General features: G+C 35.3%; 11 protein-coding genes across 12 annotated transcripts; 2 read left to right on the top strand and 9 right to left on the bottom strand.

Annotated features, from left to right (window-relative positions):
• Positions 1–4,360: 4,360 nt before the first annotated feature.
• On the bottom strand, positions 4,361–12,236 carry LOC128547226 (heat shock 70 kDa protein 12B-like). The gene is made up of 6 exons (XM_053519247.1): positions 12,058–12,236; positions 9,243–9,386; positions 8,153–8,410; positions 7,402–7,620; positions 6,907–7,051; positions 4,361–5,920 (listed from the first exon to the last, which is right to left on the bottom strand). Exons 1-6 carry the CDS (start codon positions 12,064–12,066, stop codon positions 4,851–4,853), a joined length of 1,845 nt encoding a protein of 614 aa, XP_053375222.1. The 5' UTR covers positions 12,067–12,236; the 3' UTR covers positions 4,361–4,850.
• Positions 12,237–16,035: 3,799 nt separating this feature from the next.
• Positions 16,036–21,184, bottom strand: LOC123534149 (heat shock 70 kDa protein 12B-like). The gene is made up of 6 exons (XM_045316244.2): positions 21,027–21,184; positions 20,078–20,221; positions 19,331–19,582; positions 18,130–18,348; positions 17,868–18,012; positions 16,036–17,345 (listed from the first exon to the last, which is right to left on the bottom strand). The coding sequence occupies exons 1-6, from the start codon at positions 21,033–21,035 to the stop codon at positions 16,276–16,278; spliced, it is 1,839 nt and encodes a 612-aa protein (XP_045172179.2). The 5' UTR covers positions 21,036–21,184; the 3' UTR covers positions 16,036–16,275.
• Positions 21,185–27,421: 6,237 nt separating this feature from the next.
• LOC123535075 (ATP-dependent RNA helicase A-like) lies at positions 27,422–29,115 on the bottom strand. The gene has a single exon (XM_045317606.2). The coding sequence runs from the start codon at positions 29,067–29,069 to the stop codon at positions 28,449–28,451; it is 621 nt and encodes a 206-aa protein (XP_045173541.2). The 5' UTR covers positions 29,070–29,115; the 3' UTR covers positions 27,422–28,448.
• Positions 29,116–36,834: 7,719 nt separating this feature from the next.
• On the bottom strand, positions 36,835–48,404 carry LOC123533106 (peroxisomal sarcosine oxidase-like). The gene is made up of 6 exons (XM_045314744.2): positions 48,244–48,404; positions 46,051–46,120; positions 43,726–43,872; positions 42,420–42,573; positions 37,295–37,366; positions 36,835–36,963 (listed from the first exon to the last, which is right to left on the bottom strand). The coding sequence occupies exons 1-6, from the start codon at positions 48,402–48,404 to the stop codon at positions 36,842–36,844; spliced, it is 726 nt and encodes a 241-aa protein (XP_045170679.2). The 3' UTR covers positions 36,835–36,841.
• A 5,649-nt stretch (positions 48,405–54,053) lies between these two features.
• LOC123534084 (peroxisomal sarcosine oxidase-like) lies at positions 54,054–65,501 on the bottom strand. The gene is made up of 8 exons (XM_045316140.2): positions 65,125–65,501; positions 64,064–64,215; positions 63,549–63,762; positions 62,604–62,786; positions 58,656–58,802; positions 57,649–57,798; positions 54,712–54,787; positions 54,054–54,281 (listed from the first exon to the last, which is right to left on the bottom strand). The coding sequence occupies exons 2-8, from the start codon at positions 64,126–64,128 to the stop codon at positions 54,160–54,162; spliced, it is 957 nt and encodes a 318-aa protein (XP_045172075.2). The 5' UTR covers positions 64,129–64,215; positions 65,125–65,501; the 3' UTR covers positions 54,054–54,159.
• Positions 65,502–66,314: 813 nt separating this feature from the next.
• LOC123534083 (peroxisomal sarcosine oxidase-like) lies at positions 66,315–80,843 on the bottom strand. The gene is made up of 8 exons (XM_045316139.2): positions 80,634–80,843; positions 79,283–79,434; positions 78,765–78,978; positions 77,839–78,021; positions 72,652–72,798; positions 71,636–71,785; positions 69,453–69,528; positions 66,315–66,773 (listed from the first exon to the last, which is right to left on the bottom strand). The coding sequence occupies exons 1-8, from the start codon at positions 80,745–80,747 to the stop codon at positions 66,652–66,654; spliced, it is 1,158 nt and encodes a 385-aa protein (XP_045172074.1). The 5' UTR covers positions 80,748–80,843; the 3' UTR covers positions 66,315–66,651.
• Positions 80,844–85,905: 5,062 nt separating this feature from the next.
• Positions 85,906–95,454, top strand: LOC123534319 (peroxisomal sarcosine oxidase-like). Of its 2 annotated transcripts, XM_053519245.1 has the most exons (9): positions 85,906–86,090; positions 86,543–86,694; positions 90,108–90,259; positions 90,774–90,987; positions 91,428–91,610; positions 91,958–92,104; positions 93,876–94,025; positions 94,516–94,591; positions 94,953–95,454. In XM_053519245.1, exons 2-9 carry the CDS (start codon positions 86,581–86,583, stop codon positions 95,072–95,074), a joined length of 1,158 nt encoding a protein of 385 aa, XP_053375220.1. In that variant the 5' UTR covers positions 85,906–86,090; positions 86,543–86,580; the 3' UTR covers positions 95,075–95,454. The 2 variants fall into 2 exon arrangements, with proteins under 2 accessions (XP_053375220.1, XP_045172453.2); XM_045316518.2 differs by lacking the exon at positions 85,906–86,090 and having other exon boundaries at positions 86,122–86,694.
• A 2,147-nt stretch (positions 95,455–97,601) lies between these two features.
• LOC123535058 (uncharacterized) lies at positions 97,602–112,378 on the bottom strand. Its single transcript, XM_045317587.2, has 7 exons — positions 112,146–112,378; positions 101,904–102,081; positions 99,744–99,806; positions 99,152–99,289; positions 98,616–98,704; positions 98,015–98,080; positions 97,602–97,747 (listed from the first exon to the last, which is right to left on the bottom strand). Exons 1-6 carry the CDS (start codon positions 112,209–112,211, stop codon positions 98,042–98,044), a joined length of 573 nt encoding a protein of 190 aa, XP_045173522.2. The 5' UTR covers positions 112,212–112,378; the 3' UTR covers positions 97,602–97,747; positions 98,015–98,041.
• A 4,571-nt stretch (positions 112,379–116,949) lies between these two features.
• Positions 116,950–230,911, top strand: LOC123535487 (unconventional myosin-XVIIIa-like). Its single transcript, XM_053519244.1, is given in 39 exon segments — positions 116,950–117,088; positions 118,463–119,518; positions 162,727–162,921; positions 167,639–167,815; positions 170,145–170,355; positions 171,085–171,227; positions 171,467–171,567; positions 172,176–172,236; positions 173,650–173,794; positions 174,273–174,528; positions 175,527–175,719; positions 177,008–177,094; positions 180,099–180,449; positions 183,284–183,428; positions 184,234–184,391; positions 184,457–184,458; positions 185,603–185,786; positions 186,255–186,459; positions 187,863–187,960; positions 192,057–192,122; positions 199,587–199,715; positions 200,431–200,574; positions 206,630–206,719; positions 208,240–208,359; positions 211,736–211,850; positions 212,342–212,469; positions 212,855–213,009; positions 213,596–213,719; positions 214,656–214,859; positions 215,401–215,511; positions 216,270–216,393; positions 217,108–217,235; positions 217,791–217,904; positions 218,593–218,793; positions 219,866–220,003; positions 220,597–220,782; positions 224,323–224,456; positions 226,115–226,299; positions 229,032–230,911. Coding segments are annotated over 38 exon segments (6,351 nt in total). The 5' UTR covers positions 116,950–117,088; positions 118,463–118,486; the 3' UTR covers positions 229,043–230,911.
• Positions 230,912–236,793: 5,882 nt separating this feature from the next.
• LOC123533968 (BTB/POZ domain-containing protein 6-B-like) lies at positions 236,794–250,785 on the bottom strand. Its single transcript, XM_053519243.1, has 4 exons — positions 250,730–250,785; positions 245,943–246,060; positions 241,403–241,663; positions 236,794–238,552 (listed from the first exon to the last, which is right to left on the bottom strand). Exons 1-4 carry the CDS (start codon positions 250,773–250,775, stop codon positions 237,547–237,549), a joined length of 1,431 nt encoding a protein of 476 aa, XP_053375218.1. The 5' UTR covers positions 250,776–250,785; the 3' UTR covers positions 236,794–237,546.
• Positions 250,786–253,064: 2,279 nt separating this feature from the next.
• Positions 253,065–254,522, bottom strand: LOC128547494 (uncharacterized). The gene has a single exon (XM_053520430.1). It carries the CDS (start codon positions 254,520–254,522, stop codon positions 253,065–253,067), a length of 1,458 nt encoding a protein of 485 aa, XP_053376405.1.
• Positions 254,523–270,550: the final 16,028 nt, after the last annotated feature.

The raw sequence follows: 270,550 nt of genomic DNA, 5'->3' as shown, positions 1-270,550 counted from the left end.
GCTGCACCGGCCACATTTAAAAAATAAACAGCGCCTCACATTGAAACCGTTTAGCAATGTATGGATATGTGCATCGTGAAAGATATAGTATACAGACAAACTAAAATGCATGTAAACATGCAAACGACACAGCTGGGCACCCACCACTTTGGAACGTTAAGTGGCTATTATACCAGTGTGGAGTTTAATCCAGTTAACGGTGCACCAAACCTAACTATTCATACCGATCGTGTTCCGAAAAGCAGGGCAGTATAAACAAGTGAAAAAGTGCCATGCAATACAAAGTCCCCTACTGGAAGGCAACTAATTGTCTCTACTGCAGTGTAACAAAATGATCTGATATATGCCAGTGATGTATAAACAGTATTGTACAGATGCTATTCTATATGTTATAACACAAAGTTTGGATTAAATTTTGCATATATATAAATCTAGTCGTTGATTCTTATGATATCTATAAATATAAAAAGAGTATTTATGAAATATTTCATTTGAATTAAAGAAAATATGAGAAACAAGAGATGTCACTAATGGTGACAAATGCCCCCGCAGCACCTTGACCTTTGACCTGGTGACCTCAAAGTCAGTAGGAGTGGTGTACTGAATAAGTACTATCAGCATGTGCAGTTTGAAGGTCCTGGGTGAAGTGGTTCGCATGTAAAGTGCCTTCATGCAAAAAGTTAACGTTGGCCCCTGTAACCTTGACCTTTGACCTGGTGACCCTAAAGTCAGTATGGGTGGTGTACTCATAAAGCACTATCTGCATGTAAAGTTTGAAGTTCCTGGGTGAAGTGGTTCGCGAGTAAAGTGCCTTCATGCCAAAAGTTAATGTTGGCCCCTGTGACCTTGACCTTTGACCTGATGACCCCAAGGTCAGTAGGAGTTGTGTACTTAATAAGTACTATCAGCATGTAAAGTTTGAAGGTCCTGGGTGCAGTGGTTCGCGAGTAAAGTGCCTTCATGCAAAAAGTTAACGTTGGCCCCTGTGACCTTGACCTTTGACCTGGTGACCCCAAAGTCAATAGAGGTGATGTACTTAATAAGTACTATCAGCAGGTGAAGTTTGAAGGTTCTTGGTGAAGTGGTTCGCATGTAAAGTGTCTTCATGCAAACAGATAACGTTGGCCCCTGTAACCTTGACCTTTGACCTGGTGACCCTTAAGTCAGTAGGGGTAGTGTACTCATAAAGCACTATCAGCATGTAAAGTTTGAAGTTTCTGGGTGAAGTGGTTCGCGAGTAAAGTGCCTTCATGCAAAAAGTTAATGTTGGCCCCTGTGACCTTGACCTTTGACCTGGTGACCCCAAGGTCAGTAAGAGTGGTGTACTTAATAAGTACTATCAGCATGTAAAGCTTGAAGGTCCTGGGTGCAGTGGTTCGCGAGTAAAGTGCCTTCATGCAAAAAGTTAACGTTGGCCCCTGTGACCTTGACCTTTGACCTGGTGACCCCAAAGTCAATAGAGATGGTGTACTTAATAAGTACTATCAGCACGTAAAGTTTGAAGGTCCTGGGTACAGTGGTTCGCGAGTAAAGTGCCTTCATGCAAAAAGATAACGTTGGCCCCTGTGACCTTGACCTTTGATCTGGTGACCCCAAAGTCAGTAGGGGTGGTATACTCAATAAGTACTATCAGCAAGTGAAGTTTGAAGGTTCTGGGTGCAGTGGTTCGCGAGTAAAGTGCCTTCATGCAAAAAGTTAACGTTGGCCGTTGTGACCTGGACCTTTTACCTGGTGACCCCAAGGTCAATAGAGGTGGTGTACTTAATAAGTACTATCAGCAGGTGAAGTTTGAAGGTCCTTGGTGAAGTGGTTCGCATGTAAAGTGCCTTCATGCAAAAAGTTAACGTTGGCCCCTGTAACTTTAACCTTTGACCTGGTGAACCCAAAGTCAGTAGGGGTGGTGTACTTAATAAGTACTATCAGCACGTAAAGTTTGAAGGTCCTGGGTGCAGTGGTTCGCGAGTAAAGTGCCTTCATGCAAAAAGTTAACATTGGCCCCTGTGACCTTGACCTTTGTCCTGGTGACCCCAAAGTCAGTAGGGGTGGTGTACTCAATAAGTACTATCAGCAAGTGAAGTTTGAAGGTCCTGGGTGCAGTGGTTCGCGAGTGCCTTCATGCAAAATGTTAACGTTGGCCCCAGTGACCTTGACCTTTGACCTGGTGACCCCAAAGTCAGTAGGGGTGGTGTATTCAATAAGTACTATCAGCATGTGAAGTTTGAAGGTCCTGGGTGCAGTGGTTCGTGAGTAAAGTGCCTTCATGCAAAAAGTTAACGTTGTGACTAACGAACGAACGGACGGACAGTTGAAAACTAATATGCCTCCCTTCATTCGGGGGCATAAAAATATTAAATGGAAGTAATTCTGAAGAAAATACACAACATTTTTTAATTGAGTCCATATGACACATGAGCTTAAATCAGAATATATTGCAGACGGGACAAAAAGATTGATGTTGACTTTTGACCTTCAAATTTGACTTTGACCTTCGAGATCGAGATAGGGATCTGTGTGTTGCGCCTGACCCCTCGTCTTGTTATTGGGTAAATTTTTAGATGAGTATGTAGACCGAGCACTATAACCTACTCTTTTCATTTTATCATAATTATGACACATTTTATCTTAGAAAATTGGTAAATTTCTTAGTTATTTTGTTTAAGTTCACTTTTCTTGAATATGATAGCTTTGAAACTGTATGCAATCTTTCCTCATCAATGAATGAGAAAGAAGACCACTGCAACAATGCTATATGTATTCTTGCATATTGCCTTTTGTCAAGCACTTACAGACAAGAGTTGTCTCCCGGAGGCACTGCTATTGTTGTACATAGAGTATTGTTGCACATAGAGTAAAATAGTTGTCTATACACACGTAGATCAAATTAAAACATTTTTAGTTGTATGTATGCTGTACTTTATTTAAAATATCCTATATTTCATTTTAGTTACCGATTAAACATGTATATAAAAACAGTAACCATTACAGCCATCACAGAACAGTTTATGTTATTAAATTGCCTGTGTAATTTAAGGTTCCACTTAACGCAATATCCCAAGACAATACAGCAAAATAAAATGATTTATGATATGTCCCTTTTGGTCAAACATCACAAAGCTTTGGGTCAAGTATTAACTTGGAGAGAATTAGAACTCATTACAACCATTGCTCAGCTCCAACGATCAACTTGTTTCAGCTTTGTTTCAGTACAATTATACAACAACTTTACATCTTGCCATCTGTCAGAAAGATTCTTATTTAATTTGTATTATTGTTTCATACTGAACTGAACTCCACCTACACATTGACAGTTAAGCGCATTGTTAAAATAATACTAAATTGGCAAATTGTCTTCTTTTTTTTACAAAATCACGTAATACTCTTAGAAACAGTTCAAGCTTAAATAAGGGTTCAAATGAAATATTGTTGAACCGTATATCAACCCAGTATTTTTATTTTCAGTGTTTAGTCGCTATTATTTTTGTAGATATAGTCTTTATGAATTATCCATATGTCAACAATAATCTCATTGAAGGGCATATCTTATTTTACAAAATAAATATGATTTTGCTCGATACTTGCCGTTATATGACTCATTTTGAAATGACGATTAACTGACATGATTTTCCGTCCTTAAGCATAAAAAATAAACAAAAGGGTTCATGATAAAACTAAGTGTACTGGTCAATGAATTAAATCATAAAAGGCAGGGAAAAATTGTTTTGCTCGCCTAGATGATTATCTGCGTTTTCTATAAATATTCCAACGTTAATCAGAATACGATTAATTAATCTCCGCAACGAACGGGAAACAGGTATGGACATGTTTAATCAAGTTAATTCATTCTGATAATTTGCTGTATTTTTGTAGTATATTGCAGAACAAAACATCGTATATGCCAAATTGTAGTTTTACTCTTTTGACTTTAATTCGCACGAAAGCTTGTCCTTTACAGAGAAGCTATACTAGTTTTGGTTTGAAGAAACACATTTTTTTCTTGACCATAAATGAATGTTCTATATTTTTAATATGATCTAATTCATAAATCTGTGTGATTTGTTTTAACCAGGGCTGCATGAGTCCAAAGCAAAATGAGTTATGTCATGCTTCCTGTTATTTGATATTTTACGTTTCAGATATTAGCAATAACTTTATAAAGGATAAAAATTGATAATCATGTCAAAACCTTGACATTGTAGAATGACTTACCGCTGTAATTTATGCAATGAAATCCCTTAAACATGTTTATTTTACCAAAAAAAAGTATCTTCTAAACTCATGGAAACTGTTCAATTCCATATCAAATGATTCGTTTGTATTGATAAATAAAATTAAAATATTTAGACTAAATTGATTGTAAATATACCTAGTCATAATCTTTAATATACATTTGTGTACTTTACAAGAAATACTCATACGTAGATCAGTACAAATGATTACTTTTACTTTCTGTGTATTCAATCTGTCCGTTTCAAACTGACAGTTTGGAACCGAGTATTTTCAAGATTTTTTAATGAATGTTCACCTGTTCCGACATACGGCATGAGGATTGTGTTGATTTAATATTTTGGTGCATTAAAAACCTATCAAATACTTTTTCTCCACAATATAGGCCATGCCATACCATAAAAGTAACTGTTATACATGGGGCAATGCATATATCAAAACACTAAATCCTGCACAGAAAGTCTTTTCTATTACTTCTCAACGCCGTCCATTCCTTTTCAACAATTTGGTTTCAACGGTTTACAAAGTCTGAAGGTAACTCGGAAATTAACCACTATTTTATATGATTCGTTATATGGTTGTTATAAAAACTTCCCATCAAACCTTTTTAGTTCGTGTAATTCGGGTTACATATTACCGAATTTAATGTCTGTATTATATTCTTTCCCAGATACCTTGTCTGTTGCAATAACAGACAATTCTGTTCCACCATAGATCATGGTCACTTCGACTTCTCTTTTAGTAATGCCTGTTGTATCTGGAATATCAACTGTAATTTTGGCTAACTGTTTACAGCCGTCTTCAGTTGTGTACTTTGGGTTCAACGAGTTGGACGTAAAGACAAGAAGCCCAATTTTCGTTTGCTTTCTATACAAGGGAAAGTAACTCTGTACTGGCTGTCTGTTGCCAAGCACAACAGATTTACCTTTACGTACATGTATATCGAAAATATCTTTGCAAAGGTCTTTTCCCGTTTCCTCATTTCTCCATTTCTTCGTCTCGTCATGTATTTTAGGATCAAATGACGAATTCATCCTAATTCCGAATGTTTCTCTACTTATACGACTTTTGAATATCATCGGATCTTGCCCAAATAGCACAGCCCCTTTCAAGACAGCTTTGAAGGGTGAAGATGGCACCACAACTTTGATTTCTGGGAAGTCGTTAGCTATCATTTTCCGAATATTTTCGATCACGATCGGCGATTCCGCAAAACCGCCAACAAGGACTACCGTTTTCAATCCATTTACTTCTTCTCTGTTAAGCACTTTTCCGATGGTTGTATACACTACTTGGCATGTTTCCTTGAACAGGTTGTCACGAATCAGAGCTGAATTAAACATTAGCTCTCTGTCCTGAAATGAAAGGTAGTTATTTTCCTTTAATCGTATTGTTTTATCTTCTAGTTTATCACGCACCTGTGCGGGAACTTCAAGTTCAATCATTTCTCCATCTGGATCCTCTGAACCAATAGTCACTTTCTTCCTTTCAAAATCTGCTTCCATCTTCAGCATTTCAACTGGGGTTGCTTTACTGAACGTCTCTTTCCATCCATCTCCCTCAAAGTTGTCATGACAAACTTGCAAAAATGCCTCATTTATTTTCTGACCTCCTACTGGATCACCTAGTGGTGGACATATTTCCTTAAGTAGCCCTGTTTCTTCTACTTCAACTGCGGACAAGTCCGCTGTTCCACCTACAATCATGTTAAAACGATACTAGAATGAAATATAAATAGGTACAAAATCATAATTTGTTCAACTTACAAAGGGAAGAACTATTTTAGTAATATCCATGTTCTATGGTCTAAAATATTTGCATACGAGCACAAGCAAATAAAACGAGAAACAAAACTAGGATACCGCATTACACAAGATATGCCGTTATAAATTTCATTATCTTCCTAAACTGAACCAAGAACTCCTTTTTCTAAATTCTGATGCTGTGTAAGTCATATTAATGAAAAGAGATCATCAATAAAAGTGTAATCATTTTCCCAAACAGTGTAATATCTAATTCTGACTTTACTCTACTCGGCAATGAATTTTTTGATAATCGGATTCATATCAAATTTGTTTAAGTTGTGTGTAGGAACTTTTGAAACAGCTAATGTTTTAAAAGAAATATTTAAGATGGATGCTACCGTTTTCACAATTCTGAGTATGTAAATGTATACTTTTTGTGTTCCAACTGTTACAGTCTACAGAATGGTTTCTGTACCAGTACTTAACTCTGTAACTTATATAGTTATATGACATTTAAACGGGACTCTTTAATAACCCATAATAAAAAAGAGATTTTACACTTAATACTGGCCTCCATTGCGACCTAAACATTTTTCATATTTTCTATTTATGTTTAGAACAGTGTGTTATTCTATAAAATTGATATGCAGTAGAATCATTTTGTTCGTATTTGAAGTGTAAAGAAAAACTAAGATAAATGGTAGCTACAAACATATTTCATTATGGTTATACAGTCAAATGTAGACAATATTCCTGTGTCTATTTTACGTGAATAGAAAATTCTGGTCCTCTGCAACTGCATTTTTCACGTGAAATGTTTGTTACACTTGCTATGATTGTCATTCAGAAAATGTTCTGGTAACGCTAACCTCAGCATGTGTAGGATGATTGTTTATTGTTTTCTGATAGAACAACATTAATATAAATTCTAACATACCGCCTAAGTCAGCAACAAGAAACTTCTGTCCTTTCATTCCGAGGTCATTCATGTCTTTTCTTTGTCCTTCAGGCAAATGCAAACAATAAATAGCTGCTGCTTCAGGTTCAAGGGCCAACAAAACATTTCGTTTATCAATTCCAGCCTAAAGTACAAAAAATGTTTGTTACCGTTTCTCAACATTATTCCACTGAATAACTAGGATAATAGTATTAAAAAACACAGCTTACGATAATGTATTCACATATGAAAAATGTATGTACTTTTTCATTTAAACTTTGGAATATCGACTATTTCATACAACAGATATTTCAGAATCGAAACGATATGACATTAACACTTCATTCACACATTCTGAATCGATTTTCAGGTCAACTGACTTTATTCAACAGGCGTATAACCTCTTCATCATGTTTAAATATATATAAACATAGTTCTGCTATGTATCATTTCTTAAATAAAACATTAGCCCATAAATCAAGAGCTCTTAGTTACCTCAACTGCCGCGTCCCGCATAAATTTCTTAGCTTCATCAGACCATATTGCCGGAACAGTGACTACAAAAAGGGTCTTGCTGAGTTCCACTTTTACCCCGTTAGTGGCCAGTTTTTTCAGGCAATGATCTTTCAAAGTTTTGATGAACAGTGACATTACATCAAATAAGGGCAACTGTTGTCCTATCTGGTCCTCTACTAACAGTTCACGATGGAATCCCTGAAAACATATCTGTGTACATCAGCACACTGTTGTACGCACCTTCTCCTGTTACATACACGCACGCACAACTGTACGCACTTATCGATTAATGCACGGTATTACTGTCTTCGGAACTTATTACGACAATTTGCATCTTTTGGACATTTATTTACAAATAAAAAAATATTTAAAAAAGGAAGTCTTCGATTGATCTCGTAAAAAAAAACTTATAATACACAGTTTAATAAAAGCTGAAACTGTTACAGTTTAAGTTTTACCAGAAGACTAACATCATTCCATTCTGTTTTCAACATTTTCTGCTCGATTACACAATAACTCCAGCCTAGATCATTACACTTATCTTTCTTTATTTACAGATACTTAAATTAAATGTATTATTTCAATAACATGAATTTGAAGCCTTTACAATTCTAATGCAACAGTCACTTTGGCAGTTTATCAGTGAATATCATTGATGTCTTGTTTTTTAGTCTTTTAGTGCTTCCGAGAAATCTACCCTTACCTATTATCTTTTGAATTTCTATATTACCTGATTGTAGAGCAGTAATTTAAACCTTTTGAAGAAATAGTACTGCCCGGCAAGTTCGTGCGCATCTTGTTTTTGTTTCGCCAATCCACTGTAAACTCTCTCAGCTTCATGTCCAATTTTTGTCTTTATTTCATCATTTATGTTTAGTTTAATACCGCCAAGTGACTGCGAGAGACTGAGATTTTCTTGTTTTTGGTCTACGGCTCCCTCCTCATTCTTTTGACATTCTAGAAGGATACATGTTGTTGTTTTGTGAAGCTGAATAAAACAATATAACTGGTCAACGTAGTGTTTATTAATCTCGTGTCAGTAAGAACTGCATATACGTGGATAAAGGTTTAATAGAATAAGGAATATTTACAGTTTTGAATTGTTGCCAAATACTTTAATCCTGAGTGTTTACATATACTTTTATCTAACTCTTTAAATCGATTCAAACTTATATATAATCTTACGCTCATCATCGATAAGAGTCGTTTATGTATTTTTTAACGAAGAAATTTAGATCAATTTATAACTTCTGAAAAGTTTATTTTAAGTGAGTCCATGCAACCCACTTTTTCTGTTTGTCAGTGTACATAAATCATGCAAAGTGTCTAGTTACTACAGATTTACAAACTACGTTAATGAATGTGGCTATGATTGAAACTATAATTTCAACACAACTGAAATAATGAAAATGCCCTTTAAGTTTATTGAATATTTGATTATACAAAACAATACACACTTGCGGAGAACAAGCTTGTATATGTACAAAATCCAGGAATTCTGGAGAGTATAACTGTCCGCAAATGCATAACTTAAAAACGGCTTAAAGCCCGAAACAAACAAAACAAAACAAATGTCACACAGAAGTGTCATAGTTGCTGAACCTCGGAATTTTCATGTAAATAATAGTGCCAGTACTTAAGAATTTGTACCCTCCACAAGTTCCCGAGTTAATCAGCGGTAGAGCCTACATTATTTTTGCAACAATTTGCGTAGGGGACTTAAGTTTTGCCGTAGCCTCCCTTGTTGTGATACCATTATGTTTACTCTCGGGAGTGTCTTAAATATTAGTATCAGTATTTATCAATCCATCTTCCCTTACCTGCAGGGCACCTGCTCCCCAACTCGTATTGAAGTGAATCTCACTTCTATTAGTTTCGAATTCAGCTCTCTCTTGCCATGCATACCCTGAATACGTACTGCCAATATCCAGAGCCACTACTAATTTGGGACCTTTAATGATGCTCTGAAAGAGTTGTTATAGTATATGAAGATATTGAAACAAAGTAATCCTCTTAGTCGATCATACAACAGTACAATTGTTTACGACTATCAAAGATTTATACTTTTTCATGAAATACTGAAGCAAAATTATGGTCAGAAATTCATGTCGTGCTAAAAGAAATGTCTAATAGACGCCTATGTTTTCTTACAAATAAAAATGAAACGTTAGGTTTCGCATATAAACAGGAATAATTTTAAAAGATTTTAAGTCCACAAGATAAGGACTATCATAAAAAAAGAATTTCTACTTTTAGAAATAATTACTTGCAATGTGAAGAAACTCAGTCTATCATGCAAACTATTTCTTGCATACTAATTTATTTTAAGTCGATTGTAAAACTAGTTAAAAACAATTCACAACAAGAGCTGTCGAAGGACAGTAACGCTCGATTTTTCACATGCCTTGTCAAGAGAATGAAAATAGAAGTTGAAAAGGGGGCACAATTTTGTAAAAAAGAAAAATAGATTCATGAAACCTGTACAATGCACGTAGACAAGTGTATAAAGTTTCAATCTATCCAGATCAGTAGGTACCGAGCTACCAGCTTACATACAATACATAACCAAAATTGCATAGTCCAAAAAGGGCATCATTTTGTAAAAATACAAAGTAGAGTTATGAAACTGTGCAATATATGTCAGATTATTACATTGAACAAGTGTATTAAGTTTCAGTCTATTCCCATTAGTTACTGAAATCTCAGCTTAATAAAACCTTTATGGAATCTGTGCAATGTTAGTCAGTTTATCACAGTGAATAAGTGTGTGAAGTGTCAATGCATTACCACAAGTGGTTACCGAGATACAAGCTTACATACAAAAAAAAAGACACCGACACATGAGCGTGTCCAATAGTTCTACCTATTGTTCGAAAGTGTATGTTTATTGAAACCTACAAATATACAAATATAGCTGAATGGATCTTTGAAGGGTTGCAAATTTAATTAAAAGTTTCCTTATCAAAAACACCGCTATTTTTTCTAATGTAAAGTTGTAATCATTTTTTAATGGCGCATAAAGTGTTTTGCTTGTATGCCTTTGTTTGTTTGTTTTTTTTTTCTTTCTTTATTTTGCTCAACTTCTAGCACATAAGTTTGTGAAACATCCACGGTTGAAACAGAAAAAGCCGTTTAATATGTTATCTATTCAGAAAATTCAGACATGTTCTGTGTTTCCGAAAAAGGTTTATTTAGTTTAAACTGAGTCAAAGCATTTTGTCTCCGGTTAGATAACCATGTACTGGTTGGCGACCCAGATTCGGACAATTTTTCAACCTTTTCAGCTGTCATATTTTCATTTTTAATGCAAGATCCATGAAATGTTACCTGAATCAAGTCCAGTTCTTCGGTGTCACAAAACGCGAATTTGTTTATATCTAAAAATAAACTGAACACGTCACTGAGGCCCGAAAGAGGGTACGTAAATCTAAGGTTTTTAGCGTGTTGCAGGACCCAGAAATCGGACAGTATGAAAACGCTAATTATCATCATTTCTGTCTCGCAGAATCACCTCAGTGTTGTTTTTTTGGCTTGAAACTGTGCGAGTTTTCTCCCTTTGATTAATTTTTTTGACGTGACCCTGCTTATTAAATTCATCTTTTCCATTTTTTTTAAATAGCTTAAGAAATAGCTTGAAATAGCCATTATCTTCTGGAAAATTTTATTTAGGCCTGGCACTATCTACCCATTTTGATCATTTTAAAACACGCAATTTTCTCGTCTGCACTTAGCAGATTGTAGACGAGTACCCCTTGAATAATGTTGGGGCCTCAAAACAAGTATGCGCATGCGCACTGAAAGCACATGCAACTTCCCCCAGCGAGAGCTGTCACAAAATTTTGTGAACAAATGTATAAATATTCCAATTTTGTAAGTTTTACTTACCGATTTGCAATTGTTGCAGTGGATGTTTCACATAAAGCAAGCGTCTGTGTACTTGTCAACAAATGATAAAAAAGAACGCTGAAATAAGCGTTTACGCGACTGTCCGATTTTCTGGGTCGTCCGAAATTCTGGGTCGCCAACCAGTATGTATCTGATTTTTTTCATTTTTGACAAATACACTAATATCTAGGCTTAAGAAATAAGAGAAGCAAATAAGACAATTTATTACATGTTTTGCAATAAACAATTGAAATAATATAGAATAGAGAAAAGGTTTTTAATTGTTTGTTTGTTTGTTTGTTTTTTCATTTATTTATATTTATTTGTATTATTTTTTCTGCAATAAAAGTTATAACATAAAAAATTAGTATAAAACATGCAAAACTAAAGTCATGAAATGAAACATTAATATCATACGCAAGAGAACACCTTATATTTAATGTTAATTCGTGACGTGTTACAACTTTACAAAAACATAAATGTTATCTACCCGTATTTATCAGAAAGCCTACGCTTGATCAATATGTCACGGTAATTTACAGTTTTTTTATAACTGAGCCATTAAGTATTACGCATATCACATTTCAGCTTTTTAACTTTACTGAACGAACTGTATGTATATTAATCTATACTGAAATTACTTAATATACGATCTCGCGTATTGTCACATATAAACTTAACAGGGTCACTTTTCATAACGTTCTTAATTAATGTAAATTAGTAAAAGATTTCAAAAAATGATATACTCACCAACTCCATTTTCAGAATCCCCAGCAGTCCAGTAGCCGTGTTCTTTATACATTAAAAAACGGACACTTCCTGATTTACAACGTAATAGCAAAAGAAAATCTAAATTTAGATCACGTAAAATCCAATTTAAACAAGTAAACTGTAAACAAGAACGGAAATTTAACAAAGACACATGCCACTGATACGATAGTGATTTTATCTTTTTTTTCCATTTAAACGATATTTTATTAAGCACAATTCATTTACAGCATGTACATATATCAAAAAGGCATACGTGATTGAGTAGGAAGCTGAAAGCTTTTGAAACTTTCTCTTTGAATATCTACGTTCATCATGTTAAATCATGGTAACTTATAAAGTGATTGATGATATAAATTGCTCGCAGTTTATTCGTCTACATTTGTTTTATTCTTATTATAGGGTTTTAAGAAATAACCATGTTAAGCACACGAACACGAACACAAAAACAAAATAAAAAATAATATAGCATTAAAGTAATAGGTTGTTAATTTATTAGTTGTACTAAAATGTGTATGTCTATGTAGCAAAGAAAGGAGGTAGGAAATTAGAGAAGAAATGGGTTGAGTGGTCGCTTTAGAGACTAGCTTCGATTTGAACTATGTCTACATACCGTGTGTAAATCTATATGTTTTTTCATTATTCATCTTTATGTATATAATGCTACCGAAATTCATAATTGGTCCATTAGATAATTAGAGTAGAATATATAATAAGCTTCTTCTTGACTTTTTATTATTCTAAATCATCAAATTAAAAGTAATACATCTTGTATTTAAAGATGTAATTCGCAATTGTATGCTCATCTTACTATACAATGGTTAAAAAATACAAAGTTAAAATTTATGTTTGTGGAGGTGTTGTAACGTAGTAAAATATGTTAATGTAACACTCTGTGCACTCTAAAATTGTTAGCATGTTCCACTTTTAATAAATCATATGCATACACTGTTAAGACATTAATGTACATACACATACAAAGAGCATGTTTATCGTAAAAGCGCTTTTGCAAAAAAAAAACATACACTTGCCAGGACAATATTCGTAAAGCTGCAAGAAGGGTAAAAGAATGTAACAGACTACTCGCTTAGAAATGTTTTGCAAGCGGTTCAAAAGTTCATTTTTTCAGTTTTCTCTAATACGGATAAGAACATCATTAGTTTGTATCAGGGATATTTTTGCTGTGTCACATTTGTTTTATAAATTGGTATGTTATGAAGTTTTGGATGGACTTCTTTCTATACCACAGCGTACTAACGTAACAGTTGCTGTCAGTATACAATGGTAAAACTTCAAAACTGCACTATACTAGTTCACAATAGTTTGTAACACATTCTTTTACGTATACCGTCCAATCATAAGCCATCATGTGTGTTCATGTCCTTTTGTTTGCAACCAGTGGGCTTTTGCAGTCAGTCATACCAAGTTATGCAGAGTAACCGATTGAAAAACCCAACCGCCCACTCTTTGTATTTAATACATGTAGACCTAATATATATTGTTAGTATGGTTGCTTTTGGGTTTTCATTCTGTCTCCAGAGTAAGGACTCACATAACTTCATAACGTTACTCTGCATAACTTGGCATGACTGACTGCAAAAGCCCACTGGTTGCAAACAAAAGGACATGAACATACAGGATGGCTTATGATTGGACGATATACGTAAAAGAATGTGTTACAAACTATTGTAAATTAGTATAGTGCAGTATTGTGAACATTGAATAGTACTACTGACAGCAACTGTTACATACGTGTTAAAGCTTTTGGACAAAGGCTGTTTCCAAAAACATTCTACAGTATATGTTTGGTTATATCATGTGATTTATAGCATGGACACGACTTATTACATTTATAATGGGCTAAACTGTTACTGATATATGTGCGGCATTCTAGTGCTTATTTTATCAAATAGTGTAACTTATATTAACGAAATCTGCTACCGTATATGAATATTTGCCATATTTTATGTCATTTTTTAACAGATGTGTATATCTATATTACATTTTTAACTAACAGTCAGTCAGGGCCAAATAAATGCCAAACTTAATCTAATAACAGTAAAATGGTGAAAGTTTTTCTCTGTGTTACTTGGTTTCTGAGTTCTCCGAATAACTAACATTGTACGTCATTTGCATATATCCTTGTATATTCAGTGTGACGTCATTCGCTAGCATAAAACAGTATTATGATATAGACTTAAAGACTATCTGTATATTACTATTAATGTAGTTGAGGAGACGTATTGATTTAGTGCTGTCTGTCAGTCCATCTGTGTGTCACAAACTTTATCCAAGCAACAGTTACTTCTCCGACACCACTGGACAGATTCACGCCATACTTCAAAGAGTGACCATTGCCAAGCCTAGTTGTGCGTATTGTCAGCATTAACAGTTTGATGATTTTCAGCGAAGTAATGGCCATTTATTGATCGAATCGTATGATGTTTTGGCCACCTTTCTTATATTATTGGGCGGATGTCCACAAAACCTTACACAAGTGGTCAGTGCAAAGCCCCATTGTGCATGTATATGTTCGAATATGAAAACTGCAATAGTGCCGACCAATTTCTTAATAGAGTGTAAATATTTATTTCTTTTTCAGCCCACAACATTTACAAATTAATGTGAATTATTTCCACTCATATCAGTAAAACCATAATTGCGATTGCCTGGAATAGAAACAAAATATACACACCGGTTAAACTAAACAATTTCTTATAGGTCATTCCGAAACTTGGAACGGGGGACTGCGTTCAAGTACGCATGAGGAAAGTATGACTGGTGTATAAACTGTGTGCTTCAATTTAGTTAGACGGTATGCCATTGGATATTGAAATAAACTGTGTATTCTTGGATCTGCTTGCTTTATATATCAGAGACAAACCTTTGGTGCTTATAGGTCATAGGAAATATATACATTTATGCATATTTATCTGCATATTTATCTGCCTTTTATACAGAATTAACTAGTTTACTATAATAATCAAATACGTCATTGTTTCTTACATTTCAAGTAAGAGGCATATTAATATTGTTGTGTATGGTTTTAAAGTAAAGTTACGCACAAGTTGTATACATTTAAGTTTTCGTATTTAATTTAGACAATGTCTGTCACAGTCTCGTGAAAATCTTTCGATAGAGAGGTGATCAGACGTGAAATTATGATATATTCTGCATTACAAATCTTTAACCTTAATTGCAGTCTCACTGCTTGTGCCGGAACTCCTGTCAGGGAAGGTCGACCTAAGATCAGGATGTTAATGGGAGGTATATCATGCAGTTTGTCCAAAGGGGTATTGGAACAAGAGTATTGCATTATTTGGTTTTGCTCTCAGTACCTTGCAATTCCTGTATCTTGTTGCGGTGTACAGCCTTGTCGTACAGTGACGAGTTGTAGCTTCTATTCCTGCCTTAAGGGTTCCCATTAATAAATGGAATCTTCAATTGTTTGTGGTAATTTGGACCGATGAACACGGCGTTTCCGTGTGTATGATACTTCTGTGGGTCTTTTTGACTTGGGTCATGATAAAGGGAGTTCGGCAAAACTCAACTGCTGCATAAAACACGCCTGTTCTTCTTTCGGTCGAGTACAGTTTTTACATACTATTAGGATCTCCTGTCAAGCTTCGAGTAGCCAAAGAAACCTAACATTTAATATTGTGCGTTTTATTCGATCTGATGGGGCGGAGTTAATCTCTGACTTATGCAAATAATGGAAATCTCAAAAAACGAGCAAAAATGGTAGAGCAATATAATTGTTTAATTCCGTAATCTTCGGTAATCAAAGACTAAAATTCAACGCTACATTGGTTATATGTACTACATACCCTGCATAATAATGAAGTGAACCGTCGCGAAACCCCGACCCGCCAGGTCAAATAAAATGAACAATAGTTCAACGAAAGTGTATATATTACATTATTGTGAATCTTCTGTATGTAATATAGAACAAGTATTGAGTACATTTAACTGGATTTATATGCCCTTTATTACGATTATCAAAAACAAAATAACAAATACATAAACATCGGTATATGAATATGCAATGAATCTCTAGTTTCTGAAATAACTTTACCCTCTGCTTAATGCCGTTGTATACTATACATTGGTTTGTTGTTATTGTTTGGGTTTTTTTTCAATAAGAATCTATTTGTGTGTAATAAATTCTCCTCCTGTTTTACTGTATGTTTCTAATTTGAGTTACAAATGGTTGAAATTCATTTCTGCATTATATTCCTTTCCTGATGTTTTATCTGTTGCAATGACTGACAATTCTGTTCCACCATAGATCATAGTCACTTTAACCTCTCTGTCAGTATCGCCTGTCGGATCTGGCAAATCAACCGTAATGTTGCCTATCTGATAACAGTCGTTGTCATCTGTGTATTTCGGATTCAGAGATGAAGACGAATAAATAGGAAGCCCAAGCTGTCGCTGATTTTTGTATACGGGAACATACATTTTTACAGGCTGTTTACTGTCAAGAACAACAGACTGACCTTTCCGTACGTGCACATCAAAAATCTTTTCACACCAGTCTTTTCCCGTTTCCTTGTGTTTAAACTTTTTTGAATCATTGTGAACTTTTGGATCGAAAATCTTACTGATTTTTATTCCAAACGTCGCTCTGCTGATTCTGCTTCTAAATATCATAGGGTCTTGTCCAAAGAGTACTGCACCTTTTAAGACAGCTTTAAAGGGTGATGATGGAACCACGACCTTGATTTCTGAGAAATCGTTTGCTATCATTTGCCGAATGTTTTCAATCACGATCGGCGACTCCGCAAAACCACCAACTAGTACTACTGTTTTCAGTCCCTGAGCTTCTTCTCTGTTAAGCACTTTTCCGATGGTAGTGTACACTACTTTGCATGTTTCCCTGAATAGGTTGTCACGAACAAGAGCCGAATTAAACATTAACTCATTGTCTTCGAATGAAAGATAGTTATTCTCCTTTAGTCGAATTGTTTTATCTTCCAGTTTATTACGAACAGGTGCTGGAACTTCTACTTCAATCATTTGTCCTTCTGGATCTTCTGAACCGATTGTCAACTTTTTCCTTTCAAAGTCTGCTTCCATTTTTAACATTTCAACCGGGGTTGCTTTACTGAACGTCTCTTTCCATCCATCTCCCTCAAAGTTGTCATGACAAACTTGCAGAAATGCCTCATTTATTTTCTGACCTCCTACTGGATCACCTAGTGGAGGACATATTTCCTTAAGTAGCCCTGTTTCTTCTACTTCAACTGCCGATAAGTCCGCTGTTCCACCTACAACGATATAAGACGATTCTAAGCTTGTATTGTAAACATTTGCACAACAACCATTCGTTTGATTTGCAACAAATAAAAATCATTCCATGTGTTCTCTAACCTTTTAAACATATACCAAACTGATGTCGGGTCAGAGTTGAGGTCCAAAATGGGACGGGACAAACTTTAGAAATGTTTCCAGGGACACAGCATCAGCCATAATAGGTCGTAAATGTTTTGAATTCATCATCTTCACATATACATTGTATCATCACTAACTCTTAACTCAACGTTTGTATTTCTATTTTGAATGTTAGAATATTCAGGGAAACTAACTCTTGTAATTTTGATCTTTTTACTTTTTACAATTTAAGATCACTGCTGATCTTCGGTGAAAGTACAGGCAAACTGTTTCAAGAAGGTTAATGCATAGCACAACTTGAACTAGTATTTCAAAAAAAATTTAATACAATTTTCTCTCCTTAAACATTTTAAATTGTTTTAGAAAATCCCGGTAAAGTGATATTATTTCTGACCTACCGCCCAAGTCTGCAACAAGAAACTTTTGTCCTTTCATCCCGAGGTCATTCATTTCTCTTCTTTGTCCTTCGGGCAAATGTAAACAATATACCGCTGCTGCTTCTGGTTCAAGGGCCAACAAAACATTCCGTTTACCAATACCAGCCTAAAGTATAGAAAAAACGTATTTTACTGGGTATCACCGTTGTTCTACTGAATTAAAACGATATCAGTTTTCCAAAATTAAATCTTCATTTTTCATAATTTAAGAAATCTTAGTTACCTCTACTGCGGCGTCCCTCATAAACTTCTTTGCTTCATCTGACCATATTGCTGGAACAGTGACAACAAAAAGGGTCTTGTTGAGTTCCACGTTTACGCCATTTGTCTTCAGTTTCTTCAAGCAATGATCTTTCAAAGCTTTGATGAACAAAGTCATAACATCAAATAAGGGCAGTTGTTGTCCTATCTGGTCCTCTACTAACTGTTCTCGGTGAAACCCCTGCACATAAATTTCTGTGCATATTAGTATTTTAGAAATCTTGGTCAGAAATAAACATATTTTCAGCCAGATCTAGGTGCAAAAACAGTAAGTATCAGCATTCGATAAGGACAAATTTTCAGTTGGCATTACACGAATCATATTTTAAAAGAAAACTGCATCTATGAGAAAATAAAAAGCTCATAGTTCAGCATAATTAAGCTTTTATTAGTAACATTAAAAAAGTAATTTCTTTTATTTTACATCAGATTATTTTCCTTAGTTTACACAAATAATAGCACCTTTTAAATTGAAAACACTAGATCTACTTCGGACTCACTGAATAGCTTTGTATTTGCATTTAAATAAATATTGAACGTAACTTATACTTTGTTAAGTTTGGAAAATGACATAAGCTTGGAGGCGTGCAACTTTAAGGTTCTTAACGATACCAGAAAATGATAAAGATCAAATAAAAGAAATAAAATCTGTAAAAAGATCCTTTGAAAACACAGAATGCAACCAAGCAAAATAATAGCAGACCCGGTTTGATTGAGTCTGTTCATGAGAGGTAATGGAAATTGCAACACCTCTCATGCCCCCTACCACCGGCTTAAGCGGAATTCTATTAAACAGGTATTGAATGGACTCCGTGATCCCAAAGGACAAGAAAAAATATAACAACACTGAATCTAAGTATGAGGAAACTTTTTACGGCCGTCAGATTTCTGTTGTAATAGTTAATAAAATCTGTGAAAAGAGCCTTTGGAAGCATAGAATGCAACCAAGCAAAATTTTAGCAGACCCGGTTAAACTGAGTCTGTTCATGAGGAGCCAGGTTCCAAGAACGCCGCCTCAAAACGCAACCCTGTAACTGATTATGTGCATAGATGTGTACGTAAAAAATACGTAGATATAAAGGTAAAATATATAGACAATGATGATCAAACGACAAACAACAACACAGATTGAATGTAACTACAATGGGAAAAATCTAGAGTACCTCATTGTACAGCAGCAACTTAAATCGTTTGAAGAAATAGTACTGTCCTGAAAGCTCGTGTGGATCTTGTTTCTTTCTTGCCAGTCCACCATAAACTCTCTCAGCTTCATGTCCAATTTTTGTCTTTACTTCATCGTTGATGTTAAGATTAATGCCACCAAGAGATACACCGAGATTTTCTTGAGTTTGATCTATAGCCCCCTCTTCATTTTTTTGACATTCTATGAGAATACATGTTGTTGTTTTGTGGAGCTAAATAAGATTAATGTTGTGATTATTGTTTGCGTGTTAGTAGGACTTTTAAAATATAGGCCGTATATATTTGATAAATTTCGATTATGGTTTGAAAGGAAGTTTAATTTTACTCCTTTGAACCGTTGCCAAAAGTCTTTATCGTCATTGATATCAAATGTTTGTTAAACTTTAATACAATTTTGAAATCGATTCAAATTTTAATCATCCTTACATATATAAATAGAATCTTAGATCGTTATAAAACCCATGCAAAGTTTATTTGTCATGTTTTTTATGTATTTATCTAATGCAGGTGTGGTTCCATTTCTCAACAGTAATTCAATTACTTAAGGGGTTAAGTGTCCTACATCTATGTCGCTCTCTGTAAATATCTGACAACCCTTTCAATTGAACTAGCGGCGAAGGACACATAAATATCGTAGATAGCATTTTACTAGCCGGTCGGCTCTATTTGCGTGGGCGTGTGTTCGTAATTAAACTGTAAATACCAACCTGCAGAGCACCTGCTCCCCAATTTGTATTAAAGTGAATCTCACTTCTGTTAACTTCAAACTCCGCCCTCTCTTGCCAAGCATACCCAGAGTAGGTACTGCCAATGTCCAGAGCCGCTACCAGCTTAGGTCCCTTAATGATACTCTGAAAGAGGTGAAGTGGTATATAAAGAATTTATTAATGTCATAGGGTAAGCAAATGTGCTCCCAGAGACTCGAACCCGGGGCCTCGGAATACCATTCCGATGCTCTGCTGACTGAGCTATACTCGGCCGCCTACACACTCTCTACCCGTTTTATACCATGACATGAACATACAATGTGACACGGAAGTAAACGAGGCTCAAGTAACTTATGAAATCAATAAAAATTACTTAAACATGCCTACATTTTAGATAAATAAAATATGAAGCCATGAAAAGTTAAGATTCACTAGTAAACGGAGTCCGTTTAAAATTAAATTCATTCCATATTCTACATATAGCAAATTTAAAAAAAAATGAGTTATTTAAAAGGCAATAAAATACATTTCAAAGAAAAATAATAGATAAAAATACATACATTGACAATGAGATTAATTTATTTGTAACTTAATCACTTTATACTGAACAGGTTAAAGGACTTAAATGTGGTCAAAACATTTGGGCTAACAAAAATACATGTTTCTTCATAAAAAAAGTTAAGATATCACATCTTGCGCATAAAAATGATAAGTTCCTTTTTTAATACTCAGAAGGGCTTGCAAAATGTATAGTACTGGATATTAATCAAACTGTTCCCGCTACGTCGTGGAATTTTATCTAACCCTTAATTAGATATCAAAAACCAACATTTGGTAGAGACAAGACATCACGTAAACATAATAATCAAGGTCGCTTGACATATATTTTACTTAAGAGCGAGTAAGACTACGTAAATTATTAAAAGTTTTAAAGTAATGATTTACTTACCAGTTCCATTTCTAGAAACACCAGTTGTCATGATATTTGCACATTCAGAAACGAAAGTTGAAATTTTAGGTGTTTATTTAAGACGCAATAGTTCGCAAATCCTAAATTTAGATCATGTAAAACCCCGTTTAAACGGTTAATATGGGGCGTGGTTTACCGATATAAATATAAAATTATAAATAACCGCATGACAAAATGTAAACAAATACGGAAATTTATAAATCCCGCACGATAACTCAAACGATAACATGTTTGATAATTATAATTTTTCTTCATTAAAACGTTTCAATACAGAAAATATTTTTGTATAACATTACAGTATGCACTTAACTTCTATCATTGACAGCCTTTTTGAGTTCACGATGCACGAGAACCATAACAATCAAACAATAACATAAACATGCTGTCGTTTAAAGTATCGTGCGGGAGAAGTAACGCCCGTGCGTATTTCACCTACACGTAGGCTGATTTTACTGTTCTGTATCAGAACTAATCATATTCAGAATTTAACTGTTTGAAAATTATGGTACATTTATAGGTATAAATGTATGTGCTTTTTCATGTTATATTAATAAGTAAAGGTCAGTATGTGCGTCACTGGCACTGTACATGTTATACCTTACCCCTAGGTATACAATAAGGACTGGTGCCAGTGATGTGCGTCAGAAGAAAGGTTTCTGTAAGTGAGAAACAATATTTGTAAGGTTTTTTGGTCTTTTGTATTTTATATAGGATAATTCATATTGTAATCAATCAAAATAGTACTTAAGCCCTTGCCAAGTTTTCCAACAAATAGCCGAATATAAATGTTTTAGTACAAATAAAACAATGTCGTACCATTTCAAAACTTAATATGAGCCGTGCCATGATATAACCAACATAGTGGATTTGCGACCAGCATGGATCCAGACCAGCCTGCGCATCCGCGCAGTCTGGTCAAGATCCATGCTGTTCGCTAACAGTTTTATTAATTGCAATAGACTTTGAAAGCGAACTGGATCCATGCATGCTGGTCGCAAAGCCACTATGTTGGTTTTCACATGGCGCGGCTCAAATATCAAGCGTAGATGCTTTGTAAAACAATCGAACATTGAAAATATCAAAAGCGTAATAAATGGAACGAAACTATACATCATTTTATTTTCACTCTTATGTACACAATTTAGCATGATATGACGACGAAAACCTGTATGTTCAGCATTATATTCAATATCCCTGAAAATCTAACACTTTAACTGAAAATAATTAAAGTCTGTAGGCCCAAGTTAATTTCACTTAAGTTAGTATGTTGATTTATATTCGCTTTAAAACTTATGAAATATTTCATAAGAACCGGAAGCGGCCAAAGCAACGGCTGCTTAAAGTTAGATAATGCACAAATTTGATATAAATGAACAATTACTATACGGTACAGAAAATACATGTAGCTCTACTCCTGATTCATTTTACAAATGACTGTTACCAGGTGACTTTAAATTGTGAATACAACTCTACATACAAATGTTATTTTTTTATATTTAGCCAAGTGAAATACTGTTGATGAGGATTTTCATCAGTTAATTAAAAGTAAATGTCAACATTATTTATAGAAAGACGAGCAGAGTAGATCTTTAACCCTTATTCTGCTGGCAGCAAGTGATTCTGCCTTTGCGACCAATGCAGACCAAGATCAGCCTGCACATCCGTGCAGTCTGATGATGATCTGCACTGTTCGCCATTTAGTCAGTATCTTTTTGGTAAGCACCCCTTTTAATAGTTAATGGTACTATCCAAATTGAAAGATGGACACGTTCATTATAGAAATTTAGCAGGGTAAGGGTTCATGTAGTGGACCCTTAATCGACTGAGTATCGGCAATTTCCGCGCGATCACGTATTCTCGAAATGCTATTTCGGCATCTTTCGGCCATAGCAAAAAAAAATTGCTTTCTCATAGCAAGTAGTGAATGCCGAAACCGCATAAGAAGAACGCGTAAACGAACGGAAAATTCCGACTGTCATTTCGTGTCTATTACATAAAAGAAGGATACTCACAAACTTATATAAAAAAAAACATAATCGTGTCTAATTTGATGGTTATTGTTAATAGATGTAATCTCACTTTCACACTTGCTTCAAAAAAGCAGTTATTAAGGCAAAACTGGCTGTAATCTTATGCTAGCATAATTTTGTTTTCTGGCTATTTTCGCTTGCCGTTGTAATTTAATTTTACAATATCACAGAAAAGTACATAATTCTGATTAAAAACATCGAATTGGCAATTAATTACCAATTCGCAACACCGAACAATTGCCTTTGGTCAAATCCGAGAGGTAATACCCATCTATGTGGCAAACGAATGCTCTCATTTCAGGGTTTTGGATACAAAAAATATAAAAAGTAAAGCGCGTGTGTTTGTTTTGCGAAATAATTGCTCGTTCGTTTACAAGAATATCATTTTTTGTAGAGAATATCACTTTTTGTAGTGAATATCACTTTGTATGGACCTACATGTAACCAGTCATCGATCGATGAGATAAGCGGTATTTACGAAAGATAAAAGGTAAGGGTAGATTTCCCGAAAGCACAGAGCACTCAAAACACAACCAAATGGGGGTTTAGTGGTAAGGGGTAAATAAAAAGGGTCGGATGTTGGTGGAAGGTGGAGCAAGGATGAATGTTAAACAGTTTGATCCAGGTTATGAATAAGTGATCGATAAAACAAATCAATTCTAGACCCTCCACGAAAATATGTGGGGTCAGTATCAGTATGATAAATATGCGGAATCGACTAACCTAACCCCCACCCACCCCCACTGATCATGCTGACCTCACATATTTTCGCGGAGGGTCAGTAACATACCCAGTAATGAATAACAATTTCCTAGTTATACTTCAAATACCACAAAGGACAATTTTTCAATAATACATATCAAAATAACGTAAAAATTAGATAATTCAACTAACCGAAAGTGTGGGCAGTGCGAAAATCGGCGTTGCAGAAATCGGTTTTGCAGTGGTCTGTCCTCACAGAAAGTAAATTCTTTGCCACCACAAACATTTTATTAGAAATTTGATTAATCGTTTCTTCGTCATTTGGCATTAAATTTTAATTATTGAAATGACTTTGAATATTTTCCAGAGATTTAAGGGTAATGTCGGTAATTTAAGGAAAAAGTGAAATCGAAAAGTTTAATCTATTTGCTGCGGTAATGTGATTTTCCTGGTCACACGGTACTGGTGATGGCAGTGATGAATGTACAGATCGCTACGGCATGTGCACGGATGCATACCTTTGCCGATTTCTGAAAACAAGGACTTTTTTTCGATAAACGGTCGGGATATAGACGAATTTACTATGCAGATGGTTGCCCCGTAGTTTAACGGATGTTTTGATTTTCATGCGCATGCGCATTTTACGTGTGGCAAAAAGACAGCTGAATAATATGTGATATTAAATTATCATTATATTACACTTGTATAGCCACTATATAAAGATTTTGATCACACAAATTATTGTAAGGAATGACTTGATTAAAATTACACATGTAATTGATTATATCTTACCAGAGGTTCCGCATTTTTTTTCCTTAATTTTAATCCGACTGCCTAGAATCCACTCGCAAAATAAACATAAAACTTGTTCCTTACATTTAAAATGTATTATTTTCTTAAAATTTATGTCAATTTTTTTTCCTCGGATTCGAATGATGTTAATTATATCTTTACGGAACGCTGCCCTTTGTCACTGTAGTAGATGGTTTTAGTAATATACCGGAAATTGTTACGTCATTATTATGCAACTGACATGATTAAACATGGGTCACCTTGGTGATCAAGACCGTAACATTGTTCGAGGATGTCACCTAATTAGACCGGGTCATAAAAGTTACTGAAGCAAATAAGATGTCTTTTGGCGTGCCTTACTGACTTTTGCACTTCAGCCACCAATGTCATACTTAGTAGGCACTCGAACAAATATATCACGTGGTTGAGCTGTTTCTTAATTAAAAATGAACATATCATACGATACCTAAATTGAAAATAAAATCTATAAGAAGGTCCTTTGGAACTCTGATAGAAATTTCTTTTTAAAATATTTATATTGAAACAAAAAAAAACATCATAAATTCGTAAAATCTGCATCATATCAGAACATAAATTACTATTGGTGTTTATTTACTTTAGGGAAATAACTACTAGTTATATCACCATCTCATCTCATGTTTATATTCTTGACCACTTTTATACTCTAAATATTACCGAAAATATAGGCTACTGTGTGCAGAAATCAACAACCTTTTAATTAATAGAATTATTTAACGGCTTAACTTGAATTCCACAAAATAGAGATAATGGTGTAACAACAGATAATGTGAGAGTAGATCACCCCCTCCCGTCCCCGGACCCACGTCCCCCGTTAAATTTGACCATTTGACCGCTGAGGTCACCACCCTCAATCTAATCCCTTTGATATTGTTAATTAATCTAGATGTTTTAAAAAATGATACATTACGTAAACACTTTACATGCTTTAGGTTAAGTTCTCATACACTTGAAATTGAATCTGGTAGATATAATAATACCAGTAGAGAAAATCGATTATGTAAATGTTGCAATCAAAATAATATCGAATTTCAGTATCATTTTCTCATGTGCTGTACATTGTATTCTGACTTGCGTCGTATGTATCTTGGGCCAGTGTCCTGGCCAAATATGCAAAAGTTTGTTAATTCAATGTCTACACATAAGAAAGGTCTTTTGTTGAGAGTTTCTAAATATCTGAAAGAAGCTTTTGTTAAGCGTTCTGATACCCTAAGAGATTTGACTGTTTCTTAATATGCATTTGTATATATTTTGAGTTGTCGCATTTATGATTTATGATTGTGTTATATATGTTATATATGTCTTGGCCGTATTCACTTTGATATTTGTTAGATGGCCAAAGGCAAATGTATTTGCCGATTTGCCAATAAACTGCATGAAACTGAAACTGTTAATTAATCTGTTACCCTGTCGAAAATCTTCAGTTTTTGAATTATTAAAATCCTTTAACGAAAATGAAATGTCTGTTTCAATAACTCTTTGTTAAACTTTACATTTATAAGCAAGACTTTTAGTGATATTACCATGTAAGCTAATTCATACAAAAACATAAAGACTAAGTAAAATGTAAAACAAGCAAAGGAGCACACTGGCCGCCTTGGAACGGTAAGTGGGGGAAAACACCACTGTGGAGTTTAAAAGTTTGCTTTGTTTTGTTTTGTTTTATTCATTTTTATTTGTTTACGCTGCGCTGCGTAGTTATGACTGTTTCCAGTCAAACTAGTCAGTCGTAGGCCCAGCGAGATTTGAATTTTGAGACCCGTTCCCAACTACAGGTCGATGCCTGGATTGATTCCAAAGAATTAAATTCATATGATATAGTAAAAGGGGGGGCCTTAATTCAAGGCCCGGGAGTTAGTTTTTTGGCTGGAGTATTTTATTGTTTTTATAATGTTTTAATTGTTGTATCCCCTGAATTGTGTTTAAATTGCCAAAATATTGAATAGATTATGAGATATATAATTAAATTTATTAAGCATTATCATCCAGAGTAACGACCGCGATTACCTTTCTTACACTCATGAAACGCCAGAGAAGAACTGCCACTAACCATGAACTATATCTATACTCTTAAGCTTTATTTTATTAATATTAAAACTTTAAAAACTTTAAAACTTTAAAAACACATTAAAAAAGACCATTTATATACGTCCGATTATTGGTTTAAAAGTTTTCACCAAAACCTTACCATTTATACCCATTTCACAAATTCTAGCATTTTCATTGGTTAAAAGGTGGTCACATGGTGACCCCTATATTTCTGTGGAGGGTCAGTAAATTTTCATATCAATCTAGGCTATGAATAAGTGCTAAAAGGTGCTATAGGCGAAAACTAAGTGGTCGATAAACAAATCAATTATAGGGTTTGTTAATCACCCTCCGCGGAAACATGTGGGGTCAGTATGATAAATATGGGGACGCGGCTAAAGCCGCGCCGCTGACCTTGCCCCGTTTATCACACTGACCCCACATATTTCCGTGGAAGGTCACTAACAAACCCAATAATAATTATGTGTTCCAAAGTTACAGGGCAGTATAATAGATATCGACACCAAGTTTCTGAATTTGAAATGTATTTGAGCTGCTCCATGAGAAAACCAACATAGTGCATTTGCGACCAGCATGGATCGCTGACGGTTTCTCTAATTGCAATAGGCTTTGAAAGCGAACAGCATGGATGCGCAGGCTGGTCTGGATCCATGCTGGTCGCAAATGCATTATGTTGGTTTTCTCATGGCGCGGCTCAAATATGAGCAAACAAATCTCAAATATTGGGAATATTTGTTTAAAATAAACGAACAAATCAATCTCTGATATTTTTTGAGAATTTTATTTTGGCGGAATCAATACAATAACACATCAAAAGTTTTTTAAATGCCCGAAAGAATTTGTGACGAAACACACGAAATATAAGTTTTTGTACATTGTATTATAAAATGATATAATCTTCATAGCAACTGATCTAGCAGTTAAAAAGTAAAAGTACACAATTGCTGAACTTAGGCATCATTTTATCAAAACAATCATAAATTGATAAATAAATAATTATCTTGAAGCTACTGTTTCAAAGTTCCAGGGAAAAATTGTAATATCTTTATTTACACAGGTTTTATTATAAAATGTATAACTGACATTGATAGATGACAAAAGAAATGAAATTTGGCATTATATATATACACATATGTTAAAACCTATCTACGATATTGTTTTACCCATTAAGTCTAGATATGCAATAATTCAAAGGCCGCTTTTTTTAACTAAATTTTAAACAAAGTTTAGTAAGACTTCAGTGTTCTTCCCTAAAAGCAGTGAACAAATCGCTCTAGCCTGCTGGCGGCAAGTGATTCTGCCCTTGTGACCAGTACAGACCAAGATCAGCCTGCACATCCATCCGTGCAGGCTGATCATGGTCTGCACTGTTCGCTATTCAGTCAGTAAATATTCAGTTAACATCCCGTTGAATAATAAGTGGTACTGCCCATATTGAATGATGGACAAGTCCATTTTAGAAATTAAGCAGGGTAAGGGTTAAAAAGTCATCAGGCTAAATTCAATTTCTCATTGTATTGCTTCAGCCACGACTGTCCGAAATCGTCTAAAAGATACTGTGAAATCATTTCATTACATTGGTATATGGGTATAAAACTTCGCGGTTTCAGCAAAAACTATCATTTCGTTAGGACGTGAATTCGTGGATTTTATATTACGAAGATGAAATTAATGAAACATTTGAATATTTGTCAGCATTTGATGGAGTGGACCGAGACAATGACGAAATTGACGATCATTAGTCCCCAACAGAAATTAAAGATTTCATAGTATCAGATACGGCTGAGTATTAATAATCGTATCCTCCGCCGTGTGAACCTCCAAATCCACCATATGAGCTTCCGTATCCGCCCCTGAATCCACCATATGAATACGGATGGCCGTATCCGCTGCTATAACCGCCTCCACCAGACATGCCTCCGAATCCACCACCTCCACCATATGAATACGGATGACCGTATCCGCTGCTATAACCGCCTCCACCAAACATGCCTCCGAATCCACCACCACCACCATATGAATACGGATGGTAACCGCTGCTATAACTGCCTCCAAATCCACCAGACATGCCTCCGAATCCACCAGACATGCCTCCGAATCCACCACCTCCACCATATGAATACGGATGGCCGTATCCGCTGCTATAACCGCCTGCGAATCCACCAAACCTGCCTCCGAATCCACCACCACCACCACCACCATATGAATACGGATGGTAACCGCTGCTATAACCGCCTCCGCCTCCACCAAACCTGCCTCCGAATCTACCACCACCATATGAATACGGAGATCCGCCTCCTCCTCCGCCGTAATACGAAGTCATCCCTCTGCCAAACATTGGATGTGCATTGCTGACAACACTCAGCAATATCATGGCAAGGAAAGCGAGAACAATGATCGGTGTCTTCATTTTGACCTGGAAATAAATCAAAATGTGTCAAAACATCCAAAGCAGGAAAAGCTTAGCCACCGAAAACAAACGTTACCTTTCTCCTGCCTCCATGAACTGTTGAATAACATGTAAATTAGGTACGTAAATACTTCGATTGAAATTAATTTATAAGAAAAAATTGTGTTAATTTATGTTTTTGCAATCATGAAGCACAGCTGCCTTCTTAAAGTGTGCGAAGGCCAAAGAGCTTTACACCTATTTTATAAGTGATAAATTATAAATTACTGCATAAAACTTCTATATAGATGTATTGCTGTACAAATACGTCATTTAAAGCACGAGTCATCTTACAGTGCACCCTGGAGTGTAAGACGGAGTTTTCAAGCACCGGGGAAATGACCGGACGACAGCAGCGCCATCTAAAGCCGGCTGTTATAAAAAGCTTTTCGTTGGAAACTTCCGGTTAAAAGTAAGCATTAAGGTAATTTTATGATGATTGTAGGTCATACAAAAGATATGAAACTGTTGCCAATCTGTTTGTTACAAGGATAGTTCTATTGAAACAGTTAAGCTAACGAAATGTTGAAAAAACATACCAACAGGCTTTCTTATAATGAGGCCTTATAATTATGAAAAAAAGGTATTGGTTTAGCCTGACTCATCATAATTCTACACAGAAGCGCGTACAACTAATCTGACCAATCAAAAACCTAGTGAAGTAATTATTTTTTTTACTTATAGACTAGGTTACGATGCACTAAAATCAGACTCAAATACCGGAGCCTAGATACTAAATTTGATATGTCAAAGTAATGATAAGTAATGAACTACTGTATTTAGATTCTGAATAAAAGTAATATGAACCGTGCCATGAGAAAACCAACATAGTGGGTTTGCGACCAGCATGGATCCAGACCAGCCTGCGCATCCGCGCAGTCTGGTCAGGCTCCATGCTGTTCGCTTTTAAAGCCTATTGGAATTGGAGAAACTGTTAGCGAACAGCATGGATCCTGACCAGACTGCGCGGATGCGCAGGCTGGTCTGGATCCATGCTGGTCGCAAAGCCACTATGTTGGTTTTCCAATGGCACGGCTCAATTATGATTACAAAGTCCTAAGATGAGACTTAAACGCCGATTCCTTCTTTCATGTTTTTTGAATAAGAAACTGTGCCTTTATTATTATTGGAATGTGATCTCATGTTTATGTTATATACATACTGAGAAGTTAATAATAAAAACTTGGAAACTTGGACAACTACACGATTTTTTGTGACAGCGTTGCGTGTGTACAAATAATGATTGCCAACCAAGCATTTTGACATCTTGGATCTTTTGAATCTAAATGTTTATTGGGTTTATTGGAACTGGTATGTATGAAATTCATCTTAGGAAACTCATTTGGACTTAAAATATTATGTATTGTTACTCTTAATCTATAAAAAAAAATGCTGCTTTCACAAAGAAAAAGTCTTGTACTGGTACTGATGATAAACCCGGACAGATGATAAAGTCGACCACCATAGAAATATTCGATTGCAATCGGTTATTTATAAAATTGAACACACCATCTAATAGTTTCTACTTACAACACCAACTGGTGTAAATAAAAACAAAATTGGTAAATATTCCGTATAAATAAATGACTTACATTTATCTGTATAAAAAATATTTATCCAAAATTACTGGGGAAGAGGGTGTTTTTTGTGCATGCTCACTGTCGCTACATGAAGGCCTGACATTGGGTCACTTTTCATTACTTGATCAGGAATGATTGTTGCAGCTTTGTGGGGAAAGTTTCAATATAATACTACAAAGAAAATTTTGTAAATGACAAAGTGGTCAAATTTATCATCAGTCAACCATCGTAAAGTCCCCATTTTACAAACTCCTTTCAAGGTCCCACTTCGTGTGAGTTTGCTAACTAAATAAAAATTTGTATTATGTAAAGTTTTCAGCAAATGTTAAGCTTTATTTTGATACCAACCATTGATTACAAATTGCTGAAATAAAAAAGTTACAGGTAAAAAACCTCATTTTCTGTTCGGGTTTATCATCAGTACCAGTACACATAAAAATGTGTAAATTAGTAGACCCGTAAAGATAATTGCAAATCTGCGCATTTTCCGTAAGTGATTTCGGCTTTATCCGGTTCTTACAGAAGACCAAGTTTGCGTTGCACTGTATTTACGCCAGAAGGATGCCGTATTGCCTAACATGAAATACGTTACCAATTGCAAATTGCAGGCTGCCGTTAAGGGTCCAATACCTTAAATGCGCAAACCATTAAATATTCAAAACCACACAGTATTATTGCATTAAAAGATACTGACAGACAGCCATTGTTTACATCTCGCTCATCAGCGTGTTCATAATGAAAGTAGAATTTACAATAGAAGAATAGTAGAATTTTGCAATATTTTAGGCATTTCAATGAATATCTTTCATAAAATAAATTATCATTTCTCTGCTTTCAAAATTACTTCGATGTGAAACGAGTTAGACCTTTACGCAAACTTTACAAACCGAATTTTATTGACAAACCCATTTCATTTACAATAACTGATTCAACGGTATGGATGTCGTTTAAATAATGTTTTATTTATATCTTTAAAAACGTAATTGTCGGACATTTTTACTCGAAAATAACAGAAATACGATGTCCCGAAAATTGTATCTCGCCAGACATTGCAATGAACTGAACATCTTTTTTATTCAATGGGCTTTTAAATAGACCGACATACGACCCAGTCACTAATTTGCATCTAATATTCAATTATTCGGCAATTACGCGACAAATTAAAGAACACAAACATTTTTCGCATAGATTTAGTACTTAAATGTTGCGTTCACTTTTAGTACTTAAATGCTGCGTTTAAAATTATATGCCTTTATGTTGAAAAAAAAATATAAGCTTACAAATAGAAGTTCGTATTATTATTAGTTATTAATCACATAAAACTGTTAAGTTGGCTGAAGGCATGATATGTGCCAACTTCCAAAATAAAACCTTCTGTAAGCTGTCTATTAACATCAATGGAAAGAGAGTATTTTCAAAATCTGTTTGGTCCTTACAGACGGTTCTAATATGGTTCGACCTTTTGTGGTTTATCGTCAGATTTACAACGGTAACTCAATATCTGCGCATCTGCAATCTGAGCCGTTGTAAATCAAAGACAAACAACGCGATGATGATAATGCAACGATGGTTTTGATTAATATTTGAAAATATGAATGGAATTTTGATAAAAAGATTTAAACTTAGATATACATGTAGGACAATATTTAATTCTTAATATCTGATGTCAAAATAAGGATGTATTCAGAAAACTGTCAGAAATAAAGGTATATTTATATATACAGTTTGTGAACTTCAGTTTGGTACTTAAGTGTACTGTCTTATACCAGATCTGATATCTTTTTGAACAGTAAATGGTGACTTTGCCACATCTGTTCGCAAATATATTAATGTCAAAAAGTTTCATTTAAATAAGATTTTGTCAGCCACATTTGCTTTAAAGTATCTTAAATTATTACAGAATGTAAGATGTAAAACATGCCAGAATTAGAGAAATATAAATAAACTATCCATGATAAAAAAATTTATATTAAGACAATAAGAAGCGTACGAAGTCATTTGATACAATCTCATTACTCCATTTTCATCTGCCCCGCCGAAAAAGAAAAAAAAATCTTGATAACAATAAAATCTAACCTTAACTGTTTGTCCAGTTTCTTTTTTGTAAAAATGCGATATTTTGTTTCTTTATATATGACTTTTATCGTGGCCTTAACACATAAAGGTCATTGTCTTATACGATCTGTCAATAAGATGTAATACAAAATCGATTTTGAATTACAATTAAGTGAGAAATAATATGTCAGTTTTTATGTATTTGTACCAAAATGATGAATTGCATGATGAAAAGCTTTGATTAAACAAAACGACATCTAATACTTCATTGAATTTATTTTGCTGAGTAAGACCACCAGAAATTTTCAGACCTTAAATGTAGTAGGGTAGGGAGAGAATAACAAAGGACGCGAATTCGATCCTATTCATTTATTTTCATCATATTATCGATGCGAATGTAAACAAAAAACATTAATTTTCATCATATTACCGATGCGAATGTAAAAAAAAAATCATTAAAATCTACACAGCAGAAAAAAAATCTATTCATGAAAATGTTATAAGGTAGTTATGCACGTTTGATTATTACTGTTTGCAGATCAAACTTTACCTTCCCATCCGCTAGCTGTTTCCACCAATGAATTATGTATTCACCTGCTCTAGAATGCGTCCACTTTTTCTTTGTCTTGACGTCAAATAGCGTTAAAAATTGATTGATCAGCCCAACACTATAGCGCGCGCTGTCCAAAAACAGGCACAATATCTACGTCCTTGTATACGTTTGGAAAAGTCATGATTCAAATACAATAATCAAGTACATTAAGGTGAATATAATGGATAAGTTGTTTAAAAAAATTAAAATACTCATATTTCAACTATGTCCAAATAGGAACAGCGTTTTTTTTTTTTTTTTTTTCTTTTTTTTTTTTTTTTTTTTTTTTTTTTGACAATTATAATCGATGAGAGAAAAATGAAAATACACAGTCATTTCTCGCGTCTATGGTAATTTCCGGCCACGCAAGTTATATTATTATCGAAAGGTACCATTGAAATTTTTAGGTAACACAACACTTGTAATTGCCATATTCATAAAATCTGATTAATTTGTTATTCAAACTTCTGCAGGATGCATGATAAAATCTTCCGTGATTCAGTTATCGCAAATCTAACTCCATTATAGTTTTTTTTAGTTTAGACATAGTTTATTGTTGTGTTTTTTTTTTTGTGTGTGTGGGTTTGTGCATAATCGGTTCCGGGAAACGAATATGACTTTCAATCAATGATAGGTTACAGCGTTTTAAAATGAGCGACTCCAACAACTCGACCACGAGTCAGTCGTGTTTTATATTGTGAAATACATTGTCTAAAAGAAAAATCTACAGCAAAAGGCACTTAAATTTAGGCAGAACAATGCTTATAAAGTATTAGAGGGTTCTGTTTTTTTTCCACATCCAAGCGATCTATCTTGTGCAAAGATTTCTGACGATTAGCAGATCTTTTAGTTTTCGGTTAAACATCTGTTTCAACAATATTTAAATCAAAATTTTCGGTCATGTGGCCGACGTAAAAAAAAGTTTATTCAGTGTTGCGTAAATCGGGAAAAAAAGTTTGTTACCTGTATAGATGAGGTAAAAAAACAGCTTCAGCACCGCCGCTTTTGCGGCGTAAAGGTAAAATTATGTCGAATTTTTTTAAGGCAAACGGTAGTAAGGTCGCTCGCTTCAAATCCCATTACGATCACAGACGTGTGTCCGAGCCTCGCCCGGGGCGTACAGTTGGTCATATGGAGAAGCCATCCAGCTGGCGTACGGGAAGTCGGTGGTTCTACCTAGGTGCCCGCTCCTGCATAAAACAATGCTAAAAGAGACACCTGCGGTCTTCCTCCGACACCAAAAGCTGAAACGTCGATATATGACCTAAGTTGAGTCGGTGTGAACTCTTAAACAAGTGACATGTTTTCTATGTAAATATTAATAAAGGCTACATCCGAAAGTGTTAGATGAGACCAAGTATTACGGGCTAAGAGAAATTCGACCTTGTCGATGCGTTATGATGACGTCGACGCCTTGATCACGATACCGTTAACGTAGTGCACCGGCATTTGTATTATTATGTCTATTTGTCGTACCGGCAAAATTGATCAAAATATATGTATACTAATAATCCTTTTGACTATCCGAATAGGCTTTGAAAGCGAACAGCATGGATCCTGACCAGACTGCGCGGATGGTCTGGATTCATGCTAGTCGCAAACGCACTATGCTGGTTTTCTCATGACGCGGCTCAAGTAATGGTTTTTCTTAGGATGCTTCAAATGTCTCCATGAATCAAATTAACACAAACCTGTGAACAATCACTCAGATGTTTATTTTATTATCAAAACATCAATTTAGCGCCAAAAACCAGTTATAAATTATTACGTTGAATGATCTTCTTTTAACAAACACAGTTGACATGAAAAGAAGATTTGCGGCACATTATTGATGATTACACATGTAGACGATTTGTCTAAATTACTGCTTCATACTGGTTACCTACATGCTTTTAACAAAAAATGTCACATTTGTTTCCATAAAAAAGAATAAGACACACTTAATTACTGTAATAGTATTTACTTACTTTAAGTCTGCAATTTACAAAATATCTCATTATTCATGTTATTTTCAAGGGACATCATTTTTACTTCTAAAACTATCCCCCATTTTAACCATGTTTAAGTCTAAAGATTTTCAACCCAATCTGAGCCCATATGACAAGGAAATTATTACATTTTTACTAACTAAGAAGAGCCTTTAAAATGAACTTCAAGCTCAAGTGATTAAGAAAAGTAACCCATTTTTTTTTACCTGTGGCAAACGGACTGACGTTCAATTTTACATTCATTATGTAAACACATTCACTGTTTTACGGAAGGGCATTATTGCCAGGTGTAACTACCAATTTCAACTTACGTAACTCGAAATTTTGAGATGCGTAATATGAAATTTCGAGTTATCAACTAGAATCTTTGAGTTAGTAACTTGAAATTTCGATATAGACAATTCAAGATTTCGAGTCTATAAGCCGAAATTTTGAGTCTCTTTAATAAGTCAAATATATTGAGAAAGAAAATTAGACAAGAGATCATGATAACCCTTGATACTTCTCGCCAGAAATTCGCAGCTCAAACCTGCTAAATTATTTTCAATGTTGAAATTGAAGTTTTCCGATTCAATGATTTGCAAGTTATACCCGTATAAGCGTACAAAAGCAGCATTAAAAACATATCGAAAGATGGTTAAATGTGACAGTCTTGAATTATAATATAACGTATGTTGACTACTGTCATATACAATATGCAATCGAATTTTATCTGTTTATTTTGAAATTCAACATATTGTTAGTTGATTCCTGCCATATTTAATATACAATCACAGTATATTTTTGTCGTGAATAGGTTAGCGGTTGCCACATACACTCCATCTTGAAATACGAAATATCAGGAGTTGATTGCTGACATATACAGTATGCAATTAAAATTTATTTTTGAACAGTCTGCTTATCTTAAAATGCGATAGACAGTGTTTATTTTTGAAAAATATTTCAATCTTGAAATACAACATAGTATAAGTTTATTACTGTCACTATACAATTACAGTGTAGATTTTAAGAATGTGTTCATATCTTAACCATTATCATGCTGAACACGACTGATTCTGCCTCTGCGACATCCGCGCAGTCTGATCAGTATCTGCACTGTTCGCCATTCAGTTAGAATCTTTTTGGTTAACACCCCTTTTGACAGTTAATGGTACTGTCAAAATTGAACGATGGACATGTTCATTTTCGGAATTTAGTAGTGTGATAAACGAATTTGAAGATTATTACTCATGAAATATAACATACTTTAAGTCACCATGTAGAATATAAACTTAGTTTTTGATAAATCTGTCAGTTCTCAAATACAACATACCGTAAATCCGTTCCTGTCATATACAATACAATATTCATTTTCAACAAACTATCAGTCTTGAAATTCGATATATCGTCAAATAAAATCAAAGTTCATTTTAGAAAGAAATATGTATCTTAAAGTAAGACAAACCGTCATATAAAAAGTCGGAAGCTCAGCAAGGTATTTTTTCTTTCAAAAGACTACATTTATATCGTCATATACAATCACAGTTTATTTTTGAAGAATCTGTCTATCTTGAAATGTGACATATCGTAAGATGGCTGTTGCTCGGTAGCTAACTGTGCAAGGACTTTTCCAACCACTGGTGCCAGTTTGAACCCGTGACCTAAAACATAAAACAAATATGACACCTGTCGATTTAAAAAAAGATTTTTTCAAACTTTTATAAAACAAATTTCTGACTAAAACATTCTTTATAGCACTTTTATATAAGATTTAAGGTTTATGACTAAACAAAACTGAAAACAGGCTCTGAACAAAATCCCTTTTACATCCAGGAAGAACTTTAGTGCAATGTTTATAACTAATATATGCTGCTAGATCCAAATAAAATACTAAATAAAGTCAGACCGTCATTTTCCTCGAATATCGAGAACCTCCCAACAAACTGTACATGACTGTATGGGTATGAGAAATGCATCTGTGCGCAAAATTACCTGAGAATCCTGCAGCAATTACCACATTTTTCCAAGACGGGTGAACATCTAGGACAAAGTCTGTGTATGGGGTGTTCCGGAAAACAAGATTTAACCAGTAAAACAAAATCATTTGTTACACCATGTATCTTATAATTCACCGATCTATTATTTGTGCTATATTGTCTTAATTAAGTTCAGCATCTATCTTGTTGAGTTAAAGTCAAACATTTAACGAATAACTATCTGATATCTATTTCTATATACGTAGTGTACTGTTTGCCGGTCAATAGTTGAAATTATTGACCTTCGGTTCTTCGGACCTTGGGCAATGATTTTTACTATTGTCCCGCAAGCCATTCAATACGTGTAAACTTTACTGAACAAAACAGCTGACCCACAATTTGCTATTTTGCCGATCTCTAAAAGAAAGTACCGGAAGTACTTTTTAATTACGTATACGTTTAGATCAAATGTTAATAATAATCGTTTGTCACCAGTTAAAAATATGGAATCACGCAAAGATAAAATTTCGTGCATTTTTCTACAACAGCCAGCTTTTAACCCTTACCCTGCTAAATTTCTAAAATGGACTTGTCCATCACTTATTATTCAAAGGGTTGTTCACTTAAAATTTACTGACTAAATAGCGAACAGTGCAAACCATGATCAACCTTGGTCTGCACTGGTCGCAAAGGCAAAATGACTTGCCGCCAGCAGGCTGAAGGTTAAAAAGTCACAAAAAGTACATATTAAAGTTGCACCTTTGGAAAACGGTCGAATACCATTCAAAAGAATATAGAGGTATATATATTTATGTTTTATTAGATGGTTAAATAATATACAAATATCAAGGGATCTTTTTTGATAGGGACGACTTCATATTCTGCTTTCGTAACTTTTTTCTCCAGTTTGTAAATTTGATTTTTTTGTGACTTTCAAAAGTGAGTTAAAGTCTAAAATGTGTAACTTTATATGATGTCATTGTTTAATTTTGTTGATGTTTTATGTGTAATAGAAATATATAGTTCCAAGTGTACGTTAAATTTCCAGAAAGTACGTTTAGTAATTTAAATATTGGCAAAAAATGGCAGGTTGAAAACATCTCCTGTACTCATATTAGAATTGCATGACTTTGTATATCGGAATGAAAACAATCAATTAACAAGAGGACCATGATGGTTCTGAATCGCTCACCTGTCCCCACATGACCCAGTTTTGAACTGAGTATGACGTCGTTTTTTTTTTCTATTATTTGACATAGTGACCTAGTTTTTGAGCTCATGTGACCCAGTTTTGAACTTGAACTAGATATCATCAGGATAAAAATTTTGACCATTTTTCATGAAGATCCATTGAAAAATATGGCCTCTAGAGAGGTCACAAGGTTTTTCCACTATTTGACCTAATGGCCTAGTTTTTGAAGGCACGTAATCCAGTTTTGAACTTAACCTAGATATTATCAAGATGAACAATATCACCAATTTTCATGAAGATCTCATGAAAAATATGGCCTCTAGAGAGGTCACAAGGTTTTTCTATTTTTAGACCTACTGACCTAGTTTTTGACCGCACGTAACCCAGTTTCGAACTTGATATCATCAAGGTGAGCATTCTGACCAATTGTCATGAAGATCCGTTGAAATATATGGCCTATAGAGAGGTCAAAAAGGTTTTTCTATTTTTAAACCTACTGACCTAGTTTTTAACCGTAGTTGACCCAGTTTCAAATTTAGCCTAGATATCATCAAGATAAACATTCAGACCAACTTTCATATAGATCCCATGAAAAATATGGCTTCTAGATAGGTCACAATGTTTTTCTATTATTTGACCTAATGACCTAGTTTTTGACGGCATGTAACCCAGTTTCGAACTTGAACTAGATATTATCCAGGTGAATATTCTGACCAATTTTCATGAAGATCTGTTGAAAAGTATGGCCTCTATAGAGGTCGAAAGGTTTTTTATTTTTAAACCTACTGACCTAGTTTTTGACTGCACGTGACCCAGTTTCAAATTTGATCTAGATATCATCAAGATGAATATTCTGACCAATTTTCATGAAGATCCATTGAAAAATATGGCCTCTAGAGAGGTCACAAGGTTTCTCTATTTTTAGACCTACTGACCTAGTTTTAGACCGCACGTGACCCAGTTTCAAACTTGATCTAGATATAATCAAGATGAACATTCTGACTAACTTTCATAAAAATCCCATGAAAAATGTGACTTCTAGAGTGGTCAGAAGCAAAAGTTTACGCACGCATGGACGGACAACGGACGCCGCGCGATCACAAAAGCTCACCTTGTCACTTTGTGACAGGTTAGCTTAAAACAAGGCAGCTGCATGTTTGTACATTAATTAAAACATTGTGTGAATCGACTGAATATAGACGTGAAATAATTTTAGAACACACATATATGTAATAATACAACATAAACTTCAGGCGATCGTGATTTATACTATAAAGCATAAAGTTTGTAAATGTATTCAACTGAAACGTTTTTGAGTATATTCAGATCATACTTTATCACATCTCTATCTGATACAACAGAATGAAAAACCGTTTGTAATGTAACACAGAACATTCGGCTACATGTACAACTCGAATTCCAAATTAGCACGTTCTACAAGTCTACAAGATGTACAAACACCTTTCTCACTAAATATGAACCCGGACTAGGTTAACCACACATGTACATCCCTTAGTCTCCACCAAGGCGTGTTTCAAGGGTGTGTGCGTGCGTGTTTAGAGGCAGTGGGAGTGGGATAAACTATTTCAGAAGACTGTTGTCTGGGGTAAGAGTATTATTGCAACCAGTGCCGTAGCCAGACACAAATTTTAACCGAGGCAATCTAGGGGGATCCGGGGCCATGTCCCCCGGATTTTTTCCCCAGGACGTCTCTGGTGCGTTCTAAAGCACTCTCAAACTGTTTTATATCACAGTAAAATCATCCTTTTAGCCATATATTTCACAGTTACGTCCATATTTTAAGAAAAAGGTATATTTATAACAAGGATAATTGGGGATTTATCCTATTCTAATATGGTCTCGGATACAATCATTTTTGTAATTGAAAGGCAATAAAATCAGAAAACCATCAGGAAAGACATACAACATGCTATTTTTCAGTATACTAGTAGTTTATTAGTTTATAACCCAAGAGGGGGTAGGTACGGGAGAGGGGACTGTGTCCGTTTTGTGGGTGGGGGTCATTCGGTCTCCCCTATAACAATTTTAAAATAAAGGTTTGAAATGGTGGCCTCTGGTGCATTTTTTGGTCTGAATTTTAAGGTATAGGAGGGGGTTCCCCTTCATTTTAGTGGTGGTTAGTGGGTTAACTTCCTTGAAAAAATTGAAATACAGATACGAAATGGTGGTCTATGGTGCACTGTTTGGTCTAAAATTTGAGGTAGTGTAGGGGGATCCTCTCAAGTTAGAGGGGTCAGGGGGCTCTCCCCCTGGAAAAAAATGAAATACAGGTATGAAATGGTGGCCACTGGTGCCTTTTCTTGGTCTAAATTTTAAGGTATGGGAGAGCGTTCACCCTCATTTTAGTGGGGTCAGGGGGTTTTTCCCCTGAAACGTTTGAAAATTCGGTATGAAATAGTGGCCTCTGGTGCGTTTTTGGATTTAAATTTGATAATAATAATAAATAATTGGGTTCGACTTTGATGAGTAGCTCACTTCTCAGCCAACTTGGGGGAGAGGGCATGGACAAGGCTATCAATATGGCTGTTAGGATTTCCGCCTCACCTTGCCTCAATGATGTCATGAGGCAGATTGTATTATGTTATATTCTCATGATATTAATATACTTTTTTTGAACTTTTATAACTGAAATTTTCATCAGTGTGAAAGGCCTACTTTTTACTCTTCTTTTTTGTTTGGCTCCTCAAATTTTAACTGAGGCAACTGCCTCGGTTTGCCTCAGTGTGCCTACGGCGCTGATTGCAACACTGCCTGAACTTGAATCCTTTTAAAAGGCAGTACAGCAACTCAGCCACTAATTAATGCAGTTGTTTCTATCCTATTTTGATTACTTATTTGTAACATTTTAAGGACACGTCACGGCTGAGATAGTTTAGCATTATTGCAATACACAATCGGTATTAAAATTGTGTTTCCAATACATGTGCTCATTAGATAAATCCTCAATATCTCTGTGAAAATAAGGGATGTGTTTTATATGATTGCAAAACTGTGAGTTGCTCTAATTAGTGACAAATTCGTGAGGAATTCGTACGTGACTTGGATAATCAAAACGACAGTGAGGTAACAATATATTCTTATATTGTTTTTATTCACGAGTTGTAAGCTACAATATAGAATACCCATCAAACTAGAAGTTAGAAATAACAGAAAAAAAGTAATTAGGTCATGAGTCATCATATACCTGTCAAAATTTGTCATTAGTTTTCACGAGCTGTCAAAATTATTTTTATCTCTCTATTCTGCAAATGCATTGTTCTTGTAAGTATCTTGGTCGGATATTGTAGTGTATAACTTACTTTACATTCCACATTAATATTTGTGTTTGAAATTGCTTTGTTGAGCTCACCGAAGTCACGTATGAATTTCTATTGTTTTAGTTTATTGTCTGTTATAAAGGTATCAAATCTCAATATTAAGATATAAGAATTGTTCCTTTCTGGTAGACAAAGGAAACTATTTGGTTGAATCATAACAGAACTGTTTTTGGAAAGAACTGAATATTCTTTGGGGTTTTTTTTGTTATTCACCGGAAATTCAAAACGTGACATCACCTTAATACCCCTGTAACTTTTCAGGAAAGAATTGTCTTTTGAATTTTATACTTTTATCCCTACTGATAGCCGACGTTCAGCCTGACCATAATACTCGTAAGAGATGTGAGGCAGTACAGGCAGTCAGACAGACGAAGGACGGACGAATGGGATGGGACGGGACCGGACATGACGGGACAAGACCAGATAAAAACATGTACACTTGTAAAGCCTGTTAACCAATTTGAAAGTGATGCGTTTCTCTGTTGAAACTCAAACAGTCACAGTGGCTTATTTGTAGCATTCAAGCGCACTCACAAAAATGATAACAAGACAGCACAAAAATGTAGAGCGACAGAATAAGAGTTGTTGTGTTGTTGTTTTTTTGCCCGCATATACCGTATATATGCACGTCTCTACCACACTAGGTTCGTTTTCCAGGGTTGGAAAATGTGTTCTTATAATCATCTTTATCGTGTCTAAAACCCATTCGTTATCTACGGCGTCCCTGTTATCCGAATCAATTTTTGGACCGTGGTGAAGACATATCTAAAATTAAAATACAAGTTGAGTTTTTTCCACAATCTGACTGAAAATAAGCAAAAGAGTTATCCATTTTGTTTGAAAGTATCCGCTAAAAAGCAAAGGGAGCGGCACAAGAAACTCGTTCAGAACAGCAACAGAAACGAAATTACTGCTGATGAAAACCACCATTTCGAACAGAAAAGTATAAATTTAATTATTTTACTTTCTGGATACCCCTGTTTCGTCTCCAAAAGATAACAAGAGCACCGCCTACGGACGCCATTGCTCGTCTGCAAGTGCTGGTCAGTATGTAAGGAAAGAGTTATAGTTCAGAATTTCTAAGTATAAAAAGTGCCGTAATTCTGAAAAACGCAGGTTAGAGTCATGGTACTTGGCCTACATAGTCAACTAATGATGATAAACAAGTGTGCAAAGTTTTAAAGCTGTAACTCTTATTGTTTTTGAGAAAAGGTGGACCTAAACAAAAAAATAACCAAGAAACTCAAATTTTCTAAGAATAAAAAGGGTCATTATTCTGACAAAATGCACATCAGAGTTATGGTTCTTGGCCTACATAGTCATCTAATGATGATAAATAAGTGTGCAAAGTTTCAAAGCTGCAGCTGTTACTGTTGAAAAAAGTGGGCCTAAAAATAAATCTTAACCAAGAAACATAGACTTTTTAAGATTAAAAAAAAGGCCATAATTTTGACAAAATGCATATCAGAGTTATGGTTCTAAGCCTACTAAGTTATCTAATGATGACAAACAAGTGTGCAAAGTTTCAAATCTGTAGCTTTTATGGTTTTTGAGAAAAGGTGGACCTAAACAAAAAATGTTAACCAACGCCGACGCTGACACCGACGCCGGCGCCGACGTTCAAATGACGGCAATACCTCGTAGATTTTTTTTCAAAATTCAGACGAGCTAAATATATTTATCTTATTCAATGCATAAACCCTGTCTTATTTAGCATAAAGCTGGCTCAGTTCAAAGTGTGACATGTGGACCGGTCACCCCGGTGTCAATATAATGTGACTGAGAAGGGTATCATGTCACGTGCTTACGTCGTGATATTCCAATGAGGCAGAACCTGTGCTCACTGCTACAAAAAGACTCTTAACCCGAACACACACATAACTCCATGTTGCAAACTGAAACTAAAGGAGCACATACCTTGACAAGTCCTGGGTACTCTTTAGAAGGAAGTTCGTAAATGTGGTTATTTCCGGCACCGGACTCGGACATGAATGCCGGGAAATCCTCAGTACTATAATGGTCCCCGTTCTTCTCCTCCCAGTAACAGACAGTAATCTTCAACGGCTTAAATGTATAATAAAGATAAAATAATACTATTTGAGAAAAGAATCAACTATATAGGGATGACGTCATCAATTTATATGCTATTACAATGCAAGCTTTACCAAAAGCTGGAATGCGGCTTGCATGGTTTCTGGTTATTGTTGCCATATGAGAGACAGGAATGAAAGCCGAATAATATACATTGTACATGTTCCTGCATTGTGTGCTTGGAATATATTCCTCGATATAATAAGCAGAACACATGTATTATGTCGCGCTCTCCAGATACTATGCCGTTCTATATAAATGTGGTATAATAATGATAACAAAACAATGATAATATAGAAATAATTAAATAATTATGTGTGCTTCTACAAATCAGCTATTTAAAACGCCAATTAGTTAGTTACGATAATGTGTAATTTTAAGTTTGCTATTACGTTTTGCCTTAAAGTTTCTTTGTTGTATACTGGACTTGTTTAAGACTCATTAACTTAAAATTCTAAACGTTTGTATTTAAGTTGCAAGAGTTATCATTATATGAATATTTATCTTTATTTGTCAACTTAACAATATAGATACATACAAGTACATCTTAACTTTGTACTCGCGTATATCGCCGCATTGACTTCAAAGCAATGCATTCCCTATCAGCTTAGATTTCACAGAGCACGAGTAGAGTCATTTCTGTGTTCGATTTTCGGTGAAATATAATTTTATGATAAGAAGAACTTAAACATACGTTTAGAACATGTTCTTTTTGCTTACCGCTGATAACACACAAAAACGTGTACATTGTACATGCTTTAAACGAATAGTCACATACGTTTTTTCAAGAAATATAATCAATAAGTAACTGAATTGATAGAATACGAAATTTTATAGCTGTTTTCAGGTGTTATCCTTACCTGGATTACGTAGGTCAGCTTAGCAAAATTATGAAAATTGCGTTCTCATGTCGCCAAAGAATTATAATTTCTCTTTTTAGAATTAAACATGTCATTAAAGTTTGAGAAATACACTTTTTCCAAAAAATTAAAGGATTTTAATTGTTCTTCTAATATTCTACTCGCAAATGTCTTTAAAGGGCATCTATTACATTACAGTAATCATCAACGACAAGTTAAAATCCACCACTTAAAATACATTAATGTAATAACAATATACGTGTTACAGTTTCATGGTATCAAGGTAATAAATATATGCTTATTATAGTTTCAGAGCACAAATATGATAACAAGATACATGTTACAGTTGCACGGTATCAATGTAATAGTAATATACTTGCTATAGTTTTACAGCATCAAAGTTATAACTTGTTATAGTTTCAAAGCATCAAAACAATACCGAGATATTTGTTAAATTTTCAGAGCATCAAAGTAATAACAAGATAGTTGTTGAAGTTTCAAAGCATCAAAATAATAACAAGATACATGTTGAATTTTCAGAGCATCAATGTAATAACAAGATACTTGTTATAGTTTCAGAGCATCAATGTAATAACAAGATACTTGTTACAGTTTCATGACATCAAAGTAATAATGATATACGTGTTATAGTTTTAGAGCACCAAAGTAATAACAAGATACTTGCTAAAGTTTCAGACTATCAAAGTAAAAACAAAATATTTGTTACAGATTCAGGGCATCAAAGTTATCAAAATGTTATCATACTTGTTATCATATAAAATTTATTTAAATTTGATATTGGGATGCGTGAAGTTTGATTGCCACGTGTCAGTTTTTGAGGGGAAAACAAGTCTTTTTTCACAAGTGGGAGACCAGGAGTATAATCATATTTATTTTCGCTTCCGTGTGCAGCACGGCGACATTCAGTCTCCATGCGCTTTGACATATATATATAGCCAGTCCTGTTATCAATATTCACCAGTCACTAGCGTGACACAATTAAGACTCGTCTACAGTGTGACATATACGAAAATCGTCACCGGCGTGACACAATTGAAACCATTCTGCGCCATGTCACAAATGAGACCCTTCACCGGCATGATACATCTGAGATCATATTGAATCGTCTAATGTTTACAACATTGAAATGAGATGATGTGGTTGAGCGCTTGGTACAGCGTAAGATTGGTTAGGACTAGGCGCTTTCACCATGACGTGCGGGTTCGAAACCTGGCTCCATTAAGTTTTTTGTGAAGTTTGTACTTGCATCATATGGAACCCTTAAGAATACCTCTAATGGGACATGGACTCCAATACGTGGTAAGAATTTGGCTGCCCAAGCACCTAGAGCCAAAACGACACTTTTCGCTCAGTGAACACCTTTGGTAGTCTTTATAGATACTATGTCGCCTGATTAAAAGTCTAACATTGTCCCGCAAAGTACCACCGTAACGTTGAAATTGCCTCTGAATAAATAGAACAGTTAAACCTGGGTCCGTTTTACTGCGTCAGCCACCCGTTTGCAACGGGTTCGAAGCTCACTGGCTCGCTTAATTAAAGTCATAGTCGAGTTGAAATATCTATAAACTTTTCAACGGCCACATGTCCCCTTCCATACTTCGCTCAAAGTGGAACATTTTTCTTGATTAAATATTTTTTAACATGTTGAAATTTAAACAAAACTGCGTTTGACTTAGGCCTGTGCTCAGTTCGTTTTAGAACACTAAAGATATCGCCTGCTGGAGCGGAGAAGAGTAGGGTCTTAACCCCCAAGTGATTGTGGCCACGAGTTGGATCCCTAAACGAAACGAACGTTCTCCTGCTGATTTGAAAAACTGGAAGCTACTGTCTAAAGTGAGTCTTCTACCTATAGCTTTCAGATGTGAGATACTTATGGTGGCTGATTTCTGCCATTTCGTGTGTTCGTGTCGGCGAGGCGCAATGTCGAAGTAAAGAAATCACGAAAGGTCGAAATAATGCTTATTTGTTCGTGTCGGCGGGTCGAAATGTCGAAGACACGAAAGGTCGAAAACTGCTTATTTGTCGTGTGTTCGCCTTTCGACTTTCGAGGCGAACACACGACGACACGAAACATTGTAGGCAAAATAACGAAAATTCAAAGGCGAACACACGAACTTTTGTATTAATCACTTTTCGTGTCGGCGGATATTAAAACTTCGTGTTGTCGCCCTTCTTTTGTCGTGTCTTCGTGTATTCGCCTCGAAAGGCGAAAGGCGAACACACGACAAATATTGAAGCAGTTTTCGACCTTTCGTGTTTTCGTGTCTTCGACCCGCCGACACGAACACACGACAAATGTGCAATTTCGTCCTTTCGTGTATTCGCCTTCCGATAGACATGCGCATAACAATTACACATATGCTGCTGAAATGAAATTTGCTATAAACAATGTCCGTAGAGGGAAGAGGGTAATACGTACGCTGGTATTATCCTTTTCTCCCAGCAGAATTAGATTTTAAGACGGACTTTCTCATAACTTCTTATACATTTATTTTATGTGCAACATACATGAAACATTTGTCGTGTGTTCGTGTCGAAGTAACGAAAGGTCGAGAACAGCTCAATTGTCGTGTGTTCGCCTTTCGCCTTTCGAGGTGAATACACGAAGACACGATAAAAGAAGGGCGAAAAGAAGAAGTTTTAATACCCGCCGACACGAAAAGTGATTAATACAAAAGTTCGTGTGTTCGCCTCTGAAATTTCGTTATTTCGCCTTCAATGTTTCGTTACTTCGTGCATTCGCCTCGAAAGTCGAAAGGCGAACACACGATTAATAAGCATTATTTTGACCTTTCGTGTTTTCGTTACTTCGACATTTCGCCCCGCCGAGACGTACTCAAGAAATGGCAGAAATCAGCCACCATAGATACTAGACGAATAGTTAAAACATGTAAATGACCACCGTATACAACGAAAATAATATATAATTATGTAGAAGTAAAATAATTCTGTTAATGTATTGTAAAACGGTAAGTAGTTGCCTGAAAAGCTTGCAACATTTTGTCAGCTCTAATCAGCCCACCGGTTTTGTCAAGAACAAGTTCGTAATCACTGGGAAGTGATAATTTCGGATACCTTTTGCGCTGTTCATCTACAAATGTACACAAAATGTATCGTGCGGGGCACCATGGCGTTTTAAATATTTCTGGGTGTTTGGTCCAAAAACGAAACATCCGCAGTTTCTGGAAGAAAATACATTTAAAGAACAATTTAGGTTAACTTGTCCGACAATGACGCACGGTAGTCAGGGTAAGTATGATTTATATTGAAGTTTATGCTGAAACGATAATTTTACTTGGACTGTGCTTATTTACTTCAAATTCGAACATTTGGGAAGGCACTGTCGTGGCTCCAGTAGAGTTCGAACCTATCATTTACGGACAGACTGATCAGTCATCCTAAAACAAAAAACGCCGAGAGGGTATGCGGAAGAACAGAAAAGGATAAGAAGGGTTGTCCTTACACAAATAACTGTTCTCCACACTCTGCTTGAAGTTCGTCTTGAATTCTGTACGATTCTTCCATCATGTTTGTGTAGAATTCTTTAGGCCCGTACGCCTTCCTGGTGATACGTGATTGTCCATGGGAGCTTCCTCTACTGTGTGGCAACGGGAACTGAAACATTTACTCATCTTTAATTTACTTCTGCAAATTGAAAACGAGCGGGAACGGAGAATAACCTTGGAACAAAAGTAAAACCTACCTACATTTCTTCCACAAAATGTAATCTAAAGAGTAAATGCGAAACAGAGAACTTTTACCGTACGTAACCCAGTATATTACAAGTCAAATGGTTTATCGCGGCCAGAAATTTGTACAAACCGGACAGAAGTTGCGAAATTGTCATTTGTGCAGGAAAGAAGCGTTTACCATAATGTCCAGTACTGGACAGGTATAGTGACCATGCACGGGCACGGCCAATTTTCTCAGAGGCGGTCCGATCCCCTGCCCGCCCCCCCCCCCCTCCCCTGGAAATTTTGAAATTTAGCACTTCATTTTTTGCATTCTGGGACAGTTTTATGGACTAACCTGTTAAATTTGGGAAAAAATGATAAAATCAAGCTTTCTTGAAGGTACAATTCTTAGTTTCTTTTAGATAAATAATACGAATTATGTCGGGGTCGTATGTAGCAGCAGCCGCATATACTTTACATGCAGTCCTAATGTTGCCTTTTTCGGAAAACATTTTCTTTCCTCCTTGTCTTCTTTCCTTTTTTAAAGATTTTCCAGCGGGGGTCCGGACCCCCGGTTCCCCTCCCCCCGCCCCCCTCTGGACCCGCGCATGGTGACATATCATGCTTTATGTTTATGCAGGTAAACTTGTGGTTGATTAAATTTCAACAGAGCACAATTGTCTGAACAGTGTACAAACTCATTACTGTTTTTTCAGGCAAGGGTGGAAAAAAGTGGTTGAAAATGAAAGCAGTAACATTTTTATAAAAAAAAAATAAACAATCAGACAAACATTTCCAAAATCTTTGGACGGATCAAAAATCCCATGTTTAACATACGATAAAGCCCGAAACGCGTGAAAATGTTCCGAATGTAAATCTGGTGAAGTTAGCGCTCTATGTATGCGTCTAGATTGATTAAACTGGGCGAGTCTACTTACTTATTACTTGAGGATGAAAAAAAATGTGTTTTTTAAATGTTGCTCTTAAACAAGGGTGGCGGTTGAACTACTAAAAGTACAACAACAGTTAATTCACAACAAATCGTACGGTATGTTTTATAATCAATAGAAGCTAGTCGTATTTACGCTTATGAGACCTGTTTCACCCACAAGTAAAGAATTCACAGGTCCATCATGAAATATTTTCCCCAGCGCGCATATACTTGTCCTATTCAAAATGTCTAACTCTGCCCCCTTCTGTTTCGTATGTAAATTCAATTTGAACAGCAAAAATCACTTACCAAATGGACATATCTTCCTTACCGGTTCGAACATGCAATGCCGGGATCAAAATCTTTTAGCGTTCTGTCTCTATTTAAAAAATGTATTGCATTATATTACTACCTGTTCACCAGTAAGGTGTTTTGCCACTCTTTGCAAGTTGGTACGCAGTCGATGAACCTTCAATTCCAGCGCCAACCACAATTACATCATAAATATCACTTTTATGTGACATGTTTTATCCCATGTATAGTGCACTGTATATGCTCACATTAATATTTACACGTAATATAGAAATTTCAAATCGCTTAAAACTAAAGTGAGAAACTAGTATTGTAATATTGATCAGTGCGTTAAAGATTACGTATTCTTGCATAAAACCTTTGTTTTTTGCCGATTTCGGGCATGCACAAACAGGGAAAAAACGTGTACAAACAAGGAGATTCTCGTGAGCACGCGCTGTTGGTGAACGTTTTGAATATGCTGTTGCGGGTCCAACGTAAGCAAATTATGGATCCCGAATCAATTTTGGCCGAAGTCGAAAGGTCCGAGATTTATGAAATCTTTTCATCTGCAGTTTTATTAAAAATATCATTTTTCAACCTAACTTTACTTTAACTTGTAATAAGTGCTACATCTCTTGATACGTGACTGCATTGACGTTCCTTATTATTGTATTAAATATTACGCGTATTTGACTCAAAGTAAGTTTACACGCCGCGATTTAATTCCTGAAAATGATAGGCAAACAACATTTACAAAAATACAATTTCGTTTTCCAAATTAATTTGAGTCGAGAAAGTTGACATGCTAACTTTAAATCTTACACTAAAACTTTTAAAAAATGTTTGTGTCTACTTTACACATCTATGCAGTGTACTGATGTAGTGATGATGTGTAATGTAAAGCATAAACATGACGAAGCGTTAAGTTTGAATGATTTTTCCATAGTTAATAAACATTTGATGAACAGAAGGCATTTATATATTTTCCAATTTATTTGTAGATCTCACCAAACATGTTTGAGTTTATAAATCCAATCTAAGTTGATTATATCGATGTTGGAAAAATTCAAATGTTTGTGTTTATCAAACTTTGATCGCGATGGGATGGTGTGCAAAGCAAAATTGTGTACGTTATAGGCCTAGAGATTTCATTTTTAACGATATGAAGAATATAGGTATCGATACCAATTTCTATTAAACGATAATGTTTACATTTAAAAAGCGTAAGGGACAGATATTAATTTAAACCAAGCAGAACTGTGTTCTGTCGGCACCTCACCTGCAAATTGTGTAAAGACAGGATGCCGTGTATGCTCTTTTGTCATAATTCCGAGCCTCTAAAGCTAAAGTTCCTACCTATATATTGGAAAAAGGGGGAGTCATACTTATTTTATATATATTTAATATTAAAGAAATTACCACATCAAGAATGTCCGTTCGACGTACATGTATAAAATATCCACTGTTTCTGTAGGCCCTGGAAATGCATAAATAAAGCAAGTGTCCATAACAACCTGAAACGGCCGACTTCGATCGGTTAATGTCACCTGAATAGTCTTGTTTTTTCGATATTTCCAGCACTTTAGTTGTGTTTTATGCAAGAATAGTGATAACACACGTTTGTTTCGTGAAACAACATCTGCAGAATCCCTCGGGCTATGTTGGTGCACTCGCCCTACGGGCTCGTGCACCAACCAATCCCTTGGGATTCTGCAGATGTTGTTACACAAAAAAACGTGCGTTAACCCTACAATAGATAATATTTCCTGTTTGAGTAAAGTGAATTTCATATCCAACGTTAGGAAACCATATACGCCATACCAAATTGATTACTTGGTCAACGGATTTCCCTCTCCATTTATTCAGAATCAGAAAAAAACAAACTTTTTTCGAAAATCAGCTTTGGCTCGCTTCAATTTTTGCAGACTGATTTCAAAATTTCATTATCCTTAAAATACACATATATATATATCAGCAATAATTGGGTAACAGTTAAATGATGTACAGGTGGTATAATCTATTTCGGACTACACATCCAGTGTTACATCATGAAAATTTAATTTTGCATGTGTGATACAACAGAAATTGTTTCAGGCAGCTATAGTAATAACGATTCCATAATCAGAAATTTGTTGCGATTACACACTATCCCGTTAGCAGGCAGTAGTTATTGTTTACAAACTGCGAATTTCGCTAAATATCTAAGTCGTAAAAAAGACTCATATCAAATACAGTTTCTGAATATCCTCACATGATTTGTCCATTCCAAATCAGATTGCCTATCAGAATTATATTGGATTCAAGTGAATTCCAATTTCGGCAATTTTAATACTTTTAGTACACATATGTACCTAGAGACCAAAAATGGGTAAAAGCATGTGATAAAAATTGAACAAGTCTGTTGTCTTGTCTGTTTGTGCATTTTTAGGGAGGGTGTTAACGTCGCACCAACATATTTCTTTGTGCATTTTTAGGACAAATATAGTAAGAGCAATGTAACTACATACATGTGTTTCGTGTAATACAATCTGACACTTGTAAAATACATGCTTTTGAGTTTATTTAGGGTTCAAGCATTTGACATCCGCACATTCACCTATTCCAAAAGTTATGTAGAGCCAGACGCATGAAATATTTTATGCTTGTCCTGCTGTTTACATTTCACTATCCTGACCATATCTTCCAACCTGGTTCGAGCCACTTCCATCAGAAAATGCAATACAAGTATATGTCAAATTGAGAAGCTAAGGTAGGTTATACATTTATATAAGGTATTATGTGTACAAGTAACTGTATGCTACCATACATGGGAAACGAGTCAATAACATGTGTTTCAAGCTGAGGTGTTTAGGAGATGTAGCCTAGTAATACCTTGGACCTTTGGTAGACAGACAGACGTTTAACCTTATATTTATTGTTTGAAACACCTTTGCTATGTTACGAAAGAGCATAAAAGCCAGGTGTAACAAGACATTTCGAGATATGTGACATAAAATATGGAGTAATCAATATCCAATTTTTGACTCGAAATATCTACATACATTTGTATGTAATTCAAAATTTCAAGTCGGTATATCAAAAGTTTGAGTTATATTCAGAGAGAGAAAATAAGACAAGAGGTTCATGGTGGACCTTGATTAATGCTCTCCAGAATTCAAATCTGCTAAATCACGTGATTCATGGATTTTGCAAGTTATACCAGTATAGGCGAATAAAAGCAGCATTTAATTCTTAAATAAAATTTATCGTTAGATGATTACACTCTATAAATAAAGAACTTACTTACTTACTTACTTAGATGATTACACTCTATAAATAAAGAACTTACTTACTTACTTACTTAGATGATTACACTCTATAAATAAAGAACTTACTTACTTACTTACTTAGATGATTACACTCTATAAATAAAGAACTTACTTACTTACTTACTTAGATGATTACCCTCTATACCTTACTTACTTACTTACTTACTTACTTCCACTCAATCACTCACTCACTCAATCACTCGCTCTCGCTCACTCACTCATTCATTGTCTCACTCACTTACATATTTTGATTTGACTTAATGCAGTATGCAATCTGTCTGTCTTGAAAATGTGACATATTGTCAGTCTTGCATAATGATATAACGTAAGCGGATATTTCTACTATAACATATACAATATACAATCACAGTTTTTTTTGAGCATCTGTTTATTTTGAAATTTAATACATGTATATCGTTAGTTGATTCCTGCCATATATAATATACAATCACAGTTTATTTCTTAACAATGTGTCTTGAAAATGTGCCATATCTTGAGTTAGTTATACAATCACAGTTTATTTTTGAAGAACCTGCCTGTCTTAAAATTCAAAATACGGCGAGTTGATTGCTGCAATATACAAGATGTAATAAAAGTGTATTTATGAACAGTCTGTCTATACTGAAATGTGACAGCTAGTCATATACAGTCAAGGTTATTTCTGAAATATCTGTCAATCTTGAAATATGTCAAAATGTCAAATGCAATCACTCTGTATTTTGAAAAATAATCTTTCAGGTCTTGAAATACAACATATCATAAATCTATTACTGTCATATACAATATACAATCACAGATTATATTTGAAGAGTATGTTCATATTTTGAAGTGTGACATATCGTCATAAACATAATGTATAATCTTGAAGATTATGTTACTCATGAATATAACATATTTCAAATCATATTGTAGAAGTTTAGTTTGAGAAATCTGCCACTCTTAAAATACAAAATTCCGTAAGTTGACTGCTGGTATATACAATATACAATCACAGTTAATTTTTAAACAACCTGTCAGCTGTGAAGTTTCACATATCGTCATTAATAATCAAGTTTCATTTTTTGTATAAATGTATGTCTTGATGTGTGACATACAATAAGAGAAGACTTAACATGCTGAAAACTCAGCAAAATGTGATTTATCTATTGTCCTATTTATATCGTCACATGCAATTACAGTTTATTTTTGAAGAATCTGTCTATCTTGGAATATGACATATCGTAAGATGGTTGTTGCCCGGTAGCTAACTGTGCAAGGACTTTTCCAACCACTGGTGCCAGTTTGAACCCGTGACCTAAAACATAAAACAAATTACAAATATGACGTCTGTCTATGTAAAAAATATCTTGTTCAGTTTTTTTTTAAACTTTATAAAACAAATTTCTGTATAAGAACATATGTTCTTTATAGCACTTTTGTATAATATTTAAGGTTTATGACTAAACAAAACTGAAAACAGGCTCTTAAAAAAAAATCCCTTTTACATCCAGGAACAACTTGCAATGTTCATAACTGATATATTATGCTAGATCCAAATAAAATACTAGGTAAAACAAACAAACAAACGAAGACATTCCGCATTATCCAAAACTGAAGTCAAAATTGATATTGTCTCAAGTCAGACCGTCATTTTGCTCGAATTGGTGTCGAACTCGCAATCACGAGAACCTCCCAACAAACTGTACGTGTATGGGTATGAGAAATGCATCTGTGTGCAAAATTACCTGAGAATCCTGCAGCAATTACCACATTTTTCCAAGACGGGTGAACATCTAGGACGAAGTCTGTGTCTGGGGTGTTCTGGAAAACAAGATTTAACCAGTAAAACCAGTAAAACAAAATCGTTTATTACAATTCACCGATCTGTAATTTGTTCTATATGGCCCGTCTAAAGTTCAGAATCTATCTTGTTGAGATAAAATCAAAAAATGAAAGAATAACTACCTTGGGCAATGATTTTTACTATTGACCCGCAAAAGCCATACAGTAAGTGTAAACTTTACTGAACAAAACAGCTGACCCATCATTTACTATTTTTCCAATCTGTCAAAACTTACTGAAAGTACTTTTTTAATTAAGAATACGTTTAGATCAATAAGTTGTTGGTAGTTAAGTACGTAAGTAAGTAAGTAAATTCTTTATTTATAGAGGGTAACTCATTTAGTTAAGCTAATCTTTCATGTTACGCTCTTAGACTAGAATTAACAGTATTATGATCAGAGTAACAAATATTTAACAGAAATCAAAGAAATTATATATGCATAAAACATGAAATGTTGTTAACATTAAAATCCATTCATCCATCGGCTCTACAGTTAAATTTAAAACATGCCAATGAAGTTTTCTATTGGCAAACAATTCCATACAATTGGCCCTGAATATAAACGACTACCTTTAAATGTTTCACAGCTTGTATTTGGTATATAAAAAATTAAGTTTGTATTAGAACACAATGTTAAGGATGTGTTATTTGTCTGTGGCTTTTGCAGAAACATTTCATTTATAAATATAAGAAGGATGTAAGTCAGTCGACACATTATACATAAACACATGCCTTCTGGAAAAGACGCTTATCAAATCTTTGAATATTAAGTAATTTCAAAACGATCAAAATCTTGAAATTCGTTACCTAAAATAGTGCGACAGGCACGTTTTTGTAAACTTACATTTTTTGTGTGTTAAGTATGGACGTTTTCCCCCAAAATAGCACAGATATCCAGATGCTGTTGAATATATGCTTATAAAACAAATTTTGATGTGATACTGTTAACAAATCTCTGATTCTATACAATAACCAAATATATGATGCTACTGTTTTGCAAACATGTTTAATATGAGTATCCCACTTAAGATCACCTTGAACGTATATGAAGAACTTTTTCGCCGGAACTTTGTCCAAGTAAAATACATGTATCTTTAAAGCTTAAGTTTACAGTCAGGTAAAGCACGTTTTCTTTGAGCAGTGGCAATGAAAATTACCTTTGTTTTATCTGTATTTAATTGCATACCATTATTTAAGCACCAACGTTCTAAAGAATACAATGATTTGTTTAAGTTTGTCTGTAGCAAGTCCTTGCTTTTTTGAATATCATAAAATGTTGTGTTATCCGTAGTGTTAATAACATATCAACAGTTAAAATATGGCATCGCAAAAAGTTTAAATCGTGCATTTTACTACCACGGCCAACTTGTAAAAAAGTCACAAAAAGTACACGTAAAAGTTGCATCTTTTGAGAACGGTCGAATATCATTCAAAATAATATAGAGGTATATATTTTAATGTTTTACTGGAAAATCGGTAAATAATATACAAATATCAAGAGATCGTTTTTGATAGGGATGACATCATATTCTGCCTTCATAACTTTTTTCTCTGGTTTGTAAATTTGATTTTTTTGTGACTTTTAAAAGCGAGTTGAAGTCTAAAATGAGTAGGTTTATATAATGTCATTGTTTAATTTTGTTGATGTTTTATGTGTAATTAAAATATATTGTTCCAAGTGTAAGTTAAATTTCAAGAAAGTACGTTTAGTAATTTTAATATTGGCAAAATAACAAATGACGGGTTGAAAACATCTACTGTACTCATATTAGAATTGCATGACTTTGTGTATCGGAATGAAAACAATTAATTAAAAACAAGGCAGCTGCATGTTTGTACATTAATTAAAACATTGTGCGAATCGACTGAATATAGACGTGCAATACTTTTAAAGTAGAACATACATATACATGTATGTAATAATACAACATAAACTTCAGGCGATCGTGCTTTATCCTATAAAGCGTAAAGTGTGTAAATGTATTCAATTGAAACGTGTTTGAGTATATTTAGATACGGGATACACAAAACTATGCCGACGACTAAGTAAATACCATTTTAGTTTTGACAATAACAACATAGGCGTAGGAGCCGGGGAGGCCAGGCCCCTCCCCCAAGCTAGGATGGGGGTGAGGGCGAACTATAGTTTGCCCCCTCCACCCCCCCCCCCCCCCCCCCCCCCCTCCCCAAATATTTTGGAAAAGAGATATAACTTGCAGTCTAATATAACATTTACTTAGTATCATATAATTCTTTTCAACCTGATTTCTGATTTGCAGTTGGCCTTTCCTGGCATTCTGACTTCTCACTTTTCATAAGATGTGTATTGAAAACCTGTACGCGCCGAGGATTGTTTGATTACATTTTATAAAAAGAATATAATATTAAGCAATCACTACAGTTCCGGTTTGAGCGTCTGCAAAAACGATGTAAGTATTTAACCTGTTTACGTATGTAAACGTTTTGTATTTACGTTTTTCATTGTCCATTCAAGGGAAATAATACTTCCACAACTTTATATCACAATTAGACAAATCAGCGCTGTTTTATTGCATGTCCAGGGCTTCAACAGAAGAATGCAAAAAAGTGGCATACTTGATAAGAACAATACATATTTTGCCCGATTAAGTTACAAGCTGCAGACAGCGCCTAGTCTTATGCGTATCATCATAATAACTCAATGATTGCTAAAACACAGAGGCTTGAGGGGGTCTATGGCCCATTTTTCCCCTGGACTAGGCTTTGTCATGAATACACCGGGATCTCTTCTTCCCCCCCCCCCCCCCCCCCCACAAAGTTGAACTCGCTCCTACGCCTATGAACAAGTGTAAGAATGTACCGTATATATGCACGTCTCTACCACACTAGGTTCTTTTTCCAGGGTTGGAAAATGTGTCCTTACAATCATCTTTATCGTGTCTAAAACCCATTCGTTATCTACGCCGTTCCTGTTATCCGGATCAATTTTTGGACCGTGGTGAAGACATATCTGAAAAAGAAATTCAAACTGAGCTTTTTCCACAATCTGACTGACGTACGCTATCTTACTCAGGAAATGTTCATTCCGTAGCATTTTCAAAAATCATTTCTATCAGATTGGCTTTTTCTCTAGAATTATGCTCACGTTAGTAGTTGCTTTTTTTTTAATTTTGCGTTGTTTTCATGCAAAATAAGTAAAAGAGTTATCCATTTTCTTTGAAAGTAGTCGCTAAAAAAGTAAAGGCAGCGGCACTAGAAACTCGTTCAGAACAAGAATAGAAACAAAATTACTGCTGGTTAAAACCACCGTTTCGAACAAAAATTAAATTATTTTACTTTTTAGATACCCCTGTTTCGTCTCCAAAAGATAACAAGAGCACCGCCTACGGGTGCCATTGTTCGTCTGCAAGTGCTTGTCAGTATGCAAGAAAAGAGTTATAGTTCAAAGTACAAAAAGGGCCGTTATTCTGACAAGCAGGTTAGAGTTATGGTACTTGGCCAACATAGTCATCTAATGATGATAAACAAGTGTGCAAAGTTTCAAAGCTGTAACTCTTATAGTTTTTGAGAAAAGGTGGACCTAATCAAAATATTTTACCAAGAAACTGAAATTTTCTAAATAGAAAGAGGGCCATAATTCTGAAAAAATGCATATCAGAGTTATGGTACATGGCCCATTAAGTCACCCACCTAATGATGACAAACAAATGTGCAAAGTTACAAAGCTGTAGCTCTTATGGTTTTTGAGAAAAGGTGGACCTAAACAAAAATGTTAACCAACGCAAAGAAGACACCGTCGATTATATAACTGAAAAAAAATGTTTAAAAAAGATCATTTTTGCCAGTAGTATTACAATGAGCACATACCTTGACAAGTCCTGGGTACTCTTCAGATGGAAGTCCGTAAATTGTGTTATTTCCTTCACCGGACTCGGACACGAATGCCGGGAAATTCTCAAAACTATAATGGTTCCCGTTTTTCTCCTCCCAGTAACAGACAGTAATCTTCAACGGCTTAAATGTATAATAAAGATAAAATAATACTCTTTGAGAAAAAACAATACCATAGGCATGACGTCATCAATTTATATGCCATTACAATGTAAGCTTTACCGAAAGCTGGAATGCGTCTTGCTTGGTTAATGGTTATTGTTGTCATATGAAAGACAGGAATGAAAGGCCAATAATATACATGTGCCTGCATGTGTGCTTGTAATATATTCCTCGAGATAGTAAGCAGAGCACATGTACTATGTCGCGCTCTCGAGATTTTATGTCGTTCTATATCAATGTGGTAATATGAAAGAAGGCACTGCCTCAATCGGGAATCGATCCGACTGCAACTCATCGCATAACATTTGAAAAGAACTGTCTTATGACGGCACGGACCGAATGACACATTTTTCAAGTCGATAGTAAATATCTCATTCGGTATATCGCATGTTACCGTAGAGGGATCAATCCCAATTTTCGTCGTTTCGCGCAGGATCGATTCCCTATCAATTTAAAGGTAGATTTTAGAATAAAAACAACACTGTCCATACTTGTACTGATTTGCAAGACATTGTGGTTCGAACAAGTTATGTGGACGCTTATTAGGCACAAGGAAAAAGCGTATTCTTCCAAAGAATCCGAAGTCAGACGCTCTGTGCACGTGCCGGAAGTACACATTTTTAATTCGATAGTATATATCTCATTCGGTATATCGTATGTTACCGTAGAGGGATCGATCCCGATAGAATCGATACCCTTCCATGAAATTAGGCGCTGCCTATCTGACGGGAAAACCTAGACATACGGATTCTTTCTGCATAAATTGTTCTTTCTGATATTTTCAGTAAGTCTGGCGGTTTTGCTTTTGAAAATCAGGAACAAAGGCAAATGTTTTAAAATGTGTCGGTTTAAACAGGGAGTTGTTATAGCTCCGTGGTTCAAATGAACGTAGATCTAATCATTTCTGCAAATGTGTCAAGACTAGACTGACGATGGAAAATAGTGTTCATGAGTTAAAGATAATAGTGATATTTGGGCGCTCAGAATCTAGTCCCAAAAATGCACCAGAGGCCACCATTTACACATTAATATTTAAAATTGTCCTGGATACCCCCTTCGGTACATAACTACACTCGGCGGTATGCACCTCGACGATCATACCTTTGCTGTCGATTTGTTTCTCTAATACAAATTTCTGAATCCGGGAATGCAAAGTTGTGTTACCAATAGTTTATTTTTAACGTCACGCTCAATCCCATGGCATCAGTCCATTTGGATGATGTTTGTGCAACATCAAGTCAGGCGTGACAGTATTCATGCTTCATAGCAAACTTCGAATTTTCTTTTACAGTGCCCCATAAAAATTTAAAGAAGTGGTGTTATCGTAATGGCAATATCTGGTATTACGGATTCTTTTTATGAAGTTTAATGTTCTATTAAGTTGTTAACACAATTATCTGCATTAATGATAATCCATAATTCCTGAATGCAATATCAGTGTGTTATGAATCTTAAACTGCATTAAAATTAAAACTCAACAAGTGAAAATTTGGCAAAATTTATATTCTAAAGAAAAAGAAGTACGTCTACTACAGCATAAAGATGAGAAGAATTAATTTTAACTAAAATATTTCCATTAATCATACTAATTATGATCATAGAAACCATTTAATGTAGATATTTCATGTTCTTCTGGTAAACTTTTGTAATCCAAGTGCAAATTCCAATGTATATAATAGATACCGGAACTTACACAATCCTGTTATTCTAAACGCAGACATTTGCAATTCTTTTAAATGTCATTATTGTTGGCTGTAGGTATACTTTGACATATACACGTATACATTATCTATAGACGGGAAAACCGATAATGATAACAAATCAATCAATCAATCAATCAACCAACCAATCAATCAATATAAATAAATAGATAAATAAATAAGTGTGCTTCTATTAAGTCCTATCAGCTTATTTAAAATGCCAGTTAATTAGTTACGATACTGTGTAATTTTACATTTTGCTACTACGTTTTGCCTTTCTTTGTTATGTAGTATACTGGGCTTGTTGCATTTAAGTTATCATTATGTAAATGTTTACCATTATTTGAGAACTTATAGATAAACACAAGTATATCTTCACTTAGTACTCTCGTATATAGCCGCCATGACATCAAAGGAATGCATTCCCTATCAGCTTAGATTTCATAGTCTGAGCACGAGAAGGGTCATTTCTGTGTTTGATCTACGATGAAATATAATTTTATGATAAAAAGAAGTTGTACATGTACCAACTAAGTTGAGAACGTGTTCTTTCAGGTAACCATGACAACCAAATAAAAAAAGAACATGTACATGCGTTAAAAGGATAGTCAGATATTTTTCATGAGTAACTAAACAGAGAAATTATTATTATTAGGTATTATCCTTACCTGGAATATACATGTATGTCAGCTTAGCAAATCATGAAAATTGCGTACTTTTGTCGTCAAAGAATGAAATAATTTCTCTTTTTAGAAATAAGCATGGCAATAAATTTTGAGAAATATCTTTTTTGCAATAATTAGAAGGATTTTGATAATGTCTTCCAAGGGATTCTATTACCTTGAACTTATCATCAACGACAAGTTAACTTGAATCCACAACTTTAAGAACATCAAAGTAATTACAAGATACTTGTTATAGTTTCACAACATCAAAGTTATAGAAGTAAGTTTGTTATAGTTTCAGGGCACCAACGTAATAACGAGATACTTTTTATAGATTCAGAGCATCAAAGTTATAACAATATGCTGGTTATAGTTTCAGAGCATCAAAGTAATAACAAGATACTGCTCATAATTTCAGAGCATCAAAATATCAAAGTAATAACAATATACTTGTTGAAGTTTCAGAGCATCAAAGTACTAGTAACAACAATAATAATTATACTTGTTACAGTTCCAGAGAGCCAATGTGATAAAAATATAGTCTTTTTATAATTTCAGCTCATCAAAGTAATAACAAGATACTTGTTGACGTTTCAGGGCATCATAGTAACAACAAGATATGAGTTATAGATTTCAGAGCATCAAAGAAATAACAAGATACCTGTTATCATATAGATTTTTTTTTTTTATTTAACGTCGCACCGACACATGATAGGTCATATGGCGACTTTCCAGCTTTTAATGGTGGAGGAAGACCCCGGGTGCCCCTCCGTGCATTATTTCATCACGAGCGGGCACCCGGGTAGAACCACCAACCTTCCGTAAGCCAGCTGGATGGCATATAGATTTAATTTACGTACTATTATATATGGATGAGTGAATTTTGATTGTTACGTGACAGTTTTTGCAGGGGGAAAAAAGCCAAGTTTCCAGATGTGGGAGACTAGGAACTATTATAACTATATTCCTCTTAGCTTCCGTGTGAAGCACGGCGACCTTTCAGTCTCCATGCGCTCAGTCCTGTTATCAATATTCAACCGTCACCGGCGTGTCACAATTGAGACTCGTCACAAGAGTGACAAAAATATAATCGTCACCAGCGTGACACAATTCAGACCAAGCACCGCCATTACAACAATTAAGACCCTTCACCGATATGATACAGCTGAAATCATATTTAATCACGTAATCTATGCAACATTGTACATGCATTGAGATGCTGTGGTTGAGTACTTTGTACAGTCGTAAGATTGGTTAGGACTAGGCGCTGCTGCCATGACGTGTGGGTTCGAAACTTGGCTCATGTTTAGATAAGCTAAATATGTTACTATGATTAACTTTTTATGTGAAGTTTATACTTGCATCATACAGAATCCTCAAGAATATATAGGTCATACCTCTAATGGGACATTGACTCCAATCCGTGGTAAGAATTTGGCTGCCCAAGCACCTAGAGCCAAAACGACACTTTTCGCTCGGTGAACACCTTTGATAGTCTTTATCGATACTATGTCGCCTGGATATAAGTCTAACATTGGTTCTCCGTCCCGTAAAGTACCACCGTAACGTTGAAACTGCCTCTGAACAAGCAGAACAGTGAAAACTGAGTCAGCTGATAATGCGTCAGTTACCTGAGAGTCGTGGGTTAGAAGCACACTAGATGCATATTCCAACCTCGCTTAATTAAAGTTACAGTCGAGTTAAAACATCTATAAACTTGTCAAGAGCCACATGTCCCCTTCCGTACCTCGCTAAAAATGGAACATTCAACTTGTTTAAATATGAGCCGCGCCATGAGAAAACCAACATAGTGGCTTTGCGACCAGCATGGATCCAGACCAGCCCGCGCATCCGTGCAGTCTGGACAGGATCCATGCTGTTCGCTTTCAAAGCCTATTGCAAATAGAGAAACCGTTAGCGAACAGCATGGATCCTGACCAGACTGCGCGGATGCCCATGCTGGTCCGGATCCATGCTGGTCGCAAAGCCACTCTGTTGGTTTTCTCATGGCACGGCTCATATATCTTTTAACAAAAGTGCGTTTGCCTCAGACCTGTGCTCAGTTCGTTTTAAAACGCTTAAATATATCATCTGCTGGAACGCTTAAAGATATCGTCTGCTGGGGCGGTGAAGAGTGGGTCCTAACCCCAAGTGACTGGATGTTCTCCTGCTGATTTGATTCAAGGAAAGTCTTCTCCTACCTATATATAGCTTTCAGATGCGAGATACTAGCTGAATAGTTAATACATGTAAAATGACAATCGTATACAACGAAAATAATATATAATTATGTAAAACACAAAATAATTCTGTTAATATAATGTTAATCGGTATGTATTTACCTGTAAAGCTTGCAACATTTTGTCAGCTCTAAGCATCCCACCGGTTTTGTCAAGAACAAGTTCGTAATCACTGGGAAGTGATAATTTCGGATACCTTTTGCGCTGTTCATCTACACCAAATTTTTCGTGTGGGGCACCATGGCGTTTTAAACATTTCTCGGTGTCTGCCACAAAAGGGTGACCTTTAGGTCCAAAAATGAGACATCCGCAGTTTCTGGAAGAAAATGCATTTAGAGAACAATTTAGTTTAATTTGTCTTACAATGACGCAACAGTAATTAGGTTAGTATGAGTAGTATTAAAGTTTATACTGTTTGTATAATTTTACTTGGACTGTACTTATCAACTTCAACTTCAAATGTGCGTCCTAGTGTCAATTGGAAAGGCACTGTTATAGCTCCAAGAGAGCTCGAACCTATTATGTACGGACAGACAGGTCGGCCATCTTAAAACAAACAAAAAAACGCCGAAAGGGTGTGCGGACGAACAGAATTGGATAAGAAGGGTTATTCTTACACAAATAGCTGTTTTCCACACTCTGCTTGAAGTTCGTCTTGTATTCTGTATGATTCTTCCATCATGTTTGTGTAGAATTCTTGAGGCCCGTACGCCTTTCTGGTGATACGTGATTGCCCATGGGAACTTCCTCTACTGTGGGGCAATGGGAACTGAAATATTAACGCATGCAAATTGAAAATAACTTAAACGGGGGGAAACAGAACCATGTTGGTCACTGATAATTTTATTGCGTATATAACTGATAATATTTCATTTGTATCAAAACGTACTCATCTGGTCAATAATGGTGTTCAAAACAGATACTTGAAATTTAAATTTCTGCCACATGGTTCGATTAAAACTCTACTTAGAAGAAAAGAGTTTTTTTTTCGGAATACATATATCAGTCATAGGAATCGATATCAAACGACTTAGGAGTCCGAAACATGCTTGTAAGGAGAAAAAATGAACAAATTGTAACTCAGATATCCATAGTTGATTAGGGGTAAGACGCTGGGCTACGTAACCAGGGGCCACAAATTCGCGCCCAGATTTTCATCCTCTATTTTAATGAAATATAAATTAGGTAAAAAAACAAAACACGTCAGATAATGTTGCTGTTGCAAAAGTGAAATTGCATGTTTCAATGGCTATAAACATTGTAATATGTTTATTGCATAATAAAATTCGTATAACATACATGTATATGGTTATTTAAGTAACTGGGGAAGAGGTGGAAAAATTCAGTATTCTGATTCTGCTTGCCACTAGTCTCTGTATTTCAAACACCTATTGATTAGATTTAATGTACACTTGTTTGAAGGGAGATCCACATGTCTCCGTCCTTGATATTTAGATAATAACAAGTTTGTGTAGCGAATAGATTAGCCGATAGCTAGGTAAATTGTAAATGCATGTTAACAACGAGAAAAGAAACTACTACAAGGCTGTATATCTATCTCGTGAAAATAAGTATTTGGGCATATCTGCCCAGCAAGCACAGGAACCATATTTTGTTAGCGTTCTACCTCCATTTACAACAATAATATGTTAAACACGAAATTACATTAAACTACTACCTGTTCCAACAGTAAGGTGTTTTTGCCACGTTTTGCAAGTTAGTACGCAGTTGATGAACCTTCAATCCCAGCGCCAACCACAATTACATCATAAATATCACTTTTATTTGACATATTTTATATCCTCTGTATAGCGCACTGTATATGCTCACATTAATTTTTACACGTAATATAGAAATTTCAAGTCGCTTAGAACAAAAGTGAGAAACTAATATTGTTATATTGATCAGTGCGTTAAAGATTACCTAATAGATAATATTTCCTGTTTGAATAAAAGTAGATTTTATATCCAACGTTAAGAAACCATATAAGGCCACACAAAATTGATTACTTGGTCAATGGATTTCCCTCTACATTTTTTTTCAGAATCAAAAAGCCAATATTTTTTTGAAAATCTTTTTTTTTTAAATCAGCTTTCGCTCGCTTAAAGTTTTGCAGACTGATTTCAAAATTTCAGGGCGGGCCTATTTCACTGTATAGCGAAAGGGATTCATAAAATTCAATATTTTTAATTATAACACCAGGAGAACATGTTTCAGCCTCTATATTTGTCTCAACAATAGCAAAAGTATATGCAACATTGACGGCAAATATGACAGTTATATTATGTAAATAAATATGGGAAAGGTTATTAGGAAGAGTTTTCGCAAGTCATTTTCTTCTCAAGTTGGACATCAACAAATAATAATTGGTGATAAGAACAAAAAGTTTTGCTGCGATCCTTAAAATACACATATATATCAGCAATAATTGGGTAACAGTTAAATGATGTACAGGTGGTATAATTCGGACTACACATCCAGTGTTACATCATAAAACTTTAATTCTGTATGTGTGATACAACAGTAATTGTTTCAGGCAGCTATAGTAATAACGATTCAATTTGTTGTGATTACACATTATCCCGTTAGCTCTTCAGCAAGAAGGCAGTAGGTATTGTTTACAAACTGCCAATTTCGCTGAATCTCTTAGTCGTAAAAAAAAGACTCGTATACATTTTCTGAATATCCTCACATAATTTGTTCATTCAATATTATCAAAATTATATTGGATTCGAGTGAATTCCGATTTCGGCAATTAATACTTTTTGTACACATGCTTACCTACCCAGTCCATGAACCCATGAAGTGCATACCTTACCTTGAGACCAAAAAAAGGTAAAAGCATGTGATAAAAATTGAACAAGTATGTCTCTGCATTCTTTTTATTATACCTTTTTGTGTGCGGTTGGGGAGGCGGGTAACGTCGCACCGACATATTTATTTGTGCATTTTACGACAAATATAGTAGGAGCAATGGAACTACATAAATGTGTCGACATTTGTAAAATACATGCTTAATGATATAATAATATTTCCGTTTAAAACTTGATTCTCAGTCAGTAAACAAAGTTTAAAGAAATTCTGTCTGTAGGAATTTTTTTTGGCCTATATACATATAGAAAACTGTCAGATGTGTCTTTAATACGCTGAAAGCTCAGCAAAGTATGATTTTTGTCTAATGTCCTATTTATATCTTCGTATACAATCACAGTTTATTTTTGAAGAATCTGTCTATCTTGAAATGTGACATATCGTAAGATGGCCGTTGTCCGGTAGCTAACTGTGCAAGGACTTTTCCAACCACTGGTGCCAGTTTGAACCCGTGACCTTAAATATAAAATAAACTAGAAATTGCTTTTGTAAAAAAGCATATGTCTCCCCCAATGCAAAGTCCTAGGGGTCAGGAGCGAAAGTCAAAGAGACACTGATGGTTGGCTGCAATAGGGATCATCTACTTGACATGTCCAGTCATCCCGCTAAATTTCAACACTCTTAGCCTAGTGGTTCTCTAGTCACTGTTCAGGCTCCTGTGACCTTGACCTTTGATCAAGTGACCTCAAAATAAATAGGGGTCATCTACTCTGCAAGTCCAATCATCCTATGAAGTTTCAACATTCTGGGTCAAGTGGTTCTCAAGTTATTGATCGGAAATTGTTTTCTATGTTCAGGCTCCGGAGACCTTGACCTTTAACAGAGTGACCCCAAACTCGATAGAGGTCATCTACTCTGCATGTTCAATCATCCTATGAAGTTTCAATATTCTGGATCAAGACGTTCTCAAGTTATTGATCGGAAATGGTTATCAATGTTCAGGCCCCTGTGACCTTGACCTTTAACGGAGTGACCCCAAAAACAATAGGGGTCATTTACTCTGCATGAACAATCATCCTATGAAGTTTCAACATTCCGGGTCGAGAGGTTTTCAAGTTATTGAATGGAAACGGTTTTCCATGTTCAGGCCCCTGTGACCTTGACCTTTAACAGAGTGACCACAAAATCGTTAGGGGTCATTTACTCTGCATGATCAATCATCCTATTAAGTTTCAACATTCTGGGTCAAGTGGTTCTCAAGTTACTCACCGGAAATGGTTTTCAAATTTCGGGCCCGTGACCTTGACATTTAACGGAGTGACCCCAAAATCGACAGGGGTCATCTACTTTGCATGTACAATCATCCTATGAAGTTGCAACATTCTGGGTCAAGTGGTACTCAAGTTATTGATCGGAAATGGTTTTCAATGTTCAGGCCCCTGTGACCTTGACCTTTAATAGACTGATCCCAAAATCAATAGGGGTCATCTTCTCTGCATGTTCAATCATCCTATGAAGTTTCAACATTCTGGGTCAAGTGGTTCTCAAGTTATTGATCAGAAATTGTTTTCCATGTTCAGGCTCCTGAGACCTTGACCTTTAACAGAGTGACCCCAAAATCGATAGAGGTCATCTACTCTGCATGTTCAATCATCCTATGAAGTTTCAACATTCTGGATCAAGACGTTCTCAAGTTATTGATCGGAAATGGTTTTCAATGTTCAGGCCCCTGTGACCTTGACCTTTAACGGAGTGACCCCAAAAACAATAGGGGTCATTTAGTCTGCATGAACAATCATCCTATGAAGTTTCAACATTCTGGGTCGAGAGGTTTTCAAGTTATTGATTGGAAACGGTTTTCCATGTTCAGGCCCCTGTGACCTTGACCTTTAACAGAGTGACCCCAAAATCCTTAGGAGTCATCTACTCTGCATGACCAATCATCCTATTAAGTTTCAACATACTGGGTCAAGTGGTTCTCAAGTTACTAACCGGAAATGGTTTTCAATGTTCAGGCCCCTGTGACCTTGACATTTAACGGAGTGACCCCAAAATCGATAGTGGTCATTTACTTTGCATGTACAATCATTCTATGAAGTTTCAACATTCTGGGTCAAGTGGTACTCAAGTTATTGATCGGAAATGGTTTTCAATGTTCAGGCCCCTGTGACCTTGACCTTTACGGAATTACCCCAAAATCGATAGGGGTCATCTATTTTGCATGTGCAATCATCCTATGAAGTTTCAACATTCTGGGTCAAGTGGTTCTCTAGTTATTGATCGGAAATGGTTTTCAATCTTCAGGCCCCTGTGACCTTGACCTTTGACGTAGTGACCCCAAAATCAATAGGGGTCATCTACTCTTCATGTCCAATCATCCTATGAAGATTCAACATTCTGGGTCAAGTGGTTAACTAGTTATTGATCGGAAATGGTTTTCAATGTTCAGGCCCCTGTGACCTTGACCTTTGACGGAGTGACCCCAAAATCAATAGGGGTCATTTACTCTGCATGATCAATCATTCTATGAAGTTTCCACATTCTGGGTCAAGTGGTTCACTAGTTATTGATCGGAAATGGTTTTTAATGTTCAGGCCCCTGTGACCTTGACCTTTGACGGAGTGACCCCAAAAACAATAGGGGTCGTCTACTCCGGCAGCCCTACAACCCTATGAAGTTTGAAGGTTCTAGGTCAAATGGTTCTCCAGTTATTGCTCGGAAACGAAGTGTGACGTACGGACGGAAGGACGGACGGACGGACAGGGCAAAAACAATATGTCTCCCCCAGAGGGGTGGAGACATAATTACAAATATGACACCTGTCGATGTAAAAAACGATCTTGTTTTTTCAAACTTTTAAAAAACAAATTTATGACTAAAAACATATGTTCTTTATAGCACTTTAAATTGTTTTATATAAGATTTAAGGACTGTGACTAAATGAAACTGAAAACAGGCTCTGCAAAAAATCCCTTTTACATCCAGGAACAACTTAAGAGGAATGTTCATAACTGATAGACGGTGCTAAATCCAAATAAATTAAAACGAACAAACAAAGACATTCCGCATTATCCAAAACTGAAGTCAAAATTAGTAATGTCTTAAGACAGACCGTAATTTTCCTTGAATGGTTGCCGACTTCACAATAACGAGAATCTCCCAACAAACTGTACGTGTTTGGGTATGAGAAATTACCTGAGAATCCTGCAGCAATTACCACATTTTTCCAAGACGGGTGAACATCTAGGACGAAGTCTGTGTCTGGGGTGTTCTGGAAAACAAGATTTAACCAGTAAATCCAGTAAAACAAAATCGTTTATTACAATTCACCGATCTGTAATTTGTTCTATATGGCCCGTCTAAAGTTCAGAATCTATTTTGTTGAGCTAAAGTCAAAAAATGAAAGAATAACTACCTTAGGCAATGATTTTTCTATTGACCCGCAAAAGCCATTCAGTAAGTGTAAACTTTACTGAACAAAACAGCTGACCCACCATTTACTATTTTCCCAATCTGTCAAAACTTACTGAAAGTACTTTTTTAATTAAGAATACGTTTAGATCAATAAGTTGTTGGTAATTAAGTACGTAAGTAAGTAAGTAAATTCTTTATTTATAGAGGGTAACTCATTTAGTTAAGCTAATCTTTCATGTTACCCTCTTAGACTAGAATTAACAGTATTATGATCAGAGTAACAAATATCTAACAGAAATCAAAGAAATTATATATGCATAAAACATGAAATGTTGTTAACATTAAAATCCATTCATCCACCGGCTCTACAGTTAAATTTAAAACATGCCAATGAAGTTTTCTATTGGCAAACAATTCCATACAATTGGCCCTGAATATAAACGACTACCTTTAAATGTTTCACAGCTTGTACTTGGTATATAAAAATTCAAGTTTGTATTAGAACGCAATCTTAAGGATGTGTTTTTGTTAGTGGGTTTTGCAGAAACATTTCATCTATAAATATAAGAAGGATGTAAGCCGGACACTTTATGCATAAAACATGCCTTCTGCAAAAGACGCTTATCAAATCTTTGAATATTAAGTAATTTCAAAACTTGATCAAAATCTTGAAATTCGTTACCTAAAATAGTGCGACGGGCACGTTTTTGTAAACTTATAAAAAATTTTGTGTTAAGTATGGACGTTTTCCCCCAAAAATAGCACAGATATCCAGATGCTGTTGAATATATGCTTATAAAACAAATTTCGATGTGATACTGTTAACAAATCTCTGATTCTATACAATAACCAAATATATGATGCTACTGTTTTGCAAATATGTTTAATATGAGTATCCCACTTAAGATTATCTTGAACGTATGTGCCAAGAACTTTTTCGCCGGAACTTTGTCCAAGAAAAATACATGTATCTTTAAAGCTTAAGTTTACAGTCAGGTAAAGAACGTTTTCTTTGAGCAGTGGCAATGAAAATTACCTTTGTTTTATCTGTATTTAATTGCATACCGTTATTTAAGCACCAACGTTCTAAAGAATGCAATGATTTGTTTAAGTTTGTCTGTAGCAAATCCTTGCTTTTTTGAATATCATAAAATGTTGTGTTATCCGTAGTGTTAATAACATATCAACAGTTAAAATATGGAATCACACAAAGTTTAAATCGTGCATTTTACTACCACAGCCAACTTTTAAAAATGTCAAAAAGGTACACGTAGAAGTTGCATCTTTTGAGAACGGTCGAATATCATTCAAATAATATAGAGGTATATATAATTTTAATGTTTTACTAGAAAATCGGTAAATAATATACAAATATCAAGACCTTTTTTGATAGGGATGACATCATATTCTGCCTTCGTAACTTTTTTCTCTGGTTTGTAAATCTGATTTTTTGTGACTTTTAAAAGCGAGTTTAAGTCTAAAATGAGTAGGTTTATATAATGTCATTGTTTAATTTTGTTGATGTTTTATGTGTAATTAAAATATATTGTTCCAAGTGTAAGTTAAATTTCGAGAATGTACGTTTAGTAATTTTAATATTGTCAAAATAACAAATAACAAATGACGGGTTGAAAACATCTACTGTACTCATATTAGATTGCATACTTTGTATATCGGAATGAAAACAATTAATTAAAAACAAGGCGGCTGCATGTTTGTACATTAATTAAAACATTGTGTGAATCGACTGAATATAGACGTGCAATACTTTTAAAGTAGAACAGACATATATGCAATAATACAACATATACTTCAGATCGTGCGTTATCCTATAAAGCGTAAAGTGTGTAAATGTATTCAACTGAAACGTGTTTGAGTATATTCAGATACGGGATACACAAAACTATGCCGACGACTGAGTAAATACCATTTTAGTTTTGACATAGGCTAGTGTAAGCATATACCGTATATATGCACGTCTCTACCACACTAGGTTCTTTTTCCAGGGTTGGAAAATGTGTCCTTATAATCATCTTTATCGTGTCTAAAACCCATTCGTTATCTACGGCGTCCCTGTTATCCGGATCAATTTTTGGACCGTGGTGAAGACATATCTAAAAAAGAAATTCAAACTGCGCTTTTTCCACAATCTGACTGAAGTACGCTATCTTACTCAAGAAATGTTCATTCCGTAGCATTTTCAAAAATCATTTCAGTCAGACTGGCTTTTCCTATATAATTATGTTCACATTAGTTGTTTTTTTTTCTTTTAATTTTGCGTTGTTTTCATGCAAAATAAATAAAAGAGTTATCCATTTTCTTTGAAAGCAGTCGCTAAAAAAGTAAAGGCAGCGGCACTAGAAACTCGTTCAGAACAAGAATAGAAACAAATTACTGCTGATGAAAACCACCGTTTCGCACAAAAATTAAATTAATTTACTTTCTAGATACCCCTGTTTTGTCTCCAAAAGATAACAAGAGCACCGCCTACGGGTCCCATTGCTCGTCTGCAAATGCTTGTCAGTATGCAAGAAAAGAGTTATAGTTCAAAGTACAAAAAGGGCCGTTATTCTGACAAAATACAGGTTAGAGTTATGGTACTTGGCCAACATAGTCAACTAATGATGATAAACAAGTGTGCAAAGTTTCAAAGCTGTAACTCTTATAGTTTTTGAGAAAAGGTGGATCTAAACAAAAACTTTAACCAAGGAACAGTACAAAGTACAAAGAGGGCCATAATTCTGACAAAATGCATATCAGAGTTCTGGTACTTGGCCTATTAAGTCACCCACCTAATGATGACAAACAAATGTGCAAAGTTACAAAGCTGTAGCTCTTATGGTTTTTGAGAAAAGGTGGACCTAAACAAAAATGTTAACCAACGCAAAGAAGACAAGAAGACACCGTCGATTATATAACTGAAAAAAAAAAATGCTAAAAAAAGATCATTTTTGCCAGTAGTATTAAAATGAGCACATACCTTGACAAGTCCTGGGTACTCTTCAGATGGAAGTCCGTAAATTGTGTTATTTCCTTCACCGGACTCGGACATGAATACCGGGAAATTCTCAATGCTATAATGGTTCCCGTTTTTCTCCTCCCAGTAACAGACAGTAATCTTCAACGGCTTAAATGTATAATAAAGATAAAATTATAGTCTTTGAGAAAAGGAACAATACCATAGGCATGACGTCATCAATTTATACGCCATTACAATGTAAGCTTTACCGAAAGCTGGAATGCGTCTTGCTTGGTTAATGGTTATTGTTGTCATATGAAAGACAGGAATGAAAGGCCAATAATATACATGTGCCTGCATGTGTGCTTGGAATATATTTCTCGAGATAGTAAGCAGAGCACATGTATTATGTCGCGCTCTCGAGATATTATGTCGTTCTATATAAATGTGGTAATATGAAAGAAGGCACTGCCTCAATCGGGAACCGATCTGACTGCAACTCATCCCATAACATTTGAAAAGAACTGTCTTATGACGGCACGGACAGAAGGACACATTTTTCAAGTCGATAGTAAATATCTCATTCGGTATATCGCATGTTACCGTAGAGGGATCAATCCCAATTTTCGTCGCTTCGCGCAGGATCGATTCCCTATCAATTTAAAGGTAGATTTTGGAATAAAAACAACACTGCCCATATTTGTATTGATTTGCAAGTCGTTGTGGTTCGAACAAGTTATGTGGACGCTTATTAGGCACAAGGAAAAAGCGTATTCTTCCAAAAAATCCGAAGTCAGACGCTCTGTTCACGTGCCGGAAGTACACATTTTTTAATTCGTTGGATATATCTCATTCGGTATTTCGTATGTTGCCGTAGAAGGATCGATCCCGATAGGATCGATTCCCTAACATAAAATTAGGCGCTGCCTATCTGACGGGAAAATCTAGTCATACGGATTCTTTCTGCATACATATTGTTCTTTCTGATATTTTCAGTAAGCCTGACGGTTTTGCTCTTGAAAATCAGGAACAAAGGCAAATGTTTTAAAATGTGTCGGTTTAAACAGTGAGTTGTTTTAGCTCCATGGCTTAAATGAACGTAGATCTAATCATTTCTTCAAATGTGTCAAGACTAGACTGACGATGGAAAATAGTGATCATGAGTTAAAGATAATAGTGATATTTGGGCGCTCAGAATCTAGTCCCAAAAATGCACCAGAGGCCACCATTTACACATTAATATTTAAAACTGTCCTGGATACCCGCTTCGGTACATAACTACACTCGGCGGTATGCACCTCGACGATCATACCTTTGCTGCCGATTTGTTTCTCTAATACAAATTTCTGAATCCGGGAATGCAAAGTTGTGTTACCAATAGTTTATTTTTAAAAACAACAACTTATACATTAAGCCTACGTAACGTCACGCTCAACCACATGGCATCAGTACGGTGTTCCGTTGGGGCCATCGCAGTTTCGCATTGTCGTCCTAAGGGCGAAATCGCGAAAACATGATATTTTGACGCGGAAACACGATGTTCTTACGCGAAAACACAATGCAAAAAATATCGCGATTTCGCGCTGTTATTTCGTGTTTTCGCGATTTCGTCCTCGATCTGCCATCGTCTTTTCGTGTTTTCGCCTTCGTGGTAAGAAGGGCGAAAACGCGATATTTTTTGCTTCGTGTTTTCGCGTTATAGCATCGTGTTTTCGCGTCAAAATATCGCGTTTTCGCGTCAAAATATCGTGTTTTCGCGATTTCGCCCTTTGGACGACAACGCGAAACTGCGATGGCCCCAACGGAACACCGTACATCAGTCCATTTGGATGATGTTGGAGCGAACTTCAAGTCAGACGTGACAGTATTCATGCTTAATAGCAAACTTAGAATTTTCTTTTAAAACTTGTATTTTTAAAGAGAAAATGGACATCACAATTAATAGGTAACCAGTATGAAACTAGGTGCTATCTAAAAGGCAGAGCTCTCTTGATAAATCAACAGTGCCCCATAAAAATTTAAAGAAGTGGTGATATCTGGTATTACGGATTCTTTTTATGAAGTTTAATGTTCTATTAAGTTATTAACACAATTATTTGCATTAATGATAATCCATAATTCCTGAATGCAATATTAGTTTGTTATGAATTTTTAAACTGCATTACAATTAAAAATCAGCAAGTGAAAATTTGGCAAAATTTATATTCTACAGAAAAGGAAGTAGGTCTACTACAGCACAAAGATGAGGAGAATTAATTATAACTAAAATATTTCCATTAATCATATTAATTATGATCACAGAAACCAGTTAAATAGAAATTTGTCTCTTTTCGGGTGAATAGTTGAGAACAGTGATTTAATGTAGATATTTCATATTCTTCTAGTAAACTTTTGTAATCCAAGTGAAAATTCCAATGTATATAGATAATGGAACTTACATAATCCTGTTATTCTAAACACAGACATTTGCAATTCTTTTAAATGTCATTATTGTGGTTAAATGACGCTCTTTAAAGAAGGAAGAATGGGGCCAAATTTTGGCCCACTAATAAAGCTATGGTAAACCTCTTGTACGGGAGAATGACAAACAACCATTTATTTCAAATTCATTCTAAAGAGTTCTTGACCAGAATTGTATCCAGAGACAAACACTATTGGTCGAAATTCAAGAAATCCAATACAATTTACCAAACTCCAAACAGTCTATGGCCCTTTTGAATATGATTAAGGTTAATTTCTTAGCTCTATAGGAACCTTTTGAATTTTAATTCTCAAGTTTATAGCCAACATTTTTTTCCAAGTGTAAAGGTCTAGTCAATGATCTTTTGAGAAAGTAGTTGCAATGTATGTGAAAGACTGTGGTAGGGAGGGGAGACAAGCAATTCAATGCCTTTCAATTTGAACCTCAAAACTTTTGTTCAAAAGTTAAATGTAGAACACTGATTAATTATACACATTAATGATTTAAGTTCCAATATTTGCAAAATTTATGATATATAATAATAAAAAAGATAAAACTGGTCCAAACAAAATGAGGCATCTGGCGGAGATCGAACTCCGGACCTGGTGCATGTGAAGCATGTAGGCTAACCATTTCAAGATTTGGCCACGGGGACTGTAGCGTACAGAAGACAAAATTATGTAGCGTGACGAGATTCGTTTTACATTGACATTTATCATTCTCGCATACCAGAGGTCTACCGTGGTTCCCCGGATGAACGTCTCGGGATTTTGACGAACCTCTGATGGATGAGAATGACATTTATATGATTACTGGTTTTTCTACTTAAAAAAAATAAACTGACGATGATTTTGTTATTCAAACACTATTGTACATTATTATTCAATATCATCCGTAAACTCGTTAAGCAGACTATGAAGAAACCCGAATAACACCGACTCCATTAATACCGCGAATATTTTCAACTCGTTAGAATACGGCAGAACAAGAATAATCGGTTTTCTTTTTCACATGTCTATAACGGTAATGCGGTGCCGATAGCTTCGGTTTTCCCGTATTATAATGATAACAAATCAAAGATAATCAATCAATCAATCAGTCAACCAACCAATAAATCAATATAAATCAATAAATAAATAAATAAGTGTGCTTCTATTAAGTCCTATCAGCTTATTTAAAATGCTAATTAATTAGTTACGATACTGTGTAATTTTACATTTTGCTACTACGTTTTGCCTTTCTTTGTTGTGAGGTATACTGGGCTTGTTGAAAACTTCAGTTTGTATTTAAGTTATCATTATGTAAATGTTTATCATTATTTGAGAACTTATAGATAAATACAAGTATATCTTCACTTAGTACTCTCGTATATCGCCGCCATGACATCAAAGGAATGCATGCCCTATCAGCTTAGATTTCATTGTCTGAGCACGAGAAGGGTCATTTCTGTGTTTGATCTACGATGAAATATAATTTTATGATAAAAAGAAGTTGTACATATACCAGCTAAGTTGAGAACGTGTTCTCTCAGGTAACCATGACAACCAAATAAAAAAAAGAACATGTACATGCTTTAAAAGTATAGTCAGATATTTTTTCATGAGTAACTAAATAGAGAAGTTATAGCTATTGTTAATAGGTATTATTCTTACCTGGAATACGTATGTCAGCTTAGCAAATCATGAAAATTGCGTACTTATGTCGTCAAAGAATGAAATAATTTCTCTTTTTAGAAATAAGCATGGCAATAAAATTTGAAAAATATCCTTTTTGCAATAATTAAAAGGATTTTAATAATGTCTTCCAAGGGATTATATTACCTTGAACTAATCATCAACGACAAGTTAACTTGAATCCACCACTTTAAGAACATCAAAGTAATTACAAGATACCTGTTATAGTTTCACAACATCAAAGTTATAAAAGTAAGCTTGTTATAGTTTCACAACATCATTGTAATAAGATACTGTTCATACTTTCAGAGCATCAAAGAATCAAAGTACTAGTAACAACAATAATTATACTTGTTACAGTTCCAGAAAGCCAATGTGATAAAAAATAAAGTTTTTTTTTATAATTTCAGCTCATCAAAGTAATAACAAGATACTTGTTGACGTTTCAGGGCATAATAGTAACAACAAGATATGAGTTATAGATTTCAGAGCGTCAAAGAGATAACAAGATACCTGTTATCATATAGATTTAATTTACGTACTACTATATATGGATGAGTGAATTTTGATTGTCACGTGACAGTTTTGCAGGGGAAAAAAGCCAAGTTTCCAGATATGAGAGACTAGGAACTATTATAACTATATTCCTCTTAGCTTCCGTGTGAAGCACGGCGACCTTTCAGTCTTTATGCGCTCAGTCCTGATATCAATATTCAACCGTCACCGGCGTGTCACAATTGAGACTCGTCACAAGTGTGACAAAAACAAAATCGTCACCAGCGTGACACAATTGAGACCAAGCACCGCCATTACAACAATTAAAGCCCTTCACCGATATGATACAGCTGAAATCATATTTAATCGCGTAATCTATGCAACATTGTACATGCATTGAGATGCTGTGGTTGAGTACTTTGTACAGTCGTAAGATTGGTTGGGACTAGGCGCTGCCGCCATGACGTGTGGGTTCGAAACTTGGCTCATGTTTAGATAAGCTAAATCTGTTACTGTGATTAACTTTTTTTCTGAAGTGTGTACTTGCATCATATAGACTCAAGAATATATAGGTCATACCTCTAATGGGACATTGACTCCAATCCGTGGTAAGAATTTGGCTGCCCAAGCACCTAGAGCCAAAACGACACTTTTCGCTCGGTGAACACCTTTGGTAGTCTTTATCGATACTATGTCGCCTGGATATAAGTCTAACATTGGTTCTCCGTCCCGCAAAGTACCACCGTAACGTTGAAACTGCCTCTGAACAAGTAGAACAGTACAAACTGAGTCAGCTGATAATGTGTCAGTTACCGGAGAGTCGTGGGTTAGAAGCACACTAGATGCATATTCCAACCTCGCTTAATTAAAGTTACAGTCGAGTTAAAACATTTATAAACTTATCAACGGCCACATGTCCCCTTCCGTACCTCGCTAAAAATGGAACATTCAACTTGTTTAAATATGAGCCGCGCCATGAGAAAACCAACATAGTAGCTTTGCGACAGGCATGGATCCAGACCAGCCTGCGCATCCGCGCAGTCTGGTCAGGATTCATGCTGTTCACTTTCAAAGCTGACTGGAATAAGAAAAACTATTAGCGAACAGCATGGATCCTGACTAGACTGCGCGGATGCTGGTCGCAAAGCCACTATGTTGGTTTTCTCATGGCGCGGCTCATATATCTTTTAACAAAAGTGCGCTTGCCTCATACCTGTGCTCAGTTCGTTTTAAAACGTAAAAAAATGTCGTCTGCTGCAACGCTTAAAGATATCGTCTGCTGGGGCGGAGAAGAGTGGGATCCTAACCCCAAGTGACTGGATGTTCTCCTGCTGATTTAATTCAATGAAAGTCTTCTCCTACCGATAGCTTTCAGATGTGAGATACTAGCAGAATAATTAATACATGTAAAATGACAATCGTATTCAACGAAAATAATATATAATTATGTATATGTAAAACATAAAATAATTCTGTTAATGTATTGTTAAGCGGTTTGTATTTACCTGAAAAGCTTGCAACATTTTGTCAGCTCTAAGCATCCCACCGGTTTTGTCAAGAACAAGTTCGTAATCACTGGGAAGTGATAATTTCGGATACCTTTTGCGCTGTTCATCTACACCAAATTTTTCGTGTGGGGCACCATGGCGTTTTAAACATTTCTCGGTGTCTGCCACAAAAGGGTGACCTTTAGGTCCAAAAACGAGACATCCGCAGTTTCTGGAAGAAAATGCATTTAGAGAACAATTTAGTTTAATTTGTCCGACAATGATGCAACGGTAATAAGGTTTAGTATGTGTAGTATTTAAATTTATACTGTAAGAATGATTTTACTTGGACTGTGCTTATTAACTTCAACTTCAAATGTGCGTCCTAGTGTCAGTTGGAAAGGCACTGTCATAGCTCCAAGAAAGCTCGAACCTATTATCTACGGACAGATAGGTCGGTCAACTTAAAACACACAAAAAAAAACGCCGAGAAGGTATGCGGAGGAACAGAATCGGATAAGAAGGGCTATCCTTACACAAATAATTGTTCTCCACACTCAGCTTGAAGTTCATCTTGAATTCTGTATGATTCTTCCATCATGTTTGTGTAGAATTCTTGAGGCCCGTACGCCTTCCTGGTGATACGTGATTGCCCATGGGAACTTCCTCTACTGTGTGGCAATGGGAACTGAAACATTTATTCAACATTTTAGTATGTTTATTGCATAATAAAATTCATATAACATACATGTATATGGTTATTTAAGTAACTGGGGAAGAGGTAGAAAAATTCAGTATTCTGATTTTGCTTGCCACTAGTCTCTGTATTTCAAACACCTGTTGACACTTGTTTGAAGTGAGATCCACATGCCGACGCATTAATGTATAACCAGTTTGTGTAGCGAATAGATTAGCCGATAGCTAGGTAAATTGTATATACATGTTTACTACCAGAAAAGAAACTACTATACAGCACAGGTGCCCGTCCAGTCTTGGTGCCCATATGGGTGCCGCCCCCTCAAAAAAAAAAAAATTAAAAACACTGTTTTAAGCCTAAAACGAAAAAATTTTTTTTGAATTTTTTTTTCCCTATATAAACTCTTATATGGAAAAGGTGCATGTGTTGCCGTAACGCTATGGAGGTTTACTAGGACACGCTGTGGAACAACCAAAATGTCCAGTTCAGTACCAATGCAAGCTACCCTGCTGCAATTTACACATCATGCATTTATAAAATAGTAAACAATCCTATTCTACCTAGTAAACAGCCTTAAATAACTTACATTTAAATTCAAACAAGCCAAATTGTCTAGACACTTGCAAAATAACAGTGACGATCGGCCATTTTGTTTCAAAACGAAAGTAGAAAACCTATTCCATTCTTTGCGTCGTAGAATTTAAATGTAAGTTAGTTAAGGCTGTTTTCTAGGTAGAATAGGATTGTTTACTATTTTATAAATGCATGATGTGTAAATTGCAGCAGGGTAGCTTGCACTGGTATTGAACTGGACATTTTGGTTGTTCCACAGCGTGTCCTAGTAAACCTCCATAGCGTTACGGCAACACATGCACCTTTTCCTTATGAGTATATATAGGGAAAAAATTTTTTTCAAAAAAAAATTTTTTTTTTCGTTTTAGGCTTAAAACAGTGTTTTTGATTTTTTTTTTTTTTTTTTTTTTGGAGGGGGCGGCACCCATATGGGCACCAAGACTGGACGGGCACCTGTGCTATACAGAGCTATATATTAAAATTATCTATCTCGTGAAAATAAGTATTCTGGTGTTTGGGCATATCTGCCCAGCAAGCAGAGGAATCATATTTTGTTAGCGTTATGCCTCCATTTACAACAATAATATGTTAAACAAGAAATTACATTAAATTACTACCTGTTCCAACAGTAAGGTGTTTTTCCCACTCTTTGCAAGTTGGTACGCAGTCGATGAACCCTCAATCCCAGCGCCAATCACAATTACATCATAAATATCACTTTTATTTGACATATTTTATCCTATGTATAGCGCACAGTATATGTTCACATCAATATTTACACGCCAGCAACATAGAAATTTTCGAGCCGCTTAAAGCTGTCCTTCACCTATTTAAAGATGTACGTCTTGTGTAAATATTGATCAGTGCATTAAAGATTAAGAAATAATCCTTCCTGTCTGAATAACACAGAATTCCATGTCCAACTGTTAGCAAACAGTATAATGTCAGACTTAACAGTTATTAAAAAATTAATACTTTTTTAATGAAAAAAATCTTTAAGTAATTATCAGGAAGGACCATCCCCGAACAACTTTTTGTCCCATACTTTACGTTTGTATATTTAACATCATGCAGATTAAATATATACGTGATCGTTTTTTGTTTTAAAAAACGTTGACCAGTCAGCAAAAGATGGAGCTGAATACATAACAAGTCGAATTATTATATGACTCCTAAACCGGTCGTTTGTTCAATACTAAGTTTTGTCTGGCTAATATCAAAACTTGGAGAAAAAAAGAAAAATTATTTCTGATATCATGTAATAAAAACGCTTATTCGATGGCTTGCACGTCAATAGTCAAAACTATAGCCCAAGAGGGGACGAATCAATAAGTGTATACTATTGTTTTATCAAACAAAACAACAATATATTTGTTTGTAAATCGACATAAAGGTAAGGTGAATTTTATAAATTTGCCGTCGCTTTGTGAAACAATGAGCATAAGCTCTGTAGAGCTTTTGAGCAACCCTATTTTAAGAACAGCTAAAACCAATTATACCTTACACCCAGCAATTTGCTGGTACCCAATTACAGCTGGGTCGACTGAGGCAATCGTGATAAAGTGCCTTGCCCAAGGACACACCGCAATGGGAGTAGCCGGGAATCGAACCCGTGGCCTTCACCTCCGTCAGAAAGCGTCTTAGCCCTCTCGGCCAATGCGTCTATACATGTGGCTACAAGATCTTTTCAAACAAAGGCACTGGAGACAATGTGAGTTAAGGCTAACGAATTCCTACTAACTGCTAGCTTTAATGTATTGAAGTATTTACAGTTAGTACCAGATGAAGGCAGATCAGTCAGGTTAAGTTCAGTTTTTAACTGAACCAGAATTAAGACTAATCTGTACATTAGAATTCCTCGCTATATAATGCCTGTTCCAGCCTCGGCAATTTTAAACTCTAACAAAATAATTTCAGCTATTCAGCTAGTTCTTACCGTCTTAAATAACGACCCAACAAAACGTAACCAAACTAACCACCCATTTTCAAAATGTAACCACAATAACAATCCAACAAAATGTATCCAAAATAACAACCCAGTAAAATGTTACCAGAATAACAACCCAACAAAATGTAACCAAAAAAGCAACCCAACAAAATGTAACCAAAACAACAACATAAAAACATAACCAAATAACAACCCAACAAAATGTTACCAAAATAACAACCCAACAAAATGTAACCAAAATAACAACCCAACAAAATGTAACCAAAACAACAACATAAAAAATATAACTAAATAACAACCAAATAAAATGTAACCAAAATAACGACCCAACAAAATGTAACCGAAATAACGACCCATTTTCAAATGTAACAAAAATAACAACCCAACCAAATGTAACCAAAATAACAACCCAAAAAATGTAATCAAAATAACGACCCATTTTCAAAATGTAACAAAAATAACAACCCAACAAAATTTAACCCAAAAAGAACTCCCACTTTCAAAATGTAACCAAAATAACAACCAAACAAAATGTAACCAAAATAACAACGCAACAAAAAGTAACCAAAATAACCACCCAACAAAATGTAACCAAAATACCGAACCAACAAACTATAACCATAATAACGACCCAACAAAATGAAACCAAAGTAACAACCCAACAAAATGTAACCAAAATAACGACCAAATAAAATGTAACCAAATTAACGACCCAACAAAATATAACAAAATTAACAACCAAACAAAATGTCCAAGACCAAAATAACGACACAACAAAGTATAACCAAAATAACAACACAACAAAACGTAACCAGAATAACGACCCAACAACATGTAACCAAAACGCTTGCATTAATCCTTTAATAAAATGTTTATTATACTTAATTTAAACAGATCTTATAAGAGAGAAATAACACTTTATTTATTGACAGATTGTTGTAACATTCACATTAACAACCGAACCAAATGTAAACCAAACTAACAACCCAGCAAAATGTAACCAAAATAACAACTCAACAAAATGTAACCAAAATTACGGCCCAACACAATTTAACCAAAATAACGATCCATTTTCAAAACGTAACAATAATAACAACCTAACAAAATGTAGCCAAAACAACAACCCAAGAAAATGTAACCAAAATAACGACCCATTTTCAAAATGTAACCAAAATAACAACCCAAGAAAATGTAAGCAAAATAACGACCCATTTTCAAAATGTAACCAAAATAACGACCTAACAAAATGTAACCAAAATAACAACCCAACAAAATGTAACCAAAATTACGACCGAATAAAATGTAAACAAATTAACGACCCAACAAAATATTACCAAATTAACAACCAAACAAAATGTACAAGACCAAAATAACCACCCAACAAAATATAACCAAAATAATGACCCAGCAAAATGTAACCAGAATAACGACCTAACAAAATGTAACAGAAGAAAGACTCAACAAAAAGTACCAGAATAACGACCCAACAAAATGTAACCAAAACGCTTGCATTAATCCTTTACTGAAATGTTTATTACACTTTCATATTAACATTCACATTAACAACCCAACAAAATGTAACCAAAATAACGACCGAACAAAATGTAACAAAAATAGCAACCCAACAAAATGTAACCAAAATTAACGACCCAGAAATGTAACCAAAATAAAAACCCAACAAAATATAACCAAAATAACAACCTAACAAAATGTAACTAAAATAACGACCCAAAAAAATGTAACCAAAATAACAAACCAAAAAAACATGTAACCAAAATAACAAACCCAAGAAAATATAACCAAAATAACAACCTAACAAAATGTAACCAAAATGACGACCCATTTTCAAAATGTTACCAAAATTACGACCAACCAAAATGACGACCCATTTTCAAAATGTTACCAAAATAACAACCAACAAAATGTAACCAACATACAACCCAACAACATGTAACCAAAATAACAACCCAACAAAATGAAACCAAAATAACAACCCGTTTTCAACATGTAACCAAAATAACAACCCGTTTTCAACATGTAACCAAAATAACAACCCGTTTTCAACATGTAACCAAAATAACAACCCATTTTCAAAATGTAACCAAAATAACAACCAAACAAAATGTTACCAAAATAACGACCCATTTTTAAAATATCACCAAAATAACAACCCACCAAAATATAACTAAAATAACAACCAAACAAAACGTAATCAAAATAATGAATCATTTTCAAAATGAAACCAAAATAACAACCCACCAAAATGTAACCAAAATAACAACCCAACGAAATGTAACCAAATTAACGACCCAATGAAATATAACCGAAACAACAACACAACAAAATGTAACCAGAATAACGTCCCATTTTCAAAATGTAACCAAAATAACAGCCCAACAAAATGTAACCAAAATAACGACCCATTTTCAAAATGTAATCAAAATAGCAGCCCAACAAAATGTATCCAAAATAACGACCCATTTTCAAAATGTAACCAAAATAACGCCCCTTTTTCAAAATGTAACCCAAATAACAATCCAACAAAATGTAACCAAAATATGGATCCAACAAAATGTAACCAAAATAACGACCCAATGAAATGTAACGAAAACAACAACCAAACAAAATGTAACCAAAATAACGACCAAATAAAATGTAACCAAATTAACGACCAAACAAAATATAACCAAATTAACAACCAAACAAAATGTACAAGACCAAAATAACGACCCAACAAAATATAACCAAAATAACGACCCAGCACAATGTAACCAGAATAACGACCCAATAAAATGTAACCAAAATAAAGACTCAACAAAAAGTAACCAGAATAACGACATAACAAAATGTAACAAAATAAAGACTCAACAAAAAGTAACCAAAATAACGACCTAACAAAATGTAACAAAATAAGAGTCAACAAAAAGTAACCAAAATAACGACCTAACAAAATGTAACCAAAACGCTTGCATTAAACCTTTAATGAAATGTTTATTATACTTAATTTAAACAGACCTTATAAGACAATAATAACACTTTATTTATTGACAGACTGTTGTAACATTCACATTAACAACCCAACAAAATATAACCAAAATAACGACCCCGAAAAATGTAACCAAAATAACGACCTAACAAAATGTAACAAAATAAAGACTCAACAAAAGGTAACCAGAATAACGACCTAACAAAATGTAACAAAAAAAAGAATCAACAAAAAGTAACCAGAATAACGACCTAACAAAATGTAACAAAATAAAGACTCAACAAAAAGTAACCAAAATAACGACCTAACAAAATGTAACAAAATAAGACTCAACAAAAAGTAACCAAAATAACGACCTAACAAAATGTAAACAAAACGCTTGCATTAAACCTTTAATAAAATGTTTATTATACTTAAAGTGGCATTATGCGCATCTTACTGCTCATACTGTGTTTTTGGAGAATGTTTTATAAAAGCAATTTTCGGTTGCTGTGAATTTAATGTGTTAAATTAACGATAGTGGCGCATAAGTATTTGAAGTTGATGCTTTAGAAATAAGGTTATCGGACAAATGAAATTATAGTTCTTTTCTTCAATCTTCTACGCAGTGATTTCCCTTACCTAAAGGTAGAGATTTCTATAGTTGAAGGGAAGCAACTCCTGCGTGCAGTTTGACCTTTAAAAAAAAAAGACTGCCCCAGTCAAAATAAGAAAAGTCATATTTGGAAAGTTATTATTTCGTACTGGTAACAGGACGAGTTTGGTTTATTTGGTTAAAAGCTATAATTGTCTCCACCCTTTTTACACACACATCTATTTCAGCTGATTTTTTACTTGAAAAATGCTCATATTTCCACTTTAATTTAAGCAGATCTTATAAGACAGTAATAACTATTTATTGACAGATTGTTGTCGAATAAACCTTGAACCTTGAACCTTATGTAACAATCAATATGTGTTTGCATTTTCATAATGGAACGGTTTGTTATTTATTCAGTGTAATTCGATACATTTTAATTCATGGAAAAATATCGTAACTTTAACAATACAAAAATGGAAGTTTAGACTTTTATTGTACCATGAAATATATTTGGAGTAAAGTTCAATACATTTGATGACGATTTTCTACATTTGAAGTAAGTATCTAAAGATAACTTGAACATTTTAATGAAAGATAGTCATTGGATATTTTTAAGATTTTTAAGACAGTATATTCAATTTGTATAAACACTATCAGTTAAAAATGTCAAAAACGCCATGTTTTAAAGTCAGCAATTACATTTAGTTTAATTTTAATTCAGATTTTGTAAATTTCAATGTTTAATGTGTTGTTATAGAAAACAATTATTTGTGTCAAGTAAGATATATATATATCTACAGTGATGAGGACGCTAAATATAGATCCAATTTGGTATGGCCTTACTCAAATCAAGCATGCTTTTGCTACTTTCATAAGTACCGTGACATTAATCTCATGTGCCCTTGAATACACGGTGATAAAGCAAACCCTAGATCTTTACAACTTGTATCTTTACAACCTTGGAAGTAATGTTTAGGTAAATTGTGTCATCTGTTTATATTAATCTATGTAACCTTTATCTATTTATGTAATATCGATATATTCAAAATTATGGAACATGCGGATGAAGTTTATGACGTCATTGTGGTAGGGGCAGGAATCGAAGGATCCTCTACAGCTTATAACCTTGCAAAGTTTGGCAAAAGAACGCTGCTTTTGGAACAGGTATCGTTTACACACTAATATACATGAGGCACAAAGTTGTTGATGTTTTGTTAAATATATTTTCTTGTAACAAGTGAATGTTTTCTTGCGTGTTTTGCATTCGTGTTTATACATTTTGTACAGCTAATATTAGTTTTCAAAATTTAATGAATCAATTACCACCTAAATTAGCCTTAACCATACTTGCATATATATCTATGTATGTACACAATAAATTTAACATACATATGGAAAAGGATACTGTCATATCTCATATTTCAGATGAATTATCATACGTATTATGTACAGTACATTTTATTTTCGAATAGCATAATGAATATATAAAAATATGTCAATTTAATGGACATATTTTTATATCACTAGATTCTATTATATATTGTACGAGCACAAGTAGCACTGATTTGAAATAAGTCCAGACGCAGAAGAAGCCTTTCCATTCGTGTCTACAACAAATTGCACTTTGTTTTTTGTCATGGCAAACCTCTGAAAACAATAGCTACATGCAGTTCAAGCAGAAATGAAGCCTGTAGTATTACCGAATCGTTTACAGCTTGCTAGAATTCCGCCCATTGCACTTACTTTATTCACTGTATGAGGTCGCATACTTTTGATGTCTGAATTTCATCAGAACAACTAACAGAACTAACTGAAGCTTGGACCCTGTTCCGATTCGTGTCTACAAAACAAAATCTTTTTGTCTAATTTGTCTTTTTGTCTTTTCAAACGCTCTGAAAACATAATGACGCATACATGCAAATTCAAAAGCAGAACATTATAGATGTAGTCATTTACGAATCGGTTTTACAGCTATGCTACCCGATATCGCCCAATTCCGCACTTACTTTTATTTTCCGTGTTTATGAGTCGCATACGTTCTTTTGATTTGTTCTGATTTATTGTTATTTTTTATCTAATTCGATTTACTCCAGCGCGATAGCCAAGTTCCCATGTTTGTCGTACTGACCCAAGGACTTTTTTTTTCTCTTTTATCGATCGTGCATTGTGGACTTGCTTCGTTCATGAGGCAAAGAAACTCGACCGAGAGTTCAAAACTGAGCTGAACATACCAACGACTCCCCTAGGTAGTGAAGACATTATAAACCCACTAGCGAATGATCTGTCCTCAGTGACTGTGAGACTTGCTGTTCCTCGTCTTGACCGCGGGAAGCAAGAGGATAAAGGCATTCGGAAGAACCTCACACTTACTATGACCAATGAAGACTATCCTCCGGAATCATGGAATCATGTCTATACAGACGGATCAGCCACATGCGCCGTCAAAGATGGAGGAGCAAGAGTTTTCGTTCAATACCCATCTGACAAGAGAGAAACAGTACATACAGCCACAGGAAAACACTGCAGCAATTACAAGGCAGAGACTGGATCACTCATGAAGGCCGTCTCAATGGTTGAAGATCCGGCAGAAGAAAGCTCCTCAGTCGTCTTTCTCACAGATGCACTGTCTGTCATGGAAACTCTGATCAACAATAAAGCTCCGCAGCTAGCCAGGAGAATGCAGAGCCTGAGTATAACCTGCAAAGTAGCACTGTAGTAGATTCCATCCCATTGTGGACTTGCAGGCAATGAAGAGGCAGACAAACTGGCTAAGCTAGGAGCTCAGTCAGAACAACTAACAGAACCTGTGAGATACAAGGAGAAAGTCACCATCATCAAGGCACTAACGAGACCAAGGATGGCGGAAGATGCTTTTCATCTCCTTGATTGGTGTGAACAAGTGATGATGGTCAGGCTCCGCTCAGGGCACAACAAGCTCAATGCTCACATGTACAAGAAATACAGACTGGCATCATCGCCAACTTGTCCATGTGGTGAAGTAGATCAGACTGCGGAGCATATACTTCAGAGATGTAAAAGGCATGACCAGGAGCGAGCTGCGATTTGGCCGATAGATACCTCAATCCACCAGAAACTGTATGGAGGCATTGAGGATCTACGGCAAACCACAAGTTTCATCGAGGCTACTGGTATGACAGTGTAGTCGCAAACGAGAAGAAGAAGAAGCTTGTGCACGTAAACTGGAGGGAAGGGGGGGGGGGGGGGGGGGGGGGGGGGGCAAGAGGGCATTATTTCACTCGTGGAATGTATGTATACATTAACATGATTCACATGTTCTCGTGCTGTTAAGTGGGAACGGGATGAACAATTTCAAAATCCCATGCTACAATATAATAAAATCAGAATTTTGAGAAATGTCAGGGAAAAGTAGAGCGAAACTGGTATAGAATTTACTTAGCACTAGGTCGCGTGGTATTTTCTACGGTGTTCCGTTAGGGCCAGCGCCTGCTCCCTGTGAACGTGAAGCGCAAAGGTACGAAGGTATGATGGCGAAGCGCGACAGTACGATGGTGACAACACGACAGTATGATGGCAAAGTGCGACAGTACGATGGTAACACAACGATGGTGAAGCGCGACAGTGCGATGGCGAAGTGCAACAGTACGGTGGTGAAGAGCAACAGTATGATGGCGAAGCATAACAGTACGATGGTGACCCTACCATGGTGAAGCGCGACAGTGCGATAGCGAAACGCAACAGTACGATGGTGACACTACGATGGTGAAAAACGACAGTGCGATGGCGAAGCGCGACACTACGATGGTAAAGCGCAAGACGATGCGAAGCGCGACGTACCGGCTTCCCATCGTACTCCGCGCTTCGTCATCGACTGTCGCACTTCGCCATGCACTGTCGTGCTTGTCACCATCGTACTGTCGCGCTCGCATCGTACTGTCGCGTTCGCCATCATACTGTCATACCTTTGCGCTTCGCATTCACGGGGAGCAAGCGCTGGCCCTAACGGAACACCACAATTTTCATCCTTCCAGTTTGGATGTTTTTATGAGAGAAACGAGTAGTATATTGGTTTCAGGACACTAAATTTTGAGGCAAACATGTCCCAAATTGCACACATGCAAATAATGACCTTATGCACATATATAATGTGCATACACGTATATTTTATGGCATATGACCAGGTGTAAATAATGTTGGTAAAAAAATGTCACATAAATACACAAAACGTACCATCATTCGCAAGTATCCTTACATATATTATTATCACAAATAACCAGTTGAATATAAATGCCTACAAATTCCATCTAGATCTACTCATGTTATTCGGAAAATCAAAACTGGCCCCCGCCTTAAGGAAGGGTGCTCGTTTAGAGGACGGTTTTCTTGATTGTGGCAGTATAAGTTTGTCTGTCTAAATTTGGCATACTACTCAAGACCCTTGAGCTTGTAGCAAATGAATAGATGTTTTTTTGAAAATAGGTCGAAATTCTAGAAATTATATCCAAATGGATCTGAAGTGACCGAATTTTATATGAAACAAAGAGTAATTTCTTTTAGTGGTATATAACCCATTCGATTGTTTTCATCTATCTCTCTAGTTTCCCCTACCCCACAGCAGAGGAAGTTCACATGGACAGTCGCGTATTACAAGGAAGGCGTACGGCTCCAGGGATTTCTACACGCAAATGATGGCTGAAGCCTTTGCCATGACTGATGAATTACAAAAAGAATGCGGGGAACAGCTATTTATGTAAAGTACTCCATTCTTAACTAGAAAATAAATAAATTAAGTAAACTTAAAAAATGAGGCCAAATTAAAACGCATTGCGATGCATTTGGAAAGCATAATGGTTTCTTACCTTATAAAGGTAGATATTGAGTAGGGAACATTTGTGTCACTTATAATATTTATTATGTCTTTAATGATCGCCATTAAAAGATTTTGTCCGATATTTTATGAATGAAATTTATTTATTAGTTGATTTCCGTAGTAATTTAGGAAGCTGTAATTATAAAATAGTGTAACTTTTGTTTATTTTGCTCATAAATTCTGTTGCAGAGCTTTTGCACAAATAGAAAATTCGAAGTCATGAAAACTGAAATCTAAAAATAAAGGGACGTAATCAAAGTTATTGAATTAAACGCTGAACCATTCAAAATAAAGATTTAAGTTTTTTTCGAGCTTGGTGGGTCAAACAAAGATATTATGACAACCTGGATAAAATGCAGTAACTCGTATAGGATATGTGTATTTATCGTTTTAGCAATTGTGGTTGCCTAGTAATTGGTCCGAGGACTGCTGACTTTTTGTCCAAGACAAAATCATGCTTGAAACGGTACGGCATTCCTCATGACCAGTTCGATATTTATGAACAACGCAAAAGGTTTCCGGCTCTGTCATTTCGGGACGACTTCGAGTTTGTACTCGACAAGTCTGGTGGATTGTTAAGATCTGACAAGATATTACAGGCTTTTCAGGTAAACAGACGTAACTTATTTCATAGTATAATGGTGAACAAAAGATGTTAGTCTAATTCATACGAAGAGAAATAGTGCAACTAAAACGAACCTTGAACGTGATAGGTTGCTGAGCTAGCGGGACGCTTAAACAAAGGATTTCTAAATTGCTAAACCGTGTCATACTTCCATTCTAAGATGTACGTTACCGAGCAAACTATATATAACGGAATAGTTTGCGTCATAAGAATGCCCATGTAATGTCTCCATGGTGACAAACTTCCAACTGGGGAGAAAAAAATGCAACCGGTTCAAACCTCTTGAACATTGCTGTTGAATTCTATAACGAAAGAATGTGTACGAAATTTCTCACTAAATAGTAAAAAAGAAGTTCTAACCATGGTAGTATCAATGATGTATTCAACATAAGGCTAAACAAACGAAACTTTACATTTTTGCAGCGTCAATTTGTTCGGTACGGTGGTGTTCTATGTGACGGGGAACCAATGATAGACCTCTATCCGGGAACCATAGTATCCGTAAAGACGACGAAAGGTTTGCATCGGGCTAGGAGTGTTGTGTTGACATTAGGCCCTTGGGCAGCTAAATTTCTCCCTCGACTTGGCCTAAATGTGCCTTTACAGGTATTTAGAAAAGTTTTAAGAGATAATTTGAATGAAAAGTGTAACACATGTATCTTCACTAAGTTTCAGCTATATATAGGAACTTCAACCAACGAAACTGTCTTCATGGTCTTATATAGTAGCATTGAATGGTTTGTTAGTGAACAAATTTTATACATAAGCGTCTAATCTGAAAAGGGTATAGCGCTCTACCCAGTACATATTTTATCGGAAAATCACAAGTGTCGTACGTAAACAGATATAGAGTTTGAAAACTGTCTGATTATAGTTGATATAAATTAATTTAATTTGCAAAATCATTTATACACTTTATGGCATCAATAATAACAACATCTTTATTTTTCAAGCCGCTAAAGATCACTGTTTGTTACTGGAAAGAAAAGCATGGCGGCAATTTCAACATTGAAAATTTTCCGACATTCACAATGAATGGCGCCGCTGGAAAGCACCACATATATGGTCTCCCAGCTTGCGAATATCCGGGCCTTGTTAAGGTTTGTTTTATTGAAAGTTTGTTTTATTGATATCTTGATACCTTTATATGCTAGTATCTGGATTTTGTTCCTTTCGACGTCAGATCAGCTGATAATTGTAGAGTTTTGGGCCCATGAAAGACAATGTACGAAGTTTGATTTTTTCCCGGTTCCTTTTCCTTGTAAATCATGTGAAATTTCGTGAATTTGAATGTTTTGCTTAACCCTAATTTCTAAATGGCTATTTAGTGATTATAAACTGTTTGTGTGAGCACTGTTCAATTAGTAGTACTCGCAGCATTGTGAACAATATACAGTGATAAGTACTCACTTTATTGTAAACACTAATCAGTGGGCAATGCCTAGTACTCACATCTTTTCAGTGAACATAAATGTACAATAGTTCTTATAGTAAGAAAACATGTCACTCAGTTCTGATCACCTCTCATTACTAACCAAACACAAACTGGGAGGATGAATAAAAACAGTGACCGTGAGACCACAAACACGCATCACACGGTTGTCCCGTTCTCTGACGTAACGAGACATAGTAGGCCTACCTGCAAATGGTTTTATATCACAACTTTCTTAAATTTCATAGTTGTATGGCGACAACTTATTTTTAGTTTCAAACTGAAAAACAAAAAAGAATGTATATATTGCTTTTTGAAAATGTGATGTTGGTTATTATTCTGTTCCACTTTGAAGAAGAAATGGTATATTGTTTTGCTCATTTTATGTCTGTCGGCCAGTCGGTGTCAGTCTGTCTGTTGGTAGACTATTTAGTTTCCGATCGAAAAAATCAGAGAATGCGTAGTCTAACAATGAACAAACTCACTGACTTCGAGCCACTTGCCTATCATCGATATGGGTTGTGAAGTCTGCCTATTGGTTACTTTATTAGTTTTGGTTTTGAGTAGACACAGAAACATCAACGTCAGTGATAATCCGAAGATTGAACAAATATTATCCGTCCAATTTACTGTACCGGTAAGGGGAAGTAACACTGTGTTGGAATGTTCTTTTACTTTTTTGTTATGGTCTCCCTTTGACCGTAAAAATTTGGGTAGCAGCCAATTAAGCTTGAAATTAATAAAGCATACAGTATTTGTAAGTTTTTATAGAATCCGTAGACTGTTGATAGGGTCAATTTTCCAAATTATTACCATATTTCACGATTTTGCAAAATGTTAGGGGGAAAGCAGGAGCCTAACAATGCATAGTACCTTACACACAAAACGTCTCCCGTACCTATTCAGCATATCAGAACTACCTGTCAGCTGATAACATTTTCAGACCTCTTTGCTGAATTAGGCCTTTGTTGTTTTGGCATTTGCCTGTAGGTCTGCAGTGATTTCAGGACATTATTTTTGTAAAAGTCGGCTGAATGCTTGTCAAAAGTTTTTTTTTAAAATGTCTATTTCAGAGCCCCAAAGCACAAATCCGAATTTAATATTATTTTGAAGAAAAACGGAGCATTTTAAAAAATTTGAGATAAATAAGTGGATATGTGGCTGGCAGAAAAATGCCACCATATTTTAGTTTTGATACTTTCCTTTATTCAGTTAAGATGTTTGCCATTCGCAGTTAGGGCTGGAAACTACCATCTCGCGTACTGGGGCAAGAATTGTCGTTATTTATGACCACAATGATTATTATTTACATGTATTGACTTTTTTTGGGGGTGGGGGATGGGGCGTGTAGGTGACGTAAACTTACACATATTATTGAAAATATTTCCTGTTTTCTAACTTTGAAAATCTAAGGAACTATGTCAATTTCATTGTTTCAGATATGTCTTCATCACGGTCCAAACATTGATCCGGACAACAGGGACGGTGTAGAGAATGACTGGGTATTAGACGCGATGAAATTAATCATTGCCACACACTTCCCTTCTTTAGAAAAAGAACCTAGCATCGTCGAAACTTGCATATATACGGTAATTTTATAGCATGTTTGTCATATTTCGGGTGACGACTTTACAAACGCGAACTATATTATACTGAATTATATAAATTATGTTTTATGTTTCTGTCTTTGTTTGATATGTTTTAACGCCATCTTTTAAATACTCGAATTAATTTAGATAACGGCGATCAGTTAACCTAACCTGAAGCTGTTCTGGAAAACGCTTCTGTACTGACCTGTTTCCCGTAAGTAACTCCTTACATTTTCCATGTAATCAGTGGCGGAGACAAAATGTTCTGACTAATGTCAACTCGCATGAATCGCTATAGAAGACATTGCCTCGTCTGGTGAGGTAACAACTTAAAACGATGCTATTCAAATTATGTACGAACACTTCGTAGACTGCAAAAACAGACATATTATAGCACATTCGTGTCATATTATTGTATGCCTTTAGCTCCGCCAAGATGGACAGAAAATGTCGAATAAGGTTTATGTTAAAAACTATTTCATTTTTGTAGAATACACCCGATGAAGATTTTGTGTTAGATGTTCATCCAACATGGAAAAATATAGTGATTGGTGCAGGATTTTCAGGTTTGTCCTTTTTAACCCTTACCCTGCTAAAATTCTAAAATGAACTTGTCTGTCCTTCACTGTAAAAGGGTGCTTGCCAAAATAATACTGACTGAATGGCAGGCAGTGCAGATCTTGATCAGCCTGATCACGGATGTGCAGGCTGAGCATGATCTGCACTGATCGCAAAGGCAGAATCAATCGTGTTCAGCGTGATAAGGGTTAAAAAGTTTAATTTCAGCTGATTTTAATTGTCACGTAACATACTTAAAAATATCATTTCTTTACGCTCTAGTGTAATAATCTAAACTTTACAGGTGTATTTCCCTTTTGTTTCCTCATTGGTATAAACCTGACATAACGCTATGTTTGTATGTTTCAGGTCATGGGTTCAAGCTGGCTCCAGTTGTAGGCAAGGTCCTTGGCGAACTTGCTACAGGACAGAAACCATCTTATGACTTGTCACACTTCAAGATAAACAGATTCTTCAAAACTAAACTCTGAGCTTTGCATTTTTTTTACGTTAATATGCGTTGCAAATAAAATCGTATACCGGATTTTTTATCATTCATTTTGGCCCGTCTCGACGGGTCGGTATTACGATGGGATTTTTCTTTAAAAAACAGCGAAAAAGACCGAAGCTTTCGAATCCCATGTTGGCGTTTTTACCTTTCTTTCTATACACGCAATTGCAAATGCATTGGGAAGCTGAGAACCAGCTGTTGCAATAAATAAACCCAAAGAGACTCTTTCTAAATGAAAGTTGTTTTTGTTTGCGTAATTGGTGGATGGTATACTAGCATATGTATTTCGCAGATATTTCAGTCTCCGTTATATTGAACATTAGCATAATAAACGTGCCGCTGATCAGCTTTTATACAAAGCTTACTTTGTTATCATGTACATACGGTCTTATTCTCGCCCAAAGGCTGTAAATTTACACATTGAACAGACTCGATCATTTTAGGTGAGTCTGCTACCATTTTGCTTTGTCGCGTTTTATGCCTCAAATGATCTTCATACAGATTTGATTATGTCAGTGAGTGATGTGTGGCAGTTTTGTCCACTCGTTCTGTTGCCCCTGTCAAAACGACATTTACGTAAACAACTGCCACAATGGTAGGAAGACAGGACGTTTTAAACACAGTGAGTGATGTTATGATGGGAGCGACCGAACGACATTTTCCGTTTTGTTGCTGTGTTATTCTGTTGTCAGCCCAACAGTGGCAAAATGATAAGATAGTGAATTTAGGGTTCAGCTGTCAGCGAGTACATAGCTGTCATTTTGTCGTCGGGGTGGCAGAATGATCACGAAAAAAACCTGAAAATGTCGTTTGGTCGTTTTGGCGGAGTGGCATAATGACACAGCGATAAAAGTCGAAAATGGCGTTCTTATTTTTTTGTCAGTGGCAACAGAACGACATAACAAAACGTGTAAATGCTACTGTGTTAAGATAGGACCATCGTACTGTCGTGCTCTCGACCCCTGCACAAATGAGCGAAACTATGATAGAACGATGTAGCAGCACGAAAGTACCCTGCGATAGCACAACACGGCACGATTGGACAGCATGACAACACGATACAACAACACGATACCACGACACGGCAGCACTATGACATGAAACCTTGCCGTACTGCGGATGAGTGGCTCTCCAAAAAAATTCCGCTCATGAAGCTAGATGCTCTGTTAAAATGTGCGTAGATCCAGCCGCCTTGCAGGACCATAGACCTATAAACTTGCGTATACCAAAGTCCATCAATTGAGGTCCTATCACTTTTATACACTGAATGACATCCTGGATAAAATTGGCTTTGTGAATTAAAAAGCTTTTTTTCCCAAATTCAGTACCTTAAGATTAGATTATTTTTGGTGTACATGCATGTGTAAACCCTGCCGAATAATGCACACACTGAATAAAATCCCAAAGTAAAAGTGACACGTGTGTAACTGACATGACAAACGTCCGATACAGGACCATGCTTACACACGCTTGAATACCAGAAAAAAATGTAATTTGAGCCGTGACATGAGAAAACCAACATAGTGGCTTTGCGACCAGCATGGATCCAGACCAGCCTGCGCATCCGCGCAGTCTGGTCAGGATCCATGCTGTTCGCTAACGGTTTCTCTTATTGCAATAGACTTTGAAAGCGAACATCATGGATCCTGACCAGACTGCGCGGATGCGCAGGCTGGTCTGGATCCATGCTGGTCGCAAAGCCACTACGTTGGTTTTCTCGTGGCGCGGCTCATTTAATCCTTATAACTCTCTGCACCAATTTTACATTACTTAATGATTTCGCTCTCTGTACAAAAATTGTCGGAAACGACTTTTTGTCATATTTTAAATCGAAGCCATGATCATTATATAGGAAATGATCTAGTTAAGAAAGCGAGTGCTCACACTTAAAGAAAGTTATCGCCGTTTTTTTTTCAGATGTTACTGCTCTTTGGCAACACTGGAATACATGCATAAATACAAACATGTTCAGTGTGACTGGAGACATGTTAAAATAGGATTTCTTGAACATTGATAAACCATCAGCGATGATTATGAAATGGAACTATTTTTTTGTAGAGCATGAACATCTTTTTTATGTACTAAGTAATCAGGAATAAAATAAAGATTCTATGATTGTCTGAAGTACATTTACAACTTTGGTAGGGGTAATTCCGGACCCCCCCCCCCCCCCCCCCCGCAAAAAAATATAAACAGGGGGTTAATCGATGTACGAACACCTCGGCTAATCCGATGGAATTGCTCAAATTAATTGATATTGGAATTAAATAGCAATATTAACATGTTAATATTTAAGAACTGGGTCACAACAACAGCGTTTTAGAAAAACCCAATGATCTAAAGATCACAGAAACGAAAGAATGAGCATTACAATAACTAGAGATGGGCAATACATGGACCAAGGATGAGCAGTTAGTGAAGACATGCAGTATAATAACTAAGGACTGGCTTTGTTCATCGATCGGCTTGTGGTAAACATATTTTCACTTGAAAACAAAAACAACTTTGAAGTTTCGATGAACTTTATTGTAAATAATAAAATTCAGAACCTCATGAAAACATTTTTCAAACATTGATTCGATGAAAAATGTATGCAAAATATTGACAACAAATCAGCTTCATCTAAATATAGTCTGTAGTGTCCTTTTTAGCACTGAAAAAAAAAAAGAAAAGTAGACATCAAATTCACTGTATATGAAATATGTAACATACGATATACGTAACGTATTAAGAATGTGAATAATCAGTTACAGTTTGGACAGCAAGTTAAAGTTGGAATTTGTCAGTAAGAATTAAAAAAAAAATCAGTAAATACAAAATGATTGCTCTGTGAAAAGTAATGTGCAGCTAGAATTAAGTTTCTCTCTCTCTCTCTCTCTCTCTCTCTCTCTCTCTCTCTTTTATATTATTGAAAACTTACATTATAATCTGACAGAAGGTTGACCGGTCACCAACTTCTCCGCCAACAGCTCAAGAGATTTCTGCACTGGAAACAAGATTTGGATATAGCGTTGAAAAATGTTTTTGAAAATGAAAACGTGATCATTTATATCAAAACATAACTAAGCCTATGGAGTCAGGTTGGGTTTGATCGAAATTATAACTCCTATGTCCGACTAACAAACTGTTGGTATCAAAATATCTTTCATGACATTTCTTCTTTTCCTGATAAGGAATCTTTCTAAATACATTTCTAGGCAAGAGGTAAGAAATACTACTAAACTTTTCAGAAAGTGCTATTAAAGATGGTTTTATGGCAAAAGATATTTATTAAAAAAAAGAGACTTCAGCAACTAATACCAGTCCTCTCCTATGTCCAGTCTAATGTTTTTCTAGACTATGTAAACTTTGCTCAGAGCACAATGCAAGCTTGTTTTTTTAATTGTTTGAGAAAACAGTCTTACTGTTATAACAGAACAAGATAGGTAGTAGAACTATATAATTATGTCTGTCAATTCTTGTACAATCTGAGACAAACGAAATAAAGTAATTCTAAAATGTTTTACAAGCCAGTTACTTACCCATGAATTCTTTGATAGTTTTGCGGACTGGTTCATGTTTGCTTCTAAAATGTTGGAAAGGCTTTCTGTCACTGCAGTGTCAGCGATTTCTATAACAGAAGACATACATGTTACCAAGGAGATGCTTCAAAAAAAAAAAGGTTTAAAATTAGTAAGCAATAATATGTCAGAATTAGTGTACTGTTTCATATAGCTTTTTTTATGTACATTTATTACTTGGACATAGATATTTAAATGGACGGAAAATGTTGTGTTAAATCCAAAATGTCTACACAGTTCTTATACGCCGTTGACAACGTAGATACTGTTGTCACTGTGCTTTTATGAAAGAGACACCTGTACCTTTAAAAATACTAGGAAATATTTGCATTTTAACTTCCTGTTACAAGCATTTGAAAGACGCTGGTCACAACAATACATTTTCCATGTGACCTTGCTATAACCGACAACCTTACTTATCCGACTTCTTCATTTAGTACTATTTGATGTACGATAAAACAAAAATCGTTAGCGGTGTTATGAAAAGTTACACTTACGGCTGATGATGCTTGGAGACAAAGAAATGTCGTCTGCAGAATTTTCTAGTATGACATTTTTGTTGCCCAGCAACGGCTGTCTCTCCATCAACAAAGTGTCTGCTGCCTTGGCTATGATACGAGACACGTAATCTCCGACTGCAAATCACAGCAAATGTATTTATTGTTTTGTATCTTTTGTTTGTTTGTTTGTTTGTTTTGGGTCTAACGGCGTTTTTCAATAGTATTTCAGTTATGTAACGACGGGCTTTAACCTAATTAGTGTCCAGTATGAACCCGTTCTCCGCAAGTAACGGGCAAAATTCCTGGTGGGGAACGAATGCTATTAGACATAGAGAATGTCTTTCATCAAATCGTCATAGAGAACATACGCTTCGCCCGGGGATCATAGAGAACATACGCCTCTCCCAGGGATCGAACTCACGACACCGTGATCCATAGATCTGCGCTCTCCCAATTGAGCTAGGCGTGTGTGTGTGTGTGTGGGGGGGGGGGGGCGAGTATTTTGGTTGTATAGCATTTTTTTTTTCAAAAAAAAAATCGTAAACAAAGTTTTCAGAATGTTTTTAAAATTCTTAAATGAAATAATTACCTAGTTTTTCGAAGTCCTCATTAAGTCCTGTTGCTGATGCACTTCCAACATCTACTGGACATTCTGTAGACAAATATGTATACATTTAGATTATCAAAGAAAACTTACTAAAAACAAAAGCGATGTCAACATTGTATATGACTCATGCTCCCTGAAAATGATTGACAAAATAATATCAATTCAAAAAAAGGAAGCTTAAAAACAAATGTTCGGATTTGAAGCTCGAGACAATACGTGCATGTGCATATGAAGTTATTGATGTATTGGCCCACACAGTTTTATTGTAATTGGTTGAAAACTGAAGGAGGAGTTGAGTACCAGTTTTAATTTGGCATTTATGATAATAACAATAGCAGGAAATTTCCAAAAATACGCACATGTCCATTTCATGTTGATAGTGTATATCAAGTTTCATTTGAATTGGGTGGACACTGTAAGAGGATTTGAATACACCATAATCAAATGTAATTGAAATATTCAAAGTCAAAAAAGGGTCAAAACTGAAGTAGAAAAAAATATGAAAGTCTTGACAATTTACACATGTCCACTACATGTTGATGATGTTTGAACTGGATGGAAATTGTAGAAGATACGGGTATACCAATTTGTATATTACTAAAGATATATTTGATGTAAAAAAAGGCCACAACTCCAAAAAATACACCATACTTCAGAATCCCGACAGTTACCGCATGTCCACTTCATGTTGATGATGTTTGAACTGGGTGGAAATTGTAGAAGATACGGGTATACCAATTTGTATATTACTACAGATATATTTGATATAAAAAAAGGCCACAACTCCAAAAAATACACCATACTTCAGAATCCCGACAGTTACCGCATGTCCATTTCATGTTGATGATGTTTGAACTGGATGGAAATTGTAGAAGATACGGGTATACCAATTTGTATATTACTACAGATATATTTGATATAAAAAAAGGCCACAACTCCAAAAAATACACCATACTTCAGAATCCCGACAGTTACCGCATGTCCACTTCATGTTGATGATGTTTGAACTGGATGGAAATTGTAGAAGATACGGATATACCAATTTGTATATTACTACAGATATATTTGATATAAAAAAGGCCACAACTCCAAAAAATACATCAATCTTCAGAATCCCGACAGTTACCGCATGTCCACTTCATGTTGATGATGTTTGAACTGGATGGAAATTGTAGAAGATACGGGTATACCAATTTGTATGTATTACTACAAATATATTTGATATAAAAAAAAGGCCACAACTCCAAAAAATACATCATTCTTCAGAATCCCGACAGTTACCGCATGTCCACTTCATGTTGATGGTGTTTACCAAGTTTCCAAGTTCAACTGAATTCTATGAAAATTGTAGGAGGAAAGGGGACTGACTCATGGACGGATTGTTTTCAACACTGTATGCCTCTCGGATCTTCATCACAGAACAGGTGTGGTAGGGGAGGAGGGCAAAAAATTATATTGAACTTATCTACGAAATTCAGGTCTAAAAATGTTTTAAGAAACATGAGAAAATACATGTAATTCTTCCAGATGGCACTATATCTACATCTACATCTACATCGGTACAACCAACAATCGGTTTCCGATTATGACTAGTCGGCGCTGTCAGAGAGACAGTTGTTAGAGAAATTTAGTATATTACAGTATTCAAAGTAAAAGATAAAAGGTTATTATGCTACAGTTAAAATAGGACAGAATGGAAGAATTACATAGTGACCACCACTAGCCTCTCTGTAAAGATACTGAGGCTGGGGCTAGCTTTGACTGATGTGGGGAGGGAGTTCCAGAGACGGATGGTTCTAGGGAAATAAGAGTTAGCAAAGTATTGGGTGCTGGAATAAGGGATCAGCATTGAAATACTTACGTATGTGAAATATCTCAATATCATTAGATGTACTGAAGTTGATACTTTTTGAGTATAGTGTAAAGCACAGTTATATTACTTAAATTTACTACGTGGTTGACGCAGAATATGCATAAAACAGTGGTTTCTATCAAGTTGCGATGTGAATTGAGTGCTTCCATTATACAATAAATAAATAACAAACAATGTATGCATATTTTTTTCTGAATTCCAAAAAAAAAAAAAACGACATACATATTGAGGCACGTCCCTTTGAAATTAATATAGATAAAGCAACAAACCATTTTCATTTGGTCTAGGAGCAGCTAAGTCTTCCGGTAGTACTTTGTTTTTCTTGTAAGGAGTTTTAGTAATAACCATGTCCCTGGTACCAGTCTCGTTTACAATTGTTGATAGGTCTATGTTTTGACCTCTACGAGCATAAAATCGTCTGCGGAGCCGATTTCTGAACCTTGCCCACTGGAAACAACAAAACTATGAGTTGCGTGGATGTGGATTTATTTTAACCAAAAAAAAATGAAGGGAATTTTTCAATTACATTAAAGCCTAATGTTATACTTTAACGTTTACCCAGGTCATTATGATATCTAGCATTCCATCTTTCATGTATATTCGTATATTCAGTTTATACATGAAATACCTTGACCCGATCAAATGGGCATTGGTCAAACATATATTTAGAAAGAAGCTAATAATAACTATGTCCTCATGTCTAGACAGTCAAAGGTCACATAGTTGTTATAAAACCCAAAGCCCACGGTACTGTGGCGCGCACTGTTAGATAGATACTTGTAGAGTATACACATTATTTTCCCAGCCACCAATTCTGCGTCAGGGTGTGCTGTATTGAAAGACATTTTGGGACTATTTTACTATTAACTGTTTTATCTATTTTGACTTGTATATTCGTTGATACAGAGAGAGGCTCGCGTGTGATTATTTCTGCATATTCTAGTTAACAATTAATACATTATATAAAACCGACAGTGTGTTTGTTTATTTTCCATCTCTTCTCGTTTCACATACATATGAGCTCTTGATTACCCACCAAAGACACAACGCGAAGGAACAATATTCTATACGATCACGTAACACCAGCCGTAGGGTAACAAGACTCGTTTTGGTGGCCGTGACCACGATTACGTAATCATTACAAGAACTGTGATGGACACAAAATTACGTAATTAACAAACAGTTTCATTAGTGTCAGTGATTCGGGAGGAATATTGGACTAATTACAGACCATCTTCACGTAAGTTAGATTTTTATTGCTTGAATTTCTAGAATGGCGCAAGCTAACCAACAAGCACCGTTACAACAGGGTCTAAACGGGATAGAAAATGAAATGCAAACTCTTAATATGATGGGGGCACGGGGAATAGATAGCATCATATCACCTTATGAGGGTGATCCTTCTAAATTCAGGCAGTGGATGAAGGAAATGGACAAGTATGCCATACTTGTCTCCGCAAATCAAGTAAGAAGAAAAATGATTGCTTACCAAAGCAGTAAGGGTGCTGTTTCAGATTTTATTCAAAGGTATCTAGAAACAAACCCTACACATACTTGGGATCAATTAAGAACTGAACTCAGAAATAGATTCAGTGAAATCACTGACCCTCAACACGCATTACGCCTGTTGCGTGATGTGCGGCAAGGCAAACATGAAAATGTTACGGTCTATGCCGAATCCCTATTAGCCCTGGCAAAGGAGGCTTTCACAGGTCAACCAGGTGGTTTAGCAGCGGTAGAAACGCAGCTAATAGGTTTCTTCATTGATGGCCTCGCCCATGACTATCTAAAATTCAAGGTCATGCGCGAAAACCCCCAAACGTTACAGGCAGCCGTTCAGTCGGCAAATCAAGAACAAAATTTAAGGAAAAGGTTCTCACTCAGATCTGGGAGAGATTATGGTCACTTTGATAGGCGACCCTCACAAACAGCTCAAAGGCATGAGGACCTATGGAAATAGATCATGTACGCCCCACCCGTAGATGTCAGCTATGCAACCGAAAAGGTCACACGGCGAGATATTGTCGTGTACAAAGAGCCCCACCTAATACTGTTAATGCAGTACAATACAAGCAAAGGTTAAACAGAAATGCAGACATTGAGTGCTGGCACTGTGGTCAGAAAGGACATATTCGTATAAGGTGCCCTCAGTTACAAAACACAAATAGACACGCACGACAAAACACACAGCAGCCAAAATACTCACAAAATACACAACAAGCAACCTCACATTTAAACTAACACGCTCCTCATGTTTTGAAGCCGGCTTGGGAGCTCTAGACAACATAAGCAACATAATTCAAAAATTACATATCAAGTTAATATAGCAGGCAATCCAAATTCATGTTTAGTTAAGATAGGCAAAAATAAATACAGAGCTCTAGTAGATAGCGGAAGTGAGGTAACACTTATTCATAAACGAGTTTACGACTCGCTACCTTTTGAAAACAAAATTATCTAAAAAGATCAATATTAATTTGCAGTCAGTCAATGGAGGTCAATTAAAAGTTTTAGGTCAAGTTAATATTCCATTTTACATTGGCGGAACAAAATTAAATCACAATTTCTATGTAGTATCTGATATGACCAAAAATGTTATTTTAGGAAAAGATTGGATGTTTAAATTTGGCGTCCGTATTTACTGCGACTTACACCGTCTCCGTATAGGTAAAACTTATGTGCCTTTAGAATCTGACATACATATTCATTCGATTGCTAGGTTGCACAAAAAGGTTATATTAAAGCCACAAACTGCATACCAATGTATAGGTAAACTTAAGAAAGATCCTAATTTTTCCCCCGGCAACATACGAAATTTCACCAGTAACAGAAGGTTTCATAAGCACTGAACCGGGACTTTTGGTAACTACCTGTGTGGTTAATGTCCGTAAAGATAGGAAATTCCCGCTTGTAATTGTAAACAGCACAAACAAGACGATTTGCCTGAAGAAAAATTGTATTGTCGCAAAAGCTGAGAAAGTTAATGAGGTGGATATAATTACATTTGAAAATCAGCAAAATCAATCTTGTGAACCTGACAAAACAAAGTTTATGTCTGAATTCGCTCCGGGCGATATCAACTGTCCAGGTAAATATGCAAAATTGATTGAACCGTTGATAAAACAAAACACTGATTTTATTCGCAAAGAGCGATATGGATTTAGGCCAGACTGATTCGGTTACGATGAAAATAGACACTGGTGATGCTAGCCCTATAAAAGCGAAGTCATACTTTACTCCTTTGAAAAATAGACCCATTATTGAAAAAGCAGTTAAGGATATGTTGAAGGCAGGTATTATTGAACGCTCTCGTTCACCTTGGTCTTCAGGAGTCGTTCTAGTCAATAAGAAAGATAATACTAAGCGATTCTGCGTGGACTACCGCCCCTTGAATTTTGTCTCCAAGAGAAACTCGTGGCCCCTCCCTAGAATAGATGAAATGCTAGCACGACTCGGGAACGGAAAATTCTTTACGACACTGGACTTGAAAAGTGGTTACTGGCAGGTCATGATGGATCCTAAGGATAAAGAAAAGACAGCATTTCAAACGCCCTTAGGCCTATTTGCCTTCCGTAAAATGCCCTTCGGCCTTTGTAATGCCCCCGGGGTGTTCCAAGAGCTTATGTCAATAGTTCTGCAAGACTGCGAAACATTCGCAATGGCCTATTTAGACGACATAATTATTGTGTCTCCTACACTTGAATCTCATTTAGAACACATAAGCACTGTATTTAATCGCTTAAGGCAGCACAACCTTAAACTTAAGCTAAGCAAGTGCAGCTTTATGCAACCAGAAACAAACTATTTAGGCTTTGTTGTCAGTGAAAAGGGTATAAAACCTGATCCTGAAAAAGTAAAAGTAATACGCAACTTGCCCACACCGGCTTGTGTGCGTGAAGTGAGATCATTCATCGGGATGATAGGTTACTACAGAAGAATGATCCCTGCATTTTCACGCATGGCTGAACCCCTAATTGCACTCACACGCAAATACGCCAGATTTAATTGGACTCCAGAATGTCAACAAAGTTTTCAAGCCCTAAAAAATGACCTTACCGCTATTCCACATCTTGCTTACCCTGATGTTACGAAAGGTTACGTAATATATACCGATGCGTCGGAAATCAGTATCGGGGCAGTCTTGGTGCAAACTTGTGACCCAGAAGACAGCATTCTGCCAAATGTGCCTTGCGAAAGGCCAATACACTTTTTGTCTCACAAATTAAGCCGCTCTCAGCAGCGATACTCCACGATAGAGAAGGAGGCCCTGGCATTGAAAATTGGGCTTGAATCTTTTGATGGGTACATTAGAAACGCTCCAGTGATTTGCCGGACAGACCATAAACCACTAGTCCATCTACTTAGCTCACCAATGACCAATAAGAAAGTTCAAATGTGGGCGTTAGCTATTTCAGGCTATGATGTGAAAATTGAATACATCAGTGGGCGTGAAAACACATGTGCTGACATGCTATCCCGCATGCCACACCCTCCTCTCAGTCCTGAGGAAGAGGCGGCAATTGACCGCTATGTTGACATTAACGATAATACATTCCAGGTCAATGTTATTAACACCAACTTGATCAATCCAAAGGAATTTGTAAGTTATGTCCCAAATCAGCCCGAGGATGTTGCAAAACCAATTTTAGACCAAACAGACATAGACATGTCGAAAGAGCAATTAAAGGACGAATCGTTCAATCAGATAAGAAAGCAGTTACGAGTTCATGACCCAGCCAAAGCTATGAACAAATACGTAGTTTTGGATGATATCTTGTATTATATCTCTGACCCAGACGGTGAACCCGTCCTCAGGCTATGTGTCCCATCCCACCTGCGAACCGCAGTACTTAAACAATATCACGAGCTAGGTCATCAGGGTGCGGACAAGTGTTACGACGCTATCAAGCGGAAATATTTCTGGTCCAATTTGTACAAACATGTACTTGAATATGTTTCAAAGTGTGTAGTCTGTCAAATGAGATCGCAAAGCACACAAAAACCTCCGCTACAGGACACAGAAATACCTAACTACCCCTTTTCTAAAGTCAGTGTAGACATAACCGGCCCACTACCTCAGACGTTGGCTGGAAACAAATATATAACTAGCCTTTTGTTGATTGGCTTACAGGCTACGCCGAAGTGTTCCCAATTAAGAATAAGACTGCGGAAACAGTCGCCCAAATAATTATTGAGGAGATTTTCCCGCGATACGGGACAATGAAAACACTTCTTAGTGATAACGGAGGAGAATTTGTAAATGAGGTAATGGATTACGTAACTAAGGAATTAAACATACCAAAAATTGAAACAAGTTTTTATTCTCCAAATGCTAATGGTAAGGTTGAAAGATTCAACAGAAGTCTAAAAGATATTCTGTCTAAAACAACAGAACCACAAAACTGGGATGTAGGTCTGCAAGCTGCTGTAGCAAGCTATCGCTTCAGCCCTTGCGAAACTACAGGTTTTTCCCCGTTCTTTCTTATGTATGGTCGTGACCCTCAGTTACCTCTTGACAACTTACTCCGCCCGCGCAGGCGATATATGGGTGAACAAGAACATAAAATTGCCCTTGAGCAACAACACAAAGCATTCAGAGTTACTTATCAAAACATGAAAAAGGCTAAACGGAAGCAGGCAGAATATGCAAACCGTAATGCCACAGAGGTTACCTTAGATGTAGGCCAGGCAGTATTTCTAAAGAATAATGCCAGGAAAAGCAAACTTGATCATAGGTACACACCATATTATCGCATTGTTGAGAAAAAGACCCCGCTCACTTTTGTACTAAGGCATGTACTTGATGGTACCACCGTCCATGCTCATGCTCGAAACATAAAAGCGGCCAATATAGATGAATGGGAAGCACCTAAGGTCAATATTGATAAAAGAACTAGGAAATCAACGTACGCAGTACCCCCCTCAGACTCTGAATCCAACGCAGATAGCGACAATTCTATGTCAGACTCACAAACAGTCCCCAAAAAGGTGACAAATAGGTTACGTCGCGAAAGAACTGATTCGTCTGCTAGCTCTGATAGCGACCCACCACTAGCAGAAATTCAAAGGAAACTACGTAGAAAAAGAGTACGGGAACAGTTATCGTCCTCTGATAGCACTGATAGTGAATCCGAGCTAACTAAGCTCAAGAAACAAGTGCAATCTAAACGCAGTAAATCAATAACTAATGTCCCGACCGATACACCATACTCTTCAGAAAATGAAAACTCTACAAGCGAATCTCCCATGGAGGTTAACATGTTAAATGATCCGGAAATTAAACCTTCACTGCCGCAGTGTAAAACTACTGCTGAAATAGGACAGGTAAAATCGCCTGGAGGTGACATTAAGACAGCTTGTTCAAATTGCACGAACCAGTCGTCCGACGTAAATGACAAAAATGCTCAGGTCAAGACCATACTTGACGCTCTAGCTAAAATGTTGTAGAAAGGCTTCAGTTTATTTTGTATATATTTATGATTTCATTTTGCATTTGACTCACAGGTCAAAGTAAGACAATGGCGTTTATATACATAAGAGTATATAGCCACAATTATTGTAATTTTAGTGGTCAATTTCGACTGCAATGTATAAACTTTATACAGTATTGTAATGACATTATTTACGAATATACTGCCTTAGGCGAATTAACTTGTGAAGACGGCCGCGGATTGTCATTGATATCTTGACTAAAAATCAACATAGACCAGTTTATGTTAAATTCACTGTATAATGATGTCCTTGTGAAACCAATAGTTGACAAAACAATTCGTTTGTCGTTTCAGGTCATCATTATGATTATTCAGATATATATTGCACTTTTGCTTGTCGTATTTCCCGAAGCCAATACTATCACGTTAAGAGATAACGTGGTGTTTATGAAAAGTAATCAGGTTACTTTCACCCGTAGTGCATGGAAATTAGCACTCACCCTAGACTTAGATCCCTATGACCAATTTATCACTAACATTTCTGAAGATGCTGATAAGATCGAAAGAACTATTAGGCAAACCATATTAAAATATGACGCTATTAAAACAAATCCGAACTTCGTGCTTACACTAAAAAGTTTAGAACAGGAACTGAGTCGACTTAAGTACACTTACTTAAAATTGCGCTCTAAATTCAATAACAACAAATTCATTAGGAATAAGCGATCATTGCTTCCATTTATTGGCTCATTATTTCACGGATTATTTTGGCGTGAGCACGGATGATCAAATAAATGCTGTTAGGCGAAATGTTGCAAAACTGCAGGGACTCAGGAAACAATTCTGCATGTACTCGATGAAAGTTTAACAGTACTCAATGTTACGAAACAAGGTGTGTCTGAAAATCGTGAAACAATTAATCAAATCCTTACAGCCATGGAACAGTTACACACAGATTTGTCTAATTTCGAAGAAAATATTCACAAAGAATTAGTTAAATTCACAGAATTTGTACAAACATACCTTCAACTATCAAACCTGATTCAAAACTTCAAGGAACTAATTTCACGTGGCCTTAGCTTGTATGAACACCTTGAAATACAGTTAGATGCCGTTGCACTGTCTCATCTCGCACCAGCAATTATTGAGCCAGTTTCACTCGCATCAATACTATCTGAAATTCGATCTAATTTACCGCCAATGTTACAACTACCGTATGATGAAAACACTCAACTGTGGTCTTATTACCAAAATATGCTCTGTACTGGAATGTTAGTGGCCAACAAAATTATTATTATTTTACATGTCCCTGTACTTGAACAATATGAACGGTTTAACATATATAAAGTGATAAACATGCCCATCGCAATACAAAGTAACAGCTCTCAAGCACCAAACACACAAACACTACTTGCAAAATACCAACTTGAGGGCACAGGAATTGCATTTAATACAGATATGACACGATATGCCGTTCTGACTGACAGTGAACTGGCCAGCTGCTCAAATAAGGCCCTAGGTTACTGCGAGGTAAAGTCCGCCCTGTACTCCATACAAATATCAAAACAATGTATGGTTCATTTATATTTACAAAATCGTAAGGAGATAAATACTTATTGCAACAGGATAGTCATGCCAAATGTTCGCCTACCACTTGCGACGCAAATAACCCCAGGTATTTGGTTATTTATCACTGACCATGCAGTAAGGTTATCTCTCACTTGTCAAGATGTTAGAGGAGTAACTTCGAGTCCATTGATTCTATCACCGCCTGCGGGCATCACTAAGTTACAACGAGGTTGTATAGCGAAAGGTGATTACCTTACTTTAACGGCTCACTCTAGCTTTGACCTTCACCGACAAATAACAGACGAAACAGTTCGTCTTATAACCTCAAGTTTTAATATCAGTACAGAGATCCTGTGGGGTGATTTTGTAACAAAATTACCAAACTTTACAAAACAGGAACTACCTGAACACCTTAAGAGTCTACCAGAGATTCCAATGCCCTCTTTAATAAATGAATTAGCAAATTTAAGACAGGTCGAAATGCCTGAAGAGGGAGGATTACCTTTCTGGGTTTATGTTGCAATAATCTTAGTAGTGCTTTTAATTTTGGGGATCATTATGTTCATATGTTGCAAATTTGTTAACCTTAAGGTACTTAAGGGTGGCTTCGCCGAAATTCTGGAAGTAAAGGCAATAATAAATCTGACTACATGGTTGCTTGGAAGAAAGCGGATGCTGCCGACCCCTCGGCTAAGGAAAATATCCTGATCTACAATCCAAAGTCGATTGAGGCTTCCGCTCCAACAGTTGGAAATTATTACGTCAAATTGTACCCAGACGTAGAAGAGAAATAATGTCGACATGAATTTATATGACTGATATTTTCTGTACATAGTGATATTTGAGTTACAATTGTGGATTACGTATATTCTATATGAACTTCTGTTACTATATGATTTGAACTTTTAACAAGCGGAATGCTTGTACATAATGCAATGGACATGACATGTAAATAATTTTAGTCAACGACGATGCCTCATTAGTGATGGACACTCTCTCGCAGTTTATCTGTATTTTCATCTAAGTGCGTTTTCTTCCTCCAGTTAACATTTACGACGTCTAAAAGTACGATACATTAGTTATCTGGAATGTGGACAGTACTTGTACATTATAGTTACAAATGCAGCAACAGGACTTTAGCTATGCAACGATAACATCTCCAAGCACAACCAAATTACTATTGAACTTTGGTTCAACTTTTATATGGTTTCTCCATGCAAACATATGTTATAACGGCACGTTATAACACCATATTGGTTTATCTACACGTTATTACTAAGGCCATGAGTATCGTAAACCCCTGTGACGGATGTATCAGGCAGATATATGGCAGGGTCGACAGAATGTAAGCCCTTAGTCTTGGTCAAGTTCGAGCTCCAACTACTCACCACTACCAAGAAGACCGATGGACACAGATGAAGAAAAATAACTCGCGTGGATTGTATTTTTATTTAAATACTCTCTCATTTTTGTTGTTAGGTTACCTTAATATTTTTATTAGCTAAGTTAATCAAGCATATTTCAGAACTGATAATTAACCCCCGGCAAAACTTTGTCGTATTGTCAATATTCGCATATCGCTTACCTGTAATTTACCTTATGTGCACTCAGCATAAAATTTATAGTGGACAAATACTTATTTAATTGTTTAAGGCATTTGTTTTCCGCTTAATTATTTTGTTGCTCTTATTCTAGCATTTAAATTTTTTATCCGATTTTTGATTGTTTTTGCATTTAAGTTAAAAGCATTAAATCAATTAAATATGATTTAATCCTTTTTTCTAGAAAGGGGCGAATGTTATACTTTAACGTTTACCCAGGTCATTATGATATCTAGCATTCCATCTTTCATGTATATTCGTATATTCAGTTTATACATGAAATACCTTGACCCGATCAAATGGGCATTGGTCAAACATATATTTAGAAAGAAGCTAATAATAACTATGTCCTCATGTCTAGACAGTCAAAGGTCACATAGTTGTTATAAAACCCAAAGCCCACGGTACTGTGGCGCGCACTGTTAGATAGATACTTGTAGAGTATACACATTATTTTCCCAGCCACCAATTCTGCGTCAGGGTGTGCTGTATTGAAAGACATTTTGGGACTATTTTACTATTAACTGTTTTATCTATTTTGACTTGTATATTCGTTGATACAGAGAGAGGCTCGCGTGTGATTATTTCTGCATATTCTAGTTAACAATTAATACATTATATAAAACCGACAGTGTGTTTGTTTATTTTCCATCTCTTCTCGTTTCACATACATATGAGCTCTTGATTACCCACCAAAGACACAACGCGAAGGAACAATATTCTATACGATCACGTAACACCAGCCGTAGGGTAACACTAAGATTATTGTCATTTGCTATCATTATAAAGAGACAATTCATAAATAATCCACCAAAACGTATTTCAAAAGCATCACAATATCAGTTATGTCTGCTAATGCCTATTAGGTTTTTAGCGTAAATATGTAATTATACACGCGCGTTTGACTTACCCGTTCATTGCATGATTGCTTTAAACTCACAATCCACGCAAAACATCCAGTATTTTCTTTCTCCATTCTTATTTTATGATGAAAAGTGTGGAAAAATTCAGCGGTGTCTGCTTCACCTCAACGATCTGTTGTTACTAATGAACGGCGTCAACTGTTTTCGTGACGTCATGACGGACGTCAACTTGAAAGTCAAACGATAAAGTCCAAATATGCACAAATATCGAATAGCAACGGGAGAAATTATTATCTGTCAGATTCTGCGTCTGCAGACTATAATGGAGCTAAAAATTATCACAAATTCAATAAAAAAAACGGAATGACTTATATTTCTGACACCAGGACCAAATAATCGTGACCAGTACTAAAGTGGTTTTCACCAAACTCCCAGCAGCGGTTACTTCTCCTATCGTTATATCCCTTTACTGTAAGGGTAGATCAGACCCGCCATACAAAGAACCGAAATAGGACTGTAGCGTGTGTATTTTGCAATAGCGCCCTAGTAGGACCTGGTGCAAATCAAACTAATGCCGACATAAATTTTGTGCTGGGCGTATATTTGTCATGGGAAACATAACTAGAAATAAACCTCGCACAAACTGGTGCTCAAACTGAGGAGTATTTTACAAAAGGAAGAAAAGTAAAAATTGAAAATTCAACAACCAGATGTTAGTATACAGAATTTAGTTACCTTCAGTAAAAAAAAAATATTGAAACAGAAACTGGAAGAAACATTATACTGATAACATTGATATCAATATAATTAAGAAATGAAATGATTTTTTTCGTTGTTCATTTCGCATGATTAGCCGATACTATTCTGTCGTTCATTTCGCATGAACACCGAAAAATACATTTCATTTCTTACATTTACGTTATATTTCCTTTCCATTTGTAAACAAGATTATATTATAAATTGCACACATTCTGTTGCATTTAACATTAAACTCAGCTTTCCGACAATTCTGTTCACCAGACGGAACAACTGCGACATCATCTATAGAACGTTCTCCCTGACTATACGAGGACGTCGTCAAAACATCGGCCCATTATCGCTAAGCAGCGTTGACGTTATTTTCGCGCCTTTCATTTTTCTGTTCATACGAAATGAACGTCATTTTTTCAATGGAAAAATAGGGCGAATGTAAATATTGGTTAATATTTACATTCGCCCTATTCTTTTCCATTTAAGAAATAATTTATAGCAAAAGAGTGTTTTATCACTATTTATGCACGATGGGCGGTTATACGCCGGGCGTAATAATTTCACGAGGGCGCAGTCCGAGTGAAATTATTTGTACGATGTATTACCGCCCGAGTGTATATAAATAGTGTTAGTTTAATCATATTTTATTGCTCTCTGTTTCAATATTACACACAATATTACATACATTTTTAACACACAACAAAAAACAAAAGGGTTGGGCTACGAGTTGTTTCAACATCAGCATACAGCCCTTCCCATAGAAAAAGATCTTATAATATTCTATTCAACAGACTAATTGTGAGCAAGTTACTTGAGAGAGAAATAAACAACAGAAAGATTACAATAATCAAGAGAGAGAGAGAGAGAGAGAGAGAGAGAGAGAGAGAGAAAACATCAAAGAATATATTTCTGTAATGGAGCTATTATTTTGATTCATGAAGCTGCCTTTGCATCCCGACCGTACACCCCCCCCCCCCCCCCATAAAAAAATCTAGTATAATGTAGGGATAACGCATGTTTTTTCGTGTTATAACATCTGCATAATCCCTCGGGATACGTTGGTGCACGAGCCCGTTAGGGCGAGGGCACCAACGTATCCCGAGGGATTCTGCAAATGTTATAACACGAAATGAACATGCGCTAACGCTATTCTAGCATAAAAAGCGTAAAGACTGATAAATGAATACAATGTCACTCAACGTCATTAATTTTCCACGGAATGCGCGGGAATGTCTGAGTTGTTTTTTTACGTTGACGTCATTTCGTTTTGAATTATCCGTTTTGGGGCCGAATGACGTTTACGCTTTGCCACGGAACGCGCATATAAAAAAAGGTGTTATAACAGCACGCGAGCGCGAGAATCTCGCTGTTAACACACGTTTTCTCTCCTGTTAAAACACCCCCGAAAAGTAACAAGAACAGCAGTTTTATGCTATAAATAGTGTTAAAACATGGTTTTGCTATATAGAGAATATTAGGTTACTGTCTGATAAATTTAAATTTATTAGGCGAGTTGAAGAACATATATTAGGCGAGGCTCTGCCGAGCCTTATATTTTTTCTTAGACGAGCCTAATAAATTTAAATTTATTCAGACAGTAATCTAATATTCTATTTATCCTACCTGTTCAGAAAATTAGGAAAAAGTCGTTGGAAAGAGCAACAGCGTGCAGACTTGACATCATATAGGCCTAATATGACGTTTGCTAGTGTAATTCAGTTTGTGGAAAATTGAAAAAAATGCAGTAACTTTTTTGTTTCTGGATGAAAACTTTTGATTTTACCACTTATTTTCTTAGTTAGAACATTTCCAATACAATGATAACAGTTTCAATGAAAAATTCGGAAAAAATTGTTTTCAAAATTGCCGGCTGAAGTGCTGTAAAAGTGAAAAATAGCAATAACTTTTTTGTTTCAGGATAGAAACCTTTGATTTGACCGCTCATTTTCCAAGTTCAGACATTTCCAATACAATGGTGATGATTTAAATGCAAAATTTTGATAAAATAAGTGATTTCAAAAGTTCCCGCAAAAGTGATATCTTGACACTGACTGGATAAAGCAAAGTTTATTTGGCAGGCCGATATTGCGCTATATCTTATATGAGGGTAGGATAAAAATTATTTCGATTCTAATATGCACTTAATCTAAAACAGTAGATAAAATATAGAAACGCTCTTTCTTCGTCGCAACAAAAACTTTGACGTCACTGCACGTTAACGTGACGTCATTCTAGCGTAAGAGTGTTTTAACAGAGGCAAGCATATTAGAATGAAAATTCTAGCATAAAACTGCTGTTCTTATCTCTTTTCGGGTGTGTTTTAATAGGAGAGAAAACATGTGTTAACAGAGAGATTCTCGCGCTCACGTGCTGTTATAACACCTTTTTATATATACTCGTTCCGTGGCAAAGCGTAAACGTCATTCGGCCCCAAAACGGATAATTCAAAACAAAATGACATCAACGTAAAAAACAACTCAGACATTCCCGCGCATTTCGTGGAAATTTAATGACGTTGAGTGACATTGTATTCATTTATCAGTTTTTTTACGCTTTTTATGCTAGAATAGCGTTAGCGCATGTTCATTTCGTGTTATAACATCTGCAAAATCCCTCGGGATACGTTGGTACCCTCGCCCTGACGAGCTCGGGCACCAACCAATCCCTCGGGATTCTGCAGATGTTTTTACATGAAAAAACATGCGTTATCCCTACATTATGACGTTCATTTCGTATGAACAGCGAAAGGAAAGGCGCGAAATTTACGTCATCGCTGCTTAGCGATAACCGACCGCTGTTTTGACGACGTCCGCGTATAGTCAGGGAGAACGTTCCTTAGATGACGTCGCAGTTGTTCCGTGTGGTGAACAGAATGGTCGGGGAAGCTGATTTTAATGTTAAATGCCACAAAATATGTGCAATTTATAATATTATCTTGTTTACAAATGGAAAGGAAATATAATGTAAATATAAGAAATGAAACTAGTTTTTTTTCGGTGTTTATGCGAAATGAACGGCAGAATGGGATCGGCAGATTAAACAATTGCCGATCCTATTCTGTCGTTCATTTCGCATGAACAAAAAAAAGATCATTTCATTTCTTAAATAGATCATGAATTCATTATATAGGCCCTATATGAATCAAAACCTTGAGATGTATTTATGTGGACGCAAGAAAATATATGAACACGATATATTAGCTTCTTGAATTTCAACTTTTACAGTTCAGTGTTGAGAATGACTGTTTATTTTTTTTGAACGTGGTTTTAGTAGTACTGTTTTAGTCAAATTTATAAAGAGACAGGCCTTTTGGAGCATGCCTCACCTGCAACACGTATGATGCGGCGAATGACTAATTTGGCTATCACCTATCTAATCAATTATAACTTCAGTTGAATACGAAGGATAACACGCAAACAGATACCCAGGGTCATTGTGATTATGGCGCGTGAGGCATTCTGTACCATTATTGGTCACTCAATGGCCATTTTAACGCTGCTTTTTTCATTTTAAAGCATTATCGACTAGTTTCGCTGTTTTGACAGGGCTGAAAGAAAGAGAAAATCAATCCCTACCTCGTATAGAATTTTTATACTGTGCGGCACAGAGTTATTTGCCTTGTTAGGAAACACGCACTAACAGAATATCATGAACTTTTAACTATATGTGACATAATGACATGAATGCAAATATCTTTTGTTTATAAAAAGTGTAGCCTAATCACTTACAGAAGCGTTCAATAATAGGCCTACTGTACACATAGTATGCACATTTCGTAGGCCTATCTTGAGCAGATAGTTTTGACTAGATCTACTGACCGTCAAGCCATTCAATAAGTGAATATCCAGGGTCTATTTTAAAGAAATTTATGGTAAGATATAAGACAATACAACATAAGATCTGAATGACCGTTTTAACACAGGCGTATTTGAAATCGCTCAAGAACGCTTAGTTAAATAAATCAGTTAGAAATGAAAATGCCATGCCTGCGAGAGAACAGTAGGCTAATGCTAGTCCAACCATTTCACTCCTAGGCACCTTTATTCAATCGAAAGTTAGCACTCGAGACATCCGTTTTCCGAATTACGTCCCAGATAGCGCAAAAGAAAAAAATCATGCGCAAAATACTCTGGTCATACAGCTTGCAAAAATCGCAATAAAGTGTATTTCACGACACACCGGAAAAATCAATTTCGGAGGAAGCGTTTCGGCTTTCCTACAGGTTTTCAATTGAATTAAGGTAAACTATTGATTGAATGTGTATAGAAATTATTGCATACAAGACATGTTGTGCAAAGCAATTATGTTTTCAGTGATCATGTTGTTGTTCCTTCGCAAGTTCATGTATAAACAATCTATTTCAAACCGGAAGCTATTTCCTGACGCAGAAAAGTGGGTGGGATGAGAGCAATAATTAATTTTAAAATTTGACCACATAACAACCTGCTCTGATAATTTTCATGTTATTCATTGTTTACATACACCAGATAACAGTTTCTGTAATTACAAATTGTAGATGTCAATGTTTTTATAACTGTAAACTTTGACTTGGTGTCTGATCTCAGCCGGGCTCAGGCCAGGGATTGTGATAGATGAAGTGAGATCATGATAATTGATAATTATTAGCGTATGATCTCTTGCAGGCGCCTGCTGTTTTTCATTCAGAATCTGCAGACATCTAATTATTATCACTTAAAGGTTAAATAGTACTAACAGGTAATCTGGCAGCACATCGAGGATAGACGGATAATGGCAAAAAGAAAAAAATCCCCAATTTTTTCCCTCTTAAAATGGCATTTTCATGTTTTATGTAAGCCAGTTCCTGTTTTTATTTCATTGTGGATTTTTTGCATTTATAGAAATGTAAACAAACCTTTTACTCATGTGTTCATACCCACATTTTAGCGATATCAAGATTTTTCACCTCTTACTCTTAGATGTTTCTTCCCTAGACATTTCACCTCCTGGCTGTTTCACTCCTAGCAGTTTCACCTTGTGTTTATTATATTGATTAAGTAGGTGTTGAATGTTCTATTGTTATACTTGATTGATCTCTGATGATGGTAGTTGAGCAGTCTCCAAGAGCATTGACCAGATGCAGCCCTTTTTTTGTAAATTTGGGGAAGGGAACCAGGTCCCTTTTGGAGGGGAAATTTATGTCGCGAAATCATTGTTTGGAGGAATATATTTGCTGAAAAGTTGTTAAAATCAGGACTGAAAATTAAAAACTAATTTCATTTTTTTTTGCATGGGGAATTTTTGGCCAATGTGGGGAAAAAAGTATACTTTTTACATTGGGGAATGGGGCCGAATTTCGGCCCTAAAATCAGCATTAAAAAAGGCCTGAGATGCAAACTCCAGGAAGACATGGTTATGCTACTGAAATACAGATGTAAATTTACAAATTTGTCAATTGGAAGTTGCAAAGTAGAGTGGACTCAGTGGAGTCTGGAGTCCTCCAGACTTATATAGAACTTTATTTCCTGCAGGAAAAGTAGCTATGGCTTCAGACCAGTAGTAGGGAGAACTCATCAGGCTCTGCCTCTTAATGAAACCCATGTGTGATGATGATAACAATGAAACTTTTGTTTGAAGCACCTGTTATTTTTTTCAGGAAATATCATATATATGCAACAAGATGTTTAGTTTCATGAAAAAAGACAAGGAACATAAGAAGGAGAAGGAAGAAAAGAAAAAAGAAAAGAAGGAGAGAAAAGAGAAGGAAAAGAAAGACAAACACAGAGAACATACTACACCAGAGGAACTTAACAGGTTAGAAGAAATTAAAAGAGGTGTTTTTAAAAGAAGGAGTGACAAAAAGAAAGATGGAGGGGTGTCTCCTGATGATGACGATGGGGGTTTTCTTCAGAGGGATAGTGATAGTAGTACAAGTTTAGGAAGTGCTGGCAGACTTAGTCCTGGTCGTGAAAACCGAGGAAGTGGAGATACAAATCAAAAACATGGCCCGCCAACTATGCCAAAACCTAGTATAAAAGGAATATTGAAATCCAAAGGAGATAGACAGAATGTGTCGGAAAATCTTGATGATACTGCCACATTGAAATCCAATACATTATATAATGTTGAAATGTCTGGACATCCTGTTGAGAATGAGAAACCAAAGGCTGCTCACAGGGGTTCCAAGGGGTCAATAAAAGACAGGCCCCCAGAGTTTACACCTCCCCCGCCCCCAGACGAACCACCCCCAGAAAAGACATTCAAAGCTACATTAAAGTTACCAGAAATAATTCCTAGTAAACCACCTAGAGTAAGAGAATTGGTAATTAACAGAAGTAAAAGCGGGGGATTTGGATTTACACTTAGAAAAGGTACAATTACACAGAAAGGGAGTGATGGGAAAGATGTTAAGCAAACAGTTATATTTGCCGAACCAGGAGCAGGTCAGAGTAGTTCACATACTGGACTTATCCCAGGTGACAGGTTAATTGAGGTGAATGGCGTTAACGTAGAACACACTCCACGAGAGGAGGTAATCGATATGATAAAGAAGACCGGCGATACAGTAGTGCTAAAGGTACAGCCAATTCCAGAGCTAGTGGAGCTTTCAGTTAGGCCATCAGTGGATGGGTCTTCAGTAGAGATACATGATGATCATGTAAAAGGTGGAACCCTTAAAAGAAGCGGGAGCCTGCGATACAAGAAAGCTCCGGTAAGTACTGTAGCTTATAGATACTGGATTGCACTCTACAATTTGGGGTTTAGCTATTTGAATACTATAATTTAAAAATGTTTGTTTTAATTCTCAATCTAGATGTCTGCTTCTAAAGTTGTGTTATTTCCTAGTAAACAAAAGGCAGATGTGTATTTGTGGCTATCACTGAGTTTATTGTGAAATAGATGTGGTGGCTTTTCTGTCAACTTTTGCTTTATTGTGTTGGTCTGGGGAATAAATGAGATATATAGTTATATATTTATTTATCATGAATTTTATGATTTTGAAAAAGATGCTTTCTTGAAATGTCAGAATTTTATCAGAATAAAGATTAAAACAGCAGTCTCCAGACAAATGCTGTTAAAGAAACATATAGAAGTCACTTTATATACCTGTAACGAAAAGCGGTCCGAGAGGAAAGATGGGAAAGTATAATATATTTCAAAGGAACATAAATAAACTTGTTTTTATATCATAGATACTAAGACTGGAAATTGCAACACTATATTTAAAGTGTTCAATGTTGATGGACTGGACAGGCCTTGGGTCTTATTTGTTTGACATTTTAAACTTGAAAGACAATTTATTTTTAATAGCTTGAGGACAAAAATTATACAAATTACAACTATTGAACTTGTCAATCAGGGACGTTACAAGGTCTGTTTCAACTTTGACATAGTATTGCCTCTATAATTATATCAGGTTGCCCTTATTGTTCATAATTATTTGCCTAATTAACTTGAAGTCTTTTCTTGTTCATCAGACTTTTAAGTGCAATAGTGACAACTGTGTCATATTGCATTTTATAATATTAAAGGCTATTTTGTTATTTTTAGAAAAAAGAAGCATTGTTTTTAGTTTTTGTTGTTGTTTTACGAAATAAACATTATTTTGAATAAAAATTAATTGATATTATGTTGTATATCCTGTGATGAAATGAATAATCGTACATGTATGGGTTTAATGTCGTTCAATGTATTTCATAACATGAGCAAGTGGGAATGACTTACATTTTTAGCTCACCTGTCACAAAGTGACAAGGTGAGCTTTTGTGATCGCGCGGTGTCCGTCGTCCGTGCGTGCGTGCGTCCGTCCGTAAACTTTTTGCTTGTGACCACTCTAGAGGTCACATTTTTCATGGGATCTTTATGAAAGTTGGTCAGAATGTTCATCTTGATGATATCTAGGTCAAGTTCGAAACTGGGTCATGTGCCTTCAAAAACTAGGTCAGTAGGTCTAAAAATAGAAAAACCTTGTGACCTCTCTAGAGGCCATATATTTCACAAGATCTTCATGAAAATTGGTCAGAATGTTCACCTTGATGATATCAAGGTCAAGTTCGAAACTGGGTCACGTGCCGTCAAAAACTAGGTCAGTAGGTCTAAAAAAAGAAAAACCTTGTGACCTCTCTAGAGGCCATATATTTCATAAGATCTTCATGAAAATTGGTCAGAATGTTCACCTTGATGATATCTAGCTCAAGTTCGAAACTGGGTCACGTGCCTTCAAAAACTAGGTCAGTAGGTCAAATAATAGAAAAACCTTGTGACCTCTCTAAAGGCCACATTTTTCATGGGATCTGTATGAAAGTTGATCTGAATGTTCATCTTGATGATATCTAGGTCTAGTTCGAAACTGGGTCACGTGCAGTCAAAAACTAGGTCAGTAGGTCTAAAAAATAGAAAAACCTTGTGACCTCTCTAGAGGCCATATATTTCATGAGATCTTCATGAAAATTGGTCAGAATGTTAACCTTGATGATATCTAGGTCAAGTTCGAAAGTGGGTCACGTGCCCTCAAAAACTAGGTCAGTAGGTCAAATAATAGAAAAACCTTGTGACCTCTCTAGAGGCCATATTTTTCATGGGATCTATATAAAAGTTGGTCTGAATGTTCATCTTTATGATATCTAGGTCATTTTCGAAAGTGGGTCACGTGCCGTCAAAAACTAGGTCAGTAGGTCAAATAATAGAAAAACCTTGTGACCTCTCTAAAGGCCATATTTTTCATGGGATCTGTATGAAAGTTGGTCTGAATGTTCATCTTGATGATATCTAGGTCAAGTTCGAAACAGGGTCATGTGCGGTCAAAAACTAGGTCAGTAGGTCTAAAAATAGAAAAACCTTGTGACCTCTCTAGAGGCCATACTTGTGAATGGATCTCCATAAAAATTGGTCAGAATGTTCACCTTGATGATATCTAGGTCAAGTTTGAAACTGGGTCACGTACCTTAAAAAACTAGGTCAGTAGGTCAAATAATAAAAAAAACTTTGTGACCTCTCTAGAGGCCATACTTTCATGGGATCTGTATGAAAGTTGGTCTGAATGTTCATCTTGATGATATCTAGGCCAAGTTTGAAACTGGGTCAACTGCGGTCAAAAACTAGGTCAGTAGGTCTAAAATTAGAAAAATCTTTTGACCTCTCTAGAGGCCATATTTTTCAATGGATCTTCATGAAAATTGATCTGAATGTTCACCTTGATGATATCTAGGTCAGTTTCGAAACTGGGTCACGTGCGGTCAAAAACTAGGCCAGTAGGTATAAAAATAGAAAAACCTTGTGACCTCTCTAGAGGCCATATTTTTCATGAGATCTTCATGAAAATTAGTGAGAATGTACACCTTGATGATATCTAGGTAAAATTCAAAACAGGGTCACGTACCTTCGAAAACTAGGTCAATAGGTCAAATAATAGAAAAACCTTGTGACCTCTCTAGAGACCATATTTTTCAATGGATCTTCTTGAAAATTGGTCAGAATTTTTATCTTGATAATATCTAGGTCATGTTCAAAACTGGGTCACATGAGCTCAAAAACTAGGTCACTATGTCAAATAATAGAAAAAATGACTTCATACTCAAAACTGGGTCATGTGGGAAGAGGTGAGCGATTCAGGACCATCATGGTCCTCTTGTTCACAGTATGGACTAATTTCACGAAATGTCTTTAAATAAGTATGGCATTGTATCCTAGCAGAACTATTTTTTAACAAACCTTTCAATGTGGTAAGGTGGACAACCTTTTTAGAAAGAGACTCCTTTTACATATATGTAAACTAAATTATCATATGATAAACAATAATAATGTTTATTTTTTTTATTAATCTTCTTACTTATATATATTTATGTTTGCACATAGACATAATTATTTATGATGATTTCACATAGTAGATTTGCGTTATGTGTGGAGTTTCGTTGAAATAGAAAAGCCTCAAATTATGGGATAGTTCGTAAACAGGTTACACCTTTAAGCAAAAGTTACATCGGTGACAGTGTCAGATTCACTATTTCGCAATTTTGAAAAGGAAATGTTTGTAAAATTTGGTTAACTTAGGTTTATATAAGCTTTAAGTGGGACACAAGATATATATAAGTTATATGATCTGTTTATCGAAATGAAAGTCATATTTCTCATTTTTATTAATGTTGAAGAATGTGTACCACTTAAAACCAGATTACTGTAAACCCATAATTTTTGTACTTGAAGAGAAGAAAATCGCATTGTAGATTCAATGGGGCTTCCCTTTAGTGAAATTTTGATGGTAATATGAAAAAATAGACGAAGTAACAAAAAAAGTTATGATATATTTTATATATAGAAATCTTTCAATTAGAGGGCGAGAACGGCAGCTTGCATCCCTACTACTGTCCATGAACAGGCTCAATCAAACCAAGCCTGCAACATTTTCGTTTATGTCATGTTGAACTACCTGTTTTCTTCCACTTTTTTATTTCTAACGATTTAAATGGACTTTGTACAATCAGAAGTTAAATGGCTTAAGTTATTTATATTGTGTTTTGAAGTACCAACTTAATCCTTGTTTAAATGCATTATATTATGTTTGTATTACAGCAAATCAGCTGGAGTCTGATCTAATGCCAAAATGTAGGTTGAATAGTTTCATTTGTTGTTTTTAAACTGACTTTTAGGCAAAAAATTAAATGTTTTCAGTTTAGTCAAGATCTTCGAAGGGACCTCAGGAATGACAAAGTCTGTACATATCAGTAGGAAAGGAAACTGTCCATGCCTTTGGCCCTAGGTTGGGAAACCAGTCTCTTTGAATGTAAATTCTGTGCCATTGGTCAATTTTGTAAGTGAGGTAATAATCAGCCATTCAGAAGCCTGAGTTTGTTTTTAGACTGGTACACATACAAACCATTGTCTCATTCTCCTATTTCCTCATGAATTTCAAGACCAGTCTAAGAATGCCTTCTTGCTGTTGGTCAGTACTAAGACTGAGGGTGTAGAAAAACACGTCAGTTGATTGAAACATATGAGCCGTGCCATGAGAAAACCAACATAGTGGGTTTGCGACCAGCATGAATCCAGACCAGCCTGGGCATCCGCACAGTCTGGTCAGGATCCATGCTGTTCGCTAACAGTTTCTCTAATTGCAATAGACTTTGAAAGCGAACAGCATGGATCCTGACCAGACTGCACGGATGCGCAGGCTGGTCTGGATCCTTGCTGGTCGCAAACCCACTATGTTGGTTTTCTCATGGCACGGCTCATATCTGTTTGTTTGTTTTATTGGGGGTTAAACTGCAGCAACACATTTCACGTCTTAATATGCATCTTTCCACCTTTCATGATTGAGGATGACACTAGTTGCCCCTTCCAGATATCATTTCATTTTTGGTTGGTATTTTGGTAGATCCAACAACCTTTTGCAATCCAGCTTGATGGCTTCCTCACAGCCAAAGCAAGGCTGGAAACTATTAGGGATGAGGGGCAGGGGACTTGAGATCAGCAGATTTTGATGGTTGGCTGTGAACAGTGAAGGCCCTTTTTCGTCAAAATTTAATCGGCATTTTAGAAAGCTCATAGATGCACATGGATGATAAATATAGATAACAACCTCAGTGGGTCTTCTTCTTTTACAGATGTATAGGTGAAATGGTGCTTTTGTTAGTATTTTCATTATTTTTGAGGTAACATTTATTACAGTTTTGTTCAATCAGATTGTACAATTTTATATCTGTCTGTAACACAGTGCTCATAATAAACAATAGGAAGTTATTGAAGTAGTGGGGTGAAGTGGTTAATATTTACACTATAAACATGAGGATTTTTCCTTTTATCTTCGCTTTATTAGCCCATCCAATGTCATCACAGTACATAAAGTATGTATACAAATATGAAACTATATCAAGGGCAATAAAAAAGTGATCTGCTTGGTTTACTATCAAGCATTTTTCTTATGTATTTATATTGTAAGCACAAACCAAAATAAATTGGTACATTTACTGGTTGGTAATTAAGTCAATTATCCAGGCCTACTATTGTTAGACAAAAAATCAACGAATTGCACATATTTTTCTCTTCTTGAAGTTAATTTTGATTGTATTGCAGAGTCAGCAAAATGTTAATTTTTCATTGAAAGCAAATTCTGCAGACTCATCAGAATTTGTATTATTTTCGTAGAAAAGACATTACATTTGCAAGGAATTTCAATCATTTTGCACTATATACATTTGTAACAATACCTGGTACTGAGTAATGTCGTGGAATCCAGATGCCCTGGGTACATTTTAAGATGCAATTCTTGGTTTCAGTACATGTGTGTCATTACCAGCACTGAGTCATTCTATGCAAAGTACCGTTCTGAACATGAATCAGAGGTAGAGATCAGTGGATTTTAGACTTTTTCTCCTCTGTCTGATTATCATGGAGAACATGACAAGTTTCAGTGGGGTAAAACTCATTACCCTCTGAGCCAACTTCGATAGCAATTCATATAATTTGTATTGATTTTGAATAATACAAAATATTGTACGCCTTGTAAGGATATAAGTAAAGCGGTAAATCCTTTGATTCCTGTTTAAGTCTTGATGCAGTTATATAGTTGTTTTAGTGGGCGTTATTTGTCAGATAACTATTTAAAATCATAGTTATAAGGCTGTCATTTTAGAATATTGTACTGATAAGATTCCACAGTTGTCACTGATTGACAATCCTAGATTGGAGATGATAATTTCATATAATATTGTTGAAATCAGCAATTTTGTTCAGCTTTGTTACTTGTTGTTAGCTCATCTGATTTTTTGAAAAAAAATGATGAGTTATTGTCATCACTTGAGCGGTTGTCGGCGTCGGCGTCTGCGTCGGCGTTGCCTGGTTAAGTTTTATGTTTAGGTCAGCTTTTCTCCTAAACTATCAAAGCTATTGCTTTGAAACTTGGAAGACTTGTTCACCATCATAAGCTGACCCTGTATAGCAAGAAACATAACTCCATCTTGCTTTTTGCAAGATTTATGGCCCCTTTTGTACTTAGAAAATATCAGATTTCTTGGTTAAGTTTTATGTTTAGGTCAACTTTTCTCCTAAACTATCAAAGCTATTGCTTTGAAACTGGGAATACTTGTTCACCATCATAAGCAGACCCTGTACATCAAGAAACATAACTCCATCTTGCTTTTTGCAAGAATTATTGCCCCTTTTGGACTTAGAAAATCAGTTTTCTTGGTTTAAGTTTTATGTTTAGGTCAGCTTTTATCCTAAACTATCAAAGCTATTGCTTTGAAACTTGCAACACTTGTTCACCATCATAAGCTGACCTGTACATCAAGAAACATAACTCTATCCTGCTTTTTGCAAGATTTATGGCCCTTTTGGACTTAGAAAATATCAGATTTCTTGGTTAAGTTTTATGTTTAGGTCAACTTTTTCTCTTAAACAATCAAAGCTATTGCTTTGAAACTTGCAACACTTGTTCACCATCATAAGCTGACCCTGTACAGCAAGCAACATAACTCCATCCTGCTTTTTGCAATAATTATTGCCCCTTTTGGACTTAGAAAATCATTTTCTTGGTTGAGTATTATGTTTAAGGCAACTTTTCTCATAAACTATCAAAGCTATTGCTTTAAAACTTGCAACAGTTTTTCACAATCATAAGTGGACACTGTACATCAAGAAACATAACTCTGTCCTGCTTTTTGCAAGAATGATGGCCCTTTTTAGACTTAGAAAATCATGGGTAGGACAATATTTCTATTATACAAAAAAAAATCAGATGAGCGTCAGCACCCGCAAGGCGGTGCTCTTGTTTTAATCACTAATTGTCGTCAGTGTACATTCATCATCATCCGTATCACACTCATCAGTATCATCATCATTTCCATTGGTATCAGTATCATCAGCATTATTTTATTGTCTTTATCACTGTCATCAGTACAATTGATGCTATAACCATCACAGTCATCACCATCATCATCAACAGCCTTACTATTATTCTGATTATGATCTGCGGCATCATCATCATCATCATCATCATTGTCATCATTTCATCACCAAGATAAAAAGAAAATCATGTATTGGTTATGAATTATACAGTTTACAGTGAAAGTCTTTGTATATATCCTGATTGTTCAAAACAGCAAGACATAATTGAAGTTTTACAAGATGAAAAACAGTGAAAGTTTGATTTTGAAATTATTGTCATAACTTTACAGATACTTCATGGTAGGTCAATGGCTTTCAAGACAGTTATAGGTCCTTGAACAATTGATAGGAAAGTCGTAAAAACTGCGTATTTTCAATAATTTTGTTCAAAGCATAGTATAGGAATGTGACTATTATAATAGAGTTAATCACCTTTAAGTTAATAGTCTATGTTAGTACATAACCGATTTGTTTTCCTTTTAAAGGAACTAGACCATGTAGAAAGTGTGAAGTTATTATGCGATTTAACCATTGTTTGTAAGTCATAGTAAACTGGCTCTTCCATGAATTGTCACCCGGCATTGTTTAGCCATCGATTTATGAATGAAAAGCACATAACAGACACAGTTTTTTGGTGGATGTCCTGTAAGAATTGAATAAATTGTAAATTTATCCCGAACAGTGATATTATCATTGAATTAAATACTTGTGAGGAGTTGAGATGTATAAGAATAATTAAAATATATCAGAAAGTGGTAGCCATTGGCTTAACATTTAAAAATTCTTTACTTAAGTTAGGAATAGCTTTGAAAGGTCTGAAAATAGACTTACTTAATATATAAGCTAATACATTATCACAAGAAAACCCACCCTTTTTTTTGGCATCGGGGAACCTGCTAATTGACCATTTTGTCAGGTTCAGAAATAAAACGCAGACATGCATTCTGTCTGAAATGCTGCTAATTGTGCTACAGATATATTGGCAGCAACAACAAAAGCCGATATCTGTCATTAATTGCAGATCTATGAGGTGATCCAAGAGCCTTTCATGCAAAAACTTAATGTTTTTATACATCAGTGACTTTTTTTAATGCAAATTTCAATTTTTTTTACTTCATTATTATTGCAAATAACAAAAGTTTATTAATAGAAATATTGGGAGACATTTCATCCACAAGGGTACGTGTGGTTATTCCTGGATGGGAATTCATGAGCATTTGTATTAAAGGGCTAAGAAAGCTGTAAGTAACTAGGCATTTCACAGATATTAACTTGTAATTTCTCATTATGAACATTTCCGAATTGACAAGTTTGACTGTACTTAAAGCAGCATGCCTGCAGATTTGGCTAAAAAATATTTTTTTTTTCAAGTTGAAGTTTTGGTCATATTATGAACATAAGAATATGATTTTTTGTTTCTAAAATATTTTTAAAATTCCAAATCAAGAAAAAAAGATGACTGCGTCGGGAATCGAACCCCGGACCGCTGTGGCAATAAGGACATTTTCCCGTCGTCGTAACCAATAGCGCTATAGCTGAAGTAGTGAATATTAATGGCTTCAAAATACAGATTTATATAATCGAGACAGTTTTAATACCTGGAGTAAAAGCGTGACAAACGCTTTTCGATTTCCATCTTAAAAGTAGTAAAAACAGCAAATTCTCATATGTTTCCGTAGCATAAAGTTTGTCAGTAATTAAGTTTTAAAGCCTTCTTAAGAAATATAGTATTTATTTCAAGATATCTAAAAAAAATATTTTTTTGTTGTCAAACAATCTGGAGGCTTTAAAGAACGTGGCAGTAAGAATTCTCAATTTTCTAAAAATAATTTTAATTTCTCTGTTAAGAAAAAGCTGTCATTTTTTGGCAGTGAATTACTTGAAAAGCAATGAAGTAATGTTCTACATCAAGTATGCAACCGATTAGATGGGCGTTTAAGTATGGTTGCAGAATAATACCTGTTGAATATAAAAAATGGATCCAAAGTAGTTTCCACAAATATTCTGAAATATAACAGGTGAATATTGTGTTGATTATTAATTGTTTTATGAAAGCTTTTAAAATTCTCTTGCTTTTTTCTGGGAGCTTAACATTATTGTTACTGCAAATTCAAGGCTTATATATTAATAGTCGTGTTCTTATTTTTAGAATGATATTTTCCAGTCTCATTGAAACTACAGAAAAAAATAAGTTGAGAATAACTCCTAAGTCAAATGTTGTAATATCTTGCAGCACACCTTTTCTGAAAATCGTCTAAGTCTCTTAGTGAAACAAGAGTTAGTGCAGTTCAATTAATCATGAATTTTTCATCATATCTGCAAACTTGGATCTCTTTAAAACCTCTGCATTTCTGTAACTTAATTGCTGGCAAAATTTCTTTTTTCTGTCTTCTAAATATTGATTTCGGATAACCTGAACTGCAGATCCCTGGTCCTGACAGAAAAAAAACAAACTGCTTCCAACCGGTAAGGTTGGATTTTTTATTTGAGTTAAAATTGGTCATTCATTTTTAACCGGGTTTTCAAAGAAAAATCCGGCTTGTAGATTAGGACTGTCTGGGCGGATTGGCGGGCGGATGGATGGACATAATGAGTCTCATGTTAACCTTTTTGTTCACTCAGTATCTGGACAAGTATTTCACCTAGGACCTTGAAACTTCATAGGTGTGTTGGTCATGATGTGTACATTGGACCTCTTGAAACTTACTAGAATTATCATTATTAATGACTGCATGTCTGGCAGTATATTAAATGTATGTCAAACTCTGTCCCTCATTAAATTCTTCCTCTGCTAAAGGGTCTATTAAAACTTCAGTCCTACAATACAGTTTTGCAGAATTCTGGATTCTTGAAAACAAATGTGGCAGGAAAACATTTGAACATTTGATCTTCTACACATTCTGTGATAACACCCACTTTTCCAGATGATAAGCTGTTCAAGAAATAATAGCTCGACCAGGTTACAGGTAAAAAAAGTAAAGCTCCATTTTCTCTTTGCTGCTGCTACAAAATGTGGTATGTTTGCAGATTCTCTTTTGTAGCTTTGACTATTCAAAGAATAAGGAAAGCTAACCTACTCACCACGGCATCAATCTCTGTGTTCAAGTGTCGACGTCGGGACTTGGATAAGTTTTTCGTACCAGTCCACATTTTGAGAAAACCTTTTGACATACAGCTTTGAAACTTTCAACCCTTGTGTACCATCACTATGTCCAGTTTTAGGCAAGAGTACATAATTCAATCATGGATTTTGTCTGAATTATGGCCCTGTTTAACTTACAAATCTTGCTTAAGTTTTTTGTACCAGTTCATATTTTGTGTAAACTGCTTGACATAATGGCTTTGAAACTTTTATCACTTGTTTATTATAACAGCCTCTATCTGTGGGCAAAATTACATAACCCTGTCAAATAATTTAGCTGAATTGTGGTCCTTTTTGGACTTGGAAATTGGTTCAGTTTCTTCTGCAAGATCACTAGAATATCATTACACATTGCCATATAGTGCAAGACTTATCCAGTTCCACAAATACAGGTACGTTGTTTGTCTTACCTATTTTCGTTCTTTTGTCTGAAATCTCTAATATTTTGACCTCATACTTACATCAGATTTCTTCAAATAGTCGAGTGTGCAGTCAACAGACAGGTCTTATTTTTGGTGTGGTTAAGATTCAGCTGTGAACAAGTAAAACATTCTTACTCACCAGAACTTAGCCGGGCTCCCTGGCTGCATGGTTATTTTTTATATAGATACTGGAAACATTTTATAAGAAAATTTTAAGCCTCTAAAATAGCACAATTTGAAGAAAACTCATATATGTAAATAAGAACAAACATAGGGATGGGAGCCAGTCTAACCAGAACTGGGGAAAGAAGACTTTGGAACAAGCTTTTGTTAAGCAGGAGTACAATCAGTGCTATAGATCTGGGTGAGAGAGCATCCTTGGCGGAGTGGTATAAGGCTGCTGACTGCAAATGACTTGCCTTTCAGCATTGATGATGTGAAACCTCACTTGGAAGGAAATTATTGTTTGGGACTCAACTTGTCTTACTGTGCACTATAAAGACACAAAGTTAACAAAGCTGTATTAAATTTTCAAAGCTAAAGGAAGTTATAATAAACTGTAATGACTTTTTTTCAGTTTTGTAAGCATTAAATGGAAAAAGCAATATATTCCAGTCAAAATATTGCAAAGTTGTCACCTATATCAGTTTTGAATGAGACGGTGTTTTTTTTTTAGGTAATAATGAAATAGGATATCCTGTTGTAAACCATGACAAAAGTTATTTATGTTTTTTGTAGTCTGTTTTTGATCCAGATTTGTAACTGATATAGTGTTTAAGTGGGAAAGATAAAGGATATCTGATTGTCATATCATGCCAAAAATCTTTTTGTTTTGCGAAAATGCAGCTTATCAACAAAGTCAGACTGTTATATCTACAGTTAAATATGGTCAGTTGCAGTTGCCAAAAATTTTATGAGATTTTTTTTCTTAGTTTTTGTACATTATGTAAGAGATTTATTTAATGATGGAAATCTCATCGCATAGAACCAAATCTTCTTGAAGAAATGTATTCTATAAGGGACTTATAAAAAGAATTAATAGGTATATCAAAATAGAACCAGGTTCCTGTTCCTGTTTGAAATATTGTGTCTGTTGTCTTTTTTTAGCTCACCTGAGCACTTTGTGCTCAAGGTGAGCTTTTGTGATCGCCCTGTGTCCGTCATCCGTTGTCGTCCGTCCGTCGTTAACAATTTGACTGTTAACACTCTAGAGGTCACAATTTTGGTCCAATCTTAATGAAACTTGGTCAGAATGTTACCCTCAATAAAATCTTGGACGAGTTCGGTCTTGGGTCATCTGGGTTCAAAATCTAGGTCACCAGGTCAAATCAAAGGAAAATCTTGTTAACACTCCAGAGGTCACAATTTTGGCCCAATCTTCATGAAACTTGGTCAGAATGTTACCCTTAATAAAATTTTGGACGAGTTCTATACTGGGTTATCCGGGGTCAAAAACTAGGTCACCAGGTCAAATCAAAGGAAAAGCTTTTTAACACTCTAGAGGCCACATTTATGACCATATCTTAATAAAATTTGGTCAGAATGTTAATCTTGATAATTTATAGGTCAGTTTCAAATCTGGGTCAGGTGGGGTCAAAAACTAGGTCACTAGGTCAAATCAAAGGAAAAGCTTGTAAACACTCTAGAGGCCACATTTATGACTGTATCTTCATGAAACTTGGTCAGAATGTTAATATTGATGATCTTTAGGTCAAGTTCGAATCTGGGTCTTATGGGGTCAAAAACTAGGTCACCAGGTCAAATCAAAGGAAAAGCTAATTAATAGGGGTGTAACGATACATCGAACTATCGATGCATTGCGATACTAAGTGTCCTGATAGCATGCATCGATAGAAAAGTCACGATCCAATAACAATCGCTGATAGTTCCTTCAACAATCGATAGGTTCGATAGTTTTGAAATTTTAGTTAATACAGAAATAATTTATAATTTATAAACCAAGAAACAGAGCCAGCTTTTATTTGCGCCTCCGGAAATGTTTACGTCTCGATTACAATAATTACCCTCACGGAATTAAACTACCATAAAGGACTGAGAAGTCTAATTAAAAAATTTAGTTTCTGAGAAACTTTGATTAAATATATTTAAATAACCTGTTAATTTTAGATGAGAAAATGTACTATGGACATGGAGAAAGAAGGCTACTTGTATTATACAGCAAACTGTTCGGTAGGGCCCTTCATTTAGTGCTGGTACACCTTAATCCGATCCGTTAATTTTCGTCTTTTTCGATGCTTTGGGTTATTAAACATGTTGACATTCGCAACAAAATGGCCGATTCGTTTGAGTATACCTTGCATAGGTTTATTGTTTTACTTATTGTTCCAAAGCCAAGGAAGGCAAGAAATATTTAATGTTAGAATTATTTCTGTCCGTTTCAGTTATACAAACATCTCAATGTGTGTTAATAGCAATTATAAACAGTGTCGTCTCTTACACTGTGTAACAATGCCAGTTGGTAGCTTTACTGTATATAATATAATGGCCGATAACTATTGCGATAGTATCGCAATAGTAACCTGCAATAGAATAGTATCGCAATAGTTTTTAAGCAGTATCAATAGTATTGCAATAGTCAAAATTGGCCTCAATAGTCACCCCTACTAATTAACACTCTAGAGGTCACAATTTTGGCTCAATCTTAACGAAACTTGGTCAGAATGTTAACCTCAATAAAATCTTGGATTATTTTGATATTGGGTCATCTGGGTTCAAAAACCAGGTCACAAGGTCAAATCAAAGGAAAAGCTTGTTAACACTGTAGAGGCCACATTTATGACTGTATCTTCATGAAACTTGGTCAGAATTTTAATCTTGATCTCAAGGTCTAGTTTGAATCTGGGTCATGTAGGGTCAAAAACTAGGTCACCAGGTCAAATCAAAGAAAAAGCTAGTTAACACTGTAGAGGACACATTTATGACCATATCTTAATGAAATTTGTTCAGAATGTTAATCTTGATGATTCCTAGGTCAGGTGAGCGATACAGGGCCTTCATGGCCCTCTTGTATAAAATTTTAAAATTACTTTACTTTAAGGGGAAAAGTATATAAACACCTGTGCATATTTTTAGCTCACGGTTTAGCATCCAGTGATTGTCTGTGGTCAATAATTTGCATAAACATCTTCTCTGAAACTACTGGTCAGAATTACACCAAACTTGGTCTGTACATGTTATCCTGGCAAGGTCCTCCTGCAGTTTTGTTCAAACAAAAGGCAGTTGGCCACTATTATAGACCACTAGAGCTAAAAATGGAAATACATTAGAAGACTTCCTCTGATGAAGTGCGTCATCAAGCTTGCTCTGGTAAGGTCCTAGCTCAGATTTATTCAGGTGAGGGCTCACAGCCCTTTTTAGGGGCTGTTAGAGCAAAAATTAATAGAAAAACCTTTAAAAAAACTTCACATGAACAGCTTGATAGATCTTCATCGAAGTTTGTCTCAAGCATCATTGCAAGCTTCTCTTTTTAATTATAGATAAAATGTTCTTAAATGACATTTTTTGGCCAGTCTTTCTGACTGGATAGGTATCCAGTATTTTTGCAGAACATTATGACATTTTAAATTACTGTAAAAATTTGTTTTTGAATAAGTATATGCAGAGTTTTCAATACTAGTTTAGGTAATGTGATATTTATTTCGAATCCTTTATTTCTGTACACTGTATGTTGCATGCCTGGTTCAACTTAATATATAGGGGAGGTAATATAGGACTAGATAGTTAAAAATGAAAATTTAGTAGTCTCTCTTGGAATGAAGGGAAATAATTCAAATGAACAAATATGAAAGATGGAAATGTGATTGTTCCCCTTTTAAAATGATTGAGTTTTTAGGCAGTTGTAGGAGTTGTAAAAGTCTCATAAATTTATACCATGCCATTTCCTTATCATGAAAACCAGATGATTGGGAAGATAATGAACTGTAAAGATTCATTAAAAGATTGTGGCAGATTCCTGATTCAGTCTTCCAACACCTTCATTAAATTGTCTATTTAGAGATAAGGTAAATTCATCTAAGGCCAGCATTTTGTTTCTTACAGATAGGGGAAAGGGCCTGTAGGAGAAAGAATTTTGCCATGTTATCTTTAAGTGTTGTAGGGTCTTCTCACAAGACTTCATGACATTGTTCCTGTTGGTTTTTCCAAATGTTTTTTTTTTAGATGGCTGATTTATTTTAAGCTTCAAAAAATCAAAAATTAAACCCAAAATAAAACAAAAATTAAAAGTTAATGAGAGTCTGAAAACATATGATAATCTAGATTACCCTTATTTTATGTCTTGTTTTTCTGCTATTCCATTCTGAAATAAAGGTTTTTGTGAAATCTAATTTGTTCTGAAGTTTGTTTGTTCACTCGAGTTTTAGAATTTAGAAGTTATAATGTTTACTGTTGGAAAGAATTCACTTATGTTTTAAAAATTCATTGAAATTATTATATTAAATAGTGTCATGGATTTAACCTTTGTTTCTGATGACAAGTACCTTTAATATACTTAGATAGGTTGTGTCTTATTTTTAGTGGCTCACATTCAGATATTTTACAGTTATTTGTATCTAAAATAATAAGAATAAGAATATTTCATTAGCCTGATTTTAAGAAATCTTGTGCATTTACTACAAAAAATAAATGAAAGGGGGATAATTTCGCCTGTGCGGGCAGATTTTGTCCTATATACTTGGGGATTTCATCAGTTATTGAAACCACAAAGTGCAAGTTGCAAAGAAGAGGGGTGGGGGATCAGCAGGAAAGATTGCTTGGGCTTCAACCACTAAAGCAGCGGGGGCAAAACCCCTGTACCAAGCCCCTGAATACTTGTAGAATGGTTCTGTAATATATGATAGAAAACAGGGGAGATAACATTTGTTATGTAAGTTTTGAATACATTGCAGTCAAGGACTCCATTGTGATCAGTGGCCAGACAGTAGCTGGCGTAATGGTCTGTCTTGCTTAATGTGTCTTCTATCAAGTTACAGTCAGACTGTCACATTCTTACAAATCAATTAGTCCTCGAGCCCCTTGGGGACAGGTACTTGTCACATTTCTGGGGTATCATATATATGTATTGTTATCCTAACAAGATATTGATCGATTATAATAGATATAAAATGAAATAATATTTTGCATAATAAAATGTGTTATAAGAAGAATTTGGATAAGATATGGCCTTTGAATTTTACCTGCATCTTTTTTTTTTTTTTTTTTTTGGTATGCCACTTTCCTTTCTACAAAGTGGGAGGCTGCACCCTGTTTATTGAAAAGTAGATTTTAAAATGTTTTCCCTTTCATTGGGCAGATACACTTAGTATCATTATGGTTCAAAAAGACTAATTTTGTTATTAGCAAATGAATATTTTCTTTGCATGAAGCTTGAAAAGGAAATTGTAGAAATATTAAAAGGTTGGATTCTTTTTCACATTATTCTATATTAAGGTATATCCTGTATCTACCAGATGTTGTTAGTCATGTTTGATGTTCAGTAAATGTCAAATGTTACAAACATACTACTTTTGTGAAAACAAATAGGGATACTGATGTTTTGTTCAGCTTAAATTTAGTAATGTATTTTTATATGCCGGAAGGGATGTATTATGTTATGACGCCAGTGTCTGCGTCTGTCTGCTAGCAATTTTGTGTCCTCTCTGTAACTCTTGAACTCCATGAAGGATTTCGAAGAAACTTGACACAAGTGTTCACCACATCGAGAGAACATGCAGAGTGCATGTTTAGGATGGCACATTCAAGGTCAAGGTCACACTTAGGGGTCAAAGGTCATATGACTTTGTTTTGTGTCCGCTCTGTAACTCTTGCACTTCTTGAAGGATTTTAAAGAAATTTGGCACAAATGTTCACCACAACGAGACGACGTGCAGAGCGCATGTTTCGGATGGCTCACTTCAAGGTCAATGTCACACTTAGGGGTCAAAGGTCATATGACTTTGTTTCGTGTCTGCTCTGTAACTCTTGAACTGTTGGAAGGATTTTAAAGAAACTTGGCACAAATGTTCATCACATCGAGACGACATACAGAGCGCAGGTTTTGGATGGCTCGCTTCAAGGGCAAGGTCACACTTAAGGGTCAAAGGTCATACCTTTGGGCGTATATAACTCCACATTGCGGTGCTCTTGGTTTTTTGAAATTATGAATTTTTTTTTAGAGGTTATATTTACCTGAAATGGCCATACTGTTTCATATTTGGTATAGATTTGAACTCAGCATGCCAAAATTGTACCCCAGACTGAACTAAGTGCAACAGGAATACATTGGTCGATTGACAGATAAGGAGATAACATGTCAAGTGGATCCAGTGACATTAAGTTATATTTCAGTAATCTCCTTTTAGCATTGGTCAGCAGTAATGTTTGGTTTAAAATTTACACAGTTCTAAAATTATGACTGTAATGAGCAATAGATTCTTTGAAATAAATCCCTAACAATACATGTAAAACATTTCCAAGTGCAGTAATCAGACTCTCCTTATGAATTAAAGATAAATGTAAATTATAGTAAAGTTAAATTGACAAAATGATGATAAAGGCTTTACTTAAAATGCTTCAAATATAGATAATGATTAATTCAGATCAGTACTGTAAAAATTGCTAGAAAAGTCATGTTAACAGACAACCAGAAGTGAAAGATTCTGCGTTAAATCTCAAATATTGTTATAGATAGTGTGCAGGTGCAATTCAGAGGTGACAGACACAAGATCATTATGAAGTGGTATCCATACCATAATTGGCTTACTCTTTTATAGTCTAGACTGGAAAATGATAATCCCTCGCTGAGAGTGTAAAGGTGCTTGGGGGCAGGGAGTTCAGGCACCTCTGTTTGGTAACTTGCAGCAAAATTTAGCTGTAGGAAATGAGTGTCTTGTCATAATGCACCTACTGCAGTGAGTTTCATTCTTTTGAAAAGCAGAGTTTGTGGCCTTCAAGACCCACAAATATATTTGTTAAAGCTGTCTGTTTCTGTTGAGGAAACTGTTTCTGTTTTTGTGTTTCAGTCTGTTTCGTATATTTACGACTGAGAAACAGTTGCACTCGTGCAAATTGAGTCATTATAAGGATAGATAAAATATTTACTAACTGATTCTGCTTCGGTTTTGAAATTAAAATGTTTTTTTTTTTTTGTTGAAATTTTTAAATACAGATTGATTTCTGTAAACCTTGAGTTGCCATGTATTAAAGTATCCGATATGCTGTCATTTATACAATATAGGGGTAATTGTCCTACATTAGAATGCTTTGAATGGCGTTTAATAATAGACAATATTTATTTATTTATTCACGGCAGATTTTGGGAGAAATTTGACCCAACATATTGTATAGAACTGTAAGAAATAGAATATATGATATGGGAGATATAACTTTAAGTGTTATATTCTGTTTGAAAACTTTTTTTGTTAATTTAAGTCTTCTGTTAAGCTAAAGGAAATTGACTCTTTATAAAGCTCCGGATGAAATTATTATTTTATATGTAGCGAAATTTTAATGGAGTTGTCTTTCTTGTGGATGTTAGGGAATCCAGTTATCTGCATATTAATAGACAAAAAAAATATTTTTACAAAAATTTCATTGTTTACAAAATTTCTTGTATTGTTTGATTATAAGTAAAAGATTAAACGGTTCTAACATGATTGTAAATATTAAAAAAAAAAATTGAATGATGTGTACTTAGTCCTTCAAAAATTGATTTTTTCTCACCAGTAAATTGATAGTTTTTGTATGAATTGGGAATGACTTGATAAATACCTTGATATTGTCCTCAACTTTAATCAAATAAGAGCCTTTGAGACCTTATAAAAATACCATAAAGTTAATAGCCTTGACATGAATGGCAGATGGGAAAATGATTTCATATCTGAGCATATCTTAACCTAATTTTTATCTATTTGAATATTATGATTAAAACTACTGAAATTCCTCTTAAAAATGATGTAGATTTATTGTTCGCTGAAGCTTATTACGTATTTGGTATTCAGAACTAAGTGAAACAAGTGTTTTACGCCCTTAGGCACATTTTTTTTAACGAGAACACAATAAATATTTTTTGTCGTAAATCATTTGGACCAACATGAAGGGAAAATCGCAGCTTAGCCTTAATGCTGTCAGTTGAATGGGACTTAACACTGTCCAGTCTGAATTGTGATAGTTAAACAATTAAATACACAAAATTTTCACAGTTGATGAATTGCCGGTAATGATGAGCGGTAGATTTCAGATGGTTTAAGAAGCAATTTTCTCGATGATAGTGAACGTATGGTTGGGGGTGTCGAAGGATTATGACAGTTTTACGGATCGCTAGTTTTGCAATTGTTAAATGTAATGGAAGCTATTTAATAAATAACGAAATTTATGAAACGGAGAGCGTGTGAAAAGATCATGCAAGGAGTACCTGGTGTAATGATGTAGATTAATATGTGTTGTATTGAGTGCAATTATGTAAAAGAAGTGATTAATTATTTAAAGAAATATCAGTATTTGTTACCACTGACGGGAAATAAGAAACTTGTTTTTGATATATATATAATTTGGTGATAGATGAAAGTTACAGGGCTTTATAGGTAGATAAAATCTGCAGTACGAAAATAGCATGTAAATACTTTATAAAAAGAAGTTGAAATAATATTTTGTTACTTCTGAATGGCAAATTGATTATTGCTCGATTACGGCTTGTTCATTTGGGCTGTATAGTGAAAGTTGATTGCCACTTAAGATTTCATTTCGGTTTAAAAACTGATATCTTTATGTGCGTTTTGTAGTTTTTAATGAATTATATTACGTGTTTAAAAGTTGTTTTTAGTAGATAATTTGTAAATTTGGATCTACCTGTATTTTGAAAAGTGAATAAATTTATTCGTACACGAGAGTCGGAAATTGCAAGCTGGATTTAAAGTTTTAGAAGTGTTGTGTTCTTATTATACTGGGAATGATAACCTGAACAACCATGAGTACCCTCATACATAGAAGATCGAGTCCTCGACTGAAATCATCAGTCTCCAACTTGAATCATGTGAAACGACTCCGTAGGGTAAGTAATCGAAAGAATGTTGTTTTTTCAGGTGCTCTAATTTAGATGGTGTTATTGAAATAGAATTGCAGCATGAAACTGCAAGTTCCTGGAAGATGGGCAGAAATGTCTGTACATGACTCATTACGTATTACATTTCCAGAAAGATGTAATCCCTTTATCAGGTTTTAAGTCCCTTCCAAATGTTAATGAATTGTTTGCAGAAATGCAGAAATGGTATCTCGTAGGTATGCAAAGGATTTCTGTAGGAAACCATTGAAGATATATATATTATTAAAGTGATGCTTTAGAAACAGTAAAGATGAAGTTTATAGAAGTTTGATGTGGATTTAATAGAAAACCATTAAATATATATATATATTAAAGTGATATTTTAGATACTTAATGGTAAAATACATTGAAGTTTGTACAAGTTTGATGCAGAGAAAACCCTTGAAGATATATAAGGTTATATTGAGTCTGTACAAGTTTGGTGTTGATTATGAAATGGAATTGTTGTTGTCAGTGGTAAGAGAGCCTTAATTTATTTTTTTTTTGGCATCCAAAGATAATTTTTTATGAATTTGTTACATTTGTTTACTGTAGAAAACTATAGGCACATGTCTTTGAAAGACATTGAGAGATTTAGAGAGTTTTGTGACAGAGCAGTTGAGTTGAGAGTAAAGCTAATGTGATGTTCATTACTGTATTGAGTAGAAAATGAATGTTTATAAAGTCTTTCCAATCAAATTGGCTGATATACTGCCAATCATCCTTTGATTATGGTTCTATGTTGTCAAAATGATTCGTTCATCTTGTTGCTCGTTCGTTCGTTCGTTCGTTCGTTCGTTCGTTCGTTCATTCATCCATTCATTCATATGTCCTTTCACTCAGTCATTTACTTAATTTACAGCTACTTTGCAGTAACTGTTGTTAAATAAAGTCAATATTGTGTTCAGACATTTACCATCTTCCCCATCAGTCTATAATCTATTCAGGTATTTTAACCATGGTTAGTTTTTATAGTCCTGATATAATTTTCCATCCCTTTAAAAGTCTGATAAAGTGAATCAAAAATGCGATTTGTAAGGAAATTGCTTTGAGAAAACATAATTGAAATTCGTCATGCTTCACATGTGACACAAGATCGCTGTAACATTTTTACCTTCATTTTACCTTACGTTGTCTCATTTTGCTGTTTTGTCATATTGTATAGGTATATGATACTATATATTGGTAGGATATATCTGTTTTATGTAGTGTGCTTCAGTTTCAAAGTTAAAAGCAAGTTTGAGGTTGGCTGTTCAGTAACCCGTATGATTAGAACAATCCTTAAATCATCCAATACTATAAACACGCATATTTTCATGAAGCAAAAAAAATCCCTGTTTTTGAAATTCCAGTTATTGTGCAGTTGATATTAACCTAGCTTTAGCCTGCTGGGGGCAAGTGATCTTCAAATAATAAATGGCACTGCCCAAATTGAATGATGGACCAGTCCATTTTAGAAATTTAGCAGGGTAAAGGTTAAGGCTGTCCATGATACATGATCAACTAGTTATAATAATAAAAACACATCAGTACAAAATATGAACAGAAAATATAGCAAAAATATTGAATGGAGCTTCTGCATTTCATGGGAAGGGAGAGCATCCAATAGTCTCAAAAGTTGTAATTATGGTTTTTGCCTCCCTTGGGATGTCGTGATAAATAGTCATTAAAACAGGTAGTTTGAGTGGTATATATAATAATGACATATTATTTTCACTGAAGGGTTCCAATTACAGATGTACAAGGTAACTGGTTGCAAGTTTGAAAGTTCAGAGGTCTGAGTTGTCTCAGCTGAATATTTCACTTGACTGAATATGACTAACTCTATGGTGGTTTTGATATGGTTGATTATTGCAGATTTTTTATCATCATGACTGTTTATTTTATGTGTTTTTGATATGAAAAAAATGCAGATGTCATATTTACTATGCTATGATTCATTGTGAATGATATTTTTATGCCCCCGAAGGGAGGCATATAGTTTTTGAACCGTCTGTCTGTCGGTCTGTCGGTCTGTCCGCATTTTTCGTGTCCGGTCCATATCTTTGTCATCGATGGATGGATTTTCAAATAACTTGGCATGAATGTGTACCACAGTAAGACGATGTGTCGCGCGCAAGACCCAGGTCCGTAGCTCAAAGGTCAAGGTCACACTTAGACATTAAGGGATAGTGCATTGATGGGCGTGTCCGGTCCATATCTTTGTCATCGATGGATGGATTTTCAAATAACTTGGCATGAATGTGTACCACAGTAAGACGACGTGTCGCGCGCAAGACCCAGGTCCGTATCTTAAAGGTCAAGGTCACACTTAGACATTAAGGGATAGTGCATTGATGGGCGTGTCCGGTCCATATCTTTGTCATCGATGGATGGATTTTCAAATAACTTGGCATGAATGTGTACCACAGTAAGACGACGTGTCATGCGCAAGACCCAGGTCCGTAGCTCAAAGGTCAAGGTCACACTTAGATGTTAAAGGTCTTTTTTCATGATAGTGCATTGATGGGCGTGTCCGGTCCATATCTTTGTCATTCATGCATGGATTTTAAAATAACTACGCATAAATGTGTGACACAGTAAGACGACGTGTCGTGCGCAAGACCCAGCTCCGTAGGTCAAAGGTCCTTAACTCGAACATCGGCCATAACTATTCATTTAAAGTGCCATCGGGGGCATGTGTCATCCTATGGAGACAGCTCTTGTTTTGGAGTACTTTTTTAGCATTTTTTATATACACTTTTTAAAAAGATAAGAGTAATGGCCCTAAATTGTAATTTGAAATTGCCATAAGGCTATTATGGGATCTACATCAGTCACACACATGTCTGGCCATCGTGTCTGCTTCATATCTTCTTAACTGCTCAGTAATTATTTTACAAACTTAAGTTATGTTTTTGGGACTCAAAACCTTTGAAACCTATGAGTCCAGGAAAAAAATTAGAAGAACTTTAATTTAAGCATGAAGTACTCACTACATTTTGGTAATTACATAATGCCCAAAACGTTTTAAGAACAGAAGCTATCTTAAAAGAGCACATTAATTAAGTTATTCGGTTCATAGAAATTACTAGTATTGGTGGTTTTATGAGCTGATAAAAATTTTCATAAAGAAGATAGCATCAGTTGTCTGAGCCTCACGGTAATGACTTGCAGAGCACTCAACCCCGATCATTTAGTCCAAGGTCAAGGTAACATTTGGAGGTTAAAGAGCTTAACATATTGTCTTAGTATCATCTTGGAAGATTTTCATAAAACCAACATCAATTGTTAAACTCACACAGACATACAGACCATGTGCAAAGAGCACAAACCAGGTCACATAAGGTCAAAAGTCAAGGTCACTCTCGGATTAAATGTCAAATAACTTATTTTTTTGTCCACCCCATATCTTTTTAAGCACTTGGAAGATTTTCATAAAGCCAGCATCAGTTGTTAACATTATCAAGACGACATGCAGAGTGTACCAACAAAATCACTAGAAACAATGTCATGGTCACACTTTGAGGTCAGAAGTCAAGTAGTTTGCTCCATATCTTCTGAACTGCTGGTAAGCTTTTAAGAAAACTAGCATCGGTTATTTACATGTACCTCATCAGAATGATGTGCAGAGTACACAGTCAAGGTCATATTATTTAGGGCCAAGGTTAAATTCACTTTTCAAGGTTAAGGTGGCAAATAGCTTAACCTTGTGTCTGCTCCATATTGGCAAAACCACTTGAAATATTTTCATAAAACTAGCATCTATTGATGACATGCAGTGCTCAATGTCATGACCTTGGTGAATAATGTTCAAGGTCATGATCACACATAGTGGTCTACCTAATGGCATTGGTTACACATTTTGTATGTTGACTAGATGAGGTTATAAACTGGTATCAATTCTATATGACATGCATTCTAGTAGTTTAGAAGACTGGACAAGAATTTAAACATTTGATCATTGCCAATTTCAAGGCCACACATAGAGGTCAAAGATCACATTACTTTTACTTGTGTCCGCTCCATATTTTCTTAACCCCTGGTAGAGGTTTTAGAAAACTCAAACCAGCTGTTAGCTTGCAAATTGTACAAAGCAAGGTCACTATGTCCAAGGTCAAGGTCACACTTGAAATTCAGTGTTATGATCACAACATTCATTTTTCGTTTCCTGCATGAAAGTTGCTTCTTTGGGTTATTAATTGCATTAAGTGATAGTTCTAGTCTAATTCCTATAAAAAGTAATGACATATTACTTTATTGTTAGTCAGCTAGAATCAAGCTAGTCGGATCTTTTCCTCAGAGACAAATCGCGAACAGGGCATTAACTCAAAAGAGGTGACTGGCAAGTGATTCTAGACACTCTGCATTTGAAGCCCCAAGTTACCTATATAATATGTAAAGTTACGTCCTTTCAAAAAAAAAAGTATTAATCAAATACGGTCCTTAAGTTTTGATATTTAACCCTTAGCCTGCTGCAGGCGAATTTAACAGCCTTTGCAAACAGCTTGGAACCAGATCAGACGCCGATTAAATCGGCGTCTGATCAGGTTCCAAGCTGTTTGCTACTCTGACAATATTTCTTCCAATTTTGGAGCAAATTGAATGAACTTTACAATTTTAGCAGACGACATTTCCAGCAGACGACAATTTATCTAGCGTGCTAAAGGTTAAATGCCAAGGTTGAAATAATAACATTGTGAAGTTTGAATAAGAATAACAAGATAACTGCAAGTCCATTCTTAAAATTAATGAAATTAATACATTGTATTATCAAAATGCTGAAAAGGCAAAAATATTAACAACTTATATCTGTTCATTCACGATAGCAAATTAAAAAAATGTGTCTATTACCACCCATAAATGCTTTCATTAATGGCATTTGTGATTGACATTTGATTGTCCGCGCCTTTATTTCGTGTGACAGCTAAAAGTCTTGTGTTATTGAACTCTGTAATTTAAGATATTACATGCAAGTTTTTTCGTAAGTTGCAACTTTCGTTACTTTTGGGTCAAACCTGACTTATCTTTGCTAAATCTGTGTTTTGTAATAAAAAAAATTCTCATAGTGTGTAAAACGTTTCACAGCAGGAGATGAATAAAAAGTACTGTCGTAAGAATTTTGTCTGACCTTCTGATAGCTATGTTTGGGCAGGTTTTGTTTCATTTTGATAAAAAAAAAATTGAATTTAAGTTTAACAGGCCGATAAAATTATTGTTCATAGTGTTTTCCTATAAAAGGTGGACAATTGGTTTTAGTTAATGTGATAGATTTGTTGGAAAGTGCATGATCATTTATTCAATAAAAAAATACAAAGTTTTGACCATGTTTAATGTACTTAGAATTAGAATTTTTGATCTTTTCTCAGAAAGAATATTTTTTCTGTTGTTTTTTTTTATGTGAATACTCTGTACGTCAAGGGGGAAAGTAGATTTTGAGTAGTTTACCATATAAAATTTTACTGAATATAAAGGTCTATCATTCATATAGTCGCATTCCTGTATTGAAAAAGATCCAAATAATGCATTATAATAATGCTTTACTATTGATTATTAAGGTGTCATTTTTTTCTAAAGAATAAATTATCTCTTATGATACTCTCCTGTAAATAATTGAAAATAAACCCGAAAATGGGGTACCCACATCAATAGCATTTGAGGAACAAAAGGCCAAGGACGTCTCTTTAAAACCGAGAAAAGCACGAGCGAGTACTCAAAATAATTTAGCCGATCTTATCTCGCAGAATAAACACACTTGTGTCACATCAGTGTTATATTTTCTAAATTTGTGTATTTTGTTATCTCGGCTGAAATTCTGTGTTGTTTGACTGTAATTGGAGCTTCATTCCATCTCCAGTAAGCTGGAAAAGTGAAATTAGTTTGAAATGTTATACTTTATGGGAGTATCTGCATGCATTTTGCAATGCATTTGGAATTTGCTAACTGAAATGGATCTTACATTGATGTTTTGATTATCAATATTCTTAAAAAAATTTAAGATAAATATATAAGGTTTAATTTTCTTGGCGCTAATTTCTGGTGTTTCGATCATGTTTGTACGGATAAATTTCAGAAAAGGAAAGCTTGTGCAAAAGAAAAGACAAATAATTTTTTATCGTTTTGATATTGCTAAGATCCTAATACTGGATTTAATTTATGACATTTGTATTGTTTAATACAATGTATACGTAAAAGGAAGTGAAATATTTCAAATGAATATATCTATTTAATGATATATTTAGAGGTTTCACCTTGCATTTAATTAATAATTTGAAAAGTGTGAATAGACTTTATTCTTTAAATTTGGATTCAAGATGATTAATTTTCCTGCATTTTATCCCTGTGAATTTTGTAAAGAAAAATTATGATGCATTGACATGTAACTGAACACTTTTAAAATATTCATTTAGATTGGAGATAATTGACTGCTATCCATTTTCTTCCGGCTAAATTGTCTGTAGACATGTATTGCGAGTCTTACGACTACAATAAAAATTTTAAAAAATCATTTAATTATTCTGCAGTCAGACAGAATATCTTCCCTATATATACACATGATGAATTCAATTCTTTTAAGCTTTCAGAAATAAGATATAACTTAGGGAGATAATAAATATTATTTGGATATATCTAAGGGAGGTAACAAAAATTCTTACTATAAAACAAAGGGAGATAATAAATAAGCTTACTGTTTATATTTACTGGTACTAACTATATCACATGCTTAGAAATCTCAGATAACTAAATCAAAGAATTCTAATTCCAATGTATAATATGCTACTGCATTAATTTATTAGTCAAGGGGAGTGTACTTCAAAAATGGGGAAAATATTTAATTTCAAGGCTTTGGGGTTTAGCATAGATTTAAAGAAGTGGATGTTGAATAATGCAGGACTGATAAGAAACAAATTAATTCAGTAAGGAATTTCATTATTTATGTACTACCATAGTGATTTTTGAGATGGTATTGGCAGATTGTATGTATGAAATATGCAAAATGCGGAGAAACTAAACACAAAAAATTGGGCAAAAATGGACACATGCAGATGTGATTGTGTGACTATATTTTTGATTGAAGTTTATTATTGGAAGACATAATTGTTTAAAACATTTCTGTTGTTTTACAGTGTTTTGTATGTTTTAAATGGTGCAGGCCAGATTTTTTAGATCTTTTTGGAGAATCAGCTGTTAACAGCAGGGCTTTCTGAAAATGTTAAAGAAAAATATCTTATCTTCGGCTTTCATTTGTGGAATATATGTAATTGATATGATAGAAAAAACTCATTACTTGGTATCAAGGTGTTGATGTACTATCAACACATCAGTTTGATATTCGGAAATCAGAAACTCACTGTTCTGAATATGCTACAGTTCCACTCTTCAGGTAGTCAGCTTTTCTGTTGACAAGGGAGGTAATCATTTGCTAAGGCAATATCAAGGATACTGTTAAGTTTATCAGATGTTTATGATAAGTTTCAAAAATATGTGTATTATGTTAGACTTGTTACCTTTCACAATATTGTCAGTCCAAATCCAACTGACAATAGACTTTATATAAAGCAGTAATTTTGTCAGTGTAGAATTAGTGTTTACCCAGTACTGTCATAATTTTATGTGCCATGACTCACTGTTCAATCAATTTACAAGGAGCAAGTGTAACTTTCAGCTGTATAACATATTCAGAACAGTGAAGTTGTATAGATTTTGACCATCAGAAGATTTTTTTGGCAATGATTGAGTAACCATATGCTCCATCTTCTCAGTCTTCAAAAAGCATTTTATCCCCCAATATATATTTTGGATGAGCATGTTATCGAACCTTTCAGAATGAGTCGCTACCATACTCAGCCCAGGCTGCATTATTCATCCATTTCTGGGAAAATTTTACATTATTGGCATTTACATGCACAAGCGTTTCATTCATCTAATAGGAAAATGAGAAGTGTGATATAGATCGTTTAAAATATTTATCACCAAGTTATATAAATTCGTTGTGTGTTAATGCGGAGAATTTTGTCGCAAACTTTAGTGCAGCATTTTGTTTTTTTGTTTGTATAATTATATATTATGTTTATGAATAAGAATGAAGTGATTCATTACAAATTGTTTTTGCCAATTAATTCATAGTCAGCCGAAAAAGTAATTAGAGTAAAATGAAAAGGATCGCAGGTTTTGAAAAGGACTACCTCAGATTACGTTACTAATGTAACATGGTAAAGAAGAAAATAGAGCACGGACAGACCTAATTATGTGAAGTGAATACAGTATCTGAAAGAGAAGGGTATACATGTAACTGGAGTACATTTTGTGACACAAAATTAAATACAAAATGTGAAACATTTGCAAAATATGACTATGGTTTGAGGAAGTTTTTTGAAATGTGATAACTTCACAACAGAAAAATTGAGAAAAGTGTAAATTATATATAATTTTGGAGGAAGTAATACTAATTAAACGACTGTGAGGATGTTTTAAATGATGCTGAATGACTTTGTGATTCTTTAAAAAAAAGAGCAACAACAGTTACTGTTGTTACAAGTGAAGAAGTTGTGAAATATACATCTCTTATAAGCTCAGTTCTTGGACGAGTTTGATAATCGATCCCTTATGAAAAACCTTCCCTATTGTCAGTGTGTGGTCAGTTTATGTCCAGTGTGTTTCCAGTCAATAATACTCTAAAATCCAGTTACTTGCCAGCCTATTTCCAGAGCTGACAATAAACTGATCCAGTGTGTTGCCATTGAATAACCATCATGTGTCCATGTGCTTGTCAGCTGATTTCCAGACCTGAAAACCAGCTGTAAAATTTAAATTCCAGTCTGCTGTCAGTTTATATACAGTTTGTTGTCAGTGATGTTTGTAATGACGTTTTAACAAAATTTCATTGAGTTTTCATATAAAACTATTTGAAGGAGCTAAATTATTATAGATGTATCTGGAAATAAACACTGACAACAATCTGGCAACAAACTGGTATGCAATGTCAATCTGGCAACACACTGGATACACAACTGACAACAAGCGGCTTTTTGGACTTTCCAGTCTGTTGTCCTTGTATTGTCAGTGCACAGCCAGTCAACTGGAAATATTTTTCTGACAACACACTGGCATATTGCCAGTGTGTTGTCATTGTATTGTCAGTGTATAGTCAGTACAACGTGCCAGGCTTCTTACATGGACAAGAGAAACACTTTAGCAAAACTATCATTATTTAAAGTTTTAACTAAATTCCTTCCAGTGTTCCTGAATTCTGTACCAGTATAAACTGTTCTCTGTAAGAAACTGCCAAACTTCCCCACATGAATCAGAGGTGGATGACTAATGATTTCAGACACAATGTCATTTATCAAATAGTCACGAGAACATAAGCCCGTCCTAAGATCGAACTCGCGACCCCATGATCCGTAGATCGACGCTCTGCCTACTGAGCTAAAGATGGACTAGTATCCCAATATATCGCTTACTACTCAGTGTTACTAATTTTTTTTATTTCCCCTAGGAAAATTGTCTTTATTACCATTGTATTGTCATAGCATTGTCAGTGTATGGGAAGTTTGTTTCCAGTTTAGTGTCAGTATATATTTTTTTTCTATTTATCCTTATTAATGTTTATATGAATTTTAATGTGACTTAATACCTTCATTTGCTTGTGACTCAATTTTAATACCAATTAAGATTTGCAATATTTCAGTTATCAATAAATAATACTGAAACAAAGGAAATTTGACAAAGATTATGGTAAATCTGCAAGTTTAATTTTACAGGGTTAGCGAAAATACATGACTTTTAAAATTTCTGCATCTGTTTAGCAAAAATACTTGTTGCGGACAGAATCTGTGTTACAATGAAAACAAGTAACTGTAAAATGATGAAAAAGTACCTTTACAATGTGCCCATCAGTGCTGGAAAACTATTGAACCTGAAAATAGTTTTGGAGGGAAAAATGCAACACTCGGCCAATTTGATAAGGTGTTTGTAATATCTGTTTTGCTGTGAAATTGCTAAGATGGGTATATTGCCAGTGTATTGCCATTGTGTAGCCAGTGCATTGTCAGAATCTGCTCTGAGTAAATTTATATCCAATGTACTGTCAGACAAACAGAAAATCCATACAATATTGTCACTTATGTAATTTTTATCTCGATTATTCAAAGAATAGAAGTTATTGGACATGCCCCTATGTTTTTTTTTGTTTTTTTGTTTGTTTTTTTTTTTACAAAATTATAGATTGAAACTAATTACACACTTGTTCAATGTCATGACCTGACATGTACTAAGCAGGTCCCATAACTATACTTTTTTCCAAAATTAAGCACTTTTTCCAATAGCATTTTTTGCTTAAGTTTTTGTATGCAAGCTGGTATCTCAGTACTCATTCAATTCGATTATAGAAATTATGTTTTTTATTTCCGTTTCTTGCCATTTTCTGCAGATTTCTTCCAGATGCTGGAAACAAGCTGACATATTGTCAGTGTGTTTACATGCTGATGTTATGAGGGCCCGTTTATTGTCATATAGTTTGCAGATTATTCCAGAAACTGGAAATAATATGGAATAGTGTCATATTATTTTCAGCTAAACTTTTTTTCTTGGAAGTTTGTTCCCATATAGGAGTCAGATTATTTCCAGTTACCTTTTTTTTTTGACAGACTGTTGCCAGATCATTGACAGTTACCTTGCAGCTTAATGCCAGCTTGTTTCCATATTTCATTTTCGTAAGGGTCAACACCATACTGAAGTAGTGAAATAACAGGAAGAAAAAAGAGAAATTGATTTTGGTGGCTGAAGTTTAGTGTGCAGCTGTTCGAAAGTGAATATAATTCTGGAAAGAGTTATAGACAGTTGTGAGACAATTTGGAAGCTTATGAAATAAAACCCAGTGGTGGAATATTAATCAAGAGATATATATCCTTTGTCAGAAGGTCAGAGGTCACGGAAAAGAAATATTGTGCCACATCTTATCCTGGTGGAGAAAAAACAGCTTTAATAAGTTGCAAGAAATGAGCACAGATATCGTTTACTTTGTTGTGTTAAAAATGGTAAAATTAATTGTGTTTCATTAAACTGTTCCATGTTTATATTTCTTGAGCCAAACAAAATGTCATATCTATGAAGAATTTACTTGCCATAAAAAAATTGTCAGAAAACATCTCTTTCAGAGTAATGAATTAGTTTACCAATTCTGAACAAATGAAGGGAGGTAATATAACAGATAAAGTGTATATAGGTTCAAAACAAAGGGAGGTAATAATAGATAATTTTTTTTTTCAGCTCAGTTTTAGAGTCACAGTAACTTAATTTAGGTCTTGAGCAAGTTTTGGAGCTTTTTATTGTGGACGCAGACTCTATAATTATTATGTGGCCCTCTGGGCTTGGGAGATCACCAGGTTAGAACCACCAATGTTCTGATATACTGTGAAATCATTAATATTCGTGGGGGACTAATTTTCGTGGATATCGTGGTTGAGTCAATCCACGAAATTTAATCCCAAGGAACAAGTAAAATTCCCATTCATTTTATGTTCAAAAGTTGAAATCCACAAATTCATATCCCCATGAAATTGCCGTTTTGACCAAAACCATGAAATTTCATGCCCACGAAATTAAATGATTTTCCATATACCAGCAGGACTGCTTCCTCACATGTAAAATTCTATACCGCAAGCAATGTTTTGAACCCGCATTGGTGAGGAGCAAGTGATTCAAAGACAGTGACCTTAACCGTTAATCCACAGAGGCCATTGATAAAATCTTAAAATTATTCTGACCTAGTACCATAAGGCTTTAAATTAAATTATATTGAAAACAGATGATAAAGCTGTCCAAATAGATGGTATGCATAATAACATGGTTAGAAAGGCACTGTAACCTGAAATACTGCACACGAACTTGTACGTTTACAGCTGTAAAGGGAGGTAATTAAAAACAATGTATTCAATAAAACTTTGTGATTTGTTAATCAATATTCAAACCTTTGACAAATATTAGAGAAAACAATTACTGAAAATAAGATTTTACAAGAAATTAATATATTTTAGGTTCATAATAAAAAAAGTGGCAGCCACATTATGAGCAAAGGTGTTATGAGCTTTTAAAAAGCCTTTTTTACATTTTCTGCATTTCATATTTGAACAAAGAGGCATTTATTTGCAAGATAAGTTAATCTTTGTGTTTTGAAATAGTAAAATTTATTTATTACAATTCAGCATAAATATGTCTGAATATATTGTAGTATTTTGTTTATACATCATTAGAGCAAAATTTGGAGAAATGAATCATAGATACGTTTTTATTTACTTTTCGGTTTCTTGAGAGTAAACATAAATGAAGATTGATGTAAAATTTACTATAGTATAGAGCCTTTTTCATGTTGAATTGATAAGGCACACTGTTCAATGTGTTTTTGAATCAAATTAATCAGAAAATAAATGGTAATTGGCAAAGTTTTATTTTTTGATTGAATCAAAGCCAGATGGACTAGCTCTCAGGTTACCTTAAAACATACAAATGTTTAATTATATTTGCATGAAATAAATTACATTCGGACAATTATAGGGCATAATAAATTCCTGATTGAAACTTTATCAAGTAATGATCTAAATTCTGCTTAAATTTGTTAGGAGTTAATTGTTTTTACTGCCAGATTTTGAGTTGATTTTCTCAAATTGCCCCTTGTAATGATCAAAAAAATTACTCGATACATTTTGTCTAGATAAATGTACCTAAATGCGTATTTCATCAAGTTTTTTCTAATCTTAGGTTCGAAAATGAGTTATGAATTTAAAATATCTGATTTATGGATTCTTTGTATATAGCATTGTGTCATGATTTTTATTGTAAAGAACTGACACGTGACTATGTATCATGCGAGGATTAAGAAAAAAAATTTCTTCAGTTTATAAAATCAAACGGTTAATCAAAGATCTTTATCGTTAATTTTTTTGTAACTGTGCGAAGGTCAATTGCAAATTGTAAAATTTTGGATAAGAAATTCATTTGAGTATTGAAAAGGAAACTTACAAAATATTTAAAGTGAAGTATATTTTTTTACATATTTTGTGAAAACCGAGGATAATTTTTATGACGATGAATGAATCATTCATTTTTTTGTTTGTTTGCGAAAACATGGAAAATGCGTATTAATTTGTTTACAATTGGAAAAAAATACACAAAACGCAACCAGGATATAAACAAGTTTTGTGGTAGTTTTAAATACACAAGTGGTTTCTTTGATTAAGTTTCTTATGTCAGATTTGTCATCTAGTATTTTAGATAGTATCTTACTAACTCATCGTATCTTTTAATGATATATTAATACAGTATCGCTGTCATTCTTGAATTTTAAAGCTATTAAATTTTATTCGCAGATAGGATAGAAAAGCGTCAATTTTCTCAAGTACCTGCAAAAAGTGTTTTAAATGTATCAATAAGAGCTGATGTTAGATGTAATAAATTTATACCGAAAGTCCTTCTCCAAAAATGTAGCCTTTCATAGCACAGAATGAACATGTTGCTGGGTAAGTCTCATGCAGCTCTTGAACTCCTGGTCTGAAGGTCTTGGGTTTTGAACCCCATTGAGAGGAAATTTTACTTGTATAATTCCTCTTTAAGGTGCGAGTACTGGTGGGGGATCCAGGAAGCAGCTATTTAAAGTTGTGAGAACAACTGGGAAATTTATAAATGATTTTTAAAACTAAAACATGGAGTAAGTTTCAAAGTCAGTGTTAAACAAGTTAGGCAATGTTTGCTTTAACATGGTCAATTTTCTAAGGTATTTTCTAAAGTCTATGATCAAGATGCTTTAGCTGTGGCTTTGTATTTATTTTCAATGTAACTTTGCATCCTATATCTTTGATAAACAAAGATGCAATGACATTAAAAGAAAAAAGACTGAAAATAAACAATTACTGTATACTAACATGCCTATTGTACTGTACAAACGAAGTAAATTAAATAAAAATATAAAATTTTATGAATACCTATAATTTGTTCAAGGAGACAATTCCTTATTTACAAATAAATCTTTCAAATAAATATGGATGTAATCTGGTAAATCTTAAATACATACAATATCACGGGCAGGTACAAATTTTATGGGTTTAAAGAAGCTTGTATCGTAAACAAAAACAAGGGCCAATTGTTGTTGTTCAGAATTGGTAAAACATTTCATGACGTGTTCATGTGCATTTTAACGTTCACTTTTAAACTTTAGTGAAATTTCACCGAATATGGTACACATTTAGAATAGCTTTGTATTTTGGGGCGTTTCGATTTTCCAAGATGTTTTCACTTTCTGTTGATTAAGATTTTATATAAATGCACACTTTTTTTAAAATTTTAACCATCATGGAATTATTTAAAAAAAATAAATTAAAATAGATTCATTTAATTTTTGGAAAGTGTTGGACTTAACCATCTTTTAAAAAAATATTTTTCTGACAAGTTTTTGCAACATTTGCAATGCCTTTCTATTTTGTAGAATTAAGAGAAGATTATTAATTTCTTTTTAAGAGAAGTTCATATCACAGAAATAAAAGTTTTTTTGATTTTTGTTCATAATAAGAATTACATGATTGTTTAAAATGTTTCATTTAGAATTAGAAACACGTCTATCTTGCAGTAACAAATAATTTTACATAAGACGTATATATATGAAAAAGTTTTGATTATTTCTTAGGAGACTCAAACATTGGTAGGTAATGGAAGGGGAGAAGCTGATGTCCTCTCTTCGGAGGGATGGAAGCTTGAGTAAGTCCGGGAGCTCAGGCTTTGTGAGGCAACAAAGACATCCGGTTGATGATACCGTAGAGGAAAACAGGGAAATAACAATAGATGAAAACAGTGATCTGAAAGTGTCTGGAGAAATTTCACCAAGGAATGATGTGATTACGGAAAGTCGAAGAAAAATCTTTGAAAGTGCGTTGAATCGTGACAGAAACTCTGAACAAAAGGTTCATACCAAATTCTATGTAAATCAGGAGTCACCAAGAAGTGATGAATCACCACGAAGCGACAGGTCAAATCGAAACGGAGTTCTTGAAAGAGCATTAAGTAGAGCGAGAAAAGGTGATAGAGAATCAGTAAGAATTGTAGATTCAGAGGATGATAAATTTAGGGGAAGGATAGGAGATGTAAGAAAGTTGGAAATTGATTTGAAGAAAGAAAACAATGATGTTGATAGTTCTAGCAAAAGGAGTGATGTTAATATATTATTACAAACAATAAAAAGTGATTCAGACATTCAGTTTTTCACAAAAAGTGGGCAAGCTGTAAGTTTGAAAGAACAAGACAGACTTAAAGATAATGAAAAAGATGAATTTAATGATGAAACTGAGGAAAGAATAGAAATTGTGAGGAAGGAAGATTCTGAAAACAGTAAATCCAAAGAAGAAAGCAAATCAAGGATAAATTCAGATTTAGAAAAGGTTAATGCACAGAAATCTGTAATAGAAAGACATGGTTCAAGCTTGACAAGGGGAGCAAGTGCAAGTGCACTTGTCAGTTCTGTGAGGTCTGGGAGAGATATGTCCACTGGTGGACCTGGTAAAGTCAGAGGAAATTCCACAGAGCGACCAGGTAGTGCCAGAAGAAGTTCTCCCAGAACACAGGTTGTCAGAGGAACATCACCCAGGGGTGTTGTGAGAAAAGAATATTCTTCTGTTAAATCTAATGGTTCACGTGCAAGAAATATAGAAAGTCCTAAAAAAGAATGTGATTCTGATCTTAAACTGTCTTTGAAAGGCTTAAATGATTCTGATGACGATGTTAATGATATTGATGAAAATGAAAGCCCAAGAAAACATGGTTATTCAAGCCCAAGAAAAGGGCTTATGTCAACAACGAAATCTTTTGAAGCAAAGGCAGCTGACCCAAGACGAAGAGATAGTGACGGAGCAGTTGTAAAAGTGAAAGCAAGGTTAAGTGAAAGAAGTGATTCAGCCGAAAGGTCAAAACCGGCAGTCAAACACAGTTTAAAACTTAACACTTTTTCTAATGAAAGTTTAGGGCCAAGTGGACAAAGGGACACACCAGTTGAAAGGCCACTTAGAAGAACATCTTCAGGTAGGAAACTACCTGGAGTTCCACCTCAACAGCCCAAAGTGCCAGTAGTGAAATCTGAATCAGGAAATAGCTTTTTATCTATCAGAAAAGATGGTAGCACTGAATATGTGGCACTTGATTTAAACAGTATTCTTGAGCAGGATAAGAAATCTCAAACTGAGTCTAAAGTGATAGAAAAGACTGTTGTACAAGGTAATAAAAAGAATATGCCTCTTTCCCCAACAGAAATGAATTCTGAATCTAAAGGGGCACGGTCCATTGATAAGAAGCCAATGGGCCGGAGTACCTCAATAGATTCTTCAACTAGTAGAAAGCAAGCTGAAAAAAGTGGCAAACCACCAGTTGAAAGACGGTCCAGTAGGGGAGTTATACAGGGTGGTGTTCCTCCATCTCCAAGGGGTAGTGTTTCTACCTCTCCAAGAAAGATTGTTGCAGCTTCACCAAGGGGAACAGCTTCACCAAGAGTTAACAATTCGCCAAGAGTTAACAGTTCCCCAAGAACAAGACAGGCTTCACCTAGAACAACTGCATCCAGGGCTTCCCAACCTTCTCCAAGAGAAGGTACTGCAAGATCTACAACACCAAGGGAAAGGAAGGCCAGCATTGAAAAGATAAAAACTCATTCTGCTGAAAATGGTGAAAAGCCTACAGTGAAACAAAAACTAAATGAGACACCATTAGCTAAAGCAATACAAAATGGTTCAGTTGGTGAGCCAGGTACAAGGAGAAGAACTTCTAGCGGAGGAAGTCTAGTATCTCCAAGACCAGGCTCTCCAATGAAAGCAAAACATCTTAGTTTTGCAGTTGAAGGAACATTACAAACAACTTTTATCGAGGAGGAACCAGCAAAGTCGAAGTATACAAGACAGGATAGCTGCCAGCAGTTGGATCTGCTGCAGATTATTGCACTATTCCAGGTAAAGGATGAAGAGGATTCAAGGGCAGATAACTCTTCAGAGAACACTGAGGTAATCAAATGTTTTAAGGGAAAATAATTTGTAAATTAGTTTTCTAAATTAGGTTTTGATGGTGTTACATCATTATCTCATTCAGATTCTTCAGAAATTTGTTTTTTGTGGAAAGTATACTTGCGTAATAATTATTCCTGATTTTGGAAGGTTTTAGAAATGTTTCATTAATAGAAACCCCTACCTAAATGTCAAGGTCACCGTTAGAGGTAAAAAAGTTACAGTCTGTAACTTTTGTAGGAATGGATGGCTTAATATTCTTTTAACTTGGCACATACATTCACCATAACTAGACAATGTGTCATGTGCAAGACCTAGACCCCTAACTCAAAGGTAAAGGTCACACTTTAAGATTTGTTTTACTCACACATGTCATGCATGTAATTTTATGTATTTTTGTGTGCATAAATAGATATTCATATAACTTGGCACAAAAAATCACCATAACAGAAAAATGTGTCAATTGCAAGACTTAGAGTCTTAGATGATAGGTCAAGGTCACACTTAGAGGTCAAAGAATTCATGTCATTTTCTTTGTCTGTCTTTAACTTCTTATATGCAGGGATTTAGGATACCTGTTGTATCAAGGATAACTTGGTACAAACTTTCGCTATATCAAGATGATACACTTACAAGAGCAGGACACCAAATTTAGAGGTCAAGGCCACATTTTAAAGGTTAAAATACTTAAAATTGTCTTAAGGTCATTTTTCTTTCTGATCTATAACTTTTGTATATGTGTGTATTGTCGAAATGTTGTTATTCGCAGGAATCGAACTATTGTGTCCTAGCATCTGTGATTCGTTTTGCTAAAGAATATAATCTGCCAAAATCAGATTTATAATTGGCAGAAGCAGTTTGTTGGTTTTATCACTGTCCACCACTTAACCTGTATCATTAGCTGATTAATTTCTAACAAGTTCTCCCCATTGTCTTTCAAGTGTATGATCTCAAAGTTAATGTTTGTTTGCAAGTTTGTTCTATGTTAGCAAACAAACAACCCCACTGGGTGTACAAATATTACCCATCCGAATAAATTGTATTTCTGTCATGACATTCCAGAATGAGGCTCGGTTGTGCCTCAGTCTGAGTGTAGTTGGTAGGTATTGCGCAATCAGCAAACATTGTTAACCTCGGGGATTATGATAACTGGGTACTCATTGCTATATGCTTAATTAAATTCTCTCATCTGTCTAATAATGGAGATTATTATAAGTGTTATGTACTATAGAATTACACATTGATGCATTAATAGTATTATTAATCAAAGTTCAAAAACCTGCAGCCTAAATTATCATGGAGCTTTCTGTCAAGACCATTGCCTTATTTGAATTTTAAGGGAGAGGAGGGGGAGGGGAAAGAAAGGTTATAGTGAAATGGCAATTAAGTTATAAAAAAAACCATTCAGCTTTACTTATTTAGGAATTACTTACTTTGATTGTCAGACCATTTTCTGTTGAGGACTTTGGCAATCTTTGTTGGCCAGTGAAATCTATTGATACAAACCACTGGTCCCTCGTTTTGCTTTCACAGTTTTTATGCTTATCAGATGCCTTTACCCTTACCCTGCTCAATTTCTATAATGAACTTGTCCATTTTCTAATTTGGACAGTACCATTAACTGTCAAAAGGGGTGCTTACCAAAAACATACTGACTGAATGGCAAACAGTGCAGATCATGATCAGACTGCACACTTGTCGCAAAGGCAGAATCAATAGAGTCCAGCATGATAAGGGTTAAAAATGTTCCATGTTGCATTATGTGGTGCACAGTCCTGGGCTTTTGTGAAGAACTTAACTAGTAATGAGCCATCAGACCGTCCTAATATTTCAAATGTTTTGAGGTATTGAAAAAGCCTTTGCAAAATTTAACTGTCAGAATTAATGTAACTATAGTCTTGAATAGTATGTGTATTAAAGTATATTGACATTCACAGGATTGAATGGGTATATTCAATCTCCAATCGTTGATTGATCTGGTCAAGCAATGCCCTTTGCCAAACATTGATATCTGATATGCTCAATTCATTTTGACAGAGACATTAAAGTTGTAGAATGATATAGTGAAATAACATTTGCGGTTAGGTAAATAAGAAATTCATTCACAATTTTTCTTCATTTTTCTCAAGCTGAGGAAGGTCTTCAGTCAATGGGTCTTTACACAAGATATTTCCTCTGTTTGAGTAATCACGATATTAAATGACTGCTTAAATTTACAAATAGCAAACCTAGAACTTAAAAACAAAACAAAAAAACAGTTACATCGTTATCATCATCTTCAACATCATAATCATCATCATCAACAATGTGATCATCATCATGTCTTATAAATCTGTAATATATTATTCTTCCTTTCATCATCATCATCATTGTGATAATAATCATCATTTAATTGCTCATCATTTGCTGTTATAAATACAGTGCATTAATTATTATCATTTGATAGCTGATCATTGACTGTCATTAACACCTTCATCTTCTTCTTAAATCATCATTATCATCATCATCATTGTTATCATCATCATCATCATCTTTATCCTGTCACTCCTACTTGATGATTTCAGGCATCAATCACTTACCTTGTTTTGTAAAAAGTGCAAAATAATTGACTTAAAATTAACTTCAGTGGTATCAGTACTTAATTTTCATCTGAATTAAGACGCACCTTGCATTTTGCATAGACTTGTTAGTTTATGACTTATAATACGTCCTATTCATCGCCGCTGTTTGACTTGTCTATTGACAGTCGGTAGTAGGTTAAAATGTCAATAGATCTTATAGTAAATGTAAAATGGTAGTAGGGTTATACCGGGTTATGATTGCCAACGGCTTTATATAGACAAAATATCTACATTGTCAGTAACTTTATTCATGTACGTATTCAACAAAATACGGCATGCTTGATGAATCAACAATGTACGATTTGTCTAAGTTTTCATGAGGAATTTATATCGTTTACAAAACACGTAATTTGTGCATGTTTTATGGCATTTAAGCATTATGATTAAACATGGAAATGTATCGCATCATCATCATCGTCACGGAAAAATCAAGGTTGGTCGCATTTCTTTCTAAGTTTCGGGCATTTAAATTTGAAGACGAAACGTAATATTGTAGCTATAATTAAGCTTTTTGGGGACTTGAAATTTAATTGCGGCTAATTATTATATAGTTGAAATAAACAAAGTTTAAAATTCTTGCATTTTTTTTTTGCGATTTGGCATGAACAATTTAGTGTTTAAACTTTGTTTGTTTATTGGATTTTGTTCAGTAATTTGACAGAAGAATGTACGCTTTAAAACATTGGCCACCAATAGAATGCACATATTTCGAATAAAAAAATATGCAATTTTAAATGTAGCTTATGTTAACGTCTTGCCTTTAAAGGAATTTTTACAGACTTTCTACTGTTTACGTTGATTAGTTTAAATGTTTTGTTTGTTTAAACAGTAAATACACGTTTATCATTAGTTACACTACTTTTATTAGTTCCGACAGTCCTTATCTGTTCTGTTCAAACATACTATACTTTTATTCTCCCATTCATTGAAAGTTATTAGAGGTGCATTTGAAATTGAATTCCGTTTGATGTAGATTTCAGAAGGTAGACCTGAAAATATTATACACTTCTTGAGGTCTTCTTAAGGTTCAAACCTGGCAAGGTGCTCATAAATTGATGCTATAGCCTCGGAGCTACAGTGTTAATTTAACCCTTACCCTGCTAAATTTCTATAATGAACTTGTCCGGCTTTCAATTTGGACAGTATCATTATCTGTTAAAAAAAGTGCTTACCAAAACGTTACTGACTGAATGGCGAACAGTGCAGGCCTTGATCAGACTGCACAGATCAGTCTGACTACAAAACCAGGGGTTGCAAGTTCATGCTGGAGCTAAAATTACTAACATTTGGTCTTGCAGATTGATGCTTTTACATCTGGCAAGCTAAAGTGGTAGGGTCGCTTAAAATAGCCTGCAAGTTTAAAGCCAATCTCTGACAGCGTCACCTCAACGCAACAAAGTCGTATCTCTATATAAATTAATAATAAGATACAACTTTGTTGCGTTGAGGTGACGAATTCTGAGTCTGCTGCGTCAGAGAGTTGACTCTTTGGCTCCGTGGTTAGAGCATTGGACTAGCACCCAAGCATCCCGGGATCAAATCCCGTCACAGGCAGTTTGGATCTTTAGTCATAAAATGCTAAATTTCTAAAATGGACTGGTCCATCATTCAGTTTATTATTCAAAGGGGTATACGTGTTCACTGAACTTTACTGACTGAATAGCGAACATTGCAGACCATGATCTGTGTAGGCTGATCTTGGTCTGCACTGGTCGCAAAGGCAGAATCACTTGCCGGCAGCAGGCTACATTATAATTGTTATACCTAAGGTTTGGTCTTAACTCTGTTTTGAAATACAGTAGAAATTGTATTTAGCAGAATGTATATAATTATATTTATTATATACCTATATAAATTCTGTAAAAAATCGGCTTGTATTTCACAATCAAATATGAACAGGCAGACAAAAATTCCGTATTGTACCTTTTAAATTCCGTATTGTACCTTCCGTATTGTATGCTGCCGAACTATTCTCATTAATATGCATGATCCGACACATTTCTATAAATAGCGCACATAAAAACTTCACTAAGTTCCATTTAATATCGATAAACAGTGAAGATTTTGTTCAAGAACAAAACAAGAATCAAAATGGTAAACGTATATAATAAAAGGGTCATTATAACAGTAGCTAGATCTGGGACTTTGTATTCGGCTCTCGTGGATTTTGCAAGGTCGGATCACACTCGGCGAAATCCACTCGAGCCGAATGCTACATCACAGATCAAGCTACCGTTATAATAACCCTATTGTATGCCAGTTTTAAATTGCAAAATAAAACTGTCACAGAGAGTTAAATGTCTAATAAATCAAACTGATTCGGAATGTCATAACATTAATTAGAAGACATTCCAGATGAGATTTAAATGCACACTTTTGATGAATATGCTTGTACACCTAGCTGACATGTAATTTTGAAAGAAAATAAATTTCAGCTGTCATTCGTTTGAAAATGTGAGCATATTAATTATGCAAATTTGTAGTTGTGATGCACGACACATTAAGTTGGTGTATTGTCTTAGCTGTCATTACATTCGTAGAATAGATCTTAAGAAAAAAATTACAAGGCCCTATTTTTATCGCCATGAAATATTTGGTTTGATTGTCTTGTTTAAAGGAATGATAAATAATAGTTATAATATTATGCGGAAAGATCATATTTTGGTATTGTCCAGTTTCCCTAAACAGTATCAAGTGACACAAACTTTAGAACAGATATTTGTTATAAAAGTAACAATGACTCTTGTGAACCTGACATTGAATATTTGTCTGTGACTTCAATCAGTCATACCTCACTCAGAGATGTTATCACTTCCAGAAATGTAGATTTTGTCAATTTATTGACTCTGATGCGAGTCTGGCTATAATAAGGGCACATCCGGAAAACAGTGGTTGTTTGTATTTCCAAATGATGTTCTTGCATGTTTTAGGTCTTGATGGTTTGATGTCATATTTATTATTTTGTTGGTTTCAGTAATACTGATTCACATTTTGGGAGGCTGAACATTTTGATTTGCATTTTGCAAAAATGAAGATGTATATAAATTGTTGGTATAACCTCGGGGCATTTTGTGATGTATGCAATTATGCAAGATGAAATCGACTTGGAAAATTTACTTACAATATGTAAATTTCAGACATGAAGTATTAATGATATGTATGGAAAGGAAGTCAAGCAGAAATAATGTATAAATATATACTAAAATTCCTGTTAAATTGAGAAAATAGGTTTGAAAGTGAAAGTTAAACTTGTCTGTTTAATGCTTTAATGAAGATAAAAGGGATGTGGAAAATTTCCTGAATTACTTTAAATTATTTGAATTTATTAGTATATCTGCCTAATGAAAATTTGTGGGTGGGGGTGCAATACAAGAAAGTGGGCATGTTTTATAACTAACTTTTTTAGGTGGATTTCTTTGTAACAAAACTTTCATGAAAAGAAAAAAAAACATTTAGTCTTTAATTTGTTAACTTTAGTCAAACCTGTCAATAAAGGTCACCATGGGTAATGAACAAATTATGGTCCTTGTGGAAAATATTATAAGGTCTCTCATAACAGGTGATTATGTTACCAATTGTAAGTAAGTGGTAATTTAACATAGACAGCTACAGGCTATGTAGAATGTGGTCTTAATTTGGAGGTGCCCTTTTCATAGAGGTTTGAGTGCACCTTGTTCTTGTCAACTATTTAACAGGTCTGTATTTTAGAAGTTTTAAATGTGGTATGAGCTTGTTCTCATCACTCATGATAAATTTCTTTCATTTTCAGGCAAGATCTGAGACTGAAGTGCAGTCAGAGAAAACATGGATGGATGCAGAGCGTGTGTGGCTCGTTCACAAGGGAGGGTTTGCATCGGCCAGTCAACTGAAAGGGGAGGGACACGGTCTGCCAGAGGGACGTGTAAAGATTCGACTGGACCATGGTGGAGAGATCCTGGAGGTGGATGAGGATGATGTGGAAAAGGTATGTCAGAGGTCAAGGTCACCCTGAAAATAAATATCTTTATCATTAATTAGTGAAAGTGGGGTTGTAGCTAAATCTGGGATTTTGTATTCGGCTCTCGTGGATTTTGCAAGGTCGGATCACTAACGGCGCTTGCGTGTCCCATGAAGTCCGATCTGGCAAAATCCACTCGAGCTGAATACAGCGTCCCAGATCGAGCTACTATTATAATAACCCTATTTCACTGACCTTGTTTATCAAGTCAACTTCAGAGTGCACGTGTTACACCAGGGACTGGAAATATATCTTTCCAAAAAGTCAAATGTTTGCATAAATTAACTTAACTAGGACAATATATAAAAGGTCTTGATTATTTTGAGTCATAAGGCTAGGATCATTAACATAACCAGAACTCATTTTTCCAAGAAGTCCTCCTTTTTGACTTCTTATGTTAAAACAACCTAATTGCTGTAACTAATGATGCACCCCTGTGCAGAAGAGTGATCGATATATTGTGTCTGTAGCACTATCTAGAGAACGCTTTGGCCCACAGTGATCAAACTTCATAGGATGATTGCCTGTGGTTAGTAGATGACCTTGACACTGAGAAACGTTTTTGCCTCAAATCTAAGGAACACTTTGTCCTGCAGTCATCAAACTTGTTTTGGGGTATTACCATAAGGTCAGAGGTAAATTTTACAGTGACTGTCATATTGGAAACCTTCTTTTCAATAAATAGCTTGAGAACACTCAGGCCGTAACAGTTGTTAAACTTCGTAGTATGATTGATTGCGGTCATTAGATGGCCCCTAACCTTTCAGGGGCCAAAAGGTCAAAGGTCAAAGGTCAAGGTCACAATATACAAAATTACATACCTAGTTGCCACTGACAGGTTACAGCCCTTGTTTTCTATTAGTTGATAATAGGCAAAGATTTAGTAGTATGAGTACAACAAAAATATATACGAGATGAGTAGTGTTATGTTTTTACTGATGTTTGCTACCGTTATCAACTGACAACTTGTAAAATTAGTATCTTCATGGTCATTTGCTTATTTTTTGCAAGGTTTTATAGTGGTGTGGTGGAAAATATGTCGTAAATAAGTCAAATAATTACATGTTATTGTCCTGGTCGCAAGAAATCAGCAAAATTAATAGTGGTCTTTAACATAATATCAGATTATTTTTATGATGGTAAATGATTTATGCTTGATTTTCTATTGATATGGAAATTACTTTTTCAGTTAGTGATTAATGATCCTCCTTTTGCCGATCAATAATAAACTTATTTTTATCCCTATACTGAGAAATCATTTAACCCTTACCCTGCTATATTTCTGTAATGAACTTGTCCAACTTTCAATTTGGACAGTACCATTAACTGTTAAAAGGGGTGCTTACCAAAAAGATACTGACTGAATGGAGAACAGTGCAGATCATGATCAGACTGCATGGATGTGCACGCTGATCATGATCTACACTGGTCGCAAAGGCAGAATCAATTGTGTCAGGCATTATTATTAAGGGTTAACTTTTTGGGCTCAAAATTTTGTGGTTTTGATGAAAATGGTTATCTTGTTGGTATAAAAATTAGTGGATTTCAATCCTAAAGATAAAATGAATATGAATTTTGTTTGTTCTTTGTGATTTCATTCCATGGATTGACACAATCAGAAAATCCACAAGATTAATCCCCACAAATGTGCATGATTTCATAGTATAAGGGAAACACCTTTTATGGACTCTTATAAAAGTCAAAACGATATAACTGTTACTACTAAGCAATTCAGTGGATTCCAATGAAACTTTACACACATGTTAAGCATAGTCAGAGGGGCACATTCCTAAGTAGTCAGGATACCTTCAAGGTCGAGGGCACATTATTTTGGGGGCCATTAGTCACTTAGTAATGGCATCTGTTCGTGTGTCTAGTATTAAAATTCATCTGGTAAGAAATTATTTTACACTTTAATATTCATTGACCACCTCACAAATCAAAAATACTCTTGTCATAGGTTTTTAGCTCATCTGATTTTTTGAAAAAAAAATGATGAGTTATTGTCATCACTTGAGCGGTTGTCGGCGTCGGCGTCGGCGTCTGCGTCGGCGTTGCCTGGTTAAGTTTTATGTTTAGGTCAGCTTTTCTCCTAAACTATCAAAGCTATTGCTTTGAAACTTGGAATACTTGTTCACCGTCATAAGCTGACCCTGTATAGCAAGAAACATAACTCCATCTTGCTTTTTGCAAGATTTATGGCCCCTTTTGTACTTAGAAAATGTCAGATTTCTTGGTTAAGTTTTATGTTTAGGTCAACTTTTCTCCCAAACTGTCAAAGCTATTGCTTTGAAACTTGGAATACTTGTTCACCATCATAAGCTGACCCTGTACAGCAAGAAACATAACTCCATCTTGCTTTTTGCAAGATTTATTGCCCCTTTTGGACTTAGAAAATCAGTTTTCTTGGTTAAGTTTTATGTTTAGGTCAGCTTTTATCCTAAACTATCAAAGCTTATAATTGCTTTAAAACTTGCAACACTTGTTCACCATCATAAGTTGACCCTGTACAGCAAGAAACATAACTCCATCCTGCTTTTTGCAAGATTTATGGCCCCTTTTGGACTTAGAAAATATCAGATTTCTTGGTTAAGTTTTATGTTTAGGTCAACTTTTTCTCTTAAACTATTAAAGCTATTGCTTTGAAACTTGCAACACTTGTTCACCATCATAAGCTGACCCTGTACAGCAAGCAGCGTAACTCCATCCTGATTTTTGCAATAATTATTGCCCCTTTTGGACTTAGAAAATCATTTTCTTGGTTGAGTATTATGTTTAAGTCAACTTTTCTCATAAACTATCAAAGCTATTGCTTTAAAACTTGCAACAGTTTTTCACCATCATAAGTGGACACTGTACATCAAGAAACATAACTCTATCCTGCTTTTTGCAAGAATGATAGCCCTTTTTAGACTTAGAAAATCATGGGTAGGACAATATTTCTATTACACAAAAAAAATCAGATGAGCGTCAGCACCCGCAAGGCGGTGCTCTTGTTTTTTGTAGTGACAAGGTGAGCTTTTGTGATCACCCTTCGTCCGTCGTCGTCTGTCCACAATTTCTTGTGAACATGATAAGAGACCACATTTTGCAATCAGTTTTAATCAAACATGCACATAACTTGTATTGGCTTAATATCTCAGTTCCTTTCGAAAACTGGCCAGATCCCGTCATGGGTTGCAGAGTTATGGCCCCTTAAAGTGTCCAAAATTTGCTATTTTGGCTTTTGCAGCCATATAGAGACTTCATTTATGATTTGATTTGATACAAACTTGCAAAATATCTTTAACAACAATAGTTCTTTGATTCCATGATGAATCTGTCAGATCCAGTCATAGGTTCCCGGAGTTACGGCCCCTGATTGGCCCCTGAAAGAGCCAAAATTTGTTAATTTTTACCTTGTGAACACGATAGAAGTGACATTTTACAATCAGTATTAACCACACTAACATGCAACTTAAGTCACAACTGGATCTCGCTTCCTTTTGAAAACCGTCTAGATTCAAACATGGGTTCTAGAGTTACTGCCCCTGAAATTGTCTATTTTCGCCCTTTCAGCTATATAAAGGTTACAATTATGCTTTGACTTGCACAGAATGTTTATCTTGATGATCTCTAGGTCAGGTTCGAAACTGGGTCATGTGGGGTTAAAAACTAGTTCACTAGGTCAAATTAAAAGAAAAGCTTGTTAACACTCTTGAGGCCACATTTATGACCCTATCTTCATGAAACTTGGTCAGAATGTTTTATCTTGATGATTCCTAGGCCAAATTCGAAATGGGGACATGTGGGGTCAAAACCTAGGTCACCGCTAAAATCTAAGAAAAACCTTGTTAACACTGTAGAGGCCCCATTTATGACCCTATCTTCATGAAACTTGGTCAGATTGTTTATCTTGATGATTCCAAGGCCAAATGTAACAGGTGAGCGATATAGGGTCATCATGACCCTCTTGTTCTTATATGCATAGATAATCATGTTTCTTAATCATACTGCCTTCATTTTTTGGCTGAGAAATTTCAAGATGATAAAATTGTTTTTGCCATGTTATTTTGACAGAACTATAGAAAAAAACATTTTAAGTGCATTCAACTAGCATTAGCATTTTACTTTAGTTTTGAATATCGGAAGTTGCTGTTAAATCTATCCATGAATGTTTTATGAATTGAATGTCAGGGAAAATTGTTCTTTTGTATATAAAATTAGTTTTTTGTTTTTCACTGTAATTAAACAGAGATCATTTCAGTAAATAATATTGCAAGAGAATATATTACCAGTTATACTGGTAGATGGTAAGAGTGTATTGGTTTTGACATGCTATTTCTATATCCATATATTTGAATTTTTATGGATTTTGTATGTATATATTGGGATTATATAAATTAAAAGTTAAAGTTTTTGGCAGAAATTTTTGTTAATAAAGTGATGCTACTGAAAAAAAAGGGGGGGGGAGGGTAATGTGTGGTTGTCTTTTGTGAAGATGATTAACTGACATATGGAATATTTGTGGTTATGTACCAAGATGCTTGCCCGTTACACAGAATGCTTGGATGAACATGGTGGGAGTATGTCTTCCTTCTCTATTTTAAAAGTTGGCAATTCTGTTGAAGACAAGCTTTTGCTTCCCAGTAGACGAGAGAAGAAATTGTTTTAATAATTTTAAAAACAAATGCTCTATTTTCAGGCAAATCCACCACAATTGGATAGAGCAGAAGATCTATCGCTGTTAAGATATTTAAATGAATCGAGCGCACTTCACACAATACGGCAGCGATATGGCGGCAATCTTATACACACGTATGCAGGACCATCACTTATTGTTGTCAATCCAATGCAACCATTGCAGATTTATTCAGAAAAGGTAAAGTTGATGGAATAGTATTTATGTAATGTTGACAGTGCAAAAAATTGTACCGTAAAAGCTTGTGTATTAGGTGCCATCTGTGTAACACACAACCAGATTTTAAGAAAACTTTGTTTCATCAATTATAAACGAAACTAATGAAAACAAAAAGAAAAAATGTCTGAAAAACAGTGGTAAAGTGTACATCCACAGCTGAGAGTTCTAGGGACTTATGACTCATGCTATTGATCAATGAGTTGTGCTGTCCCACTGCAGTTTTGATCAGCACTCAATAAGAAAAGTAGTTAAAGTGTTTTTCTGAAACAGCATACTAAAGTCTGTTTGTTTGTTTTGGCAACAAAATGAGAAAAAAAAGGATATTGTGAAAGTCGGTATCTTATTTTCTCTGCCCATGTTTGTGTGAGGAAGCTGCCAACAAAATGCGCTACAAGTAAAGATAATTCAATTGCATAGGTTAATTGACTGTCATTTAATTAAAAGAACTACAGTAATCAGTGCTGTTAATTAAATATCATTAACGTCAAGCTTGATCGGGGGAATAAAATCAACAAGGGAATGTTCTTGAAAGATTTTATGCATGTTTTGTTTTGTAATCTGAAATGTCAAAGGAGAAAGACATCAGTGTCATTTCAGACTTTGCAATAAGGTTATGTAAGATTGTCTGATTTTGTTACATCAGGTGTTCGTTTGTCAGTCACAGCTGTCAAGAAAAACATCTTCATTTTTATTTACTTATAAAGTGAAAAAATCTGAAGATAAACTTGCAAGAGGAAACTTGACTAAAATATTTAGACTGTTAGATTATGATAATTGTTATGGATTTCTGAAAAATTATTAAATTTTGTCTACACAAAATTTAGTACTTTTGGTCTAAACAGCTGTTTCTTGGGTATATAAATGTTAGGAATATTCATGGCCTCAAATTGTAAGATGAAATGTACTTTTTTGGTTAGAATTTAATTTAGTGGATTGACAAAACCACAAAATCTACGGAAGTTAGTCCCCACGAATATAAATGATTTTACAGTATATTCTATGTATTGAAATGCAGACCACACAAAGTGATCCTATATTGTCACAGTATGTAATATAATTAGTCTTAACAGCTGTCATTTCTACTCGTATTTGTGACAGATTGGTTACCGAGGCTAACATCTTTGTAGAAGACCCCAGCCTTATGTGTACATTTACCTCCCTTTAATTCAAAGTAACATCATAGTGAACAGTATATGTGTAGGCACATATTGTATGTTACACATACTCAGACATTTTAGTGTTCTGCTACCAAGATATTTAGGGCTGCCACAGGGATCTGTATTTATACTGGCAAATATATATTTCTCAACAAGGCATTTATGGTTACCGTAATCATAGTGTGATGAACAGTGTTTCATGAATTAAACCTCATAATTGTGACTTTAAGAAGTAACCTATCAATATATTTTAACTATTTGTACCTCAGCTGCCAGAGTTTATCTTTATTGGTTAAATAGTAGAACAAATAAAATATACCACATTGGTCCAGTAATGCATGGCAGATTTGTCCAATAATGCATACTCCCTTAACCCAATAGTGCACAAGAATGCACACCAAATTGACCGAATAGTGCATTCCAAATTTGTCCAGTAATGTCTGCTAAATTGGTTCAATAATGCATCCCAATTTGTCTAATAAAGCTCACCGAATTCAGGTCTAGGAATGCATGCCAAGTTGGTGCAGGTAGAACAGCATTGTCATATTGACCTCAGCTCCACTGCAGACCTTATAACATTTTTGGTTGAACTGCATTTTGATATAGATCTCAGTGTTGTGTATTTAAGAAATAATATAACGTAGAACTATGTTTTAATATAGTTAGAATGATGATAAAGAGGTTATACAGCTTTGGAATAATTTCACGAGGACATATGTCTTCTATCTAAAGGGGGATGAAATAGGGAAGCACTGATATATGACACATGTATGGCACCAAATATAGTAGCTTGGTGTGACATCAGCGTAACTGTATTTTTATAAATATTAAAACATGGAAGGTAACACATCTTTCAGAACAATTTAGAAGTGCATTGACATCTGGTGACTTATTCTGCTTTCATTATAACTGATTCAGAGTGTTAGAATTAAATAAACACCATTATGTTGTATCATTTCAATTCTTATATATATTTTGATATGTAAATTTATGAATCAGATGTTGCAACACTTTTTCTTGGCCCATTCAGTCACCAAATAATACATTTTTGATATGAGAATATTTGTTACTGGTTCACATCAAATGTAGACCTTGTGATTTATTGAAAAAACATTTTCGTCTACTGTTTCCAGGTTATTCAGATGTTCAAGGGATGTAAACAAGAAGATATGCCACCACATATATTTGCCTCAGCACAGATTGCCTATCGTGAAATGTTGAACACTCGTCAGGATCAGTCCATTGTGTTCATGGGTAGAAGTGGTAGCGGGAAAACGTACAATGTTCATCATATACTACAATACCTTACATTAAGTGCTGGGACAGTCAATAATGTTTTAACAGGTAAAGATTTAATAAGTCTTGTCTTGTTTTGCTTGGTTACCATTCGGTAAGGGGTTATGAATAACAAATATAACATTATGCCTTTAACTTTTACTCTGCTAATTTTCTAAAATGGACTGGTCTATCTTCAATTTGGGCAGTTCTACTTATTATTCAAAGGGGTATTCACTGAAAATTTACAGACTGAATAGTGAACAGTGCACTGGTTGCAAAGACAAAATCACTTGCAGCCAGCACTGGCTAAAGGTTAACCTAGTAACCTAGTTTTTTTTGTGACCAGGAGAGCAAGACAGTAGTGGTTGGATTGCATTGTTTACATATTTCAGCTTACTTCAGTCTATGCGCAGTAGGTAGCAAATATGGGCAAGTCCTCCAGAAGTTTTAGTTTGAGGATAGTGCTGGATATAGAAGATTCTCCATTTCCTGAAGCTTCCCAGTTTCTCTAACATGTCACAAGTAAAGCACCCATACAGTGAACTTTTATCCAAATGTTAGTAATTTTTGTTGGAGGAGCAGGGGCTTGAACTCCCAATCCCTGGTTTCATAGTCGGACCGTATTACCCCTGGACCATTGTGTCGGTTAAATTGCATATCTTTGAACTGCAGTAAAATTATCACAAAAATGTTAACAAATAATTTCTGTGGTTTGCAAAAAAAGATACTTTTACTACAACTGAAGTTTGGAAAATGTTTTGTTATCACAACTTTATGAAAATGCATAATTTACAGTGGACAAGCTGAGTGCAATGACGATGTTACTGGAGGCATTTGGTAATAGTAGGACTATACTGAACACTAGTGCTAGCCGGTTCTCTCAGTTGACAACGTTAGATTTCGACCATAATGGACAAGTAGTGTCAGCATCGGTACAGGTTGGTTACTGTTAATTATTAGACACAATTTGCACAATTTTTTTTTTTATCAAACAATATTTGATGCTGTAAGGCTTTTAAAAGAAAAGTTCCACTAATATTTATTTTTAGTGCTCTTATCTTGTAACAGTCTTCAAATTGTTAATTTTCAGATTCTTATTGGCCTATTTGTAACCGCTTTTTATACTTTATACACAGAGAAGTGTGAATACTTTATATGAATGTTGTTGTATTTACAGGTACTCATGTTTGAGAAGACAAGAGTGGTGAGGCGGCCAGAGGGAGAGCCAACATTTCATGTGTTCTATCAGTTACTGGCAGGAATGGATTCTAAACTAAGGTAATATAATAATTAACTGACAATGATATAAGTCAGTCATAGATGACTTAACAAATTTTGTTTTGTTTTCACTTATTACACTGTTACAATTATAAAACAACAAAAGATATGCTTATCTAAACATATGCTTTTAATGATCAATATATTTTAGAAATATAATCACTTTTGTAAATACAGACAACATTTATAAACTTACAAATTATTTTATTTAGGCACAAGTGTAAGTTTACATAATTATACAGAGGAGAGCAAAAGAGTTAGAAATGAATCTTTATATATCATTGTCACGGCTGTATTAATAGAGACTTTTCTGAAGCACCTATCAGTTTTTAGCTCGATTGAGATGAAAGGTTTTAAGCTTATTTGAACCACTCTCAAGTCTGCTTACTGGAAAAACCAATACTTTTGTCATATAAGGTGTGGTCGTGACCCCATTTGGGGCTCGAAACCACGAACCTCCAAGGTTGAGTGACTGACACCTTAACCACTAGACCACCACTCCCCTTCAAGCACTTGTTCACTTCTGTCAAGCCTTTATACACACATATTTAAATAATTATATTTGTAGCTCAAAAGGTAACATATACATTATCATTTTGCAATTTCAGGTCTGAATTACAGTTGAACAATCTAAATGATCCCAATCTGTTCATGACACCTCTACAAAAGGTAAAATATTCTGACATCTTTCATATTTACCCTAAGTGTCTCATTGAGTTAGTGCACTAGGTAAAGCACAAGTTTTTGACTGTTCAAGCCATATATTTTTTCCTAATCATCCGCTACCTGTAAGTCATGGAAGTAAGTTGTCAGAGAATTGCAGAGATGAAGTCATTACTGTCGCAGAATCCAGGCACACTAGTGAGACTAGCTGCTGCCATTGCATACCTGAAAAATCAAGGTAAGGTAGTGGGCCAATGATGGCAATTGGTAATTTCCGTGCGATAATTTATTCTTGTATGATTCTAAAATGGCGATTTGGCAATCCTCTGATAATAATGTAAGTCATATGAGCAATTTGCTTTCTGTTCTTACGGTAGAAAGCTGAACTGGTATCCAAAGGAGATGGAATGGAATAGAAATTTCCAATTGTCATTATGGGTCCACTACCTTAAAATTTAATTTAAACAAAAAAACACAACATAATGCCTTTGCTTAAAGTGTTTTTTTTTTTTTGTTTATAAAGCACACTGATGCAATGTAGATCATAGGGCAACTTTCAAGCTTTTATTGTCGAAGGATGGCATGTGCATGCACCATAATAGAACCATCAACCTTTTGAAAGTCATCTGCATGGCTTCTTCACATGACAACACTGGCAAGGCTTGAACACACAGAGATGAGGAGCAAGTGATTCAAATTCATTGACCTTAATCACCTGGCTATTCGCCTCCTTAGCTCAATAGGAAGAGCGTAGATCTACTGATTATGGGGTCGTGAGTTTGATCGCCAGGGGATTTTTAGCTCGACTTTTTGAAGAAAATGTAGAGCTATTGCACTCGCCGCAGCGTCAGCGTCACCGTCGTCGTTGGTTAAAGTTTTTGATATAGTCAGATATCTCTGTTACTATCAAAGCTTTTGACTTGAAACTTTAAATAGTGTCTACACCAGGAGAAACAATCCTCATAACTTTGATTTGAATTTTGACAGAGTTATGCCACTTTTTATCTTAGGATTTTTTGGTTTAAGTTTTATATAACGTCCAATATCTCTGTTTCTCTGAAAAAGCCGAGTGTTCTGTCTACGGACAGCTCCTGTTATACAGGTTCTCTGGATGTTTGTAAAGATTGTCTAAAATTCATTCTCTCCATTTCTGAACTTTGTGTGGAAGTTAACATTTTTTTGGAGAACAGGTTTAACTAGAACATTACCCAGGAATGCTGGAAGGTTGAGTGCCCTCCATTACTTAACTGAAATACTGTTAAAAAGTGGTGTTAAACCAAGAACAAACAAAATTAACCACCTGAGCACAGATCCCTGTTCCGAAAAAACATAAGCTGAAATTATATTTGTATAAGGTACATTTAAATTGATTTTAACCACTAAAGAAGGTGCTTGTATGATATTTTCTTATTTAAACAGACTGAGGACAAACAACGAGCCATGCAATACTGGGCAAAGATCTACAGTGCAATGGATACTATAGGAATGAATGAGGATGAAATCAAATCTATCTGTGCAGTTCTGGCTGCTATATATCATCTAGGTGTAGCTGGGGCTGTTAAAGGTAGGCATCTTTTGGAGGAAAAAATAAAGTCTTATTTTGTCCCTTACTGTCCGCTAGTGCTTTAGGAAAAACAAACACATCAGCCATACAAGTAATGTTAAATTAGTTAATTTCATAGACAGAAAATTTGGTGGATTTGGCCAAAGTTGCTTTTTTGAACTTGTAGTTTAAAATTTTAATGATAAATTTAATGAGATTTTTTGTTCTTTTCTCGATTTCATTGCAAAATAAAAGCTTTATTACATGAAACTAAAATCATGGTAAAATATAAGTGCAATTTCATCTGTAATTCTGCAGAGAACCACTATTCATTACATTCTAACTTGTTTAGCGCCTACATCTGTGGAGAGACCACTGGCATTAAAAGACCACTTTTTCAGTTCTTTTTTATGTTGTTTGAGAACATGTTTTATTAACAGACCACTTTTTGACCTTTCCTTGGTTGTACTGTATTTCAAATAGAAATGATAATTTTCAGGAAATAACAACAAAGGTCAGTTTGCACGACCTGCAGGTGCTCAGCGTGCCGCCAGTCTCCTGGGTATATCTGTTGAGGAACTTGCAAGGAATATATTCTCCTCCTCTGGTACCGCAACCCTAACAAGGAACACATCCATGCGCAACAGTCCAGCTAAGGACAGTGAGGCTCATACCACAGCCATGGAAGCCCTTGAGGGCTTTGTGGTTGGATTGTACTCAGATGTCTTTAATGCAATAGTCTCCATGATAAATAGGTAACATATCATACAAAACACTTAAAAGTTACGTTAGAGCAGTTCAAGAACTTGTTGTATTGTGGAGTGGGGGGTGCGGGGTCAAAAGACACATTTTGAAAACCCACAACTCATAATTTTTTTATTTTCCTCCAACCCCACTACTCATAAATTTTAATTTTCCTCCAACTCGCTATACATAATTATGAATTTTCCATAAACCACCACTACCTAAAACCTACCTTCGTTCATGTCTTCCATTTGACAGATTGAAATGATCTGTAAAAATTGACAAAACAGCTTATTGAATACATCGACTTGAATTCTTTTTATACCTCAAAACTTCCCCTCCAGCTGTCCAAAGCCAATCTTTTGTAGCCATATGCAGACTTCATCAGCAGTCCAACTTCTCAGCTTGCTTGAGCACTGCCTCTGTGCATGTGCATGCCAAGGGAGGTAATGCCATACAGTTGTCGATGGTCGATACGTCAAAATTGTGGCCCATGTATTGCAGTCAGTGAAGAAACTGTTGGTAATTAATTAAGAGAGGTGATCAACCCTTATATTATTAAAATCAACACACCACCGATAAAGACGACCTTTGTCAGGACTTCTGCCTATAATTATTATGATTTTCTGATGGACCCCATCACTTGTCAATAAGAAATTCATGTGCAGTCCTGAAATAGTTTCGAAAAACGGCATTCGGCCCAATCAAACATAAATGTTCACATTTGAAACCTCCTGCTAGTGCCAAGTGGAAACAAGTTATTAACCTTTAGCCTGCTGGCGGCAAGTGATTCTGCCTTTGCGACCAGTGCAGACCAAGATCAGCCTGCACATCCATGCAGTCTGATCATGGTCTGCACTGTTCGCTTTTCAGTCAGTAAATTTTCAGTAAACACTCTTCGAATAATATATGGTATTGCCCAAATTGAATGGTGGACCAGTCCATTATAGAAATTTTGCAGGGTAAGTGTTAGTAGGCTTTTGATTCAATCTTCATTTTCCTCATACAGATCTCTGTCCTCAAATTACCGATCCATGGCATCCGTCACAGTGCTCGACACTCCCGGCTTCCAGAATCCTGCAACATGCGGTCGACAGTCTGGTGCAAGTTTTGAAGATCTCTGTCATAACTACACTCAGGAGAAATTACAACTTCTCTTCCATGATCTGGTGTTCACCACACCCCAGGACCGCTATAGTCAGGTAAGTAAAGCATTGCAAATAATATTTTGAATTTTTCAAAATCAGTGATTTTGAAGTAATTTTCAGTCAATGTGTTTCTTTACATGCCAAAAATAATGTGGGTTTTTTTTTTTTGGCTAAATTTTATCAAGGTTTTAATAGATTTTATCTGTAAAAAAATCTGCTGTTAGGAAGCATATACTGCCCACCAAAAGTTTAGAGAATATTAGAAATATTAAAATTACCTTTATTAAAGTGGAAATATGAACATTTTTCAAGTAAAAAATCAGCTGAAATAGATGTGTGTGTGTGAAAAGGGTGGAGGGAATTATAGCTTTTAACCCAATAAACCAAACTCGTCCTGTTACTAGTACGAAATAATAACTTTCCAAATATGACTTTTCTTATTTTGACTGGGGCAGTCTTTTTTTGAAAAGTCAAACTGCATGCAGGGGTTGCTTCCCTTCAACTATAGAAATCTCTACCTTTAGGTAAGGGAAATCACTGCGTAGAAGATTGCAGAAAAGAACTATAATCTCACAAGGTCCGATAACCTTATTTCTAAAGCATCAACTTCAATTACTTATGCGGCATTACCATTAATTTAACACATTTAAATGTACAGCAACCAAAAATTGCTTTTATAAAACATTCTCCAAAAACACGGTATGTGCAGTAAGATGCGCATAATGCCACTTTAAAAAGAAAGAGATTTCACTGGGATATAGGCCTATGTATCCTTCACAGAGCAAGACTTGAATAGCAAAAAATAAAGATAAATTCCAACTGATTTAGTAAAAAAAGTAATAAAACTTCATATATTATGCTTCAGTAATTTTGCTGTCAATTCGTACATGTCTCCACACATTCAGAGAGCATTGTTAAGCATTATGTATTGTGTTATAAATTCCATTTCCAAACACAGAAAAGGCAGAATTAATGTGAAATAATTCATCTGCATGTGGGACTTAAATTTTCAGGAAATTCCTGAAACCATCAATCAAAGAAATTAAATCTGAACAAACAAGCAAAATGCCTATTTTATCTTCACAAATTTGAAATCAACAAATTCTTATCCCCAGGAAATAGCCTTTTTTTAGCCAAAAAAACATAAATTTCATTCCCACAAAATTGGATTCTTTGACAATAAAGCTTTTCTCTAAGCCTTGACAATTTCTTCAGTTTTTGACTGTTTTCTCAATCCTTTATTTCTAGAAATGAGACATATTAAGAATCAATTGATTTGTCTGATATTTGCTTGCTTTTTCAATCTGCTTCAATATTTTGAAATGTGATTTTCGAATTGCAGGAGAATATAGACTGTGATTTTGAGTTTGTTACAACATCTCCAGCAGCAATGGTGTCACTGATAGAAAAACCTCCTCAACAGACCCTGGTAAGTTTTTACTGGCTGGGAATACCGTTCTGGAATCAATAAAACAGTTTAATAATCAAGAAATCTGTTACTGAACTGTTTAAGCACGTAAATATCACTTTCAGATGGGCCTTTAAAGCCTCATACCTCCAGATTTTTTATTTTTTTTTTTAAATTTAGGAAGGGCTTTCATTTAAGAAGTAACATATCCCAAACAGTGATTTGTAGTTCAATAGAATAATCATTTGGTAGACAGATGTGAAGGAATTATACGACTGAGTGATATAAAGATACACATCTGAATGACAGTGATTTTATTTAAGAGCAAAGTCCTGTTCAAGATGTATTATTTTGATACTAACACGATACAAAGATTATTATCTATATATCCTTCATGATATCCACCTTTTCCGTTGTGCTGCTATGCTTGACACTATGACGTGTTGGAGCTCAGAACCATGGAATTTCCATAAGTGATTTATTTCAAAACTAGAACTTGGACTGTTGCATGTAGTGAGCAGCTAGATCAAATCCATCTCCCTATCTTAGGGATTTGTTACACGTCTTGTGCATGTTTTTAAGTATGCATATCACAGCCTCTCTATCGATTTAGATTGAGGGACTTCTGATAAAGCGGAAAGGTTTTTGATTACAAAACATTGGTGATTTATTTATAAATTCATCTGAAGACACATTTTCTGCATCATAATTTGTTTGCAGTGTTGTTTTTTCCCTAGCTTTATTTCTTACGTAGAAGTACAATTTGGCCAGATTTACGCATTGATAACAATTTAATTATGGACTTTACAGCTGAGCAGTATCATGTGATTATAAATTATACCAGAAAAAAATATTGTCTGAGGCTAACCTAGGTCCTTATGCTTTTCTTGTATCTATCACATGATATTGTGCTGCTATAACTGATTTATTACATGAAATATAAATATGTGATTTCTGTGACTGAATTTGCTGGCTAGTTTATGTAATTTTGCAATATCGTTATTTTAAGCTCAGTTTTTTTCAAGGGGCCCTCAAGGCATAGTGGTTCTGGTGGCTTGCCCCTCAATGCTGTTGGCTGGAACCATTGTTTTGCTGTAGAATTTCTCATGCAGCTGTTTCACAGAATGTCGGTGGTTCTACCCAGATGCCTGCCTTTGCCTGAAATAATTCTCTGAGAAACACCTGAGGTCTTCCTCCATCACCAAAAGCTCAGAAGCCGTCGTATCACCTGTAATTGTGTGGGTGTGACATAAAACCCAGATAGAAAAACAACAAAGAAAGAAAAGACAAATATGAAATAGCGGCTTCATGCAGCAATAGCTTATTTTCATGATTAAAAAAAAACAACAAATAGCAGGGTCATATCTAAATTCTGTTAAAATATACTGTTTATAATTTAGAAAATTTACCATACTAGCACTTTATCTTTATGAGCTTAAAATTGTGTATGATTACTTATTATGTAACAAAAAATCTGTATATTACTATAGGTTTATCAGGTATTATTTTAACCCCACTTCGCTTTAGATTTTTTTTTTTTTTTTTTACACTTTTCAAATTATATTCACCCATTATTATCATTAATAACAGTAGCTTTATAATGCATTGCCTTTCTAGCTCAACTATTCGAAGAATAGGTAGAGCTATTGGACTCACCCATTCATTGGTTCCGGCGTCCCAATTTGGTTAAGTTTTTGTGTGTAAGCTGGTATCCCAGTAACCACTTGTTGAAATGGATTGAAACTTCACACACTTATTCACCGTGAAACTTACATTGCACAGGTTCCATAGCTCTGTTTTGCTTTTTTACAAAATTATGCCCCTTTTTCGACAGCAATTTTTGGTTAAGTTTTTGTATGTAAGCTGGTATCTCAGTACCCACTAATAGGAATCGATTGAAACTTCACACACTTGTTCATTGTAACGGTCTGATATGCATTGTCCAGGATTCATAACTCTACTTTGCATTTTACAGAATTATGCCCCTTTTTCGACTTGTATTTATTTAGTTGACAAGGCTGTTGAATAGTCGAGCGCTAGTTGTTAGTTTTATACTTTTTTACAGCATCGTAATTTATTGTAATTACTCGACTATAAGACTGTTTTTTGCCTTCAGAGTTAAAGGCTTCCGTTATAGACTACATCTTATATGCAGGTCAGAGTATATACAAAAAGGTTCACGTAAAGCCATATTCATTACTGAAAAGTTTGAAGGCAACTGTAAACATAGTTGAATTTGATTTTTATAGTCGTGCTTGGAAATAAGGGTTGGGGGCTGTTTCATTTTTCTGCATAAATTAGATATCCAAAATTTGGCAGTTTTAGAAAGAAATTTTTTTTTGTTAAATTAATAATATAAGCTTATCACTTAGTTATGAAATCCAGTGTAAACTTTAGGACATATATAAGCAACAGATATGTGAATATCTTAGAATTCTATTTCAGAATCCGTCTGCCCATGCTGTGAGAATTGTATTTATTAACCTTTTATCTATTATTTTCACTTTATCCTAGTATTTGACATTTATGGTAGATTCCATTCTTTGGTGTATTTTTTCCTTTCCATGCATGATTTTATCCCGTTTTTAGTCAGCAGCCTTTTTGTATTTTGAATGTTTCAAAATCTAGGGCTATTTTGATTTTAATTCCTAGACTATCATCCAAATTAGTTTTTAAATGGGAAGATTCTATTTTTCATTTTTTATTTTCTGATAATTGATAATATCCAGTATGAAACATAAAGAAATTAAATGAAAGAATAACTAAACAACATAATTTTTATGTGTCAAAATACAAATATCATCTTCAAAAATTCTGTTTTTTTTATCACAAAATAAAAAGGGTCAGGCAGTATATAAACATTTTTCTTGTCAGTTCTGACTTATTTATAGTAATCACATGTAACCTACAGAACTTTATTGAGATCAAGTTATTTTTAAAATGACGTCTGCTTCTCATAAATTTCATTGATTAGTAGTTATCTCCCCTGCACCAGAATTGTTTTTATTTCCTTCACAACATATAGCATTCAAAGCCACGACCTTCAAGTTATCATGAAAGCAAGGAGACCCTGCATGTTAATGATCACTTTTCCAAACTTGGCCGGAACCATGATCATGAAAACCAACTCAAGGTCAAAGGTCAAGGTCATCATGCTAAAGAAAATAGAAGAAGTTGGTCTACGTCAAGTGAAAGTCAGCAAAAAGGGAAAACTCGAGGTCACTCTCCACAGAGAAGTCATTCAACATCTAGTGAACATGGATTCTCGTCCAAAATTCCTGTGAAAGTGACCTCAAGTTTGAAATCTTATCAGCACCTGTGCCAGACTGGAAGTTACCATAGTAACCAAGGTCATCACCATGGTGACCATGATGAGGTATCCATGGGTCAAGGTCATTGTTGCTTGCTGTGAGAGGTGACTTAGAAAACAAATACAACAGGGAATTGCAATATGCACTATGCAGATCGTGTTTAACTGGAGTTTTTTGTTCAAAGTCTGTTTGTACTACAGTAGTTTTTAGACATAAAATTTCTGTCTCACGAGGTATAATACAGTGTTTTTGTTGTTTTTACTCACTCACTTAATTGCACAATACAGGGGAGTAGAATTTTCTATGAAATGGGTAAACCACAGAAGTTTTGTTTTAATTTAGCAAATCTCACATTTAGTGTACTTTGCTTGTTAAAATTGTTCTGTAGGCATTTTGCAGAAGCTAGTTCAATTTTCCATGCCATAGATTATCTTAGCTATTTTTGATCCTCAAAGATTTGGCTTTTGCATCACTGAAGATTATGTAATCTGTTTATTTTCAAATAATAAGGTAAACAGAAACCAAAAAGAAATCTTAAGGAATTATTCATTACAAGGACATTACAGTTCTGGAAAAAATGGGTTATAAGTACAGTAAAACAATGCTTGCCTGAGCATTCAACAGCAAGCAATATTTGAATTGTTTGAAATTCTGGATAACGCAAGCATTTTGCTCATTCTCATTTCTTATAGGATCACCCTATCCCCCTCCCACCAGCCTCTATTCCCTGGCTGTTTTCCTTATATTTTATGTCTGGATTGCTAGAAACCCTGGATAACTTGAGAATTTTGCTCATGTCCTTGCAACCTCTAAGGAATGGTATTTATATATGAGCCATGCCATGGGAAAACCAACATAGTGGGTGTGCGACCAGCATGGATCCAGACCAGCCTGCGCATCCGTGCAGTCTGGTCAGGCTCCATGCTGTTCGCTTTTAAAGCCTATTAGAATTGGAGAAACTGTTAGCGAACAGCATGGATCCTGACCAGACTGCGCGGATGCGCAGGCTGGTCTGGATCCATGCTGGTCGCACACCCACTATGTTGGTTTTCCCATGGCACGGCTCATATTAAAAGTATGTTAGAGAACGGTGACTTCTAAATGCTTACACAGGCAGGCTTTGGCTTCTGTTATATAGATTTATTCAGGAAAAAAACAACACAGTTTGCTAGACCTAATACATTCATGCAGCATTTAAAAAGATTTTAGGTTTGTTTTTTTTTCACAGTGCATGATTTGCCTCTGCACACTTTGCCTTGGCCATATATGTAAATGCATACTGATACCCAAATATTTACACAGAGACAAAAACTACCAGTGCATTAGAGCTCCACAAAACAGAACGATGTCAGGGTCAGAGTAGATGTTTTCTGATTTGTAGGGATTATGTTAAATAGAAGGTTTTACCAATGAAATTGAGTGGTGTTATAATACCACGTGCAAATTTGGACCACTTCTTGACCATTTGTAGGTTTGATTGTGTAAAATAAATTATGTATTTGTTTTAACAGTGTACATTATATGAATTTCTCTATTATAACAGTTTCTTTTTTTGTAGCTGTTAGAGACTTTAATTTTAGGTTGTTCAAATCTACTTTGGTGATAATGACATGTTGTTTGATTTTTTGGGGATATGGTTCTTTGACTTGCATAATTGAAATGTTTGTTTTTTGTTTTTCTTGGCAAGTGGCTCATAATTTTGTAACAGGTATATAGTGCGAATTCTCTTAGTTATGCACTTACAAAAACTGGTTTTACAAATAAAGCCTTTACACGCTTCTGAAAAGCTTTTGATCTTAGTAGATGAAACATATTGTGTGACTTAAGGTAGTGAACCTTTAAAATGACACATGGCAGTTTCCGTATGATTTCATATGTGATTTGGCATTCTTCAGATGTAAATATAGCGCAACGTGCACGATGGCTTTCCATAAAAAACAGAGAATGCCGAAATTGCAAACAGAAAACTTAATAGATAACTTGCCAATTGTCAATTTGGGTCCGCTACCTTATTTCATCTGATATAGTGATACACATTGGTAAATCTGTTATAAAATAGATATTTGACAGTTAAAATCCAGTTTGACTTTTAAGCTTGTAAGCATGAACATTCCTTAGTACTCTGTACTTCAAATGTTGTAAATATATTCATTCTTTCTAAACAATTTACAAGACATTGCTCAAAATTAGCAACATCTGCGAAAAAACTAAATTTCAAAACTTTTTTGACAATATGATTTGTATGGCACCCAATCCTACTTATATAATTTGAAATGATATTTGATTTACAACACAGGGTGATATTGGTTATGAAGTTAGCTGCACATAGACCAGCTTTTGTAGTTAAAAACCGTGCGTCATTCAGAGTTGGAAAGTTTTCAACTGATGTATTTTTTATGCCCCCGAAGGGAGGCATATTAGTTTTCAACTGTCTGTCCATTAGTTCGTTTGTTCGTCACAACATTAACTTTTTGCATGAAGGCACTTTACTCGTGAACCTGACTGCACCCAGGACGTTCAAACTTCACATGCTGATAGTACTTATTGAGTACATGACCCCTACTGACTTTGGGGGTCACCAGGTCAAAGGTCAAGGTCACCAGGTCAAAGGTCAAGGCGCTGCGGGGGCATTTGTCACCATTAGTGACAGTTCTTGTTTTTTATAATATTTGTTGCAGATATTTGTGCCTAAATATCCTGTTCTTTAAAATTTATGTTTTTTTTATAATGATTAATGCATGTTGTTGTCATGGGATTGTTTTATTTTCTGTTATTTCTTTTCTTCATTAATTATTCAACAGTCTTAGATCAGTATAATTAAAGAATGGTTACTTACATAAGTAATTTTTAAAATAACATCGAGATATGACTCTAACTTTTGATGTTTTGTTTCATTCAGGTGCGAACGTCTACTCCAGAAGTGAGAGAGGCAGAGAAGAAAGGGTTGCTATGGATACTGGACGAGGAAGCCATATTCCCAGGGGCAACAGAAGACTCATTCATGGACAGGTTTTTCGGTTACCATGGCGAACATAAAGTGAAAAGTAAGTTTTGCTTTTCACAAAGTTTATATATCTGAATTTTTTTTTCATACTTTGCATTTAGCGCCATTTTTCAACAGTATTTCAGTTATGTAACTTATGTAACCTAACCAGCTTTCCTAATTCAATTCTGTCCAAGTACTAACCAGTTCTCCACAGGTAACTGCGAACTTCCACACATGAGTCAGAGGTGGAGGACAAATGATTTCAGACACTGTCTTTTTATCTGAGAACGTACACCTCACATAGGGATCAAACTCGCAACCCTTCCATCCATAGATCTGCACTCTGCCCTTAAGCTAAGGGCGCTGACTCTAACATAATTATGTTAGGGTGTTTACAAGAACCATGTCTTTTAGGGACTTGTATTGTCAAAGTCTGCATATGCTGACATTCAGTTAGAGGTTGGTTTTGCCAAGGAACCTCTTGTTCTGGGGTCTTCACCCACCAGTTATAGTTGAAGTAGTTCTTTGACAGCTGTCCTGGTTTCAGTTTCAAACTAAAACGAAATGTGAGATTTTGTAAACTTTAATAAATTTCAGTGCACTTTCAAACATTACTATAAAAGAGAAGGAAATTATATTTAAAGGAAGGAGCATTTAGTGTTTTCATGTAAAAAAAGGTCCGTTGAATAGACACACATGGAACAGTGCCTTTTAGTAGTGTCATTTTGAAACTTTGAATAAAAGCCATTTTTTGAGTAAATTACAAAGAAGCTTTTCACTGTCAGTAGAAGAAATATTATGTTCTTAATGAGTATGTAAAACATGTTTTGCATATTTCACATAGATATTTTTTGTATTTGTAGGAGACAGCCTGCTTCGAAAGGCATCATCTCTAGGGAACACGTTCATCCTGAACCATTTCCAGGGCACCAACCCAGTCCAGTACAATGCTGATGTTGATTAAAGGTGTGCAGAGAACCCTATTCCCAAAATAGCAACACAAGTCTGCAGGTTCCAAAAAGTGAGAACTTAACTCTGTTATACGTCCATCTCTGAAGAGGGGCCATATTTTGTGAACACCCAGAGCGGTCGGCGCGTCCAAACATGTCGTCCTCTAAGTCGAACAGTTTCATCGATCTTCACCAAACTGCTGACAATGTTTGTGGCAAAATACTTGGCCAATTTCGATAACCACCAAATCCCCTAGGCCTCCTGATTAGGCCCTTGATTAGCAGTTCGATGACAGGCGTATTTTGTGACAGTTGGCACTCTGTTTTGTTATACTATGCATAACACAAAAGAAATGTTAAGGCAGTATGCATAGTCATGTCAAAATATCACTCCTGTTAATTTAAGAAAAAGTCGCTGGTGCTGACACATTTTTTTCGGGCCTTTTGTCACACAAAGATTAAATGGATTTGTTGCACATATTTTTTTAAACATGCTATATTGCTTTAGACATATCCATTTACTTGTTTTTAACTGAAATTTATGTTTTTTAAACTACCAGATTGGAAACTTCAATAAAACTAAATAAAATCATAACACTACTTAGCATAATAGTGGAGGCTATTTATAGACTGGTTACCTTAAGTTGAATCCCTGTTAGTGCCACAGTTGGGTATTACTCTATGAGTATATTGTAGCAGTATTGATATTCAGCTTTGAAAAATGAACTAAGGTTCAACTTTCTTGCCAATTTAGCGGGGAAAAGACAAGATTGCTTGGGTAGCAGATCTTTTGATCATTTCATTAAAGATCCACCACAGAATAATTGTGCTCCTTTATATTGCCATACTTCATCAGGTCAAACTTTAGAACCTAGGTGTAACATAAGAGATTTTTCCTGGACTGGCCAAGTGAGTGAAAGATCTGAGCGTGAGAGAATAATGTTAGACTGTAAGTTATTGTTATATGTAAAATTGTATAAAAATGATCTTTTGGGCGAAAGCATAAATACTTAAGAGATAATTGAGCCGTGCCATGAGAAAACCAACATAGTGGCTTTGGGACCAGCATGGATCCAGACCAGCCTGCGCATCCGCGCAGTCTGGTCAGGATCCATGCTGTTCGCTAACAGTTTCTCCAATTCCAATAGACTTTAAAAGCGAACAGCATGGATCCTGACCAGACTGCGCGGATGCGCAGGCTGGTCTGGATCCATGCTGGTCGCAAACCCAGTATGTTGGTTTTCTCATGGCACGGCTCAATTATGCTTTAATTTCATTCCAGGGCTAATATCAAGGAACTATTCAACAGCGTTAAGGCACCTGTTGGAGGAATGGTCAGTGGGTCTATAGTAGGAATGGAAGGTTCCACTTCACTACGAAGGGTGGGCAGCATGAGAAGAACATTCATGTCTGGTACAGCTGGACTCAAGAAACGATCCATGTGCCTGCAAGTAAAATTCCAAGTGGTATGTACAAATCTATAGCTCTTTGTAAGGTTCTTATATTTTGGGGCCCTACATGCCAAGTGGTCTCTTGCCCCTCACTTGCTTGGGTTGCTGTATTACAAAGCCATCCAAATGGGTTGCGGAACATTGGGGGTTCAAGCCGGGTACTTGCTCTTGCTTGAAATGATGCATGAAAATAAAAGACCTATAGTCTAAGAGGACTTGAGAAACAGTGCTTGGGAAAAAAAGAATATTTGTGTTTCTTTTATTAACTTAATTTTAAAGATGATTGACTAAAATTGACTACACAATTTTTTTTGTGTTGATTAAAATCAGAAGATCTTGAAATAATTTCAAATTTAGTTAAAACTTTAGCACAGTGTTCAAATAAAAAGTTTGAAAATATTTCAGAGTCTTTAGTAAAGTCATAACGAACTTTATACAGTTTTTGATATCTTCAAAAAATAAAAAAAGCTTTTAAATTTACAGGATACTATTATTGAGACATTGAGAAAAACCAAATGTCATTTTATCCACTGCCTACTGCCTCAAGCTAATGCTGGACTGTGCGAGCTGAGCCGCCCGACAGATATGGCACCTGAGAAACCCGACGATATACTAATGAATGTGACTCTAGTCCGAGCTCAGTACAGAGGCAACGAAATCCTGGAGTCAGTCAGGATTCATAGACAAGGTAGAGTTGTCTTTCTTTGTTTATTTTGAACTGTCCAAATATTGACAATTTTACCAGAGACTGCTACTTTTATGTGGCATCATTTCAGCAGGTGTAATATTTATCATTCAGTGTTTATTACACAAAGCTGTTATATCTTGTCTAACTTTTGTGAGTTTGATTTTTGCCTTTCAGTAGGGATAAGGAATTTGGCTAGTTATGCACAATGATTAAAATATTCCTAATGTACAGTATTAATATAATTGAACAGAAGTTTCGAAGCCAACTCGTAACCAGGATAGATTCCTCTTCCAGAGAAACCAGTACTTTAAAGTCATAAAATTTTGCAGGGATTTTATTTTCGATATATTCCCTAATGGTCAGCATTGGCAAACGTAAACACAGAAGTATTTTCATTGTTAGAAATAGCCTTACATGTCTCACAAGTTGGCCATTTATACTGAATATTCTACCATTCGAGCGAATCTTCAATTATAGAAATACGTAATTTTACAGTACTTGGTCCAAGATTATAAATAAAGTTTGGAGACCAGTCTAAAAAATTCTTGCATCTGATTGGTTGAATTTAAGCTCAGAAATAGACCAATGACTAAACAGCATTACAAGAATTATCTCCAAACTCAAGTTTTATAGCCCCTGACCCTTGTGTCTTACCCTGCTGAATTTCAGTATTGAACTGGTCCATTTTTCGATTTGGACAGTACCATTAACTGTCAAAAGGGGTGCTTACCAAAAAGATACTGACTGAATGGCGAACAATGCAGATCATGATCAGACTGCATGGATGTACAGGCTGATCATGATCTACACTGGTTGCAAAGGCAGAATCAATTATGCCCAGCATGATAAAGGTTAATATGATGAGGTAAGCTTCCATGTTAAGTGGGGTTTAAACATGTCACTTAAGGTTTGAGCTGCTGTCACGTTTTTCACTTCTCTGTAGCTTCTCATATATCTATAAATAGAAACAAAGTACTTCACTGAAGGAGAAGAATTAACAATATGTTATTTATCTCATTAAATGCTATACTAAATTTTCTCACAGTCAGGTAGTTATATAACCTGCTGTGATTAATTACCAGAAGTATGCTGTGATACACATATGTGTTGTTATCACACAGTATGAGAAAAAAAATATATGTGAATTAACTTTGACAGAAGGATTGTGTACTATGTGCAAAATGTATGAATGAACTTGACATGCTGGAACTGCGTTACACAAGCCAAAAAAAAATGCTCATGACTTTCTTGGATTACATAATTTGGACAGTGTAATTTGAAAAAAATATATGTGGGAATACAGTTTTCTTGTATAAGTGTTTCATAGTTTAGCCTTAATGTGTGAAGTATATAAAGACAAACGTACATGTATGCAAACATATTTATCAGATACATGGTTTCAGGTTTCCCGGACCATTTAACTTTCGGAGAGTTCATACAGAAGTTTGAAGGTCTGGTTCCACCTAGTGCCAAACCCACCCCGGATATGAATGAGAAATCAGTGAGTATACTAGTAATATACTTTGTAACAATCTTTAATGGTGCTACAGTGAAATACTACTACCATGAGTGTCTGTGGCTGAAGTACCAGGGCCGACTTCAACAGGTTACTTGTTTTTATCTCACATAACATTCTAGCATTTCCATTGGTTATAAGTGATCACATGGTGGCCACTTATATTTCTGTTGAGGATCATTAGATTTTCATGTTGATATAGGCTATAGATAAGTGCTTGATATAACAAATCAATTATAGGGTATGTTAGTGAACCTCCACGGAAACATACGGGGTCAGTATGATAAATATGGTGACTTGACTATCGCCTCACCCCCCCCCCCCCCCCCCCCCCCCCCCCCCCCATTTATCATACTGACCCCACATGTTTCCAGTTTCCATGGGGGTCACTAACAAACCCAATAATTAATAATGTCCGCAGTGGTTTTCTTCATATTTTCTGTGTTCAGATCGCTCAAAACTCATAATAGTTCGAGCATTTCGCTCATCTCAAGGGACTTTGAGTGATCACTGTTTTACTGTAGTTGATTTCATCTTTATCTGAAGAAAAAGCTGAAACTATATTGAGGCTGTTCTAGATTGCTTGGGAATTTATCTATCACCATGCATAAGGAAAGCATTCCAATCTCATTGCACCTTAAAAGGGTCATTCAAATCTTAAGTTATTATGAAGATAAAAAGTAGCTGTCAGGGCCTCAGTTGCTTACCAGTAGAAGTGACATACTTTCTTAAATTGGAGAAGAGTGCAAGACAAAACTCCCAGACAAAACCCCTCCCTGTAATTTTTGTTGAGGAACAGATTCCTTCATGCAGTGGCTACAGATAGGACAGAACCCCTCCTGTTGAAACTTCAAGGTGAACAAAAACTCGCCTGCTTAATATCAAGGTGAACAAATCTTGAACATATAGTAGGAAACTCTCCCACTCTTCTTAACGGAGGTAGTCTTTCTTTCAAAGTTAATACATATATTTTTTCTTCATTGTCTATCCCGCTCAGATTCACAGAAGGGGCTATGTCCACTTTGAATTTTGAAAGGGAGGAGTTTTATCGGCTTTGAAATTTTAACAGGAGGGGTTTTATCCCACCTGTTAAAACAGCAGAAAGGGGTTTGTCCACTTTATCAAAAATCCTTAGTGAGTGGTTTTGTTTGACTTCCAGGGGAGAACTTTGCACAAAGCAGTTGGAAAAATATACCATGCAGAACATTGATTGAAAAATCACATCTGAAATGCATTTCAGCATTGATTGAAAATTCACTTGAGAATTTTCGAATGTAGAAATTCTCACACCAGAGTTATCTTGTCTAGTGATCTTGACAAAACAAAGTTACAAAGTCTTTAATTTCTCATGATATTCATGATTACATAGATGAACGATTAAAGATTCTGCATATCTCTTTATTTATGTGGAATTTTTAATGTAAATCCTTTAGTTAAATGATCTGTGTTTGTAAAATTGAGAGTGGTTTACTCAATGAAGAGAAAGGTGTACAAGTTAATGAGTTTGATTGTCTATTTTAGTTTATACATGGGAAATACAACATGCCGATAATTTGAAATCGTTTTATGATGGGAATGGTTCATGACTGTTATGTCTAAACCTAAACAGTCATAAATATACAATTCGCAGTCTAAAATTCAGCACAATGGTTTGAGATACAGTATAACAAAGGAAGTATGTTATTTTTCTTATTCGAAATGGAAAGGAGAGCGGGGCTGGGGATATAGATTTACCCTTGTATGTTTGCCCATATCATGAACATTTTGTGTTTGCAATTTTTCGGTCATTACAAGACCAAATTTGTTTAAGCTCTAACAGAATGTAAGATGATCACCAAAAATGTAAGGACGATTTCTGTGTTAAGACAGAAATTTTTGAAGGGGCAATAAGCCGTTTGTCAATTTGAAGAAGCCAGTCCAGTTAGCTGAGTAGGTAAAGCATAGAGCTTGAGATCGAAAGGTCATGAGTTTGACCTCCAGGTGAATGTATATTCTCCATGAGGACTTGAGGGAAGGTGTGTCTGCATGAAGTCATTTAACTGACTGAGTCATGTGGAGAAGTTGTCAGTTGACAAATGACCATTTGCCCAGAGTCCAGGAACTTGTGTTAGGTTAACGGACAGCCATTGCGCTACCAAAATTACAGTCGAACTTCAATCGCTCAAACTCAGATAATTTGAACACTACACTTCATTTTAATTCATTATCCGATTGCAGCAAAATCCTTGTATAATGTTTGATGCCAGATAATTTGAACAAATTTTGCTTGTCCCATCATTTTGAGCAAACGAAGTTTGACTGTACTGAGGAAATAGGTGTTAAACCCATGAAACAATCATGTTAATTTGTGTAATACCCACTTGGTAGGCAAGAATTTGGTCAAATTTTAAAAGCAATGTGTGGGGTATATGATCAGAAATTTTATGGTGGTGATTAAGAAAGTGATCCCACAAACAGATGAAATGTTGTGTCACAGTATATATAATATTATTATCCAATTTATGCAATGTTTTCATATGAAATTTTAACTTTTTTTTGCCTTTGGCCATGGTTATCTATGTATCGTTATTGCAGATCTCTTAATTGTGTTGAATTGATATGAAATTTGAAGATTTGTCTGGTGTAAGTTGTGCCAGATTTGTTGATAAAGTGACTTCAAAGAAATTAAGATTGTTGGTTTCACAAGTTATACAAGAAACTGAAGAAAGCAAAAAAGAAAGATATTTTTTCAAGGTATTATATATATATATATATATATATATATATATATATATATATATATATATATATATATATATATATATATGGGTGGTTCACGAAAGTAGCAGATACAACAAAATTCTTGCCAGGCATTAGTTGCTTAAAAAGTGTGATCTACATTTTGTTAAATGTGAATATCTTTTTGGATAATAAAAAAAGGATTTTGACAAGGTAAAATCCTGGATTTGAACACAGAGTATTTATTTGATACTTCAGATAAATTAGTTTTATTGTATAATGTCTCTTGTACTTCCTTTGTACAAGAATTTTTATAGAAAATTTTAGAAGACAACATTTATGTCCAGAAAAAAACTGAACACAGATAGTTATAGGTATTATGAAATACTTTTAATGGTTTTGAATTTTGTTAAAATTATCACATAGACAACAAGAGAAAGTGTTAAAAGAAATTTTATTCCTAGTTTATTTTTAAGCTTAGAAGCATAATTGTATCCAGTTTGTTGACATTTAATACAAAATTGCTGATGTCAGCAGTTTTCAAAATTATTCAGATGCAAGATAATTATCAATCAATTTCACTCCAAATTTTAGGCTATCAATACATTAAGTTAACAGTATTGTATACACTCTAAGATACATGTATTATAAACCATAAATCAACTTATACATTTTTTGGAGGAAAAACATACATATGGGTACAGAAATGTTGACATTATAGATATTATGGGAAAAACAGCAATGCAGTCATTATGTGTGGGGGAAAAAACGATTTTTTATGTCTTAACAAAGACTTTGTTAGTCTGCCAGGGAATTTTGAGTAAATCTATTCCTATTTAATTACCTGACTAACTTAGTTTGCTAGTATGTTAAATTAGTAGTTGATAAAGGCCAAGTATAGTTAAAGAATAGTTGATTGGCGCCCTACTGGTTTTTTCATTGGAGGGAACAGAATAAATAAAACTGACTTCTTTTTCATTTTACATAAGAACTATAGTATCATACAGGCCCAAGAGAAATTTTTTAATGTTTTTATGAAGTCTTTTAAGATGGATTTCTTTCTTTTTAGAAACCAAAAAATTTAGTAATTTAATTTTTTCCCCCCCAACATCTGCAGAGATAAATCACAGACTTTTTATTGCAGACATTTTGACAAAAAATAATTCTCAACTAACTTATGGCTCTTGCATTAGCTCGTTTTAAATTCACATGGCACAGTTTTCCTTGAATATGTTAATTTGTCTGTATTTAACATGTGTTGCATACAATTTCTGAGAAATTTCCAGACATTTGACAATGATTTGTATTTTTAACTCTCTTAACATTTTAAGATGCTAATTTATTTTGTCAATTTGTTTTCCAGTCTGTGATACAAATTGTGGAGAATTTAGACATAGACAAACTCAACTATAGGATTGGACTTAGTAAGGTAAGGTGGAGTTTTTAAAAAAATACATTTTAGAGTATGGTTAAGGTTTTTTAATGACTTCTGTTTGTTTTCACTGTAGTTTTCATAGTTATTTAAGAATATTATTAAAGGGTGTTTCTAACATGACACTTTTGTTAGATTTAGTATTTCATACCAAATTAGTTATTTTTTCCTGCAATCATCCTAGTTTATAGTAAATAAAGGAATTAAAGTCCCTGTGTGCTGAGATATGCACAATAGTATTAAATTGATTATTTGATATAATACCTGTATTATGTAACAATTGTTTAGAAAGCCTTGAGACATTTTCTGTGAAGTGCTGCTTTGGATTATACATTTCTAAGGTTTTCTTTTAAAAATGTTTGGCTTGCAGACATGGCAATAATCAGATAGCTATTTCTTGTGACTGTAAATGCATAAAAATTTTAACGACTTGCACAGAATTTGGCATGCATGTTTTCGGATCCTCATCGTTTCTTTTTAATGTTGATGTTGATAAGAAATGATGCCAAAAGATTTGTTAATTGAATCAAGATAGAAACAGTGTGATAGCATTATTCTCACAGCCGCAGATTAAAATTTCAGTCAGTAGCTAGTTTTATTGACCTGCCTGAAAGTAATATTGGCCACAGCACAAGTATAATTTATTTATATAAATTTTATAATACAAAACCCTTAAAAATCTTGCCATTTTTACCACCCTTTACGTAAGGCTACACACTGTTTTAAGGTATACGTAACAAATGTTTCTTAGTATGTGGCCTTGGTAAAAAAAACATTGCTTTGTGTTGTCATCAGCAAATATTGTTCCTGTCTTTGGTTGCAAGTACTAATTACCTGTCAATACTCCAGTAGACATTACCTAGCTTCCCGGAGCATCTTCTAATTATGTTCAATAACTTATCTATTCAAGTTGTCGTTTTTCATGTAACTTTGCTAATTGATACAACATTTCTCATTGATGTAGCATTGTTTTTCCTAGGAAACAAGAACAGCAGTGTATGTGATAGAAGTGGTAAATTTAGCCTATCCTCAGAACTTTGTCATAAGATTTTTAAGTCATTTTTCATGAGGAGAAGTTGTCAGTTGTAAGAGTGGGAATAATGTATAGGTCACATGGTTAGAAATCTAGTAGTGTTGATTTGGTCAGCCGGGCCCATACTCATCTATCTTTAAAGTCAGAAAGTTAGACTTAAAGCTACTTGCTCACAGAAAGGTTGAAATTTTTTTAAGATGTTTTTTCCACCGAGTTTGTCATAAAGAATGTATATATCGCATTGAAAAAAATGGTTTTAAAGTAAGTGAAAATAAATGTTAGATATTGGTAAAAAAAAAAAGCAGGAAGAATGTTGATTTTCTCCATTATTTCAAAAGCGTTACTGGTCTCCCTTTTGCACATTATTTTTGTTAGTGTTTTAGGATAACCTGAAAAAATTATTGTCAATAAGTTTGTACCACCGGTCATTTTTGAAGTACATGTACCTACATTCTATGGAATTTTGAGAGAAAATTAATTTCACCTAAAATGTGTGAAAGAGTTGCTTTAAGAACAGCTGATTTTCAGCATGTAACTTTGTTTATAAATATTAAATTTGTACTGTCATCATGTAAAATTTGGCTGAGCTGTATGCAGCTGTAGAATTAAGGTTCATGCAGAGCAGTGACAGAGAAAAAACAAAATTTGAGCCTTGCCATGAGAAAACCAACATAGTGCATTTGCGACCATCATGGATCCAGATCAGCCTGCGCATCTGCGCAGTCTGGTCAGGATCCATGCTGTTCGCTTTCAAAGCCTGTTGCAATTAGAGAAACCATTTACTTAGCAAACAGCGGATGCGCAGGCTGGTCTGGATCCATGCTGGTTGCACATGCACTGTGTTGGTTTTCTCATGGTGTGGTTCATTTAGCATTTTAAAGTCTTTATATGGGCTTCAGAGGCCAAGGGCTTTCAAATGACTGGCCCATCAACGATGTTAGTTCAAACCTCTTTGGGTGTAGAATTATGCATGTGAGGAAGCCATCCAGCTTAGGCTTGTAGAAGGTCAGTGTTTTTTCCCACAGGTGCCTGCGTGTGGTGCCTAAAATGATGTCCAGAGGTGTATCTGGGATCCTTCTCCACTGTGAAAAGCTGGGAATGTCTTCATGTGACCTAAATTGTGTTGGCGTGACTCTTAACCCAACTGAATTGTGAAGTCGTTAGTCTAAAGTTTCAGACTTAAAACGTTGATGAATACAGGTCCTGGTTGTAATAGCAGATTTTTTAAGAAACTGTTTATCTTACTGAGACAACGTTTATGAATACGGGCCTTGGTGAAAAAAAAGGCATTTATCTCAACTTGATGTAAAAATATCATTTTATTTTGCAAACATACTTTGTTTGGAGGGCTTTTACTGATCTGTGTTGTCTGTGTTAAAGGTTTTACTTGTGTCAGTTATAATAGTGAAACAAAAGTCAGTGACTTAGCAATTTGTTTTAAGTGTATCAAGATACATCTATATTTTTTTCTAATGAATACCCTAGCATTAGCAATGCAGATGTTTCAAGTTTAACATTCCATGATAGCCAATCAATTTAGAATATCTTGGCATGAAAGTTACTTTTCGTTTTACCTATAGGATTGTTCCTGGTACTGTAAACTATTAAGTTTTTACAAAGTTTAATTATTTTTGCTTTTTTATATGCCCAAAGGGATGTATTATGTTATGACACCGGTGTCTGTCCGTTAGCGATTTTATGTCCGCTCTGTAAATGTTGAAACCCTTGAAGGATTTCGAAGAAACTTGACACAAATGTTCACCACATCGAGACGACATGCAGAGCGCATGTTTTGGATGGCTTGCTTTAAGTTCAAGGTCACACTAAGGGGTCAAAGGTCATATGACTTTGTTTCATGTCCGCTCTGTAACTCTTGAACTTCTTGAAGGATTTTAACACATGCAGAGCGCATGTTTCGGATGGCTCGCTTCAAGGTCATGATCTCACTTAGGGGTCAAAGGGCATACCTATGGACGTATATTGCTCCGCATTGCTGCTCTAGTTTTCTTAGGGTCAGCTAGACTGCATTGTATTATTCAAAGAACTATAATAATAAAACAAGGTTTGAAACTTTGATAAAAACATAGAGTGACCAGTTATGATAAATTCATTTGTTTTATTCAGGTATTTCTATGCATTATAGCTTACAATAAATGAAAAAGTGCACATATGGCATTGCAGCATTTCCAATACTTACTCGGAATCTTTTTCAGGTTTTGTTAGATTTTCTTTATTTGTCTGAAATTTTAAGAGATGATAGTACTGTTTATTTGTATAAAAGGCAGACAGATTTAAAGATGCCTTCTTGGTTGTTAACACCTTTACTGAAATACCTCAACAAAACATTCATTTGTCTACCAAAGGCTGAGTATGACTATAGTTTAAGTCTCAATGATTTGTGCACTGGTGTTTGTTTAGGCAATAAGGGTGGTCCCGGCTGGTTAACGCAATTCTGATGGACACGGGCTTGTTTAGACAGTTCAGGTGATCATCAAGTTAGATAAATATTTTGGCTATACTTATGTTTCTTTCAAAAATCTCTCAAAATCAGTGTCTGTAGTTTTAGTTAAATTTTAAAGCCTGTTAAAAAGATACTCATTTTACTGGATTAGCATTTAGTTTGCAGGTATGCACTAACCAGATCTGCAAATCCTCTTTTGATTTCATTGTTTATTGAAGGAAAAAAGTTCAGCATCAACATAAACTTTGGACATGCCAACTAATTAGCATAGATTTAAATCCAAGGAAATTATCTTTTGAGATAGAAATTTAATTCTAAGTTGTAAACGTGAATGTTTAATTTTATTGCTGTGCATTTTTATTCTTGCAGGGGAGATAAAAATCTTCAAATCGTAATAAACAACTAGCATCTAAAATAAACCCCAATTTTACATGCATCTGTTAAACTGTACTTAAGATTTTAGATGGCTTGTGTGATTTAGTCATCAGTGAAAAAATTGTGCTGAAAGTTTAAATGCAGAAACAGACAGAAATATATGAGAAATTACAAATTTAGACAGAAATTGGTTTAAGAATAATGAAAAAGCATTGATAATAACTTAGTTGGAATTTGGAGTTATCCTCAAAGGGTAGGTAATATAAGTGTAGCATCACTTGAAACCAATTTCTTTGATAGATAGACGTTTCTAATAAAATTGTTTAGAAGACCATATATATATAAAATTTATTTTATAATGATTAGAAATGGATTATGTGATCTTGCTTTACAGAAAATAAGAATCCATGTTATCAAAACAATTGATTTATTATTTCCTATAAAACAAGGGCACTCATTAGTTTGTAATCTGGATTTATATACAGTTCAAGATTTGAGAAGAGCAGAGGTCTCATGGTTAAGGCGTCAGTCACTCAACCTTGCAGTTTTGGGCTCAAGCCCAAGTAGGATCATTACAACACCTTCTTATATGACATCAGTACTTGGTTTTACCAGGAAGTGGACAGAATGATTCAAATAACCTTAAATAGCTTTAATCACATTTGTGCTACAATGTATTAGTTTATTAACTAAGTTCAAGTAAATTCAGGTGATCAATTGTGTATCATGTAAGTCCTTCGCCCGCATCACCTCATTTGAAAAATACGCTGAAGGGGTGGTGTGTTGTAGGGATGGGAGTTGAGGTCTACTTATGCAATAAATTTGTTGTCAGTAAACATTAAATTTACTATGGTATCTTGGACAGGTGATAATCTGTTGAAAAAGTGCAATAATTCTTTCATTTCAACATACCAAAATGTTCTGTTCCATGTAAGTAATGATTAAAGTAAATTTACCTACCTTACGGAAATACACAGTTACACAATGTAATCAGTGATTGATTTTTACTGTACCTCCTAACCATGTCCTTGGTCTGAGGTTCAGTCTTTGTTCATAAAATATTAACCATTTTATTGACGTGAAAGGATTTGATGTGAAATGGATACTTCCAAGACTCTTCCTATTGTCTAGGTGCTGTGACTTTTCAAGATTTCCTATAGTTCAAATTGTTTACAGAACTGTTTTGTTATGGAACATAATTATTTTATTTTTGCTACACAAATGTTATGTTTATGGAATATTATCATGTTATTGCCACACAAATGTGATGTTTATGGAACATACATGTTTTTGTGCTTTTGTTTTGATGCACAAATATAATGTTTATGGAACATAATTATTACATTTTTTGCTATGCAAATGTAATGTTTATGGAACATAATCCTGCTTTTGCAACATGAAATTAATGTAATGTTTATAGAATTCTATCATTTGTTTTTATTACATGATTGTAATGTTTATGGAACATAATCCTGCTTTTGCAACATGAAATTAATGTAATGTTTATAGAATTCTGTCATTTGTTTTTATTACATGAATGTAATGTTTATGGAACACGATAAACTTTTTTTGCTACGTACCTGGATATAATGTTTTTGGATCATAATCCCGCTTTTGCTACTTTCTTAAAATGTAATGTAAATGAAATGTATATAAATGGACCATAATCACATTTTTTGCTACACAAAAGTTTTTATGTAATGTAATGGAAGATAATGTGTTTTTTGCCACAAAAGTATAATGTTTATTGTACACAATCATGTTGTTTACTACACAAATGTCATATTTTTGGTGCTACACAAATGAAAGTTTATTAAAAAATGGGATTTTCTGCATTTTAGGTTCCCTGAGTAAAGAAAAATTTTGTTTGAAAATCCAAGACTTAGTGAATAACTGTCTTAGAACGTTGAAGGCGCACATTTTAAGGAAGTTGATAGAATAGATTATTGGACATTCATTTGATTTATTCTGTATGTTCTGGAAACTGGATACATAAAATGGGAAATATTAGACCTAAACCATTACCCTGCTAAATTTCTAAAATGGGCCAGTCCATCATTCAATTTGGGCAATACCATTTATTATTCAAAGGGGTGTTCACTGAAAATAGCGAAAAGTGCAGACCATGATTAGCCTTTGTGCAGGCTGATCTTGGTCTGCACTGGTTGCAAAGGCAAAACCACTTGCCGCCAGCAGGCTAAAGGTTATTAATTTTTGCGTTATGGTGGAATTTCTTTAGACATTAAAGATAAATGTAAATGTCTTTCATTTACAGGTCCAGCAACATGATACAAAATATTTTGTGCACTCTCCGCAAATATACATTTCTGATGTCCGAAATCTTGTAAGAATAGACTAGTGCAGTTTTTAGTTGGGGATTGATTTAGACATGTTGGGATTTCTTTGAATTTTATTTGACAATGTTTTAAAAACCAGGAGATTTCAATTGCTTTGATATTTTGGGACAATTCTGTAGAACTCACTTGAATCTTAGTTATATTCAGTGTTATGGTTTTGTTTTTTTTTTGGCTATTTTAGTTTTTAGGGATATCATAATCATTCCTAAATTAATTCTGGTATTTTGTTATTTCATCAGGGAAAAGGTTTAGAGGCTAGTTTAGGTTTTAGGGTACTAATAGAGTTTCTTTAGTTTAATGATGATTTCAAGTCTATTACCATCCAGTACATAATGTTAGCTGTGTCAAAAAAAAAATTCATAAAGCTCTCCCAAACAAAACAAAGAAAAAAATGCTTGTTTTACTTTTTTGATTAGTCAGATATTGAGATAAGAGTTGAAGAGGTAGTGTTTTTTTTACATAATCTCTGCATTATACTGAAGTTGTCAGTCAGTCTTGCTTGAGAATTCTTTTCCCCCAAGATACAGTTGTCAAGTTTTATACATTTTTTTTAATGATTGAATCTTTTCTTTTTGGGTTAGATGAGCTTCTCTTGTCTCTTAGAACTTCAAGTATATGTTTCCATTTGAGTTATATTTTGTCAAAACTGAATTAGTGTCTATGATTTAAAAAAATCAGAATGAAATGCAGGATTATTGTTGCTTGTATACTTAAAGAAAAAGTATTGACAAAAGTTCGAAAATTAAGTCATTGCTTTGGAGCTAGGAATAAAATTTAATGGTACTTCTTATAGTGGAATTCTGTAGTTTTGAATACATTTGCATTGGATAAAGAGACAAAAAGTTCCTAACTTTGAGGTACGAGATACTGTTAAGGTATTGGACATAAAATGACAGTCAGCAATTTCCGTCTGATCATGCGAGTTGTGCTTATGGACATTGCCGAATGCCATTATGGTCTGTCACTTTAACCCTTATCATGCTTAATTTTTAAAATGGACTGGTCTATCATTCATTTCGGGCAGTACCATTCATTGTTCGAAGGGGTATTCATTGAAAATTTACTGACTGAATAGCGAACAGTGCAGACCAGGATCAGATTGCATGGATGTGCAGGCTGATCTTGGTCTGCACTGGTCGCAAAGGCAGAATCACTTGCCGCCAGCAGCCTAAAGGTTAAGTAGATTTGTTTTAGTTGGTACGGTATGAAATGAGCATGCCTTTCATATCTTTCAGGTGTTTTTCCGAGCTGGTGCATTGAACCGACTGGAGTCATCACGTGATGACCGGGTGACAGGAAGGATCACTGAATTCCAAGCATACTGCAGGGGTTACATTGCTAGGAAAAGATTGGCAAAAATAAGAGTAAGTTACTTGTTCTCGCCATTACATTGCAAAATAACTGCCAAGAAAGGCAACTCCTAGAGAAATACAGAAAATGTATCAATTCTTTAGTTAGACCATTATGAAATAAATGACTATAATTATTTTTTTTTTTCCTTGAATTTGGGGAAGGGGGAATGGAGATTTAATTTTTTATTTCCAGTAATTGATAGTAACCTGCATGAAAACAAAAAAATGACGGGCTAAAATTAAAAAAACAAAAAAATTGTGGAATTCAACAAAATTAAACAAAAAGACTTATTGAAATACCAATATTATCTAAAAAATTTTTGAAATCTACATTATTTTTTCTTGAGAAAATAAAAAGGTGGCATGAAAAATGGGGGATGCGTAATTAAACGGTTTATGGTCTTAGTCTTCATATTTTAAATTCTAAAGTTCTTTTCCAAATCGTGAAAGAATAAAATTCATACTAAGGAAGCAAACTATGCTCACCTCTCCTTAAACAATGGCTTCTTGTTGGTAAATAAGTTTTCATTAATCTTCGCAGACTTGGTAAGTGTATTTGAATGTGTGATGTTCAAATTTGCACAAGTCACTAGTTTGATAATGTCTAAAAATGTGTTAAAACATTCTAGAAATAAATGCAGAATAAAGTGTAATATAGTTTAGCAGACCATTGTACACAAGTGTACAGCATCTTAAATTCATGTTTAACATCTGAATTTTATTTTAGGTCCAGCACGTTGCAATTAGCTGTATACAGAAGAACGTTCGTAAGCATTACCAGATACGCGACTGGGCGTGGTGGAAGTTGTATGTCAAGGTCAAACCACTGCTGAACGTCCACAGAACCGAGGAGGAATTACATGAAAAAGAGGTGAGAATGAGGAATATGAAATTATGTTGCACAGGAAAAGAGCTTTTTTTAAAGAATCAGATTTAAGTAAGTGCTTCAAGTATGGGTTTTTTCAGCAGTTATATACTAACTATACCAGAATAATTTTAATTTCCAAATAGCATGTTACAAATATTTACATAAATAAAAAAATTAAGAAATTTAAATTTCCCAGACTAAAATTCATCTGTTAATTTTCTTGATGTTTTTCTGTTTGTGACAGGTAAGGGTTTTAGTTTTGCAATTTCTAGAGACCTAATGTGCTAAGAAAAACTGTCAAAGAAAGTATTGTGGTCAAAGGGTACTTTGCAGATCATTATCATACTTTATGACCGATAATCATCATTTGGACGTTGATTAATGTGTTGAAATTGACCAGACTGACCATTGTACATGACAATTAAAAACATATAGTCATTATTATCATTGTATGACTATAGACAAGTACAAGATCAGAGGTTATATTTTATGGCCCCTTTGGCAAATAAAGAATAATATACACTGACGTGCAGGACGTAAAAAAGCTTTTAGATATTACACATAGTTTAAGGTTTGTGTACAACACTGGAAAAAAAAAAGTGAAATCTGTGAGGATGATTCTGATAATGTAGTGAAATTAAGTTGGATTTACAAGATAATGCTATTTAAAGTGAAAAAAGTTGAAATGAATATAATATTGAAAATGAAATAATGGTTGGATGAAAAAGATATTAAAAGTGAAAATTATTTGAAAGGATTAAAAAAGATATTTCTGATTAAAAAACAACAACAAAATATTGGATATTTTGACACTTTTTTTTATCAAAAATGAAATAAATATAGAGTAAAATAACTTTCCTGTTTAAAAAGAAATATTGTTTGATTCAAGGTAAAGGTTTTGAAACTTTTTGAGTGAGTGAATTTTTTAAAAATAGATGCACAGTCAAGCCTGTATTAGGCAGTCATCAAAGGGAGGGACACAGTAAGGCTACTTAAGACAAGTAGAAATTAGAATAGATAGTCCATTTTGAATGTTAACTTATAGGCTGTTTAATACAGGTGGGCCTGTAAGGCAGGTACAGATGTACATGTATGTAAATACTAATACTTTTGATATACCATTCAAAACTAAATACAAATTTAATTGAATTAATCGTTGTTTTAAATTGCAAAAAATGTGTTTGTTTTCTGATTAAAAAAGGATGAATTAATTGGTAGCTTACGTTATTAGTAAGATCCACCCTCCGGTTACAAATGATAGCTTAATTTCATTTAGAATGATACATAGCCTTTGTAACCTGTACTTAGGCTGGTTGCTTTAACATGAAGTTAAAACAAAGTTGCTTTTTACAGGGTTAGAGCAATATTGAGGTAACTTGTTTGGGAACCATTGTAAGTTAAAATAGTTTGGCTTTTTGCTGGATGATTGTCATTATTGCAGTACTGACCCCAAGTAAGGTGACAGTTAAACAAATGGACAGCGTGTATTTAGGCAAAATAAATTTTATGTTCAGTTTCTCGTGCTAAAATTTGAAAGAAGTATGTGAACAAGAAACAGAAAATTTCAGCTCATGAATTTAATTAAATTATACATTGTTAATATATTAAATTTTATTAAGATTTATAGAAAGAAATTAAATTTATGTCATAATTTGAAAGGTCTTTTTCTAGGGTATTTATGAACTCAATTTATATGGGGATGTAAACCAATTAACTTAAAGAACTTGTTGTCATGAGGTGCGTAAACCAAATATGAGTAATACTTTTCTAGAAACTAAAAAGTAAGAGTATTTTACCTTGTTACTCACTGTAACAAATTCTGTCAGGAGTGTTCAATGTGGAAACATTCTCATCTTGTTTTGTCTCAATACAATATTGGATTTATAACAAGATGGATTTTACTTTTTTCGCTTGCATTTTCGAACATCTTGTGATATAACGGAATTTTGATCTACTTTCTAACTTTGCTATTTCTCCATGCCAGTTTTGGTGCTGCATTTTGTTTATGTACGTAAGAAAAATTCTATTTAAATATAATTATGATGTTTAATATAATTTGGTGAAGTGATTTCCTCAGCGATATAAAATTTGTTACTGGAAATTTTTAGCAAAAGTGAAGGAATATTATAAAAAATACAAATCATGCAAATTACACAAAATAATTCATGATTAAACTTTGGGGGGTGGGGGTGGGGGGGGGGAGGGGAAGATAAAAACAAAATAAACAATCTTAAACATTTTCATGTGTGATGAATTGTTTTAAGATTTCTTAGCAAAGAAAAGCTTTATTTTAGAAAAATGGGTTTTAAAATTTCAAAAATTTCTTAGGAATGATATTAATAGAAGTTACAAAAACATATGAAAATGATATTTTGATTTAAGGATTGAATACGTGATTCTTTGAAGTATAAGATATTATGAAGATGGGAAAGTGAAATAAATCAAAACTGTAAAAGATTGAATTATCTTTTTAATCTGGCAGTAATGTTATTAAATAAGACATGGTAAAAAGCAGTCTTGAAAATTGATGGCTTCAAGGTAAAAGTAAGGACAAAAAAAAGAGAGTTTGGTGCACATGTTGTAATTTAACTGATTAGCTATAAGATGTTGTCATTTGTCTATTCACTATAATACATAGTTGACTTTGCTGGAAAATTTATTGATAGAAATCCCTTCTTTCTAGGTGATACAATCTTCCAAGCTTTATTGCAAGCCTTAACCCTTACCCTGCTTAATTTCTATAGTGAACTTGTCCATCTTTCAATTTGGACAGTACCATTAACTGTTAAAAGGGGTGCTTACCACAAAAATCCTGACTGAAAGGCGCCCAGTGCAGACTATGATCAGATTGCACAGATGTGCAGGCTGATCTTGGTCTGTACTGGTGGCAAAGGCAGAATCACTTGCTGCCAGCAGGCAAACTTAAATTACGCTTAAGATAAGACTTAGTGTCCTTTTCAAAATAATAATAAAAAAGTTAACATCCTCATATATTGCAGTAAGGCCTTAATTGTCCAGTGGTTAAGGCCACTGACTTTGAATCACTTGGTCTTACCTTTGTGGGTTTTAAGCTTCACTAAGGCAGTCATGGGTTGTTGAAGTCAGGGTCGGTGACTCTACCCAGGGGCTGGTTACTGCTTGAAATAACCCTTGTAAAGGAATGTGGGGTCTTCCTTGGCCATTAAAGTTCAAAAGAAGTCATGTGACCTTAAATGTGTTGTTGCGATTTAAAACCAAATCTCATACAATGAACAGATTTGAAGGAAGCAGAGAAGATTTTTCATGTGGCCTTAATGTTTGATTTATATGATAGCAGTTGTTTTAGAATTTTGATGGGCAGATGTTCTATGATAACTATGTCATTGATGTGCAAGGTTATGGTGCTTTATCAGGAATGCATTGCACGAGATTCTTGTGCAACGTGCAGTCTGTTATCAGAAACTCCTGTCTGAACGAATGGAATGCTACAGTATTTGTAGATTTCTCAGATTGGACACACAAAAAAACTTTCACACTTTCAGTGCTTGGAATGTAAATATAAATTTAGAGATTCTCCTCTGAACACTATTGTACTGGTAGTAGTTTTAGGTATGAACCCAACAAAAATGACTGCATCTCTTCTTAGTTCATGAAATTTTGCATTTTCTAGGAGAAAAAAAAACACATGCTTTTACTGTGTAAACAAAAAAGGAAAATTAAAAAGTTAGAAAATAAGTCTCATGTCCTGTTCATTTGACATGCATTTAAAGATACTCTTAAAAAAACAACCCCAAAACTCCTGAATTCAAGGGAAAATAATAACTTTGCTCTCCACCCCCAAAGGCAGTTGATCATGTCAGTGGGTTAGTAAAATCAATTGGTTAGTAACTGAAGATGGCTTGTTGAGATATTTCATAGGGCAATGACCCTTAATGTTTTAGGGGTCGATACATTAAAGGTCAAGGTCACACTGTCCTATAGATTAAAACCCATTTCCTATCAGTAAATGGAGAATGCTTGAGCCAATTGCCTCTAAACTTCATAGCATGATCGTAATATGTTGTCAGTAAATGGACCCTGTACTGTTTAAGTGGTCAGTATGACAAAAGTCAAGATAACAGTGACTATTAGACAGAAATTGGTCTCTGATCAATAACTGGAACATACTTACAAGGCTTACAACCTTCAAATTTCATAGATGATGTGATGTGATGATGAAGACTAGTAAGTCTTATTGTTAAAAGGGTCAAAGGTCAAGGTCAGTAACTGGAGAACATTTTGGCCATAGGTCACATTCATACCAATTTAACCGCCCACAGGCCATCTTTGGGGGAATGTGACTGCATTTAAAAAAAAAGTAATTGAAGTGTTGCCAACTGTATAAAAATGTAATGACGGTATTAATTAATACAGTGTTTTTAGAAATTGAGAAGGGAACTTTATGTTTACATTTTCTAATTGCTTTATCACATTAAATTATTGGCATCTGGGTATTTGGTGTAACATTTGTGGATCCAGATGATACACAAATTTGTGTATATATAAGAATACTGCCAAGTATTTGGCATTTTAAACAAATTCTGTTTTGATCAGTTAGATGGAGAAACTTTTGCAACGTAAATCATAAAAGGTTATACAGAGTACATTGGTTCATTAAAGCATGCTATCTTAATCAATCGAAAAATAACTTTTCACATGGTTGAGATTTCAAGAACAATAAAAAAAAAAATAACTGATGTATAAAGATACAGTAAAGGAACATTTTTAAACATTTAGATCTTAAAAATCTAAGGAAGAAAGTAAATTGTTTATATCTTTGGGCTTCTGGATGTACATGTGGTCTGAACAGTATGATCTTAGGCCAACCATTTCTTAATGGGCAGTCGGTCTTTGTGTTAAATTTAAACTTTTTACTATGTCATTGTAAGTCTTTAGATATAATAATATGATCTCGTGTTTCAAGATGTTGGGCATGGGAATTATTCTGGAAAATAAACTTTAAGCAACAATATAGAATAGCACCAGAACCACATTGTTTTTGTTTTTTTCTCAAATATACAACATAGTGGCCAGTCAGTTGTCTTTTGCAAGAATAAAATACCAGAGCACCATCAAGTTTTTAGTTTTAGAGTAAAATATATTGCATTTATTCCAACAAAAATTACAAAGTACGCTGTTAAATTCTGGTAAAATGATATACGAGACATGGAATGTTTGAGGAAATTAAATTCTTAGAATGTGTGCTATAAACTGAAAGCATTTGAAATAATTGAAACAGTGAAAATTCAGGAAGTGATACAATTGTATCAAGTAGTTCCTTATTGTTTTAACAGAATCTTGTAGGATGTTTAGTAAGAAATGATTATGAAATTATAAATCTATTGACTTTCGTCAAAAAGTCATTTTAATGGGTGAGAAAAAAAAAGTTTTTAATTAATTGAAAATATGTATACATATTACTAGAAAAAAATGATTTTTTTTCCAGTTATTTTAAGAAAGTAAAAAAAAATTGTTAAATTTCGGAAGGAGCTGTGTTAAGATAAGTATTTATGTAAGAATAAATTTAATGATTTATACATTTAATTTATTTTCTTGGAAGTGCAAGTACGTCAGAAGAAGATTTAAAAGAAATTAAAAAGATCGAAATTAAAAGAATTATTTCATGATACAAAAATCATACATCTGGACTGACACAATTTATAGACACATCGGAGACAATTAAACAGAAGTGAAGAACTTGTGAAAAAATAATTTAAAATGTTGTCTAAAACAGGAAACTGTTCAAAGAAACGTAAGCAGAATGGAATAGAAATGACAAATCAGAAATAAATAGAGATTTAGACTGAAACGAAAAACATACTAAGTGATAAAGCAAAATAAAACAAAAACTGACGATTCGAAAATAAAAAGAAATCTGGACAGAAATAAAAGCTATACCAAGACATTAAAATAGAACGGAACAAAAATGACGAGTAGGATGAAGTGTTATAGTTACATATACAGACAGACACAGACGCCGTGTGTCAACTGTTCAAGCAGACAGACTGATACAGCGTGCTCTAAATGTTCTAACCTACAGCTTGAGTTGGAACAGATGAAGACGAAGTTAGACAGGATTGAAAAAGAGAGAAATGACTATAAGCAACAGATGGATAAATTGGAAAATAGAGTAAGTCTGTCATTTATGGTTTATTTGTTTTAAAGTGACAAAAACCATAAAATTTCATGCCAACGAAATTAAATGATTATTTTTTGTTTTTGTTTTTTTTTGTGGGGATTGAGGAGGGGGGGGGGGGGGAAATGTTTTGTTTTTTTCTAAGTGGTATTTTTGATAGAAATGTTTTATTTCAGAAGACATTGGTCAAGTAATGACTAAATTGATTGAACATGATGCCTTGTGTTTACAATGTTTAAGTTTACATTAAATAACATTTTTGGTGGACTTTTTTTGGTCAAAATTTGGAGAAAAACATATTATTTGAGCTGGGAAATAACTCGTTTACAGGAGTCAGTTTATGAAGGAAAAAAATCACTGGGTTTCTAGAAAAGATTCTGCAGATATTAGTAATACCATTGCAAACTTTCTTTTAAGATATCTTAATAAAATGTGAGGTAATGGCTTTATCAGCATAAAGAAGGCAGAACTGTCAAAAAATATAAAATTTGATACCAAGGATTTCCAACATCAGCTATGCTTCTTGCAAATTTTTATGTAAATAGGTGTGGAGAGCATAGAGTCTGTTTTTGCTGCTTGTTTATTTCACAGAGGGCTTTGTTTAAATTTTTCTCAAGGCTTTCTTTTTATGTTTATGAGTCAGATGTTTACTATAAGATGAGAAGGCATATTCTTTGTTTGGTAAGAGGGCAATGCCATTTTTCAGCAAGATTTCGCTTACTGTGAAATTAATAATATTCGTGGGGGACTAATTTTCGTTGATTTTGTGGTTGAGTAAATCCATGAAATTTAATCCCAATGAACAAGTAAAATTCCCATTTATTTTATGTTCAAAAGTTGAAATCCATGAATTCTTATCCCCAAGAAATTGCCGTTTTGACAAAAACAATGAAATTTTATGCTCACGAAATTAAATGATTTTACAGTATATACAATTAAGGTAAGTTTTTTAAATGGTACTGACTTGTGATCCATAAGTAAGTTGTAACTGCCTCACAAGATTTAGAGGTTGCTCGAAAGTTTATTCAATAGATATGCTGTGCTTTGGGTAAAGTTGGTAGCCGTTTCTACACATAACATGTTGCTGAACCTTGTAGAATATACACTAAATAACCCGTATTTTGGAAGAAAGTCTGTTTTTATTGAAAATTATTTGTATTTTCAACAGTTTATCGAGCGCAGAGCTTGTATTTGCCAGATAAATTTTTGAGCATCTCCATTTAGATGAACTGTCTTTAATCAATCTTCAGAAAGAAAATTCACTTCAGATTTGTAAATTCTACTGTTTTAATCATAATGTGAGCAGGAAATCAAAACTGTACAGCATTTTAAACTACATTATCCTTTTCTATCCCTACAACTACTTTCAATGAAAGATTTATTACAAAAACAAAATTTAAAAAAAATGAATCTTGGCTTATGCTACACAAAATGTATATTATATGTCACCTCAAATATTCTAAAAAATCATCACTTGCCTGATATGGTGTATAATTTATGTTCAATGGTTACAGGTGGTGGAGATGCAAGCTGACCTTGCAGAGGAGAATACAACTGCCACACAAGCCTCTGAGATGCTGGAGACAGAGAGTGCAGAGAGAATGAGGCTAGAGAAAGAACTCAAAGAAGTTCAGGTACAAATATATTTTATTAATTAATAAATGTTCTGTGTATGGGCCTTAGTTATTTATTTGATAAATGTCAATGTGGGAGCCTGTGCAACTGGATTTCACACAGCCAGACAAGAGTTATTGCCCTTGAATAAGTAAAAAATATGCATAAAAGGGCCTTAAAGTTTATGTCACATGCATCGCAAAAAAGACTTAGGACTATGAGACCTTATGGGAATATCAATCAGCATGTTAAGTTGTGCCCCCGAGTTTTCTTATGAATTTCACTCTGCAAGACCAGAATTATGGCCCTTGACTCAGTCAAAATATGCATTAAGAGCATAAAAATTTGTGTGTCATATATCTCAAAAAAGTGTGCATTGCTGTTTTGTTAGCTCACCTGTCACAAAGTGACAAGGTGAGCTTTTGTGATCGCGCGGTGTCCGTCGTCCGTGCGTGCGTCCGTGCGTCCGTCCGTAAACTTTTGCTTGTGACCACTCTAGAGGTCACATTTTTCATGGGATCTTTATGAAAGTTGGTCAGAATGTTTATCTTGATGATATCTAGGTCAAGTTCGAAACTGGGTCACGTGCCATCAAAAACTAGGTCAGTAGATCTAAAAAAAGAAAAACGTTGTGACCTCTCTAGAGGCCATATATTTGACAAGATCTTCATGAATATTGGTCAGAATGTTCACCTTGATGATATCTAGGTCAAGTTCGAAACTGGGTCACGTGCCATCAAAAACTAGGTCAGTAGGTCTAAAAATAGAAAAACCTTGTGACCTCTCTAGAGGCCATATATTTCACAAGATCTTCATGAAAATTGGACAGAATGTTCACCTTGATGATATCTAGGTCAAGTTCGAAACTGGGTCACGTGCCTTCAAAAACTAGGTCAGTAGGTCAAATAATAGAAAAACCTTGTGACCTCTCTAAAGGTCATATTTTTCATGGGATCTGTATGAAAGTTGGTCTGAATGTTCATCTTGATGATGTCTAGTTCAAGTTTGAAACTGGGTCACGTGCGGTCAAAAACTAGGTCAGTAGGTCTAAAAATAGAAAAACCATGTGACCTCTCTAGAGGCCATATATTTCATGAGATCTTCATGAAAATTGGTCAGAATGTTCAGCTTGATGATATCTAGGTCAAGTTCGAAAGTGGGTCACGTGCCATCAAAAACTAGGTCAGTAGGTCAAATAATAGAAAAACCTTGTGACCTCTCTAGAGGCCATATTTTTCATGGGATCTGTATGAAAGTTGGTCTGAATGTTCATCTTGATGATATCTAGGTCAAGTTTGAAAGTGGGTCATGTGCCTTCAAAAACTAGGTCAGCAGGTCAAATAATAGAAAAACCTTGTGACCTCTCTAAAGGCCATATTTTTCATGGGATCTGTATGAAAATTGGTCTGAATGTTCATCTTGATGATATCTAGGTCAGATTCGAAACTGTGTCAACTGCGGTCAAAAACTAGGTCAGTAGGTCTAAAAATAGAAAAACCTTGTGACCTCTCTAGAGGCCATACTTCTGAATGGATCTGTATGAAAATTGGTCAGAATGTTCACCTTGATGATATCTAGATTAAGTTTGAAACTGGGTCACATGCCTTAAAAATCTGGGTCAGTAGGTCAAATAATAAAAAAAACCTTGTGACCTCTCTAGAGGCCATACTTTTCATGGGATCTGTATGAAAGTTGGTCTGAATGTTCATCTTGATGATATCTAGGTCAAGCTTGAAACTGGGTCACGTGCGGTAAAAAACTAGGTCAGTAGGTCTAAAATTATTAAAATCTTTCGACCTCTCTAGAGGCCATATTTTTCAATGGATCTTCATGAAAATTAGTGAGAATGTTCACCTTGATGATATCTAGGTAAAGTTCAAAACAGGGTCACGTACCTTCGAAAACTAGGTCAATAGGTCAAATAATAGAAAAACCTTGTTACCTCTCTAGAGACCATATTTTTCAATGGATCTTCATGAAAATTGGTCAGAATTTTTATCTTGATAATACCTAAGTCAAGTTCAAAACTAGGTCACTATGTCAAATAATAGAAAAAACGACGTCATACTCAAAACTGGGTCATGTGGGAAGAGGTGAGCGATTCAGGACCATGATGGTCCTCTTGTTTGAGATTTCGCTCTGCCAGACCTGAATTATGGTCCTTGACCTAGTACAAAATACATGTTAAGTGCTTAAAAGTTTGTGTTGCATAATTAAAAATTAAAAAATGTTTCCCCTAGAGTCATAAAGGACATCACAAACTAAGTTACACACCTGGTATTTTCATGTTATACCGTCCATCTGTATTGTCGCGGCACTTGACATTCGACGTAACGACATTAAACAAGAAACAACACAACTGAATATTTATTGTCTTTACCACAATATTTCATGCCATATGCATCTATAACTGTGTCAAAATGAATCAGATATCATTCAAGAAACATCCGTGTGTACTTCGAACAACAATAGTCAGCCATTGTCATCATGCGACGTCACATCATTAATTTCGCGGTATAGGTCAACAGTTGCGGCAATCAAACTATCATAGGTTAAAAGACACTAAATATTATTCAAAACATTGAAAAGCTATCTAAGTCAGACTCACAGGACACTCAAAAGTCATTACACGCCAGTTGAAATGTTTAAGATTATCTGTTAACATTGGCGCTATCGGAAATACTCTCCTCTGGGCAGTGGTCACACCAGGTGTTTTGCAAGTAAACTACAAGGTCGTGGGCGTGGTCAATTGGAGCCTGAGACTTGTACTAGTACTGAATATTTTCTCTCTGATACTAATCTAACATGTTCCAATTCACTGCTCTGTATTATGGGTGTATTTTGAGGAGATAGTCGCGGGGGCCCCCCTCCTGTCCTGCTGAAATTCCGTCGAGTTTAGACGTTTTGAGCTTTCGCCTAATACTGATATTTCGTTCATTTTTGTGTAGCTGAGGGATGTTACGTAAAATCTGGTGTCCTCTAACCTGTAGGCGGGACATAATTTGCATAATTAATGAGGACAAATGCCTATCAGCTGGTAGACCAACTTGCAAACGTTGCAAATATTTGCTTAATTAATGGATTTTGTTGGATTTTTGCATTAGATATGTAAAAAAAACACAATTTTAATAAATATTGACAGATATTTAGCAATGTAACTGCAGGTAAGAACATTTTTCGCTAGCATGCGTAAAATAGGTCACAAACTTGACATGTAAACACCACTAGGGTTGCGCAGCTCAAATACCACGAAATAAGTGATGACGCGAGATTAGTGATGTTGAGTATAATATAGAAAAAAATATTGACGCTGACAGTTCTGTTTTAATTTAATGAAGTTTAAAAATGAGTATAATATTGTAATCATTAATTATAAGTGTAATGTTTAAATTTCAGGGAAAATATAATGCTTTAAAACGTAACCATGACAAGTTGGAGATGGAGATGACACAGGTTCGGTTATGGCAGGCGGAGACACTCGACGGAGACATGGACGAAGATGACGTTGATGGTATGTTTTTCTGTGGCTTTGGTGACAGTGACATTGAAGTCAGCAGATATATTTGTTAAGTCGATTTTTTCACAGGTCCCAGCAACTTCTAGCATGGGCCTGTGCAGCCGAGTAGTTAAGATCCCTGACTTTGAGTTACTTGCCCCTTATCACTGTGTGTTTGAGCCTGGCTTTGGTAATCATGAAGGGAAGTAATCCAGCTGGCTGTGGGGAATTTAAGATTCTACCCAGATGCCTGCCTGTGACATAAATGATGTCCAGAGAGGCAGGCACCTGATTGATATCAATGGATCATAATTTTTTAACAGCATCAGTTAGGAAAAGTAGTATTATGGTACTTCCTTTGTGATGAAAATTTCAATATCAAGTTGAATAGAGTGAATAGCTTTAGGGAGTTTAATAAACAAATAATTTGTGACAGCAGCTTGAGCGCACTGAGTACACATTTTTTTAAACAGTCTGTATTTATATATTTAATTTTTGCTTAACAGCTGATATTTACAAGGAGAGATATGAGCGGATTCGAAAAGAACTGACATTTACTCGGAAGAAGATGGCACAGCAACATGAGGAGGACCTAGAACAAGAACATAATTCAAAGAAAGCAGTTGAGAAAAGGGTTAGTTGAGTTTGAATTAAGCATTCTGTTTGGTCGCAGATTCAGAACAAATTATAAGGGAATTTACAATGCCATCCAGAATCACTTAACAAGGCATATGTACTGGACAGAAATTAAGGTATTCTAATACAATCATTTTGTGTTTTTAAACATCTAGCTGTGATGTATGCGTAATGACTGAGAACTAGGCATCATTCACAGCTATAAAAATTGTCTCACAGATTTAGACCTCTGTAGGGCACTGACTTTAAACTACTGCCCCACTATGGTGTCTTCATGGCTTGGGGATGATACTTGTTTTACCTGGGTGCCCACTCTGGCGTGAAATTCAGTTGAGAGAAACAGATCAAATCATGCATCTCACTATTCTTTTATTCCTTTAAAGTTGCATGAGGCACTGGAGGACGTGGAGGATTTACGACGTCAACTCACCTCCGCAAAAAAGAAGTCCACGAAGCTAATGTCGGAGATGCAGGACTCTAAACTACATCTAGAGGAACAAATGTCTCGAAATAATGATCTCGAGCGAAAACAAAGAAGGTACTTGTAATACTGTTACAAATTACAGAAATTGCTGGAAAAAAGGTTTTTGATTCTCCCCAAGTACCTGCTTGTGCATTGAATAAAGTCAAGAGGGTACTTTTGCCATATAAAGGACTGTTTACACCAAATATGAAGAGATTACTGAGTGCAACATTGTAAAGTATTTTGAAATAAAGTTCCATCATGTTGATAGCAGATACTTTGCAGCTTATATACTTGAACCACAGTAAAATCGTATATCTTGACAATTCGATGAAATGTGGAAGCTGTTCTAATTACTTGGGCGTCAGCTTTTCACCTTGGTTAAAGTTTTGCATGCAGGGATATATCTCTTGTATGTGTTGAATTGAAACTTTTTATCTCAGAAGCAACTACATATGATTGGATTGAAACACACTCAAGGCATCCTTGTTCGATATAGAAATTGTAAAAGAGTGGAGCAGGCTGTCTTATGGAAAGCTGTTGTTTATACTCTTGTTTATATCCACCTTCTAAAACAAAGTGTTGTTGCTACTTATTGCTCAGTCCATTTAGACATACAAAAGAAACTTCAAAATAAAATTGGAACAACTCTTACTTGTAGATTCGATACAGAGTTAAGTAAAAGTCAAGATGAGGCACGTCAAGAGAAAACTCTGAAGGAAAAACTTCAAAGGGAACGAGATACACTGGCAGCAGATAATTTCACACTTGAAAAGGAAGTGCAGGTAACTACAGATTGATGAAAACTTTGGGGACTTTAACCTGTACCCTGCTGGTGGCAAGTGACTCTGCCTTTGCGATCAGTGCAGACCAAGATACGCCTGCACATCCATGCAGACTCATCTTGGTCTATACTGTTTGCTATTCAGTCAGTAAATTTTCAGTGAAGACCCCTTTAAATAATAAATGGTACTGCCTAAACTGAAAGATAGACCAGTCCATTTTAGAACTTTAGGAGGGTGAAGGTTAAGGCTCATCATCATCATTCATCATTTATAGTAATGGCAAACATTCTAGACAGAATGTAATGGCCATGTGTGGGGGTTAGTAAAAGTGATAGAGTGCTAGGCCTCCCAGGCTACTCAATCCACCCAGGAGAACCATAGCAACGTTCGCACTGGCTTCAGCAGTCCTTTCAGGCTGTCCCGTTCTTGCCCATCAGTGAGTGGATTTTCAAATAGCTTGACATGAACATTTCTTTGTGGGTTGCAAGACCTACAGTTGTATCTCAAGGGTCGAGGCCACTGTTCCTGGTTAGAGGTTCATGTTGATTTTTTATTTCTTGTCAGTAACGTTTAAGCTCACCTGATTTTTTCTATCTGAAGTACATGGACACTGTTTGAAATATTTGTTCTTGAGAAATTATGTCAACTGCATCATGTTGAGTCAAAAAACTAGTTTAGATGTGTGATACAGATCCTTCTTGACCAGTATGTTCTATGCATGGTTAAATAATTAAATAACTTGGGTAACAAGTTGACCCTTAACTCATAGGACAGTGTCTCACTTGAAGGTAAAAAATATTCAGTGATTTTTCTCAAATTTTCAAAATAAAGTTATTCATAAAGTAATCGTATTTGAAAATTTATTTTGCTGTGAACTAGTCAGGTGCTCTTTTAAAACTTTAAAGGCTTATTTTACTGTGTATTATATCACTGTAGAGATTGAAGGGAGATATGGAGTCCCAAGATGCCAAGTACGAACGTCTACAGAAAGAGCTTGGCGATACTCTGACATCAGCTGGACACAAGGATGAACATGACATATCAGTATTGAAAAAGGCGAAGGCAGATCTGGAGGCCAAGGTCATTGATCAAGAAGAGGAACTTGATGATCAGGCCGGACAGATACAACAGCTAGAGCAGGTACCAGACAGTATCTCGACTTTAAGATTTTAAAAGATACAGGAAATTATTAGAAATCTCTAGAAAAAAAGAACTTAACTACAATCGGTTCAGTGGATTATTTTTAAATTTGGATTGCGATTGGCTATTAAGCTTGTTCATGGTTTGTTCAACTTGTATGCTTTAAGCAAATTAACTGTTAAGCTTGTTCAAAGATACAGTTTGCTTTAGGGTTTTAAGTTGGATCTTTTCTGGGATGTCATATGCTATAAGGTTATTTTAGTCTTCATTTCTCAATTCTGATATTTGGAATCGAATGAAAAGCTTGATAGAAAAACAAACAGTTCAAATTGTATACATTATTGCATTATTGTTAATTCAAGTCTTGATTTTCTGGGGAATCCTGCATTTATAGATTGTTTCTACCAGATCAAGTGGAGATAGAACACGGTTATTATTTGTCATTGTTTATATGTTTAGTTGGAAACATTGTAAAATGTTTATTGCTTAATAATAAAATTATTGTGTTGTTTATCGATTTGTTTGCTGCTTCTGTTTTCAGACCAAAGTTCGATTAGAAATGAACTTAGAAAAAATGCGACAACAAAACATGAAAGATATAGAAGAGAAAGATCAGGAGATGGAAGATCTAAGATACTCAACACAGAAAAAGGTACAGTTAATGAAAAGGCATTTTTGTATTGGAGGAAAGCAAAAAAAAAAATACCCCATCTGCTAGAGGCCCAGGATGAGCTGTTATATTTGTATGGTGTCCAAAGTTTGCCATCCATTGTCATAAACTTTGCATGTGGACAATAAAGTACTTACATTTATTAGCAAGTTTCAGTATATTTACACATTTTGTTTTAAAACTGTAAGAAGACTGGTCCTTCCTTGAACCAGTCAAATTCTTTGTCTTGCTCAGAGTTACAGCCCTTTAACTGACAAATTTTAGATAGTAGTATAGGCACCACAACACATATTTATCAGTGGATTTCAGCCAAGCTTACACAGTAGCTGTAATAATCATAAGAAACTTATTTCTGTTTTGAACGAGCTATGTTTCACAACTAATGTCGAAGTTCAGACCCGTTTACCATGTATGGTTGAAATTTGAAGCCCATAGTCAAAAAGATTTCAAGGTTTAATTTGTCAATAAAGTATTGCTCTCTTTGAAAAGTTTGAAAGTTTTCTTGGGAATGGAAAAGTAGCAAAAAGGAAGGACTAACTTTTCTTTTTCAGAGAGACAAACTTTTTGTTGTAGTTAAAACATATACTGTGAAAACATACATGTAATTTTCGTGGGTTACTGATTTTTGTGGTTGAATCATTCCATGAAATTAAATCAAAACAAACAAAAATTCCCATTCATTTTAAATTATTTTACAGTAGATTGTCCAAAAATGACCAATGTTTCTGTGAATATTGTAGTTAAAACAAATGGAAGCTCAGATGGAAGAGGAGTATGAAGAGAGGAAGTTGATGATGACAAAGAACAGAGATCTCGAGCAGAGGTTACAGGATCTTCAGGGACAGGCAGCACAGAGAGATAAAGGTAACAGTTTATGGTACTGTTGAAAAAAAATTATTATAACCCAGGGTCTATTTTGGAATCCTATGGATCTTTCTGTTGGCCTGGAGACATATCTCTGAAAATGTTCAATGGATCTTCAAGTAACCACACTTAAATCATAAATACCATAATATAATGAGATGTACTAATCACTCCGGTCATTAGGTCCAAGGTCAAGTAGCATTATTTAGCGTCTGCTCATTATCACTTAAATGCTGGAAGAATTTTCTAGGAGTATGAGGGTTGTTCCAGAAAATCGCAAACTTTTTTATTATTTCAAAAATAATCGACGCATCAAATAAATATTTTAACTGATGTTATTTCAATGTATACTCAAGAGGACTATCAAATATGTCATATTGAGTATTTTTTAAATAATGGATGGCAGTCAGTGCTAGTCGGTACACACTCAGTTTTCTTCCTACAAAAAGAAGTGGCTTCCTTTTAAATTCATGTAGCTAACCCGATATTAAAATTTATATTGTTGTTAACGGCAAGATGCGGCGCCTAATTATGTTGTGTTTACACATAAAAATTAGTCCCCCATGAATATAAATGAGTTCACAATATAAGCTTGATTCTGTTTTTGGTAATATTAATTTCAATAATAGATTCTGTCAATATGAATACGAAACCTGTACATGTATTTTCTACAGTATTGAGCATGACTTTGAAAACTTGTTGTTTCTTTTAAAGGTGCTGAGAAAAGGTTACGTAAAGATTTACGTAAAACAAAAGCTTTGCTCAAAGACGCGGAAACAGTATTGCATAAACAGAGAACAGGGGAGGGTTCAAAGGCACAAGTTAGACAACTCAGGAATCAAGTATGTATACTCTTTCTTATGGCTTAAATATGAGGAAATATTTATAGTAGCTTACGAGACCAAACTTCCTTTTTACACTAAAGGGAGTGGGTTGGCAATTTCTGTGCAATTACATACTCTCCCTGTTCGTTTTTTGATGTTACAACTATTACAGAAAATTATTTTTCAAAACAACTAGAGAATGCCGAAAAGGCATACGGAGGTTATGTAATCATTCCGAAATTGCTGAGTGTCATTATGAGTTCTCTGCCTTTACTTGGCAAATTGATTTTCAATACAGAAGTCAGTTGGTTTAATCTGAGAATAAGACACTTGTTTTCTGTGGAGACATTTCACTTAGAAAGCTGTATAATCTTTGCCTCTGTTTAAAGTGGAAAAGTATAAAGTTGCTTAAAGGGAGAGAGAAATTAAGCTCTGGTTTAAAATCCAGGAAGACTAGAATGTACATAACTCAATAACTGCTAGACAAATCCTACAAAACAACAGAACATAATATTGTTGCTATTGGAGAACAACATTAAACCCAACAAAACTAAACAAGTACCTGTGTTTCAGTTGGAGGACCTGGAGTATTCGGCAGCTAGTGCAATAAAAGCCAAGAAAACCATGGAACTGGAGCTGGCAGATCTTCAACAACAGCTTGATGAACTCTTCAAATCTAAACAAGAGGTGATGTATACTTCCATTCAGTTACAGTCGAACTTCGTTCGCTTGAAATCAGATACTAGTACTTTGAACACTACCCTTTGCTTGAATTCATCGTCGGGTCCCAGCAAAACTCCTATATGATGTATATTGTCCAATGGCTCAAACTACCAATAACTCGAACATATTTTGCCTGTCCCATTGAGTTCATGCTAACAAAGTTAGACTTTATATTAGAAAACATGTTTGTTAAATTGTAAAGTGCTCATTTCACAATTTTTTGCTCATTACAGATAGGTGATATAAAATTGCTTCTGTGGTCTGACTGATAGTAGCTAGCTTGGTTAGCTCAGATTGTTAAGATGAGAGGTAGTGAGTTAAATCCTGATTGTAGTGTATGTTCTTCATGATGATTTGGTAGGAGACAGTTGTCTAATATGATTTGTCTGATATCATGTGGAGAAGTTGTCAGTTACTTTCTGGAAATTTGTTAGTATTTGTGCAGAATCAAGAAACATAGGTTAACTGAGTGCTATTACATAACTGAAATACCATATTCATTTGAACAAACTGGCTAAAAATACTGTTTGCTTCAAATAATGCAATTGGTGTTTCTACAAATAAGTACATTATTAAAGTGTTTTTGAAAAATAAACTGTCCTTCAGGGGAGATAAGGCTTAATAAAAATGTGCAATATGTTTGGTTTTACAGATTGAGAACAAGAGTATGACATTATTACGAGAGAAGACAGAGGTACAGTCACAGTTAGAGGAGAATGAAGAAGATATGGCAGATATTTTGAAGAAATACAAGGCAGTGGTACAACAACAGACTGTGGATCAGATCACTATGAATGATCAACTTGCTCAGATAGAGGAACTTACATCAGAAAGAGATAAACTCAGATCTGAGGTAAGTAAGAAAGAGATAAACTCAGAATTGAGGTAAGTCAGAAAGAGATAAATTCAGATCTGAGGTATATCAGAAAGAGATATAAACTGTCAGAAAGAGATAAATTCAAATCTGAGGTAAATCAGAAAAAGATAAACTGTCAGAAAGAGATAAATTCAGATCTGAGGTAAATCAGAAAGAGATAAACTCAGATCTGAAGTAAGCTTTGCTGTAGACATTACACCATAACATACATAATTTATTATTATTATGTATGATACATAATGATAATAAATTACGTATGTAATTGTGTACCTAGACTTTTGGGACTTTCTGCAGTACAGTAGGACAATGTGTGGGAAAGCCACGAAATAGTCTGTAGAGCCAGTTGGTGTCTATTGACAGGTTTGACTGCACTTTTAGAGATTATTATGGTTTTATTGCTGACAAGTTCCTTTAAAGGTCCATTACTAAGGGAAAGTGAATTGGCAATTTTTTTCATAGCCAGTGCATAGACTTCTGCAAGACACTAAATAATGAAGATTGGCAGGTCAAAATTTACAGAAGGTCTTTGGAACTCAAAGAAATGTATGTGTATTATGTTGAAATTTCAATGAATCGACAGAATGACCCCCCAGGTCTTTTTAACTTTCTTCATACTTCATAGAAAAATAAGTGTACATATACTGCGATTTATTTCGAATTTTTACATATCAACTTTCATTTTCCAATAAAATGAAATAGTTTCTGTGCTTTTTAAAAGAAATTAAAATGTTCACTTTCCTTAGTATTGGACCTTTAATCCTGTATTGTTTGGAGATTCCTTACAGTTGCAGGGAAGCTAGAGAAATACGCCTGTTGAAAGTAATAATAATAAAAAAAAATATTTGTGTACACAAACTACTTCTATTGCATCAGTCTTTGTAAACATGAAATAATTTGGTACTCAGTGAGCTATAAATATCTTTTTAGGGTAATTCACTGTTTAAATGTCCGCTCTGCAGCTTGAAAATTGTAATATGGTCTGATTTTGTATGGGTGTTACTTAAAATTCAATCAAACGAATAAACACACATGTTGTTTCTTGCTTTAGGTGAGTGACTTAAAAACAAGAGTTCAGACCTTTGAAGACGGTAGTGTTGATAAAACAGTGGTTCAGAGATTAGAGAATAAAATACGAGATCTCGAGGCAAGGCTTGAGCTAGAGACCACAAACAAACACAGATTAGAGGTAAACTTCATACATATACTGTTTACAGTTGTATATTTATTGTATAAAACTTTGATTGTTGCATTTATATTTTGGTGCAAATGAGAATACTGATGCTTAATTTACATTTTTAGCAAAAAGTAAAGTTTAACATTTTTATACGCCCGTCTCTGTAAGAGTGGGGTGTATTATGTGAACACCCGTGGCGTGCAGGCGGGTGGTAGGCATCCAAAGCATGTCCGCTCTCTGTAAAGTGGAACAGTTTTCATCTGATCTTCACCAAACTTGCTGATAATGTTTGTGGGCATAATATCTCGGCCAAGTTCGATAACCACCCAAATCGCCCCAGACACTCTTGGATTATGGCCCTTGAATTAGGCCAAGTTTGATGACGGGCGTATTTTGTGACAGTCTGGCACTCTTGTTTAGATATGATTAGAAGTAAAATCAGCAAATTTCATATGTTCAGTATACAGGATAAATGACTATGTTATTGCAAGATACATGTTATAACTTCATTTTATACAAGCTTCTGTTTAGTGTGATCAGTCTGATTTTATTTCGTTTGATTGCCTTATAGAGTTATTTAATAAGAAAAATTCTGTTTTGTTAAGGTCCAAGTGAACAGGATGAAGGAACAGGCAGACAAAGTGGCAGAAGAGAAGGACCATTTGTCGTCTGCTAAATCTCAGGCAGAAGAGAACATCAAGAAGGTTCAGAGACAGTTACGAGATTTGAGAGAGGAATTCTCAGATGTTCAAAAGAGAGAACTAGAAATGGCACATAAGTTTAAAGAAAATGTGAGTGATTTGTAATATTTAGGAAGATTTTGTTATGTTTTTAGCTCGACTATTCGAAGAATAGTCTAGCTATTCTACTCACCCTGGCGTCGGCGTCGGCGTCGGCGTCGGCGTCACACCTTGGTTAAGTTTTTGCATGCAAGTACATACAGCTATCATTTAAAGGCATATAGCTTTGAAACTTATTTATTCTTTTTCTAGGTCAATTACCTACCTCTCTGGGTCAAGTCCCATAACTCTGACATGTATTTTGAGCAAATTATGCCCCCTTTTGGACTTAGAAAATTTTGGTTAAAGTTTTACATGCAAGTTACTATCTCCAAAACTAATGCAGATATTGAATTGAAACTTCACATGTGTCTTCGGGGTTATAAAACTAGTTGATAGCACCAAGTCCATAACTCTGACCTTCATTTTGGCCAAATTATGCCCCCTTTTGGACTTAGAAAATTCTGGTTAAAGTTTTGCGTGCAAGTACATACAGCTATTACTAAAAGGCATATAGATTTGAAACTTATTTTTTCTTTTTCTAGATCAATTACCTACCTCACTGGGTCAAGTCCCATAACTCTGACATGTATTTTGAGCAAATTTGCCCCTTTGGACTTAGAAAATTCTGGTTAAAGTTTTACATGCAAGTTACTATCTCCAAAACTAATGCAGATATTGAATTGAAACTTCACATGTGTCTTTGGGTTATAAAACTAGTTGATAGCACCAAGTCCCATAACTCTGACCTTCATTTTGGCCAAATTATGCCCTTTTGGACTTAGAAAATTCTGGTTAAAGTTTTGCGTGGATAGTACATACAGCATTACTAAAAGGCATATAGATTTGAAACTTATTTTTTCTTTTCTAGATCAATTACCTTCCTCACTGGGTCAAGCCCCATAACTCTGACATGTATTTTGGCCAAATTATGCCCCTTTTGGACTTAGAAAATTCTGGTTAAAGTTTTGCGTGCAAGTACATACAGCTATTACTAAAAAGGCATATAGATTTGAAACTTATTTTTTCTTTTTCTAGGTCAATTACCTACCTCACTGGGTCAAGTCCCATAACTCTGACACGTATTTTGGGCAAATTATACCCCCTTTTGGACTTAGAAAAATTCTGGTTAAAGTTTTACATGCAAGTAACCTATCTCCAAAACTACTACAGATATTAAATTGAAACTTCACATATGTCTTCGGGGTTATAAAACTAGTTGATAGCACCAAGTCCCATAACTCTGACATGTATTTTGGGCAAATTATGCCCCCTTTTGGACTTAGAAAATCCTGGTTAAAGTTTTGCGTGCAAGTACATACAGCTATTACCAAAAGGCATATAGCTTTGAAACTTATTTATTCTTTTTCAAGGTCAATTACCAACCTCACTGGGTCAAGTTCCATAACTCTTAACATGTATTTTGAGCAAATTATGCCCCCTTTTGGACTTAGAAAATTCTGGTTAAAGTTTAACATGCAAGTTACTATCCCCAAAACTAATGCAGATATTGAATTGAAACTTAACATGTTTCTTCGGGTTATAAAACTAGTTGATAACATCAAGTCCCATAACTCTGATATGTATTTTAGTCAAATTATGTCCCCTTTCGAACTTAAAACTCTTTTGATATTTAACATTTTGGGTAATAATTTCCTGCTTCTGTGACAATATTTCGAATAGTCGAGCTTGGCTGTCTTACGGACAGCTCTTGTTCTCATGGCTGTCAGACGACTTTTCTGTGAGATTATTTATCAGTTTTAGCTATTACCCAGATTTTGTTATTCATTGGTACCTATGGTTTTTTTTCTGGAATACAAAAAGCTTATGGAACTTGAGTTGATCTAATACCATCAGTTTGAAAATGCAGGATGACAATTAAAATACAAAAAGTCATTCAAAGATAAAAGGAATATTATATTTAAAATAAGTTATTTTTGTGTTGACAACTTCCCACTATTATTTGTCCAATTTTTAGGGCATTTTTGGTGGTGGCACAGTTTGTTCTGCGCAAGATTTTTTATGCCCCCGAAGGGAAGCATATAGTTTTTGAACCGTCTGTCAGTCTGTCGGTCTGTCAGTCTGTCGGTCTGTCCGCAATTTTCGTGTCCGGTCCATATCTTTGTCATCGATGGATGGATTTTCAAATAACTTGGCATGAATGTGTACCACAGTAAGACGACGTGCAGTGCGCAAGACCCAGGTCCATAGCTCAAAGGTCAAGGTCACACTTAGACGTTAAAGGATAGTGCATTGATGGGTGTGTCCGGTCCATATCTTTGTCATCGATGGATGGATTTTCAAATAACTTGGCATGAATGTGTACCACAGTAAGACGATGTGCAGTGTGCAAGACCCAGGTCCGTAGCTCAAGGGTCAAGGTCACACTTAGACTTTAAAGGATAGTGCATTGATTGGCGTGTCCGGTCCATATCTTTGTCATCGATGGATGGATTTTCAAATAACTTGGCATGAATGTGTACCACAGTAAGACGACGTGCAGTGCGCAAGACCCAGGTCCATAGCTCAAAGGTCAAGGTCACACTTAGACGTTAAAGGATAGTGCATTGATGGGTGTGTCCGGTCCATATCTTTGTCATCGATGGATGGATTTTCAAATAACTTGGCATGAATGTGTACCACAGTAAGACGACGTGCAGTGTGCAAGACCCAGGTCCGTAGCTCAAAGGTCAAGGTCACACTTAGACTTTAAAGGATAGTGCATTGATTGGCGTGTCCGGTCCATATCTTTGTCATCGATGGATGGATTTTCAAATAACTTGGCATGAATGTGTACCACAGTAAGACGACGTGCAGTGCGCAAGACCCAGGTCCGTAGCTCAAAGGTCAAGGTCACACTTAGACGTTAAAGGATAGTGCATTGATTGGTGTGTCCGGTCCATTTCTTTGTCATCGATGGATGGATTTTCAAATAACTTGGCATAAATATGTACCACAGTAAGACGACGTGTCATGCGCAAGACCCAGGTTCGTAGCTCAAAGGTCAAGGTCACACTTAGATGTTAAAGGATAGTGCATTGATGGGCGTGTCCGGTCCATATCTTTGTCATCAATGGATGGATTTTCAAATAACTTGGCATGAATGTGTACCACAATAAGACGACGTGTCACATGCAAGACCCAGGTCCGTAGCTCAAAGGTCAAGGTCACACTTAGACGTTAAAGATCATTTTTCATGATAGTGCTTTGATGGGCATGTCCGGTCCATATCTTTGTCATTCATGCATGGATTTTAAAATAACTATGCATGAATGTGTGACACAGTAAGATGATGTGTCTCGCGCAAGACCAAGCTCCATAGGTCAAAGGTCCTAAACTCTAACATCGGCCATAACTATTCATTCAGAGTGCCATCGGGGGCATGTGTCATCCTACGGAGACAGCTCTTGTTATTACAATGCAATTTTGCAGTACTAAATTCCAGCTTCAACAGTTCATGTAGTCTTGCATAGAACGCATTCTTGTGATTTTTAGAATTGCGGTAACTCCGTCAAATTTTGTTTGGTAGCAAATGTTTTTATTCTTTTACAGGAAAACAAGGTGGCAGAACTAGAAGGAGATTTCGAGCAGAATCAGTCTGACCTGAAACTTGCTTTTAAGAGAATAGCCGACCTTCAGGCTGCTCTGGAGGAAGGGCTTGAGAGTGACGATGACTTCTCTGATAGGTAGGTCAAGGTTGTTTGTGAGCTTTGTTAGGTCAAGGTCATTTATGTTCATGTAAGGTCAAGGTCATTTATATTCATGTAAGGTCAGGGTCATGTGATGATGTATTTTTTATTTAAAAAAAAAAAGCAAATTCGGTTTTAGGCTGATCACGATTGGTGTAATTTTTAGGCTTTGTCAAGGTCACTTATATATTTTATAGGTCTCAGTTATTAAATCATTACAATAAAGTAAATGTTTTGAAGAAAAATGGTCGACTACCAGGCTGTTTTGGAAGTGACCTTAACACTGATTGTATTAATTTAATATATGCGATAAATGGGTCAAGGTCATTTTTGTTTCCATGCAAATTAAATTCATTGAAGTAAATAACTTTTTGCAGAGTATGTTTGAATAGTTGACTTTTATACTGTAATACGTAGGTCAATGTCATTAAAGTAATCTTTACGTTAAGATTACTAAGTGCTGAAATAATGAGACATTAGTTTGTGAAAATAAAATTGTTACTGTTGAACATTTAGAAAGCAAATGAAGTCTGTTACTTGCTTCTCTCTCAAAACCAGGGTAACTTACAACAGATACTGAAAATGATAAAATTTTAAAATATTGTTTACACAATTTTGTCTAGTGAAACTGAAGGGTCAAAAGATAATGTGAATAAGGTATAAGGAGATTACAGAAGAAATTTAAATTTAATGCTTTAAATCAAGGTTTCTTAGTATAGATACAGCTCTAATTCCAGCAAATAATTCTTAGCATTAAAAATTGTAGAACAAGTAATTTTTTGCATTGCATGGAATTTTGTGTTCAACCTAATAGTGTGTGATTTGTGTGTGTAATTAGAATTTACTGTGTAACTTACTGTGTTATCAGTCACATACATATATCCATTTTGTCACCATCTTGAATTTTCACATGATACTATCTTTATATTCACACATGTTATATTTGCCCACAGTAGAAATATCAAGAACCTATAGATGCTCGTATATAGTTATGCTAACATAATTTTCAGCATTCATTATCATTCAGATCATGGTAATCAGTTGTAGGAATTTCATTCTTCGTTTCAGTGAGTAGTCTTATTGTATGTCATGTTTGTCAGCTTACTTGAGCCAAAGACTCAGGATGAGCTATTGGTAAAGGTTGATACTCCGGCATTCACCATATGCATCAGTTCTTCTTACCAAAAAAAAAGACAAGGAACCGTATTCACCAACGTTTTAAGTTTGAGAATTAGATTTAAAACTGCCGATTTTTTTTTCTGCATTGTCGTTATTAACAGACGTAGTTTTGAGCATCGAGCTTTTTCTCATTTTTGGGTTTTTTTTGCACAGAAAGCTTATATGGTCATCAATAAGGAACAACTGTTTACACTTCAGACGTCAAAGTATTAGTGATAGCTTTGTTTTCACTGATATTCACAAGACAGAGTGATATGCAAAATTAAAATATTTTGAAAATAAATAGCTGTATTGTATTCAGAAGTATTGTCTGTCTATGAATTGCAGTTTTTATCAGGGTGAATATAAAATGTCTACCAAATCAGAAACTAAACATGATGTGAAAATTATCTACAGGAGTAAGGTGAGCGACTATGGGCCGGTTTGTTTTTTGTTTGTTCTGTGAATAGAAGCCATTTTGTTTGTCTTGTTTGCAGTGATGTAGATGACGAAGACGATTCTGGGTCTGATATTGACACATTTTTAGCCAAACATAAACGCTCACCATTGATTGGACGAAGGAGAAGTCTTGACAGTGATTCCCGTTCCAGGTTGACATCAGCGTCAAGTTATTTGACCGACACACCATCTAGTCCGAGATTAACAAATAGCATAGAACATAGTATGTATCAATGGTAAAAGTGAAAGTCCTTGGTAAATACGAACACAATTGGTAATGAAGTTTGAATCATTTAAGTTAATGATATATTTTATTTGATTGTCTCCCCTCTTTTTTTTCCTCCATGCTTTTAATTACCTAGGCTGAATTGTGTTGACACAGAACCTAATATTTTTAAAACTAAAACAATATTGAAATTACAATAGGGCTTATATTTCAATCAGTGAAAAGTAATGTAAATACAGATACTGTATGTTCAAACCCCACCACCCTCTCTGGAAGTTGATGAACCAAACCTCAGCACAATCTTAAATTAGGCTTTAAACTGTTTTGACTAACAAGCAGAAATAAGTATGTGTTGTAAAAAGTTTCTCAATATAGAAGAGGGGGAAAACTCATTTTACAATAATGTCCTGCAGTTTTTTTTTTACCTGACTGTATATCTGTAAATATTTGAGGGAATTATTTCCAGTGATGAATAAACTGAGACTCTAGATTATGAGCTATACGGGATTTAGTTGGCATAGTGAGATGGTATATGTTGCATAAATATTAGCTGTCTTCCTGTACAATAAGTCCAGTGTTTGTGTATTTTTATCCTGTCATTAACAGATATGACATAAAGACATTACATTTACATCAGTCATTTCATGGTGTCATTTTTGCATGGAAGTTTGGTGGATAACATGCATGTATTTTCAACTACTTAAAAATCTACTGTATATTAGTACTACTAATTAACTGAAAAGTCACTATTTAACTACAACTCATTTAAACAATATAAATATATATAATCATGATTATGTAATTTTTATATTGCTGAAATCAAGTATTATTACACAATTTTATAAAATGTATAAAGTTACACAATTTAATCTCGGTATCTCTAACTTGCTTAATCTCAAAATCTGGGTAATCTCAAAGGAATTTTAACATATCATCAAAATGTCTTCTAAATGTATGTATTTTGAGGTTGCTTATAAAAATTTTCAGCATTGCTTTGACTTTGATTGTGATGGTACAAAGCCTCCAGAAAAATTCCTGCAGATTTATCCCTTTGAAATGTCAAATTTGAAAAAAATATATACTGTGAAATCATTTAATTTCGTGGTTTTGGTCAAAACGGCAATTTCGTGGGGATATGAATTCGTGGATTTCAACTTTTGAACATAAAATGAATGTGAATTTTACTTGTTCGTTGGGATTAAATTTCGAGGATTGTCTCAACCATGAAATCCACGAAAATTACTCCCCCACGAATATTAATGATTTCACAGTATATCGCTTTTTCCAACAGGCAGTTACATTAAGGCATGACTATATGCTATAATATCTTGTACAAAAATTATGAAAAAAATTGAACTTCTGATTTTAGAGTACTGTCAAAATGTGTATGTAATGCATACTTGAACATGTGCATAAGAAGCCATAGCAATAGCAGTGGGGAAAAATACTTCCATCAAATTTCTGTTATCTTGAAGTAAAATCCTTAATCCCTTGGCAATCGATGTAACAAGTTTAACTGTATACTTAAGAAATAATAAGTTCCCAAACGTGGTTTATCGTAGAATAACTGAGTTTTGAGTTCTTATGCGTAAGAATATATATAACGAAGGCCGTAGGCCTGAGTGATATATTGTTTTGCATAAGAACGAAAAATTCGGGTTATTCTATGATAAATCACACTTGGGAACTTATTATTTCAATTCTAACACGACATACTAGTATCAACAGTGTTAGAAAAAAATAGTAACTACTTTTTACTACCGCGCTACGTACCTGGATCGGATGACGTCATTGCACGCGAGTGGTATATTGTAGAATAACCCGAGATAGATTTTGCTCTACATGTATGCAGGTTATTTGCTGGTCGTGTTAGAATTGTATTTAATTACAGTTTAAACTTGGTATCTAGAATTCCAAGGGATCAAACATTTTACTTTGAGAAAACCGAAATTCAACTTAAAATGATATTTTGTGCACATGTTTATGGGACGGGGCATGAAAATGTCTTCGAGAAGCCAGAAATTTAAGATGAGCAAAATTGAGATATCGAGTTTCAACTGTACATGTATAAAAATATGTGTTCCTGAAAATTACAATACCAGTCTATCTAGAATATGTAGTACAGGGCTTCAGTTATGTGTAGAAGTTGAAGTTGAATTATTCATGTAAGAGTTTGCATGTTCTTTAGGTTTTTACCTGCATTCGTATTTTACGTTGCATGTTTGATAACATGAATTGCTAACATTCATTATTTTGTATTTTTGCCAAATTTAATGAAATCTTGTAACTTTCCAAATGTTAATGGGAACTAGGGTGATAGAACAGACGTTAATTATTTTGTTGATTTTTTCCCAAATATTCACTGAAAAAACTTTTCTTGTTCTATTTTTTGGCTGGTTGATTTGCATAAATCTTGTTTTTATTTTTAATTACTTTTAATAGGCAGGGCAGAAAGATACCAACACAGGTCGATTTTTTTCCATTATTTAATTCATATTTTTCCCTTACCATTATACAGTTTTATTAAGGTTGTATTCCATCAAAAGATGATATAAAAAAAATTTATATGATGTTTATGTAGCAGACTTACCAAAAGTTACTCAATTAAACATTTCTTTGTATTTCTCACATACATGTACTTTGATGTTTATGATGTATATACATTGACTATATTCTAATTTCTTCTACGAGTGCCTTAGTATACAAAAATAGTTTTGTTATCATTTTAGGTGATGCCTGACACTAGCTCCATCTAGGACCAGTCTTCATTTACCAAAATCCGGGACATGTGCAACATACTATATACAGGAATTCGAAAGATGTTTACGCTATGCCTGAACTTTGACCTTTTGATTATAGGAAAAGGTCACTGCACTGAACTTTGAACTTTTTAACATAGGTCACTGCACTGAATTTCGACCTTTTGATCATAGGGAAAAGGTCATTGCACTGAACTTCGACCTTTTGATGTATAAAAAAAGTCACTGTGCTGAACTTTGACCTTTTGAATGTAAAGGTCATTGGAATGTCATTCTCATCCATCAGTGGCAGACATAGTCTCGAGAAGAAGCTGTGAACCAGGATAGACCTCTGCTATGCAAGAATGCAGCCAGACACTTGCTAAAGTGGACACTTAACTTCAATAATAGATGAATTTTATAATTCTGCAGAGTGTATCATAGAGCAGAGTGATTTGTTTCAACTCTGAACAAAGGTCAAGTGCCAAATTTAAAGGGTCAAGGTCGGAATGTACAATATAAATATACTAGTAACTGTATGATATGAGAGACTTTTTGACCTCATTGTGGGATGAAGTGAGACTAACCAATTGTGATAATGTGAAATGCGTATAGTGAGAGGGTGAAAAAAGTGGAGGATCCAACAGTTTCAATAATCAGTTACTTACGATATCTTTACCAGACGTATATATGTATCCATTAATACACATTTATGTTTTCTTATATAAAGGTAGTTCAATTAATCCCTGTAGAAGTGGGGACAGTAGAAATGGGGACAACAATCTGTTAACTAAGGTTTAATATTAAGTTGAGACAGCTGTTAGATGATGTAATAATTACATCCAGTATATCCAATACTATACAGGGCTTATTAATGTTAAGTGGGCAGTAGGTTAAGGTTGTTGAATTTGAACCACTTGTCCCTTATCTGAGATGGTTCGAGCCTTGGATTGGTTGTTATGAGGAAGCCATCCAGCTAGCTGATGGAAGGTTCATGGCTCAACTAAGATGTCCGAGTCACAGTCTGACATGACCTGAATTGTGTTGAGTGATTAAAAAAACCAACAGAATTGTTGATGTCTGTATATAAGGGATTGGAAACAGTATTTTGACTTGCTGCGTAATATTTCAAATTTGTAATTGTACTTACTGGAAGCTATAAATTAAATCTGCTTCAAATAGGGATATTCCCCACTGAATGAAATAGAAATTATACAAGGACACTGAAATAAATATTTATTGTCTGCTTATTTAAAGATAGAAGCATTTCTTCATTCTTTTCTCTTATTCTCATATATTCAACTGAATAGTTCCCTGTATGTGCAGTTTAAATTTTTTTTCTTTAAAGGGACATGTCTTCAGATTGATGTCAACTTTTTGGAAACTTGAGAACAATTTGTAGTCAATTGCGGTATGTAAATGTGGTAATCTGTACCGTAGTATTTACATTAAATAATCTAGAAAAAAAATCTTGTGATGTACATTGTAGTTGAATATATATAAAATTTGCTTACACCCACTTAGTCTTCAGGTAAAAACTGAGAAGAAAACTATGATTTACAAGAAATCTTTTTAGTGTATGTCAAAATAAACCAAACTTGAATCATGTTCATCACTTATTTTCAGTTATCTTAAGACATTCTATTTTGAAAGTTAAATATTTTGTTATTCTGGAATTATGTCCCTTTAAAGTGGAGAAAACATTTGATGAAGTGTGACTGTACCACTGATTTATGTTAAGTGTGAGTGAAAACAGTGCTGTTGTATATACATGTACATTGTATGGCATATTTAAACTTGAACTACTGTTTTAATTATATTTATGAAATATCCGATTTAAAAATGGAATAAAGAAAATTCTGTAAACTGAACCATTTTGTTCTTTTAGCAAATGGAAATAAAACACTGTTTCTTATGTATGTCCCACAACTCAGCTAAAATTACTCAGCAGGAACATTTTTATTGGATGATTGGACATGCGAAGGAGAAGACCTCTATTGATTTTGGAGTCACTTGGTCAAAGGTCGAGGTCACAAGGGCCAGAACATGGAAAACTGTTTCCGATCAACAACTTCAGAATTACTCTGCCCATAACATTGAAACTTCATAGGATGATTGGACATGCCAAATAAATGACCCCTATAGATTTTGGAGTCACTTGGTTGAAGGTAAAGGTCACAGGGACCAGAACATGGAAAACCAATTCTGATTCATTACTTGAGAAGCACTTAACCCAGAACCTTGAAACTTCACAGGATGATTGGAGATGCCGAGTAGATGACCCCTCTTGATTTTGAGGTCACTCAGTGAACTCTAAGTCACGGGAACCAGAACATGAAAACTTTTTCCAATCAATTACCAGAGAACCTCTTGAACTTGGAACCTTGAAACTTCAAAGGATTATTGGACATGCCAAGCAGATGATCTCGGACAATTTTGGGGTCATATGGTCAAAGGTCAAGCTCACAGGGCCCTGCAACATGAAAACAGTTTCTGATCCATAACTTGAGAACCATTTGACCCAGAACCTTAAACTTCTTAGGATGTTTGGACATGAAGAGTAGATGACACCAATTGATTTAAGGATTTGTAGGTCAAAGGTAAAGGACACGAAGCCTTGAGGCATGAAAACTGTTTCTGATCTATAACTTGAGAACAACTTGATCCAGAACCTTGACACTTTCTAGGATTATTGGAATAATCAAGTAGTATGTTTACACCCACCCCAAGACCACAGGGACCTGAACAGTGAAAACCATTTCTATATAGATGACCTAGATGATCGCTATTACATTTGATTTGGGTTTTAGATTTGGGTCACAAAAGTTTACGGCGCACCAACACAGTATAGGTTATATTGCGTCAAACAGGACTACAAATTTTGGTTTCACATCTCATTTACATCGAAATAAAAACATGAGGTGTGGAATCAAAATTGCATACCTGCTGGAATTACAGAGTTACAGCAAAACCAAGTGTTAAGACCCTATTAGTCGCCTCTTACGATCATACAAGGGTAAGACAGTGGTTCCAATTCTTTTCATACACAGATCGTCCCAGAACCACATGAGGCCTATTGCATTTGAACCATTAGGGTCACTTTGGCTTCTGCCCCTATCAACTTCTTATCTATGACTATGCTTTCGGATGAGACATGACTGTGCTTTTCTTCAAAAACACCTTAAATCTAGTTCTTTTATGACAGGGTTAATTTGTAATGGAAAGTGCACTGTTGATGTTTTTTTTTTCTTCACAATAACCTCAAAAAATTAGAAATAGAGATGAAATAATACTGCAAAAAAAAGTGATTTCCATCATTCTATAATTATTTAAACTTCATTTACATTCCCTTCCATAGAAGCAAGAATGGTGCTCCAGTATACTTTGTGTGTAGTAAAACATTGTAGAATACCTGCCGATGATAACATGTAGAGTAGCTTCATAAAATCTGTTTGAAGATCTGTTGGAAGCATAGAATGCAACCAAGCAAAATAATAGCAAACTCGGTTTGACTGAGTCTGTTCATGAGAGTAGTGGAAAGTGCAACACCTCTCACGCTCCCCTAGCACAGGCTTAAGCTGAACCCTGGTGATTAGTCAGCTGACAATGCCTGTTTACACGAGTATACATTTCAATGTGGAGTCTTCAGTGGGTGGCTGCATTCTTTGAAGTGAAATTTTCCTCTCGGTCAAAAATAGTTCCCTTTCCCACTGGCACCAGACCAGAAAGAAAATGCCTCTGTACATGTTATACCCTACCCCTAGGTATAAGAACCATGGTCATGAACGGGAAAATATACTAACCAATTTCAATCGCGCATTTCATGCCTAAAACGCGCAGTTCGGTAAATGTGTACTATGAATATTGAACAAGTGGTATTTTATCTTCCATTGTGTACCGTTCACTTTTCTTCAATATTTCTTATCTGAGAGAAACAACGCGTAGTTTACAGTGTTTTCAACATTACACAAAAAACTTCGTTGAACTTCCCTAGTGAAGTTCCGGTCTAGATTACAAAACCATTCTGATTGGCTGATGTGAAAATGTATGTCAGTCGTCGTTCAACTACACGTGTACGCTAATATCTGTATATACAGCATAAATGTGCAATATGAATTAAATAAACAGTACAGATGTACACCAATATATGACTTCAAATTCAAAATCATATACAAGATGAATTTCATTCATCATTTCGAGTTTTATTGTAAAACTGTGAATATTTTGCATTCTGTTTTTTGTTTGTTTACATTTCGCCTAACATGTGCCCACTACTGTGACCTCTAGACCGGATGTTCATTAGGGAAGTTCACGCAAGTTTTTTCTGTAAGGTTAACGAAAGCTTAAAATATGTGAGTATCTCTGCAATATGAAATATTGAGACAATGTGACTGATGCACAGTGCAAGATAAATCACCGCTTGTTCAATATGCTGGGTACCCATTCACCAATCTGCACGTTTCAGGTGAGAGATGTACGATTGAAATGGGTTAGTGCACTTTCCTGTTCATGACCATGGTTCTTATAGAATACCTAGGGGTAGGGTATAACATGTACAGAGGCATTTTCTTTCTGGTCTGGTGCCAGTGCCCTTTCCACCCGCATTTATCTTCTGGACTCAGGATATATACAACAATATCAGAGTTGACCTTTAACCAGCTAAATTTCTAAAATGGACTGGTCTATCATTCACTTTGGGCAATACGATTTATTATTCGAAAGGGTGTTCACTGAAAATTTACTGACTGGATAGAAAACTGTGCAGACCATGATCAGCCTGTACAGATGTGCAGGCTGATCAAGGTCTGCACTGGACACAAAACCAGAATCACTTGCCACCAACAGGTTAAAGGTAAAACAAAAGGAAATACATTTGTGTATTTAATGTCTGATATTCAAGTATTTAATTTATGAATATAGAATGTACATACTCCTTATAAAATAACTTGTCTAACATAATGTTAAATTCTTTCACTCACAAACTGTTTAATGAAAGAATAAAATGAGCCACATCATGAGAAAACCAACATAGTGCATTTGCGACTAGCATGGATCCAGACCAACCTGCGCATCGGCACAGTCTGGTCTGGATCAAAGCTGTTCACTAACGGTTTCTTTTATTATTTAAAGGGGTGTTCATTGAAAATATACTGACTTAAATATTAACAGCTGTGCAGACCAAGCCTATGCATAGATGTGCAAAATCACCTGCTGCCTGCAGGCTAAAGGTTAAAATTTGTTTTCCCTGATCTTGTTACAGAATCAAGATAAACAGACAATACAAACACTGTTCTTGTTACAGAATCAAGACAAACAGACAAAACAAACACTGATCTTGTTACAGAATCAAGACAAACAGACAATACAAACACTGATCTTGTTACAGAATCAAGATAAACAGACAATTCAAACACTGATCTTGTTACAGAATCAAGACAAACAGACAATACAAACACTGATCTTGTTACAGAATCAAGATAAACAGACAATTCAAACAACTTCTTTTGCCTAAAGAATTAAAGAACAAGAGCTGTCACTAATGGTGACAAATGCCCCCGCAGCACCTTTACCTTTGACCTGGTAACCCCAAAGTCAGTAGGTGTGGTGTACTCAATAAGTACTATCAGAATGTGAAGTCTGAAGGTCCTGGGTGAAGTGGTTCGCGAGTAAAGTGCCTTCATGCAAAAGGTTAACGTTGGCCCTTGTGACCATGACCTTTGACCTGGTGACCCCAAAGTCAGTAGGGGTGGTGTACTCAATAAGTACTATCAACATGTGAAGTTTGAAGGTCCTTGGTGCAGTGGTTCGCGAGTAAAGTGCCTTCATGCAAAAAGTTAACGTTAGCCCCTGTGACCTTGACCTTTAATCTGGTGACCCCAAAATCAGTAGAGGTAGTGTACTCAATAAGTACTATCAGCATGTGAAGTTTGAAGGTCCTGGATGCAGTGGTTTGCAAGTAATGTGCCTTTATGCAAAAAGTTAACGTTGGCCCCTGTGACCTTGACCTTTGACCCCAAAGACAGTAGGGGTGGTGTACTCAATAAGTACTATCAGCATGTGAAATTTGAAGGTCCTGGGTGCAGTGGTTCGCGAGTAAAGTGCCTTCATGCAAAAAGTTAACGTTGTGACGAACAAACGAACTAATGAACGAACGGACGGACAGTTGAAAACTAATATGCCTCCCTTCGGGGGCATAAAAATTAAAACAATGCCTTCAGAACTGTCATGCATTCAGGCAATTATTTACATGTCTAGTCTAGTAGTTTAGAAATGCAATTTTTACATATTTAACTAGAGCTGTCACAGGAGTGACAAATTATACCCCCACAATATGGCCTTGTCACAGAACTAAGCCAATGTTGAAGCCAAACTTGCTTGACCTTTGACCTACTGACCTCAAAGTCAATAGGGGTCATCTGCTGGTCATGATCAACCTCTCCATGAAGTTTCATGATCCTCGGCCAAATCATTCAGAAGTTATTGTCCGTTAATTGTTTAAATTTTTGGGGTCACTCTGACCTTTGACCTTTTGAGCACAAAATCAATATAGGTCATCTGCTAATCATGAGCAACCCGCCTATAAAGTTTCCTGATCCTAAGCCCAAGTGTTCTGAAGTTATCGTTCGAAACTGTTTAGATTTTCCGTGTGACCTTGACCTTTGACCTCAAAATCATTAGGGGTCAACTGCTGGTCATGACCAACCTCCCTATCAATTTTTATAATCCTTGGCCCAAGTGTTCTCAAGTTTAACCGTTTAACTGTTTTGTGTCATTGTGACCTTGACCTTTGACCTACAAACCTCAGTTAAACTTGACCTGTATTTTATCATGTTACACCTGTGTACAAAAATTATGATCCTAGGCCCAAGTGTTCTCAAGTTATCATCTGGAAACCCTTTAACTGTTTCAGGTCACTGCAACCTTGACCTTTGACCTACTAACCTTAACGTCGAACTTTACTTGTATTTCATGATGTTACACCTGTGTACCAAAATTTATGATCCATGGCCCAAGCGTTCTCAAGTTATCATCCGGAAACCATTTAACTGTTTCGTGTCATTGTGACCCTGAGCTTTGACCTACTAACCTCAAAGTCGTACTTGACCTGTATTTCATGTTACACCTGTGTACCAAAATTTATGATGAAAACCAACAGACCGACCGAACGACAAACCAACTAGCTCGCTCCTATATACCCTCCCCCCCTACCCACCCCCAAACTTCGTTTTGTGGGGGTATAATAACATTCTTCCATCTACCTTTGTCTGGCAACCAACCTACTATTAAAAAGAAATTTTTCTGTAGCTATCAGGTGCTTTAAAACATTGTTAATTATTTACAGCATTAGAGCTAGTTATCTGAACTGCAAAACTGAAAACATCAAACAATATACACAACATTTTAAGTATTTTGTTCAAAAAAGGGAAGTAATTACAAAATCAGAAGTGGTCAAGGGTCAGCTTATCCTTGGTGTGCTCACTATCTATTGCATTGTATATCCGTGTTTGTAACTGAAATACTCCCCTTTTTTAACCCCAAAGGTGGGCGGATAGTTTTAAATCATTTGAGCCGCACCATGAGAAAACCAACATTAGTACATTTGAAACCAGCATGGATACACACAGTCTGGTCAGGCTCCATGCTGTATGCTTTCAAAGCCTACAGCAATTAGAGAAACCTTTAGCAAACAGCATGGATCCTGACCAGACTTCAAGTGCGCAGGCTGGTCTGGATCCATGCTGGTCGCAAAAAGTAAGTATGTTCAAGTATATGGGAACAACAAGTGAGCAAAGTCATGTGCTAATTGATAATTATGTGAGGTTGGGTAATTCTAGCTAAAATACCTTTTGAATTACTAGTGTCTTCCTTCAATTTCGGACAGACGAACACAAACACGCGCAATCAGACAAATAGCTGGATAGACAATGCCAAATTTAAAACCTTCTTATGCATATTCACAAAAAAACAGCAATTTTGCTTAAATAAAGACATTGAGAACTTTCCCATGAGGTTAAATGCTAAAAATGCTAAAAACTTGCATACAAAAACTTAAACAAATGTACAAAACTTATAAAAGGACATAACTTTGAGAAAATTCAAACTTTATAGAAACTAAGCAATTCGCACCAGTTTATCAAAATTAACTCTAGCTATCCTTAAAGGTAATTCATTCCCGCACCAAGAGCTTGTTTTTATATATATATATATATTAGCAACTTATAAGACTATACAAAGCATTCACACTATTTTTCATCACAATTCTATTGCGTGACTAAAGCTTTTAGAAATGTTTGTACAACTGTTACAACAAAAATTAATAAATACAGCCTAGTGCTCATCTGATGAAAATGTTTGTATAGATTTCCAGGAGTGCCCTTTTAACCTATCCTGTATGAAAGAAAAAATCAGTGACTATATCATTTACTAATTTTTCAACAAGGCTCTGTACAAGACTTCCCTTTGTTGACAAATGTTTTCTTCAACTAAGTTACTCAATTTACTATTATTATACAAACGAAATACTCTTCAAACCATTTGGAATACGAGTGATGTAGATTGTCTCCCCTTTCACTATTTTCCTCCTATTTCGGACTACTGAGAACCGTTCATTAAAATGGAAAAAGGAGGGAATATCTGGCTGCGACTCATCTCCAGTAAACATAAAACAACACTTTTCTGTAACATGTATTGGTGTGTGAAAGGTTAACTTATTGCCGTTAGCAAAAAATTCGAGATTTTCATGCCCCAGATTGCTTATATGAGTAACGTGTCGTACTTCTGGAACAAATATACCAGTCAAAGATTTAACTCGAACAACAGTCCTTCCATGATTTAATGGTTGTAAACCATTAGCAAGTCGAAACATCAAACAATATTCGTGGACCACATTACCATAACTTTTGGCAGTATATTTAGATACATCTAATGTGATAACTTTGCCAGCTCTTTTCTGACTCGTAAAGTTATATAATGGTGAGGAACCAACTGTTGCAAAATACTGATACAGCGTTATCTGATCTGTGCTTGTAAGGATTCCACTTGGAGTTACAACAGTTGCAAATTTTTCCATTGACATCGCAGGAAAACGAATGTCGTACAAAGCGTCCCCAAGTGTTTCCCGTAGAGTTTCTGCAGAAGGGTCTTTGTTGTCGAGTTTACATTTATTTCTGGCCCATTCGACACATGCAGAGAATATATTCTCCTCATCTTCCGACAGTTCATCACTCTTCAAAAGACTGACTAGTGTATCATGGGATATTTCAAGGAAACTTTTAGACAGGAATACATCAGTAGCATTTTCAAGAATAAAATCAAAACATTTCTGTTGTAATGACTTTATATCATAGAATATGGCCTGCTCGTGAACTTCACACACATTATCAGCATCAATGTGATCTTCGAGAAATGCAGAACATTTCTCTATGAGCCCCTGAAGACAATATTTCTTGGCTGCGTACAGACAGCTCAGAACATTATTTCCATTCAATTCTGCACTGTCGGAATATATAAACCTGAAGAAAAAAAACAAACAACATGTAAATCAAACGAAAAAGCTATAAAACTGCTGTATAGTGTACAACTTCTATGGACAATGTTACCTGTTAACCATAATGTCACAAAATATCGTAATAGCAAAGATAACTAGAAAATGCTAGAAGCGCATGTCTCCCCCAATGCAAAGTCCTATAGCAAGAAGTCAATAGGGGTCAGGAGCGAAAGTCAAAGAGACACTGATGGTTGGCTGCAATAGGGATCATCTACTTGGCATGTCCAGTCATCCCGCTAAATTTCAACATTCGTGGTCTAGTGGTTCTCAAGTCACTGTTCAGGCTCCTGTGACCTTGACCTTTGATCAAGTGACCTCAAAATAAATAGGGGTCATCTACTCTGCATGTCCAATCATCCTATTAAGTTTCAACATTGTAGGTCATGTGGTTCTCAAGTTATTTCCAAAAAATGATTTTACATGAACAGGCCACTGTGACCTTGACCTTTAATAGACTGACCCAAAAATCAATAGGGGTCATTTACTCTGCATGTTCAATCATCCTATGAAATTTCAACATTCTGGGTCAAGTGGTTCTCAAGTTATTGATCGGAACTGGTTATCAATGTTCAGGCCCCTGTGACCTTGACCGTTAACGGAGTGACCCCAAAAACAATAAGGGTCATTTACTCTGCATGAATAATCATCCTATGAAGTTTCAACATTCTGGGTCGAGAGGTTCTCAAGTTATTGATTGGAAATGGTTTTCCATGTTCAGGCCCCTGTGGCCTTGACCTTTAACAGAGTGACCCTAAAATCGTTAGGGTTCATCTACTCTGCATGACCAATCATCCTACGAAGTTTCATCATTCTGGGTCAAGTGGTTCTCAAGTTACTGACCGGAAATGGTTTTCAATGTTCGGGCCCTGTGACCTTGACCTTTCACAGAGTGACCCCAAAATCGTTAGGGGTCATCTACTCTTTATGACCAATCATCCTATTAAGTTTCAACATTCTGGGTCAAGTGGTTCTCAAGTTACTGACCGGAAATGGTTTTCAATGTTCAGGCCCCTGTGACCATGACCTTAAATGGAGTGACCCCAAAATCGATAGGGGTCATCTACTTTGCATGCACAATCATCCTATGAAGTTTCAACATTCTGGGTCAAGTGGTTCTCTATTTTTGATCGGAAATGGTTTTCAATGTTCAGGCCCCTGTGACCTTGACCTTTGACGGAGTGACCCCAAAATCAATAGGGGTCATCTACTCTTCATGACCATCATCCTATGAAGTTCTGGGTCAAGTGGTTCTCTTGTTATTGATTGGAAATGGTTTTCAATGTTCAGGCCCCTGTGACCTTGACCTTTGATGGAGTGACCCCAAATACAATAGGGGTCGTCTACTCCAGCAGCCCTACAACCCTGTTTAGTTTGAAGGTTCTAGGTCAAATGGTTCTCCAGTTATTGCTCGGAAATGAAGTGTGACGTACGGACGGATGGACGTACGGACGGACAGGGCAAAAACAATATGTCTCCTGGGGGAGACATATTAAACTAGTGACTATATATTGAAATTCTGCATATATTTCATCACAAACCAGCACTTCATGACTGTGACTCCTTGTGTAACATTTTTGATGACTTTATTTTCTGTATTATTTGCAAACAATATCCAATTGTTGAAATTTTAGCGGGTGATTACGCTAACAGGCGTTAAACTTTTAGGATTATATTTCAACATTTCAGAAGACTTAGTTAACCTTTACCTGGATAAACTTTTAAAAAGGACTGGTCTATCATTCAGTCTTGGTAGTACCGTTTATTATCTGAAGGGTGTTCACTAAAAATTTACTGACTGAATAGCGAATTTTGCAGACCATGATCAACCTGCATGGATGTGCAGGCTGATCATAGTCTGCACTGGTCACAGGCAGAACCACTAACTAGAACTAGTAGGCTAAATATTAAACAAATATATAAGTTAAAAATTATGAACACTAAAATTTTTCCAGATAAATCAAAATATCAAATCAAAATTCAACCAGTCTTTGAACAACTGGACCCAGAGTGACATGTACATATCAAAAGACTCGTGAATATCAAACAGTATTACAGTGTAATAAGCTGTGCAACAGGAATTCCTACATTATGAAAGTTTGTTTCTTGTTGATCAAATTGTGAAATAACACATCCTACTGCATTCGCAACAGTTTTGAATTTGTGTGTTACTCTGTTTCGTAAATAAAACCATCGTGAAAATATCATCCGCTCTACTGCAATAAACTGATGTCCAAGAAATTCAACTTTTAGGATGTAAGTGTGAATGAGAATTCAATAACAAACTGATCAGCTGGAGTATTGCAATTTACATTCTAACACTTTAAAAAAAAATTTCTTTTATATAAACAAAGAAGGATTTTACTGTGTATTGTCTTGTCGATTAAAACACGTTTTGCAAATGACCTACTTTTGGCCAAGGGAAGTAATGCGTCCATATACGCCCATAAAAGGATTCCAAATTAGTATCCCTTCAAACGAGTTAGAATGGAAATAGATTTTAGTTTTGCGTGCTTTGTTTGCAAATAAAACAAGTTTTTATTTTTCGTTCAGATGTGTCGTAATTAATCACTCTGGCCTTTGGCCTTTGTGATTAGATTACTATGCATCTGAACTCAAAACTGTGTTTTATTTGCCAACAAAGCAGGCAAAATCAAAATCTATTTCCCAAATATTTCCTGCTCAAGCAATGACCTGTTTATACAGTCATACTGATCTTAACATTTTCTTTGTATTCAAATTGTCAAGAAAATTGATGATTATGCTGAGGCTTTATTCAACTGAATCCTACCTCACACTAGAGAATAAATAAACCAACCTTAGAACAATTTTCATGGTGTCTGGTTTGATATCTTCAATGAGAACTGTATTTCCACTCTCTGCTATAGGTCCATAGAACATGGCTTCAAATACAGAACTGCGCATGCTCAAGACAAGTTTATGTGCAGGAAGCTTCACATTTTGGTCCTCCTTGAAGGTAAAACTAATGTCAGACAGCTGCTCAGACAAACAAAGCTGATCCAGACATTGTCCAGCAGTCTTCAAATCCCTCCAGTCCCCACCAGATAATTCATTCTCACTATATAATATAAAAGAACACATTTATAATCAAATCCATAACAACACCTTGAAATAAAGAAGTGTGCCTTTAAATTTTAGGTGAAAAGCAATCATGAAACCAATAGAAATGTAAAACTGAGTAAAACTTAAGTCTGAGCAATTTACAATATGTTAATTTAAGTTTAAATAACCAAAATTCACCTGGTACATGAATGGATATCAGCTTAAATATTTGGTCCTGATGTCTGTAAAACATATATAAGAGGGTCATGATGACCCTGGATCGCTCACCTGAGTAATATGGGCTACATTTTTCAAATGTCAAACTGATGCTAAAATATTAAGAAAGTAGGTCAGTAGGTAACATTTATGGTCACTAAGTCAGTTTTAAGATCGACGTGCAACACTGTACATGTCATCCAAATTTCAAGGCTGTATCTTAAAACACAATAAAGAAGGTCAGTAGGTCACATTCATGGTCACTGAATGTTAGTTTTAAGATTGGTGTGCTAAACTGTACACGTCATAAAAATTTCAAGACTGCATCTTAAACAAGAGGACCATGATGGTCCTGAATCACTCACCTGTCCACACAAGACCCAATTTTCATGAAGATCCATTGAAAAATATGGCTTCTAGAGAGGTCACAGGGTTTTTCTATTATTTGACCTAATGACCTAGTTTTTGAAGGCACATGACCCAGTTTTGAACTTGACCTAGATACCATCAAGGTGAACATTCTCACCAATTTTCATGAATATCTCATGAAGAGTATAGCCTCCAGAGAGGTCACAAGGTTTTTCTATTTTTATACCTACTGACCTAGTTTTGATCACAAGTGACCCAGTTTCCAACCATATCTAGATATCATCAAGGTGAACATTCAGACCAATTTTCATGAAGATCCATTGAAAAATATGGCGTCTAGAGTGGTCAAAAGGTTTTTCTATTTTTAGACCTACTGACCTAGTTTTTGAACGCAGTTTACCCAGTTTCGAATTTGACCTAGATATCATCCAGATGAACATTCAGACCAACTTTCATACAGATCCCATGAAAAATATGGCCTCTAGAGAGGTCAAAATGTTTTTTTTATTATTTGACCTACTGACCTAGTTTTTGATGGCACGTGACCCAGTTTCGAACCTGACCTAGATATCATCAAGATGAACATTCTGACCAATTTTCATGAAGATCCATTAAAAAGTATGGCCTCTAGAGAGGTCACAAAGTTTTTCTATTTTTAGACTTACTGACCTAGTTTTTGACCACAGTTGACCCAGTTTCAAACTTGACCTAGATATCATTAAGATGAACAAGCAAATTCGATGAATTGGTATCCCCCACCGAAAGGGTCTGTGGTGAGGAACGGCAAAAAAAAATATATCCAGCAAAAAGTTAAGAATGTTACAAAGAAGCAAACAATTTCATTAGTTAAAATCAAATTAACATAAAATGAATGCTTTTTGGGGGGGTGGGGGGGGGTGGGAGAGGTGAGGGTACAAAACATTACATGTTGATTATAAATATTGATGGAAAATTAAAATTGAAAAAAAAATAATTGGGGGGGAGGGTGTTGTGAGGGGGAAGGGGTGTGACCAAGGCAAGGTGGCGACCCCAGGTGTGGGTACACAACTTCACATGTTTATAATAAATGTTCATGGAAAAGAATGAAAGAAGTTTAATGAAATTCTTCCAACTGGTTGGTTTGTTATGTACAAATCTGTGGATTTTTAAACAATTAAAGGGCAGTAACTGTATGGAAAATTGACCAATAAAAAAAGAAAATGACGGGCATCATCAAAGTATGTTGGTTCATATTTATTTCAAGTTTCATGAAATTCTACAAACTTGTTACTGAGAAATGGCTGCAGACGTGTATTTTTTATTAAATCAAGGGCAATAACTCCAAGAGAAATTAACCGATAAAAACAAGAGGACCATGATGGTCCTGAATCGCTCACCTGTTCCCACATGACCCAGTTTTGGGTTTGCCGTCGTTTTTTCTATTATTTGACATAGTGACCTAGTTTTTGAGCTCATGTGACCTAGTTTTGAACTTGACCTTCATATCATCAAGATAAAAATTCTGACCAATTTTCATGAAGATCCATTGAAAAATATGGCCTCTAGAGAGGTCAAGACTTTTTTATTATTTGACCTACTGACCTAGTTTTTGAATGCAGTTGACCCAGTTTCAAACTTGAACTAGATATCATCAAGATGAACATTCAGACCAACTTTCATACAGATCCCATGAAAAGTATGGCCTCTAGAGAGGTCACAAGGTTTTTTTATTATTTGACCTACTGACCTAGTTTTTGATGGCACGTGACCCAGTTTCAAACTTGACCTAGATATCATCAAGGTGAACATTCTGACCAATTTTCATAAAGATCCATTCAAGGGTATGGCCTCTAGAAAGGTCACAAGGTTTTTCTATTTTAAGACCTACTGACCTAGTTTTTAATCGCAGTTGACCCAGTTTCAAACTTGACCTATTTATCATCAAGATAAACATTCAGACCAACTTTCATACAGATCCCATGAAAAGTATGACCTTTAGAGAGATCACAAGGTTTTTCTATTATTTGACCTACTGACCTAGTTTTTGGCAGCACGCGACCCAGTTTCGAACTTGACCTAGATATCATCAAGGTGAACGTTCTGACCAATTTTCATGATGATCTTATGAAATATATGGCCTCTAGAGAGGTCACAAGGTTTTTCTATTTTTAGACCTACTGACCTAGTTTTTGATGGCACGTGACCCAGTTTCGAACTTGACCTAGATATCATCTAGATGAACATTCAGACCAACTTTCATACAGATCCCATGAAAAATATGGCCTTTAGAGAGGTCACAAGGTTTTTCTATTATTTGACCTACTGACCTAGTTTTTGAAGGCACGTGACCCGGTTTCGAACTTGACCTAGATATCATCAAGATGAACATTCTGACCAATTTTCATGAAGATCTTGTGAAATATATGGCCTCTAGAGAGGTCACATGGTTTTTCTATTTTTAGACCTACTGACCTAGTTTTTGACCGCACGTGACCCAGTTTCGAACTTGACCTAGATATCATCAAGGTGAACATTCTGATCAAATTTCATAAAGATCCCATGAAAAATGTGACCTCTAGAGTGGTCACAAGCAAAAGTTTACGCACTAACGGACGCACGGACGGACACACGGACGGACGACGGACGACGGACGCTGCGCGATCACAAAAGCTCACCTTGTCACTTTGTGACAGGTGAGCTAAAAAAACTTGACGCTCGACTTTTCAGGGACTGTTTCTCCTAGTGTAGACTTTGATAATAAATTTTTCAAGGTTCAAGTCAAAAGCTTTGATATTAACAGATATTTGACTTTATCAAAAACTTTATTCTAAGTTAAAATGGAGCATAACTCTGTCAAAATTCTAATCAGAGTTATGGGGATTGTTTCTCCTGGTGTAGATTTTGATGATACCAAATAGCTTTGATAGTAACAGAGATACTTGACTTTATCAAAAGCTTTAACCAAAGACAACTGGGATGGCGACGTAGGGGTGAGTGCTATAGCTCTACTTTTTCTTTGAAGTCTAAAAACTATTCAAGGACTTTTCCAAGTTACTTCTTTTTTTACCTTTTTATTTAAATGGAATACACTTCAAGAAATCTTGAACAATGAAATCTTAATCCTGGTAACTTTTTCAGCTACTTCCAAAATACTGTGAAATCATTTAATTTCGTGGGCATGAAATTTCATGGTTTTGGTCAAAACAGCAATTTCATGGGGATGTAAATTCGTGGATATCAACGTCTGAACATGAAATGAATGGGAATTTTACGAGATTAAGTTTCGTGGATTGATCCAACCACGAAATCCACGAAAATTAGTCCCCCAAGAACATTAATGATTTCACAGCAGTGTTACAATATTTGGAAGAGGTTTTCAGGAACAGGCATCAATTTCAATTACTTTTAAACATCTGCACAGACACTGTGATGTTAATTGTGAGAAATCTGCCAATAAACATAGATATACTGTAAAATCATTGAATATCGTGGGCATGAAATTTTGTGGTTTTGGTCAAAACGGCAATTATGTGGGGATATGAATTTGTGGATTTCAACTTTTGAAAATAAAATGGGAATTTTGCTTGTTTGTTGGGATTAAATTTTGTGGATTGACTCAACACGAAATCCACGAAATCCAGTCCACCAAGTATATTAATGATTTCACAGTAAACAAATAAATACAATTCGACTGAAACACAGACTAAGAGAAACTGTTATTTTGCTAATACCTCGTTCTATTTTCATCCTCAACTAACTTTTCTTCTGTCTGTTCTGTCTTTGCAAATTTAGTCCTGCTTGTTCTCCTTCTTGACATCTTTATACAGAAACACCAGGACTCCTGTAGATCTGCAAAATAACTATATATACTTTTCTAAACCTTTAAACCCACCTTAAAAGTCTACCAGTTAAATTCAATAGGGAGAGCGCAGATCCACAGAAATAGGGTCATGAGTTTGATCTGTAGTAGCGGCGTATGTTCTCCATGACATGTGTATCACACATGCTGCCCCTTTCATTGCTATCATTAATTTACACTGCATCAGTTTTTTTCCTCAAGTACACAGCCGTGAAAAGTTATTGTTTTATCGCTTGCGTATACTGGCGTGTAGACACGGTAAACGTTCATCGTGGAGAGTACATACATCATGTACATATAGGTTTTAATCACCAGAAAATTCATAATTTAGGTATTACTTGAGAATTTTTACATAAATCAATGAGGAATTCAATCCCCTTTCGATACATTTAAGTTTTATTTGAATTTATGACCAATTCGTGAAATAATCAGCATTTAAACCTATAGCAAGTAAAGCGTCAGCAGCCATGAAAATTTCGTCGGGAATTGCTTCAACTATTTTGTCTTTTGAGGGTTTGACGCGAGTAGGGATATTGCCCATATGAAAAAATTATCTAAGTTACCTCTTGACAGGTTCTCTAGCCTTTGCATGGTACTTTGGCTAGAGACGAATAAGTTCGCTGTCTAGGGAACTGATACCAGTTCTCTAGCCACTCCCTTAAATCATAGTAAAATGTCAACTAATTCCACATTCAGATTGTTGTTTTTGAACTTATCTCATGTATTCGCCACAAAATCAGCATTTAAACATTTAAATTAAATCCACAATGAAAATTACCGCCACTAGTTTGGTCTTTTGAGTGTTAGACGCAAGTGGAGACATTGCCCAAAAGAAAAATAACTCAATCGTCAAATTAGTTTAGACTAACCATGACCTTTGATCATAAACACAGACACTTGGGGATCAGCACCCCTACCTCTCCCAGGCCACCCCTGACAACCCTCAGTCAATATATTTTCATTTTTTAAACAAACTGAGCACATGTCTCCATCATTCAACGACTTCTATTACCATTTCAACATGTTTAAAAAATTCCCATATTTCATCAAGGCTCAAAAAACACAAGAGAACTTACTTCGCAATGTAAACACGATTTTCTTGTCCAAGGAATAGGAGAATAGATCCCAGCTTGATGCTGGGTAGTCAAATTTACACATTTTCATTACACATAACATTGGAAAATATTCAAATCGGGTTTGGCTTCCTAATAGGGATACTCCTGAATCGGGAGGGTTGGGAAGCATTCGTCTGTACTCTCTCGGTCCCGCAGCAGTTGACGTCGTAAGCAAGTATTTTTATTATAACCACTAACGATATCATCTGTGTCCCGGCTCTGTGCAGTAAATTTGACTGCGCAACATCAAGCTGGGATCTATTCTCCTATTCCTTGGACAAGCTATTTTGTGTTTAAAACGCTCGGAGTAAGTTGTCTTTAGTTTTTTTGTGCATTGATGGAATATGGGAATTTTTTTTAAACATGTTGAAATTATAACAGAAGTCATTGGATGATCGAGACATGTGCTCAGTTTGTTTTAAACAAGAGGGCCATGAAGGCCCTGTATTGCTCACCTGACCTATTGAACTAAAGACCATCAAGATTAACATTCTGACCAAGTTTCATTAAGATATGGTATAAATGTGGCCTCTAAAGTGTAAACAAGCTTTTCTTTTAATTTGACCTAGTGACCTATTTTTTGACCCGACATGACCCAGATTCAAACTGGACCTTGAAATCATTAAGATTACCATTCTGACAAAGTTTTGTGAAGATACAGTCATAAATGTGGCCTCTAGAGTGTTAACAAGCTTTTCCTTTCATTTGATCTAGTGACCTAGTTTCTGACCCAGATTTGAATCTGACCTATAGATCATCAAGATTAACATTCTGACCTAGTTTCATTAAGATATGGTCATAAATGTGGCCTCTACAGTGTTAACAAACTTTACCTTTGATTTTACTCGGTGACCTAGTTTTTGACCTGACATGACCCAGGTTCGAACTTGACCTAAAGATTATCAAGATTAACATTCTGACAAAGTTTCATAAAGATACAGTAATAAATGTGACCTCTAGAGTGTTAACAAGCTTTTCCTTTGACTTGACCTAGTGACCTAGTTTTTGACTCCACCTGACCCAGATTCAAACTTGACCTATATAGCCTCAAGACTATCATTCTGACCTAGTTTCATTAAGATACGGTCATAAATGTGGCCTCTACAGTGTAAACTAGCTTTTCCTTTGATCTGACCTGGTGACCTAGTTTTTGATCCCACATGACCCAGATTCAAACTGGACCTTGAGATCATCAAGATTGACATTCTACCCAAGTTTCATGAAGATATAGTCATAAATGTGGCCTGTACAATGTTAACAAGCTTTTCCTTTGATCTGACCTGGTGACCTAGTTTTTGACCCCTGATGACCCAATATCAAAATTATCCAAGATTTTATTGAGGGTAACACTCTGACTAAGTTTCATTAAGATTGGGCCCAAATTGTGACCTCTAGAGTGTTAACAAGCTTTTTCTTTGATCTGACCTGGTGACCTAGTTTTTGATCCCAGATGACCCAATATTGAACTCATCCAAGATTTTATTATGGGTTACATTCTGACCAAGTTTCATTAAGATTGGGCCAAAGATGTATCCTCTTGAGTGTTAACAAGCTTTTCCTTTGATTTGACCTGGTGACCTAGTTTTTTATTCGAGATGACCCAATATCGAACACGTCCAAGATTTTATTGAGAGTAAAATTCTGACTAAGTTTCATTAAGATTGGCCAAAACTGTGACCTCTAGAGTGTTAACAAGCTTTTCCTTTGATTTGACCTGGTGACCTAGTTTTAGAACCAAGATGACCCAATATCGAACCCATCCAAGATTTAACTGAGGGTAACATTCTGACCAAGTCTCATTAAGATTGGCTCAAATTTGAGTGTTAACAGTCAAATTGTTGACGCCGACGACGGACGACGGACACAGGGTGATCACAAAAGTTCACCTTTGAGCACTTCGTGACAGACTGAGGGTTGTCAGGGGCTGTCTGGGAGGGGGAGGGGTGCTGACCCCCAAGTAGCCTTACTCATCTGGCTTATTGGGATGACTTATTTTATGATCTGATATTTTTTAGCTGTCATCCCTCTAAGCCTTACCTGTATCTGCATTTTACTGTTAGGAAAACAAAGACATTAAAAAATCCAAAAAAAGTCATAATATACTGGTCAGGCTTACTTGCTAGCATAAATTAGACATTAATATTCATGTAGAAACTTCAAATGAGTTGAATATAACTCATAATTTGAAATAACAGACTTAAATCTTCGAAAATATGAAGTGACAGATGTGAGGCGATATCTATCCCGACACTGGTTTCAGTATACATCAAACTGCCGATAACACTAATCCGCATACCGTAAAAACTCGAATATATCACGCTAGCATGTATATTAGCATAGTAAAATCTTGGAAAAAATGCTTACATTGGAATGTATTATGCACCGAAAATTCAGTCAGAAAACGTTGTTTACAAACTCGAAATCGGCCATTAGCGGCATGCGCAAAAACAATTTCTCATGAAAATCGCAATTGCTGCATAATCAGTTACAGACAACAGTGACAATATCTGAAGTATTTTAGAACTTTCTCAAGCTGTCAACACCTGGGCGTCAACACCTTAGTACGTATGCTTTAACAGACGTGCGAACAAACTTCTCATAATTATGGGCACATCAAACGAGAAAATTACTGTAAATAAGCATGTTTGTTTACCAATATATGAGTGGCTGTATTGATCAGTTATAATTGGCTGGAGATAAAGAAATAACAATCTGTTTTAATTTATTTGGGCATCCTTGAAGATAATGATTTTAATGATCAAACACCTACAACCTGGAACCGCGAAATTTTGTATTTAAAACTGACACATTATCTGATGCTCTGAATATGTACCACATTTATTAATTAAATTTACAAATACAAAAATTTTAACTCGCAATCAAAACCAATAGAACGTTACCATATATCATGAAAGGTTCGATCCGTACGTGTTTTTAGACCCACCCAATAAATGCTCTACAAGAGGAGGTTAAAAAAACACGGCCCAAAATGTAAACACATGACAGTTCACAAAATTGTCCGATTTTCGCCGATATTTTCGGGTTTTCAAGCTGGGAAAAAATGCTTGAAGCTCTACCTTGGTGTATATTACGCACCCCTTTGAGAAAATGAAAAAAAAATGCAAAAAAAAATGAGTAATATATTTGAGTTTTTATGGTAAACAAAACACAAAATATACATTCATAAAATGTCAGAAAGTTAAGTTAAATTTATGCTTTAACGAACTTAAATTCATTATCAGAGATGCACAGCAGCACATTCGACTAAGCAGCACATGTACCAGAAAATGTTCCCAAAGGATTTCTATTGGGGGTTTCCTAACAGAAATATGCAGAATAAGTTTGGACGTGAAGGGACAGCGGCAGTCAAAAGTTATCACGCTGTCCTGAAACGTCCTATTATTCGGACTAACCACAAAGTGTCTGTGACCATAAACTATCAGATGTCTGCCCCTTACCAAGACCAAACTATACGTGAAGTATGATGTTAACTGGGACAGAAGAAAATATTGTGAAACTGAGCAACTTGCGATAAAACTTTCACCTAAATTTGCAACTTTGGGGTGGCAAAAAAAATGCGCACTGTTCATGTAGTAAACGTTACAAATGGAGGTGTAAAAGAAAAGGGACGTTACTCTTACACAAATAGATGAGCACCACTATCATAATCCTACCACGCATATGTGCGTGTATTCCGGTTTAACGTCTTTTTCAACAATTTTTCAGTCATATAAACGACGGTCGCACGTATATACCACTATATACTGATTAAAGGTTAGTGTTAGTTGAATAGCAATAATTTTAAGGAATAATTCAGCCAGTTTACATACAAAGTCAAAACAGGAACGTACGTAATAAAACGTCTGACACAAACGAACCGTGCAAGGTCAGTTCTTCCTTGGGCTGTGTATAATATTAACAAATGATATATTATTCGTCGTTGTCTTGAGAAAGGAGGCATGTCCCATGATATTGATGATTTATATTAAGTTTTATTCGAATTGAATTAGAACTGTAAAATGAGATGAAAACGGAGGTTATTTCGAAGGACGGATGGATATCGTATGTCTCACGGGTCTTGGACATCCAGGAAATAGAAGTACTGTTCAGATCATAGTCAACAATAAAGGGACGACCATTAGAAAATAAGAGGAGCTTGGGTCGGCAGATTTAGCTCAGACTCATTTCAGCGTTATTTATGTACATAGAAAATTGATCTCCGAATCATCCATTTACAATAAAATTTTACAAATTATAACTGTGTAGACAGTAAGACAAAAGCGTAAATTTTAAATACATGTGTAGAGTTTTAATGGTCAACATTATTACTGCACAAGAAGCAATGCATATGTGATTGAATGTGATGGAGTTAAGCAAATTGTAACAATACTGGTTGTCGTTCATATTGAATGTGTAGGATAATGAACATCTGTAGTTATAACGAGCGAAGCCTGATATTCACTTTTGCCTGATATTCAAATTATTATCCACTGAGTTTTTCGAAAAGTTGTAATGCAGTAATACGCCCATCAAAAATCGCGCCTTGATGACTGCTTTCCTAACTGCTGCTACTGTTTCTACATTCTGCCACACCAGATGTGTAGATCCGATACGCAAACGATGAATAGACAGGTACATGTACCTCAACGTTTTCTTGACTTTCACATCGTCGACATATACCCTGGTCCAGTATGCCTCTATAGTTTTCCTGCACATGCTCTTCCACTGTGATTTCCCAGTATCAGAGGCGAAAAGCGAAGTTAGGGTCGGCAGATTATATTTCGCAAGCACTTGGGCAATGGTGTAGAAGAAACTGTATACGTTGTCAAAGCTGCAAGCCAACTGGCGCTGTATCATTTCTTGTAGACATTTGTTATCACTACTTATGACTGAATGAATGAGGCTTAGTTGCTTCTTATGAATTTCAGCTTCGATAGGAAGTGCTCCCAAAAGCAGGAATACTGCAGAGGTGGCGGTTCGTTGGGGTAATGACAGTATTTGTCGGAGAGTTCGCAGATGATATCTTTCCATTTGTTGAAGCTGTGTTTTATTCATATGAATGACTTCAAGACCGTATAACATTCGCGGAAGAACATACGCTTTGTATATGAAATATGATACTTTTGGGTTCAGCCCATTAGTTTCATGAAGACCAGTGTTCATTAAAAGACAAGCTGTTCGTCTAGCTAGGCTAATTATCTCAGTAACATTTATTTCAGATTCCCTTTTACCTAGTCGTGAGAGCCCCAGGTGCGTTGAACTACTAGACACAGTTAACTCATTTCCAACTAAGTCCACATATCTTTCTCATCTGTCTTATAGTCTGTGGGCGAAGTTACTTCCGTTTTCGTTGGATGTATTTGGTACCTATTGCAGGACGAGTAACCCCTGGCTTCGCCGAACATTAACTGTAGTTCATCTCTTAATATTGTGAGAAATGCTACTTTATCTGCGACAGTCGGACTGTCGATATATACTGTACCCAGACGAAACCCAAGCCTTTTATTCTTCAAAATTTCTAGTAGTGGATCGATGTAGACCTTGTATAAATGGGTCGAGAGTATCCCCGCTTGCCTAACACCTTGATTTGTCGGAAAATCTTCACTACAGTCTCCTACCCATTTAACTTTAGAAGAAATGTTAGTATACAAATCTTTGATGATAAGCCAAATGTCTTTCTGGATTCTCTTGTCAGAGAGTTTATCGAGCAAAATTGTGTGATGAACTACATCGAATGCTTTCTGGCTATCCAACGTAGCAAAGTACAGAGGTTCATGGTTATAACGAGCTTCAGCTTTCGCTTCACTGACTAGTAAAGATGCCATATTCGGCGACAGACCTTTTGTAAACCCAAACTGCACGCCATGGTAATCAGATTGTTAAAACTTCAATTTATTCAGTACTGTATATTCAAAGAGTTTTCCAAATACAGATGATACGGTTATTCCCCTGTAGTTTTCCATACATTTTGAATCTTTTCCCTTTTTCAATACTGGAGTGATAATTCCGGTTTTAAAAGTGGCAGGCACCTTTTTCTCCGCCAAAATTTGATTAAATAAGTCAGTTATCACTGGTACAATAACGGGTTTGGATGCTTTAAAATGTTCCGCAGAGAGCCCATACTCATCCAGAGCCTTTCCATTATTCAGCTGGTCGATAGCTATGCCAACTTCAGACTCTGTCACCTGAACATCTGTTTTTGTATCACACGGATATCTATTTTCAGTCTCTCCGACGCGTACATTACACAATTCTAAAAACACATTGTCATAATTCTGGTCTTTTGGTACTGCTAGATCTTCAAAACACTGGGCAAAACATTGTCTCTGCTGATCAGTGTCAACATATTTAACTCCCTTCACCTGGATACAAGCCGACCCTGATTCAGTTTTCGATCTACTTCTTTTAATAAATTGATAACATTTCTGATTAGTTGGGTTTTCCATAAGAGGGTCATAAAACGATTTTCTTTTCACCGCTTCCAAGGTGCGCTGTTGACTGCGTAATGCGCGTTTAGCTAATTTGTTTTCCAGAAATAATTGCCCATAGCAAGGTTTACCCGAAGCTTCCCATTTCTTATAAGTTTCTTTCACTGCTTTCATACAAGACAGCGTCTCTTTAGAGGCTGGGCGTTTAGGCCCTTTAAATTTCAATGTTTTTGAAGGTACTGCCTGATCCGCTGCTGCTTTCAAGCATGTAGTTATTATTTTAACAATGTCATCAGAATCTCTCCTTTCCGTATTGTTAAGGTTTGATAGAATATGTTCGGTAAATGAATCTTGATCAAGTTTATTCCATGCATACACTTTTTTAGGTTTACTTTGCTTTCTTTCCGCGTGACAATGTGTGTCCACTAATTCAACAGACAACTTCAGGAGAACTGTCACTGGCACATGCGAGGATACGTTAACCGCGTCCTTTTTGCAAATGGAATAACTTTGTATGAGTTCTGGACAATTTGAAAGTACATAATCGATCTGTGAGGCGTAGCCATTAAAGTGGTAAAATGTAGGTTCTAGATTACTATTTCCACATGAGAGCATATGTTCTTTCACAGAGTCTTTTAGCATAATGTCGTGTTTGTTGTTTCTTCTTTCCAATAAAGTTCCATTCAGGTCACCACATAGGATAATGTTGTGTGATTGCTCATATCTACTGACAATGTCATGCAATACATCAAGACACTCGCGATAAGCAGGTTCCGATTCCTGTTTGTTCGTTGGCATATAAGTATTTATAAGACATAACTTCTGACCAAAGCCTAATTCTAGTGCAATTATGCGTTCATTTCCAACATTCAATTTAGTAACTCTATCTGATAGTTTATTAGACAACATGATTGCCACTCCAGATTGACCACGCGGTATGTTAAAATGTGAAATTTGTTCATTTGAGTCATGACATCCCTTACCAAAATATCAGGCTTCCGGCGAACATTGCAGCAAATTTGCCGCAAACGTTTTGGTGAATTTGCCGCAAACTTTCTTTTGGCAAACTTTTACCACGCAAATTAGTTTGCGGCAAATTTGCCGCAAACAATTTATGCAAATGAATATGCAAATGAAGTTTGCAGCAAATTTGCAGATTCACTAAATTATTTATTACAATCTATTTTATCTAATAGCATTTAGGTGACACATGTCCGAAATAAACAAAGGCTAACCGTATAAAAATTATTCTGGTTTTGAATGCGTAATAATGTGAAAACTAACCTTACATCGCAACATTTATCCACAGAATTAAACACAGTATACATCGGTGATTTATCCATCTTTTTGTGGATTTTTTTTAGTAAAGAAACATAAGTAATTCAAGTTAATACAGCGATGTTCAACTACAGTTTGGCAGTTTCAAAATGGAGCCAAACTCTATGCAGCCAATAAAAACAAAGAAGAAGTCATGTGATACTGTTCTGGCAATCCTCTGGCGAACTTTCACATCTGGTCAGATAATTAAAAGATCATATGGAGAAGAAAATATAGGCTAGATAAAAGATTCTGGTGACGTTTTGGTGAACAAAATCATGTGATAAAGTTTCTAGCGATGTTATGGCAAACTCTTAATTCAGTAAAGTCACTAAAACGTTTGCCGAAAGGTCGCCTCTACAACTCCTGCAAGCATTTATTACTCTGTTCTGGTGAACTAAAATGTTTGCGGCAAATTTACCGCAACGTCGCGGCAAACTTTCCATTTTGGTAAGGGATCTGATATGTACATCAAAATTTTTAAAATTTTGTGAAATCCATTCTTTTTGAAACTCCCAGAGCCAATGCTCTTGTAGACAAATAATGTCATTTTGGGAACACAATTCTTCTAAAAAAAAAGTCTTATTGGCAATTACGCCTTCAATATTTATAGTAGTTACTTTTAAAGTCGAGTTATCTCCCCGCAGAGTTCGACCTCGAGGACTTCCATGTCTGGTGGCGCTTTCTTTAGGCCCGGTATGCATAAAAAATCCTTCTGTTGACAGTGGCGCCACCTATAATATTGCCTGGCAACGAGCACCTAGCTTCAAGGGAGGCTATTCGTATACGCGAGAAAGGCCAGACAAATATTATTAATTTTTTTTCCAAAATTCGTTTATTAGCAACCCTTGCTTCGGTTTCTGGTTAGGAAAATATTAAATGGATTTAACAAATGTAATAGCTGTTATAAATTGTTAACCGGAGCAAGGGTTGCTAATAAGCGAATTTTGAGTCTGAAATGGCCGAATTCAGCAATTTTAACACGAAATGCCTGTACCGTTCGCCCTTTGAACTCATTTTACATCAATATTGAGAATGTGCTAATATTAAAAACGACACAATTCGGTAGTTTAAAGTTTAGTTTAATGAAAACTGTCGATTTCTAACACTGCCATCAATCTTTTTATTTTTCAACAAGAGGGCCATGAAGGCCCTATATCGCTCACCTGACCTATTGACCTAAAGATCATCAAGATCAACATTCTGACCAAGTTTCATTAAGATATGGTCATAAATGTAGCCTCTAAAGTGTTAACTAGCTTTTCCTCTGATTTGACCCAGTGACTTAGTTTTTGTCCCCACATGACCCAGATTCAAACTTGACCTAAAGATCATTAAGATAAACATTCTGATGAAGTTTCATGAAGATACAGTCATAAATGTGGCCTCTAGAGTGTTAACTAGCTTTTCCTTTGATCTGACCTATTGACCTAGGTTTTAAATCCTCCTGACACAGATTTAAACTTGACCTATAGATCATCAAGATTAGCATTCTGACCAAGTTTCATTAAGATATGTTAATAAATGTGGCCACTACAGTGTTAACAAGCTTTTTCTTTGATTTGACCTAGTGACCTAGTTTTTGACCCCAGACGACCCAATATCAATCTCGTCCAAGATTTTATTGAGGGTAACAGTCTGACCAAGTTTCATTAAGATTGGGCCAAAATTGTGACTGCTAGAGTGTTAACAAACTTTTCCTTTGATTTAACCTGGTGACCTAGTTTTTGAACCCACCTGACCCAGATTCGAACTTGACCTATGGATTATCAAGATTAGCATTCTGACCAAGTTTCATTAAGATACGGTCATAAATGTGGCCTCTTGAGTGTTAACTAGCTTTTTCTTTGATTTAACCTAGTTACCTAGTTTTTGACCCTACAGATTTAAAATGGACCTTGAAATCATCAAGATTAACATTCTGACCAACTTTTATGAAGATATTGTCAAAAATGTGACCTCTAGAGTGTTAACTAGCTTTTCCTTTGATCTGACCTGGTGACCTAGTTTTTGACCCAGATGACCCAATATCGAACTCATCCAAGATTTTATTGAGGGTAACATTCTGACCAAGTTTCATTAATATTGGGCCAAAATTGTGACCTCTAGAGTGTTAACAAGCTTTTCCTTTGATTTGACCTGGTGACCTAGTTTTTGAACCCAGATGACCCAATATCGAACTCGTCCAAGATTTTATTGAGATTAACATTCTGACCAAGTTTCATTAAGATTGGGCCAAAATTGTGATCTCTAGAGTGTTAACAGTCAAATTGTTGACGAAGGACGACGGACACAGGGCGATCACAAAAGCTCACCTTTGAGCACTTCGTGCTCAGGTGAGCTAAAAATTGGGGGCCATCTGCCTATATAAATCCTATGTAACCCTTTGTAATGGAAAGTGCATCATTAATGTTATCTTTTGACAATAACTTCAAAACATTAGAAATAGAGGTAGGATAATTCTGCAATAAAGGATACTTACAAATGTGATTTCCATCTATAATTATTTAAACTTCATTTACATTCCCTTCCATAGTTGCTAACTTACTGCAAAAAAAAATATGAAAAATTAGTACAAAAAGGGAGCTAATTCAGTTTTTTCAAGAGAGTGTTATGGTTCTTGTGCTGTGTACTTCCTCTCACTGATGTCTTTATAGATATGCCAAAGTTCATTGAAACTCTTTTTTGTAATTTTTAAGCTTTGGCTGGGAAAGGAGAAGCAGGAATGGTGCTACAGTATACTTAAAGTGTGTGGTAAACATTGTCGGATACCTGCCAGTGATGACATGTAGAGTAGCGTCATAATAAAGTCTGTTAGATCCTTTGAAAGCACAGAATGCAACCAAGCAAAATAATAGCAGACTCGGTTTGACCAAGTCTTTTCATGAGAGTAGTGGAAAGTGCAACACCTTTCATGCCCCCAAGCATGGGGTTAAGCGGAACTCTATTACCCATAAACATTGAGTGCACTCCATGGTACAAAAGGACCAGAAAATAATACTGAATCCACCCAGGTGATTAGTCAGCCAGGAGTATCTGACAATGCCTGTTTACACAAGTATATATTGCAAGTAGAGTCCTCTGTGGGTGGCTGCATAATCTTTGAATGTGTCTTTTTCCTCTGGGTCTAAAAAGTTAACTTTACACCCGGCTTTTCCTACTGGACTCTGTCCATTATAAGAGGATGCATACAACAATATTGGGAGTTAAAGAAAACAACATATTCAATATCTGATATAAGAAGTATTTTAATTTGTGAATTATAAGCTTGGTAGGTAATTTTAGCGAACAATATAGAATGTACAAACTCATTATAAAACAAGCTTGTAGAACACAAAATCCCCCCCCCCCCCCCCGCCCCAACCCTTACATTTTGTAACTGCACAAGGAACAGAAATTTTCAGGTAATTGTGACCTTGACCTTTGACCTACGGACCTCAAAATCATTAGGGGTCATCTGCTGGTCATGCCTTATTAAGTTTCGTGATCCCAGGTCCAAGTGTTCTCAAGATACTATCTGGAAACGGAATAACTGTTCCAGGCCGCTGTGACCTTGACCTACGGAACTCAAAATCAACAGGGGTCATCTGCTGGTCATGCCTTATTAAGTTTCCTGATCCTGTAGGTCCAAGCGTTCTCAAGATATTATCCGGAAACGGTATAACTGTTCCAGGCCTACTGACCTCAAAATCAATAGGGGTCTGCTGGTCATGACAAACCTCCCTATCAACTTTCATGATCCTAGGCCCAAGCATTCTCAAGTTATTGTCTGGAAACGGTTTAAATGTTCTGGGTCACTGTGACCTTGACCTTTGACTTACTGACCTTAAAATCAATAGGGTCATCTGCTTGTCATGGTCAACCTCCCTATCAAGTTTCGTGATCCTAGGCCTAAATTTTCTCAAGTTATCATCCAGAAACCGTTTAACTCTTCCGGGTCATTTTGACTTTGAGCTCAAAATCAAAAGGGTTCACCTGCTGGTCATGACCAACCTCCCTATCAACTTCCATGATCCTAGTCCCATGCGTTCTTGAGTTATCATCCAGAAACTGTTTAACTGTTCCGGGTCGCTGTGACGTTGACCTTTGACCTACTTATTCAAAATCGTTTGGGGTCATCTGCTGGTCATGATCAACCTCCCTAGTAAGTTTCGTGATCCTAGGCCCAAGCATTCTCAAGATATTGTCTGGAAATGGTTTAACTGTTCTAGGTCACTGTGACCTTGAATTTTGACCTACTGACCTCAAAATCAATAGGGGTCATCTGCTGGTCATGATCAACCCCCATACTAGGTTTCGTGATCCTAGGCCCAAGCATTTTCAAGTTATCGTCCAGAAACGGTTTAACTGTTCTGTCATTGTGACCTTGACCTTTGACCTACTGTCAGTGACCTCAAAATCAATAGGGGTCATATGCTGGTTATGACCAACCTCACTATCAGCTTTCATGATCCTAGGCCCAAGCCTAAAAAAATCTTGAATTATCATCTGAAACTGATTGGTCTACATACCGACCGACCAACCGATATCTGCAAAACAATATATCGAAGAAGGGGCATATTAACTAACACAATTTCAAATTCTTTAACTCACTAACTGTTTAATGAAAGAATAAAATGACATATTCAACTATTGAAATTAAGGAATCCAGTGCAGTAATTACAAAATGTAAACTGTAACTGGTAACTGCATGAAACAAACACAACTTTCTCCAAACTTGATCAGATCCAATATAGGTTTAAACCGACCGTCGACTGTCGGGACTTAATCTGTTAGAGCTGTTTCAAAATAGATGTAACAACAAGTAAAGTAATTAACAAACAAACAAATTCAAGTTCCTGACCACTCTGGTCATGGTAAACTTGTAACAACAGCAGTTAAAAAAATTCCCCCTGATCTTGTTACAGAATCAAGATAAACAGATAATAAAAACAATCTCTTTTGCCTAAAGAATTAAAGAAAAATGAAAACAATCCTTCAGAATTGTCATGAATTCAACCAATAATCTACATGTCTAAAGTAGTTTAGAAATGCAATATTTACATATTTAATTACCACTCTTTTGTCTGCCTTTGTTTGGCAACCAAGTCCTACTTGAAAAGATTTTTTTCTGAAGCTATCAGGGGTTTTAAAATATTGTTAATTATTACAGCAATAGTGCTAGCAATCTGAACTGCAAAACTGAAAACATCAAACAAAATACACAACATTTTAAGAATTTTGTCCAAAAAAGGGAAGTAATTATAAAATGAAGTGGTCAAGGGCCAGTTTGTCCTTGGGGTGCTCACTATCTATTGCTTTGTAATATTATCAGTATGTGTAACTGAAATACACTTCTTCTTTTTTTCACCCCAATGGTGGGCAGGTTGTTTTAAAATCTTCATTTTTAAGCATGTTCAAGTATATGGGAACAACAAGTGAGCAAAGCCATGTGCTAATTGATAATTATTACGAATAGCTGGATAGACAATGCCAAATCTAAAACCTTCACATTCGACGGGGGGGAGGGGGGGGGTAATAAAAGTATATATGCACATGTGACAAAAAGCAGCAATTTTGCTCAAATATAAGCAAGACTCTGAGAACTTTCCCATCTAATGAGGTTAAATGCTAAAAGCTTACATACAACAAGGCAGTCTGAAAGACAGCTATATCCCCGCCACTATTATGGATAGTGAAAGGGTTGACGGTATTGGGTGGAAGCATTGAGGTTGTAAAGTATATTTTATAGTCCATGTATGACGACATCAATGAGTTGAAAATCCTTCAAGGGGTTTAGGAGATACAGAGTGGACACAAAATGGAAGGCTCAGACCTTTGACTTGACCTTAAGCCAACATGGCTGACTCATGAGTTCTGCACATCGTCTTGATGAGGTGATCATTTGACACAAGTTTCATGAAAATCCTCCAAGGGGTTTAGGAGATAGAGGGCTCAAACCTTTGACCTTGAGTTGTGACCTTGACCTTGAGCCGACATGGCAGACTCAAAATCGTCTTGATGAGGTGATCATTTGACCCAAGTTTCATGAAAATCCTTCAAGGGGTTTAGGAGATACAGAGCCGAAACAAAATGGAAGGCTCAAACCTTTGACGTTGCCCTTGAGCTGACACATGAGTTCTGCACATCTTCTTGATGAGGTGATCATTTGACCAAAGTTTTATGAAAATCCTTCAAGGGGTTTAGGAGATACAGAGCGGACACAGTGTTACGGACGGACGGAGACCATTCCTATAACCCCTAACCACTCGTGGCAGCGAGGGATAAAAAACTTTACCAAACATACAAAACTAAAACAGGACATAATTTTGTGAAAATTAAAAACAGAGTTATAGAAACTAAGCAATTCACACCAGTTTATCAAAACTGACTCTAGCTATCCTTAAAGGTAATTCATTCCCGCACCAAGAGCTTGTTTGAAAAGGTTTTTGCCTTAACTGTAAAACATATGAGAATGATTTGAACTCAATTTGTAACCTTGACATTTGACCTATCGATCAAGTTCATGTGCTCTCTTTGCCACCTACCAATATACCAAAATATGCTTAAGTTATGCTCCGGACACAATATATGAGACAGACCTTTACAGGGAGCAAATGTATGAAGTTTCAATCCATTCCCACTTATGGTTTCTGAGATACCAGAAGAGCTTACACTCCAAACCAACTGGTATGCTGATGAGGATACAGAGGAAACCACAAGTGCAATAGTTCTACCTGTTCTTCAGAAAGTCACCTGATATATACTTCAGCAAGTAGAGAAGTTTTTTGGGGAACATTTACTTAACCTTTACCCTGCTAAATTTCTAAAATGGACTGGTCTATCATTCAATTTCGGCAGTACCATTTATTATTCAAAGGGGTGTTCGCTGAAAATTTACTGACTGAATAGCGAATGGTACAGACCAAGATGAGACTGCACGGATTGTAAAGGCAGAATCACTTGCCGCCAGCAGGGTAAAGGTTAATGTGACCATTCTATCAAAGGTTTCAAAATTCTGGTAAAATAAAATATATAGTTTTTGTTTCTTTTTACATATTTAGAGACTTATTTCAAGTGAAGTTTAAGGTACTTGCATCCAGATGAACACTAAAGTTTCACTATATAAAGATCAGATAGCAACCTATATGACTATAAAAAAATTCAAACTATTTACGTCAAATTTCTGTTGTGTGACTTAAGTTTTGTCCATACATTTACCGACAACAAAAAATGAAATAAATAAATACAACCTAGTGCTCAATGAATCACTTTCGTTTTTTTATTACTACATTGTACTTACAAACTGATCAAAATGTTTGAATAGATCTGAAGGACTGCCCCTTGAACCTATCCTATAAGAAAGAAAAAAAAACTTTATTGTTTCCTAATTTCTCAATAAGATTCTGTACAAACCTTCCCCTTATTAACTTTATTGTTTCCTAATTTCTCAATAAGATTCTGTACAAGACTTCCCTTTTTTAACTTTATTGTTTCCTAATTTCTTAATAAGATTCTGTACAAACCTTCCCTTTTATAACTTTACTGTTTCCTAATTTCTTAATAAGATTCTGTACAAGACTTCCCTTTTATAACTTTACTCTTTCCTAATTTCTCAGTAAGATTCTGTACAAGACTTCCCTTTTATAACTTTACTGTTTCCTAATTTCTCAGTAAGATTCTGTACAAGACTTCCCTCTTAAGCTCACCTGTCACATAGTGACAAGGTGAGCTTTTGTGATCACCCTTCGTCCGTCGTCAGTCCGTACGTCCGTCTGTGCGTCAACAATTTCGTGTCTGCACGATAGTGGTTTATGATTTTATTTTAACCAAACTTGCATACAACTTGTATCACCATAAGATCTTGGTTCCTTTCTTGAACTGGCCAGATCCCATTATGGGTTCCAGAGTTATGGCCCCTGAAATGGCCAGAATTAGTTATTTTGCCCTTGTCTGCACAATAGCAGCTTCATTTATGATTTTATTTTAACCAAACTTGCACACAACTTGTATCACCATAAGATCTTGGTTCCTTTCTTGAACTGGCCAGATCCCATTATGGGTTCCAGAGTTATGGCCCCTGAAAGGGCCAAAATTAGCTATTCTGACCTTGTCTGCACAATAGCAGCTTCATTTATGATTTGATTATAACCAAATTTGCACATAACTTGTGTCACTATAAGATCTTGGTTCCTTTTTTGAACTGGCCAGATTCCTTTATGGGTTCCAGAGTGATGGCCCCTGAAAGGGCCAGAATTAGCTATTTTGACCTTGTCTGCACAATAGCAGCTTCATTTATGATTTGAATTGAATCAAATTTGCACAAAACTTGTGTCTTCATAAGATCTCGGTTCCTTTCTTGAACCGGCCAGATCCCTTAATGGGTTCCAGAGTTATGGCCCCTGAAAGGGCCAAAATTAGCTATTTTGACCTTGTCTGCACAATAGCAGCTTCATTTATGATTTGATTTTAACCAAACTTGCACACAACTTGTATTACCACAAGATCTTGGTTCCTTTCTTGAACTGGCCAGATTCCATCATGGGTTCCAGAGTTATGGCCCCTTAAAGGTCCAGAATTGGGTATTTTGGCTTTTGCCGCCATATAGATACTTCATTTATGGTTTTATTTGATACAAACTTCCAAAATATCTTCAACAACAATAAATCTTGGATTCCATGACATTGTCAAAACAGATCCAATCGTAGGTTCCAGAGTTACTTTATATCTGATTACCTCCCCTGATTGTAATCAAAATGGATTTATATCAGTAAGTACTTATAGGACTTACTTGAAATTTCATTATTGTCATTAGTTGGACTGAGCCAATCCGGGTAGATAACTATGGACTGATTTTATGTCAAATTACCTCCCTTTATTTCAAATTAAAATTGGTATATCTCTGTAACTAATGAAGATACTGATCTGAAATTTCATTTATGTCAACAGAATTACTTGGCAGATCCTTCTTTTGTTCACTTACAATAATATTTTCTTTTTAATTACTTCCCTTTTACGTTACTATAAATAGCTTATTTTTAGTAACTTTTTTATTACTGGCCGTAGGGAAAAACCGAGACCACTTTTCTGTGGTACAACATGGATAGTACCTCCAATTTTTAGGTGCATTTTGACATATCTGTACCTTGTAAGAATTTTTTGTTCTTTTTGCTTAAATTTCTTCCCTTTGTTGTTCCTGTCCTTTGGACTTAGATATTTCTTCTGAGGACCTTCTTGTCCTCAAGTGCATAATAACAGGTGAGCGATATAGGGCCATCATGGCCCTCTTGTTTAACTTTACTGTTTCCTAATTTCTCAGTAAGATTCTGTACAAGACTTCCCTTTTTTAACTTTACTGTTTCCTAATTTCTCAATAAGATTCTGTACAAGACTTCCCTTTTTTAACTTTATTGTTTCCTAATTTCTCAGTAAGATTCTGTACAAACCTTCCCTTTTTTAACTTTACTGTTTCCTAATTTCTCAATAAGATTCTGTACAAGACTTCCCTTTTTTAACTTTACTGTTTCCTAATTTCTCAATAAGATTCTGTACAAGACTTCCCTTTTTTAACTTTACTGTTTCCTAATACGATTCTATACAAGATTTCCCTTTTTTGACAAACATTTTCTTTAACTATACAAGTAACTCAAGTTACTATTACTATACAAACGTAATACTCTTCAAACCAACTGGAATACGAGTGATGTAGATTGACTCCCCTTTCACTATTTTCCTCTTATTTAGGACTACGGACAACAGTTTCTTGAAATGGGAAAAAGAGTGAACATCTCCAGTAAACTCAAAACAACAATCATCTGTAACATGTATCGGTGTGTGAAGGGTTAACTCATTTCCGTTAGCGCTAAATCCTAGATTTTCTTCACCATGATTGCTTATAAGAGTAACACGTTGTATTTCTGGGACAAATTTACCATTCAAAGATTTAACTCCAACAACAGTCCTTCCTTGATTTAATGGTTGTAAACCTTTAGTAAGTCGAAACCTCAAACAAAATTCGAGGATCATATCACAAAGACTATTGGCTGCATATTTAGAGACATCTACTGTGACAACTTTGCCTGTTCTTTTCCGACTCATAAATTTATTTAATGGTGAGGAAACATTTGTTGCAAAATACTGATATAGCATTATCTGATCTGTGCTTGTAAGGATTTCACTGGGAGTTACAACTGTAGCGAATTTTTCCATCGACATCACAGGAAAACGAATGTTGTACAAAGCATCCCCAAGTGTTTCCCGTAGAGTTTCTGCAGAAGGGTTCTTGTTTTCGAGTTTACATTTATTTCTGGCCCATTCCACACACGCAGAGAATATATTCTCCTCATCTTCTGACAGTTCCTCACTTTTCAAAAGACTGACTAGTGTATTGTGGGATAAATCAACGAAACTTTTACACAGGAATACATCTGAAGCATTGTCAAGGATAAAATCAAAACATTTCTGTTTTAACGGCTTCATATCATAAAATATGGCCTGCTCGTGAACTTCACACACATTATCAGCATCAATGTGATCTTCGAGAAATGCAGAACATTTCTCTATGAGCCCCTGAAGACAATATTTCTTGGCTGCGTACAAACAGCTCAGAACATTATTTCCATCCAATTCTGGTTTGTCGGAATAAATAAACCTGAAAAGAAAACAACAACTCATAAAAGAAAAGCTCTAAAACTGCTGTGTAGTATAAAACTTCTACGGACAACGTTATCTGTTAACTAAAATGCCACCAAATATTTTAACAGAAAACATAATATACTACAAACTGGATATTTTTCGTGTCAATTTTGTATTGCAACTTTACAGATTTTTTTTTTTATCAGGAACTGGCGCTTCATAGCTAATTACTTGGGAACTGACTGCCTGCACCATAGACTGCATAATATTTTTGATGACTTTATTTTATCATTAAGAGCAGTGGTACTCAGGTGAGCGATATAGGGCCATCATGGCCCTCTTGTTTTGTTGTTGGTAGAATATATGTACAAAAACTCATAAAAGCTTTTGGCACGCCATAGAAATGTGACGTAAAATAGTTTATTTTAATTTTTTTATAGTCATATAGGTTGCTATCAGAAATTTTGATGTTCATCTGAGTGCAAGTCCCTTTAACTTCAAGAGAAATAAGTCTCTAAATATGTAAAAAGAAACAAAAAATATAATTATTTATAACATGTTTCACCAGAATTTGAAAACTTTAATAGAATGGTCTCATTAAGTAAATGTTCCAAAAAAAATTTGCTACATGCAGAAAAGGTAGATTTTTCAGCTTGACTTTCTGATGAATAGAGGGAGCTATTGCACTCGTGCTTTCCTCTGTGTCCTTGTCAGCATCAGCTCTATTGCTGTAATAACAATATTTTAAAGCGTCTGATAGCTTCAGAATTAATTTGTCTTTAGTATTACTTGGTTGGCGCAAAAAGGCAAAAAGATGGGGGAGTAATTAAATGTGTAATAATTGCTTTTATAAACTACCTTTGACATGTAAATTTTGTTTGAATTCATGACAGTTCTAAATGAATTGTTTTCATTAGCTCACCTGAGCCAAAGGCTCATGTTGAGCTTTTGTGACTGCTCGATGTCTGTCATGCGTCCGTCAACAATTTCTAAAAAAATTCTTCTTCAAAACCACTGGGCAGATTTACACCAAACTTCACAGGAATGATCCTTTGGTGGCCCCCTTTCAAAATTGTTCAAAGAATTGAAATCCACACAGAGCTCTGGTTCCCATGGCAACCGAAAGGAAAAACTTAAAAAATCTTCATGTCCAAAACCGCATTGCGTAGAGCCTCCATATTTGGCATGTGACATCATCTAATTTTCCTCTATGAAGATTTTCAAATTATGCCCCTGGGTTCCCAAGTTTTACATAGACATATATAGGAAAAAACTTTAAACATCTTCTTGTCTGAAACTGCAAGGCCTAGGCTTTAGATATTTCGTTTGTATCATTGCCTTGTGGTCCTCTACCAAAATTATTCAAATTATACCCCTGAGGTGAAAAGAGGGCCCACCCAGGGGGTCACAAGTTTTACATAGACTTACATAGGAAAAAATCTTCTTGCCTGAAACTGCAAGGCTTAGGCTTTTGATATTTGGTATGTTGCATTGCCTAGTGGTCCTCTACCAAAATTGTTCAAATTATGCCCCTGGGGTGAAAAGAGGCCCTGCCCTGGGGGTCCCAAGTTTTACATAGACTTATATAGGAAACCTTTAAAAATCTTCTTGTCCAAAAACCTTAAGGCGTAGAGCCTTGATATTTGGCGTGTGACATCATCTTATGGTCCTCTATAAAGATTGTTCAAATTGTGCCCCTGGGGTGAAAAGAGGCCCTGACTTTAAAAAATCTTCTTGTCTGAAAGTTTAAGGCCTAGGCTTTTGATATTTGGTATGTAGCCTAGTGGGTCTCTACCAAAATTGTTCCAATTATGCCCTGGGGTCACTTGTATGAGTTATATAGGAAAAAATACTTAAGAAATAATCTGATCATATTTCCTAGACAGTTTAATTATAATAATTTGATGACCCTAAGTAATTAGGGGTCACTTGAATGTGACCTTGACCTATTTCTTGTATTTGTCGAGCCCACTTGCAGAAGCAAAGGCAGTTGTCAAAATGGCTGTTCGGTGTTTGTGTGTGCGTGCGTGAGTCCGGATTTGTTTGTCCGGACCATAACTTTGACATGCATGGAGCAATCTTTTTATATTTTGCATGAATGTTAACCACAGTGAGACAGAGTGTCATGCGCAAACCCCAGGTTTCTATCTCAAAGGTCAAGGTCACAGTTGAGGTCAAAGGTCATGTCAGATCTTGTCTGGCCCATAAATTTGACGTGCATTGAGGAATCTTGTTTATATTTGGCATGAATGTTAAACTCAATGAGACGCAGTGTCATGTATAAACCTCAGGTTCCTATCTCAATAGTCAAGGTCACAGTTAGGGGTCAAAAGTCACTTTAGAGCTTGTCCATGCAATAACTTTCATAAATATGGAGCAATCTTTTTAGCTCACCTGAGCCAAAGGCTCATGGTGAGCTTTTGTGACCGCTCAATGTCTGTCGTACGTCGTTTGTAGTGCGTCTGTTAACATTTTCTAAAAAAATCTTCTTCTTGAAAACCACTATGCAGAATTACACCAAACTTCACAGGAATGATCCTTAGGTGGTCAAAATTTTTCAAAGAATGGAATTCCATGCAGAACTCTGGTTGCCATGGCAACCGAAAGGAAAACCTTTAAAAATCTTCTTGTCCAAAACCGCAAGGCGTAGAGCCTTGATATTTGGCGTGTGACATCATCTTATGGTCCTCTATGAAGATTGTTCAAATTGTGCCCCTGGGGTAAAATGAGGCCCCGATCCGGGGGGGGGGGGGTCTCAAGTTTTACATATACTTATATAGGAAAACAACTCTAAAAATCTTCTCGCCTAAAACTGCAAGGCCTAGGCTTTTGATATTAAGTATGTTGCCTTTCCAAGGGTTTCTCTACCAAAATTGTTCAAATTATGGCCCTAGGGTGAAAAGAGGCCCTGCACTGGGGGTACCAAGTTTAACAAAGACTTACAAAAACTGATATAGGAAAAAAAAATAAAGATACTCTTGTCTGAAAGTGCAAGGCCTAGGCCTTTGATATTTGGTATGTAGCATTGCCTGGTGGATCTCTAACAAGTTTGTTCAAATTATGCCACTGGGGTGAAAAGAGGCCCCGCCCTGGGGGTCACTTTTTATAATTATGAGTTATATAGGAAAAAATACTTAAAAAATTATCAGATCATATTTCCTAGACTGTTTAATTATAATTACCTGATGACCCCAAGCAATTAGGGTCACTTGACTGTGACCTTGACCTACTGACCTACTTTCTTGTTTTTTAAGATACAGCCTTGAAATTTGGATGACATGTACAGTTTTGCACACCGATCTTAAAACTGGCTGTCAGTTACCATGAATGTGATCTACTGACCTACCTTCTTAATATTTTAGCATCAGTTTGCCATTTGAAACATGTGGCTCATATTACTCAGGTGAGCGATCCAGGGTCATCATGACCCTCTTGTTATTCTTCGCGGTCAATGTTCACTTCTATGAGACGGAGTGTTGTGCGCAAACCTCGGGTCCCTATCTCAAAGGTCAAGGTCACACTTGGGGGTCAAAGGTCATTTTAGAGCTTGTCCTTTTGACAGCTGTTGGGCTCGACATGTTGCCCATGGGCATCTAGTTTAAGATACAGCCTTGAAATTTGGATGACATACAGTTTTGTATATCGATCTTAAAACTGACTTTCAGTGACCATGAATGTGACCTACTGACCTACTTTCTTAATATTTTAGCATCAGTTTGACATTTGAAACATGTTCACACAACTTGGAAAAGATTTCAATGCTTTCTTATATTTGACTTTCTCACCTGATCTCTTACACTTTTGTTTTTCTTTAATTCTTCAGGGAGAAGAAATTTTTTGTATTGGCTGTTTATCTTGATTCTGTAACAAGTTCAGGGAAAACAAATTTTAAATACAATTGCTGTTGTTACCTACCATGACCCAAGTGTTCAGGAACTTGAATTAGTTTGTTTCTTTACTTGTGGTAACATCTTTTTTGAAACAGCTCCAACAGATTAAGTCCGGTCAGTTGACAGTCTGTTTAAACCTATGTTGGATCTGATAAAGTTTGGTGAAGGTTGTGTTTGTTTCATGCAGTTACCAGTTATACATTTTGTAAGTACTGCTCTGCATTCCTTAATAGTTGGAAATGTCGTTTTATTCTTTCATTAATCTGTTTGTGAGTGAAAGAATTTAACATTGTGTTAGACAAGTTATTTCATAATGAGTTCGAACATTCTATATTGTTCGCTAAAAATACCTACATGTAACAAGCTTATACATGTAATTCATAGATTAAAATATTTGAATATCAGACACTGAAAATTTTATTTTGTTTAACTCTGATATTGTTGTATGTATCATGTTATAAAGGAATAGAGTCCAGTAGACAAAAAATCGGGGTGTAAAGGTACATGTAACTATTTTTTGACCGAGAGGAAAAAGCCACATTTAAAGAATGCAGCCACCCACAGAGGACTCCATATTGAAATGTATACTCGTGCAAACAGGCATTGTCAGACACCCACGGCTGACTAATCACCAGGGTGGATTCAGTGTTATATTTTCTGGTCCTTTGGGATCATGGAGTGCACTCAATTTTTATTAGCTCACCTGAGCCAAAGGATAAGGTGAGCTTTTGTGACTGCTCAATGTCTGTCGCGTGTCAACAATTTTTAAAAAAAATCTTCTTCACTGGGCAGATTTACACCGAACTTCACAGGAATGATCCTTGGGTGGCCCCCTTTCAAAATTCCCAAAGAATTTAATTCCATGCAGAACTCTGGTTGCCATGGCAACTGAAAGGAAATTTTTTTGAAAATCTTCTTGTCAGAAACTATTAGCCAGATTTCAAAAGTATTTTTTAGAAATGATCTCTAGGTGACCCTCTACCAAAATTGCCTAAGGGGCGGGGCGGGCTTATTTTCCCTATATGGCTATATATTGTAAATTTCAAAAATCTTCTTCTTCAAAACCACTGTGCAGATTTACACTAAACTTCACAGAAATTCAAAATTGCCCAAAGA

The sequence above is a fragment of the Mercenaria mercenaria genome, chromosome 12, assembly GCF_021730395.1.
Source record: "Mercenaria mercenaria strain notata chromosome 12, MADL_Memer_1, whole genome shotgun sequence".
Classification (NCBI taxonomy): domain Eukaryota; kingdom Metazoa; phylum Mollusca; class Bivalvia; order Venerida; family Veneridae; genus Mercenaria; species Mercenaria mercenaria.
Note: the sequence above shows the minus strand (reverse complement) of the source record. Positions and strands in the feature narration are given on the sequence as shown.

What these genes read in the sequence shown, in the direction of transcription:
- LOC123534083 (XM_045316139.2), bottom strand. Translation starts at nt 80,747, where the DNA reads ATGTCAAATAAAAGTGATATTTATGATGTAATTGTGATTGGCGCTGGG. An exon ending in ACACCTTACTGTTGGAACAG is followed by an intron (nt 79,435 to 80,633) that starts GTAGTAATTTAA and finishes TAAATGTTTCAG; the next exon opens with TTCCCATTGCCACACAGTAG. An exon ending in GAGTCAATGTCCCATTAGAG is followed by an intron (nt 72,799 to 77,838) that starts GTATGACCTATA and finishes TATACATTTAAG; the next exon opens with CCGTTGAAGATTACTGTCTG.
- LOC123535058 (XM_045317587.2), bottom strand. Translation starts at nt 112,211, where the DNA reads ATGGAGAAAGAAAATACTGGATGTTTTGCGTGGATTGTGAGTTTAAAG. An exon ending in AGCAATCATGCAATGAACGG is followed by an intron (nt 102,082 to 112,145) that starts GTAAGTCAAACG and finishes TGTTGTTTCCAG; the next exon opens with TGGGCAAGGTTCAGAAATCG. An exon ending in TCCTAGACCAAATGAAAATG is followed by an intron (nt 99,807 to 101,903) that starts GTTTGTTGCTTT and finishes ATTTGTCTACAG; the next exon opens with AATGTCCAGTAGATGTTGGA.
- LOC128547494 (XM_053520430.1), bottom strand. Translation starts at nt 254,522, where the DNA reads ATGTTGTCTAATAAACTATCAGATAGAGTTACTAAATTGAATGTTGGA.
- LOC123534319 (XM_053519245.1), top strand. Translation starts at nt 86,581, where the DNA reads ATGGAACATGCGGATGAAGTTTATGACGTCATTGTGGTAGGGGCAGGA. An exon ending in AATATCCGGGCCTTGTTAAG is followed by an intron (nt 92,105 to 93,875) that starts GTTTGTTTTATT and finishes TCATTGTTTCAG; the next exon opens with ATATGTCTTCATCACGGTCC. An exon ending in GATTGGTGCAGGATTTTCAG is followed by an intron (nt 94,592 to 94,952) that starts GTTTGTCCTTTT and finishes TGTATGTTTCAG; the next exon opens with GTCATGGGTTCAAGCTGGCT.
- LOC128547226 (XM_053519247.1), bottom strand. An exon ending in TGCGGGACGCGGCAGTTGAG is followed by an intron (nt 7,052 to 7,401) that starts GTAACTAAGAGC and finishes TTTGTACTTTAG; the next exon opens with GCTGGAATTGATAAACGAAA. An exon ending in TCTTGTTGCTGACTTAGGCG is followed by an intron (nt 5,921 to 6,906) that starts GTATGTTAGAAT and finishes ACATGATTGTAG; the next exon opens with GTGGAACAGCGGACTTGTCC.
- LOC123533106 (XM_045314744.2), bottom strand. Translation starts at nt 48,404, where the DNA reads ATGTTTCAGTTCCCGTTGCCACACAGTAGAGGAAGCTCCCATGGACAA. An exon ending in GAGTCCATGTCCCATTAGAG is followed by an intron (nt 43,873 to 46,050) that starts GTATTCTTAAGG and finishes TATACATTTAAG; the next exon opens with CCGTTGAAGATTACTGTCTG. An exon ending in AGTACCCAGGACTTGTCAAG is followed by an intron (nt 42,574 to 43,725) that starts GTATGTGCTCCT and finishes TTTTAATTTTAG; the next exon opens with ATATGTCTTCACCACGGTCC.
- LOC123533968 (XM_053519243.1), bottom strand. Translation starts at nt 250,775, where the DNA reads ATGAACAGTGCGCATTTTTTTTGCCACCCCAAAGTTGCAAATTTAG. An exon ending in GAGGATGAAAATAGAACGAG is followed by an intron (nt 241,664 to 245,942) that starts GTATTAGCAAAA and finishes TATATTATATAG; the next exon opens with TGAGAATGAATTATCTGGTG. An exon ending in ACCATGAAAATTGTTCTAAG is followed by an intron (nt 238,553 to 241,402) that starts GTTGGTTTATTT and finishes TTTTTTCTTCAG; the next exon opens with GTTTATATATTCCGACAGTG.
- LOC123534084 (XM_045316140.2), bottom strand. Translation starts at nt 64,128, where the DNA reads ATGATGGAAGAATCATACAGAATACAAGACGAACTTCAAGCAGAGTGT. An exon ending in TGTGGAAAACAGCTATTTGT is followed by an intron (nt 63,763 to 64,063) that starts GTAAGAATAACC and finishes ATTTTCTTCCAG; the next exon opens with AAACTGCGGATGTCTCATTT. An exon ending in AAATGTTGCAAGCTTTACAG is followed by an intron (nt 62,787 to 63,548) that starts GTAAATACATAC and finishes CTGCTTGTTCAG; the next exon opens with AGGCAGTTTCAACGTTACGG.
- LOC123535075 (XM_045317606.2), bottom strand. Translation starts at nt 29,069, where the DNA reads ATGAAGACACCGATCATTGTTCTCGCTTTCCTTGCCATGATATTGCTG.
- LOC123534149 (XM_045316244.2), bottom strand. An exon ending in TGAGGGACGCCGCAGTAGAG is followed by an intron (nt 18,013 to 18,129) that starts GTAACTAAGATT and finishes TCTATACTTTAG; the next exon opens with GCTGGTATTGGTAAACGGAA. An exon ending in TCTTGTTGCAGACTTGGGCG is followed by an intron (nt 17,346 to 17,867) that starts GTAGGTCAGAAA and finishes ATATCGTTGTAG; the next exon opens with GTGGAACAGCGGACTTATCG.